Source organism: Mchenga conophoros, linkage group LG20 (genome assembly GCF_057382185.1).
Source record: "Mchenga conophoros isolate Kocher_MC1m ecotype Shallow Benthic linkage group LG20, M_conophoros_male_GT1.1, whole genome shotgun sequence".
In the NCBI taxonomy this organism is placed as follows: domain Eukaryota; kingdom Metazoa; phylum Chordata; class Actinopteri; order Cichliformes; family Cichlidae; genus Mchenga; species Mchenga conophoros.
In genome coordinates, this window is record NC_140545.1 from 31,744,200 (window position 1) to 32,001,424 (window position 257,225).

Genomic DNA, 257,225 nt, shown 5'->3' on the forward strand with positions numbered 1-257,225 from the left:
AACAAATTGTTAGTTTAATGTTATTAATAAGCTGAACTTCATTTCAGGTCATAGCTCATAAATTAATTCTCATGCTGAGAAACGCTAGTTGGCTTAACTACCCCAGGTTTCAAACCTGCTGGTAGGATGTTTGACCAAAACTGATGGTAAAATAGAATTGAGCATAATAAGAATGTCTTTAAACTGTGGGAGGAAAGCATAACTGATAAATGATATAGGGACAGGAAAAATGAAAACTAACACAGAAATGCTGGAAATAAAATTAAAATATTCCTTTACTTTTTGCAAGAATCTGCAGACAAATGAAACTACAAATCACATCACATGCTTCTTCAGCCTGCACAGTCTTTTTTGATGAGGTTGTCACCAAACATGGGCTGTCAGATCACCTACTGACCTGAGATGGCAGGACTTGAGGAGCGTGTACGTCAGTCCAGAAGTTCAGACTATACCAAACATTGATTGTCCTTTAGCCAACTATTGTCAAAATCCTTCTCTTAAGTAACTTAAAATAAAATAGTTATTAAAATGTCTCGAGTGGGAGGGTGAATAGACATATCTTAAACTGGTTGTGCAGTGATTAAGATTATGTGTTCGAGTTTTCTGAGAGCTATGGTTTCCTTAGAAGAGAAAACTGGAGTGCTCACACATACACACGGAGAGAATTTGTGTTGCAAAGCAGTGAGGTTGAAGCAACAACAGTGTATACTTGTCAACTATAAATGCATCTTTAAAACAAATTTAAAAAAAAACAAGTACAGGTGGATATTTGGGTTTATATTCAACAACAACGCAAGAAAATCAGGATAATTTCTAGAAAGAAAACTGAAGTGAAATTATTGAAAAACAAACACACACATACACACATACATTATAGAAGGCTTAGTAGAGTAAGCTATTTGATCTGTGAGTAATAAAATGTTCTAAATAATTCCAGTCTATAGTCTTTTCTGTAGTTATGATACCACCTGTGGGTTTCTGTTGTGTAAATGCAGAGTAAAGGAACTTCTTTTTTTTTTTTTTTTCTTTTTTTTTTTTTCTTTTCTAAATGACATCAGAAACAGCAGTATGCGACATTACGTGATGGCAGAGCTTCAGTTCATCCTTTGTCATTTTTTTTTTTTTTTTTTTTTTTTAATAAATAGGACAGGGGGAATGAATGAGAGAGAGAGGGGGAGAGAAAGAAAGAAAACCAAAGGGGAGAAGAGACGGTGAGAAGGGGGGGGAAGAGAGACAAAAAAAAAAAAAAACCTCCTGGGTCACCTGTATGGAGAAAAAAACAAACAAACAAACAAACAAACAGAGGAGACAGCAAACAACAAAGAGCAACATAATAATAGAGAAAACAAAGCACCATCACAATAAACTAGCTAGTCATAGATATCAGTATTTACTAAGTAATAAACGATATTGTGCAGCACGCAAGATAGACAGCGCACAGTGTGCTTTGAGGCAGCAGCCAAGAAAGCTTTAGTCCGCGTCTGTGAATACCCATGTGTGCATACCTGTGTGGATCAGCATGCTTGCATTCCAAAGGTTTCTCCATGTAATGATCTGCTAGGGAGTGTGGGGGGGCCACAGCCCCGTCCTCCAGGGTGTGAAGCGGGTATGGAGGAGATCAAAACTCCAGACATCCAGAGGCCCCCAGAACACAAGAGACCATGGAAGACCAACAGAGGGGCAGCCGCGCCACTGTCCCAGTAAGAGCTGAGGAGAGTCCCAGATGAGGGCTCGCCCAGCAGCCGCGGAGCAGAAGTCAGGGGGAGTTGCAGTGACGCGCCCGTGAGCTCCGCCGGCCCCCAGCTGCGCCTGAGTGACCGAGCCCTAGGCCGAGAGGCCGGGGGCACCCCACCTCCAAAGGGGCCCGAGCGAGCCCCAGGCCCCAGGCCCCGACAAGCGGCCGCCAAGGAGTGAGCCGGTGTGTACCCGGACGCCCACCCCCAGACACAAAGAACCACCAACACACCGACACCTGAGGGAGTCCGCCACCGGCAGGGGAAGTGGTGGTGGGTGGAGATAGGCCTCCAAACCTTGGAGGGCCTGAGGTGTCCCCAGAGAGGTGGCGTCTGATACCCAACCTGACATATAGACACAGACATACAGGCACACACAGACACAAACATCCATTCCCACCCTCATGCTCTCATATGCACTCACTCCACACTCAACCAACGTGGAGACAGACATAAAGAGACGCTGTACACACAATCACACTCCCCAAGCGTACTCTACAAACCGGGTCTAGGTACCCTTGCCCCTGGAGGGGGGAATTGCACCCAGACCCAGGTGGTGTTACCCTTTTCCCTGCGGTGGGGAGAGGCAGACCACCCCGACTCCGCAGCAGCAGGGAGGCCCCACACCCCAGACCGCAGTCGGACGGCCAACTCCTCCTACTAGCCCTCCCGCTCCAGCAGGCCGCAGAGAATGGGGGTGGGAGAAGACTCCAAACCTCCCTCCACCCGCTCATTGTAGTGTTGATGCATATGTGTTCTAAGGTGCAATTAAAACCCAGGAGGGCATGGAGCTACCTGCCAAGGAGCAGCAGGTAAGCGCATAGTCCCTCCTGCTAACCCTCAATGACTAAGTGTATTTAAACTTGAGAGGTGGGCAACGACGTCAGGGGTGAGGTATACACCCTGATGGTGATTTGGACTCCGTGATTGTGCCCACCCCCAAGATCCTATATGTATGTGTAATGAGAGTATGAATAATGTGAATGTCTAAGTTGTGGGATAAAATTGAGGCAGAGGCAGCCAGAAGGGGACGGGGGGGGGGGGGTAGCCTCCTCTGCACCCTGGTGACATACCCCCACTCCAAGGCCCTGCATGTGTGGGTGGTTGTGGAGGAGCGGGAAGAGGGAGGCAGCTGGAGATGGGGAGGGAAGGAAGGGAGGGGCAGGTAACCCCTCCCTGGGGCCAGCTCCCCCGCTGACCCCAGTAGGCACTCCCACCCTCCGCGACCCGCCAGGGAAGGGGGGCCCAGGCCCATCAGACCGGGGCCCAGTGCAGTAGCGCCCCCCGGCTCCACAGAGCCCTGGACAGTCCACCCAACCCCACCACAGAGAAAACTACACCCACCCCACCAACCACACATCTTCCAGACTACATAAGACGGTAAACGCCCAGGCTGAGATCTTCCTCCACCTCTCCTGTATCTCCCCCTCCTGCAGAGAGTTCCTGAGAGAAGAAAGCTCCTGCAAGATGTGACCATCCCCCCCACCAGTTGAAGAGCCCCCCAGGCAGCTCGATGCACCGGCGGCACCCTGCTCCAGGGCCGGGCCCCCATGCACCCACCCGCCCACAACCCCGGCAACACACCAACCAGGACCCGAGCCCCCGAGGCCCGGCCCGGGCCCCAGCCCAGAGACGGAGCGCCCCCAGAACCTCACGCCCATCCCGGACCCACCCAGGGGCAGCCAGGTTGCCAGGTCAGTAACCCGCGTCCGTCAGCACAGACCCTCCCCTAGCCCCGCTGCACGCAGCCGCGAGGAAACAGTCACCTGAGAGCCAACAGAGCCCTCAACCGGACGTGACCGCTACCCCGGGTTGAGCCCCCCAAGGAAGATGCCTCCGGGGAACCCCCCGACGCCCTAAGCCTGTCCCTACCCCCTCACCAATCACAACAGTGAAGGCGGGACCAAACTATGACCCCCCACCCCCACTAGGTGATGGAGCTGATAAAAGGGGCCCAGAGCAATTGATCTAATGTGGTGGCAGAGGCTGTGTCAAGACTAATGTAATCTAATAGATAATTTCTATATTGGTTAGAATTAAGATTATTTTTATTTTTCCAGTTCATGAGGACTGTTTTCTTGGCTATGCATAGGGCAGTGAAGATCATATGGGCTATATTCTTTTCTGAAGTGACATTATCTAAGCTGCCCAACAAACACACTAAGGGGGAGGTTGGAATGTTACATTTCAGACATTTTGATAAGTCTTCACATATCTCGCGCCAAAACTTTTGCACTGGTGGACAGAACCAAAGAGCGTGGATGTAATTGTCTGGTGTATTGTCTTGACAGTGTGAGCAGTTGTTGGAAGATGTAAAGCCCATCTTGAACATCCGATGACCTGTATAGTGCACTCTATGAAGTATTTTGTATTGTATTAATTGCAGACTGGGATTTTTAATTAATTTAAAAGTTTTTAAGCAAATCTGAGACCAGAAGTTTTGGTCTAGGTTGACTGATAAATCTGCTTCCCACTTTGCAGTAGGAAGGGATATTGATTCATCTAATTTAGAAAGTGTTCTGTATATTTTAGATAATAATTTGGGGGATTTAAGAGTAAGAAAATGTGCCGCACTTAGTGGTGTTTGTAATTCAACTTGACTGAGGTTAAATTTCTTTTTTACTATGGATTTAATTTGTTGATATTCTAAAAACCTTGTCTTGTTGATCCCATATTGTTCAACTAGTCTGTCAAATGGAATAAATTCTGTTCCCTCTAATATATGTTCTAAGTATTTAATTCCTTTACAACTCCATTCTGGGAAATTAATCATATTATTGTTTTGTAATATGTCAGGGTTATTCCAGATAGGTGTACGTTTGCATGGGATTAATGAAGACTCCGTTATTTTTAGAAACTCCCACCATGCTGTTAGAGAAAAGCTGATGTTGATACTTTTAAAGCATTCATGTCTTTTGATGTTTGAGCTAATAAATGGTAGGTCTGAAATCTCTAGATCCTTGCATAGTGCCTGTTCAACATCTAGCCAGGGCTCAACTAAGAAGGTATGTTTTAACCATTCTGAGATGAACTGAAGCCTGTTGGCTAAGAAGTATTGGTGAAAATTAGGCAGATCTAATCCTCCTCTATCCTTGGTTCTTTGTAGCGTTTTTAAGCTAATACGCGGGGGTTTATCTTTCCAAAGGAATTTGGAAATATATGAATCCAGAGATCTGAACCAATCTTGTGATGGTTTGTTAGGGATCATCAAAAATAAGTAATTTATTTTTGGCAAGATCATCATTTTTATAGTGGCGACCCTTCCCATGAGTGATATGGGTAAAGATTTCCATCTAGTCAGATCGCCTTCTACTTTCTTTAGAAGTGGGATGTGGTTTAGTTTAGTTAAGTCTGAAAGCTTAGGAGAGATATTAATACCTAAATATTTAATATTTCCGGATTGCAGTGGGGCAGAGGAAGAATTATGGAAGGAGCAGTTAATGGGGAGAACTGTAGATTTTGGCCAGTTAATTGAATAATCTGAAACTCTTGAAAACCAGTTTATTAAAGTAATTACCTCAGAGAGGTTGGTTTGTGTGTTTTGCAGAAAAAGCAACACATCATCCGCATAGAGACTGATTTTATGTTCTATGTTCTTACATTTTATGCCCTTAATTGTTGTAGCCTGTCTAAATGCTGCTGCTAGAGGTTCGATAAAAATTGCAAAAAGTGAGGGGGAGAGTGGGCATCCCTGTCTGGTGCCCCTCAGGAGACAGAAGCTGGAGGATGTCTGGTCATTTGTTCTGATACGAGCCGTTGGGGAATTGTATAATATTCTTATCCAGTTTATGAAAGAGTTTCCAAAACCAAATTTGTGTAAAGTTGCGAATAAAAATTTCCAATTAACTCTGTCAAATGCTTTTTCTGCATCTAGAGATAATATTATGGCTTCGATGTTTTTATCGTATGAGTAGTCTATTAAATTAAGTAATCTACGAGTGTTTGTTGAGGAGTGCCGACCTTTTATGAAACCAGTTTGGTCAGGATGAATTAAGAGGGGGGTCATTTTCTCTAATCTCTTTGAGAGAGCTTTGCAGATTATTTTAAGGTCTACATTTAAAAGAGAAATTGGACGATAGCTTGAGGGAAATAAAGGGTCTTTGCCTGGTTTTAGCAGGAGACTAATGTTGGCAGAATTCATATTTGGTGGTAGTCTGCCCTTTTCCTCGATTTCCTGCAACATGCTGTGGAATACTGGTGCCAAAATTGTCCAGAATTCTTTGTAGAATTCTGCAGGGAAGCCGTCTGGACCTGGAGCCTTATTATTGGGCATACTTATCAGGGCTTCCTGGAGTTCACTTGGCGTCAGTGGCGAATCCAATTCCATTGCTTGACTGTCTAGTAATTTTGGAAGAGTTACGTTGTCAAGAAACAGATCAATTTCATTTTTAGATGGGTTTATTTGTGGTGAGTATAAAGTTTCATAGAAATCCCTAAAAATGTTGTTTATTCTTCCAGGATCATATATTGTGTTCCCCGATAAATCTTTAGCAGCACATATAGTTGTTTTTTCTTTCTTTATTTTTAGCTGGTTAGCTAGAAATCGACCTGATTTGTTACTGTGTTCAAAATTCTGCAAGCGAAGTCTTTGTATAAGGAATTGTGTTTTTTTATTAATAGTTTCATTTAATTCTAGTTTTGTTTTGCATATTTTGTTCAATGTTTCCTGATCTTGGTGGGACGCGTAGGCTTCTTCTAGTGATTTGATGTTTTTTTCTAATTCCTGAATATTTTTGTTTTCTTCTTTCTTTTTGTGTGATGAGAAAGAAATTATTTTACCTCTCATCACAGCTTTCCCTGCTTCCCATAGAACAGAAGCAGATATTCCGGGAGTGTCATTAAAGTCTAAATATGAAGTCCATTCCTTTTTAAAGTATTTAATAAAGTCTTCATCTTTAAGTAGTGATATATTAAATCTCCAGTTTTTACTTGGCGTAGTATTGTTCTTGTGCATTAGTGTTAAAGATACAGGAGCATGATCGCTGACAGCTATAGGATGAATCTCAGTGTCTGAAATGTCACACAGCAGTGAGCTGCTGACCAAAAAATAATCCAGACGAGAGTAAGAGTGATGAACATGCGAGAAAAAAGTATATTCCTTACTGGTGGGGTGAAGAGAGCGCCATGCATCGCAAAGACCAAAGTCGTTCATATACTGTTTGATTATATTTGTGGACTGCCAATTACGCTGAGTTCCTGTTGTGTTGAGCCTATCCATTTCTTCATTTAGTCCAAGGTTGAGGTCACCGCCAAGAATGAGTGTGCAATCAAGGTGTTCAGAGAGTGCACTAAAAAAACCGTGGAAGAATGAGGGTTCATCAACATTTGGACCATATATACTAACAATACATAGTTTTTTGTTCAATATTGATAGTTTAATAATTAGAAATCTACCCTCTGGATCTATAACTGTATCGAGTACTGTAAAATTAACATTTTTATGTATTAAAATTGCTACTCCCCGTTGTCTAGAATTATAACCGGCTGCAAACACGTTAGGAAACTCAGGTGTTTTAAGTTCATTTAAACCTGTGACAGGTTTGTGAGTTTCTTGTAATAAAACAACATCTGCCTGTAGTTTTTTAAGCTGGTTAAATATTTTTAACCTCTTTCCTCTGGTGCCAGCTCCATTTACATTCCATGTGACAAACCTCAGCATGCCCTTAATTGTGCGTGTATGTTTAATGATGTATGCTGGGTGTTTCGTTTAGACAGGTGGAGAGAATATGGAAACATCCCTTGTTTGTAAATAGAAAGAGAAAAAGAAGTGTGGTGAGAGACTCCATAAGTCTGACTATGTGTGTGAATATTCACTAATATGAACAAGAGTGGCTTGCTTATGTGTCCTGCAAGTCTGTGCGTGCTGTGAGGCTGTTGTGAATGTGCTGCCGTTGAGCTGATGTGTTTGCGTGATCGTGTTGTGAAAATATGGAGAAATAGAGGGTGTTGTTTGTAGGTGAGTGGGGAAGTAGGTGACCACAGCAGTGAAAGACAAGAGAAAGAAAGAAACCACATGAACTGTGAGCGACAACAAAAAAAAGGAAACGAAACGGAAACATTCCAATTAAAGCAATGACGGAGGGTGACGGTGTTATATCTGCTATGACATCCTACTGATATTACTAGGTTAAACACATTTTAAAGGAGAAAGTGTGAATGAATAAGAAAAGAGTGTAGCGGGTTCTTATCTGGAGTGCAGTTAATATAACCACGGTGTGGTGCCGGGGTCGCGGTACAGCTGTCCGTCCACGTAGAGCCGGTCCACAGCGATGACAGCACGGGAGCCTTTCTGGATAAAGCTACGTCGAACTGGGAACAGGACCTTGCGTCGTTCCAGGATCTCTTTGGGGAACTGGTCGTTCACGCTGAAGTCCGTTCCTTTCAGCTCTCTGCCGCGACTCTTCACCTGTTCCTTCTGTTTGAATTGACTGAATTTGGCCACAATAGGCCGTGGTGGTCTCCCGGTCCGCGACCGCGCGCCCCCTAAGCGATGTACTCTATCGAAGTCGATGTTCTTTACGGTGTCCTCCGGCAGCTTCAGGTGGATTTTAATGAAGCTTTTCACCGTTGCCTCTGCGTCCTCTCCGGCAGTTTCTGGAATACCAGAAAACACAAGATTATCTCTCATGCTACGGGCTTGTAGATCGATAACGGACTCTTTTATTTTTTTATTTTCAATGTTTAGCTGGGTCACGTTATCGGTGAGAGATTTAACCGACTCCCGTAGCGTGGCATTTTCAGCGGCAAGCGTTTCCACCTGCCGCTGGCTGAATTCCAGGGATTCTCTCAGAGATTTAAATTCCCGGTGTAAGATCTCCACCAGGGACAGCCTCGCATCGAAACTGGACAATCGCTTGTCGATTGACTCCAGGATTTCTGCGATGTCTTTGCCGGCAGGCGATGTTGTACCGGGGGAGTCTGCCTGGCGACTTCTCTTCGATGACGGCGTCTCGATTTTGGCCGGGGAAGATGCACTCTGGGCCTTATGCATTACTAAATCTTGAAAACAGCGGTCGATGTAATCTTGGAGAGCGTCTAAACTCTCCCCGTTGTCCTCCAGGGTGTTAGAGATGATAAAACAGATGTTGTTAGTTATATGACAATTGATTAGTATATTTGGTAATACTGAAGCTTGGAAAACCTTTGTTAAACTCTATGCTACCATTTGCTTTTTCTCCGCCAAAATCTCCGGCGTCTGACGTCACCTACAACATCACTTCCGTCACTTACCTCACTTCCGTCCGTCACTTACCTCCCCTTCCTGGTCAAATGGATGAAAAGTGGTCTTATTATTCACTAATTGAAAAAAGTCTTAGGCTCCAAATGTATGAGTGCACAGAATGATGTCATCATGAACAAGCGGGATGAAGAAAGCTAACGCTGTGGTCCAGGTTAGGACATTAAAGCAGATAATGATGGTGTGTGTGCCCCTTGGTGGGTGCCTTATGTGTATCTGCTCTTAAACTGGATTTTCACGGACGATCTGATTTCCTCGTGTCAGCATTGTTCCCACATCATCATAATTAATGTTGTTCCAGGTTCAACATTGCAAGTGACCAATCACCTTCTTGTGACGTCATTCCTTTGCGACTTCGAAATACCCGCCTTCGAGTATTTCGAAATACAAGTGAAGAAGCGAAAAACCGCCGCCTGTCCGCCGAATTTGAAGTCAATTTAGGATACTTTCCTTTAATAAACGGTAAGCATTATACATATGTTCCTCACTTGGCTTGCTGTTTGTTTGCTAGCGATAGGCTACTTGACGACAGCATTAGCTAACCAGTGTTCTCTAGACCAGCGTTCCCCAACTTTTTGGGTGTTTCGTGGCCCGGGGGTTGGGTCAGGCAAAATTGCAGTAGCTCCCCTGATCATTTTACAAACATAAGTGAAGAGAATCTGGACTAAAAGGCCTAGACTTATGGTTGTGTGCTGAATCTATGAATCAAACTATCACCTGGAAACATAATTAACTGGTCCATAGCTGTGAAACTGGACATGAGTTCTTGATTCTATGGAGATTAACAGTAATCCAGAAATTTACAAATTTGTCCCAGGGACATCGCGTAGATGTTGTCCCTGGGACATCGCGTAAATGTTGTCCCTGGGACATCGCGTAAATGTTGTCCCTGGGACATCGCGTAAATGTTGTCCCTGGGACATCGTGTAGATGTTGTCCCTGGGACATCATGTTAAAGTTGCCAGAGACATACCATATGAAAGTTTAGCTTCTTTTAGCCCCTGTTTGTTTTATATTATTTTATATATATATTTTTTTTAATATTATATTTAATATTTACATTGTATTGCAAAAAACCCCACAACAAGTTAAAATGAATTAATGAATATTGACTAATTAAACCTTCGTTATTTTTCCACCAGAAATGGACGACATAATTAGAAGAAGTGTTCTGAATGACGAAAAAAAAAGAACTGGAAAAGACACACAACTTTGTGTGCATGTGTCACAATGCCAGGAGGACCCATTCAGTGTTGTGTTAGAAAAATTGAACTCATTAACCCTTCATGGACATTATAAATGTTTAAATGTTGCCTCAGGTAAAGACAGGAAAAGAGACTATTACAAATTCAACTGCATCAGAGCTGGGAAAAAAAGTCGAAACAGCTACAGAGCAGTGGGCTGTAAGGCCTATGTTTCATTTAAAGTACTCAAATGTTGGAAAGACCACACAGTCATCGTGCAGCGTACATATGATAAGCATGATGGGCATGATCCTTCGGACCCAAAAGACGCACATTTCAACAATATTTCCAGTGATTTGAGGAGGAAGATTGAGGAACTGCTTTCCCTTGGAACTAAGCCAGCCATCATACTAACCGAATGTCATAAATGGGCCAAAGAACATGGACACAGAGATCTTCACAACAGAGAGCATTTTGTCACACCACGTGACATTGACAGTGTTAGAACCTGCATGATGAGGAAGAAGCACTTTAACTGTGGAGACAGTCAAAGTGTACATACCTTACTTAATGGAAAACATCAAGAACATGTTCTCTTCTATCAACCATACACATCTGACCAAGAACTAATGATTGTTTTGCAGACACCTGTAATGAAATCAAACATGGAGAACTATGCAAAACAGTTAGTATTTGTTGACACCACGCACTGCGTTAACCAGTATTCATTTCCCTTATTCACACTTGTTGTAAGAGATGATCATGGGCATGGAGTCCCTGTGGCCTATGCTATTGTCAGCAACGAAAGTCAGAAAACCCTGGAAACTGTTCTTGGAATAGTTTGTGAGCATTTCCCAACTTCCCCGAGGTAAATAATACATTGACAGCTATTGATTTTGAAATAATTCCTTTTCAAAAAAGTTATAACATGCCAGAATCTAATGCTATAGCTGCAGCATGGGCTGCAAAAAACTTTCCTTTCCAGTTGTTAAAGTTATTCCTATAGGCTGTATGCAGTATTTTATATATCTACTTGTGAGTTGAAATGTTTAATTTGGCATTGAAGTGGTGCTTTGAGATAGCAAAAACATTTTCATACTGTTTAATCTCATTTAGTGTTTTCTTTTTTTCTGTAGAGCATTTATGGTTGACAAAGACTTTGCGGAAATAAATGCTTTGCAGAAGGTTTTTCCAGAGTCAGCTATCCTTCTATGCTGGTACCATGTCTTGCAGGTAAACCACATTGTTTTCTTTTCACGTTGTCTAAGATGCACCTGAAACACATTTTTACAACAGGGTCCTGTTGTCATGATTTGCCTCATTGTGATATTCACCTACTCAGGTTAATGAATATAAAGGGATAAAATGTTGAGTGACTATGTCCATCCATTTAAGACCACAGTGCACTCATCTTCTGGTGGCTGCTTCCCAAAGCTCTTTTTGACATTTAAAAATATGTTTGCCTGGTTGATTTCTGTAATGCACAGGTCCTCTTGTCCAGTGAGTGACAAAGTTATTTTTGGACGTCAGCTTTCTTTTATGCTTTTTGTACAGCTGCTCCTCTGTCTCTCTCTCCAGATTAACTTTTTTTCTCTTACATTCACAGGCTGTTAATCGATGGCTTTCAAAATCAGAGTCCGGGGTCCATGGGCTTTCTAACACCCAAAAGAGAAATGAAATCATTTCTTTCTTTTGTAAGCTGAAAGCTTGCACATCTGTAAGTGTAATTTGTCTATTTCACATTTTGATTTCTTGATTACACTAAGAGCATAATAACTTTCAGTTGCTAAAAAAAGTTACAGAGAGATACAAAATAGATTTTTGAAACAATTTCTAAAACTGGCTTCTTATCTTGCTTATCAAAACAAGTACTTAAGCTGTGCAGACCATCATTGTGTCACCCACTGTGCAGTAGAACTTGTGAGTGGGATTCTTTCACAGACAGATGCTGAAACCAAATATGCTTATAGGTTTAGTGTTCCTTCTTAGCCATTGTAAGGGAAGAAATAATTGCTTCTTAATACAAAAACACGACATATTATTAATAACTTAAAATTCTTAATGTTATTCAATAAAAGGAAAAGGGCTTCAATACATAATATTAAAGATTTCAATAGGTCTGTTAAATGGATTGAAATATATTCTGTTGCATCCAATTCTCTTAGGAGGACGACTTTAAAGCCACATCAGCAGAGTTCTGCCAGACATTTAAGCAATACCCTTTGGTGTGCCAGTATTTTCAGAAGCACTGGGAAGGCATTGGCCACATGTGTGACTACGGCCGTCGCTTCAGTCACGCTCGTTCTGAAACAAACAATGTGATTGAAAGGTATGATTTATTATTTTGACCTCATTCAATTGTATTGCTGAAAAAAAGATATTATGCTTTAATCCAAGAGGCTAAACTGAGTAGGTTCGTCATGTCATTGCCAGAACAGGTTTTAGGCAAATCCTTTAAATTCTAGCAGCGTTTTTTATGTTATCACAACAAAAAACAGAGTAGGTGGATTTGCCTAAATCAGCTAAACCGGCACAGAGCATTCCTTTATAAAAGACGTGTGCAATAGGTATTCCAATTTTTAAAAAAATAATACAGTCTTGATTAAAACTTTAAATTCCTTCAATTACAGTTACTAATCATTTCAAATAACTGTTTTTCAGATTTTTCCACCGCCTGAAATACCAGTTTTTATCTGGCTACAAGAATAGGCGTCTGGATGATCTGATTGAAGTGCTCCTAGGGAAGGCCGACGACTACTTCTCAGTCATAAAAACCCTGCAAGATGTGGGCCGCATGAAAAACAGGTTTGCTGACCCCTTGTCTCAAGTTTCAGAGACTGCTTCAAGACTGATGGAAAGTGGTTGGGCTCTTAAAATTACAGTCAAGAACAGCCATGGAGTTAATGCATATCAAGTCCCATCTGAGTCAAGAGAAGACATGGTGTATGACGTCTGCCCTGTTGAGTCCTACTGCAACTGTACATATGGCTTACGAGGACTTCTTTGCAAGCATCTAGTGTTACTTGCAAAATTAGCAGAGGCTGACAATGACATCTATCCAAACATGGAAACAGACATTTCTACCTTGGCAAGAATTGCAGTGAAAGAAAGGCATTACTTTGTACACTGTGAGGACTTGAAAGTGATAAAAATGCCAAGTTTGTTTGGAAATCTGTGTTTTTTTGCATCGGCTGAAACACTTCAGTGCACTTGTTGTACGTTCTCTCACTATAACACATGTGCTTGCCTGAAGGTGGCTTGTAGCCATTTTAAAAAAATGAAAAACTCTCTGAAAAGTCCTCTATCAACTTTGAATGACACTCCTGTAGTTGAAAGCACAGACAAAAAATGCACAGAAGATGCAGTTGGAAAACTAAATGCTGTTTTAGACACAGTTAAACAGTGGGCATTCATTCCAGAGGGTATTACTCCAATGATAGATGAACTGCATACAAATGTCTTAAAAACAAAACAAGTAGGCAAAAGTATATGCCAGTACGAAATAAAGACGACAGAGAATGCACGCAAAATTAGGCCATTGTATTCTAGCAAGAAACGTTCGGCCAGCATCGACATTCCAACAGTCTGTGAAAATGAATGTGAACAGTCGATAACCACTGAAAGAGAGACATCCTCTGGAGAAAATGAAAACCTTTTGGAATACAAAACAAAAAAGAGAAGAGTTAAAGCTAAGTATATGCATAAGTAGACTTTTGTGTGACATTTCAAAGGGACTGCATCCATTACTTCTGTTTATTGAAACCTAAAGCTGAATAGCTGTCTTAACTTTCTGCCAAGGAACAGTTGAAAAGAAATTGTTTGGTCTCTCAAGCAGTTGTTATTTATGTGTGTTATTCATTACTTTGGCTTGGTTGCTGTTTTTGATACAAATTCATCTGTGCCCATTGTAATATTTTCATATGTTACTATTTTTATATTGCTATGCATTATAAATAAAGGATTACTTATTACTATTAAAGGTCTGCATTTGTAATTGTTGGTATTATTTATAAAATATGCGCTCTTAAGTTTTTTGCTCCATAAAACGATACCTGTCACTTTTTGGACATAGAGTATCAGCTGTTGAGAATCCTGGCTCATACAAAATAGAAGTAAAAGGTTTCAACATCCAGCCTTTTTATGATTAAATACAAAGTGTAATAACAGAGTTATTGGGGTGTGATTTTGTTAATAGTTAGTCTTAAGTATAAGTTTAATAGTAATGAGTAAGAAAATATAGCCAGAATAATGGAATGAGACTAACACCTGACCTCACACTGAGATTTGGTATGAAGTGGCATGTTTGTGCTAATGCTGACATTGGGGCTCAGAGTTCCTCTGTGTGTATATATTTGTGAACGTTAACTTGGCTAATGTCCAAGGGTTTGACTGCTTTCCTGTTGGATTGTATCACAAAGAACAGGGATAAGAGCACCAGTGGCCGTGCACACCCTCATCTCTCTCCTTCACCCGATCATTAGTGTTGGAAACCGGCATTAGCTCAGAGTAGATTAGACTTCAGTATATGCAAGTGATTTGATTTTATGATTATTTGATTCAGTTTTTTCTGTGTTCAAGCTCAATTACTTTAATAAAATATGTTGAATTCAAACAAATAAATAAACAAATAAACTGTGGACATTACCCTTTTAAACCTTTCTGAAACAAGACAGGTAAAAACCAGTGTATAAAAGTTTACATAGGTATAAATAGCTCTAACACTTTACTCCAGCCTGGCGTCCACACATGTGGACATCACATTTTGGGTTATTTAGACCAAAATACTAAATCTTGATCAACAAGTGCCTGATATACAGTTATGAGGACATTATACTGCAACTGTTCTATCGAAATTTCAAATTAATGTCCTCATATGTGGCTCTCATTTTTCTCAGAAACAAAAATTAGGTAAAAAAAACAAAACCTGGTAATTCTTTCTTTTTACATTCATCGGGTTCCAATCGGCCCAAATATCAAAGAGAAATTAAAAATGCATGCCATGGAAGATTTCGGGTCTTAGGGGGTTAAAATGACCAGACCCCTCCGGCCTGTTTTCCAGGCCACTAAATTAAACCCAGTCAATTACCAATTGAACAGAATAAAAACCTACGAGGTCCACTAATAGTCCAAAAGTCCAAATCTTTAATAGAAAAGACAGGCAGAACTCAAACAAACAATAATCCAAACGAGGAGCATATATAAACACTGGAAAGTAAATAATTATAAGTTATTAAATCAGACTAATTAAATACAGTAAAACTAATAAGGGAAGACGAACACACGGGAAATAAAAATAACAGTGTAAACATACCAAAACTCAAAATAAAACAGGAAAGCTACTACAAACCGAGTGTGACACAATTACATTCATATTGAAACATATGTGATAATTTTCTTTCTTTGTAGCATTTTTAAGATATGTGTTAGAACAGTCATTATGCTGTTTGGATTAGGAACCAATCATTTTTGCCAAATAGTTAACACAAACTTAGAACAACAATGAACAATTTTCAAGATTCTGATTTACAGAACAAACAAAAGTCACAAAAGGTTTCATTATTTAAGAGACAAGATCAAGTTTTTCACACAGGAATGAAATGACAGAATCCAGTGCAGCGGGGCCAAAGGTGTGTGTCAGCAAACTGAAGGTTGAGGAATCAGTCAGCTCATGTTTAAGATTGTGTTGGATTTTGAGAAGAGTCTGTCTGTTATTAGAAAGTAAGATTAACAATGTTACACCAATAACCCAAATACGGGGAAATGACAAATAATACCAAAAAAGATACAACTTTCATATTGTTTTACTAACTTACTTTGTCATATCAGCACTTGAATGGTCGATGCCTTTACAGACCATGTCTGTTGTGACATCGCAGGCCAATCTTCCGGCAAACCCGAGGGCTAGCTCCCCAGCCTCCTCTTCACTCAGAACACTAAACACTGTTACTTTAGTTTTGGCCTTCTTAGGCCTGTCAAGAATCATTGCGGGCAGTTTGGCTTTACGGCCCTAAAAAAGAAAAAGTGCAAACACCAAAAGAGCAGAGAGAGACACACACACGCGCACAAAGTTAAATGCTTTTGTTTACATGGTGTAATTGTGTATATGTTGCAGCAAATGCACAATTTCCAGCCACATTGTCACTTCATTGATACGAGTAACCCGGATTTATTTCAGGTGACATCAAAATCACGAAATGTATATCTACCCCAATCAAACCTCTGAAAACATGAACTGACATGTTCTCTGCGTTGATTCTGCGCTTGATCTCGTCTTCTGTTATTGTGTAGGTTTTCTTTTTTGAGCTTGGTACAGATAAGCGACCATGCACTCTGTAAACTGTACTAGTTCCTTCTGAATCAGTTTGGAATTCTGTATCTGCATCGATCCTGTCAACATCATCAGCAGCAGCATTATCTGTACTCAGACTTGTGCCGTATACTTCTGTTTCTTTTTCTTTGTCTTCAGTCTGTGTACCTTCATCTCTGACTGTCAGTCTTCCTATCTCACTGTTACTTGTCGATTTGCTGCAGATGTTCTCTCCCTTAGGAACTTTTCCTTTGTCATTTGCTGCCTGATGCTTTCCCTGATGACATTCTTCACTGGCTACTTCTATTGCTCCTCCTGTATAGCCACCCACTATGCTGCACAACTCCTTTCCCTCTGCTGTGCTGCACTGTGCTGTTACATAAAGAAGAATGATATAAACAGCACTATATCAATTTAATTGTGAAGAGAAATCCCCACAATACGACACAGTTATGTCTAAAATAGTTTTGTGTAAAAACTGGATCTTGAAACGTCCACTTTAATTACACAGTCCTGGTGTGCAAAGGCAAAATTACGAAAAAAAAATTCACTTTAAACATTTTTGGACATTGTTTAGTTATATTGTGACTTACTCTCACAGAAGATACAGATGCCACAAACAGACTTTGAACAACGCATGTGCTTGTATGCACCACATTTCTGGCACTGCACCTGTGAATTAAAAAAAAAAAAAGAAGAAGAAATAAACAAACAAAAAACAAATGAACAAAGTCCATTAAATAAACAATCTATATGGCTAAGGACATGTCATAGTGTACCCGGTCTTTGGCTGCAATCACACACCAGCACTGACTGCACTTCCTAGTTCGATCTGCAAAATATAATTTGTTTAAGTACAAGTTACATTTTCCAATGTTAGAGAAAAAGAAGGCAGCTAATTTTATCTTTACCTATTGAGGAAAATAAGTAGTGGCAAAGTCGGGACCTGAGCTTTGTGATTTCAGTGTTGTACTCCTCCACTTGTGTTTTACCGTCAATGAGAGATTGGGCAAACTAATAATTGACGAAGAAAAAAAAAAAAAAAAAAAAAGAACAAAAAGAATTAGATTAACAAAGAAATGTTTGTTTGTTTGGTTTACATTAATTAATTTCTATAGTGTGTACAAAACAAATCAAGACCACAGACTCAACACGCACCACTAAATTTTTGGTGTTCTTTATCAGTTGGCCAAGACAGAAATGTTTTAATCTGTGTGCATTGCTTTTGAACAAGTCTTTACACAGAAAAGGTTTCAGAAAGGTATTTTTCAGGTTCTTCTGACAAGGCTTCAATTTTGGAAAATGCTGTTTGTTTATAGTGGCAACTTATAAACCCTTTGTGATAAGAACATAGTTACCACAGTCCAAGTCATACCTTCAAAAAGTATGCACTTTGTGCTCTTGTGGACCCATCCAAAATTGTTCCAGTGATTTGGCTTGGTATTGGATAAATGTGAGGGAAATTCTATAAAAATAACATAAATACACCTATGTTTTCAAATACATTACAAAAAACGTAAACATGCTATGTCATTATGATCAAACAAGCTTTTCAACATACCTCACACTGCAAATAGATTAGGCCATCTATTACCTTATAAAACAAATAAATAAATACATATAAATAAAAACAGAACTAAGGAATACGATTCATTAAGTAAATTGTACAATAAAGTGTATTTAAAGCAGAATTTAACATTAGTTTTATGACAACATAAAAGGATTTTTATGTCAAGAGGTACCTCATCTGAAATGTTAGTCTGGTCAAACAGGGATTTCAAACTTGAAATACCAATAGAGTTTGGTCCAGCTACTCCCACAAGGTAATCTGTGAGAAAGCATATGCTGTAGTCAACAGATATCATTTTCTTTTTGCATGCTGCAACCATCATCCATTTCAGTCTTCTAGGAGCTTTGTCTGGTTGTAGTTCTTTTTTCTCCTCCTCTCCCCTCATCTATTAATTAAATTGTTTTCTGACCTTCCTAACTGTTTCCGACCTGTCTTCCCAATGTGATGTTTAAGCAATATATGTATGGTCAGAAGGGGGTGAAATTTTCATTGCAGTTGTACGTGTAACATTGCATGTGATAATAAAAGGCTTGATTGGTTGATTATTCAACATGAGTTGACATTTACCTGACATTGTGAAGGAGTCACAGTTTCTGTAAGGGTGTAAGAACATAACATGTGGATTTGTTACACTTCTTTTTCACAAGTTAATAACAATCAATAATTTTCATTCCATTATTTACAAGCTATCACACGATGTCCCAGGGACAACATCTACACGATGTCCCAGGGACAATATTTACACGATGTCCCAGGGACAACATCTACACGATGTCCCAGGGACAACAATTACACGATGTCCCAGGGACAACAATTACACGATGTCCCAGGGACAACATTTACACGATGTCCCAGGGACAACATTTACACGATGTCCCAGGGACAACATCTACACGATGTCCCAGGGCAACTTCTACATGATGTCCCAGGGACAACATTTACACAATGTCCCAGGGACAACATTTACGCGATGTCCCTGGGACAACATTTACGCGATGTCCCTGGGACAAATTTGTAAATTTCTGGATTACTGTTAATCTCCATAGAATCAAGAACTCATGTCCAGTTTCACAGCTATGGACCAGTTAATTATGTTTCCAGGTGATAGTTTGATTCATAGATTCAGCACACAACCATAAGTCTAGGCCTTTTAGTCCAGATTCTCTTCACTTATGTTTGTAAAATGATCAGGGAAGCTACTGCAATTTTGCCTGACCCAACCCCCGGGCCACGAAACACCCAAAAAGTTGGGGAACACTGGTTAGCTAATGCTGTCGTCAAGTAGCCTATCGCTAGCAAACAAACCGCAAGCCAAGTGAGGAACATATGTATAATGCTTACCGTTTATTAAAGGAAAGTATCCTAAATTGACTTCAAATTCGGCGGACAGGCGAATTGACTTCAAATTCGGCGGACAGGCGGCGGTTTTTCGCTTCTTCACTTGTATTTCGAAATACTCGAAGGCGGGTATTTCGAAGTCGCAAAGGAATGACGTCACAAGAAGGTGATTGGTCACTTGCAATGTTGAACCTGGAACAACATTAATTATGATGATGTGGGAACAATGCTGACACGAGGAAATCAGATCGTCCGATTTTCACACATACACTGTACACTGTCACCAAATGCGGTTAGTGAGAAACTGATAGCTGCTTTTGGTTTATTTTACTCCACTACAAATAAAGAAAGGTGCACTTTTGGTTTTGGATTTTAACTTGCTGTTTTTATTTTTATTTTTTCATTGATCATTTTACTCCTTCACTTCTGAGCGGCAGACAAAAGCAAATTCTTACTGTATCAGATAAATGAATGAAAGTGTACCAGCTGAAAAATGTCTATGTCAAAATGACTTGACTGTTTCATTTCCAATGTTGAAAGATGCTCTTCTTGCCCTTGGTGTTTCTTAATTAAAAACAAAATTCATGTGCTATTTGTACGTTGTGAGACTTGTTTTTTGCTGTAATTCACATTACTGTTCAGAAATAATCCATTGTATCGTACAGATATACCTTTAACATGATCTCTGAGAGGTTGATTTAAACACCTTATTAAAAATTCCAGATCCATCCAAGTCCATCCAATTCCATGATAACCTGTCCCATTGGTTCAGTTCTGAACCAAATAGATAACTAGACAATAGTCTAGTTATCTATTTGTTAAGTGACAGTGTAAAAAAGTAAATAATAATAGGATGTGTTCCTCCAGTAATAGACTGATAACTTCTGGAGGGCGTACCCTACCCATTATGTGGTTGGATACTCTCCAGCCCCTAGTTATGGCACTAATTATGCCTAAACATTCAATAACATATTCAATAACATGAATTACAGTGATAATACAGGAGAATATCCTAAATACATTTAAGCAGACACCAGTTGCTGATTAAGACATAACATTTCTCTTCCTTAAAGACCTTTCACAGTTAAAGTAATCATGAAGTTGCAGTTTCTTAAAAAGAAGGCTATCAAATTTATGAAATGTCCCAAATTATTGGTGGGCTGTGTGTCTTTGTTTCACCAGTGAGTCTAGAACTAATCCACAATAGAAGACAAAGGCTGTCAAAAATGCAGGTAGCATTTAGCACAAATTTCAAGAGTGGGAATAGACTACTGCTACTGCAACACTTGAATCATTGTTTCTTCTTACATGACTGCTTCTCTGTGTGGGCTTTTCTGTGTGCTGTGTCACAGTCTTGGAGATGGTTAGCAGGGAAACTGAGCAGCACCAGAATGGCCTCTTGAACGTGAGTGTAACAAAGACTGTGGGTGAGGCCCTTTCAAATGCATCACAAAACAGTTTAGTATCACAAATTACAAACAAGTTCAACAAATTGTTAGTTTAATGTTATTAATAAGCTGAACTTCATTTCAGGTCATAGCTCATAAATTAATTCTCATGCTGAGAAACGCTAGTTGGCTTAACTACCCCAGGTTTCAAACCTGCTGGTAGGATGTTTGACCAAAACTGATGGTAAAATGGAATTGAGCATAATAAGAATGTCTTTAAACTGTGGGAGGAAAGCATAACTGATAAATGATATAGGGACAGGAAAAATGAAAACTCCTAACACAGAAATGCTGGAAATAAAATTAAAATATTCCTTTACTTTTTGCAAGAATCTGCAGACAAATGAAACTACAAATCACATCACATGCTTCTTCAGCCTGCACAGTCTTTTTTGATGAGGTTGTCACCAAACATGGGCTGTCAGATCACCTACTGACCTGAGATGGCAGGACTTGAGGAGCGTGTACGTCAGTCCAGAAGTTCAGACTATACCAAACATTGATTGTCCTTTAGCCAACTATTGTCAAAATCCTTCTCTTAAGTAACTTAAAATAAAATAGTTATTAAAATGTCTCGAGTGGGAGGGTGAATAGACATATCTTAAACTGGTTGTGCAGTGATTAAGATTATGTGTTCGAGTTTTCTGAGAGCTATGGTTTCCTTAGAAGAGAAAACTGGAGTGCTCACACATACACACGGAGAGAATTTGTGTTGCAAAGCAGTGAGGTTGAAGCAACAACAGTGTGTACTTGTCAACTATAAATGCATCTTTAAAACAAATTTAAAAAAAAACAAGTACAGGTGGATATTTGGGTTTATATTCAACAACAACGCAAGAAAATCAGGATAATTTCTAGAAAGAAAACTGAAGTGAAATTATTGAAAAACAAACACACACATACACACATACATTATAGAAGGCTTAGTAGAGTAAGCTATTTGATCTGTGAGTAATAAAATGTTCTAAATAATTCCAGTCTATAGTCTTTTCTGTAGTTATGATACCACCTGTGGGTTTCTGTTGTGTAAATGCAGAGTAAAGGAACTTCTGAGGATTAGAAAATGGGGTTAATAGCTCCAGTTGTTTGTTTTTACTTTCGTATTAAGTGATATACGTGTTTTGTTTTGTTTTTAATTAAAAATGTGTCAGAGAGTGGCTATTTGTCCAGGGTGTAACAAATGCATGATGGGACAGCTGTCTGCTCCCAGTGGCCCAAAATGTGAAGCGTGTACATGGATAATGGATGGATAGATATCTTCTGTGTTTGCTGCGATGGAACTGCTAATATATCTGTTTCTAGTCTTTTTATTTGTTCTGCATTTAATTCCACTTCACTAAAAGCAACAAAGCGTAACAGCATGTACATATGGTACAAACAAACAAACACTAAAAACATCATCAGCATCAAAACTCCATCCAATATCTTAACTTATTACACTCTTATGAACATGTTTGTGGTGCCCTTAACTTAAACTGTGTTCTTGCTTAAATGTAGTTTTATTTGTATAAACTCAGAGAAAGAACACAGCTGATGAACAGTAATAAACTATGAGATGAGGGTGATGAAAGCAATTCAACCAGTGAAATGGAAACAACTACACAACTAGTAAAAATCTGGAAGAATCTTGTTCATGTTTCACTTATCATGGTTTTTTTAGCTTAGCTTTAGCTTCATAATCTCATATCTGTCAAGAAAACCAGTGAAGAAAATTTGAATAAGACTGTAATATACACGCGTCCCTCTATGATGTAAAAATCTGTTTGAGTCATATCCCAAAAGCTGTTTATTTTTGCAAAACATAGTGATTTGATATGGACAATCTTCCTGCTTGTAGATGTTATATCACAGTCACATCTGCTCCCAGCCTGTGGCCATTTAGGCCACAGGAGTCATGTCTGTGGTATCTCTGAACACATGAAGGCTGACATTTTTCAAATGTGAGTTGTGAGACAAACAACATCAATGCCAGATGTTTATAGATCAAACTGTCTAAAGTGTTTCTGCAGTGACATGAAAGCATAAAACAGATTATTCAGTGAATATGAAGCAAAGGGAGTAACAAGCAAACTGTAGACTCTCAATATGTATATTATTAGTTCCAATAATAAACTCAAAAAAATAAGGAATACAATTCAGATCAGACCTATTTTAATAATTTTGCCTCCTTTCACTACCACAATGAACTGACTGTGACTGAAGAGCAGACTTTGAGCTTTAATTGAAGGGCTTTTACAAGTATGGCATTAACTGTTGAGGAATTAAAGCCCCTTTTTTTATACATTTGCAGAGGATCAAAAGTCATTGGACAGTTGACTGACAAGCAGTTTTATGGCCAGGTGCAAATGAAGGAGGCTGAAAAACCTAAATAAACCCATCAGAGTGACAGAAAAAAAGTTTAGGCATGGACAAATAATCTAGCTCATTCTTAAAAGGAAGGAACACACAGAATTTGCTGAAGTTTTTCCTGAAATAATAAAAATCTATTCACAATGTCAAGTCAAGAACATTCTTGAGGAGGTTGGACTCAACAATCAAGCTGTAATATTATTTCACCATGTTTGACAGATAATGTGTCAGTTACTTTAAGTTATTCTTTGTCTTCATCTGTCCAAAACTTTTTTGCATTTTTGTATAAGTTGTTTTCTTAAAAACAACAAAATCCATGTAGTTGAGTGTAAAAAGTGGTTTGCACCTTACTGTGAATGAATTGTATTTACATGCATACTGACATCTCTTGAATGAAGAGTTTTACCATGATGAGCATATCTCCTCAAGAATGTGACTTGGCTGGATGTTGTGATTAGGTTATATTAATTATGGAAAACAAATCTGAAAACAAGGCATTTCTTCTTATTAAGAATGAACTAGGTTTCTGATTTGACCGCTCCTATTTTTTCTATAATTTTGTTTATTTTGCTTTTTTTAACCCCTCTTATGCCTGACCATGAAAGTGCTCGCCAGTCAATTGTCCAACTACTCTGGAGCCTCTAATTAAAAAAAAAAAAAAAAGAAGCTGTAAGACCTGAACAGTTCAAATCAAATCACTTTTATTGTCACATTACTGGTACAGTACATGTGAGTGAAATTGTTGTGTGCAAGCTTCACAAGCAACATACAACTAACCTAAAAAACAATACAAAATATAAGAATAAGAAATTTGAGAAATATAGGAATAAGTATATGAGCAGAACAATACAGAAATACAGAAGTCAGCAGATGAATATTGTGCAAAATGGCATTTATGCACAATATGGAGTGCATAAGTGCCGAAGTTTTGATAAGTACAGTGAAGTGTCTATGAAGAGTTAGTGTTAATGCACTTAATGCAATATTACTGTAACAGCCCTTGCATTAAAGCTCAAACTTTGGTACTTCAACCACATCTTAACGGTTCTATTTATTAAAATCCACTGGTGAACAGAGGCAAAATGATTAAAAAAAGAATAGACTATTGTCCAAAAACTTATTCTTTTTACAATAAATCTAATAACAATATGGTAAATCACTCCTTCTTCCAGTGGAAGCTTATATTATAAAATTGAATATTTTATAATATATCTATACAAAATGAAAATTTACAACTTGTACGTCACTGCCTTTGGTATATTTTCACTGAGTGATCTGTCTCATGTTTTCATGTCACTGCAGACACACTATGGAAAGTTTGATCTATAAACAGTTGGTAGTGATATTGTGTGTCTCACAAGTCATGTGCACCTAACTGTAAGTACATTTCCAAATGTAGACTCTGCCCCCTAACATGTATGCAAGCATGTGGTTAATGGAAGAAAACCAAGGAAAAGCTGTGGTTACTGTAAGCGTCAGCTCATTCATTTAGACGCATTCCTTTTTAAAGGGTGAGGATTTGTTGATAGAACAAAACAAAAATCTCTCGAGTTGTGTTTTTTACAGTCACAGTATTCATTGAACGTTATATTGGTAACAGCAACAGAGGGTATGTGTAACAACGCACGGCTCATGTGTTCTCTGTTTGTAGGGGTTGTAAAATAAATTTGAACATCATGTCCAACCCAAACATTAAATCCCAACCATTTGTCTATTTACACTTGTATTACACACACACACACACACAGTAGTGAATGCTTCATTAATCTGTGCTTAAGTGAGTTTGTTAAGTAAACTGAATTCATGTACATGGACTTCTTGAGAAAAGGTAGAGCTTGTACATTTAGAGTCACTTGTTAACATTTTGCCACTTAACTTATGTCACTCTATAATGACTATATCATGTGTTGCAGTAATACACTATAACAAACCTGAGAATAATAATTTAAAAAAACACGAACACACAAGCAAACAAAAACCTATTTTATTTATTTTATTACTTATTCAGTTTAGGGTTAAGTAAATAGTGAGCTTTGGGTTTTCAAAAGCCACCTGTAAGACCAACAATGATTTTTGACTTTAGAGTTTTCTTTGCCAGTGAAAAGAAGAAAAAATGCTAAGCGGAGGCAGTTAGCAAAGACAAAAAGTCAGACAGCACACCACTTTCTAAATCCTAATATGACTCAGTGTTAAGATAAGATAACCTTTATTAGTCCCACACGTGGGAAATTTGTTTTGTCACAGCAGGAAGTGGACAGTGCAAAAGTTATGAGGCAAAAATTAGAATACAATAAGAATAAATACAGTACACAACTGTACAGAATAGAATAAAATAAAATACTATATACAGTAGAATAAAATAAAATAAATATACAATAAGATAAAAATAGAATACAAATACAAATACTATATACAACTGAGTAAAAATACAACGATGACAGAAAGGATTATTGCACTTAGTATTATCTGTTAAGATTTTTGACTTGTGGTGATTTCATAAGCACATAAATGGATGTGTGCATTAGTTTAATTGATTTTAAACAAAAAATTAATTCCATGTAAAGAAAAATAGAAATTCTCCATTCATTGTGTTTCATAATTTATTTTTCATTGTGACAGCTTAATGCCTCAGAAATGTTAAGTAATTGGGGCTTAAGAGGTTAATATGCAAACGTGTTGCAAACAGAAAAGCAGCCACTTAAAGTCATCAAACAAACAAAAATATTTAGATAATAAACAGTGTTGCATATTTGCTTCAATGATCCACAGCTTTGCGTCACTGAAATATTGATAGCCTTGTAATCACTGAGGTTTCCATATTGTTACATATTAACTTGTGTTCGCACGTCGTATTAGCATGCAAATAAATAAATAAATAATACATGTGTTTTTTCCTCAATGTCACTTCCACTTCAGCGGTAACCGTCAACAGAGTTGAGCAACATTATTTCAGAAAAATCCAGAAACAACAGGGGCGTCACTTCCGGTGGAATGTTCCAACGGACTTATCCTTGGACTTTAAAAGGACCCGCTGAAAAAGTGGCTGGGAAGTTGACAGGTAACCGGTTGTGTGATGACTGTGAAATTGAGGCCGTGGCAGCATTAAACTCAGGCGTTAAATTCATTTTCAAATTGATCTGCTGAAAAACAGAACAAAAATACATAACGAGGAAAAATAAGATTATAGGATCCCAGTGCGTGCGTTTCTCCATCCTTTGATTTGTATACACTAAGTAATCAGTGGAGCTCCTTCGAAGGTAAGATGTGACGCATTTTATATGAAATTTAGATGAAACAAGTACATTTTATACCAAGATTTTAGGCTCGCTGGGCTTTTGTCCAGCTGGTTGTGACGCAGTTGCACATCTTGCTCAAACATCGATGCTGGGGGTGGGGACTCAAACACCTCTACACATTTAAGATCGGTGTGTATTTTATTCTCAAGTCGTCGGGGATGTGTTTGTTCTGAAGGATGGAGCTGTCTGACCCTGCAGAATCTGTCCGATTCTTAGGATAGAGCGCTGCGCATTAAGGTTTCCGCTGACCAGATGTGAAGGTCCTGTTAGTTAGAACGAACAGACAGAAGGATTTAAGAAAGGGATATTGCATGGCTGTCATTTGTTTAGGATCTTTGGTATGTTTATGAAGATCGTTTCTAATCTCAATTCTCAAATAGTCCCAGTAGATCTGCAATTATAAATAAGGATGTATATATCCGGAACAGTACTGTATGTGTAATAAAAATACTCTTATTTTAATTTGTCTTTCAGTTGTTGCACTTTGAGCCAGACATGATCATGGTCCACCTGACGTCCTCCTCTGGTAGGTTCCCTTTCTCACTCTCTTCTCTTAATCTGGATTACCGTACACCTCAGCATGGGTGTCAGGGATGGAAGCTGAGGTGTACTGGCATCAAATTGGGCTGGAAAACAAATATGATGATGTTTGGACAGAAGTTTTATAAACATACACAGCACGACCAACACATTTTATAGGAGAAATTTCTTCTCGTGTTACAACTTCAGTATTATTATTGTTCATTATTGTATACTGACTATAATTTGTACATATACTAATTATAATGCTTACTTTAGCACCACACCATATTCAGTATGCCCAGTTAACCTTCGTTAACAGCTGTGCATCATTTATGCATTAATTGTAAATTCATCACCATATATTTTTTTACTATATGTCAACATTTCAGAACACATTCAATCTAAAAAGTATATAGTTTAAATTGTCCAGTGCATTCACTTAAGATTATCGACCTTTGTGAATCGTGAGCTCTGAGTTTTCCTTGTTTTCCATTTGGTCTTTTTAGTTGTTACCAGGAAACATAGGGTATTACATAACAAAGGTCTTCCCGTCATGCTTTGCACTCATTAGGGGCAACCCAGAAATAGAGACCTGTTTGAAATTGACAGTGCATCTCTGGCTCTGGCTTTCTCCTCTTTTTATTAGTGACCAAGAGAGTGAATTGAGTGGTTAGATTAAAACTTGCCAGTAAAATCTTTTAGCTAGTTTAAGCTGCATGCGTGGTTCTCTAATGATGCTTAGGGTGACAAAAGTTAACCAACTGGATTATATGGGAAGCTTGGCAATTCCATGATTTCCCGATTTAATGCAGAATCTTATCTGCATTAACTGTTGTGCTTTGTTTTTCCTGTAAAAAAAGATTTAGATAGTAATTTAAATACCAAATTGCAATCTAGGCTAAAGTTCTGAATGAAAAGTAAAAAAGCATGCTGTCAAGTTAAAGTGCAAGTGATTGTTGGCTTTCTGTTGTGTCTCATACGCTGTTTTCTTTCAGATGAAGAGTCTCTTGAATTCGCCTGGCTTTGGAATCACAGGAAGTTCAGGGTGAAAAACACTTGAAGGGTTAAATATATTGAAGCTTTGCAGGTCATTATCTGTGCATATTGTCTTGGACAGCACTGTGACTTGTTTTAAAAATATATATTAAAAAAAAAAAAAAAAGCTCACAAAAGAGGAGGCAGATAGAAAAGAATTTATTTATTTTTTTTAATTTGTGGGGCCAGTTTTTGTTTTTTGAGGGGGAGTTTTTGGGCTGGAGAGAAGCTGTGTCAGCAGTCATTCCACGTTGCTGACTGCAATAGTGAATGTAGTCTTAATACTGCAAGCTTGTTTTTCATAAAATGCAGTTTATTTCCAATTGTTGAACTGCAGGGGCTTATATTATCAATATTAATAGTGTATACATTGCTTTGAAACAGTATTTGAAACATCCTTCTGTCTTATATTTTTGTTTGTATTTTCTTTGAATGCTGTCTGAGCTTTAAATTTTAAATCCTGAATAAACAGGGAATGCTAATTTAAACTTGTTTATATTTGATAAAAAAAAAAAGTTATTTAATTTCAAAATAAATCAGCTTTTTTTTTTTTTTTTTTTTTTACAAACTTTGACATTGTTTAATGGTTGCAGCTGAACTAAACAGTCCCAGACCTGAAAACTATAAACACTGTTAAACTTGTTCCTTATTTTAACAGACCATATTTAAAGCCCTTATAAAATGGCTTAAAGGTCTGAGTACTGACTTGCTGTATCAAGCAAAATACAGGAAAAGATAAAGAACCATGTAATTGAATTACAACAATGAGAAACGTTATGTATAAATAGTGAATTTATACAGCATTTATATACTGCTTTCCTAGTCATCCAAACTGATAGAATCTGGTTATAAACTATTAATATTGACAATATAATGAAAAAACAAACCAACTAGGAAACTAGGTGGGTTGCAGGTTAATTTTAATGACAGAGTCCCCATTAAAGCCTGGGCTGCTGTGTTATTAATATTAATGTTAATTTAAGCTGTGTGAATGCTGCTGCCATGTCCTTGTGTAAGGTCAGTTTGTTTTGACCAGAGTTAACAGGCTAATTGATCTCTTGTTTGGTATGTGTCAACGCAGTAAGTCCAACTCACTCTCACTGTAGCCAAGGCTGTATGTAGTAGTCCCCTAAGTATCCATACTTGTTCCCCACACCAGTATTTGTGTGTGTTTGATCCATGATACGAGTTCACATTTGAGTTTTAACACTTACATTCATCCTGTTCAGATTTTGTATGCTATTGACTTATTTATTTTTCAAATACTATCTTTGATCTTAGAGGTTATTGCATGTGATTTTGGACAGCGTTTTGCTACAGTTAAACATGTGTAATATGTTTGATTCATTAGTATAAATGATAATATAACAAGCAGATAATGAGGCAGTCCTTAATGTTGCATGCGGTAGGCTGCACACACCTGACTTAATGTACAGTAACAAATGCATTGTAGTGATCTGAAAAGGGATGAATGTATCGTAAGGTTGGTCTCCAGCCAATAATCATGCATCTTGGTAAGTGCCATTTCTTTTACATAAGAGGAGGGAGTAATATTTTCCTTTAAAAAACAAAATTAAAAGACCTGCATTATGATTCCCATGATAAAGTGTGTAAATACTTCTTTTCTTTCAAGTAATAGATGGTATACTTAAGGTTTAAGATTACATTTCAGAATTGTTACATTTTTTTCTTCTTGTGCTCGAACTAAAGTTTGTCTAAATCCCAAAATATGATTAGTAAACTATACCAATTCAGACACTTGCATCAACATGCCATCTGGTGTGGTCTTCTGTCAGTAGGGCTTTAGCTTTTGTTTTTCTAAAACCTCAGCAGAGATTATTGACCTAACACAGAAAAATACTAACTGCTGTTATCGTTTGGTCTCAGGTTTCTTTCAGTGCACCAAAAAACTCTTTCTGAGCGATCGGGCCACAGAACTTCAGATCAAGGAGTTTGCGCGTAAAAATGCAGCTAATGCACTGTCAGTTGCCAACATGGTCATGGGCATGGCCTCGATTCTCAGCAGCCTTAATGGGTGAGTAAATAAAGGAGTAATGGGTTTTACTTGTCAGCTGCTGGATGGGCGGAGTTTGTAAGGAGGAATCATTATGTGAATGAGTGTGGAAATGAATGATGTTGTGCATCAATAACCAAACTTTAGTCATTAAACACAACGCAATAAAATCAATCAAAATTTCACAAAACCCAGGAATAAATCAGAAAACACAACAGAAAAAATAAAAGTAGTATTTCAGAAGCTGAGCTATAATTTAGCAAACATATAAGTGTTTTCAATTATTGTTATTATTATTATTATTATTGTGGTTTTATTGTTTGTGTTTTCAAACAACAATGTTATTAACATCCTGTGTTTAGCCCATCAAGGAAAATCATAATATTTATAACAGATTACGAGCCGCTCTAGGTTTAGTTTAAAGGCACAGTTTGCTTTCCCAAAAATGGCAATTTTCTGTATATAAAAAAAGAGACTTTTCTAACATTGTCAGAACTTTTGAACTTGCAGACATTTAACCCTTTTTACTTAATTGTTCAACCTAACAATGACTGGCTTTGTTCAGGCACCATCACGCTGCGTGTTGGCTCGTTCTGATTGGCTACCTCCTGGATTTGGCAGATGGAGCAGTTGCCAGGCAACTCAATGCATGCTCTGCACTGGGTAAGTGGAGTGTTGTGGTCAATAGCACTTACCAAAGATACACTTCCACTGTGGTGTTGGCAGGGCTTGCTGCACAATCTTTTTGTCTGAGCTTTTTTAATTTGGCCACACAAAGAGATCCAGTAAAGGGAACCTTTGCAATTGAAAACTCTTCTTATGTTTCCAACAGAAGAGTCATGAATAATTTATGCAATGTTATTTGAGATTCATCAAGTTAACTTCTTTCAAGTTATTTCTGTGCTCTAGACAAGACAAGATGAATGCATATTTAAATACTTGCATATTTACGCTTTAAGGACTATATTTGTGGCTTGTTTACAAAAGAGCCCAATGCCTCATAGTAAAAGGGAAAGTATAAATAGCTTTGACATTGCTTCCAGTCTGCAAATTCCTAATTTCTGAGATCCCAAAATAGTTTTCAGTTGCATCACAATACATTGTTGGCTGCACATTGCACATTGCAGGGGGCTTTGTGTCTCAACAAGCCTTTTCTGCATGACTTTGCAGGTGGGTGTTGTTGTGCCCCCCACGTATTTTGTCAAATGAACAATAACTTTCTGATTAAGCAGCCTAATTCCACGGGATCATGGCCCAATTGTCTATTTTATCCTGTTGCTTTGGGTTCTCGGCATATCTGAAATTGCTAAAATTGTTGACCCTGGACTGTGGAATTCCACCTCGTTCATCTGTGCCGTGGCCTGAATCACCTCATCCTCATCCGCTGAAAACATGCTATGTGCTCCTGAGGGATAAAGAGATAAGGCAGTGGAGAATGTTGTTTATAGAATGCCTGCCTGTTGGGCTGACACTGACATTTCCACTTGAGAAATTTTTGCACATTCACCGCACGGCTGTCACATGACATGGCACTGGCAAAGATCAGTGCTGAAGAGACATAATACATCTACTGTGGCTTTCACGATTAATGTGCTATGCTAATAGAAGCAGTGTGACACAAGCCTTTCTAAAGCTTATTAGTACAGCTATCAGCAGCAAACATGCCAAACCTTCCTTTTTCATGTTCAGGTGCAAAGCTAGATGATTTTGCTGATTTCACGACCTTTGGGATTGCGACGTCATTGCTCCTGAGAACATCTGATCTGCTCGACAACATCCTGTGCATGTGTTACGTCCTTTCTGTCTTTGTCCGCCTCTGTTTCTTCTCCAGTGGTAAGTTTAAAAAAATGTAGTCTTATTTAACACTGTCATTTTCAATTTAGTCTTTAATTTCAATCATCACTTTGCAAAGTAAGGACATAGTTTGTGTTGTTTTTCCTCATAGGCATCCCTTTCATGTATCGTGGCCTGCCCTGTATTTACTCGTCGGCCATCTTGGCAAGTGCCTCTTTGCTGTCGGGGGGAAACATGGCATTGCTCCGAGTCATTGCAGTTGCCATGATCCTCTTCATGATCAGCCAGAACTTTTACCCTCATGACAGAGTGCTGGAGTCGCAGGCCTGGAAGAAAGTAGTCTACGCTGGAGGTAAAGTAATTTTTAAGAATCTGAAAATCTTAACCGGAACTGCCAAAACCTATAAATGTTTTTACTGTTATTTACTTATTTATTCTTAATGAGGTTTGAGCCTCTTACTGCATGTGTTTATGAATTCTAAACTTAACCACAAGGAAACATTTATTTAACTTATCCCAGTCCAAATGTAAATTTAGATCGCTTTGTGCCAAAATTTGAATTTAAATTCATTGAAGCTGCTTTTTGGAAAAAATGTCCTGGCTGTTCCACATTCAAATGTTTTTGTGCTGTGATAAAGATGGAATGCTGGCTAATCAGTCCATTCTGCAGATCAAAGCATCTAGTAAACACCTCGATATTAATAAGAAGTGTTGGGGGAAAAAAACATTATTGAAGCCCAGATAATGAGTGCAACACCTTCATTTCGTGCAGACATTCAGTTTCTTTTTTGTGTTTTTATTCTCAGGAATCATCATGTTGTTCTGCTCTTCCTTCCCTCCTGCGTGTATGTACTACCTGCTGTGGTCTGTCTCCTACATTTTGTTCCCAACATCCCTATGGAGCAGTAAAGTGTAAAAGGGATGCTGGCACGCTTAAAAACACTCCCAAACAGGTTTACCTCAGCCCGTCCAGGTGAACCAAGGCTTACAGATTACTGCTGCGTCTTACTGCTGTGGAGGATTCAAGCTAATTCATGCATCACATGCATGCACTCTGCTTAATGTTTTTATTTTGTTTTGTTTTTTTTAGATGACACCTCTGAGGGAACCTAAAATCAGTAAGAATGATTAGCAAGGCATTTTATGTTACTGGTGAGGATTAACCTTCATCCTGTCATCTATTAAACCCCCTTCTTCAGTATTAATCCAATCTTGGTCAGTATTGGGAGCACATGGCAGCAAGCACATCTACAGTATGATTCTAAATATTATTTTAAAAAATATATATATTTCCAATATTTTCTTACTTCTAACTTGTTGTGGTTTATCGCAAATGACTTAATAATATTTATTTCATAGTGTTGAGTGTAGTTAAAGAAATGGCTACTGAAATAGTAACAATTATGTAGGTATGTGCTCTAATCCATGAATCAAAAGTAATATCTCATTGAGATTCAGAATTTCATGCCCTCTCTGCATCTATACTTTAAAACAAAGTCATTTTAATTCATCCAGTAGACCCATTTTGATTGAAATTATATTTTTTAACGTTTGTTTTTTGGATTGAGATCATTACCGTTTACGGAGAGGTCTTAAATCCAGTGATAAAGGAAAATATAATTATTTAATATGATTGTAGTGTCCTTCACAATTTTGATTTGCTGTTTGAATATATGTTTTAAATAACTTACTGACCAGTACTCTTGTAAGTTAGGGGCTTTTATTTAAGCTTCAAGACTATATGATGCAATAGATTCCCTTATTTCATCAATGTGTGATTATTTTTTTATTGGGTTATTATATGCATTTGCCTCTGTTTTAAGAGGCATTATGGTTTAAATAGTAAGTAAATCCACACTGGACTGTAATGATGTGATGAATTAGTGATGTCACAACAGGTGTCTTTAGAACATCTTATGTGGCATAAGGAGTCAAGTTGAAATACTAAATCCCCAGCAGTTTTCTGCCTCATGTAGTGTGACTTTACCCTTAGAGAGGCTTCCAAACCTTTCCTGCCATCTAGTGGGTAAAATTACTGCACGTTCTGCTTCAACTTAAAGGTAAGATAATGTCAGAGTCAGTGCTGAGTTTGATCACAAGCATAGTGCAGCAGACATTAAACCCGAAGAGGCTGGTGGAGGAAATAATGTGTGTGATGATATTGGCCAGTATATATCTGATCTGAGACAAATCACTTGTTTTGTAGATCTTATTTAGTAAGAACGCATTTTTGAAATCTCTCATTGTGTTTCACAGTGGGTGTTAGTGCCTCTCTGCATTGTGAGTAACAAATGATTATGATTGTTAGGTTTTTCTCTGCATGTATTATTGTAAGGTCTACCTTACAATATAAAGGCGACTGTTGTTGTGATTTGTATAAATAAAATTGAATTGAAATGAGAAGATTATATAGTTTTGTACCAATTTGTTCAGAAGCCCGATGAAATGTGAGCACAGAGTAACAGTTGAATGTGTCTGTTTTCAGGCCTAAAGATAGCAGGGCGGGCAACAAATCATAATTTACACAAATTATGATTTGTTGCCCGCCCTTTAAAAAACCATCATCCTTGAGCTCACACTCAGAGGTGTATGAAATCACTCGCAGTTTAGGTTCAGTGATTTTAGTTACTTTAATCAGTCTTCTGTAAGCCACAGCTTTTTGGAACTTAAGTTATCCCTATTATTCTGCCTTAAAGAGCTATTTGAAGCAATGATAATCAAGTGGAGCACAATTTTACAACACAAGATCTTTGTTAAGAAATAAAAAAACAAAAACAAATGTAATGTCTTCTGATTCAGTTATGATTTAAAATTACTGTAGTTCATTCTCGACATGGTTTACGATAACCAGTGTTACGATTAAAATCGACAGTGAACTGAGCGCAGATGTACTTGTCATTCATTGGTGGATTCAGCTTTTCTGTTTGGGTGTTTCTGGTTTTGAAACTGTAAAGTCACAGTAATTAATGTCTGCATGCCAAGAGCATTATAGATACAAAAACTGTACTTTGCCCAAAGATAGTGGAAAAGTTCTCAAGTATTACTAAAATCTGTGCTTTTAGATCTGTACAATTTGACCACAAGGCTGTATTAATAAAAAAAAATAATACTTGGAATTATTGTCTTGATTCATTATATTTTTACTGAACTGGAAATGTTAGAACTCCTGTAGTCACTTTTACCATGTCGGATTGCTATCAACGTCTCAACTAAACCCATACACGGTTATTAATAAATTGTGATTGATCTCTAATGTGAATGTTACTGACATATTTACCATACACTCACTGGACAATTTACCCTTTTGCCTTCAGAGTTCTTAATGACATAGATTCAGCAAGGTGCCGGAAACATTCCTCAGAGATTCTGGTCAATATTGATATGATGGCATCACACAGTTGCTGCAGATTTTCTGGCTGCACATGTATGATGCTAGTCTTCTGGGCCATCACGTCCCCAAAGGTGTTCTACTGGTTTTAGAGTTAGTGGCCACTGGGGGCCACTAGAATACAGAGAACTCATTGTCAAGTTCAAAAACAACATTTTTGAGATGACTTGAAGTTTTCAGCATTGCAGGCATTAGGAGACAAGCACAATGTAGTCATAGAGGGATTGACATGGTTAGCAACAATACTCAGGTGGCCTTTAAATGATGCTCAGCTGGTACTAAGGAGCCAAAAGTGTTTCAAGAAAATACGCCCGACACCATTACATCACCAGCAGGCTATCGAGGTGATACAAGACAGGATGGATCCACACTTTAGAGGGTTTTTTTTTTACTAACTTCTGACCCTACCATTTAAATTTTGTAGCAAAATCTGACACTTATCAAACAGGCAACAGTTTTCCATCTTTTGTTGTACACTTTTGGAGAGACTGTGTGAAATGTAGCCTCAGTTTCCTGAGCTGACAGGAGTGGCACCTGGTGTGATCTTCTGCTGCTACAGCTCATTCACTCCAGGGTTTGGTGTATTGTGCCTTCACAGCATACCTTGGCTGTGCTAGTTTATTTGAGTTACTGCTGTTTTCTTATCATCTCAAAGCAACCTGTCCTCTGGCCTTTGTCATCAGTAAGGCATTTTCACCCCCACTGGGTATCTTTATTTTTCTAGTAAAATAGTAAAATCCTAGTAAAACACTCAAACCAGCTCATCTGGCAATCATATCATGTTTAAAGTCAAAATGTGATAGTTTCTTCTGATTCTTCTTCTGGTCTGAATTTCAGAAAGACTTTTCACTATTTCTTATATACCTACATTTAATGAGTTGCTACCATGTGATTAGCTGATTCAATAACTGCATCAACCAGCACCTGTTGTTTTGCCCCCAACAACAAGTATACCCGAGAAAGTGGCGGATGAGCGTAGGTCTATTCGATCAGTCCTGCCATTCTCTTATATTCAGTTATGTCAATGACCTCAGAAATACAAATCGGTGTTGTATCAGCAATGTGCAGCGAGGACTCAAACAGCTTGATGATGGCTGAAAATGCTGGTCGCTCTTTGAAGCTCCACATCCAACAGTACTTCATCAGGTCATACCTAAATACATATGGAGACATTTAGAATTCATCTGCATTTCATCTGTTTCACAAGCAAATCAGTATCACTGTCATGGCTGCTTATCATATGAAGCTAACCAATCACAATCCTGGATAGCCTGTCACAAAGACTTTTAAAGTTAGAGGTAAACACTGAGCAAACACTGAGTGAATTAGTGAGCTTTAGAGGTGCTGGTTCTTAGACAAGCCTGATAGCTTCTTGCAGCAGTTTTATATTAAACATGAAAAGACGAGTGTCAATCTTGTCATCTGAATTATTATCAAATCTGCAAACTGCATCTTTAACTCATCCTCATTGCAGGGACTTTAAATCTTAATGCAGTTTTTGTGAGTTTGAACTGACTTTGACTTTGACTATACTGTACTTAATGCATGTATTTATATATATATATATATATATATATATATATATATATATATATATATATATATACACACACTCCATACAGATTTGTTCATACGTCCCTGTCTATTGCTTGCTTTTAGGTGAATTACACGTACAAAAGTCCACCGCAGTTCTTTGGTCTCTTCATTCGATAAGACGCCTGCAGCTTTGGAAGCACTGTTGAAGGCTTCAGCTCAGGGTATGGAGGGGATCCTGAGGTATGGGAAAAAAGCATTTTTTATTAGCTCTGTAATGTTGTTAATGGTTTGATTGTAGTAATTAGTAGATTTGGATTAAGATAAGATAGAAATGTACTATAAAACTTTGGCAGATAAGATGACAGTACTTTACCTAAAGTGATCAGTTCATATAGTAGGATTCCAAATGACCACCTGGTGTGCGGGGAGAACAAAACAAAACACTGTGACTCATAGAAACATGATTTTTAAAGCATGTAATGCACATACAAGAGCAAAGACAAAAAATGTGAATAATAAAAAATATATATCGTGTGTCTTTGTTTTGTTTCCTTAGCCATAACTCTGCCCTTACACGTCGCTTCTGTCGATACTGAGCAGCATCATAATCCGCTCTGGAGCCTGCCATTTCAATGGCACCTTTGCTGCCCTTTGTCTAATTGCTGAATCCATTTTGCGTCCTTCAAATGCCACGCCCAGGCCAGATACTCGAGCCGAGAGGCCTGGGCCAATTAAGATGTTTCTGGCAGCAACATCACCATGCACCAGCCTGTGCTCTGACATCAGGTAATCCTGGAGGAGGATCCAATTACAGCTAAACATGTCAATCTTTTTGTTGCAACAGTTATTCAAGATTCAAGATAAACAACACTTTCCAGCATCTTGGGGGGAAGAAATGGCAGAATGTCATCTGCTGTAGGGCGTGACATCTAAAATGAACTCGTTTTATTTCAGTTGTGTGTTGGGAATAATTGGTCTAAAAAAAGTGACTCACCAGGCCAGCTGCAATCTGTTTTGCCACCAGAAACACTGACCTCTCAGAGAAGTTTTGCGAGGGATCTGCAGTGCTTAAATTGTTCTGGAGTTAAAAATAAGTCCTTGTCATTGCAATACATTGAATAATTGAAGATTGCCTTTGCCACTGAATAGGTAGAAGGTTTGGATCACTTACATTTCTAAGTGTCCAGAGGAAGTGAAGGAGATTCCCTGGGTTGTAGGCATCTAAAACCAGGTACATGGGTAGACGTTTGGTGTGACAGTGCAGCATCTGCACCACATTTTCATGTTTACACACTGAAGCACAGAAGAGGAGCCACTCAACAAATTCTTTAGCTTCAGGCTTGCCAGAGGCATCTGTATGGGATTAAATTAATAGAATAAAAACTGGACAAGCTTAACTCCAGTGATGACCCTTGCTTTATATCAGATTTATACAGTACCTCGAAGGCACTTAACCACCACGACAGAAGAGGCTCCACCTTTCTTCTTCAGCAGACCTTTACAAATGGGGCCATAGCAACCAGTCTGCCAAAACTCTAGTCCCTCAAGAACACACTCTTCTGGGATTTCCCAGGGATCTAAAGCTGCCGGGACCTTTGGAGGACCTACAGAAGCTGTAGACAGGGATACAATCTGCTGGCCTGATACAAGGGCAAATATAAGTAAATAAGCACTTGGCATTACTATGAGACACTCAAACAGAAATATGTTAGATTTTTAAAGGATTTCACGCTGTTTTAATGAATTGACATATAGTTATTGCAGCTCCTACCATTTTTAAAATGAGGTGAAGTCCTGTGTCGTCGTTCTTTATTTTTACATAGAGTATAAAAAATGAGAGCCACCACTAACACCGTGCTCAGAGCCAACAGGGAAGGGATTATAATGAGGGCAAGTGTGCCTGATGACTCTTCATCTACAAAACAAGTTAAAGAAGCAGGTTCAGAACATTTCAAAGTACACGCTGTTGCTTTCACCATTTCACAATTACTTTTTCACACAGGGGCAGGTCGTTTGTCATAGCTTTTTCCCCCTTGAGAAATTACACCATCATCTAAAAACTGCATTTTGTATTTACCCCGGTAATCTTTGTCTTTGTGACAAACATGCAACAAACTAAGAAATCAGGAAGGGGTCAAATGCTCTAGCTGTCGTGTATACAAGGCAAATGAACTTCCAGCTAATAGCAATGCAATCATTATCATGTTTAAAACTTACAGGATGGACAGAGAGAGGTGTCATTGCTACATTTTGTGTCCACGTCCATTAGGAGCAGGTCGCATTTCTCAAATGTGGGAGAATCTGCAGACCGTATCAACAAAAGCAATTCAAGGGTTGCCAGTCGAGAATTTTATTCCGGTGTTGAGTAAAACTAATTAACTTTGAAGTCATTTGAAAATGAAAAAAACAAAACAAAAAACGAGCAACGCACAGTCTAAATGTTAAAAATTAGTCTTCCTACCTGACACCAGAGGCTCTATTGTGCGGGTGAACAAACATTTACAGACCTTATAATATAAAAATTAACAGCAGTGGGGAAAAAAGAGAAAAGAAATCATAATAACACAGCTGTTATCAGCGGCTTTTCAGAATACAGGCTCGGCACTGTGAGGGCGCTGACCGGAGAGTGGCGCTGGAAAGTTGACTGACTGTTAATTATTAGCAAAGCAACAGAAACGATAACATTAACAGGAGTCATGCTCACACTTAATGCAACCAAAACAGGTTAGTCACTAAACTGTGATGAACACACACACACATCTCACAAGAAATGTGTCTCTGCTTCATCAGACAAAATATGAAAGACAAAGTAGATAACAGGTACGGGCGTTAAGAAAAAGGGGTAAACCAGGTAAAAAAAAAAATTAAATTAGTGAGCTAAATAAAATGTATATTTAAATGCGCTAACGCCGATGTTTATTTACTATATTCATATATAATTAATCGCATCGGATGTGTAAGATTAGTTAAAATCTAATAGTTTTACAAGTGAATGTTGCCAGCTGGCGCTTTGGATGACATGCCAGCCTCAGTCTGTTGGCAACCACAAGAGGGCAGACTTGCACAAAAAATCAACAACCACTACTACAATTAACCGACACACAACCTTCCTAGTTCCAGATCTCCAAACGCATTTCACGGACCTAAAGCAACCATGTAAAATTCAGGAATCACTCAGAAGCTGTTGCACTTTGCAATAGGAATACAAAGAAATTTGGAGAAAAAAATCCAAACCGCAGACCAAAGGTCATACACAGAGATAGGTTACCCATCTCTGGCTATCTGCAAGCATGTTCTACGTGAAAATACGCGTCCCCAAGGGGGAACTCCGCCTTGCAACGGACTGAAAACACTCACAGAACTCCCACCCTTTGCCATTCACCATTGGCGTAATATACGCGCTTTGGGAACGCCTCCCACATCTCCGATTGGACAGAACTGCCTCCCGTCATAAAAGCAACACGGAAAACGATTAAAAAAAGTTATGGAGCGAAGCCTAATCGGATCACGTCTGTTGCATGCTGCTGCATAGTTTTCAGAATAAAAAAAATCAGCTGTGCTTCTGGAAAAAACAGGAGAGAGCGCATAGCGCGCGACGAGGCGCAACGAGCAGAGTTTCGGTGTTTTGAAAGGATCAGATAACCGATAACCGCTGAGTTCGGGGGAGGACCAGGTGTGTTTTCCCGTTTCTAAGGACTGCCTTGTTGATGTCACCATGGAGGAGTGCTGGCGAGTAGGACAGGTGCGCAGGGTGAAGTTGCCTCAGTGGGTTCGCATGAGGAACTGTCAGTGACAGAGGACTTTTTCAGCAGCTGATGAACCTCGTATAAACCCATTTTTTTTCACGTTTTCCTGTATTTTATTTTATTTTATTTTTTAAATAAACTATTTCCGTCAGTGTTGTCAAATGTGCTGGCGTTTCCTGAAGTCAAGAGTGGGCTATATGCTATTTTCCCCACGCTTTTCTGACAGGCACTGGTGCGCGCAAACTGCTGGACTCGCCGGTTCCGTCCTGCTCTGTAACACATATCGGGGTGTAACAGTGCGGGGGAAGCTACTGTTGGTTATTAACCGCACATTGCTGTGAACTGGGGTGTGGGATCGAGACGCCCCAGCATCAGAATCAGCACTTTCCGCTTCAATGCGACACTGACGCAGCTGGTCTCACATTCCAGTCGCGGACAGGTGATGCTCGGATAAGTCAATGGAAGGATATTTGATTCTCAGGAGCAGCTGAGCAAAAAACAACAAGCAAACAAACAAACAAAAAACCAAGAGTTGTTTTCCTCGAGATGGAATACACCACAAGGCAGCAGCATCATTAACTTCTCTAATCGGCAATGATTTTTCCGTGCGTCATTGTGTCTTAGGTTTTGAAGCGGTTGTTGCTTTGAAGGACAATCGTTCTTGGACTTCCCTATAGGTTTTCAACATCTACCAACAATGTCCAAGACACTGAAAAAGAAGAAGCACTGGTCAAGTAAAGTGCAGGAGTGCACCGTCTCGTGGGGAGGTTCCGGGGAGCTGGTCACTGTAGCGGAGGTGCGAGGTGGCGCTGAGCTGGGAGAGTTCCCCTATCTTGGACACATAGTGTCGGAGGCGTTGGTGTGTCACGCCGGGAGGCTTCCCAGCATTGGGGACGTTCTGCTGGAGGTTAATGGCACTCCCGTGAGCGGACTCACAAACCGAGACACGCTGGCTGTCATCCGCCACTTTCGGGAGCCAGTCCGCCTGAAGACTGTGAAACCAGGTGTGTGTCCAATGTTATTTTAAATCACTATGACATCCTTACATACGAAAATAAACCTGACACGTGTTTTTTAAAATAATTCCCCCCTGAAAATGAGAACCTGAAAATAAGAACTGTGGACTGGTGTGACTGAGATGAGGAGGTAGCCTGTGTTAAAGTGTGTGCGTGTGTGCGTTTGGTTTATATTTGGAAGCAGACTTGCAGGTCAGCCTTGTATTTTCAGTTGGCCTAAGCATATCTAAATTGTCAATCAGCATACTTCACATTCTTTCATTCATTCATGTGGTGACTCATATTTACACAACCCCTTTACTGGAGTAAAATCCTGCCAGACAGCATTTGTAAAGGGCATGCTGTGTTTCACCATGCTTCCTCATCTTCTCCACATCTGCATGGTTCAAAGATAAGACACGAACCCCCATTAAGGTCACAGGCCTCTGCATGAACTCGCATAATACACATAATCTTCATTTTATCACTGCACAAGTGTCACATCTACACTTGTGAGCTTGTGTGTTCCACATTAAGAGACTCATAATTCAATGCATGAAGGTAAATATACACTGTTATTCAAATATTTGATATATTATGTTCAGTAGATCTGCTCATAGTGCACTTATTGGCTCTGTCTTTGTTGTTATCTTACTTACTAGCGGTAGTTTATAATTCTTCCTGTCCTGCACATACATGCTTAATCAATGCCACTGTATTATATGTGTAAAAACATACCGGATACAAACTAGCCAACTGAAGGAGTGTAAATGGAGGCATAATAGTGGCAAGGGATTTGTTAATGGTTACCTTGCCCTGTTAGACTATGTCATTTCGCTTGCATTGTAAAGGTGAGAATGAGTCTAATTGGATCAATTACACACATGCACCTACTTTAGTTGCCAGAATGCTGCACACACACTTGACTATATTTACTTTGTAGTTGGTTTCTATTACAATACATAAGTATCAATTCTAATATTCTTGGATGTACTGGTGAGATATATATATATATATATATATATATATATATATATATATATATATATATATATTATTGCATTAGGTCAGTTCTCAACACCTACACTATTGCAAACATTTCTTATTGACCTTGTGTTACGTAATGCATTTTAAGTGATGTTCAAGCTGCACTTGCTCATCCCTAGGCTGCTTACCATCAGTTCCTCTGTTCCCCATGGGACCTCACTGTGTGTTTAGATCTGTCCCCTCATCCATGATTAATTCATGCATCATCCATTATTGATGGCCGCTGCCTGCCAGGATGACTAGTGGCTGATGACCAGATCATATGTTAGCCGACTGGCATTCTTGTAAACTTGCATTCTCACGAGATTGCAAAGTTAGGAGAGGAGACATGCAAGTACAGAGCTGTGGATCTTGTGGTTGTTTAGGTTAGGTTTTGTCCCCTTCAGTGAAAAAAATGTTATAGTACATTATTGCATGTTTACCTTGTGCTTGCAGAGCAAACAGTAAAAGAAGTTAGAAAAGGAATAATTTTTCAGGTGTCTACCTGATGGAAATTTTCCATCTTTTCTTGTTGCCTAGTTTGTCTTCACCTTATCTTCACCCCACAGCCGATTATGGCTTATCGCTACACTTTGCTATTTCCCATCACCTCTGATATTTTACCATATCTAATCTTTTATGTTCATTCTCACTTTTGCCTTGATACTTTTTTCCTAATCTTCTTGCATCTATGCGCTCCTCTTCCTACTACTAATTTAACAATCTTGCATTGCCCTTCTACTGGATCATATTAAATGGTAAATGGCCTGTATTTATATAGCGCTTTACTAGTCCCTAAGGACCCCAAAGCCCTTCACACATCCAGTCATCCACCCATTCACACACTGGTGATGGCAAGCCACATTGTAGCCACAGCCACCCTGGGGCGCACTGACAGAGGCGAGGCAGTCGGACACTGACCACCACCAGTAGGCAACGGGTGAAGTGTCTTGCCCAAGGACACAACGACCGAGACTGTCCAAGCCGGGGCTCGAACAGGCAACCTTCCAATTACAAGACGAAGTCCCAACTCCAAATATTAATGTTACCTTTCTGCCACGACAGTTTTGCAGCTTTAAAATCAAATAACATTTTTGTTTTTTCATCAAAGCTGAGAGTTGTTGATGTTTCGCCTCTGCCATCAAGACAGAAAACAGAAGTTTGTCTCTAGTGGTCCTCTGGCTCCTGCCCAGCCAATGCACTCAATATGCAGCTCCCATCCTGAGAGCTGAGCAAGGCAGTAACCTTGAGGGGACGATTGAGAGTAGAAAGGTAGTGACGGCCGTTACCTGTCGCAGTTTAGAGACCTGTGAGTGGGCAGGTCATTGATTAATGCTGTAAACAGACATAGATCTGCTTGTTTTTGCCTCATGGAGCTTAATGGATGGGCCATTTACCTCCCAGGTCCTGAAGCACCTTAGTTACAAATCAGGTCTGTAACTGAAGTTGTTAAAAAAAAAAAATTAAAAAAAAGGCTCTTGGAAAATTTTCTGTCTCTTTTTTTTTTTTTTAAAGTCTCACAGATGGATAATGATGATGATAAGACCAATGTTCACTTTTTACAGTGTCATGAAATTCTGTCTAAGGAAAGCACGTGGAAACCTTTCTGGAGGCGAGATTTAGATTGTCACATTTCAAAGTGCTAATTGTTTTCTCAGTTAACACATTTCTCTTTTAGACTTAGAAAGTCTTGTGATAAATGTGGTGTTAAAATGTACCCGCATATAAGTAATGCAAGTATAACATTACAATAAAGCGGGGGATGATTCTGCTGGACCTTTTACTTAAGGTGTTAATAAAAGTGACATTTTCTTTAAAGGAAACAGAAATGAAGTCTTTTATTTTTCTTGATTTTGAATATTTTTCCTTGTTCATACAACAGATGAATTAAGCTTCAGCTAGGTATCTTGAGATGCCACATGAGCCTTTTTATTGCAGAGAAGCGTTTTTTAAAAATTTCTTCATGTAAATCAAAAACACCGGCAATCTAGTCTGTTTGTTTGTCTGTGTGGGTGTGTGTGTCGGGGTGGGTGTGTGTGGGTTGGGAGGAAGGAAGTATTCAAAATATGTAATTCAGTGCAAACACACTCCACTTAATAATACGGGAGTGGTGATGTCAAATGAGCTTCCTCACGCTTGCCTATCCAAAGCACCTCGGGTATCTTGCTTGAGGATTTGAACAATAAAGTCCTTTTTAATGCATGTAACCCCCATTTTAACTAATGAGCCAAAAAAGAATCCTGAAGACATTGCCATGAGCAATCCTGTAACAATAAACTTCAATAATAAAGTAGGAGATAATTTCAGTGGATTTTATTCCACCTGTTAGGCCTTTTTCCTTGGATCTTCTTACGCTGTCATATATCACTAACCTGTGATGCTCGGTGCTTTCCAGGAGTGAGTTAATATGATGAAATGCTTTACTTTCCATTCTTAATTTGCTTTGACGACTACCTGAAAATGTGCTTTCATGCGTGTAGTTGATGCTATGGCTGTTGCTGAGCAAATGTCGAATTCAGCACCTTTACTAAGTGCACCTTATGTTTAGCGCTGCAACCAATAATTATGTTCATGACTGAATTCTGTTATTTTCCTGAATGAGTCAAGATGTTATTTTTCGGCCTATGATTATTTCCATAAACTAACTGTGATGTCTTGAAATGTGCCGTTTGATCAAAGGGACAGTTCGAAATATTCGAAAGATATTCAGTTTTCTGTTATGACACAGAAAAGAACCAAATCCTCAAATCTTAGAAGCTCATAATGTTTGGTGTTTTGTCTGTTAAAGTTATTATTAGTGTAATTCCAGCTGTTTCCATCTATTTAATGGCTTTGTAGATTGTCTTACAGGAAGACAGTCTTGACTATTTTAAATGTTCCTGATTTTGGAATCCATTGCCGAATCACTGGAGGTTTTCTAGTTGTCTTTTTTTTTTCATTACATTGTTGAAAACTGGATTTCTTTACCAACGTTAGCCTCACTTGGTAATTTGCTCCTTTTTCATGTCTAAAGTAGAGACTCTCACTTTCTTTTCTTTTTTGTCTCACCGGTGTAACATCGAGTTTCACATCTCACACGTGTGCCATCAGGAGTACAGCGGAGCATTAAGCGCACAGTTTGTGTTAATGTGATTCCCTCACAGGTTCAGTCAGAGCTTCGACTAAGCTGCTCTAACCCAGCTGAGACGAGCTGTCAGCGTGTGTCTGGTTCTGTGGCTCCTTCTCCCCATGGTAAATGTAACTTCGGTTCCAGTTGCTGCTTTTTTTCCCTGTGCGTCTACTGTGAAGCCCAGGTTTGTCCTAGAATTTACCTTGGAAAGAAGGTGAAAGTTTTTGCATACCCAGATACTTTGAAGTGTATTAGATTTCTCTTTACAATCTGAGTGCCATAAAACACAGTCAGTGTTACAAGTGCAAAAGGAGCTTTATTGGTACCCTTAGTTTCTGCGGTCTCTACTTCATTGGGTTTTTTCTATGCCTGTTAAAGTGTACGCATCTTTACATTTAAGTCACATCCATCCATCATGGCCTCCTACTGGCTGGAATCCCAGCTCATTCCCCAGTCCAAACTTCTGCACCTTTTGCCTTTACACCAATCAGTGACATGGGATGATGGTTTGCTCAACTCCCCAGATGACAGCACTTGCCATGGATGAAGAACATGTCTTCCTCTTCTTTTCTTCCCTCCATCCCTTAGTAGCAAAGCCCCTTCAGTTATTAGTGAAGCCCTCTCCTTCAGTAGCTCCTCCTAAGCACAACTCTGCACTATCGCACAGTCTCCTTGTTCACTTTTGCCTACATCATCTTGCATTCCTCTCCTCCTCTGTTCAATGTTAAGGGGAAAAAATGACAGAACAGGGACAGTGTAGGTTTGCATAGTAGGACTTATTTAAATTCTTTGATTTCTGCATAATTTTAAAATTTTGTAATCTTCAACAGATGTCAGAACTTCCCCCCCCCCCCCCCCCCCCGAGAAGTTTAGCAAACTGGGATTCAACTTCATTCTACGTTGCCAGTCCTGTTCGTAGAGCCGCATTGCAGTAATGAACTGGCCAGCAACAAAGATAGCATCTTCATATGAGCCATACCTTTCATTGGCAGGCGCCACAACTTGGCAGGCATGTTCAAAGGCAGTGGAGATGAGTGTGTGTGCTGATTCACCAAGACTGCCTCTTTCTACTCACTGAGTGGTCATGCTGCGATGTCAGCAGCAGCAGTGTCTCCAGGTTACTGCTGGTGGAAACCGGCAGAGAAGAAACATACACAGAAAAACTTGCACGTTTTTTCCTTTAAGACTCGTTGCCTCCTTTACTCAACTTGACTATTCCTTGGGGTTTTTGCAACAGTGATGCATCTCTACCTTTTTAGCCCCATTTCCTATTAGATGATGTCAGGATCTAAACTGTCCATGTATTTGTTAAGACAACCTGTTTTGCTGCACTACATGAATGAAGCTTTGACATTTTTTAACACTTATTTGCACCGAGAAAGTCAAATCATCCAAGATATTTTTCACTGTGAATGTACGATTCTGTCTGGGGTTTTTTGTGTCCTCTGAGAAAGATATAGAGATATAGAGAAGGCATCTACTAATGAAATATAGTTAAGCAAAAAATTGTGAGACATTAAAAGCAGTTACAGACTGCACCAAAGCATTCATTCATTTTTACAAAACATTAAGCTTGTGTGTTTTTATTAATTCATTAATGAGTGACTTCTTGCATAGCTTTGGTGAAGCAGTTTGTGTGGTAACAGCTAACTGTTTCTCTCTCATCACCAGTTAACAATATCATTGTTTTGCCATGCTGAGCACTGCTACCAGCTTAACGATAAGAAGTGTTTGTGCCTCCTGTATCGGAAAATAACAGCAGGAGGTAGCAGGGCTGGAGTGAGCTGCTGCCACACAGCACACATGAAGACGATGTGCTTTTAGCAGAAATGCAGCGCCATCTGACTCTCATGTGTTCAAGGACAGACTGGCCATAGACCAATTAACTTAAGAAAAGGTCCCTTTTATCCAACTGTAAGCTGCAACTAAGGACGTTGTTTAAAAGCAGAAATAGAACCAGGCTGTTATGAATCAATATGCAGGTGCTGATGTGGATTGAGGAATATAGGGAGGTAAATCATTTGATAGTTGATTGAACCAAGTTTCCTCCAGATGCACAATCACCGCTGTCTGTGGAGAGCCTATTTGGGGACTTTGTTTCTGGCTGGGTCCGTACGAACCATCCCCGCGGTGTTACAGCAGAGGCAATAATGCGAACAGAGTGAAGAGGCAGCTGGCATGTCGCTCATTGGAAATTTCCCTGAGAAGGATTTTCTTTTGAAGGAGCTATTGGATTTAAACAGGGGAGGGGAAAAAATGATGAACAGGTGTTGAGAAAAGAAAATGGGGTCAAAGATGGAGGCGTGCAGACAATAGGAGGGAGCATGAAAGTAAGACTGAGCGAGAATAGCAGGAGAAGAAATGGAGGATTTGACAGGGAGGAACAGGTCGAATAAGATGAGAAAGAGCAATAATCATCTCGGGACTGAAAACGATTATGTTACCATTAATCACAATAATGGTATTGATCCCTGTTTTGACTGTCTGAAATGATTCTGCCTGCTGTTCATCTAGGCAGCTCGTACTATTTTAAACACGCTGCACGGTCAGGATTTCCAATTATGTCTGCAAGTAACCAGTTTATGTGCGCTGAATGCATATACGTCTGGAAGCGTGCATTATAATGAAAAATTAAGGCACCTTTGAATTGGTGTCCACCTTTGGTCGCTTTTTCAAACCAAATGCAATCATAGAGAAAGACTGCTGCCAGAGTCTCTCCTCTGCAATTTTTCTCCTATTTATTGGTACATCTTTTCAGTGATACTGAAGGAAAGCATGGTAGCAGTAATGGGATCTTTCTTTACACTTTGGATAATAAATCAGTTGAGAAGACTCAGTCTCAGAGCTGGTTGGCTGTAGTACTTTAGATTTTGGCCATGCGCCCACATTGGTGGGCCTTTGTCAATACTCATTCTGCAAGCACAGCCCACTTAGCTGTTTAGTTGTGGTACTCCACCTCAAAGAATCAATTTTCAGCCCATTCTGCTTGTGCCCATGACAACATCTCATATCAAACGGATATAAAGCCCACCGCCCTTTTCACACACCTTCAAACTAACTCCCTACTCAGCCAGCTGCTCTCAGGACTGCAGTACGGCTGATGTTTGTGCCAAACCTCTGCATGACAACTGGGGGAGTCAGTTTTTCATGTCTTATCATGAGGCTTCCTCATTTCTTCTTCTGTTCTTTTTTTGGGGGGGTGTTGTTTTTTTTTTTTTTTAAATCATCCTTTTGAAGAATAAAAAAACCCAGCTACCATGTGTTTCTCTTAGAACACGGATAAGCTTTATTAATAGATAAATTAAACATGCATTAGTAGTTAGGCTTACTCATCTTTGAGGAGTCTTTAGCTGCTTTCAAACTAAACAGTTCAAAAAGGCCCAGACATTTGTGCATTCACGGATCTGAAAAGAATTTAAAACAATTTTAAGAGCCACAAATTGTTTGCAGGAAAGAGAACTGAAAAATGAATTTTCTCTAACTGTTACTAGAATTATGAAGAAACTTCTTGCGTTATCTAAAGATGCTTTTGCTCTGCAGTGGGAGAGGTGGCTGTTTTCTCATCCTCTTATGTTAATAATGCATCGTATGCTCTCCTTTCGCTATCCCTGGTGAGATTTCATGTTCTGTGGAGATGAAGTTCCCAGACTGTCCCCATTAGAATTCATAGGTGTTGGGATCTCAGGCCAGCCAATTTAGCTTGCATTGCATCGTAGCTGCCTTAACAGGTTATTGATCTCTTCCCTGTTAAGGCAGCTAACGCATCCGTGGCCAATGCGTCTGCCCAAGGCTCTGATCTTTATGAAAAGTTGAGGACACCAGAAGGACGCTGTGCTCAGTATATTTAACTTGCAGCACTATCATGATGTTTTGCCTTTGCACAGAGTACTTGCGAGCTAACAGTGATCGGTGATTACATCCGCTTTGACAGTGTGCCTTCTCACTATTTATTCTGCTCATGAGGACGTTCTCTTATTTCCTTCTAATAAGCAAATGTAGCTCACGAATCACAGAGTCATTCTTGTCCATGAACCAAGAAGAGGACCTACACTCTCTGTGCTTGAGAGGTTTTTTTTTTTTTGGTTTTTTTTTTTAAACTCAAGCACAAACACGCCGACAAATCCACCCCCCTTCCTAACGATACACACATTCGCTCTCTTTGGCAGCTGTGTGCCGTCACTGTTCTTCAACCAAATAGACTCAAGGGATCACATGCACATAACTCATTGTTTAAAGTAAGCAGAAGTACGTGTCTCTCTGCAATCCTGACATTGTAGTGATGGTTACAGTCACTCAAGACAATAGTTAGTCAGTTGTTTTTTGTTTTGTTTTTTTAAGTGTTGCTCAAGCTCTCAAAGAGAGCTTGCTTAAAAAAAGTCCAGTTTTTCCAGTTAAGAAGATAGTTCTGCTATAGTTTGTAAATTAGCACATGCTCACTTTAGGGCATCACTAGTTCGGTATATTTCCCACCATGCACTTGCAACTTTAATCTGCCACTGTCCAAATAACCTCTGGGTATTTGTATTTCCTGTCCTTGTTATCACCTTCTGTAGTATTTAGTTTTCACTGTGTTCCCTGGCATATTACATTTGTTGAGATTACAGACACTGGCTTTGGCTCTGTTAGCTGTCAGTTTTCCAGGGTAAGTTTAAGCAGCTGCTCGGTCAGTGCTATTTGTTCAGTCATCCCATCCAGTCACAGGAAAGTATTTTACTCCAGCAGAACATGTCTCAAAACAAACAAGACTCCTGAGCGATGTTGAGTTACTACAGCTTTATTCCACAATTAATCCAAAGTAATTGAAACATTCCTTGATCTGTTCAATTTCTTTCAGTCATTTTCGTCAATTTGTGTCGTGGAGGAGGAGTTGATTGATTCTTGGCAAATGTTGATCATGTGCGGATATTCTGAATTTGTTGGGCACAGTGAGAAGTGCTGCAAAGTTCCACCAGTGTATTGTTACCAACAGGTGCTTGTTCTGGCAAACATTTTGCAAAGCTTCTGTGGCACTTTTACTTCAAGACGACAGTTTCTTCCTTTACTTAAATCTCAGCTCCTTTGCTTATGTTTTTTCTGTTTATGACTGATACAACACTAGATTTTGCTTCTCTCCTTGGATGACCTACATTTAACCAATTTGAGTTGCACAGAGGAGGACTTAATCTTCTTTTATTACTATAGCGTATCAGCATCAAGGATCAGTCGAGGCTCATAATTTGAATGCCAGTCATCATATTTCTAGTGTTTGTTCCATAAATGAAGTGCTTTCAAGGCACTGCAGCCATGAAGTGTCATAACTCATTGTGATGCGAGTCAAGTTATCACACTGAAAAAGCTCAGAAAATCACACTCAAGTGGATGTAGTCATTGCATGCATTGTCTCTGGTGAATCCATTCACTAAAAAGGAATGTAGCCCAACTGCTGTCACTGTGATGTGGATTCACAATTTGTATTTTCTTTCTCATGTTTATAAAAAGTCAGTTCTGGGAAAAGAAAACTGCAATGATTTGATATGAGCAGACTTTTTGGACATAATCTTAAGTAACTGTATACCACAGCCTAATAATGGAACGCATGAATCTCATGCTGACAGAGTTGCTAAGTGAGCAAAATGGGTTCTTGGCTGAAGAAAAAAGTGAAAACATGAGCAAAGAACTTGTTCTTAAAGGGTCCGAAATTTGGCTCTGGAAAAAGAAGTTGCTGTAAGCTAGTCTGGGGCCAGTGGTCACTCTCGTCTGGCTTTCATGATATCAGACTTCCTTTGGATTGGTCCAAGGCCTAGCAGAGCTGTTATGTAGTGGCATCGCTGCTGTCTCTGTGCCCAGACTGCCTGAAAGCCCATGTGTCAAGGGGCTCCTTAGGATCTGGCAGAGAAGCACAGCTCACACTGATTCAACACTTCTGTTGACAGGCTGTACAGCCAGGTGGAGAAGTAAACACACATGCATACACTGGCAGGGGTAGTCAACACATACACATACTAAAAGTACACGCACAGATGCACAAATGATAGATGAAGTTCAGATTCTTCTTAAAAGACACCCATCCGTTTGTTGAACTCCATGACCCCAACCCCCTCCACCCCCCAACAGCAGAGTAGCATGAAATGGCTCCAGCCTTTGGAGTGAAGAGCAATTGTTCCTGTTGTCTTAAAAGCAGGTCTCCTTTTTTCAGCTTTGTGATCACAATGTGCTGAATCACATGAGATGTGTGATTTACGCTAATCTCGAATCTTTGAGCTTAATTTGCAAATATTACTATTCGCTGTGAAATGGAGGAGGGGTTACCTCGCTCAGGATAAAACATGGTTTAAAAAAAATTCACAACAAAGAGTGATATAGTACAGAAAGAACCCTCAAAGCACAACCCTCTTGGTTGTGCTTTGAGCTTTAGTTATACTGTAAAGATATCATCGTATAATCGACCTTATATGATTCAGTAATTGCCTTTCCTTCATTAGCTTAGCACAGCATATTTCTTGCCTCATTATATCTGGTCATTAATTCATTACCATCATTGATTTGTTGTGTTTTTTACAACATGCCTCTTTTCCTGAGGAGGCCATTTACCATGTCCTCAAAGTTAAGTATGCTAACTTACAGCTCCATGCAAAAAATGTGAAATCACCTCTAATGTCTTTCAAATATGTACAGGAAATATTTGCAAGCATACAGGAAAATACGTTATTTACTTCAAAAAATAGAGTTTGTACAATTTTAATATTTAACAAAAATGTGACCACTATTCTTCAACACAGAACTGTGAACTCCGGGTCTTCAGAAATAGTTCTTCACTGCGTCAGTAGTGTCAAGGTCAGGGCTCTGGGGAGGCCAATCTTTGACCAGTAGTGTTCCAATGTTTTTCTATCCAGGTATGCTTTTACTACATTGGCAGTGTGTTTGGGATCATTGTCACGCTCATAAATGAGGCTGTTTTCATCCCCAACACCACAGGTTGAAACCATGACAGAACCACCACCGTGTTTCGCAGATGGCTGTAGACACTCACTGCTATCTCTCATGTGGTCTCCTCTGTGCATACTCGCCACAATTTGAACTAGAAATTTAAAACTCGAGCTTTCAGCTAGTAACTCTTGATGAATAAGATGTGCAAAAATATTATTTTATCTCAAACTGTTATTTTTGGATTAAAAAAAAATAGATTCAACTAAATAAATGTGTTTGTGTGACAGACGGTAGGAACAAAGTGCTTAAAGATACAATTTTAAATTATTTATTTTCTATGTTACAACACTGGTTCATCCCTGGTGCTTTTTTATGCTTGAATGATTCATAGTACAGTGTAAGTGGCTTAATAAACAAAATCCTCTAAAAACGGTCAGATTAATGGCTGGGTACAATGTCTGGATTTAAAATGAACAAAAAAGATAATATCCAAAGAAGAATGTTGAAAAACCTCCAGAAAGCACAGAGAATTATTCCCCAAGACCACTTTAAAAATGACAAAATCTGGTTCCTTGGAAGCAAAACATAAAATAAAACAAATAAATGAGGATTGACTCAAGATTTTAGCACAGCACCATAACCAACAAATATGCATTCAGTAAAAAAATGTCACAAAATACAGATGTCAGCATATGAAAACCAAACAAAACTCAAAGAACTCTCAGAAATATGGCAACATGTGTTACTTGAATGGCTGCTGGAACGATTAGGGCGCAGTTTGAGTTCTTTCACATACAAAGACTCACACGGGGTTTATGTGACTTTAATACTGCTGTGGCTTTTTTAGTGATGTAGTTGATGACTTACTTACCCTTATTGTGAGTTACACATGCACTGAATGTCAGCTCGTAGATGTGAAGGATTCCTCTGTGACCATGAGACCACACACTGACTTACAGGAAGTTTACATCACTCATGCTCTCATGTAGCTGCTCATGGTGGATGATCATGCAGTGGTTCACCACAGCCTTTAAACTCCAGACTGCAGTTGTTTTCCCATGTTTGCTAATGTTGTCAAGGCATATTAGTCACTGGAGGCAGTTTTTCTATATGCCAAGCAATCTTTTTTGTTATTATTTTTCACTTTGAGTTTGTTATTCATTTATTTGTGATGTATTTAAAGCTATGTATTTATGATGTGGCATTGAAGGTAAAAGCAGTTTGCCTTTCAAAAGCTCCTTATTGATTTGTTCAAGGACTCTTAAACATTTTAGCTCTGAGTCAGCGTCTTGATAAGTTGCACAATGTTGTCTAAAAATCAAAAATATGTGTTTGTTGTCTTGCATTTTTCTGCTTAACCTTCTTGAATATGGTAAAAATAATTCAGCATTTATGAAGAAGATGAAGTTAGTACTACTATAATTGGTAAGCTTAAGCAAGCTTTATATCCTATGCAGGTTTATTTCACAGAAAAAGGGAATATAGACAAAGAGGGAAATCCAACAAGCCTATAGAAGAGCTACAGTTTGTAAGAACCAGTTAAAGCGAATGACTCAAACCATGAAAAATCATCAGTATTATCCTTAAATGGTGTAGTTAGAACAGTTGAACCTCAGTCTATGCAGGTCCTTGATACCTGTGTTTTCTCTTCCATCTCAGCCCTTCTGTTCTCTTAGTGCTCTGTTTGTTCCAGCCATCTGTTTATTTACACTGATTTATTGTCTGTTTTTATCTCCGTGCTACAGCGAGTGCCGCTGCCACGATATGCAAATATATGAGCAGCTTTGTCTGCAGCAAATAACAGCATGATCCCAAGTTTGAACTGATGATCAGGAGTTATAACAAGGCTTAGAAAACAGCATGATGGTCTTTAAATGACATTGCTGTGGATGGAAAAAAGCTTTTAAAGGGTTGAGTTAGAAGTTTATGGTTTATAGATTGTTATTTACCTGCTGCACCCGCAATAATCCTCAGCCCTTTATCTACCTTAGAAAGAAAAACACATTTGGCACTCATCCCCTGTAGGTTTGCTGCTGAGCAGCTTGACAAATTAAACTGAATGAGAGTGAATCACCACAAACGCATAGGACAAAATAGTTAGACACATACATGTACCCTAACGATTCCCCAAAAGCCTGCTGTTACTCAGCTAATGATCCTGCTCGGTCCCCAAGTCATTTCTATTACTGGGATATGCTTTATTCATCCATCATTGGCTGCTTGGTGATGCAGGGTGGCAGGGTGCATAAGTGGCCCCGCACTTCCTTTCTCTCAGCCCTCTGTCAAAATCACCTCCACCCCCATCCTCCCTTTTATCTCCTCTGTCCTTCTGTTTTCCTCTTGCTCATCTATGGATGGTTTATGTGGGAGACTGGCTAAAGTAGAGCAGGCTTTATTCTCTCCTTCTGTGTGGGTTATAGTACTTGCCTCAAAAGGGACAGGGTTTGCTGATGTGAAGGGGAGCAATTCCCCAAACGGAGTGCACATAAATGTTCACTGAACACACATGACTCAATTTTTGGTTTTCGGTGTGAAATTAACCAAAGGTTTGTCCCGGATTTGGAAGCAGCAACTCTCAACGTGAAAGCCGGTACACAAAGTCATTTGGCTAATAGATAGCAGGTTCAAGTTCACTTTGCTGTGCTTCAGTTTACCCTGTCGGTTTCACGTAAAACCATCAGTGCCTTCCCTTTGTCTCTAGAGGGAGCCTTGCCAGTTATCCATGAATGTAAAACTAGCCACACTTGTTTGTTGGTTTCGGGGGAGTTGCTAAGCAGTATTGTATTTCAAACTGAAGCCTGTTTTTCCACATTGAAGAATGATGATGTGTGTCATTGCTGAGAGTCACGCTGCCAGTTTAGCAGAAGCTAAAGTTGGAGATAATCATCTTAACCTGAATTTTTGCTGTCCTTTACAACCACGGTTATATAACCACCATTATAAAGGATGAAGGTTTGAAGTTGTGGTGTCTCACTGTGAACCCGTATCACATACACGAGCTAACATCCAAGCCTTGGAAATGGGGATAGAGTATTTTCTTTCTCTCTTTAAAGATTTAAAGCGAGAGGTTCACCATAAAGGGTTTAGAGTGACACAGAGACCGACATTCTCCTTTTAACTGTGTCCATCTGAGGACAGGTGAACCAAGTTGTCTCAGATTTGTGCCATCGTGTAATTGCGGTGTAACACTATGCTTGATCTGGGTTTTGTTTTTTTGTTTTTTTAGTGGAATCTCAAAGAAGAAACAAAGAAAGGTGTTGTTGGCCACATTTGAGTACGTGTTTAAGAATAAGGGAACAGGAGGAAGAGGTTTGCCCAGTCTCTCTGGGAAAAAGCTCTGACTTCCTTTCTGCACTGCAACGGTATGCGTGTACGCACATACATGCTTGCCGCAGTGTGAAATAATATTCTGTCAAACATACAAGCCTAAAGCTCTGTTGTGTGTTTGTGATTAGTTGTCAGGCTTGCGTTTTCTTTCTGCATCTCTTTGATCTGCTTCATCTCCAGTATTCTCTGCTGTTTTTTTTGGCTCTGTTTCTTTATTAATTCTGCACCAAGGTGTGTCATGTAGTCTATTTTGAGCCTTCCCTGCCAATCCTGTGGAATCAAAGGCCATTTGATCCTATGTTAATAATATATTTTCTTCGTGATAGGCCTCTTAGTTTCTCTGCTTGAGTTATGTTGAATCATCAGTGCTGGCAAGTCACTCATAAACAAAGCTGCGAAGGCAATAGAAAAAAATGTACGCGAGATGCAGTATGATATTAATTCTGCTCTAAGACAGTAATGTTTGCCTTTGTGTTTGGTTGGTAGGAACATGGATGAGGACTGTGGAAGTGCATGAGAAATGAATGCTTTTTGGTGGAAAGGGGTGCCTCGGGAAACTCTGTAATGAGGAAGAAAAGGCATTTGACATTTTCTGTCGCAGGCTACAGGCTGTTTCACTTCAGAACAGAAGAAGAATAATGGGGGGGGGGAGCGAAAGGAGGAAACGGTGAGGAGGTTTAGAATAAGAGATCAGGAAGAAAGAGTACAGGAAAGAAAAAGAGAAGGATTAGGAGGGGGAGAAGTCTAGAGCTAAGTCCTACGCCCCATCTGGAAGGAGATCAGCCATGCTGTCTGGTAGTTGGGGGGGGAGGTTTATATTAAGCCATATGCAGCTCCACTGAATTACAGCAAATTGCAGATAATGGCTAGTCAGAAATGTCACAACAATCATGTGTTGATTAGCGCCACTTCAGATACTCAGGAGTGTCTGTCTCTTCTTGGGCCATTAAGCTGGAGAGCAATAGTTAGTGGACTCTGAACTTCAGCGTACTGTACTGGTGTATAGTTTGCACACATAAACACGTTGTTAGTAATACATTCGCATTAAGTGGCTCCATTTTTAACGTGGGAATTAAAAATTAGTTTCCTGCAGCGTAGCGTGGTAGCCTTTGATGGCTTTTTCTTTATCAAATTATCTATTTTTTTTTTGTGTGTGTGTATCTGTGTCTATAGCATGCATTAGTATGCATGTTTCTGTGTATAAGTGGGTGGGTGCATTCCAATGTTTGTGTTTCTGTCACTTATCAAAGTCCAGATGTTGAGTTAATTCCAACCAGTCCTCTGTAGATTACTTCATTACACCCTGCTTGTTTCTCTCTGCCATTCATCTCTTGGTGTATTTTTTTTTGAGAATCACTAGGAGAAGATATTAAATTAAGTTGCTTTTAAAATAAATAGTTGACTGAGGCATTTGAGTCATGAATGCATATTTACCTTTGGACTACTTGGACTTACTTGCACTCATGTTTTGGAGTGTGAAAGCATGGTCTGTGTAAATATTCCAATACAAATCTAAACTGAAACCAAGCTCAAGTGTTTGCTTATTGGTGACAGCTCACAGCTACAGTGTTATTTTAACATTTCAAACATTCCATCCACTTCCAACTCTTAAGGCAGAAACAGGAAGAAGACACCTGTTATGCTCTATGAAACAGTTTTTTTTTCCCTAAGCCACGCTCACTATTTCAAACAATTTTCTTTGAGGAAATTCTCTTAATAACTTAGACTTGAAGTCCGGGCATTGGTTGTTGGACAGCCATACTCACATTTGGTATGGATGTCAATAATGTGGGATTAGTAGAGACCAGCACAGCATGAGTTGCATGTGATTGTAAAGCACATCTTATATTTAATGTTTCTGCCAATCACAAGAGATTACCTCTAGCCGTTGAGCATGAGTTAGTCATGCGATGGTTTAAGTCGCATACCGTACGCTGGTCTGACGGTCACATGCTAGACATCGGGCTAGACTTGCTGCCAATGTGTGGTGAAAAAACAGTGGCAGTACTCTCAAACATCACTGCACAGTAGCATTAATAGAACGAGAGTCTGTTTGAAAACCATCCAAGTTATACAAAATCCCACCGATGCAATGAACCTGTTTGTTTGATGTGGCTATGCTTTGAAATGACTCATAAGAGAATTTGTCTCATGAGCTGTTTTTGCCAGAAATGCTGAAGTAAATAGTTGAAAAGAACTTTTCAGTGCAATTTTTAGAGAGAAAGCTGGGCAGAGAGCAGCAGGCTTATTAATCAAATCTGCCCTGCATGGAAGGCATCAGTGTGACAGACCTTTCATCCTTACAAATATCCTCGTGTCTTTAGCTACGTCCACACTAGCCCGGATAGACTTGAAAATGGCGTTTTCGTCTGAAAACGCTCCGCGTCCACACTAGCGTTTTCAGTCGTTTTCACATTGCTGTGCGTTCACATTGAAACGGCTGGAAACGCTTACGTTCCAGTACTGCGCATGCGTGAAACGCAAGAAGATTTGGCCTGCCTCATTTCTGTTTGCCGTTTATTTACTTTTCGGCTCTTTGAAGCGTCGCGGCAAAATGTCGACTAACGATGAGGTGGAGTTGTTGCTGCGAGTAACACAAAAGTACAAAGTTGCAAAAGCGAGTGAGAATTAAAGATTTTGAAGAAAAGTTATCTGAAGCATGTACAAACTGATATTAATCTTTAATAGGGCTGTCAAAATTGAGCGCAAACAAAACAACTGCTGTGTAATGCCCTCCACTATCTTTTTTTTTAATTGGTCACATGACTGCATCATATGACTAACATGCGTCATCTTTTTCAAAAGTCTCCGTTTTCGCTGTCAGCACTGCGACGCATAAGCACCGTCTTCAAATGTATGCGTTTTCGAGAGCGTTTTTTAAAACACTTTGTTTTTCTTCAGGAAAAACGCCGTCTCAGTGTGGACGGGAGGCGTTTTCAAACGAAAATGCGTTAGTGTGGACGTAGCCTTAGACAGTATTGGGTACTGGCCACAGAACAATGAGATTCTTGCACGTTTGGTGATTCTTAACTCCGCTCTGCTCTGTTGACTATGCAACCCAAGAGGAGTGACTCACATGTAGTGACAACCAGTCTCCATCACTGCCTTTGGGCCAAGAACTCTTCACTCAGTCAAAGTTGCACAGTTTGTTATGCTCAGGGGTGATATTGCACAACCTAAGGAAATATCGCTCTTGAGAAAAGGAGGGAACTAAGGGTGGGCTCGTGGAGTCTATTGTTCTCTTGATCCATGTTCAGACTTCAGGGAGGGAGGAAGCACTTTGGAGCAAACGATGTGTGTTTTTGTGTGTGTGTGTCTGTGGAGGGCTAGCTCAGTTAGGTGAAGTTTAGGGTTGTGACTGGTGCTGTGCGTGCCTGGCCAAGGCTCGTCTTGGGGGTCAGGAAGAACAACAGAGAAGTGTTATGCTGCACGCTGCTGAAACCCAGCTGGGGCAGTACTTAACCCACATGCACATACACGCCATCGAGACAAGCATACTGCTTTGTAGTTCAGTGAGCACAGTGCCAAGTCATTGTTAAGTGAACTATGGATTAACGTATGTATGTGTATTGGAGGAAAGGGCGTACACATGTGCTAGTTTGTTGTGACTATTTGTTAGGAGCAGCCGCTCCTGTAAGCAGATTTATCCATGTGTTTCACGTATGAAGCCTTTGTGTGAACCGAAGCATGAATTGTGCGTGCATTCTGTCTTTGTGTCTCTCGTGCTTCATTTGGCCCCTTAGATTTTACCTAATAAATCCCAGTGGCAGTTTACTGATGTAGAACAATTAAATGAAGGAGTCTGGCATATTTTCGCTGTAGTCTTACAATAACAGGTGTGTGTCCAGCTCTGTGTACAAGTGTGCTGATTAGATCTGGCCTCTATCACGCACGCTCGGAGGCAGCTGTAGTGAGACAAAGAATTGTCTCTGGATTCTCGCAGATCTGCCAGACCATTTCTGCTCCAAGGCCTGCTGATTTCAAGGCTTTTTTCCACGCATGCCTCAGTGCTGCCTCACTCCCTGTTTGACGTGCTTCTCTGAACATGGGTTAAAAGTGAATGTGGAGCTGTGAATCTGAAATTGGTATCCTCACAGGGCTTTATCTGCAATGCTCAGAACTTGTATAAGAAAATTTTTTGATTTGTCACGCTAAACTGTGCCATTTCTAAGTTTGTGTGTCTTACTGTGTACTTTGTCCACTGGCTAGTCGTTGCCTGTTTGGATATATAGAATTTGCAGCAATGTGTTCTGTTCTCTTGCGGTATTGATCAGTGCTCTTAATTACTGACTGCAGTCCTCTGCTGTGCTTAAAAAAAACCCCAATGTTTACACCAAAAATATAACCCAACACTGACCCTAGTGCAATCATATCATCCTGTGATGTAACACAGCTGAGGGCATACATAGTAATCATAATGTTCTCATTTTACTAAAGATCAGCTTTTCCTTTGCCCTGCAGTCTTATTTTGCACTTCTTCTATTCAGTTCCTCACATTCTTCTTACTCTTCTTAGTTAAAATATTCAGAAACACTGGATATTTTAGAATCATAAAAGCTCCCGTCTTCCATCAAGCTTCTGTCAGTGTGTGTACGCAACCACTCTGATATCTTTATCTACCTCTGCCCAGAGCTTCCCAAAGCTGTCAGCCCCCCAGCTCAGCCGTCCTCTTCTTTGTCCTCCTACCGCACAGTGAGATAGAAACAAACAAGTCTGAAGGCTTCACTTGAGCTTCTTTTCAAAACTTGTATAAAGTTTGAATACTAACTTAATGACACTTTGGTCATGTTATACTTTGTGGAATCTGAACTCTGAGAGAAATGATCAGCGAGAGAGGCAGTGGACATTCCTGTAAGTGCATGCCTCTGAACAATAGTACTTCGTGTTTGTCTGATCTACACTGTGCACTCCAGGTAAAACTGAACAAAAGTCAACTGCTCGACACCATTTAATCACAAAAACAGGGAATGCTTATTTTCCAATTATTTTTATTTAAATCTTTTGTATTGGTCAAAGGTCCTGTATTTGCTAAGTAGCCACTATAAGTCTTTTTGACTTTAATTATTTAAAAGTTGAAATATTCCATCAGTCTTCACTGTGAGCCCTTAAAATATTCAAAGATTTAAGTGCTGTAGGGAATGTGCAGCAGTAGGTCATTGATTGGGAACAAGAAGCAACTTCTCCTTACTGCTGATTTGTTATAATTCATGCAAATGAGGTGGAGGGAAAACACAGCTAAACTGATTTCATTCTTCATTTTGTTGGATAGGGCACATCTACATCTACAATGCTAACAGAATATGAGTTACAGCAGAAATGTGTTTTACATTAGAAAGTATAACTTTATCATTTAGAACACTACAGTCTGAATACTGTAAGTATGGAGGGAAACACAATGTAAACAGTTTTTAAATTAGTTTTTGCATTTGTGTTCTACACAATAAAGAGTTCATAAACTGTTTGTTTCACATTTAAAGTGTTAGCTACAAAGGCAGTTTTGATTTTTAGTGCTTTTTGAGTTCATTGCAATGGCCAAGAATGTCTTTGCAAGCTTTAATCTTTTGCCAACAAAATAGAAACACAATTAAAAAAGAAACAACTCTTTTGCTAGAATAAGCACCTCTGCTAAGACGTTCGATTCAAAGTCTGAACCTCACTGAGCTAAATCAATTCCAAGACACAGTTATCAGACTTGCGAAAGCAGTGCAATAAAGTTTACATACCTCGTCCAGGAGCAACATATTTTCAGCATTTGTGAAAAGTGATAAACATAAAGAAACAGGTTTAAATATATATCCTACTACATCTACTGACCACTCTGCTCTGTTTTCTGTTTTTGTGATCCAAACAAAAAGCAGGCCTTCTGTATGGGATCAGATGTACTCATTTCACACAAGTATTACCAACACAACCAGTAATCTTCCACTCCTCATCCCCTGGTACAGTTTTGCAATCCTAAACTCTCGAGCGGTTCTCTTGGCAACGGGTTTTTGTGACCTTGTGAGGATTGGCATCAACTATTTGAATAATGCCATCTGCAGATGAAAGAAATCCGCAGGGGTGTCAAACATAAGGCCTAGGGGCCAGAATTGGCCCAGCAAAGGGTGCAATCTAGCCCACTGGAAGGTTTTGAAAAATGTGAAGGAGGGCTTAAGTTATTAGACTTTCAAGTTGAAGTTTTATTACTTCTTTTTTTTTTCCTTTGACTAAAAAATTTCAGTTTTTTTTTTTTTGTTTGTTTTTTTAACAAGAAGTCTACATTTAAAAAAACATTTTCTGTTTTGTAACTAAAGGATAGTCAGTGAGCTACATCTGTTGGAACTTTTGAAAGATTCCTTTAGTTTACTGAAGCAGCATTTCTTTATCATGTAGAAGAACCGAGACATACTGTTGAAATTGCACATCTTTTTCCTACATTAAGATATCTCAAGGATTAGATGTGTAGTTAAACTTCTTTACACTGACAGAAAGGGTAGTTTCACTGGTCTAGGCCACTTAAGATCAAAGTGTGTTTGAGGCCTACGATGTAAAGTGTTTGGTCTATAGATACCATACCAGGGAAGCTTTGCTCAGCGCTAATGTGTTTTTAAAAAAATTCTATACTTCCTTTTTTTGCTTGAAATTGTTTCAGCTTAAAAAGATTAAAACTGCTTCAAGAGTCTTTAGATGCAGTCTGTGTATATTCAAGAAAACTGTAAGGCTACAAGGTGAGGAGTGAAGGAAAATCTCCATTACGTAGATATCCATCATCACCACCCTTCTCAGATGGGGCTATCAGGCTTGCATCTCCACCACATTAAGGTCACCATGCTCCAACCTTAAGATCTGAAGGTGTCAGGTCACAAACTGCAATCTGTGGTACAATCATCTGCTCTTTTCCCACCATGCAGTTTGGCTCAGAGGCAGCTTTTATTACCACAACAGCTTCTTGTTGCTCAGAAGAGTTTACCACACAAGCAGAAAAGGGAAAGGGTATGAAAAATGATCTAAGAGGATAGAAATAGAGGAAGGAAGAGAAGAAAAGAGGATAAAGTGGCAGATAGGATAAGAAAGAATATGAGATGCACTGAATAAGGGTGTGAGACTCTAGAGGAGAGTGCAGGCAGTAAAAAATGAGAGGGATTTGGGACTGACTGATACAGATCCTGATCTTATCAATTAGGATTCATTTTATTCCTTTTCGAATTTGTTTCTTTCTCTTCTATGCACTTGGAAACCACGGACAGCAGATGGGCAATCCATAAATTCTAATAAACTGGCAACATAGACATAATGCACAGAAACTACAGCGACATCCCTCTGCAGAATATGCAGATCAAATCACAGCCCTGCTGATGGGAAGGACCAGAGCATTTGTATGTCAGTGTGAGGAGATGGCGAGCACCCTCATCCCTATTTATCTTCTCCTTTCCTCGGTACCATGTTATTTATGAACAGTGCTATCTGTGGCAACACCATTGTGCCCTCCCTACTCCCCTCTGCCCTGCGTAGGGATGATGTATTCTGCTGCTGGTACATTAATGACGAAAAACAATCCATTGCACTTAGAAAGGGGCACTTTAAATCCCAACCTGAAACCTCCTAACCATAGTATATATTGATCTGTCTAGAGACCTTCAAGTTCTACATCACTAGGGAACACAGTATGTCTTGAAGACAGAGTACTGTGCTAGTGTTAGATGCTTAGCAAGCCTGATTACCTCTGATTCACTCTGTAGGATGCCAGCGACCTCTGACATAAAGCCAGAGTCATGAAGAAACCCTCTTACACCATTTGGAACAGATGGCGTTGGCCCCACAGACCCCTTATGTTAATATCACGGAGGTAGTCTGGGATCAAATGGGATCGGCGACACAGGAGACAAGTTGTTTCGTTAAGGGGGCAAATGTTTGAAAGGCACAGAAAGCTTTCAAGGTTTGATAAACCAAATATTATTGAGGTTTTTGTTCTTTTGTCAAGAAGAAACTTTTCATGGCGCATGTTGTAAAGCAACCTTATTTTAATGCCAAACACATTTGCATTGTACTATACACAAATCAATTAATCATTTCATGTAAAAATAAATGCTGGGGGGTTTATTCTTGCTTTTGTTTTTCCATTCCCCCCCCCCCCCCCCCCCCTTTGCCTTGTTGCTGTTTTCCACATCATCTGTCATCCACAAGCTCTAGCTGCGGGGGTGTGGGGTCTGCGCCAGTGTCACAAGGCGTAAGGGCATATGTCCTGCCCGTGATCCCTTTATGTAAGGGGCTTTATTTGGGAGGAAGCGCTTGGTTACGGTTGGGTCATAAGCTGAGGCTAATTGGCAGCAGGCATCCGGGACCCTTTAGGACAAAGAAAAGACTACACTAACAGAAAAGTTGGCATGACTAGATGTTGCCTGGATGGTTGAAATTTATGAGGTGGCTTAGGCACTGTGGCTACGGCACTGAGTGTATCACAGATGTGAGGAGTAGGGAGGTGGGGGTAGGGGGAACAGGGAAGAGGAGAAGGGAGAGGCACAGATGCAGAGTGTAGCTAACAAAGGTTGCCATGACACTGGTTGATAACACGACCAGCCTGTTGCTTTTGTGAGTGTGCACAGGCTAATGTTTTATTAAAGCATAAATGTAAACTGTTTCTCTAAAGCTACAAAGATATGGTTAAAGATGAAATCATTCTCATATCAAGTAGTAGTTTAGTTGATGTAGAGCTTTTGGGGGGTGAAATTGCATAGTCTGAAATGTTGGTGAATCACTGGTGTGGATGATACCTTTTAAATGTCAGCCTGTTAAAGAGAATTAATCATGTGGTTAGCTGATAAATGCTATTTCAGAAATCACTAAACCAGGAACAATGGTAAATGCAGTTTAAACATTTTGTCATTAAACATTTGGGAAGGATTACTTATCTCGCATAATGCCTCTGTCGTGCAGACACGTCAAGTCCCGACTGGCTAATAACTCCTGCTAGATTGATGTCTTCAGGCCTCAGCCGGTGAAGCGTGAGGACAAAAGATTTGTCAAACGTGTCTGCGTGTGGTTAAAAGAACAGTCGGAACCAAGTGACGAGTCGTGAAAAAAAAATTCCACACTAGATTTCGTTTGGATTAGGCCAATTTTCTACAAGACATCAATAATCCCTGGAGTCAGTAAGCCTTTTTCCAGGGTGCAGAGACACAATCTGGTCAACATCATAAACCATCTGTGACTCTGCATCATCAATGGTCTGCGCCAACATGATGCACACGCTGTCAGCGAGAACAGACGTGAATGGGGCAGACTTTACAACATACGCAGCTTGCTCTTTTTTTTTATGTTGTGCACGTATTTTGCTATTCAATTTCCTATTGCCCTTAGGGGTGAGTATGAGGGATGGAGGGATTAAGCGACCGGGCCGAGTAATTCCGTCCACACATTGGCTGGATTATGTTCAGACTTTGCTTCGAGGACGCTGTTCCATTCTAATTGCAATTGGCTGTTATATAATACCATTTGTGGAGTTGGGTTGACATTAAATCATATCACGATAAATCAAAATACTCTGTGGTATTAACTGTGACACATTCATGATGTAGATTCTTTGCTAATAGTTCTTTTTTTCTGCCTTATGTTCAGTTTGTGTGAGCAAGTTAACATGTATCTGTTAGTGTCGTCCAGATTTATCAAAGATAGGACGAAGGAAAATTTGTCCTATCCTCTTGTTTCTTCTGTTTTTCCAGGGAAGTCCTTTGCTTTTTCTGACAACAGAAATGAGACTGAGCATAGTTCCCTGCAGCTTCCTGCATCCTGGCCTTGTTTTCCAACTTGGATCAATACTATGTCATAATAATCCTCCTCCATTCCTTTCTCTTTCTTCCTGATGCAGCAGCACCACCTCCTCCATATATCTTTGTCTTGGGGCATCTGCATTTGCACCACAGAGCACAGCACACGAATGAGTCTCCTCTGACAAAGGCCACATCGATTCCTCCTGAGCCACGCGCAACTCTGGGGAGCATTGATCCAGGCGCTGTTGAAATAGTGTTACTTATTGAGACCTGATTACGTGCTAAATGGCATTGTCCATAATGGGCTATTTGGACATACAATAGGAAACCGTCATGTAGAAATGCTGTACCATGCGGTGGCGCAACTAGGAGACAGTATGCTGCTAGTTGTTATACTGTAAAACAAGTTGATTTCTTATTTACTGAAGAATGCCACACACTGACCTATCAAGCTAAATAATTGGTAGCACATAAAAATATAGAGGATGTCCTACAGTGTTTGACAAACTGCTCAGTTTCTTGTTTGGCATGACCTATTTCTATTGATCCACTAGCGAATTGCAAGGAGTACATCAGATTTTAGACTTGTTTCAGTCTTGATTCATGTCTCCTTTATTACAGCCTGCTCACAAACCCATTAAAATGGTAAATTTTAAAGCAAAATGAATTCATGATTTTAATTTGAGATTTGAATGTTAGGAGAAAAGAAGAAAAGAAATTTAGAGAGTTGCAAATGACCAACTGCATGTTTCAGGTATGCTAGTATGCTAGGCTTTTGCTCACCAGCAAATAGAATAAATCTGGATTTACATCGGTGTCTGTTTGCACAGCTCTGTGCCTACGCAGGAAGAAGGATTATAGGAATTCATCCAGAGCCTAAGCTGTAGAGATTCGCTTTCGTGCATTGGCCCAAACAGCAAGCCTGTGCACGATACCTAATGTGTAGGTCAAATGCTCGCTGGTTTTAAAATAGTCTCAAATAGGAAAGGGATCATCAATGGCATTCTCATTGAAGGGGGGAAAAAAAGCAATAAAAGCAGGAAAAGCTCAAACAGACAATTTAATTGTTTAACACTCCGTTTCTTTTCTGGTGCAATGATAAAGCTAAAGGATCAACGGTAGTACAAATAGGAACACGAGTAACCCTATTGTACATATTTTTGGGCTTCAACATGGTATGTTCAGCATAAGTAGTTTCTACCTTGCCAGGCACAGAAGAATTTCACTACTTTGCTGTTTTTGTGGTAGGGGTGCTTGTTTTGACTGCGACATCCAGATTTATACACGCCCTTATGGATAGCCTTTAAACTCTGCAAGAGTCCTGTAGCTCACCTAAGAACCATGCTGTGGCCCACTCTGCCGATAGCTTACATAATTCTCATACCTTTGACCTTCTCCCGTGAGCACTGAAAAGATGAGAAAGGACAGGAAAATGTTATGGTGGGTGTTTACTTCGAATTTGACTCTCGTCCCCTCGTCTTGGCCTTTCATCTTATCAGTCTCTTTATTGTTTCAGCTTTCTTCTCTTGCCATAGGCTCCTCCTTCTCTTTGACCTTTGACTTGTTCACGTCTCTTGTTATTGCCTCGCCTTCTCTGTCAGCTGTCGCCATCTCTAGCATTCCCTGAATTACATTGTTTACCTGTTTTAGCTGCTCCCTGCCTCCCTCGCCTCCTGGTCACCCTGACCCCTGTATGACTCTTGTGTTCCTGGCTGCTGGCAGATCTGTTGTTCAAGAGCTGTTTGATGAAAATACCAGATGAGGAGTTAATTGTTTCATTACAGACACGGTGTCTGGACCACCGTCAGTAATTTAAGAGCTAATGAGTATGGTGGGAGTTTGTGACTGCAAACAAATGATTGCAAATGCATATAACCCAACCTAAAAAAAAATATTTCTTCCAATGAAGATAATTATCAATAATCTCCAAAGCAGGAAACACCTTTAATATCACATCAAACTATGAACCTTTCTCAGAGAACCACTACTTTACTGTTGCCCAGACCACATTTCTGAAAGAGAAAACCCCATTTTAACCCGTTCTTTGTGTCCATGTGGATTAGTTATGGTGAAATCAAGTCTAAACGTGATCTTTATCTTCAGGACTGTTATTCTGAATAGTTTGTACATTCCTATTTCTGGAGAGTAAATGGTATTGCATCAAATGATAAAACTGAAAGACAGATATCCTGAACAATGTTTTCTCTTTTTTTCCTGTTTTTATTTTATGGATTTCTGGTCGTGCGAAAGTGTGTGCAAACCTTGTTTCCCCCTCTCAATTGTGTCAGCGAGAAATATTTGATCAAATATTCATTTCTCTTTGCTCAGATCTCATATTCAGGTTGTAGTTACAGGTTTCAAACATGAGAACTGAAGCCGCTCTGCATTTTTATCCGACAGATGCAGGTAACACTTCAGGGGATTCTCAGTGGGTTTTAGGGTGTATAAGATCCAAACTCAGATCATTTGAATTGCAGGTCTAAGGATAGTGGGTGTCATGTGCTGTACAGACTGTAAAACACCCTGGGACAAACGTGTAATTTTGCGACATGCAAATAGAATTCACTTGAGATAAAATGAGCACAGTGAAGATTGGGATTTACTTGGATAATGTTTTCTAGGTTTTCCAGGTTTTTAAGGGGGAAAAAAAAATTAGTAAATCAAAATTAGGAATTGTGGTCTTGTCGCTAGTAGGTGTATGTAGAATACATTTGCACTCTCTATTTTTAACAAATAAGTATAAAAAAGTGCATAAAAAGAAGAAATTTAAATACAGCCTGTTTTCACCGTGTTTACATTCTTTTCAGTCAAGTATTTCACCTCATCACTCTGGGCAGATTTCCTGTGGGAGTTTGATGTAATCTCATTAGCGTTGTATGACTGTTGTCTTAGGGCAGGGATAGCTCAGTAGGTAAAGTGGTCGCCCCATGATTGGAACGTCGGTGGTTCGAATCCACTAAACGGCTACCCTGAGGTACCCCTGAGCAAGGTACCGTCCCTACACACTGCTCCCCGGGCGCCTGCTTAGTGGCTGCCCACTGCTTCACTGGGTGAATGGGTCAAATGCAGAGAAAAACAAGTAATTTCCCCACAGGGATCAATGAAGTATTATTGTTGTTGTTGTTTTCAGTTACTCAAAAGGGCCTAGATTTAGGTGCCTCATAGCTGCTCCATTTTCAGTCTTTTCCTTCCTGGCTTTGTAAGGAGCTGTTTTGCTTCTTTCACAGGAACTAGTTTAGTTCTTGGTGAGGAGGGGTTGGATGTCGTCCCTCCCCCCTTCCTCTGTGGCTGTTACTGATGATTTCATGCTCGCTTTATGATTGCCGCAACTTAAAGAGCATCAGACAAAGCTGTTGCTTTGAAAAAATGTCAAGACTTTACATCATCATCCAAAGTGGAACTGAATGTGCACTCTGACAAAACTGAGTTAAAGCTGAAAATCACTGACATTCCAAGGTGCATCCGTCTCATCATGTGATTTCAAATCCGTTTGTGCTGCAACATTAAAACGAATCAGGTCAGTGCCAGCAATGTGGACAAATAGCAAAGCGTGTAAGAAAGGCCATTGAAGCTCGGCTCTCCTTCACCTCAGACACTCGCACAATAGGAACTCATTCTGCTGCCTGCCTTCCTCTGTTTGCTCTGTCTTCCACAGGCCACTGCACCCAGCCCTAATCACTTTACAGCTGCTCATCTGAACCCTTCAGATCATCGGGCAGAACTAAACCTCTGCTGGTCCAAAAGGGATTTCCTCAATTTACTGTATTCTCTGTCACATAGCAAACGTAGTGAATTTGTATTCTGGCAAACATTTTTACTAGTATCCACTGTACTAAAAAAAAGGCAAGGGCCTACATTGGTTTGTTATCCGTTGATGGCACACTTTTAGCTTTTTTTTCTAATGCTCTCATCACCATCCACAGCCTCCACCAGCAGCCTTTGCTACCAATTACATTTCTTTCTGTCTCTAAACTGTAGTTTTGTCACTATTATGTAAACTCTAATGTGCAAGCTGTTTGTCGTTGGAGTAAAAAAGTTGAGTCGGTTCGATATGTTGTCTGCATGACCCCGAGTTTTTCTTTTTTTAAAAATTTTGGTTCCCCCCCCCCCAGAGGTCTCACTGTTAACCAGTCAGTACATGAACTGTGTGGCTTTGGCGCATAGTCTAAATGTTCCCTTAGTCCATCAGGAGTATATCTCTCCAAGTCCCAGCAACCTCTATTATGCATCAAGTCTCCAGGATTTCATGTTCCCATTCTTGCCTCATCTCTGCAAAAGTATTAACATAATTGGGCTTATTTTACAAGACCTTTTCCAGCGCTGTCCTACACCCACCTTCCCCATTACCCACTCATGCCCTTTGTAGATTATAAGCATTCACCCCACATCCGAACCAGCTAAAGCATTAATTACAAGCTGTGTGCATATTGTTGTGTCTTATCTCACTCTCCCACAAGGACTCGTTAGACAGTTGAGACATTTTTGGGAAGGTCATTTCTCAAAGAGAAAAAACAAATGAGTGACATCCTGTGAAAGGATATAACATGAGATCTACAGCTGACACATTTACAAAAGTCATTGTGTCCCAATTACTGCAGCTCTTTGGTGCTTTGTGCAGCTCGCAGTGAACTTATGCAGAACGCAGAGGCAGTGTGGCTCAGTTTTTTCGACCTTGAGTCTTATTTGCTGTGCCTGACTGAGTGAGCGAGCAGAACATTTACACATCCGTCATGTGCATACCATACAAATCTGGTGCAAACTGGTGTCTGTGAATGCTCTAGTGTATGATTTGCACCATTTTCATATTAATCAAAACATTCAGTGACCTCCAATTGTTCATATATGTGGGTGATTGTTATCTCAGAAGAATTAACTTGCATCAGAATAGGAATTTTTTGTTATAGGATCAGTCGGAACAGCTTTGCATTGATTTGCCCTAACCCATCCCTCTAAGAGGACAAGTGGATCAAATCATGCTAGCTGATATCTAGTGGGAGAATGGTTTTGGTTATCAAATACAAGTATTTATGCAGCAGAGGTCTTTTCGCACGGAGACCATCACTGTGTAACGGGCAATCATGTAAGCAGCAGGTGCAGTCAAATAGCCAGAGGTGGGACCAAGTCATTGTTTTGCAAGTCTCAAGTAAGTCTCAAGTCTTTATCCTCAAGTCTCAAGTCAAGTCTCAAGTAATGTCAGGCAAGTCAGAGTCGAGTCTCAAGTCACTGGTGTAAAAGTCCGAGTCAAGTCACAAGTCTGAAATTTTGAATTTCAAGTCCTTTCGAGTCGTTAAAAAAAACGAAAAAAAGCATGTTGCAGTTATATGCTAAATGTAAATATTAGACCATGTAATTTTTAAATCTGTGTTTTTCTCAACACATGACAAAATAGTGAACTTAGAAAATATACACAAATTGTGAAATTGCACCTCTTTAAAATGCAGCTCAATTAAACCTAGCTCCAAGAATAATTTTCACCGACAGTTCTGAGATAAGCTGCATGTTATTCTTGGATGCGGTTGTAGGACCGGCTTTAAAATCGCATGACAAAAATATCATACATAAATAAATGATATTTTTAAAAAAATATATCATTAAAAAAAAAAAACTGCATCACCAACGTAGCCTGGAAAACATTTGCTAGTTAGATGAAGTCAGCTATCTCATCGTAGCATATTTATATGCATATTTATAATCATACGGTTCTTGGAGTGAGTGCATACACTCATGAAGTTTAGTAACTTCAGGTCACTGCAACAAGCCCAGGTACAGTTTACCGACGGATGGGTGCAGGACCTTGAAATGCACCGTGTAGAACGAAAGACCATCGTACGTATCATAAGTTTACCAGTCTCACAAATCGTCTTCATAAATACACATTCGTTAACCGTTTATTAATAGGACCTTTGAGCTCAACGGTAATTAATTAGCAGTGGAAATAATTTCTGGTAGCATCACAGAAATGTAGCAGTGACAATAATATTGTATGCTGTAATCGTACTGGGCAATTAGTGATACAAAAAACCTGTTTTATCCTGTGAATAAAAGTATATGTTTTTGTCAATGTACCATAATAACAGAAGCGAAACGCAATATTGTGTCAGGACAATTTACTATTTATGCACAATAAATAAAGGAGAATAGCGCAACAATTTCTGTTCAGCGCCAGACTTGCTTGTAACCTATATCACTAATTATGTTATGAAAATGACGTATTAACTACTAAAAAACACTGACCTTCGTGTAAATGCTTGGAGCAGACTAACCTGTGAGCTGGAGTGTTCTGGGACGTTATATTTGATCTTTGAATGGCTGCAATCCAGGCCATCCGTCTCGTCTTTGTTACTTCGGAAACATGGCTCGAACAATTTCTCCTCAATGACGTAATCCAATAACAACTGATCTCTTTACCCGTCGGCTTCCCGTGGCTGTCATGCGACCGGCTATTGCAGTTAATAATACAACAGCTTCTTGACATTTTTGTGTTTCTTTTTATCGCTGTGTGACTGATTTTAATTGAAAGCCTGCGTGCGCTAGTACCGCTTGCCACGAGTTCCCAGAATCCTTTGCGGTTCTACCCGTGAATGACGTCACATTTTCAATCTCTATATAATATGCATGTTAAATTTTATATTTGGGGTAAAATATCAAGTCTTTTCAAGTAAACCGGTTTAAGTCCAATTCAAGTCCCAAGTCATTGGTGTAAAAGTCCAAGTCAAGTCACAAGTCTTAGAACATTATTTCAAGTCAAGTCTAAAGTCATAAAATTAATGACTCGAGTCTGACTCGAGTCCAAGTCATGTGACTCGAGTCCACACCTCTGCAAATAGCCACATTCTTCTGTGACCGCCATCTTCCGTGGCCGTCTGTAACCAGCGTCCTAATTTAAGCACATCTTAAAATTCAACCCATGGTCAGGAATTGTTTTTAAAATTACTCTCATGTCCCTCTAGCCCCTGTGCTGAATATAGATTACAAACCAGAAGAAGGCAAACAAGTGGCATGCTACAATATCGTCCGTGTTCGCTTGCAGTAGTACATCTTGTCTGTAGTTTAAAAAACAAACAAACTTGTTTGTATTTTTCCGCTTTTGCTTCTCTTGTCTCCAAACGTCCCGCATTTTTTTTATTTTTTTTTTTTTTATCAGATGCATCTGAGTCGGTACATTTATTATTGCCTATTTGTTATTCTTGTTACAGTATCAGTTGAAAGAAGGAAGCAAAAGCCTTGAAGGAAGCATTTACTGCCGTGTTAGTGTAGATAAACACATTTAGGGTTTTCTTTGTGAATTTCTTTCTTGATTCAAAGTGAAATATTTAATGTGGGGGAACTTTCTAAACCTTTCAATCTTTACGTACCTGATTTGGATCTCCTCTCGCCCTTGAGTGCTGGACCTGATTTGTATCAGGCAGTTTTCAGTCAGACTTTCCCTACCCTGCTTGCCGCTATTTGTTTTCACCTGGGTGCATAGGTAACTATGAGAACATTGTGCAGCAGTGGAGTTGCTGTGTATCCTTGACCACATCTTGTTTGCTTGTTTCTCCAGACCTCTCAGATTGCTAATAAATTAATTATTGATTGCTTTGCCACCGGAAGTACTGATAAAGAGGGAGAACTTGAATGTAAATGCAGTGGCATACACCCACGTCTGCCTTCCTTCGAATGTGATTACTTTACCTTTGCCCTGAAAGTTTGACTCATAACTCTCAGGGCGGGTGAACCTCGCCGTCATGTATTTCCACCTCAGAGAATTAGTCGATTTAATTTAGGCTTTGTAACCTTGAAAACGGCATTCATCTTTCTCCTCTATAGATTTTTTTTTTTGACTTGACTTGACTTGACTGTTCTCCACCCTCTTTCCCCAAATTGTTTTTAGCCTCTCATTTTTCTCAATAACACCAGCAACACTGGTGGCAGCCAGGCACGGTGAAATACAGACTGCAATTGGATGAAGTGCAAGGCTCCCAGACAGACGTGAGCAGGGTGAAAGGATTGGGAGCCCCATGCCAGGCAATCTCCCTGATAATGGAATGTGGCCGTTCAACAACATTCATAAATATTCAGATGAGGCGAAATGAGGCTGCCCAAGAGATTGTGTGGTGCAAGCTGTCAGCGGCATGCGCAAGAAGAAACAACAGCAGCATTGCTGCGCTGGCGTGCTGCAGGGAAGGGGGCAGGATTTCTTTCTGCCATGTAGTCAGAGTGCGGGGGTGATATTGTTCGTTTTGTTGAGCTTTGTTTGATTTTAAATATGAACCATGTTGAGCATATCTCCTCTTTCTGACTGGGTAAAACAAACAACCCACTGACTCCGAGAAGTGATGTATGCGGGCAGATTGAGGCCTCGCTTCACCTCAACAATTGGCATACACTGCAGTTTCCCCTCAAAGTATGTGTTAGAGCCACAATTACCATGGTAGTGGCTAGCCACATTTGAACTGAAAAACTCCAACTCTGTGGGTCATGGATAAATCCTGGAATCCTAATAACTAAAAGATTGTCTGCAGGATAACAGCAGCTGGAAAAGAGTCATATTTATAGAAGTAGTCATACTGGCTCAGTGTTTGTGCTTCCATTTGTACACATTTCCAGGATTTTAGTTTGTTTGGATTCAGAAAACATTACTAATATCACAGAGCTCTCTGTTAAACACATGAAACGCATCTCCTTTGTTGATCCTCGTAGTTAGTTGTGATGCTCGGAACTTAACATGAGTTAAGTACAGCAGTATAACGTTCATTTAGAGTAGCTGTACACAATCAGAACACAAAACCATAATTCTGTACACACACAATAGTCTGTAACCTGGTGTTCTTGTTCTCCTGTCTGTGAGAGCTCTTTTGTTTTTTCTTGTTTCGTTTTGGGGCAGCTAGCTAGATGTAGACATTTGTGCTTCATCATGAAACGACTCAAAGCTCAAACAAAATGAGGAGACTGCAGAGATAATGGGTTCTGAAATGATCACAATCCATTAAAATCCAAACAAAATGGGAAATGGCTGGTCAGTCATGTGGTGAGTGTGCAAATACAAGTATGTGATGGAGGTTACTGAAAGAAAGAAAGTTAAACAATAACTAACAAAACCCAAATCAACGTCACAGGCAAAGGTTAGCATTAAGCCTTTTTTTAAGGCAATTAACCTCAAACTCTACTTCCAAAGGAGTAACAGGCAGTGTCCAAAGTGTCTTTACAGCATTGAGCATTATCTGCTGTGCATCAAATCTCATTTGTTTTTAGTTTAGCCCCTCTTTACTTAATCTCTCTGTGCTTAGGACAAACTTATGTTTAGAAAACAGGAAAATAAAGGCGTAAAAAGCACTTTTAACTGTTAACAAAACACTGTTGACAAATGAAAATCATTTAGTTAAGCACATCATCGTGGGTACTTGGGGTCAGACTGATTACAGTATGTTATGCCTGATTATTGTAACAGGATCTCTGATGATAGGGATTAGAGGCAGTGAACCATTTGGCAAATGTTTTTAATGCTAGGAGCAGAGCTCTAGAACTTACTGTATTAGGTAAAATCTTAAGTTTGGCATTGATTGCTAATAAATCTTGTAAAGATATTTATGGGTCCAGCAGGTTGAATTTAGCTGGTAGTGCAAAGCAGTCTGGGGACTAGATATAACATCCATACTGTATAGAGGATATATTCAAAAGATTGATCTCCTGACTTTCTTTAGCAACAAAATAAAATAACAATTGTACTTTGTTCAATATTTTGGTATTGAAACTAATGACATGTTAGCAGTATAGGCTGTTTTTGATGCTAATCTGTAAAAATTAACATACTCACACACTAGGCTAAGCTCGATCCCACAGTAATAATTTAACCCGATTAGCATTGTCATTTTGAGCATCTTAGCAGCTTGATCTTAACAAAAAGATGAGCATGGCCATAATGAAGTTCTTTTTGAAACCATAAGCAAGCACCGAGGACACAGTCGTGCTGAACTGGTTGTTCCCATCTGAATGTATGAGCGTTGTCATTCTCAATTTTATGCTGTTTTCTTATTGAGAGAAGCGGTTGATGTATGTGATCAAGAAATAAAGGTAAACACAATCACTCTGCGTCCCTCGTCAATTGCTTAATGCAACACTTATTATCGGGTCAGCAACCAGAAAGCACTTTGAAAACCTCTAATTTGAAACAAAGCCTGATCAACAATGGTTAACCCTGAAACTGAATGTTAATGCATAATGTCTGCCAAGCCTTCTAATGCACATCTCTGGGACTTTTACTGAAAGCTCTTTAATGGAGCCAGTCTCATTCATTGAGACTGATGTAACATTTAAAATAATGAGGTGAATAAATCAGACCACCTTGTGCCATAAATCAACAAAAGCAGAGGAATGCGCGTGTTGTGAATTTGCCTTTTTATGCATCTGTTGACATTTTCTGTTCTCCTGGTTGCTAATGCCAGTAACTTGACTCACTAATTCTGTGATAGTCATAAGACGGGGAACGTAGAGTGGCCCCGAATAATACTAGATATTCAGTTGTCATCCAGACATAGAAGTGTGCAGATTTTCTAAACAAACCAAGAGCCTTTGTCGAAATAGTGGGGTAACAAATGTTGGACTGCATTATTATTACATTTGTGCAGTGTGTGTGTGGTTAAGTGAGTTGAGGAAAGGGGATATTATGGATGATATTTTTGTAGACCACTGTGGTGTGGCTGTTCCTCTGAACTTTTTTTTACATGTTTAGTCAAACAGTCTCAACAGCTCTGCTGCGTCTAGAGTATCCTGCATTTCTTCCAAAACAAACCACGGGTTAATCTCTATTTTTTTAAAGCAGTTCGCAAAAATCTAGCCAATATTTTTTAAAAACCCCAACTCATTCCATTTTCTTGTTTTTTATAAAAAGCCCTACTTACTGTGGGACATGCGTCAGTATGGGCTGGCACCTATGCTGCTGCCCTCTGCAGCAGCATTTTGTTGTTAACTATCTGCTCAGCCTGCTGTAGGGAGAGCAAAGAATGAGGAGGAGGATATAAACGAGAGAGAATGAAGTGCCAAGTGAGTCAACATGCCACTCTGTCAAGGACGTTTGCTCCTTTGACAACGAGGACATCTTTGGTCACACTGCACTGTGTGTATGCGTATGTACGCAGGGCAGAAGCTGTCTGAGCCTTCGGGTCGTTCCTCTGTGTTTATTTTACTTCCTAACCACAATAACTGGCCAAATCTCCGGGTTTTAGACCGTCAGGGGGCATCAATTAGAAAATAGAGGGGAAAAACAAAAGAGCTCTTCGGCTGAGCGGTGACTTCCGTTGCATAATGATGGGTCACTAGTCACTCATTAGCTAATGGTGGCTATCAGACTAGGAATTAAAACCCACTTTTACACTTAATAAGCAAATGCACTTTTGACTGGGATAGTAGTGTGTTATCATATTTCAGCAAAATACATTCATATCTCACTATTTAATGATAATAATACTGTTTCACTCATTAAGAGGCATTTAAGCTGGAGAATGTTAATGGGACAGATGACAGTGATGTTACGGCTCATTTGCTGAACTTTGAGTTCCTTCGGTGATCAAACTAGGAGACTTTAAAGCTCCGGGCTATTTTTTGGCTCTGCTCATATTTTGCATTAACATGGATCTAGGGTGATCCAATCAGAAGTGCACCCAAGATGCATTGCAGACAACTGACTCTGAATTCAGATTATGTGCAAGTATATCTCGGGTCATACTGAAAAGCTGCCCATTCAACTGATGAGCCTGCCTCTAATGAACAACAGCTAATGCATGTAGAGTCCTGGACCCACCAGGTATGGTAGGACTCGCACTATTATTAGCCATTTTTCTTCTTAAAGATTGTTGATCAGTGGGGCAACTACAAATTAAGTCATCTGAGCTGAGTCACTCTCTCACCTATGTGTTAAATAGGTTGGGTTGCAGCACTTAATGGAGCTTGATGGGTGGTTCATGTAGTTTGCTATGCTTTATTGGTTGTATACTTGTTTGCAAGGTTATCCTGCACAGGACTGTGGCATTTGGTCTTTGCAAAAAAATGTAAGCTACATGTTTATTTGTGGGAAGTCATATCTGCTTTTAAGTGGGTACGCAAGAGGGACGGGGAGACGCATTCTAATTACAGGTGTGAACCAATGGACTTAGATCCTTCTCCTTGTGATCAGAGGACCTAAGATGCATGTTAATGCCAGGCATGAAGAGGGCTTCTGAATCGTGATTCTGCAATGTTATGACGTCTCAAGATAGCAGTAATGAGAATTTTTTATAATGCAGATACAGACTTTGAGTGATGTTTGGAATAGAAGTGCACAAAGGGAAAGAGGGGATAAAGGTTTAAAAAAATAACCTCTTTCAATGCAATGGACAGGAACAAGATAACCGGAGAATAAAAAAAATCTGGGGACAGAGAGAAGGGTAAAAGGAAGAAAGGCACATCATAGAGATGGTGAGAGCTCTCAGTGCTGCCACAGTGCAAGCTGAATGACAGCATATCAGATAGCAGCTGAATTGTGGCGCCCTTGTGTAACTCCTCTGCCACGGCTGTCACAGCATGGCTGGGGTAAAAGACATTTTTCCTGTGACTACAAGGCTTAAATTCTTGTGTATAAATAATATACTCTGTTGTAGAGTTATCGATTAGAGCTGGGTTATATCACCAAAAATCAATTTCAGATTTATCTGGGTAATAATTAATTTAACAAATATTTTTATAGTTATCATTGCACACAAAATCAGTCATCAAATCCAACATTTTGGAATTACAATCATGTAATTGGATAACAGTTGCCTGTTTGATTTGTTGTATTGTTATTAATTTATTGCAGTGTTCGGTCATGGCCATCAAGGGGAGCACTTTTTATTCTGTTTACTGTAGGAAACACAGACATTTTTCAATAAACATTTACTGCAGCGCACGCAATCGGTTGAATGTTACCTCATTTGTAGGAATGAACAACATTGTGCATATACTGAATAATGTAACCACTGTGACCTAGATGTTGTCGAGTTGCATTGCACAGGTCTTTGTTTCTTCTCTCTTTACATCTATTAGTCACTGACGTACCGTGCAGGCAGTGAATGTTTTGTTTTGACTCTTTAGCCGTCAGCGTGGATCTTTACGTTCAACACTTTGTCTTTCTCTATCTGTGCTCATTATCTCTCGTGCCCTGCTCGCCCTTTCTTTCTCTACCACAAATGCCTGATCCACTATTGACAGGGTTGAGAAAACAGTCTAGTGGTGTGTATAATTCCAAAATGGTTTCCATAATTAAATAGCGACTTGACACTAATTAGTTCTAGCTGTTGATAATACAGCCAGCCTAAATCATTTTACAGTGCCCTCTATTTAATTAAACAAATGGACTGATAAATAAGGAGCTTGTTTGCTTTCCGCCCAGCTCTACATTTGATAACCAACTAACTTTTCTCAGTCTTTTAGCTAATGGCTGGCTAACCAAGAGACTTGACCCATCAAATAGAGTGCTTTAAAAACCGCTTAGAGACATTTCTTTGACCAAGTTACTGAATGTAAGGTTAGGATGTTTAAGCTTTTTTAGATGTAGCTGAATGGTTGGAAATTTGGATCATCCAGTTAGCCATTCCACAATCTTTGGTCCAATCTTAATATCTCAATAACTACAAAAAAATTGTTACATATTCAGAGGATGTGTAAAACTAAACACTCTCCCATCTGTGTTGACAGATGTTGGCGTGCTGAGTACATTCTACAAGCTTTAGCTTATTTTTTGATGTCAAGAGGTTACCATTTTTTTTGATAAGCATGTTACAATAATGTTATTACTAGAAATTTCCCAAACGTTCAAAAATGACTTATTCTCTTATTCCCTTCTATTTAAGGATTCATCTCATGGACAGCTCTGAGGTTCACCTGACTCTTAACCTACAATGTGAGACCTTTAAACTAGTGGTCTCTAGAGACACTCCTTCTAGAATCCCATTTCATGTGCTGTACACATCCGTTTTCAGTTGATCATTAAGACTGCAGCACTGCACTGATGCAGTCAACTGGTTTAGTTAGGAAAAACAACCTCCTCGTGTGGCACGGAAGGATTCCTGCCTTCTCTCAGTTAATAAATCAGAGTAAACTTTTCCACCTTCCTGTAGCATAAAATGAAGTAATTTGTGCTTTTTCTTGTTTTATAATTCGACAAGTGCAGCACAGCATGCAAAATACTCTTTCTGTGAAGCTCAGAAAAACCAGTAGGGTCCCCCAGGAATCCGCAGGTACCATTAGACCCTGCTGTATGCCACTACTTAGGCTGCACCCACAGCCCTCTCTGTCTGAAAAGTCCTTGGAGTCGCTTTTCCCTACTTTAAAGCCTTTTGCAAGCTGTCAGCTTCAGAGGGCAACAGATTTGCAACAACAGCAAACAGTACGCTTACAATGATTTTTAAACCCTTTACAGTGCCTTGCATCAAAGGTACCATAGACTTCTGTGTGATGGATAGTCCTACACAGGTGTTGGAAGCACTCTGAAATGTGGGACCAAATGTCCCACCTACATGACGAGTGTTGTGAGTCGTTTGTGGAATATGTGCTGCTCACACAGTACCTTTTTGTAGTTCCGAGCTCCACAACAAACCACAGAACTAAAGAAACTCTCCCAAGCGTAATCAGAAAAGCCTTTGCAACTGTGAACTTATTGTATCTTAAAGGGGGAAAAAGCTGTGACTAAGCTCAATAGTTCTCATGCAAAGCATTATAAGCTAATCTTAGATAATTGCTCTCTTTGGTGGCTATTGAGCGAAGTCCAAACAGAACAAATTTTATCCCATTAGTCTGGAAAATCAGGTGTGATTAATGATATGAGGTAATGATTGCTGTTCATCAGCACCTTATTACGATACTGTAATGGCATTAGTTTAAATGTAGATGCAAATACATAAATTTAATTTATTGCTCAATCCAGACAAGACAAAATACAGACCCAGCAAAACATTTATAAGAGAATGTTAACTGTTACATTGTGCTGCATGATTTATGTCTTGAACTCACTGATATGGGCACAAAGTGCTCTTTTTACATCTTGTTCGGTGTCTCAGATCATACTCTCAACACTGGGCTTGATAGGGCACATTCTCAGTATCTTTAATGCAGCTGAGTAAGCGAACACTCTGACTTGCAACAGCTCTATTCCTCTTTTTCTTCTCACGTGGGTGCTTTATTTATTTTTCACCCTAAATATTTGGAAAGGGTGAAGAGTTTTGGAATGTGGAGGTGATGCCCTTCCCTGGTGCAGACCAGTTTAGGTTGCAGGCTGTAGCAGCACAGAAACATATACTTCATATCCCTGAGGTCACTATTGATGCGTACAGCTTGATGAGAGAGGTCAAGGATTGCTGTGGTAGATTTGTAATGAAATATTGCCTGCTCAGATTGTATCTGGGAAAAATAACAAAGTGATAGCCACTGCATCCTAGGATCATCCCAACTGGGGTTTATGTACATATTAGCTATACAAGTACCCCCTGCTGTACATCTACTGTCATAAATATATCTTACTTAGATAATAAGTAAGATAAGTAGATAATATACTTAGACAAGACATTTTATATGTCTCAGTCCTCAAGATAGTTGTTGCCTAAGAACAACGGCATTCATCAGCTTGAATTTTAGTTGATTGCGATTGCTAAATATCCAAACCTCTCAACCTGCAAAAGTCTACTTGGAATCTGTAGAAAAGTCAAAAATTTTGCTTAATAAATTGTTTTCTACTTATACAGTCATTTACATGCTTATGGAATTTTAGTTGCAAGTGACACGTACCTTAAGAGATAACCAGATGTTGCAGAAGTAGCAGCCTTACTGGAGGTGGGTGTTCTGATACCGAAAAGATTTACTGCGTTTTCGGTTTCACTTTAAACTTAAAACCTCTACTGATGTGAAAAAGCTGCTGTTGAATTATAAACAGAGTTATTTGGCACTCACAACAGAATGGAAACTCTGAACGGACGAGTGGTTCTGTTGATCTTGTCAGCTCTCAGGAGTATGACTTTACAGTACAATGCAATGCGCCTGCATCTTTTGCATATCGAGACCTCAAGGGCCAGAGTTATTGGCCTGTGGATGTTTCATCATAGGATAAACATGGGATTGGCTTGGTTACCTCAGTCTTGAAAGCGATAGCATTCTGACATAGGTGACTTTCAGACAATATTTCAGTCCTTCCAGAGTTTTATTAAGACATACACATGACAGCAATGGAAACCCCCCAGTCTATGTGGAGTATTTATATGTGCAATATTTAACAGAGAAACAAGAATAGAGTACACAAGGAGTATGAAGTCATACTTTTCTTACAATGACATGGTGAATGAATGTGACTGTGTGCCAACTGTTTCTCTTACTTTGTTGCTCTCTATAGCACACTTTTCTCCAAAACACTCATGTTTTTCATAAGCTGTTAAACTCAGGTGGACAAGACAGATGTGCAAAAAAAAGGCACTGCTGCATACAACAACAGCTCGTGTATGTGTTTATAATACTGCGAATGCTCAAACATGAAGCCAAAAACAACAAATTAATCAAAAGGAGTACATGTCTGAAAGTGGCCTCAGACTTTGCACTGCTACAAGTAAAACCGTAGTAAAATTTGTCAAATTGTTCCGCTAGTGTTTATATAATTATAAATCATGCAAAATTCTCAAATGTTATACAATACATTGCCAACTAGTAAGATTTCCAGCTTAAACCTGGGTTCATTTCTGCACGATCTCGATAAAAATTGCACAGATGGCTTTGATTTGAGGACTGGACTTCTAAAATGAGGACTGAAGGGACAATCAAAGGACCTGGAGGTGATATGACAAAGGATGAAGAGAAGTACAACAGCCCGTTTTGATATTGAGCATTCTAAATACTGCTATGGAGAACCCAGAAGAAGACATAAGTGCGATGCACATGGGCAGGTTGTTGCACACCGTAGATATAAATGCCTCTCATTATCTCTCCACCACACGTACATCTGTGTTTTATTGATGATTCTGCAGCCATGATAGTGCTGTTATGGGCTCCCTATTGTGTGAGGAGATGGTTTTAAAATTGGATGCAAAACTGAAATCTATTTAAGGAAAATACCTTGAAAGGAGATGCCTTGTGAGCTTGTGATGGGCACCTTTCATCTTTTAACAATGCTGTTTTTAATACATTAATGTCACTGGAGATTGGAGAAAAGCTTACTCGTAAAAAAAAACGTAGGCAAACACACACACTTTTGCAAATATCCATTTCATGAAGCAACTGCGGTTGGCATCTCTTTTTCCTTATCTCCCCTTACACCCAATAATGGCACTTGTGAGCTAAACTGTTAAACATCATCCTTTCTGTTTGCCTTTGTAAGCCAAAAAGAACAGATGGACCAGTCTTGATAGGATTTTCTTCACATCCACTTCAAAAGGCTGCTGCAGACCCTGCTGAGCTGAGATGTGTGCCTCGTATGGCCTAGCCACTCTGAGAGGTTGTCAGTATGCTGAGTCACTGGAAAAAGTGCGCTGACAGGCATTTAACAGCACAGTGTAACCCTGAGGGAAAGGAGGACAAAAGTTACGAGGCCACTCAATAATAGTTCTTATGGAGAAATGTGGGGACAACCCGGAGAAACATGGGTGGCCAGCAAAGAAGAAAGGCTGATGAAAATAAACATCTGATCAATGAGTGCAGGTTTGTTTACTTGTAAGGGGCTGTTAAAACTATAATAAACAGATAATACAGTAAAATGGGTAGTTTTAAACCCCATAAAAGAAATCTAGCCACAAGCGACTTGTCATTAAGGTTACCCACAAATAATTGGGTACATGTTAGTTCAATCAATCAATCAATCAATCTTTATTTATAAAGCACTTTTCATACAGAGAAAATGTAGCACAAAGTGCTTTACATAGTTAAAAGCAGCCCACCCCACCCTCCAACTCACTCCCCACACTCTCAATACACATATATCCCCCCACCCACACACACATACACACACGCGCACACTTAAAGAGTAAAAATTGGGCTGGGCTCGCATGAGCCAAGTGAGGAAACACTATAACAGGGAGCCGTCTGCACCGGGAGCCGGTCACAGACCGCAGCCTCCAGGCTGGGCACACAGCAGGAGGGAGGCAAAGGAGCCCCCCAGCCAGGCTGAGAGATGAGTCTTAATCTACCAAATTAATTGGTCAGTTACAAAAAAGAAATCTTTTGAACTCTTTGAGATGTTAATAATTCACATTCATTATTATTCCCACGGCTCGTCTGTGCAGTTATGAGATGTTTAAATGCTGGGCAATAAAACCGAAATGACCAATTATTCTGAGAGAGTAAAGAACAACCCTAAGGAGGTGACATGCAACCTCAACCTCATTACAGGCATCTAGCTGCGAGCGTGTATTTAATGTAACATAGTGCAACAGTGTTGTTCATAACATTCCTTAAACCATTTTTTTTCTCATGCTTTCAAAAAAATACACATTTGAATAATTAAATTAACATCATAAATGCGGAACAGCTAGTAGACTAATGCGCTGGCTTGAATAAACGGCTAGTAGTTGAACATTAAAATCTGTGGTTTGTCAACGGGAAAGTTGATGACCCGCTAGATTATACGGGCACCACCGTACCTTTTGGATAGAAGAGCCAAGAAATCAAAAATAATGAGGATGACACTAAAAGGCCTCTCTATTCATGGCAATTTAGTTTGTCTCGGTTGTCATTCAGTCTCTTTTTGTTTCATCGTGCATTATTATCATTTTGGAAACAGGTTCGGCTTCAGAGGCTTGTCTTTCCTGTTCGGTCCCTGTGACGTTATCACATAATGGAACAAATTTTAATTAAAGAAATTAGTGAATTAGTCATACTCAAATGGAACCCACTTCTCGTAAGATTCACCATACCCTCTAATTAGTATGGAATATTCATGTAATCTAAACACCGTGTGTGACTAATGCATCTCCAACTGGTTTTTGAGCTTAAATAGGTAAATTCATTTAAACTCCTCCATCATGGCTGTTGAATTTAATCAGAATTTAAGCAGCTGCCAGCAGCCATTTCTCTTACTATACCTCATCTCTGCGAGAAACCCATAAGATTAAGTTTGCTTCACTGTCAAAAAGGTTTATCCTTGGTTTGGATTCCACAGAGACAAACAGTTCCTCATACTTTGTGATCGGAAAGATCTGTCAGCGCTTTTTCTTCTCTGTCTCTCTCCGTCTCTTTCTTCTTCTTCTTTCTTGCTCTCCCTCTCTTGCGGTCTATCTCTATCTCCAGTCTCTATTGAGGGGTTCAGGCTTCTATTTATTCCTGGTGGTTCATTTGAGCTTAATCACATTGCACCAACTAGCAGCCACCTGGGGACAGGCAGAATTAATGTGTGTGAGGGACAGCCAGCAGATGGATAGGGGACCAGTGGCCCCAGTAGGAGTGTGCAGAGAATGCCTGCTGGTTAGAAAAGGAAAAAAAAATCTTTCCCTCTACAATCTGACTTACGAAGAGTAATGACAAGCAGGAGCTGTCTGCGGGCTGACTGATTGTTCCGAGCTGTCCACACCACAGAGCAAGTCTACAGAAACCCTTGAGGTTCAGAGAAAGGTAGCATCTAATATCTGTCTCACTAGTGGGACCTGGAAAAAAAACACACTGCATAATGAAACATGACAGATTTTAGGATTAAGACTTTTTGGTTACAAATGGGGTGACTTCACAGAGGATGAAGAAGTAGATGTGGTAACGTGTATTCTCTTTGATTTTGAGTGCTGAAAACATTAGTAATATCAAGATCACTTGTCTTGAGCAAGAGACTGAAAACAATTTAACCACTGTATGACAGATAACAGACCCTCTCTCTTCTGCTTCACTACCCCATCTACACTCATGAAGCGCAGAGTTTTTATAGCAGAGAATCCCAGTAATGGGTTTTGCCAGTGTGCAGGTGACAGCTGTTGCCGGAGGCATTATGTTTTGGTCTTGTTCATATATACATCAAGCTGACGTTCGGCCATCCCATTCTAACAGACGTATTTGCTGCTGAATGTCTTGAAGGAATTTCTTAAAATATGACAAAGCGTTAACTGTAAAGCTCTTGGTGATTGAAACTCAAGGTGCCATGTTTTCAGCCAAAAATATTTATCTGACAAAGATCAAGTTCCCTTTTCCAAAAGGAGCGTGCAAACAAAATGAGTACGTGTCAATACAAAATATTGCAGATGTGATGTCACCGCTTGTATTTCTAAAAGTGAGGTTTCTGGAAGTAACAGCAGGAGAGAGTCACTGTAGACAGTGACTGTGGAGCAGTTCAACAGCAGTATGCTATTTTGATGCATTAAGCAAAGTCGAAAATAGGACAAGTATTTCTTGTGGCTCTTCTCACCCAAGTTTTTCCAGATATTAGGAAAGAGTTACAGTTTCCACAAACTTCCACAAAGTTGTGCCTTCTCAAGGTGACTGTCTTTGATTCAGTTTGTTGCCATAACAATGCAATATTACTCAGAGGTACCCTGAATTGCTTTTGATCGAGTGGATATTTTTCAGGGCACCTTTAATACTGTACATGCACATTCCAATTTATGTGTAATTGATGTCAGCCTGCCAGTTTACTGTAACGAATGTGTACCTACGCACAGGGCACATTTATTAAACGGTCTCCATCTAAGTATAATACTTAGCAAATACTAACACTTGGACTATTGTTATTCTTGGAGTGCAATGTTGCATATGTGTTTCTGTATCAGTGGTATTTTAAGTATCAGCTTTGGACAGGGTGGTGTTTTTATATTATTGCAGGCTGATATACATTTCCCATCGGATTTTCTTGTTATAGAATTTAAATTAAATTGTGTTTAGATGCATTTTGTCAAATCATGTTTGACATTATTTTATTTTTGTTTTGTTTTTTTCCATGTGGCTCCTCATCTATGAACAATCGACTGTGACGCTGACAGGTAAGAAAAAAAAGTTTTTTTGTTTGTGACCTTTTACAGTTCTTATGCCTGCTGCTGCCTAATTTGCACTATTAATTTGCAGTAAAAAAAAATAGAGTACATTTCTTTTATATAGACTAGTTTGTCTACCGTTCTCCTGTTAAGAGATCGTTGTTATATTAAACCATATGGCACTCGTGCATTGTGCATTTCTTGCTTTTCTGTTACATTATTAACCAAAACTTGGCTGAAAATGAACAGTAGAGTTTTCATCTTTTTCATAGTACAGACAAAAGCTGCTTGAACTCAATTATAGCATACTAATTATTTTCTCCACTATCTTTTTCCCCTCTTAAAAGCCAGTGAATGCTTTTTCTAAGTAGGTTACTCAGCATGTCCACCTCTTAGAGCTAGATTGTCATGCTGCAAATGGTTATTTGTATCTTGTAATGTCCTGTTGGTTCCTATATGGAAACACTCAGAATACTCGCAAACTGTCACTGGCCTGTTTTCCTAAGAGGAAAATTTACCAAAATCTCCAGGGGCATCTTCAGTCTCCTGTTTAAGAGACTGCTTGAAGGGTGTTATCTTTTGCTATATGTGACCTGCCCTCAAATTATCCCCTGCAAAGTATGACACACTGAAAACTCTAACAACCTGGGGATGTTAAGCCTGGAATTTAAGGTCTTTTACAGTTGTTCTCATCCAGATAGTTATTATGGCATTGGAGTGTCATTGCGCAAGCTTTCTAGGGCAGTTAGATGTTATCTTGGCCTCTTTATAAGCATGTGGGTTGTCTGATTGACCTCAAGTGCATCAACAGACTCTCCACTGTGTATTATTTACATCCACTCCTGCATTAATCATTCTACGATATACAGCCAGGAGAAATGAGTCCATATGGTTGTATATTACGTCAAGAACTTGGTCAGTCTGCGGTACGAATGAATCGCAGGAGTCATATTGACAGTTTGATGTCTTATGGAGTTTCTGTAGCTCAGAGAAATTGTTGCTTACAGTTACATCATCAATGTAGCATTAAGAGTACATCTAAACTCTAAGGATTTGGGCTACTACTGTATAAATAATTTTTCTTGTTGGAGATCTTCATTGCACGCAGTTTTTGTACTGTATGGACACAACATCCACATCTGTGGTTGTGTATGTGGTAAAAATGGGCACAGTAACTGGATAAACTCTTTCATACGTTCCAAAGATTTCTGGTTCATTGTCTGTTGTTTTGTCTTCTTTAAAACAATTCTCCCTGTTTTCGTTTATTTAAAAAATATATCTTAAAACTCAGCTGACTCAGCTAATTAATGATAACATTATTTCAGACAGACCACAAAGTTGAGCTAAAGCACAATTCCAGTAGGTCCACGCCAGCTGATGGCTCAGCTGATATACTATAACAATCCAACTGGCAACTCTCATACAAGGTGCAGTATTTATTTTATTTTCTGAACATCTGCAGAAACCCTTTTCAATGCCAACTCCAGCCCGGAGCCTTCTTTTCATGCTGTGTCTGACTTCATCAGTGTCTGTTTGTTGTTACTGGTCAGTGTTGAGGTTGTCACTCAAAAGGAAGTATTACATGTTTATCTTTACTCTTTAAAAAGTAATTTGCTACATTACTCATTAACTGTAAGAAGGAAATACTTACACTACACTACTTGTAATATAACTTTTTGCGTCGTTCCACATTATGGCATGAGATGCACTGTCATATAATTACCAGTTAGCAATATAAACCTTAGGCTACATGCTGACACACTGCCACAAATCCCTATTCAGTTGAGGACACAGGATGTTTCTTTTAGTGTTTAAATATTAACTCAAACCTGAGAGAAAAATGTTGTGGCTACGGTGACTCTGCTGTAGAAACAGGAAAAGGTAGAAATGGAAGCTGCAGTGCCACTTCACTGTTTGTTGGCTGCTTGTCTGTCCTCATCTTTCATTCAGCTTTAACACCATTCTGAATTGGAGTTCTTTTTAATTAGCTTTATGTTAGTGTCTTCTTCATCAAAGTATCGGTGGATGTTTCTGGCACTCACACAGTTTGCACTTTGCTGTTACATTCTTCTCCTTTTGTGCAATAAAAATGAAAGTTAATATTATAGCTCTGCTTTTCAAGCCTTTTGGATTATTTTCTCTATTCTCGCTCCACAGGAGCTAAACACAGGCATGTTTGAAAAGTTTTGACCACTAAGCTGAAAGAGGCTGATGGGGTATTGTCGTCAGCGGGCAGGCGGGCGGGGTGGACACACGAATTTGTGAATGCACCAACTCAAGAACAAGACTATGCAGGATCTTCAAACTGATACCATAACTGCATCTACTTAAAATCTCAGCAAAGTTCCAATCTCAGTGACTTTGACCTCAAGATCAAGGTCAGAGGTCAGGTTTTCAGAAGATTTTGTGAACGCGATAGCTCAAGAAGGAAGTCACCTAGGATTTTTAAATTCATACCACAGGTGCATGTACATAAATCTTGAACAAGTTTGAATCTCAATGGTCTAGACATCAAGGTCAAGTGTTCTGAAATTGTCCTAGTATTTTCAAGTCTTTGCCATATTGTACCTAATAGGAGGTAGCACTGGCCATCATTTGTGCATCCTTCATGAGAAACTGGCATAAAGCAAATAACAGCATTACTCTTTGGTTATTATTGCTGTTATTAATACTCTAATTTTATATATATATACATATGTAAATATATGAAAAATGTAATGTACTTACAGTACCGTGTTACGTTTAAATATGTCATATCCAACCCTGCGGCTGAGGGCAGAGCAGAGGTGTATGAAAAAATATAAATTGAGTGAAGTACAGATTAATAGGTCATGTCCACTTTACCTGCTTTGATCCTGATGTGGGTTGTATCAGTGTCACTCTGTTAAAGCTTAGCTGTGACATTTTAATAGTCATTATTAATGCTCCTGCTAAGTCTACATGTGCCCTGTGAAAAAAGGTCTAAGGTCTGAAAAAAGATGTTTGTACAGTTTGTACAGCCCCTGACCCTTAGTTTGCACCTACTATAGTTTGTTTCTTGCCTTTGGCTTTTTTAAAATGTCGTAATTTACTTTTAATCTTAGGTATTCTGTCTCTGACAGTAATGTGACTACACCCAAAGCAAGAACTTTCTTATTGGGTTAAAGAGCCAAGTTACACTCACATTAAAGCAGTTTAAAAAGTATGTTTTATTCCACCGTTGAAAAGAAATCACTACATACTGTACATTAATGCCACTGTTTTGCACAATATCCAACTACAAACCTCTGTATATTTTATATATTTTATTTTATTGTTTACTCTATTTAATTTGTAAAATATGTATACACACACACACACACACACACACACACACACACACACACACACACACGTAGAGAAACATATTTAGTATACACATCCAGTAATGCATATACTATTATATATTGTACATATATTTATTAGTCTCTGTTGCTTGTGAAGCTCGCACACAAGAATTTCACCCACATGTACTGTACCAGTGTACCTGCACATGTGATGTGACAATAAAAGTGATTTGATTTGATTTGAAAGTAGGCGTAATTCCACATATGAATCTTATAATTCTGCCTACGTCAAACTGCCAAAGCTACAGTCTGTCATTGTTGCTGATTGAGTCGTATTCCAGAAATGTGTTTGCACTGGGGATTTAGGAAAACACAAAATTTATTCACCTTAAAACAAATGTTATTCTTATTTTTGAACATACACTCCCTGTTCAGGATAGAATTAAAAAAGAAGGCCCGTCCCACAACAGCAGAACAATATATTCCCAGCTGAATGAAGAACTGTGTGTGACAACGCTTTTACTTCTTGACAAAACAACCTGTGCAGTATACCCACACAGTTCCAGGACTGAAATCCCCAGAAGGTATCAGTATGATTGATGCTTTTCTCTCTACTGATTGCTTTACTTTCTTTCGTCTCACAAACAGCTGTGAGACCTGAATTACGCCTGGTAATGAAACCACTGAAAACCAATCTGGCACGAATCTGACGTCACAACTCTGATGTACTTGAAGGCTGTTTCTTACAAGTGACTGAGGACTTACTTTTTCTCAATTAAATGGACAGCCAGCTCTGACATCTGTATTTTGATTTGCTCCTTTCTTTTTTTTTTTTCCTTTGTCTTTGCTCTATCAGACAGCTTTGCAGTATACTGAATCTCTTGCTCTGTGCACAGCATCCAATATTTATATGGAGCTTGAAGGCAGATAGCATGCCAAACAGCTAAATGCCATGTGGGTTTTGATGAATCTATGCAGTGTTGGTAGGCAGGATTTTACAGATAATGATATCATAGCACTGAACGTGTAAATATTCAATATGTTTTTTATTTTATTTTATTTTTTCTTCTTTATTATTATTCTCATCCTAAAGCAAGCTGGACTTAATACCGACTTGCTGAATTAAATAGATCCATTTTCTTTCTTGTCTTACTGTGTCGATTTCTTTCATGCAAAAACTTGAAACCACTTTTGTCATTTTTAATAACACTGCCCCAATATCATAAATCTGAGCCTATGTTTATTTGAAAACATTCTCAGTGTGACTGTGCCAGGGGCAGGAGGCGAGGACAAATATAAGTGGCATCAATCACTGGCTGTTTCATCTCCTGGCATGGCCCCAGACAAACAACATTTAGAGAATAGCAATGCTGCTCCCTCAGTTGTTAGTGTTTACAACCTGTGTCTGTTTTTCCTTTTAAAGCAATCTTTTTATCTCCTCTGTGCTTTATCAGTCTGAGGGATCCTTTTCTTTGCAGTTTTTTATTTGACCCAGGGATCATAAAAGGAAACTGCAATCCAACTTATCAATAAGACAACTTCATGTCAGTGTGTGTCTTATAGCTCTGGGGCCTTGCTTTGATAGGTTTTCTTGACTTTCAGTCTGAAGTATAAGTTTTATTTATTCCTCTTCAAAAGTTTATTTTCTATACAACATTCTAGTATGAGGATAATTTATATTTTGATAGCAATACAATATGTGACAATATGTTGTACACAGATGGAACAGTGAGTATTACTGTCATCTGATGGTGACAGACTGTCAGGAGGTCTTTGGTTTCAGTCTGCAGACCAGCTGGCGAGACCAACCTTTTTGTGTGAGGTTTATTCTCCCTGTACGTGCATGGTTTTTGTCTGAGTATTCGGGTTTCCTCTGGGTCAGGTGGTGATTCTAAGGTGTGAATGAAAGCATAAATGTGATGAACCGGCAACCTGTCCAGGTGGTACCCCTTCTCTTGCTCTTGGGATAAGCACAAGCCCAAATCAGTTGAATGGATGGATGAATTAATGTTATAAATATGCATTAGCTTATTACGGGGTTGTAATAACATTATGGGCATGTTAATGTTACAGTTCAGCTTACAGAGCGGCTGGTCTGTCTAGCTTTTTTTTGTGCCCCTCTTTAAGAGAGCACTTCTAGCTCTCTAAAATGGGATAGCCTTGCAACAAGGGAACTCATTAATCTCCCTCTGTATTTCCATCGTTAGCACTAGGAGAGTAGAGTGCTTCCCCACTTAATTTGGCTTTTGTCCAAACTGTAAAACCCATGTGTTAGGAGTAATATGAAAATCCAGTTAGCCATATTTTCTCTAGGAGCAGTCTGTGATGTCTCTGTCTTAAGATCTTTCAGTGAGATTAGCAGTATTTCATCCATATCTTGGCTGGTGACTGACAGATATGCTTTCCTTTCCCTTCCAGCTTTTTGTCTTGGACAAATCAGCTACATTAACATCTGGCCTTGTTAACAGTTTTGCCTCTCCTGTTTCCAGATTCTTCTCCTGGCTTTCCATGTATTGAATAACATCTTTACATACAGCTTTATCACATCACAGACATTTTTTTTCTAGGTTTTTAGTTGCTTAATTTAACCCTTTAATTGTCGCTGCTGTGTTATTTATTTGTTGTTTTCCCTAAAACCAATTAAATCTTACTAATTAAGACTAAATAAAACAGTAGTCCTAAAGGCTTTGAATCCTGACACCTGCTAAATGAAGTCTATATAATTACTGCGTTTGAAGAAACCGGAGCTGAAGTATGCTTAATTTTCAGTTATGTCATTTTATGAATGAGACAGTCCACACTCTCATGCTGTACTCTAGAATAGGAGAAGTCAAGGGGTCAAAAGCCTTTCCATAATAAGTGAAGTGAACCATAAATTGAAGAGAGCTTCAAGCCTTGTAAAATTCATAGTGGGTTAATTGCACTGTCAGTGCACGTATGGGACTGTTTCATTGCATTTGATCTAAAGATGGTGAACAAAGTCAAAGCAGCCCTGAGAACTAGAGACAATTAGTTAAAAGTCGTTAGCACAACAATGAGTGATGCTTCAGTCTGAGCAGGGCTGCGTGATGAGAACTGCTCTGTAATGGTGTTTCCTTCACCGCCTCTGCTGGCTAATTGACAGTGTATTTATTCCTCTGAATTAGCGCCTGGTTTCAGCTTTTCCTCCCTCCCTATTAAGAAGATTGGCTGTGAGCGTTTAACTTTGTCTGTCCATTTATGAGTGAAATTGTTTGAAAAGAGGAAAAAAATACATAATTGGGCTGGCTTAGTGGTGCCTTGATTAAGTGGCAGAATGTCTTTGAAGTGACAAAGTTTGATTTTTGCACACATGCAGGCGTTTCCCAAGTGGGACTTCTGGGTCAGAGAAGGCCAAAATATTGTGTGATGTAGTCTATTCCAACAGAGCCCATTTAGCTTGTAATTGACCTCTGTGTTCTCCCTCCTATGTATATTGATTGGGGGGGGGGGAAAGGGGGGTGGGTCCTAGTGAAGTTATAGACTTTTAGCCTTACCTTTGGTGTCTTAAAATTTAGGGAACTTTTCTAATAATTATTTTTTTCTCAGAAATAAATCCACCTCCCCTCCTCCTCTTCCTCCCAATCCCTTGCTTGCTACAGAATGTTAACCACAACAAGCTAGCATGAGGTTTGGAGTGGAACAGATGTCATTATGCATGCTTCTGTAGATTAACTAATCACAGACACCACCTGGGTGTGCTGATTGCCATTAATCCACTATTATAATTGAAAATTATGGTTTGTGCTGCAAAAGCATGCTGTCTCTTCATCGGCCCTAATAGACCGCGCACCTTTGCTTCCTGGCAAACTTGTCAGTCACACTGAAAGCAACGTGAACCCCTGAGGTGAAGAGCTAATATATTTATATGTGTATAAAAGTATGTAAATAGAATGTTTGCACCATATGAGAGTGGTCAGGTTTTACAGACTGTTTGATGAGGATACGCAATTTAAATCATTTTTGTTGTCCCATTTGGATTCCTCAAATCTGACATGAGTGCTGGCTTCCTATAGGGCTTCATAATGATTCACTTAATCTACTATCCCAGACAGCTGGCAGTAGCCTCTTGTGAGTTGCCCTCTAATGGAAAACCCAGCATCAACTGAACGATGTCCTGCCACAGAGCCTGGTCCTCATCCTGCTGCCAACTCTTTGCTTGTTCCTCCGTTTATAATCCTGTTCAGAAATATTCTCAGGGAAAGCGGATTACCATACAGAGGGGTATGAATCTCCCTCCAGTTGTATCACGCTGCTAATTAAATTTATCATTGTCTTCAGAAATGGTTGCCATCCTCATTCTCCTCACTCTCTGGGATGCGTGCTCCAATAAAGGCGCTTCCTGTTTTAGTTATTATGCCTAATGGATTTCTCTCAGTCTGGGATTGTTGTCCGTAATCGGCTGTTCTGTTACATGTGAAGAGCTCACAAACAAAAATGGCGGTATTGCATCTACTCCTCCGCCCTCCACCCACCCATGAAATGAGTGACACTCCACCTTTAAGCTGCATTTCACTTCTCCAGTGTTACATTGTTAAGTGTTTGTCTTTAAATGGAAACCAAAAAGTTAGAGTAAAATGTTAAATAAGAGATGTGACAAACAATATGCTGCAGCGTGTGGTCTTATTTTTTTCTCTCAGAGATGGTTTTTAAAGATTTAATTACCAAAAATCATCTTTTGTGCTTTTTGTTTTTCGAGCAGATGGATAATAACTGCTATTTTCCACTTAGAGAGCTCTTAAGACGAAATCCCTTAGTTAAGAAATAAGTTCCCTAACTTAAGCTCCCCTGTGCTCTGGGCTCAAAGACTGAAGACTGGAAAAAATCAAAGGTAAAGAAAAGTAAGGCTGGTGGTATCCACACTAAAGTGGATTTCCTGCCTTCACTCTGCACCGTCACACGGTTTCTCTCTCTCTCTGCCCCTTCACTGCTGCCAGCACCAAACTTGTTTTTCATAGCACTTGAAACACAAGAGCAGAGTTGTTTTGTTTCAGCGTAAGACATGCTTCTCCACGGTAAGAGATGGCGAAGCTTTCAGCTGTCAAAAGAAACACTGAGGAGTGTGTGAGGAGAGCACAAAAGAAGCAAGGAATGCTTGTCTCCAAATTCATCACAGCACATTTCCAACTCAGGCTGTGCAAGGGCACATTGAAGATGGACACAGGAGTATACCTTTTACATATGGACCTGCAAACATAAACATTTTTTAACCGTCACCATGACTGTGTTCGTCCTAAACTCCTCCCTTCCACATTCTTGACCTTAGGTTAACCATGTGTAATGTTCGCGTTGCACATCTTCGGTCGGATGCTTCAGAAGATCGTCTGTGAAAAAAATAAGCCAGATAATTATGATTGAGAGTCAGTGGGAGTGTGTTGGTGTGTTGTGGTTGGGGTCGTCGTGTCCTCCAGCATTTAACATTTAGCTGAAATAACACAGGGGGTGTGTGGTCCATGTTGGCCCGCTGTATCAGTTAGATTTTTGACTCACCCTTCACCCCATAGGTCATTATTGAAATCACGCCGTACTTTGTAAGGTTTAGCTCTCAGAGGGATGATCTAGCCTTAGTTTGTGTGTTACTGCAAACTGGTACAACTGAGAACAAAGCTGTGTGTTAGCTGGAAAACTCACATGGAAAGAATCATCTAACAAATTCCCACCTCCCCCCACTGGAATGTTCTGGCAAGCTATCTCTGTGACATAATATTAATAACAGAGACCAACTGTATATATCAACTGGGAGATGACTCGCCTCCATTAAATCAGTTCTGACTGGATCAGTCCCTGAGCTACACAACATCATGACTCATTCACTCAGGCTGGGTGTCATTATTGCCATGCTCTCCGCATGCACTGTTTGCCTGACAGAAAGCACCTTCAAGATTCTAATAAAGTGGCTCAGGGCTCTGCTTGTGATATTTGGTGGTGGATCTGACAAACACGTATGTTTTCTTTTCGGTATATGGTCTTAGCCTCTTTCTGTCCCACTGCAAAGCGCCCTATAGGGAGCGCTTTGAATACATATTTTCAGAGAATTTGTTCATGTGCGTTCCCTCTGTCTGACACTTACCTACAGATGCATAGACACACATATCCATACAGTGTGCACATGCAAGTTGCCTGGAGCTAAACCAGTGTCTAGGAAAAGGGTGGTGAGCCTATAAAGTTGGTATATGTAGAAGTTTATATAATGGCATGTATTACAGTTCAGGTCAGTCACGCCAAACGTTTATGACATTACATAAGATTACATTATGACTCTTTTTTTTTTTTTTTTTTGGCTATTGGACCCACAAATTTATGGTGGGTAACCTTTTAAATCTCAAATGATGGTCAGGCTTCTAGCCTTATTTCTCTTCATCTGTCTTGAAGACTAACTGTGCACACAATTGTTTGGCCGTTAACATGAAGGTCATCCCAGGCCTGTTTATATAGACCTTTATAGACAAACGAGCATCTGAAATTGGTCACAAAAACCTGTGAAACGCAGATCCAGATGTTAATGAGGTCATTCATGGTTCTATCCCAGAGCAGTTATTTTTGCATGTGTATGATCACGCCGTGCTCTACTGGTGCACAACAGGAACAGTCTCAGAACCTTTTGATCCCACCTCTTACACTGTGATCTCCCCACATACTTTGCAGTGTTTATAGAGACAGTGTTGGCAGACTCAGCCAACCTCTACTTCTGTCGGTTGTGTGTGACAACATTGTGGACACAGATGTTGATTTTGATATGCTCTAGTTCGCCCCACCCTACCACGTCCATCATGCCTAATCCATCAGTCTGTCGGTCATGTGGAGGAATTATTTATTAAACATAATCAATGTCTGCTATGTGGAAGTGAAAGAATACAAATCAGAGACGGCCTCAAGAATGGCATGAGATAAATATTTAGTTGACATTCAGCAGCTGTAGGGAGGTTTTGCCTCTCTGATTCTCTTCATATCTGCTCGCTGGCATCTGGCTGCTATAACCTTTTCATCTGCTTTGTGTGACTGATGTGGCTGCCCTCTCCTCCCAGGGCATACACCAGGTTTATTGAGCAGCCCCTCGTGTGTCTTCAAAGAGTTACAAACATTTAGTCTATGAATTATCTGTATCTAGTGGCCAAGCGATGTTTGTAGGCATGACTACACTTAAGTTACACCTACACTTGTATATATGAGCTATAAAAAAACAACAACCTTGCACCATCATTCTAATTATCCTCCACACACACATCGTATGCACACCTCAAACGCACGTATGAGTGACGGAAGATGAGCGGTGGGCTAAGATTACTGAAGTTCAACTTGCTGACTCATTTCAGTGATAGGTGAGTGTCCTGTTCTGCAGCCAGGCTGCTACACATGATAAATGACAGTAATGTAGGAGAGTGGTTTCTCTTCATGCACACCCTCCCAGCATAGCCTCCTGGAGATGGACGACAAGGATCAGGTTGTGATTGTCTGCCAGAAATAGTGGATACATCATTCCCCGGACCTGGAATTGCTTTTTAGCCATAGCTACTCATGACAGCACATGCTGATGAAGAAGAGTGAAGGTGCAGTCAAGGACATAGTGATGTACATGAAGAGGTTACAGTAAACTGAGTCTGCATTTTCATGTGTCTAAGTAAAACATGTGGTTATAATCACTTATGACCAGACCAAAAGTTATTTTTAATTGTTGTTTTGAAGCTTTACGGCATGTCACATGATTGCCTCAATTGAGGAAGTTTACTTGGGATGCACTGATCAGCCAGCTAAGGGCCACTATCGACTGGTTTTGCTTTAGTCGTGACTAAATTGCTTGCTAAGTAGCAAATACTCTTATGAGTTGTTATTCTTCATTAAAAATCCTTCTCAAGAGCAGACAAAGGCACATCAAAATATTTAAAATAACTAAATCATAAGTACTCATTATGCAGAATCGGCTCTGAGGCTTCATAATTGCTTACTCAATGTTAATAAAAGTCTACAGACTTCAGAAGAGGTCAAAATTTCATGAAGCATAAAAAATAAAATGCATCTTTCCATTATAAAAGACCACCTAGTTCTTGGTACTCTCCCTTTTTAAATAGCTTTCATAATTATTGAGTAATTACTTACTGACTAATAAATGTAATTGATTCAGCACTAATGTATGCAGATACAGCTCTGGTGTGTGTGTCCGTGTCAGCAACATGCCATTTGAAGATGTGAGTCGAGACTCGAGACAGCATCTGGGTCAGCCAAGCAACAAGATGCACACATCAAATCAGCAACTGCTGCTCCTCGGGCGGTGCTTTCCAATACAAAACACCTTCTGCTTGGCTGTGCATATTATTAGCAGACATGAGAAACATCACTGCTGACTACCCAGGGCATTTTAGGCAAACGTTACGCACACACACCCACGCACATACACACTGTATGCAAACATACGAAATCACGCATCGCCAAATGTCCAGAGTTTAGGAACTTGGCAAATTCCTCTGTCATGACACATCCCTTGTAAATAATTCTTGTACCACATGCTCACGATCACACAAAATGTTAGGCGTCTGATACATTTCATTGCCACATGTTTAGAGTACTTGTCGAATTTTTTTTTCTTTGATGAAAATCAAAATCAGTGTGTGTGTGTCAGACAGAAAGAGAGAAAGGGAGAAAAGCCGGAGAGACTTTTTGTTTCCCTGGGGTTCTCCCTGATGCATCAGGGAGCATATTGTCAGTGACAGCCCAAGTTATTGAGGCTAAGAGCGCATCATTTTACTTGCTCTGTAGAACTATAATCCGTAGAGCTGCAGATGCTACTTTTGCCGCTTTGGTGCATTCTGAAGCAGAAACAGATTGCACGTGTTTTACAACTTTAGGAAATCTTGTGCATTGTCCTTTACCTGTCGTGGATTTTTTTGGTACGCCAGTTCCTCCTGTAATCGTAAATGTCTGTGGTTGGTGGAGCTTGATAATTGTTAGGGTGCAAATCACATGTATTTGCAACATCCACCACTGTTGTTGTTGTTGTTGTTGTTGTTGTTGTTGTTGTTGTTTTGACCACCTAGATCTGTATGAGAATCCTTCCATCTGGTCCCTCTCATTCCCATTTTTCAATAGGAAGCTGACCGATCTCTCCTCTTGTCGCTTCTTCATTTCTCTCTGATCCACTGATGACAATGAAACCCTTTGTCTCCCTCTCCATGCGGCGAGATGTAGCGATGACTATCCCAGAGATGGGGCGAGAAAGATTGTTCTGGTCTTTGATCTCTTGTTTCTCATTAAACCCCTTTGGAAGCTATTATTTGTTAGAGTGCATGTGCGCACATGCATGCTCACGTGTAGTGCGAGGGAGCGCTTTTGTTTGTCTGTGGGTTGTGTGGGCCTATAATAGGCGTATGCGTGTGTCTGTGTGTGAATAGACAGACGGAGGTTTCAAACCACAAAGATAGCAAACAGCAGAAGGCTTTTTGATGATGTAGCGTGCAGAAGGGAGCTACTTCTTTTCTGGCCTCCACATAGTAGATCAGCAAGATGAATAATGGGTCGAGGAAGAAATGTGTTTGAAGGCTCTCTTTTTAACACACACACACACACACACACACACACACACACACACACACACACACACACACACACCTTCATTCCATAACTGTTGTGCATTGTATTTTTATCTAGAATTTTTATCTTATTTGAGTGCCTCAACGAGGACTTGACTCACTGTAAGAATTTTGGAGCTGTGCATTCAGAGTAAAAGTGCTGTGTAGAAATGAAGATGAAAACTATCAAAACAAACAAGTTTCTAAAGGACACCTTGTTTAAAAACCTGTTCTTTTCTTCCTTTTTCCATGCATTGTTTCTCTTGCTGTCATCTTTGTATGGGTCTGCTGCCTGGTAGTAATTTTGGAAAAGCACGCTTGAGTCCTCTGCTGTAGTGGACGATGGAGGTCTCTACAGCTTGTTAAAAGTTTGCCGTTGTTGACTTTTCTTCCCTGCTTTTTCTCTGAATCTTTGTGAAAGGAGGTCCTTACAGTGTGTTCCATAGGCTTTTGGCCATACACTGAACTTGATGTAAGATTCACTCTACAGAGTGATAAAAAGCAGCCAACCTGAAGTAAAAAGTGCACTTACAGAAGCTTGGAAAGTAAAGCGTCTGGGCTTCTTTAAGTTTAAGATGCCAACTGTCTGCCATCTATAATCCAGTTTTGAGATCCCTTGATGCCCGCTCACATCCAGGGCCCTTTGACTTCAGTAAATCACATGATAGGGTGGGGCTAGGCTTCACAATGGGTTCACCTGAAACCTTGGCTGATTGTGACCCACACCTGTTTTCACACCTTGGCTCGCCTTCAAGTGTGATTAGGTAGAGGATCAATAGGGGATCCGTGACCCTCTTGGGAACACTCCCATGGGGCTTCAAATCTGGGACTCTCCACCAATTGCTCTTAGAAATGAAGAAGCTTCTCGGATGAGAGGTGAAACATCTTCAAGAAACTTAAAGTCCTTTCCTTTCCAAGCTCCTTAGACTATGATGACCTGGATGACTGAGAACCTTCACAGACATACTTACAAAAGCTGTACCTTTTAACATTGCAATTTAAGTGACATCTACTGATTAGCCTTAAAGTACCTTAGGTATCCCAAATACTTACTCTCCTTTTTGATACTAAAATTCTGAAAACACAATGGTACCAATTTCTTTCTTCTGTACCATTAGGTACTGTAGGCAGTGTATGCAGTTCTTCAGGAACTGAGGGGGGCAGCACATCCTAGTTTGTCATTACTTGCTGAAGAAGAATGACACCCACAGACACTGCAAAAACTGTAGTGTATGAGGAAGATGACAATTAACTGCAGCTGCCACAATAATGCTGTCACTCACCTGACTCATAAAGGCAGCCCGAGGCAGGTGATGATTTATTCACTCAAGGTGTGCTTTTCAGCCAAAGGGAAGAAATTCTCCCAGTTTAGCAAAGCACCCAAAATATCAACATCCAAATCTGCTCATAGAATTAAAAGTAAATGAATTCACAGTTCAACATTCAACCATATCCTTCTTATGTTATTCTGAAATTTACGTTATCTGCAGTAATGTTAGTAGGTTACACGGCAGCGACTCTAACATTTCAGTATCTGTTCTGTAAACAAAATATAAGATTAGCATTTTAAATAAATGATCTGCAATCACTGTGCTGGTGATTTAACTTTTTTAACTTCTTAAACATGAATTCTTCAATAAATACATAAATAAGGTTTAAGTTCATGGGATAAATAATTTATTTTGGTGTTGAACTGGGTTTTGAGAATCCACTGGTTCTAGTACTAGTACATTATGTGTTGCACAATGGAAGAATTGTAGCATTTACTAATTAGCCCAGAACAGGAAGTAAAGCTAAGGCTGCTGGGACCTACGTTTGTTTTAAAGGGTTAAGGAAAATATGTGTTTTTATATAATATTGCCACTGTGTTAAAAAGTCATGGTTACACCAAAAACATCCTGTGGGAATCACAAATATCTGAAACAAATTTCATGGCTTTCTGCCATAGGTGTTTGGAAAAATCTTAAAAGTGATTAGGATACATCCTCTGGGAACCATGATTATCTGTACAAAAGTCTGAGCTGAAGAACATGGCAACATATATCACTGGATAACTTCAAAATAAGCTGTCAGTAAAACCATGAAACACCAATCATAGGTAGGATTAGGTGATATAACAATAGCTATTTCTGTGTGGACCAAACTAATATAACCTGTAATCAAAAGTTATATTGGTTCAGCAGCAAATGCATCTCTAATAGGATACAGGACAGCTGTTTGTTCCTGGATTTTGGTATGGATGACCTCCAATAGCTGATGCACATATAGGTAGTAGAGGTGGGTGTGTCAACTGAGTTGCAGTGGATCTGACAGACTGCAGGGCCAAGAAATCATTTTCTGAGAGAAGTGGCTGGAGATAAATACTGGGTGAAGGAGAGTTTAATGCCACAATCTGTCAGTCTGCTCCATATCACAGAAAGGGGATAGGACAGGAGAGAAGAGAAGAGAAGACCTGCTTCTGATGACTGTCAGGTGACTGTGACTGTTCTTAGCCTCCCTGCCTCAGCTAAGAATCAAAAGGCAACCAAAAAGGCTTGCCTGTAGCTTTGTATACATGTATGTATACGTGTATGTATATGTGTGTAAATCTATAGAGAGATAGAGATTGATAGATATAGATCTATAGATAGGTGTGTGTGTATGTGTGAAAGGACAATTTCAAGGTCACTTCTTACTGCCTGGAAAACAAATGCTTGTTACTTTTATTGCATGTGGTTAACTATTGACTGGGGAGGACAGGGTACTTTGAATTAATGTGAAGTCACCTCATTTGGCAAGAATTCATCACACCGTACTACACAGACTGACTGGCTCCACTGAAGTTTTGATATGGCATGCACACATGCTCTATGTATCAATATAATAGGTGTAGACTGTTAAATGAGCCAAGACTGCACTAAGCCAGTTTCATCTCAAACATGTAAGTAATGGATATTTAGTACAGTCAGCCAACAATTGCAAGTAAGCCACCCGAATCCAAGAATATATTTCTGAATGCCGAGTGCTTTGGGAGACCATCTGTGTCTACTGCCAAGTGCACTGATGATTATTACACTGACTATAATAAACCTATAACATTAAGTCCGCATTCAATCTGTAGCATGACCATTCCTTTCAATTACCTACTAAAAGAGTTCATTGCATACTTCTGCCAAGGGTGCAGGGATAATGATGCTGTCCTTGTGGCACACCAAGCTCACATAATATCATGAAGAGTCCCTTCTCCAGCACCTCATTTCCTCCAATTCTCTTATCAATAGGAATTTGATACTTATCGCCGATAAATCCTGTCATTCAACATTCTGTAAAGTCTTGATTTTAAAAGGTGAAATACTGAAACATGTATCTTGTCTAAAAAAAGTCTCTGACCTGGCCATTAGTTACTTTACAGCCAAAACACCCACACTGTGCAGTCTGACCTTATGTTAAGATATGGTGCCACTAATTGGATTTCAAGAGAGATCTATCTAACCTGAAGGGAGAAGGGCTACTGGGGACATTGATTTCCTTCATCTAACATTTTTCATCCCAAAGTGTTCCTCCATCCACAATTAATCACTTGAGCTTTGCAGCACTAATTGACTTCACACAGACTCCCTTTTCTAGCCAATTAAAGTACAGCTCTCAGCTTAAACAGTGGCCACACGAGCGAAAGATTTGTTCTAAAACAAGAAACAATCCACACCTCTCCAACTTCAAAGAAGGGTGTTTAAGGAGAAATGCTGGTTTTATTCATGTCACATTGATTGGGCAGACATGACACTGAAAGATGAGCCCACTGGTGTAAAACCCACCATGTCTGTATGCCTGTTGCTCTCTAAAGGGAAACCAAAATGAGCCGTAAGTGTTTATTTCATTTTCCTCTACCTTTTTAGTATAAATATAGACAACCGTGTTTCCAAAAATCTGGTGATTCCTCTGTCTGCCTGTCATACAGAATGAGGCAGGACATTCTATTGTCCCAAGTTGCCAAATGAACCTAACAAGGTGGTAATTAGCAGATGGTAGGGGCTTTCTCACCATTTCTGGAGCTGCACTACTGTCAGAGAATTGCCTCATTAGACGCCCACTGACACCCCTGCTGGTGATATCTCTTCATTGCTTCCTCTCTCATTTTGGAAGAGCATTGTGTCTATGCAAGCATATTGTAATTTAACTGCCTGTTTACTGGATGCCTGGGTAAATATCTGTATTGCAAGTGTATTGTTTTGGCCCCGGTAAACCGAGAGCATGCTGGTGTGCCAAGTCGAGCTGCAGGGTTTTAGCAGAAGACAAACAAAGATGGATAGTTTTACCTGAGTGCTCGGTAGAAAGTTTGGAAGCTTATTTGTTTCTGTAGTTGAAGAGAGTTTTTTTTTTTTTGAGTCAACCTAACTTCTTTCTCATGATTATATCAGTCTGAACAACAGATTAACAGCTAATCTATTGCTCTGCTGATGATTAAAATACTACGTAAACTATTAGACTTGGTTCCACTTTGGTCACTAGAAGATGAAGCCTATCAAAGTGATAATCGATAGGCAGCACATGAAATTATTAGCCTATATCTTTTTTTCAATGGCATGTCTTAAACTGTTGGATGGATTGTCGTGAGACACTTTACCCCAGATGAAATTTCAGTTGATGGTGTTATTTCTTTCAAGACGAAATGCTTAAAAAACCCATTACTGTCATCCTCAACTGTGCTTTGCTGGTTGTGTGATTTGGTACATTTTAACACCGTTTTTCTAAGAAATTGAACATAGTCAGCATTATACCTGCTAAATTGTGTTAGCATTGTGATGAAGGATTATGTAGAAACAGTCTCAGTGCTGCTAGCATGCTTCTAGGCATTTGATTTTATTCTGTTTTGTTGTAATTATGTTTAAAAAAAAATCCGAAGCACCTCATATTTCTAAATAAAAGTACATTACAAAGGATTTGTTCTGCTTTAGCATTTCATTGTGCACTTTAAAGCAGGAAAGTTGTGTACCCATCTGCTAAGCCTGTCCTCCTGCTCCTCAATATGTGACCTGAAAACTAATGGCAGCTAAATACAAAAAGAAGGCTTGGCTTGTATTTGCCTTTATCCTTGCGGCAGAAGACAGGTGAAGAGGCACTATAGCGACAGGTAGATGCAGACATCCATTGAAAGCAGAGGATTGTTATTAGAGCAAATAAAAGGTTAAGTGGCTAGCAGTGGAATAGAGAAAAAGGAGAGATGCAGGGAGGCCTGATAGCAATTCAGAAAGTGATCTCAAACATAGGTGTGAAGAGCCCCGTGGGGATCTGCCAGGGCTGATAAATCTCCACAGAAAGGGCGGCACAGGCATGCATGGAGTGGTTGAACAATGATTAAAAGGGAAAATGAGACAAGCATGGTAGGTTTCCATGTGTGTTCCCATGCATCATCATTAATCCTCCGTGCAAACGTCACCCACTTCGTGCACCTTGTCCGCCTTCACTCCCTTTGTTTTTAATAATTCTCCATCCTTGAACTGCAGTTCCCCTTTTCCCCAGCTGCTCCCCTACACTCCCCCTGTGTGAGAGTGCCTAATAGCCGGATGACAAGGCACAAAGGCTTCCATTGTGTCCCACATGCCTCGTACTACTACCCTGGCAGGCCAGTGATGTGCTGCCTAGTAACCTAGCAGGAAGCTGAGAGTCGCTGCACTCCCCCTTTCTCTCATTCTCTTTCTGTCTCTGGAGATATGATGTGGCAGGCTAACGCAAGCTGACAGGCGGGCCACAAAGGCTACCCTGTTAGAGGCTCTTGAGTAGGAGTTTGCTTTGGGCAGTGGAGGTAATTTGCATGTGTTTGTGTGTAAGTACGAGAGAGAAAAAGAGATTGATTTTTGTTGACCCTGCGTTGTATCTACACATAGTTGCGGGAATTCTGTGGTATCGGTTAGTACCCTCTGTTGTCCACACTGAAACCAGTTGATCTTCCAAGGCCTTGTGTGAAAATAGATTTGGGGTGGGTTTCCCAAGCTTGATAAAAGCCCTGGCGGAGGGGTAATCACTCCCATCTACACAAGCTTGACCCAGTGGGAGGGATGGGATGTATTTTCTTTATGTTTATTAGAATTTGGGGTTTTTCATTTCTCATAGCTTCTGGGAACATGGACCGCAGGCTTGTGGCTTTTGTGGGGTTTTGTTGTGTATTCAAAGCCAGGCAGCTTTTGTTTCATTGACCTAAATTCCTTACATTCATTGTGCCAATAAAAAGTCTATAGAGTTACATAATAGATAGCCATGCTTCTCCATGCCTTAGCACTTACTTGTACCACTGACATGCTGCAATTACGGTACCGTTTCAGCTTAAGCAAATTAGCAGGTACATGAAGGATGACTGGAAGCCCCAAAAATTCCAAAAACCTGCCTGTGCCTTCCTGCAGAGCACAGTGCCACAGTACTGAGTTGTGTTGAGCATCCAGTAAACAAGAAATTCAAAACGTTTTATTAAAAAATATTCTCACCACCACTTTTTAAGACAACATTATCCTGCTGATCTGCAGTCCTAGCATTACTTGTTTTATCCCCTTAGGGAATGAATAACAATGAATTTAATTTACAATATTTTGGAATTAGGTGGGTTTTTATTTTGTCTTATTCCCCAGCTGCCTCGGCTCTCCTTTAACACTTCCGAATGAAAATGTCATAAAAATATTGTTCAAGTTTTTCTTGAATAGGAAAAGCTCTTACAGAGTGTGGGATGTGTAGGATGCGCCACAAAAAAATCATTACTTTCACTATGGGAATATTTCTCTTTGCTATTATGAGAGTTGGATTTTTTTTTCTACATTTTATTTTCTACATGTGTCTGTATGCGTATGTGTGTGTATTTTGTAAATTAGTGAATACATTTGAATGCAAAAAAAAGTTTTTAGTTGTTAATTAAAATAATGATGCAGAGTACTATTTCAAAATATTTATGAGCAGATGAGCCAACAAGAGAATCGCTCTTACAATTTGTAAAATTACATATTTACATATTCTGCTGGAAGACGTGACTGACTTAAGCTCCCCACAGTAGTTTAATGTCGATCTCATTTGGAGTCTGTCATTTTCTGCATGACTTGTGTTTGATTTGTCAACATTTCCTGATTTGGATAAGACATCTGCTGGATTTCACCACTTCTGTCAGAGACTCTGGCAGACATTGGCACATCTTGGCCTTGCGTTTCTGCATTTTGGGCAAAGAAAAAGGGACAGATGCATAATACAAGACTTGATTCTGATCAAAGTCAAAGTGTTTTTTGAGAAGAAGAAAAAACCCCAAAGCCAAACAAATGGCATGACAATTGATGTAGATATCACATCCTTGTGCCCACTCCCTTAGTCAGCAGCGTCAGGTTAATTGTGTACCCCCTGCTAAGCAGTGGTGGAGAGAATGAGCTTTGATGCCCGCAGTGGTAGTGAAGACGTATTCAAAGCACATCCTGCGTGTCCCTTCTTCAGAAAGAAACTTATGCTCCACACACAGCTTGAGACCACACAGTGGAAGAGTCTAACTGTAGCAAAGAAGCACAAAGGATTTGGCTCTTTGTTTCTTTCTTCTCTCTTCATCTCTATGATATTCCATCACTCTAAGAAGAACTGTATATCTTCTTCCTGCACTCTCTTTCTCAGACTTTCCTTCCTTTTCTTTTGCTTCTAAAAAACAGCCATCCTAATGTTCTGTTCCTGTTTTGTTTTTTTTTGTTTGGTTGTTTTTGTCGTGAGTGCATCTGAATTATTACTACAAAATTGTCCAATTAATGTTTAATCAGATCACTCCCCACACTTGGATTAAACTGCTGTTCCTACTAGGAAATAATAGTGCTAATGTTATGCTCTTGCCTTTTGCCATGCGTCTGGATTTTTAACGATAGAGCTTAATAAATATTTAATCATGTGACTAATAGGTTTCATTCCGATCGGGATTGGATAGAGATCATACTATGTACATTTACTTACAGTTGTGTGAAAAAGAAGGTTTTCCAAATGAGGACACAATAAAAAAAAAGTGTTCCTTAGCAGGTCTTGAATTACATAAATATGTATGTCTGATGGGTTACATTGATTGACTGAACCTACAGTGGTGGGGAAAAATGTATCTCAAGGGTCTAACTCATCGATGATAAAGGTGGGCATAGCTACAGTGACATCATCCATTGGTTTCTGATGTTCAGCGTTAAAGCCTTGAGATCTTGATTTAACAAACAAACAACAAAAACCCGTTTTTGACAAGGAGGGGTGTGTCTGACTGTGAAGTGCTTTGGCTGGCAGCTAATTGGTCACAAGCCGTTATGTAATGAGCATACCAAGGCCAATCCTCCTTTTTTAAAACATAGCACCTGTGCTATCGCCATCTGGTGGCCATCAGATAAAATTGGCTTATTGTTTGTGATCTGGAAGCTAGGTCCATCTTTTGCACAGTTTATTGCAAGTGTATCTGTAACCTGTGTATTATTCTCGAGCACGTTTCAAAAATAAAGTTTTTAACTAAAGCTTGGGTAAAAAAAAATTAATCTATTTTTATTTCTTTAAGGCTTATTCTTTACGTTAGCATGATAGCATGAAACATGACAGTGATCATTATTGGAAGCGTAAAACTTTCATAGACTTGCATGCTACTATGTGCTACTAATCACATAGTATCAGATGTAAATATTTACTGTCCCAACATGTGGTGTTTTTGATTTGGGCACTGTAGCAGGGGTTATTGATTAGAGCTTTCCAATATTGTTGGTTATAAAATAAAATTTCTGATTATCTTTTTTAATTGTCTTTAAATGTAAATAATCAAAATGGTGTTTTTAAAATGTGTGTAGTTTGGAGGCCGTCCAGTGTGAATTCATAACTCAAACTTTTCTTTTCTTTCCCTCCAGGTAAAGTGTTGAATACTGATTTGCGTCACTACCTCAGTCTGCAGTTTCAGAAGGGCTCCCTGGACCATAAGCTCCAGCAGGTGATTAGGGACAACCTGTACCTGCGTACCATTCCCTGTGAGTAGCTTCCTCAGCCTTGGGCCCTTCAGTCTTCTCTCTCTGTCTGGGTCTTCTTGTTGCCCTCTCACCTCTCCAGATGGAGCGTAGTCTCTTCCCATCTGTAGCACTACCTGTTATGCATTTTCCTCCAGGCCCTCCCTATTCTTTAATTCAAATAAACCCCTTTAACTTGTTTTCTGTTAATTTCTTCTACTTACACTTCAGTATTATAAACTGCAGATTTTCACTTCTTGATCTTACCAAAATTTGTAAAAGCACACAGTCCTATGAAAACCTGAATAGGCTTTTATATGGATGTCTACATAGGTAAAATGTATAAATATAGACTTCAGTGCTTGTGGAATAAAAAAGGGTGAAAAACTTTCAGTGTTTTTATGTTTAATAATGGAGTTTTGCCCTCGTGTATATGAAATATTTAATTAAGAGAGATGTTTGTCAGTTTCTGATTGTTGTCAGACCTTGGTTGTGTTCGATTTAAATTCAGGAAAGAGTAATTCTACATTTTCTTCCCTATTTACTTTCCACCCTCTGATTTTTTTTTTCCCCCTCAGTTTGAGTTTGCTCCACTGCTTCTTTTGGAATATTCTGTGTTAATACCCGAGTGATTTAAAAATGGACAACAAGGGCAACAGGCGTAAATGAACGAGCAGCTGCAGTTCTCTGGGATGCGCAGCTGAGTTAAAAAAAACAAAACAAAACATAAACAACAATGTTTTTGCCATTTATCACTGAGACAGCATTTATTACTTGTGCAACTCACAGTTAGCATTTGGAAAGCTTTCACTTCTGACATTTTGCTTGTGGGGGACATTATTCAAAAGACAGTTGGAGGTGCATTTAAGGAATATTGCTGTGTAGAAGTATCACTGATTAATTTGAGATGCATATTTATTTGTGTCTTACCGAATAATCATGCTTGCTGTCGTGGAAGTTTCACAGTAGTTTAAAGTTTAATCATTAGACCTCCTCTCCTAATTACAGTGTGATAAATAACATCTCAGTCTTTTCTATCTCAAATAAAATGCAAATGTTACATTTTCTCACATTATCACAATGATTATCACAGCTGAAAAGCCAGTGTTGTAGTTGTACCTGCTTGTGCACATTTGGGTCTACTTTAGTGAGTTATTGTGGAAGATAATAGAAACTGTGAACCACGCGTATCAACACTGCGGTTTGGCTTCAGTAGCTCAGCATATGTCCGCTGTCCAGTTTGCTCATTCAGGCCTGTGCCAGTGGCTTATCACAGTGGACTCAGCCAAAGTGACCCTGTGAGCAGCCTAAATAGCCATTACAGCATGATGCCATGCGCTCATTACAGCACTCCAAATAGCATTTCGGAGTGACAGAAGTATGACTTTGCTTTTCTGCTGCACACAGAGAAGCTTCATTAAGTGTCACTCTTGCCTCCCACAAACTGGGGCTCAAGCCAGTACCAGGGGTCTAGGTCACCCAAAAATCCTTAAAGCTTCACTAAATTCCAACACCCAACTCTACCGTCTACTATCGCTCTCTCCTTCCCTGGGTATTAATATCCATTGCAGCACAGCACTCAGGCCCACTAGTCTCGCTTCACGATAAAACACCAAGGAAGGATGGTGCAAAGGTAAAAATAAAGTGCCTCAGGTTTTCAGTCAATTGCAATTTCTATTTTGAGAAGTTTAAAAACAAAAAAAAAAACTAAGCATAGCTGTTGCACTGAACTCTTCACTTACTGTTTTCTACTTACTGTAAGTCTCAGACAACTGTGGATGATGTGTGCCAAAATGGACAAGCTAAATGCCCACTTTCGAGTGTTTATTGTGTCTTCACTGTAGCTATTGAGCCAGCAACTGTAACCAACACTCATATTTCCATGTCCCTTCATGTTAGCGTTCTGATTTATTGTGTGTTTATCGTATATTACAGTCAAACTCACACAGTCTGACTAAAAGTTTGAAGTTGGCACTATGCGATCAAGCATCTGTCAGTTTACAAATGGCAATCCACGTGCTTCTTTACTCATTCTTTTTTGTTTTGCTGCAATTAGCATCTTGTGGGCAAATGCTTGTTGTTTCTTCTGGTGCTCCACTGAGTGGGTGTTCAACCTGCAAAATACAATTCACGACTAAGAAAATCCATGAAACACAGTTCATATCTAACACTGGAGAGCTGGATTTTGATGTGAAGTCAGAATAACCTCCACAGACCTACTGTATCAATTACATTTACTTTTTGTTTTTCTTCTGTTTTGCTCCTGTATTGTTTTCATACAGTTGTTTCATCTCTTAAAAAAATCAAACACATAAACTAAAAGTTAAAACAGGCTTGTATTTTCCGGTGAGAATTGGCAGCAAATTTCTTCTGGTGCTCTCTTCAAGGCTCCTTCTCCCAGTGCTCTTTTTTTCAGGTGGCAGTTTCAGCAGTCCTAGCAGTCTCTTTCCACTGTCTAACCACTGAATAACAAACTACACATACAGTTTTATTTTTGCTATCTCTTTCATGTTTTAAAACTGTAATGTTATTGTTTTCTCCTTTATTTTGTGTTATTTTGGGAGGTTTCTGCTACCTTTTGCAGTCATGTTGCACCAACTTCATATGAATACATTTACATGATTGTATAACAGGAAAACCGATCCAGTGTCTTGGAGTTTGTTGGTAAGGTAGCTGAATTAACAATAAATAGCTACATAATACATTTCCCTATTCCTTCTTCCAAAAATGAGCTCATATATCTTCTTCTTGTGATTTTTATTGGTCTCATCTGATTGCTCTGTTTGACAGAATAAAAGATTGCCTTTGCAAGAAACTAAGCAGTTTCAGATGCGATGGCTCACACTGCAGTCGGGATGGATGTTGACACAGAAAGAAAATGAAGAATGGGGATGTGTTCCTATTAAGCTCTGAGTTAAAATCCCTCGTGCCTGCAGTGCAGTCAGATAGCAGAGCGGTTTAGCTGAGGTATTTCAAAAGGCCTGATTACATCTAAGATGATGGTAAGAGCAGCTGGCGTGTTAAGGAGCATTAAATTATTTTCATAACAGTAAGTTTTCAGTGTCTTGCCAATGAGACCATCAACAAGGGAAAATGTGACACTTTTTAAATCACAGTTGCAGCATGGTACTACTTAATGGCTCTTTGCTGGAATTGAAAGTGCTTTAAGGTTGCCTGTTTCAGGGGGTAAAGGACTGTAAAACGAAGGAGAAGGAGAACCAAGGATGCATTTGGGGAAAAAAGGGAATTCTTCTTTCTCGATTATTGTTTTAGGCAAAGCAACTGCCACCGATCATAACCATTGACATTTGGAAATACACTGCAAGTATGCGTGATTTGCTTGTTGTTGTTGTTTTTTGTTTTTTTATTCTTTTTTTTTTTAGTGCAGGAAACAACTATTGTGGCTAATAAATCAACAGAAAGGGCTTTGAGGTGACAGTGCGTTATATTCATTTGAATCTATTCACAATATCAGTTTGTGGTTTGTTGATAATGAGGTCCCATAAAATGCGTTGCATAAACAAACAGTTTATTTAGGTAGCCGTAGGCTGGCATGTCAGAAGTGTACAGCACCAGGATGTACATTGGATTAGTTATTATTAATTTCGGAGAACTAATTTCCACACAGAGCAGACATGCAGATGGTGTTATTATTTAAAAAAATATGTGTAAGGTCAACAGAGAGCTTTCTAATTTTTCTCATTTATCGTGCTTAAAGTGGTGCTGTTCTACACAATCAGTGTCAAAGTATGTAATTAAAAATATTCTTCATTGTCATCACTTGTACTTCTTCTGTATTGTGACAGCTGTGTTGCTCTGTGGAGGACATTTTTTCCCCTCTGCTTCATATTTGAATAATGAATTCATCGCTTTGCTGTCCCAGCTTTGTTGACTATTCATGATGCAGACACAGATTCTCCCCTGAGCATTGTATTTGGACTTGAATCACATCCCTGTGGGCATGTTGGATTGAGTGTCACTTCCAACCCCCACTCCCACCCTGGCGATGAATGGCACATTCCACTTGTTTGGAGTTCCTACTGTATTAAACTTTCTCATTGTTGGCAGGTACTACTCGGCAGCCTCGAGAAGGGGAGGTTCCGGGAGTGGACTACAATTTTATCAGTGTGGCGGAGTTTCGTGAACTGGAAGAAAGTGGACTGCTGCTGGAGAGTGGCACCTACGATGGTATGTTCTCATACACAAGGAACACAATATTATGGAGGGGCCTGGATAGATAGTTTACTTTTAAGTGGGAGAAATAGGGAGTTACAAAATATCAGACACACATCAGACCCTGACCTTGGTATCGAACTATAAAATGATTTTGTTCTTTTCGGACTTTTGTCTGGTTGTTGATTGTTGTGAATACCAGTTTTTCCTCTGAGCATAAAATACAGCCACTTTTAATCATTGTTATAAATAATGAGAAACAAATACTGTACTATTATAGGGGTAGATTTGAAGATTGAGTCATACAGACAGCCACAGCCACTGGCAGTCACTGTCAAACTTTTTGCCCCAGGCAACTGCTAGCAACTACTTTTCAAGATGTTGCTTGCCAGTGCGAAATTGGTTGCAAAGAGGTATGTGATGCCGCACCAAAAACCTCCATGTGATTGCCCTTTGGTTGCTAGCAGGTAACCATGGTTGCCAATAGTTTGCAAGATGCTGACTCCAAACACTCGCCAAGCCGTAGTAAAAATTTTAAAAAGTGTGATGGAAAACAGAAACTTAGACAGTTTGTCTTCAAAGTAAAAGTTACATCTTTTGAGGTGTGCTTGCTGCAGGTTGAAGAATAAATGTTGAGTGTTGGAAGACAAGCCATTGCCTTCCAGTAGCCAGTAGCAAATGACCAAAGCAATTACAAGGAAAATTTTGGTGCAGCAAGTTCTTTGTCACATATCAGTCTCTAGGCTTGTGTGACTAAGGCTAAAGATGGATTTAACTGTAGTGTGACCCCTGAATTGGTGCTAAAATCATGTCTACCATAATGAAATCCTGCAGATGTTCTGTTTTGCCATCGCACCATAAACAAACCACATCAAACAAGACAACTTTTCATTTAAGATCACTCTGCTCAGATTGTATTCTGGCTCAGTTGACATTCTTTTCATCGGCCTAAAGTAACTGAACCAAACTGGAAAACACTACAATTTCTGTAAACACTATAAACACTGAGGACAGACCAATGTCCCAGTCCATTCCAGTCGCCAGGGTCCTGGTTATTAGTTGTCTTGTGAATTTGCTGAGCTGTACTCAGTAAGGTCATCAGGTGAAATCAGCACATTGCCCGTGTCATCAAACTGCCATCCTAAAAATGAAAGAACTGGAGATAATATATCCCCAGATGGCTTTACCCCATTCACCTACTCATGATGTCGAAAATGTGTTTGCTATGTAAAAGCTCTTTCATCTGCCCTCTGTCCCACATCTGCTCCTGAGAGACTGGCCCTCCAACCCTGAGCCTATGAGCCAGTGCTCGGGATAAATAATGGATCCCCCCCTGTCCTTTTCTGCCTAATGTAACACTACCATGTGTGTATTGAATGGAATAGAAACACAACCTCACAGAGTTAATTATTAATGCCAAGCCTTTTGCTCAATAAACTTCCACACAGACCTACAAATAGACAGACATACTTTAAAGCAGGAAGTGAGAGGGTGAAATATTTGACCTCATAATGGCTGGCCTTGGTTAGTGAGTCATCTACTTCACATTGATTACTAGTGGCTCCAGGCTTTATATTGTAGATGGTAAAATTAACATGCACACCATGCACATTATCTGATAATGCATGTTTTCAGAGGTCCCGTAAAGCCCATAGCTCTTTAGGGTTTTTTGTTGATGATTTATTAAAGCACATGGATATTTTCTTTAATTGGATTAAGGGTATAGTACCCACATTATATATGATTTATGTTGTTTTGTGTGTCTTAGTGTGAAAACTGTTTCTTTTTTCCTTCTTGAACTGAACTTTGAATGTCAAAGGTTCAGGGAAAACAACAGTGAATCATCATTTATCACTACCTCTCCCTTTCATGACACGCTTAGTACTGTTTGTAGACAGTGCATTCACTCTCTACTTTAATAGCATATAAAGATGTGGTCAAAAGCCAACAAGACACACATTAATGTCATATTAATTATGGGGCTCTTAATGATTTCCTTGAAGTGTTCTTTTTCCAGGATGGACTGATTAAACAGAATATATCTTTGGAGACTTTAAGGAAACAAGAATTGGGTGCACAAGTTTAAAATTATTTTGGAGTTTCTCAATGTACCAGTACTACTGGCAGCAAAACAGCCCCAGACCATGATGCTACCACCACTGTGCTTCACATTTGGTACAATTAATTTAAGTAAACTTCCAATTCTGCCAAGAAAAGTGTTCAAATATCCAGCTAGAATTATGCCAAAGGTTGCTGATGTCTACCAAAAGCAATTGGTTGGGCTATATCTTGCTACAGGACATTTAACCAAATATTAGTGAGGATGTATTTATACGTCTGACCCTGTGTGGATTGGAGAAATTCCCAAACAATTTAAAACCTGTGGATCCAGTTCTTGTTTTTCAGTCATTAAAGAATGTACCCTGGAAAAAAGAAAAGTTCCATGAAATGGTTAAAAACCCACAATCACCATTACCTCTGAGACTAATCCTTCAGACCTGTGAATAATAGTAGCATGCTGTAACCAAGACCGAAACTCACTCTTGCTGCTCTACTAAAGGGAGTATTTGGTGGAGGAAAAAAAGTCTTTCACAGACTTTCAACTCACTAAACAACAATAGGAAGTTATTTAAGAAGGCCATTAAGATGAAAATACTTAACTAAGCATAAAAGAGGAAAATTGTGTTTTCAACAATCTTGCTCTCCGCTTTCCAGGGAAGTATTAGCATAAAAGTTGACTCAGCTGTTGGGGAACTGAATGGAGAAACTAAAACTACACAAAAACATACAGATTGGTTTGCCAGTATTTCTTTTACAGAGAAAGTGTCAAAGTGTAACACTTATGTTGTAGCTGAAATTGATTTGGGTGCCTGTATGTATGTGATTTAGGGCATATCCGACTTTATGCCCCTCACTGTGCAAGGTAGAGAAAAGCCAGTGGTATGAATCATTCATGACAGATGCTGCAAGCAGAAATGGACCAGCAAAAGTCAATAAAACACTAGGCCTGCTACAGCTGATTTAATTGGATTTCATCTGGAAATTCCAGTGTTGTTTTAATTTTAATATCTTATTATTTCCTATGTTGTGTTCAACATTCATTTAATATGAATTCCTGATGCCACGGGATCCCATTATACTGTGAGCAATTATTAAAATCAGTGGGCTACCTAAATTTGTGGCTTGTATGGATCTGGCTATGCTTACATCCTCATCCGTGATTGTATTTAACAAGACTGCCATGGGAAACATAACCTTGATTACCTGTTAGAAGGTATAATCATAGGTCGGTGCAAAAATGGCTTGCTGGATGCACTGCAAATATAAAATACTACATAATGACATACTGAGGAAAAAGCACAGGACATGATTTACAGACAAGGCTGCACTAGGGTCTTTTTAGCTGACGGTTACAGTCTGAAGTTGCAGGCCCACCAGGGGATGGTTTGACAGGGGCTGAAAATGATGAAATCCCTTTGTTTGTGCAATGCCAAATTCATCCCCCATGACAATCACAGACTTTAGTGGAGAAGAAATGACTGTTTACGGCCTCCTTGTTTTGCTCAGCCACACTGCCTACAACCATTTTATAATAGGATATTTTTGGTGTTATAGGCTTTACGAAGTTCTGAGACAAAGCTACATAACTGTGGATTAGATTTGTAACAATGCAACAGGCCAGTTTTCACAGAAAAGGGGGGTATAAAGGTGCTGGACTGGCAACTGCTACGTTTGCCTATTCATGGGAACTGATTAAGAAGTAACTCATCTCTAAGGAGTACAAAAGAGATGGTATAGTACTCAATTAGATTTTTGCACATACAAAAAAGAAAAAGGAAACATAGAAAGGGAAGAAACGGCTGAAACTGAAATTGAGGAAAATAAAAGATATAGAAAAAAAACTAGTTAGGATTGACAAGCTCAATAATAAAAACAGGAATTTACAGTAAAGATATGAATGGTGTTTAATACATTTTGGGTTTCACAACACAGACTCAGGAAATGAACATAAACTAGAGAGGAAGTTCATTTATGAGAGGCAGGTCAACAGTAGATTGCTAAGCTGTACACACACACAAACACATGGAGACCGAGCAGGAGAAAGCAGAGTTGACAAGGTTGGCTTGTGAAGTGTGAGCATCCATGCCAAGCAGGGCCTACACCCAGTGCCAAGGCTGGAGCATAAGAGACGCTTCACCCACCTGAGGCACGGGCAGGCTGGGCACTACCCAAGAGAGTGGAAGGCCATCCTCAATGATTAATGAGGGTCGGTGACTGCAGCCGGCAGGTTCAAAGAGTCAGAGGGATAAATGTGGTGAGGGTGGAGGGGGCGGTTGTGGTGAGAGCTGAACCAAAGCATAAATCCTTAAGAGGTTTTTCCCAAGCTTCCACAGTATAAGGGATGTCTCCAATTTCCTTTTGTCTTTGAAAACATCCCCACAAAACATTTGCTAGCAATTCCCATTACTAAGTGACCCTGACTTCATGAATTCTTGCTCTGTAGCATCAGAGCTCATAACAAAAGTTTCTCTGAAGGATAAAGTAGGATTTGGAGGAGTTAATTCTCCCTGCAAATATAACTGTGGTAACAGTTGTACTCACATTTTATTCAGTTACTCACAAGTTGGAGATGTGATACTGTATTCTGGCAGCTGCTGACTAAAACAGATGGCATGATATCTACACACACACACACAATCTGTATACACATTCTTTCCCATCAATAAACACATGAGGACTGTGGATACATTTCGTCTTGGGGTCTCTGGGGAACAGCAGCCAAGTTTAAAAACGTGTTCTTTCACACAAAACTGTTTCTTACGAGCAGCAAACATACCCTTGCATGTTTAGTATGAGTGTGTGGCTGTGTAATCTTCTGACAGTGCCAACCAAGTGTTAGCTGAGTTCAAATGAAAATGACTTTGCTTTACACTGTCCATCCACCACTCACCACCTATCTAACAGGTGCTTTAATGTAATAACACTATGCTGAACTTGTTAGTACTTTGAGAATGAAAATTCACAAGCTGTTGATGATGGATAGTAATACGTTGATCCACTGTGATTTTCTGTATTTGAGACAAACTTTCCCTCAAGTATGTTAAATATAGAAACCAAACTGAGATGCATATAAATCTCATCCAATGTTTGTGAGTGGGTGACTTACAGGAATTTGGAATTCCAAGATCAGGAGCTTGATCTAAATCTAAGCTATTAGGGAACAAAAAAGGGGTTCCTACCTAGATAAAATAGTAATTCTTACTCTAATTTCTTTCTGTATTTGCTGCTTCTTGTTACATTTTTTTGGTAGACCACAGCATATTAATTGGCTAAATGAGAGCCCACATCAACAGGTGTCTATTTCTGTCAATCACATATTGTCACGGGTAGCTGCTGGCATGGTGGCCTCAGGGATTTTTCCTTCTCCATTTTCTTCTGAGAGTGAACAGTCCATTCATCTTAGGGTAGTAATTAAGGTGCAAGATTCATGGTGAGCACTCTGACATCATCGAGGTTGCCAAAAGGTGATCGTATCCTATTAAAACCAGAACCTTTTGTCTTGATAAGGATGCATAAAGCATTTGTTAATTAGGCTGAAATATGTCAGCACCATGCACGGGTCAGATAAGTTTCTCCCTTTTTTCTTGCTTTCGTGAAAAGAATATGGCATAAATATTAGGGAAAGAAAAGCAGGAATGTCCATGTTGCTACTATTACATATGAGGATTGCACACTATGTTGAGATTTTGGAATTTCATTTATCAGTAGAGATGTTTATATATAAATATGTGGAAATGAAAAACAATGAACTCTTTCTCTTTCCCTTTTTGTTGAAATGATGCAGCTGCATTAATGTGAGTTCCTGGTGCAACAGATTGTTGGGTGCACTGGGTTGGCTAGACCAGTGGTTCCCAAGTGGGCACACTCATGAACCCTAGGGTTGGAAGAGGCAGTGTAAAACAACATAAATTATACTAACCAGCAGTGCAGGCAACCCACCACAAAAAACAAACAAACATAAAAATAAAAATTGATTTAAGGCTTTAACAAGACCAGAGAGCTCAAAAAGCTCATCCAGAGTAAGTCATCTGTCTGGAGAAGTTAGCTAAAGCTAATAAGCTCACACGTGAACGCCAAAAACTCCTGGCCTATTTCAAATTAGCAGTAGATCTGATCCAGAGCTGGCCAGACTGTTTGTTTGTTTATTGTTTTTAATAAGGCGATAGAGGCAAAGTACTTGCTAATGGTGTAGCAACACTCCTGCAAGGAAAGCCCACGTGTACAATCTGCAAATAGGCTGTGACAAATAGAATCAAAAGAAGGACTGAACTTTTTGTGTCACTCCACAATCTGCCACCTAGCAGATAAGAACTTTCTTAATCCTGAGGGATTTATTTTGTAGCTTTTAAAGATAAGACATGGTAATTTAATAATTTAAAATAGCTTCTATGTTTAAATATTAGCCTTCAACATAAAGAATAGAGGGTTTTCCTTGAACTGTATATTTTCTTAGCAAACTGTGTCAGCTGGCCTTTTAGTCAGTAGAGTCAATCAAAGATAAATAGAGTATTCAGAGCCACTGGATATCACACAACACCAACACCTCAGATGAAAGCAGAAAGGCACTGAACACATTTATTTACAAGGAGAAAAACTATGTATATGCAGAGAAAAAGATCCAGTCATCCTTGTAAAATGCAGCGAATGCCTGTGAAATGTTGCAGAAAGCTCACCTGCTGCTGGTGCTGCTTCTCCCTGCCACTTTCTCTTTTTAGGTTAGATGCAGTTAATGATTTTTTTTTACCTTCTTATAGATGTTTTATATTGATGTCACAGTTAAGAAATATTTATTGCACTTAATCATTTAGTGGTCTTCAAGTCAAATCTTTCTCTTCGCTTCACTTTCTGCCACACTGAAATGAACACACATACAGCAAAGCTAAGGAGGCGTGTGCACGATGAAACGGAGAGCAGAGCTCGCCAAACCTCTGAATCAAAAAATGCTTTTAAAATATATCAATTTAAAAGGTTTTTCAAACAAATACTGCACCATTTTATACACATACAAACCCAGCTGTGTTACTAGAATGAGTTGAGGTATAAAGAAGTGAAAAGAGATGCACTTTGACTTCATACTGTTACATTGTTTCATTTCACTTGTTCTGTGGACACTAATAATTTTAAATGGGTAAATTATTAATAGTTGTATCGTATTGTATTGTATTGAACTGATGGTACCTGGTGCATCCTACCACAATTTGAGAGAGAAAGACTCCTGAGTATCTCTTCGCTCCCACGTCTCTACACAGAACAGCTTGAACCGACACAGTTCTGCCTTTCCATCAATTTGGCTCAGATATGCAACAGTAAATACAGCCTTTATTGTTCGTCTTTACTCTTGCTGTTATAATTTGCAGTTGTGCTTTTTGTGTATAGATAATCAATTGATCTTTTATTCTTTAGTTGTTTTTTTCACAGATATCTTTATTATTGATCTGTTAGAATCAGGAATTAGGATCTGTTTGACCTATCTGTTTGTAATAATGAAATATATTTGTTATTGTGTGGCTTGTCGTTAAAATAATAAAACATATATATTCTCTATAGAGTCATCACATAAAAAGGAAGACACAGATCACAGAACAGAATTAGATATATTATAATTATACATAGTACATAGTAGACAGCAGATGCCTGGGGATCTTGCAAAGTCACAGGATATAAATGTTAAATGATATTAGCGGTGCATTAGCAAGTTCTTAATGAGCTGGACTCTACAGTTTTTAAACTACAGTTTAAAAAAACATCTAGCCTGCAGTCTTTTCAGTTCACTTTGGGAGCTTATGGTTTTGTATCTGTGTGCTGGACGGAGGTAGTGATTCTAAACAAAAGCTGCTTTTCAGGTTGTGACTCATTAGTACACAGTAATTACAACGCAATCAATTTCAGTGTGCTTCCTTATTTTGGCCATCGTCTCTCCGCTCTTTGCACTGGGGTACTTAGAGAAGCTACGGGAACCTTTGTGTGAGCTTCAGAAACTGGAACGAAGAGAGCAAATTACCACTTCTAATTTACCTCCTCCAATTTTTATTCCACGATTAAGCTTGCTATTAATTACAAACCTAGTAACCAATTGATTCTGATAATAATGCTCTCTAATTTAAATGTGCATTAATCTATTTACCTGACTCAGTTATGATGAATTTCTCATCTCATCTCTAGGATGATTTTGTTTTTGTTTATTTAGTGTATCATAATTATAGCTGATTAAAAATGGTGTTTGGATGGTAACTCTTAATAACCTTATACTTTGCAGTCAGTGTAATAACGCATTTCAGTGTAAGGTACATTAATCTGAATGCTCTTTGTTTTCCTTTTAAGATGGCAAGCGATAATTTGATAAGGCTTTGAATATTTATTTATTATAAATGAGAGACATTAAACAATAGAAAGGATGATTGTTCCTCAATGTGGAACTTAATTCTATTTCCACCATATCTCTGTCAGTGAGAAAGTGGTCCTTCCCTTGTCTCTCTCCTCCCCGCAGACTCCTTGGTCACAGTGTCTTTCCACTCTCCGATGTGCCGTTTAACTGTTCAAAAACAACGCTCGGCTACTCAAACAAAGCACGGCACACTGCAATCCCACACAAAAATATGAGGACAATCAATACTTCCACCATACTTTCACAACTATTTTCTCACATCTTTTGGCCTCAATTGTTTTTCACAAAGAAAGAAGGTGGCAAGTAGTAAGTGGGTCACCCCGTTTTTTTTTGTAGTTGAGAAAAGACACAGGCTTGCTCTGTGGTGTAAGACCGTTAACTGCCTTAGGCTCCAACATGACAGCAAAGGGAAGCTGATGGACTTAAAGGGACAATCAAGTGCCCGAGAACCTTGGCATAAGCGCTGTGGCCACAATTGCCTGTGAGTGAAATAGTAAATATAACATTATGTTTTTTAACACATAAACAAAATGAGTGAATCAAAACTTTTTTTCTTTGGCCACTTCAAAGATTAGAAGCCAGCAAATGATCTGTTGTTACAGTAATAGTCAGTGGTCCTGATTGAGCATATGGTATTGTGGGTCAGTACTGATTGTGATATTGGCATCTAGGAGAAAGGCTACAGACTTTTTCATAACCTGGAGATTTTCACAACATTTGAGGGTTACAACAGCAAATCCTTGGTCTCATTTTGTTCCAGAGTACAGGTCTGCCAGATAAAATTTGTAGGTAAAAAAAAAAAGCAGTAATCTTTCACACTTTAAGTGATACAGTCTCTTTTTGGTCTGCTGCAAGCACAATGGTTTTGTGTGTACTTCTATCTCCTCTTTTCGCAGTACACTATAAAGCCAGAAAGAAACTCTTTTCATACCATAGTAAACATTTCTGGCTGTCTGTGTGTATTTTGGTAAAATTGAAGTGTCTACATTTAAATATGAGATCTTCAAAGCAGAGGCTGCCTAGCAATTTCTAAGTCTGCTCTAAGGGTAAGGGTAAGAAACAGATTACAGGTTAGCTGAGTGGAAGGGTTGTATGTGAATATGTGTATAGATAAGTGGTTGGGGTTAGGGTTATATGATGAAATTAATCAAGAAAGCTTGCACATATTTTTTTAAAATGTATTAAAGAATATATTTCATTGTCACTCTCGCCCTCTCTTCTTCCCAGGCAACTATTATGGGACCCCTAAGCCCCCTGCGGAGCCGAGCCCTGTACAGCCAGACCTGGTGGACCAGGTTCTGTTTGATGAGGAATTTGACACGGAGGTCCAAAGAAAACGCACAACCTCTGTCAGTAAGATGGACAGAAAGGACAGCGCTGCTCCAGAGGAGGAAGAGGAAGAAGAGAGGCCTCCTTTGGTCAACGGACTGACCGGTGAGGGACACCGCTGTTTTTAATTTTTTCGTGGCTTTCACAAGTGTTAGTTAGCATTCTCTGCTAGCTGTATTACAGCTCCCTTCATTACTGGCTTTCTACACATTTAAACCCCAGCACTTTTTTGTTTGCTTGATTTATTTATTTTTCCAGCAGTTCATTATATTGTTCTCAGAATGCAAAACAGCAGGACCTTTTTACTTTTCTCCTTATCATTCTTCTCTCCAAATAAACATTCTCAGGATTAGCTGCTCTGCATGCAAGGTCGGCACTAAATCACAGCACTGCAAAGTCAAAATGTAGCCAAAGTCTGTCTGAGATCAATAGAAGCAATCCCTCGGGTAGAAAGATAGTTTGTGCTCGTTTCATTCGCATACACGGATGCCACTGCATGACTCAGCTAAGAGCTAACAGTGAGGATGAAATTGTAGCAGTAGTGAAAGTCATTACCTCAAGACACTCTTTTATTTTAAACACTACAAAAAGTAGAGTCGTGTGTTGCATATGCAAATTGAAAAATGTATCTCGAGTGGCAACAGCAGCAAATGCTAAATTAAGAAAGGTTTCTTTTCTTCTCAATTCTGAGTGCTTGCAACATGTTTTTAAAAATGAAGACGAAAAAAAAAAGATCTGAAAAATAAATTGTGCGTAGCCGTAGTTCAGGCAGGCAGCAAAGTCAAGCTTGGCTGCAACCCTGCACCTACAACCCCACTGTGTCAGTGCCGGCCCACATGACCTGATGTCTCGGTTGACACGCTTCTATTCTATTTAACAAACAAATATCATACCCCTCCTCTTCCTTTCATGCTTTGTCTATATGCTCATGGGCATGGACCTTATGTGTAGAAGGACACATTAGGTCCCAGAGATATAATACACGGATTCGAATTCTAAAATAAATAAATAAATACATTTTCTTTTAAAAAGATCAGTTATTGTATTAGGTTGAATTTCTATATTTCAAAGTAAGAAATTGTCAGAGATATGCATTGTCATCTCTGGATGGCAGTGTAGACCTCAACCAAGAGAAGATACTAATTATAGACAAATATCACTATTAATTAATAATAATAACAATAATAATGGATTGCATTTATATAGCACTTTTCTAGGCACCCAAAGCACTTTGCAATTCCACTATTCATTCACACACTGGTGGAGGCAAACCACAGTTGTAGCCATAGCTGCCCTGGGGCAGACTGACAGAAGCGAGGCTGCCATATCGCGCCATCGGCCCCTTTGGCCAACACCAGTAGGCGGTACGGTGCAGTGTCTTGCCCAACGACATAATGGCCAGGATGGACAGAGCTGGGGATCAAACCAGCAACCTTCCGGTTACAAGACGGGCTTCCCAACCCCCTGAACCACGTCAGTTGTCTCACTGAAAATACATGAATTCTTCATATGGTTTTAGAGTGCCCACTTAAAGAGGTAGCAGCTGGCATATTTCTGGGCCTTGAATGTAGTTAAGTACTGATTGTACATTTCTTTCATGTAATTTCGGGGTTTTTAGCAATCTTGCCTGCACAAATTTGCAACAGCTCTTCTGTTTATATTTCTTTGAAAGGGCTGAAAGCAGCTGTACCCTAGAGCAAGTGTCTGTGTGTAGTCGTTTATTCAGACTTTATAAATGCAGAAACATCTTTCTGGTTCTATCATGAAAAAGGGCCCTGGTTTCAGTACAAAGAGCTCTTGACTTCTTCCAGTCAACAGTTGTCACTATTTTCCCCCTGCCATTCCTTTATTCCAGCCAAACAGAGTGAGCATTCAATGCCACGACAAAGCTAGGTCACACACAGCCAGATGAAACCTGCAGATAAGAGCCTCACCCAGACAGGCACACATACACATCAAGATTAGGCAAATACCCTCACGCACAAGCAACACTATGATGCTAATAGAGTTGCGATGTAGCGCTCCCGGCTGGGCTGAAGCATTGGTCAACTCTGCTCTTGCCTGGGAGGCAGTTCTCAGTACATCACTACTGACATGCAAATCCTATGGCAATTGCTGCTCTTCCGTCCTCTTTGCGTGTACTCTCTCTGTCTCTCTCGCTCGCTCTCTCTACCCCTTACACTCCTGTGGATGTAACAGTCCGGCTAGTGTACAGAGGAAGAGCAGCTCGAGCAGCAGCAGCAGCAGCAGTAGGGAGAAATGCAAGGAGCCCAGAGGAGCTCCAATGGCGCCACATTCTCACGTCCTGTCTCCTTCTCCTTCTATCATCTCCCACACCACTACTCCCAACCCATTCCTATTTCTGTCTCCATGCCCATGTCCCTCTCCCCATGCCTGGCCACAGAGCACAAGGACAAAGCAGAGTGGAGGAAGACAGTGCCCAGCTACAACCAGTCAGCCGGGGCCATGGACTTGCGTATATGGAACACAGAGGATGAAAGTCAGGAGCCCTTGCCTAAAAACTGGGAGATGGCCTACACAGAAACCGGCATGGTCTATTTCATCGAGTAAGTAGCCTTTCTACTGTGACTTCCCTGTCTTGTTTTTGTCCTATTACACTCCCATTACATCACCATTGTTCTAATCCCATTGCTTGTAGTCCCAGTTTCTTCTTCATCTCTTTGTTTCTGCCTTGTTAACCCAGTATGTTTAGAGTTCTGACTTTTTCTGCTTCCTATTCAGTGCAACTCTCTGTACTGAATTACCAGCAGGTGCTGAACATGGAAGTTGTCTGTAGACTCAGCCATTGCAGTGGAGTTGAGTCTCAATAAAGTTTTTCCTTTTATTTCCCCTGCGTTTGATGTTGGTTTTGTTGGCTGCCGCTAAAAGCAGCAGGCCCGCATTGTTTACCTGGCCCGTTAGTGTGGCAAACAGTCAATGCTGAGCCACTGAGAGAGCCAAGTAAAGCTGCCTGCTGCTAAATCAATAGCTCATTCTGCCAGTGAGAGAAACAACAGGGTAAATGGAGCTCGCCACCCCTGACCTGCTGTCTTAGTTCTGCTCTTTATGATCTCTGCAACTGCTCACTCTTTTATCTTTCTGTGTCATCCCTTTCCATCTTTCTGTAATCTGTGACTTTTTTTTTCTTTTCATCTCCCTTATGCCTCAAACGGTCCTCTGAGCTTTGTTAAAACTGTACTAATATTTTTAAAAGGTTATTTAATAAAGTATTTGATCCCAAAAGATTAAATACTAGTCATAATCCTGTTTTGGGAGAGCTCTGTTCGTTTGCTAGAGATGGAAAAACACTCCCCGGGTGAAGTGGCTCCCAAGAGATCTAAGCGCTAATTGCTCAACTCTAATGGCATCTTAAGTATTTGAAAAATAATTTAAACTGTGCTTAAAGCCCTGTATCTTTTTCATATTACAGTCATAACAGCAAGACCACCACCTGGCTGGACCCACGTCTTGCCAAGAAAGCCAAGCCACCTGAGAAATGCGACGAAGGAGGTGAGGCAATAGGAGCTAGCTCTGTGATAAGTAACAATCGCGCAGGCACTTACAGCCATCGAGTCCGCTCACATGCTACCTACACTTTTCCCAAGTCCTTGTTGTATTGAAGGGTTTGTGTGTATGAACTGCATCCCTGCCTCTCTGAAGGGGGTGCTGGCTAACAGACGGATACTGAACAGCTGAGCGCTCCTGGTCACAGTCATGCTGGTGACACAGCACAAACCCCCAGTCCTCAGTCCGCCCGTCTCCTCCTAATGGTTTCGTGGACACATGCAGAGAGCTCATCAGTGCAGCATCTCTCAAAAGGCAATTTTCTATGGCTCCTCTTGCGTAAAGATCTCCTCTGCGCTGCGTGTGTTTGTCACACAGCAGCAGAAACCCGAGATGCTGAACACATACACACCACTGGAAAGAAGGGCTGTTATTTTTTCCTGGGAGGCTTTCTAACAACACACGGTGTCCCCCCCTCCCCTCCCGCCCGTCTTCCCCTTCCTCCTCCATAGTGTGTATCAAGTCTTAAACACATAGTGACAAATAACCTCCTGTTCTGTAGGTGTAGCTAAGCATGCTGTGATGGTGCCAGTCAAAACACCACACTTCATTGAGTGTGTCCAATTGTCCATGTAGTGCCTCAGCAGTATCTTAAGTGATTTGAGTCAGCCTTTTCCCTGTCTGTTTTTTTCCCTTTCATCCAGAGTTGCCCTATGGCTGGGAGAAGATTGAGGATCCACAATTTGGCACATACTACGTAGAGTAAGTAAAATTCTCTCTTCCTTTTATACCTGGAGATCCATAGAAATCTACACCTGTTGATAAGCATGCATGGTGATATTGAGTCTCTTAGTCTCTTTCCTGAAGAGACATCATTCTCGACCTTTATAGGTTTTCTGAAGCTGTTTCTGCATATTTGACTTCTCTAAAATGCCCATTTAGAATGGTTTCTATTTCAAGATATTTTTGTATATTCTGCAACATAAAGCCATATCACTTAATACCAAGCATATACATGTTGAGCTGCTGGATCTCAGGGGAACCTGTGGGACACGTGATAATAGTACATTATGCAATTGTGCAAACAGTAGTTTCCCACAATTCTGCTGAAAGCACCCTTGTGGGAACTAACAAGTGAGCTACAGCTTTGTCTGTGTATCTGAAAAAGAAAATACAGTGGAGACAACAGACAATGAAGATTTAGAGGTCCCTGAGATGGAAACGAGGGTGAGATTCAATTCTGATCGAGAGTGTAAACAAGAGCACAGTGTTTCATTTTAGTGCCATTACTGTGAACAAAGAGGAAGAGACCCGCAGGCAGGGGGGAAATATACGCGCCTGTTTATGCAAGAGGGTCATTGAGAGGCTCTCTCTCTCTCTCCCTTCTGTCTCTGTGTTTTTTTTGTCTGGCAAATTTTATTGTGAATGAACGACCAAATGCAACGACGTGACGCAAAGTCTCACTGTGTCTACAAAACATGAGGCGTGGCAATCAAGGATTGAGAAAGTGAGACAGAGCAAAAGAGGAAATGACAGAAATGAAGGAAATAGAATGTTTATCTCTTCAGACATAATGGCGAGGGTATCTCTGTGCATGAGTCATACGCAGTAAGAGTGCAGAGTACCCATGCACACACACACACGCGCGCGCACACACGTATACAGTCAGTGTCTCAGGATGTGGCTGATTCACTGTGCAGCATCAATGCATTTTCTCTTCCTAAGGTGCTGTAATGGTGATTTACAACCGTTAAAGCTTATTATGCAGATGAGCTACCTCTCTCCATTACCATCTAACCGTGGAAGGACATTTCCCTTGGTAACAGGAAATGTTTAAGCACACAGGTGTGACTGCAAATCATTAATTGTTTTTAGATTAAGTTTCGTGTTAAGTCCCCCAAGTATAGCTGCTGATCCTGGATTGGCAAAGCCTGGTTATATTAGGAAACTTCTGGAACGATACCACCTCAGTGCCTGTAATGTGAAAAAGGGCACATTTTTATTTCTGTCATTTTGCTGTTCATTAAGTCTTTTTATTCTCGCATTATGAGGCATTGAGCAGATGTTTATCCCAGCTATACAATATGGGCCCATAGCATGAAAGATTGCTACTGATTTCCTCCATGTAAATTCTCTCAGAATTCATTGGGCATGACAGTTAATTTATTTTTAATTAATGAGGTTTAGATATTCTCTCAAACCATTTAAATGTGCAGCAGTTCTGGCAAAGACAGGTTAAAGATTTTCGTAATGTATTTAGAACAGCTCACATATTATAAAGACAGCCTGTCTGCCTAGCACATGTTATGTCACAAACAGCCCTCGTATTCAAATCGCAGGTTTGCATGGCAGGCAAAGAACAGTATCTGCTCTTTGGACAAGCACTATTCAGCGATACCAAACGGTGAACCATCAGTTGGCAGCTTGGACTGTCAACTGACATGAGAAACTCAGTAATAGATCAACAGTATGCAATCGAAACAAAAAAACATTTATATTTTCAATGCACATTCTAGCTTTATCTAACATTCTGATTTTTGCTCATTTAATATTATATTCCCTGTACAGCCACATCAACCAGAAGACCCAGTTTGAAAATCCAGTAATGGAAGCTAAGAGAAAACCAAGTGTGGACACGCCCATTGCAGCACCTCCACAAGCTGCTACGCCCTCAGGTAACTGCACCTACAACGCTCGAGCCGCAGGCATATTAAAGTGGTTCATACACAAGGAAGGCTTGAGAACAAATTGTCAAATTTTGTCCGTTTTGTACAGAAAACTGTCAGTGTGGAGGAAAATGGGTACTTTCTTTGAAAATCCAGTCATTAGAAGTTGAAGTTTCAGCAACATTTGTAATGAAGAACAACTTTACTGCTTGACCACTGCATTTCAGCCTGTAGCCTTCATCAAGATCAACATTAAAATCCAGTCATTACCATTACTAAACACACGCTTGAAGAGTTTTATAGTAGACACATAGGTCTAAATTGCATTCTGAGATTTGAATTAGCAAAAGTTGCATTTACCTCAAAACTCAGGTCTTGTCTTTGTCGGTATTATAATACTTTAAATGTATCCAGTTATTTTGGGGATTAATTACAACCAACGTGCTTCTATAAAAGCTTTAGTCAAACATGTCCAATTTGGGCTCATGACAAATGTCTAAATCAGCCCTAAGATCAAAATTTGTTAGTTGAATCCAGAAATGGCTAAAATAGATTTTGACCCCTAAATATTGGCAAAAATGGCCCAATTGGGGGTAGGTGCTAATTTTCTGATGGTCACACTCCCCAAACTCGTCACCCTGGGTTGATTAAATTGGACTCATATGAATTCAAATTGTTGACAAATTTACAATAAAATACATGTTAGTAGGTGCTAAACATATGCAGTCATGTCTGAAAAGGGCAGCATATTCTTTCCCAATGCCCTGTTGAAGACATTGTGATCTGCAGAATTTCCACCACTGAAATACATTTAACCTTTGCATGTCCTTCATTGGTGCCCTAGCTTGTTCAGAAACTAAACAAGTGTGATGTCCATAGAGAGATGAACTAATATGTGATTATTTAACGTTTCATATAACGGCTTCCTTATCTAGACTTGATGAAATATTATGTAATGAAGCAGCCAGATGAAAAGCCAATGTTGAAATTTAAATTTGCGTGTATAAGTAATGGACATACATATAAAAGTTTTTACTACTCAACTATTTCAGTTGTCAGATTTGGATTCAGCTTTCATGTCAGATTCCATATGAAGAAGCAAGAAAACCTCTAAAAAGTTATTGACCTGATGGCTGTCTTACAGGAAATTCAATCATGAATCTTTAATTAAACAAAATGTTTTGTACTAGTGTGTCTTTGACTTATGGTAGTGGCGCTACAATCGATAGCTCAGGCAGTGGTAGTTTAACTCAGTAACTTCTCCACAGGGCGATTTTCCTTCATAAGATGCAATGCAGTCGACAGTATTATTAAGATGTCAGCTTTATAGTTCTAGCTTTTTGTTCAGCAAAGATATTTATATAGATTTGTGCATATATATATATATATATATATATATATATATATATATATATATATATATATATATATATATAATCAAAATACTGGGACACTTTTCATCTCCTTCATGTTAAGAAGTCTGTCTGGAAGATGTTCTAACAGTTGACAGGCTTCTGATAAACAGCCCATAGCCTCTGAAGCAATGATATTCAATTTGAATAATGGAACAGTGCTTCACTGGGCGGCAGAATTCATTTTGACAAGTAGATATGATATAGGGCGGGTTCTGAGGTCTCTTTGAAATCCTTTTGCCACAGTCACTCATGGTAGTTGAAAGCCCTCTTTAGAACAGAGGGAGGGAGTTAAATAAGAGAGGCAGAGAAGGAGAGAGAGGTGACTGCCGTTGAAAGTGACTTACGATCATAAATTGCATTTCCACTGGGTCATCTACTCATCATTTACCACCTGTGGGGAATGCTCCTGCTTGATGATCTAATCACCCTCTTCTCAGTAAATATAAAGGTCTGAGAGACAGAAGACTAGGTTGTTGTAAAATGTGCAAGAATTATAATGCTCTTCTGCGTGTGAACACAAAAGGCATGGCCTCATTTGTATTCAAACTAGCCTCTGTATTTCAGACACCCTTTGGACACAACTGTCTGCCTCAGTCGGTTGCACGCAGACCCCACCTCCCACAGCTGAGCCTTTCTGCAGTTTGTGGATGATATTGCTGCGTACCGCCGCCTCCAGCTTCGACTGCCTCCCCTGTGCTTGTTCTCCAAATTCCCACCCTTGTTAATGAGAATTAATGGCTAGTGGTCTTGTGCAAGTGTATGGACGTGCGTGAGGTGGCTTCTAAACACTGTTTTGACAAGGCTGGCTAACCTGACCTCCCAGACAATGCCGCAGAGCACAAGAGCAAAGCACCGCCCTATGTTCAGCCATAATTATCATGCTGAGAATCCTGTCAGACATTTCATATAATCGCTTCACCCTAAGGAAACTTGACTGTCCCTTTGTGGCCTACAGCTTAATCAAGACCATGTAAACATGGCTTTGGTGTGTAGCTCCCTTTTCATCCCACTTGTGATTGTCTCTCTCCACTACTGTTATGCCAGTATTGCCTTCGAGGTGATTGTGCGAGAAAGACTGTTTCAGTATGTCGGAGCTATCTGACAGGGATTAGTTCCATCATAAATCATACTTATTACACACTTGTGCCCCAAGTTGTTCAGGAGAATTTCATGTTTTTGTACCTGCTTGCAAATCCTTGCTCAACATAGACTGACATTTGTTAGAATATCCCTTGTACTTGTCCGGCACTGACGCAGCAGTGTCATCTAAGTCATACTTGGCATAATCTTTTTTGTCTTTTCAGAGCGGTCACGTTCCTCTGCCAATTGCCATGCAATTATGCAAATCACAATCCCATGACACATTGAGAGTGGTGTAGGAGACAGGGGAAGGGGGGACTTCTATCTGTGCTCTCCCTAATGAGATTGATGTCCCAGCATCTATCAGTGTGGGAACTGCCAGAGTAGAAGCCCAGCACGCAGGGACAGAGCACATAACTCACAATCTCATAGGCACACACCACAGAGAAGGGCAAGCTCGGATTTAGTTAAAATTTCTCTCTTTCTGTCAAGGCTAACTCTATTTCTTGCTGTCTCTTTCTGTCTCATCACTCTTATCTTGCTCTCTTTTGCACAAATGCACACCTACACACACACACGCACGCGCACACACTGTCTAATATAATTCTGTTCCTGTCTTCTATAAAAGCGCCCCATTTACACATCCTGCAGGCAACACAAAGGAAATTTGCAATGAAAAGTTTACCTGGAAAATGTCAGGTGCGTTTCAGGATGGATTTATCACTGCAGTGAAAAGAATTGGTTGTTTGCGGGGAGACTTGGGCAAACTTTAGGCATTTTGCAATAACTAGGTGTTTATTGGCTTTGTAAACAGAGCAGTGGTTTTGCAAGTTGTGTGTCTCTGTTTGTGTGTGCGCGTGTGATTTGTTGGAGTTTGCGCTCAAACTGTGAGTTCTTAGTGTTCATGTAATTACTAGCAGTAAGTGATGTGCTGTCAGACATGTTGTCACTGTGCGAGTATTGTTATGATGGTGACAGATGGCAATTTATGAGCAAGCGTTTCAGTGTCTCTTCCTATACTGGGCTCATTTTCGCATACACGTACAATTCCGTCTCACAAACTTTTGAACTACAGAGGCTTGCTGCATTCATGTGTAACTGACGCCACTGTGACTTCATTTACAGTTTAAAAGATGAAAAGACATCCAATTACTTTTAAACTGAAACAGTTTCCAGCAGGTAAACAGAAGCAATTAAGTGAATTTTGACACTTTTTTGCCTTCTGTAGAACACCAGGCAAAATTTTAAATGAACTAATCACATTGGAATCTGTTTATTTTGATGTGTTTAAACTAATATTCTTTAGAAATCAGGCCTTTTCCCAGCTGAAATGTAAATATGTTAGTTTTCAGTTGTTCATTTAGCCACTTCTGAAGCTTTTGCTGTCTGTACATGTGTTCTGTCCGAACATTTTTGTGTGTGGAATTGAAAGCATGGTGTAAAGAATGTGTTCACACCCCAAACATTTAGTGCAATAATTTTACTGAGCGTACTTGTGATATTAGATCATTAATGATTACCTTCTGTCTACGTCTCCTTTAGGTTCCACAGCAGAGGAGCCTGGCAGGGGAATGTGGGGGTTTACTCGAGATCCAACTCAGTTGCAGGGCAACATACTTAAGACAGCACTTAGAAAAAGCCCCCAGGGCTTTGGATTCACCATTATTGGCGGAGACCGACCTGACGAGTTCCTCCAGGTCAAAAACGTCCTGCCAGATGGGCCTGCAGCACATGACAAGAAGATTGCCTCAGGTAACATTCCCCACAGACATAATGTTTTTTAAGTATCTGGTTCGCATGCTGTTTTAACAGTTGGAGACCACCCTGCTGTAATTTGTTTCCATGATGCAAGGTAATACAATTGTTAAAAGCAAAGTCAACAAAATCCAGTGTCACATTCACGTGTACACGGGTAACTGTGCATGGCATTTATCTTTATTCACGCAGTAACACTTAAGCTGGGCATTAGCATACATTCTGTACATAATACAGCTTAATGTGCCCTTTGTGTACACACAAATAAACACATTCGGAGGCAAAAAACCGAACAGGCACTTCACTCTGAATATCACATTGCTTGATCAAGCAAAGACAAATGTTTATAGGCAGTGTTCAGTGGAGCAGCTCGAAAAATAGAGAAGTCATCAATAAACCCGTGTGTAGTTTATAGTAGAGGCTCACATTTTATACGCACTCGTATATTAAAAATGTAATTAGCCTGCATTCAGGCAGCGTGGCTGCAGGTTGACATGTGTGCTTATGTAAAAACAGGGGATGTATATGAGTCTGCCATGTAGTGTGTTTTGCAAGTGGCACAGTAAGTTCTTTATTGTTGCATGTTCTAGTTCTGTGATCACATGCATGGTGACTGTATTAATTTGAAGTATGTTACTGTGTAATGCCTTAAGATTCACATTACCGTAGTATTGATTGCCGAGCCATTGCGACTGCTGAGAATCAACTTAAGAGTGGAGCAAAGAGAATAATTATTTTCAGTGTTTCATTTCCCTTGAGAAGGAGGGTAATTGACTATAACAAAAGATGAATGTAATTAATTTCATTGGGTTTTAATTGCAAGCAGTAGACTGTAACATCTTCAAGTAGGTTTTTTTTTTTTCATTTCTGAGTATTGGCCTACGGCATTTATTTATGCTAAAGGTTGAGTGTTTGAACTTTGTGAGAAAATATATTTCGCTTAGCTTTTTGAATATGTAGCTGTTGAACTAATCGTATGAGCGACATGTAGTTGGTCTGAACAAGCAACAAACTGGAATATGAAGCTCACTCACGAGAGTGAAAACGTAGCCTTTGTTTTTTCTTTGGTAAAGTATCAATTGTGTGGGTGGGCAATCCACCTCTGGGCATCTAGCCACCTAGCTAGTCAGCAATTCAGCTGCTTATCCAGACCTATATCTGGGGCAGGCCAGGGGTGATTAGAGTCTATCCTTTACAGTACATGGAGATAAAAGGAGGAAAAAGAAAACACGTCAATGACCTCGTTTTATTTTTCTCTCTCGCACACTCCCTCCTCCCCCGTTAACATGTTTGAATTTTTTAAGATATAGGAGTCTACTTATGTAATCCAATTGCATAATTGCGCTTATCCCCATGTCTTTTTATTGGTGTATTGTTGTAATAGTACTTTTCAAAATTTCCTTTGGCATGGTGATGAATACAGAAATTTAAATTTTGTCCAATTTTTTTCATGTCACAAACGTGTAAAAGCTTTTTGTTCTTCTTTAGGTGACGTAATTGTGGACATTAATGGGACATGCGTGCTGGGAAAGACTCATGCTGATGTCGTGCAGATGTTCCAGTCTATCCCAGTCAATCAGTATGTGGACATGGTCCTGTGTCGGGGCTACCCTCTGCCAGAGGACACCAGCAATAGTGAGGAGGCATCGAGCAACCTCAGTGCCTCTAAGGACACTTCTCCTTCCCCTTCGACACCACAAGACCTCAATTATGCTGTCAACGATGGAGCAACCCTTTCTCGGCAGACTGCGTCAGTGCCACCTATAACCAACGGAGGACGCCACCACCATCCTCATTCCCATCAACACCACCACCTTCCACATGCCCTTAATCAAGAAGGGCCTGACCCTACTCTATTACAGCCGGAGCTGGTGAGTGTGCCCTTGGTGAAAGGCCCGGGAGGTTTTGGCTTTGCTATAGCGGATTGCCCCCTGGGACAAAAGGTAAAGATGATCCTGGACGCCCAGTGGTGCCGCGGCTTGTTGAAGGGTGATGTTATCAAGGAGATCAACAGACAGAATGTCCAAACTTTGAGCCACTCGCAGGTGGTCGACATCCTCAAAGACCTGCCTGTGGGCAGTGAGGTCAACGTGCTGGTGCTTAGAGGAGGTGAGTCAGCAATGATGAAAGTTCACTTTGCTGCTATTGTACTATTGTACACTTCTGCTGCAGGTAAGCCTGCAACACTGACATTATAGAAGGATATCACAGGTGGTGAGTTTACAGTACGTATGTTGTGACATCGCTGATGTCTATATTAATCTGCTGTTTAGACAAAATACAGGCGTTAGTGCTATTTAGACCCACGTTTCTGAAGTTACTTTAATCCTCACTCACCTTTACGCCACCTGTTCTATTTCTTTACTTTCTTTTGGCCAAAAGAAAACACAGAGCGTAACAGTCTGGTGAACAGTCTGCTTCCATTTGTAAATAATTTCCTGCGAGAAAGTGAGACATTGTCAAAGATATTTCAACTGTAGAAGAGGTGAGATTTAATGTAATGCACAATGTTTTAATTTAAAAATAACAGCACGCATTGTGGTGTTCAGTAGGTGTTGCTTGAATACACAGACTCTCCCAATGTTAAATAAAGCAATTTCACGCTCTGGTCTACACCAGCTCTGCATCATCCACCATGCACTTTCCCAAACAGGGAGGAAGTCATGCTTAGTCACATGATGAGCTATGCTAGGAAGGTGCAAATAGATGGCAGTTTTGGTGATTCACTTGCTGCCTGGAGAGAAAGTGAGAGGGGAGGTAGGAGTGATGGAGCACAGTGAATAATGATTGCCCTTCTTCTTACTTCATGCTTTCACAGATTTGAAGGGCTTGTTCCTTTATGCCTTTACTGCAGTGCAGTAGCCTAGATTCAAGAGATCAGTGTTGCACCCACATATCAGATGTGCACAGCTGGGGTCTACGTTGAGCTCCAGGGGGTTGTAGTTTGTGTGTATGCTGCTGTGCCAGCCTGATATGCATTTTTTAATTGCAGTGCATATGGAGGATTTGTGTGTTAATGTTTAAAAAAAAGCAGATCATAGCTTTCCAGGACTAAAAGGAGTAGTGCCGCAGGGCTTCCCTCAGGTCACCCATGGACTGGGATTAGGGTAGGCTTTACTCCCAGCCGGGGGCTAGAACTACCTTCTAATGACAGCAGAGCAGTGAGAAATGAAACAGGAAATTATTTGGCCTTGCTCCCTATACTGGATTTAAATCTGGAAATGAGACAAAGTGCCCTTCCCCATGGGTTGTGTTCTGAACTCAGTATCTGAGATATGATATGATCAGAGATTGTGAAAATGGAGATATTGCCAGTGAATTTTTACATAATATTGGAAATGGGGGGGTGGGGGGTGGGGGAACTAAATGTTTTTTTATTAAATCGATGCCAGTAATTGTCTTTGTGATAAATTGATTTGATGAAAATTCAAATTTGAAAAGCTTCAGTGTTTATGCTGCTCTAGTAATGTAGCTAACAGCTGGCAGGTTTAAACCACAGAAATGCATGTTTTCCCATGGCTTAAGGTCATCTGTCTCTCATCCCATAAACCGTTCATGCAACTGGAGTCTACTGCCCCCTACTGGTTTACTTACACTCTGGTTCACATTCTGCTCTGTGACCATGACCATGTCAGAGAGAACAAAAACAAAAGCTAAATCTGAAACCTATGAGCAAGTTCACTGTGTGAGTCGGTGGAGAAGAAGGTGCAGATTCTGTATAAGAACCGAGAGAGGGTTTAGTCTTGACATTCAACCACTTCAGGCCAAAAGTTCAAATCTGTAGTAGAGTGAAGAAAATGCAAAATGCAACTCGTCCTTAAATAATTTAATCTGATGTAAGCAGATGTTTGCTGTTGTGTTGTTAATGACGTCACTTTAATTCCCACTTCTGTCTCTCTGCTCACAGGTCAGACGTCTCCAGTGAAGTCACTGAAACCAGTAAGTTTTCTGTCAGTTCAAATCCATTTTGTATGATGAAAAAAATAGACTCTGCTGCTAAAACTGCTGATGAATTATTAAACCAGAAAACTTTTGTCTTGGTTACCCGCAAGCCCCAGCGTGTAAACGTGTGCGTGCTGTAGTAGCTGCTGTTAGAAGCATCATTCAGGGAGCCCACATTAGCCAGGCTGTTATTTCTGGAACTGCATGTGGGTAAATATGCTGGCTTCTGGCAAACGGCAACTTAGCATCCCTCTGTGTATGGGTGTTTAAGATGATATGCCATGTTCAACAGCTTGTTCCTCTGCTACTCCTCCATGATGCACTCTTAAAATAGAGAGTGTTGGGGCACCGACAGGCTTACTCATACTGTTTTATTTGTTCAATGCATAATTATTTAGATCTGTATGGATGTACTATTTTATTTTCTTTCATTTTATGCCGGTGGAGTAGTTTGTCACTCTGGACAAGCTTTAATGATTTTTTTCCCTCCATTAGCTACCTTCCTACTTTAGACATAAATCATTGCTATAGTATAGAATACCTTTTATTAAATAACCTGCAGACATAATACAATGATGCTGAACACATTGGCAAAAAATATGTAATATATAATCCATTAGTTTAATGGATGATTGCCTTATAATGAGCTCGTGCTTTACCATCTTGTATATCACATTGCTTGTCTCTATGTTGCAGTGCACAGGTCCCATGTCTCACGGAGTAGCCCAGCCTACTTCACACCAGGCACCTCATTCGGTGCCCCAACAAATGGTCCATCCGTTCCCTCAGCCCACGATGCAGCAGCAGAGGCAGGAGATGATCAGCAGCACAGAGACCCTAAGTCAGCCTGAGGCATCCCCCAATGCATCAACGTTCTCCTCCAGCACCCTGCGCTCAGCTTCACCCAAACCAGATGCATCTGAGCTCTACCTCAAGTCCAAGGCCATTCTAGACAGCAAGCGTAAGTACAAGAGTACTTATACTTACACAGTTTACAGTAGTAAACTTTACTACAGATGCAAAGATTTATTTAATTCATTCATGTTTTTTAACGTATTTTTTGGATTAGTGAAATTAACAAGTTACCGGTGTCAATGCTGATTCAAATTGCTACTTTGTGTTTCATTATTACACAAAGAAATCAAATCCTCAGATGTGCAATTCTAAAACCAGCTTACAGTCTTTTGCAAATGCTAACACACTTGTTACTGAATTTCGGGGACACAGAAGCCAAATACGACACAAAAAGACGCAAACGTCTTACTCCTATGTCACAACGAAATACTGCAATCAAAATAATACAGTCAAAACATTTTTGAATCAAATCTGTGCACATGCACCACATGAATTACTTATAGACCACAAACACAGACAAAAAGATTCTGCCACCTCCTGTTAGCGTCTGACAACATCATCTCATTAACATCGCTAGCAGTGTCATCTCTGGCTCGGCAAGAGGGAAAATATTGCTCTAGAGTTTCCAAAAACAGCTGACCTAGTTTAGATTGCTTAATCTCAGATTGCCTTGTGGTCAGCATGCGTTTTTCTTATGTATAGGTGTGTTGTTGCCCATGTCAAGTATCTAGGTGTTTTCCTGATGGTCATGAGAGATTTCATTCTTGCAGTTAATGAATATTTTTCATCAGTTTTTACCAATTATATTTTCTTTTCTCTGTGCAGCTCCCAATACAAAGGACCTGGATGTATTCATCAAAAGGAATCAGGAATCAGGCTTTGGCTTTAGAGTCCTTGGGGGCGAGGGACCAGATCAGCCAGTAAGTCGGAGGCCAGCATCCATTTAAAAGTACTGTTGGAGACCCTCAGTCATAAGAGCAGCAGACTGACACCAAATTGAAGCTGAATTCTGTTGATTTAATATTAACTGAAAGTTTCTTTTCCCATCTCTGGGAATGGTATTATGAAAATACCAGCCAGTCTGTGTCATGAATCTCCCTCAGATCGGTATATTTAGCTATGTCTCTTACACCATCTTACTTCCGCAGGTATATATTGGTGCCATTGTGCCACTCGGTGCAGCTGAGAAGGACGGGCGCTTGCGGGCAGGGGATGAGCTACTTTGTATAGATGGCGTGCCAGTCAAGGGCAAATCCCACAAACAAGTGCTGGAGCTGATGACCAATGCTGCTCGTAATGGCCAAGTCATGCTTACAGTCCGCAGGAAACTAGCATACACAGGTTGGTCTGCTTCTGAATAATCAGCTCCGCATTCCTCTGAGGGCACAGAAAGCGTGGCTTCTTGCTCACTCCTTTGGCTTATATAGGTATGCTAGAGGAGAACCTTTGAGGGAAAGCTTTGATCTGGATTTTTTTTCCATTAATCCTTTAAATTCGTTGTGGTAGATTTTCTCTGACTGAAATGAAGTTTGTCAAAAATGGACTTTTTAAGATGCTACTCTATGCTGTAATTTTCCTGAAAGGAAAAAGATGGAATTTTAAGGACGGTTAATTTATTTTAATCATGGGAGGTGAATTCCAGGTTTCATCTTGAATCAAAATGGGCATAAAGTGGAAACAAGAAAAGAAGATTATTTGCTCTCTGTTTATCTGTCAAGGATGATTGCAGTTGTGTGAAAAGCACTGAAGATTAGATCAGCTGGTAGAGTTAAATCTCAAAGGATGGAAAAAATGCTGACTCTTCTTTCTTTTTTCTTTTTTTCTTTTTTTTTAACTGCACATACCCTGCTGCATCCTGGCTGGTTTACCCCACCGATAGCCATTCCATGAATAGAACAAGCACTTTTTGAAATTACTACAGATTTGATGTATCACAACAACAGCTTGATCACATTGCAAAAAATTAAGCATCAATCATGTGAGGGTTTATGCTTTCAAAGCAGGGGGCTTAGAAAGCGATTCACTGATGCTGGCTTGCAAAACAGAGACTCAGCAAAACAAACATACAATGAAGAGAGATGGAGGTTGCTTAGCTTGTCTTATGAATAACAAATTGGAAAGGCCTTTTATCTCAACTGTAGAGCTGACGGTCTTTCATTTAATGTGGGTAAGACATGCTGCAGAAAGGCTTCTTTGATAAAGCCCCTGCTTCTGCATTATTTACAGAAGGATCTCTGCAAGAGCAAATCAGAAAGATTTTGTCAAGTTATTGGTTTAAATTTATGTTAACTAAATCAGACTGCTCATACTTAACGTGTGTTGGTAGAATCATTCTGAAATGTTAATATATTGCATCTTTTTTAATCAGTCCTAGAAATGAAGTCCAAATTTGCTACAATGCTAAGCATTTGTGTTTTAATATTTTTGTACCGTTTTTTTGTTTTTGTTTTTTTTTTAAAGATGGTGGAGGAGAAGATGACAACAACCAGCAGCCCCAGCAGGTTGCATCTGCTTTGGTCAACAGCTCTCCCAAGATGCCTCGTACTGAAGCACCAAGCATCATCCAGCCTGCTCAGCCTACCCGTCCTGAGCGCTTTGATGTTACTCTGCAGCGCAAAGACAACGAAGGCTTTGGCTTTGTCATCCTCACGTCAAAGAACAAGCCCCCACCTGGAGGTTAGAAATAAATAAAATCAATAAATCCTTAAAAATGAAATCCTATATTGTGTTTTTACTTTTTGGAACAACAAAATCTTTTAAACATCAAACACATTTCCAGCAAAATCTGTTACTTATTGACATTTAGTTATGCTAGTGGAGAACATGTAGGGAGGGAAGCGTTAAAGTCATTTTTGAAAGGATTGTCCTGAAATAATCGCAAACAATAAATTCCCTTTTCAGATAAGAAATGCTATTTTCATACTGTTAATATTCAAATACTTCCAAAGCTGATGGCACAAATTGTTAATCTTAGCTATTCTCTGTAAAGAGCTTATTGGGTATGTGCTCAACTAAGACTGAGTGTAACATAAGTCATAAACTGATATGTTAGCATGTGCGTAATGCTTTTACATGATGTGCAGGACATCACATAAAGGCATTATGTGTTCTTACTTAAAATTTGGTCTCTAAATGTTGGGCTCATAGAGTTGCATAAACATCCCACACTGCAGACTGTCATTTCTCTGATTTGCTCTCTTCCAGTTATACCTCACAAAATTGGTCGTATTATTGAAGGCAGCCCTACAGACCGTATAGGTCAAATGAAGGTGGGAGACCGTATTTCTGCTGTCAACGGCCGCTCCATCATGGAGCTTTCACACAACGATATTGTTCAACTCATCAAGGATGCTGGAAACATTGTCACTCTTACTGTTGTGCCTGAAGATGGTGAGTTGACACAGACCAAGTCACAGTGTTGCTGCGCTGTTCTTTTGTCATTGTTTGCTTTGTTTTTTAACTGCATTTTCCGGGAATAAGATCATGAGGAATCTTGGCACACTTTTACTTTTACAGACAGCGCTCCTCCGTCTGGAACAAATTCAGCCAAGCAGAGCCCTTCGGCACAACACAGAGCTGTAGGCCAACAGCCTCCCAGCTACCAAGACAGGTAAACGATTATACACGCATACTCCCACACAAGCTTGAGCATCCACACAGGCTTGCCAGTATTCCCCTTTGAAATACTAAGTCCACTGGAGACAATCTAATACAGGTTCTGCCACTTGAACCATAAATTAGCCCCAATCCTCTCAAAGCGCCTTCGGTTTTGTGCTGCAATGTGGCCCATTACTATCTCTTGTGCCTCACACACTCCTCGTTATCCAAAAAGACAGAAAATCCCCCTGTGGTCACCCTTTGGATGGTGAAGCAAAGGAAAAGAGACAGATTAATAGGGAGTCTTGCTTCCCCTTTGATCTTTCTTTTTAAACAAGGCCACCTGTGTCAGACTTTTTAATCCCACTGCCACAGAAATTTGCCACCATCATTTCTTGCCCACGTCCGCTCACTGTCCATCAGCATGCATTCATATTCTCCACATTTAGCCCCCTGTCCAGTCCTCAGCCTCTTCCTCTCCGCTTAATCACCAACATGCCTTGGGTCACACTAGGCTCAGATATGAGCTGAAACTCTCAGCTTGGTGGCATAAAGTGTGCAAACTCTTCTGAAAGCTAGAGCTGGTAAGAATTCCTACGCTCTTTATATAGTGCGTCAGCACAGCGAAGTTCTCACAAAGGCATTGTAATGAGCTCTGCGAAGCATTAAAGTATGCCCCCTTATCTATCACTGAAATGTAAAAGCAACATGGTTCTTTGAAGAATTTACATTTCTCTGTGTGTTGCATAATGACGCCAACAAAAAGAGGCTCATGCTGCTGTAATGAAGGAGGAGTAATGTGTGGATCTCACACTGGACACAGCAGAGAGGGAACAGAATTAGACTCCTTTTCTCCTTTTTTTGTTTTTGCTCTCTGATTCTATATTTAAAATGGGATATGCATAAAAACATTGTTACTAATATTACATTTGAATAAGCTGGTGGTACAGGCATGTATGTACGAGAGCACCGAACACATGCATTTTATGGGTTTTCATTAGAATTCGATTTTTGAGGCCAATGTTGATATTTTAGTGTGTCCGTGTATATGTGTGTGTGATTTTTAGTGATTTAAAATCCTGATATTCTGATATATTTTCGATCGATTCTTTTTTCCTTTCAGACACTTGAGGCATAAACAGATTCCCCTGATATTTGTTACGTTATTTATTTACTCGTTTATGCTCTGCCCAGTTTGCTTGGATCAGTTGTGTTTGTGGCATTTCAAGCATGTTGGTTGCCAGAGTGCCCTCTGATAGACTTGCGATGTCAACACTCATACGATGGTTAAAGGGTGTTTCTTCTTTTCTTTTTAGTATTCATTTATTGGCCTTTATAAATGCCAGTGGATTAGCAAACAGCTAATACTCGTCTAGTTTACCTGGGTTATACAAAGGGCTGTGTTTCCCTCACCTTTAAACTGCCACCATAGTTGCTTCTTATTATTTTTGGTAGGAATATTGCGCATAACATATCACAGTCTACCTCGTCAGAATAACTGTTTACTGACTCAAATTTTCATAATAAACGACGTCTATTTCATGTCTTTGAAATATTGTTTTCTAAATATAGTAAATATTTAGTGTCATATTATAGTAAATTACACTGTAATGCATCTTCTCTGGGGTAGGAATGGTGACTCCGAGGCTAAGAATCATCTTTCACCAAGAGATGGGACAGGAACTCTCATTCCATCGGGCCCTAAGCAGGTGAGGCCATTGATGTTTATATTTCCCCAGTTGTAGTATTTTATGGTTGTAATCTTGTCATTCTGCCCTGGTGTCAATTGATCCCCAGAAACTCTTGATCGTGATATATATCAACCAAGTAATAGATTTTCCAGATTCATTTCCACCTCAGGAATGATTTTGCATCAATTGCTTCAGTCTTAAAAGCTCACAATCTTTCTTGTGAACAACAGGGCTGCTTTGTGGTGGAGCTGGAACGCAGCCAGAGGGGCTTCGGCTTCAGCCTGAGAGGAGGGAAAGAGTATAACATGGGGCTGTTCATTCTTCGACTGGCCGAGGAGGGACCCGCTCTTAAAGATGGCAGGATACATGTATGTTTTCTTTCTCCACTTTATTGAAGTGCAATAGTTCCTAATCAAAGCTTTGAGTTTCTCACAGAGCACTGTACCTCGGGCAAAATGAGACATCCTGCCCCTAGCAGTGGAAAAGTTAATGTTAATAGATTTTTTTTTCTTTTATTATTATTTGTCAGGTTGGAGATCAAATAGTGGAGATCAATGGCGAGGCCACACAGGGCATTACACACACTCGGGCAATTGAGCTGATCCAAGCAGGAGGCAATAAAGTTCATCTACTTCTCCGACCTGGCCAGGGCTTGGTCCCGGATCACAGTGAGTTATTGCAGAGCACTGCGTGCATGTTGTCGCCGCTGCATATAGATCTACTTAATAGCTTATTAGTCATACATATAGAGAAGCTTTTGTATGGATATGCTAGATAGCAGGGTGCCGAGTTTCCTTTTTCTCATGCATGTGTTGCAAGCTTTCTTGACTTTTCTCTCTTCTCATTCTGTTTTACTACTGCTATTTGGATCTGCCTTTTGTGCTCTTTATCTGCCTTGCTTTCTCTGTTTTCTGCTCTAGCACGGCTGTCTATTTCTACTTTTATCTCTTCCTTCTATAGGTCTGAACTCTTCTTCCACCCTGTGCTTCTACATGAAACCAGAGCATCACTAAAGGCCTCACTGCTTTTCTTGGTCTGTCCCTAATAACATTGGTAATCCTTGTACTCCACCTACTTTTGTCTTAGAACTCTCCTTTCAGAGTGATTTAACTCCCAAATTAAAGTGTTATTCTCTATCCACTATGTCATCCCCCATGATCAGCCTGAATAGATCAGTTCGTTGTAGCTCAGTAATAACCTAATGTATTACAGTATAACCAGACTATCTAGAGGGCTGAACTAAAGCAGTGAGTCCTAGAAGAACAAACAGGCCTGCAGGAGCATTGGAAGGCTTCTGAGCCCCACAGGTTATTTTTTAAGGGTATTACAAAACAAGATGCCACTGAACACTCACTGCGTCCTTAGTTTGAGTGAAGATGGAGGCCTGGAGAGAAGTTCTTAACCAGATATTGATCAGTGAGTGGAAAAGTAGTAAAAGGATCTGTGTTTATTCACTGGCATCAATCTTTCAATCCAAAGACCAAATTATTTGAATGAGTTGTTGCTCTTAGAAATCCAAAAGCTCATTTCAGCACCTCTAAGTCCATCACGCTCACTTTTCTCTCTCTGTTTTTTTCTGCTGCATATATCTGCTCTCAACTACAGCTGTGCAGTTCTTATCAGCTCTGGGGAAAATTGAAACGTCAGTGCTGAGTGAACTCTAGCACCTTTTCATTGATAGCTACGTTGTCAGCTGATACACATCTCAAACAAGGCAAATATATTAGAGGGGGCTATTACAAAGGACTATTACAGAAAGTGTGGTAGACGGAAAAAATCTTTTTTCCAAAAACTGAGCATATCGCGCTTCTATTGTATGACTTATTTAATCATCTTTAATCTTTGTTGAATGTGCAAAAAATATCTCGTTATGATTTTTTTTTTAGCTTCTGCAGTTTCTTTGCTTTCACATAGCAGTTTTTTTGCTTAGCTCAAACTTTTTTCTTACTATCTGCTGCTTGCTTTGTAGGTTCAAAGGACAAAGTAACCATTCCAACCTCAAGCTTTCCCAGATTCTCTGTATCTGATGGGCAGTCATCTCCAGCTTCTCCATCCTCTGTCTCCCTCTCTACCTCTGAACTTTCCCCATCCTCACCCAAAATATCTGCCCCTGATGAGTTCCCTGGGGGTGACGGCATAGAACGTGGGTCCCCTGGTGCTGCGAGGGAGCATGGTAGGCAGGCTAACAAACCAAGAGGACAGCAGCTCTCTGACCCTAACCATAAGCGCACCACCAGCCCAAGCACCCAGACCAATAAAACAAGCAGGAGCGACTCCGCAAATGGTAGCCCCAAAAGAGCCACTGAAGGCCAAAGGGAGCACATAGATCGCTCCCAGAGCCCTCGAAAAACAGACCAAGGCCACAGCGGATCCCTGGAGGACATGAGCAAGGACAGAAAAGCCCAGGGACAGAGAGGCTCCAAGTGGGAACGTGACCCTGCCGTGCCTTTGAGCAACCTGGAGGAGCCTCACAGCCCCAGGCGCCCAGCTGGCCAAAAGCCCAATATTGCCTCTGGAGAAGAGAAGGACCTGAGGTACAAGCAGACTGATTCAGCTTACTGGCAGGAAAGAGGAGCTACAGAGAGTGGAGACAAAACCTGGGGAACCACTGACTACTACAGAAAGGCAAAGAGGGCTGAGCAAGAGGCACTGGTCCAAAAATCCAACTCCCAAGCATACAGGGAGAGGGTGGGGTCAGACGCTGATGGTGGCACACTGAGCCGAAAGACCGCAAGAGACAAACGGGACAAGGAACATCGAGATGGCAAGTACCATGGTTCAACTGAAGAAGTGAATAAAAAGGACCCACGAGGTTCAAACAGTAGCATCCCAGACCCCAGCTGTAATGGGAACACTTCCAGCAAGAAGGGTCCCATCACCCCGGGCCCGTGGAAAGTTCCCAGTTCTGCCAAGATCCAGTCCCGAGTGGACACCACATATGCAGATATCTGAAACCCTGCCAGGACTCTGCATATATAAAGAAAAAGCTGAGCCACAAACATGAATTCAGAATTGAAGGATTATTTTTTTTAGACATGTCTGACATAGCAGATCACTGTGCAACCAGCAACATAGCTTCTCATTGCTCCTGATTATTTTTTTTTTCTCCAACCACTTTGCCTACATCAGTTTGCATCAAGCTGCTGATATCTGATCCGACACACGTTGTACCTACATGAGAATTTGTACTGTATAATGATGTGTAAGCATGTGTGTAACAGATGGGTTCTGAGTGTGGTATTTGGAAGTAACAATGACGTCTATTTTGTGCCAATCAGAGACTCCGGTAATATAAAGAAGCTGCTCCTAATTGCACTCACTGTGAGACTGTTTGTGGGTTTTTTGGATAAACTGCTCTCCTCCCCACCACGATGAAGGATCCAGATTTTTTTTTGTTTGTTTGTTTTGGGGTTGTTTTTTTTTTATTACGTGTGTCACGTTTGAAGGTTTAAAGGCATACACATGCAATCACAGCTTTTCTTCCAGGTGAGACTAACTCACTGTTGCTGTCACAAATGGATGTTTTAAAAACTGAGACTTGTGATTTTCTCTGATCGCTGTCTTAAAAGCGAAACTGTCTTGTAAGTCCTTTATGGTTTGTTTTTTGAGACCGACTAGAGTGTGACTGCATTCATACATGCGAAGACATGAATTCCCTTAGCATATCAGAGAATGGAAAGACTACCCTGGAGCTTTATATGCATAAATCAGCAGACCAGATACTTGTGGTTATAGTTCTAATGTTTGTTATATGTGTGTTAATGAAAATAAAGCATAATGTAATTTATTGAAATTAAATGTACACAGAACAGTTAGTACACATAATTTCACTTTTCACGTAGAAGGTAGAAATGGAACGTGTAGATAAGCATCTCCATCTAAAAGAATACATTCAAAGACTGCAGTTTATGCATCTAATTTCATTCAAGCCTGATTCATAAAGTTGCTGACTGTTCACAGCTCTGTATTTTAGGTCCTCTGCCTGCGTGTACGTATACAAGCTGACTTGTAGGCCTGTGTATTTTAAATATCACTGTAGCATCGACTATACTGAAAATGAAACATATCTCATTTAACAAAGTGGTTACACATATATCGACTCATATTATACATGAATTGAATTAACAGAGGCTGACTGTAAGAAGTGAGACATCTGGCTTTTAACTTACTAAAAACATTAGAAGATATGTCTTTTTGTTAACCATAAATATAGGCACAAAAACAGATGGTTCCAACACAAATATCTATTTTTGATCATTATTTTTAGTACATGACCCCCATGATTTAAGTAGTATAGTATTAATATTATGCTCCATTATAGGCAAGATGCCTGAAGAATTCACCAAATAGTCACCCTTTGGTGATTGAACATATAGTGCATGAAATTGGCAGTACCATTTCTTTAGGAGTCTGGCTTGAAATTACAATCTAAGGTTTGTCAACTTTATTTTTTTAATAAATTCAGTGTAATAAAAAAGTTATTGGGATATGTTGCCCTGCTCTAAAATGACAATGTAGCATCGTTCCAGTGTTTCTCCTGTGGAGTAGAGACACCTAGTGGTTTATACACTGCTGTTCACAAGCAAATTATTGCTTGAACCCAACCCATAAGGATGTGAAGCAGTAATACATGCATCTGTGGGTCTGTAAGACCACTGCTTAATTTATTGTCCACTTTATTGTGACTATGATGCGATACTGTATTAATTACTGTTCATGCCATTACCATGTATGATACTGTGGCCTTGTATTGCTCCAACATATATACATATATATATAAATATATAAAAAAAACTTTTAGTTTTACATCATGGTAGTTGTAAATGTTTATAAATTGTACAGCACCTGTATAAATATTTGCCTTCATGCAGGAAAAAAATCCTCTAAATTGTTTCATTATTTTTTTAAGGGAAGGGAACTGAGAGGAAATGCTATAAAGTGGTTCAAAAGAAATAATAATAATCTGGTCATGGCATTTTGTTCATGCACTGATAAATAAAGGTTTACTGATTCAACATGTTTGTTTTGTCCTCTTTTTACGCCTCTAGTGGGTGTGCCACTGCATTATGATGACAACTTTAAAAAATATATATATTTTTACCTCAAATTGGAGTCGGTTACAGTGGTTTATCGTTGTGGCGTGTAATATTGCTACTTCACAGCTCTCACCCGCTGCAAACGCAAAAGCTCCGCCTCCAGTGGGTTAACCATTACGTCAGCTGAGCGGAGGTGAGTGCGTGCAAAGCCGCACGCATTCAGTACATTCCAAACTCCAACTCCCATGCAGCCATGCGCCGTCTTTAAACTACATTACCTACAGATCAATGCGTTGCGCGTGCGCAATGGACTCAAATCAGCGAAGGGAACTACAAATTAACGGCAAGAGGACTACATATTGTCGGGGACCTGCGCAGTAGGAACCCAGAGTCCTTTAAATTGTTGACTACTGTACGTGCAAAGATGGCAGCTCAGGTCGACTTGCTCCGTGCCAAAGTAGAAGACAAAATGGTAAGGGATCGTCTGGAGCGATTCATGAAAGAGAAGAAGAAGAAAAAGAAAAGGGACTTGTCACCGTTGGCCGACAAACGGGAGAGGTCTGAAAAAGAAGCGAAAAACGTGAAGCTCCATCACCACCATCATAATCACAAACATGCCGAGCACCGGATCCATCAGCCGCATCAGCTGCAGCAAAATCCCAAGCCCCACAACTTCAGCACGGACAAGCTCGTCCTGCACAGCCACCATCACAATCACAGCCTCACCAACGGCACGAAGAAGCCGATTTTTCCTCCGCCTCAGCCGCGAAAGGTGCCGGAGCAGCTACAGAAGAAGCAAACGGTGCCTTCACAGCCACCTGCGCTCTTCACTTTCACGCCTCTCAAAGTGGTCAAGGCCAAGCCCCAGGAATTCAAAGAAAAGCCCAGGGATAAGGACCTGAAACTAAAGCTGAAGAAGGAAAATGAAGAAGCAAATGTGAAACACGCCGAACTGAAGAAAAAGAAGGGTGAGCTTTGCTATTTTCATTTATTTATTTATTTACTTTCGTTTAAAGACTGTTGGCATTTGAAGATGGATGTTGGGGGGATCTGAATGACAAGTAATGGCATGTAATGTGTGAGTCTTTTGATTACAACAATTTGTAATGTTTGCTGTTAAGTAGTGCAATTTATAGAGTAGCTATACAACTGACCTAGTGTATATCCTTTGATAGTAAATAAGAAAAAAAAGAAGCAATGAATACGTAAAACTTACAGAAAATATGTCCCCGAACCTCCCTTTAATCATCATTGCTAGTCTGCTGCATTATGGGTTGACTAAAGAACAGAGCTAAACACAGCTTTTTTTATGCACATCCTTCTTTTCTAACTTTTAGCTGCTCATTTACTTGTAGAGCCAAGGCCTCACAATGAGAATGGCAAGTCTTTAACACTAGAAGAATATCTCCTTAAGAAAAAAAAGAAGAAGAATCATGAGGATGAGCAAGGTGTCAAGAAGGTTCGACACATGCACAACAAAGCCGTTCAGACTGTATGCTCAGGGGTTGGAAAAGATCCTTCTCTGCCTGGCAGCATTAAGCATGAAAGCAATCACCATCCCGGCAGAGATGCTGTCGACTACCCGGCCCACCTCCATGCTCTCAAACAGGTTCACGCCCCCTTCTTTTCCCACCAGGACCACTACATCCGCAGCTCCTGTCTCCAGACAGGAACACGATATGGACGCTTCATACACGAGGAAAGGCAACCCAATGGTGGGGGGTCTATCTTGCACGCCTATGCTGACGAGTTGGCCTGTCTTAGCCCGGCTGAGATGGAGTGCTTTGCCCAGGAATTTCTGAAGCTGGCTTTTGCCGAAAAGCCTAAAGGTGCAGCCTCATATGCCTTGTCAGTAGTACACAATGCAGCTGCATACCTACCGGACTTCTTGGACTACTTTGCCTTCAACTTCCCCAACACGCCGGTCAAAATGGAGATAATGGGCAAGAAAGACATTGAGACTACCACTATTGCCAACTTTCAGTCTCAGGTATGTGAAAAGGGCAAAGGGTTCTCTTGACCATAACACAAAAAATGTAAACAGAATCCCTCGTGACTTCCATAAACAAATACAGTACAGGACACTGCTTGGGGTGAGCAGAGTGGTTAGATGCTGATCAGCATGAATTTGTGTTTAAAATATTTTATTTTATTTTTAAAAAAAGGCTGAAAAGAGTAATTTCCATTATGAATGGAACTAACTAAATGTTAAATATATATTGCTTTTAATAGATGTTTTAGTGTAAAGATTCCTTGGTTTTAATCAACTAACAGTACAAAACTTCTTGTGCTATAATATCAGAGCATAAGTGGATTTATAGAGGGGGTAGTTTTGGGAAGAGCAAATTTAAACTTGCAGAATATGTTGGGTTTTGGGGGTTTTTTTGTTTTGTTTTGTTTTTAAGAACATTTTTGTGTCAGAGATGCAAAAACATAAATGTAGTAAATCAGGTTACAGCTGAGATTATCTGTCATGAACGAAAACTATCAGACTGAGTGTTTTTAAGTTGTAGATGGTGGAAATGGATAGCATCGCCCATAAGGGCAATGAGTTCCCTCACTCCACCAATGTTTATACATCAGGTGCAGATACTTTTTCTGGTGAGATGCGATACACTAAAACCGAAAACAAATTTTAGATAAAATCAATATTGTTGTGAGTCAGAGCAAGTCTTACAAAAGCCACGATCTTAAATGAGGTACAAAAATATTTGCCTCTCAGTAGCTGTCTGTGTTTAATGTATATTCTCATTAAGTTGATAAACTGCTGGTGGCTGGCTGCGTTTGTTCTCATAGGGCACTTACAGTCACAGTTGTTTCATGACGTTGCAAATAGGGGTGGGTTTTGATTATCGATTTATCGATTAAAATCGATTCTGGCTTGGATAATGTGATATCGATTCATTAAAATCCTGAATCGATTTTTAAATATAAATGTATTTTGCCCGAAATGCCAGAATCTCAAGTTAAACCTCACGAACTTTCTACAACCATCGGCGGGCGCTTTGTGTTTACGTCCTTTTTTTGCGCTGATTCTGAAGCTGCAGGTTTGATCTCTTTCCAAACAATATTAACTGAACCAGCAGCAAAAGAAGATCCAAACTACGCTTTACATAAACATTGTCCCGAATTTCCTCTTACTTTTGCTGTTTTGCTTCCACCACGATAAAATCCCACTTCATGAGCTCTCTCTCTCTCTTTCTCTCTCTCAGGAATAGTTTTCCATCTAAAAATCTCTGTTTTTTGCATTATTCGCTTACTTATTACCCACCAGTCTATGGTGTCGGCCACTGTTTTTTTTGTTTTGTTTTGTTTTGGGTTGTTTTACTTACTTCTGACAAGAAAGCCTCATTTCTGCCGTTCAATACTAAACAAATGTAAACTTTTTAAAATTATGCAAAATTGGAAAAGGCTTAGCTGTGTCTTTAATCAAACCTCTGTAACTTTGCTCTGCTTCACTTCGTTTTTGACTGCACAATATTTTTAAGGTCATCTGCTATAAAAACTCAGACCAGGAAACCGCCTTCATGTTTTTCTGTGTTTTATACTCAGTTACTTTGACACAAATCTGCTGTGATGCTTACACCTTTGATAAAGTCTCACAACTTTCTTTTTATAGATATAAAAATATTGATATGTACTGATAAGTGATCCGAATTATAATATTTCAGACTGTCTGAGGCAAAATTTCCCCGAATCGAATCAATTCGGGACCTTGTGAATCGGAATTGAATCGATTCTAGAAATCAGTGACGATACTTAGCCCTAGTTGCAAATTGATTCCTAACTGCAGAAAGATGAAACTGTGTCAGTACATCTGCAAATGTGTGATGCTGAAAAGGATACAGAGCTCAGCAGTTTGTCATCTCACCACTGCATAAATGCACAAAATGTTTTTGTTGTTGTTTTTACTTACTACAGAATTTTACTAGGTCATTACATAAAACAGCAGTGTTTATGTTGCTGATCACGTCTGTGATTCATGAAGCGTTTGATCATTTTGCTACAATGACTGTAGTCTAGTATATTTTCTATGCATTTATGTGCTTCTACAAATAAAGGTGTGACTCACAGATTACGGTCTGTAGTGTCGGCTAGACACACACGGGCCAGAAATCCATTAGAGTGACTTGTGTATGGATTTTCCCCCTCCTTTGAATATGCTACCAGGTGATGTGTGACTGAGTAAATCGAATCTGTTAGCCACAAAGTGTCACTGAAGCTTTGTCACAATCATTAATCTGTGATATGAGAGTGCCCATTCTTCTTCGGGTTTTGACATTTAACAGTCATTTGTTTTGTGTCTAAATGCAGTATACAAAGACAGTAAGTTAGACTGTAGCGCACACCCTGAAATATATGTAAAATTTCTGCTGTCCTAGGTGAATCGGACTTACTGTTCAGGGACTTATCGAGCAGGACCCATGAGGCAGATCAGCTTGGTTGGAGCCGTTGACGAGGAAGTTGGAGATTACTTCCCAGATTTCCTGGACATGCTGGAAGAGTCACCATTTCTCAAGGTCAGAGGAAATATTAGAGTCCTAATAGATGGAAGTTTGTAGTCTGCCTACATGGCTCACACAGCAGCACTTAGGTTTTGTAACAATTTTGTTTTGTGTACCATATGCTAAAGAAGTGGGACAAGAGTATGCATACATTGCTGCAGCACTCTACAACCTACTGCTTACTCTAACTTTATGGAACAAAGTACTGTGAAACTAGCTACTTGGTTCTGTAAGGCTGCAGTTGGACCCTTCTCATGCTGTATGTGCCCTAACCAGTAAACATTAGGTCACTCAGCATTAGCACTAAGTGATTATTTTAATGCTAACATAAGAAATCGGATGAATCCAGAGGTATACTAGAGCCTTATGTGTGCCATTATTCATCCAAATAAATTGAGAACAACATGCATTGTGTTGCATAACAAACAATAACTGATGTTGGCTCTAGTGAAAGCTTAATGGAGCACAGAAAATACAAATATAGAGTCCTGAATACTTCAGCAAATTATTGCCTGCAAAAAGCAAAATATTGCATATGAAAAATGGCAATTTTTTTCATTTGGCCTTATTTATGAAATCCTAAATGGTAGGGACTGTGTATTTAAAGTGATTCTAAAACTGAACCTGACTTTCCAATGATTATTTCAAATTGAATATGCTCGAAGCCTAAAGTACAGGAAGCAAAAACTTGTTGCAGTACTTACGTTCTGGGCCGTAGACTTGAAGATGTTGAATACAGTATGTTGCTGTCAGGAATGTTAAGAAGTACCAATACTCTGATTGATCTAGTGCTAACACATTCCTACTGGTTACAAGTTGTTACCACCATCCTCCAGCATTACCCAGCATATACAGGGCTCATCGGCAAATTGCATATGCTTAATAGGCTGTAATATGATGCATATCAAGGTAAACTTGATGCCTTGATGTTTCTTAATGTTTGTGTCTGTGTATATCATCACAGATGACCCTCCCATGGGGAACCCTCTCTAGTCTAAAACTGGACTGTCGATCTCAGAGTGATGATGGGCCGATCATGTGGGTCCGACCAGGTGAACAGATGGTGCCCACTGCTGACATGCCTAAGTCTCCTTTCAAACGGCGCAGGTACAAGTTCATCTGTGGGTTTATCAATGTATATAGGCAAAGTACTCATGATGTAACCTCTGGTTTTCTTGTTCTTGTGTGTTTCTTCAGGTCCATGAATGAGGTAAAAAATCTGCACTACCTACCGAGAACCAGTGAACCCAGGGAGGTTCTCTTTGAAGACCGGACTAAGGCCCATGCTGATCATATTGGGCAGAGTTTTGACTGGCAGAGCACTGCTGCTGTCGGTGTACTGAAAGCAGTGCATTTCGGAGAAGGGTGAGTATCTCTTAAATAAAGATGATGCGATAGCAGCACCTCATGCATCATGATATGTGAAGTGGGAAAGTAACTTTTCGATATACTTTGTTTCTTTTTTAAAATCTCTTACAGGAATAACCGACCACGTATAACCAAAGATGTAGTGTGTTTTGATGCTGGGGACTTCAATGAAGTTGTCCAGAGGCTGCAGCTGGATCTGTACGAACCTCCAGTAGCTCAGGTGAGACGTGCGGCTTTATAGCAATGTGTTTTGTTTTTTGTTTTTTATATTATAGCGGGGTTTTTTTGTTTGCTTTAAAATAAAACCGCTATGTGTCTTCGTTCTTTGTGCAGTGTGTTCAATGGGTGGATGATGCAAAGCTCAACCAGCTGAGGAGGGAAGGCATTCGCTATATCCGCGCCCAGCTGTGTGACGATGACATTTACTTTATCCCAAGGAACGTCATCCACCAATTCAAGACCGTGTCTGCAGTCTGCAGCCTCGCCTGGCACATCCGCCTCAAAGAGTACCATTCAGAAGACGTAACCGCAAAGGAGGAGCAGCAACCCAACGATCTCAGCCCCACCTCTGGTCGAGTGTCGTTTTCCTCCCCTGCGAGGCCTGATGCCTCCATAACCCCCTGTGCAAGACCACAGGGAGACAACATCCAGGGTGGGGTGGCTAAAACCGAAGAACCTGAGTTCCAGAGGCCAGCAACACCTTCCCAGGAAACCCAGCCAGCCCCTCCACAGCCTGCTAAATCTGCTCACCTCCCAACAACATACAAGGATCCCCACCATTTCTTAGCACCAGTCCGCCCTGGATGTACACCTTCAAAAGAGCCCAGCCTTCCGAAAGCTCATGGCCACACTGCAGACTTCCCTGAATGACCTTATGCCCCCATCTACCCCCACAACCTCTATTTCCCCTGTAAAGGAATTTTGGACTTGGACTGACATTTTTGTCAATCAGGAAGCTTTTCGACTTAACTTATTGTTCATGCTTTTGTTTTTAATCTTCAAATGTTGTTTATGATGTAGTCACATGTTTTCCCGTAAGTCCAATTACATAATTTAATGGGATTGTATAATACAATTTCTTATTTTATATTGCTCTCATATTCACTGTAACGCTTCACTGTTTTATTCAGAAGCTGTGTATGATGTATAGAAACTATTATTTTTTTAGACTGACATAATTTGTCACATGCACATGTTTTAATATATGTTGAATGTTTAGCTGGTTTAGCTTCCATATCATGGAAGAATTGAAGTCGCAAAATGCTTGTGGATCGATTTAGAAGCTTAAAAAATGTAAGTATAGAAGCATGATACTGATCTTTTTTTTTTATTTTTTTATTAGTTTCAGTGACCGATGCAAAGTGAACTAATGTTACCTTAAGAATACTGTGGCTTCTCATTGATAGACTGAGTTGTCAAAGTGCTGCCAGGCCTTTCTTATTTGATTTAAAAGCTTGGGAAGAATTTGACTTTTTACATTCATCATGCCTATGGAAATAATAATTAGCTATTACTTTTATTATTTTCAAATGCCGTCTTTTAAACTTGAGTATAATTTCCTTTAAACTAAGCAACATACAATATATTACAAGCACTTAAATTTTACTCGTCTGCTTCATAAGTTGAAGTTAAGGCAGTTCTTTATTTAAAAAACATTTTATACAGGGCCTTTTTCTTACTGTTAATACAGTTTTTTGATATTTATTTATTTTCTTAATATCGAGCTTAACATATAAACACAGGTTTATAACCAGTGATGAGTATTTAAGATTATGACCTAATTGTAAAAGCACTTCTAAGTGACTAAGGAATCACATCTATTGCGCTTAGCAATAACAATTTGACTCTTTTCTTCATGTGTGGAGTTTGTATTCAGAATTTGGAATGTAAATATTATATTGTTATTGCTGGGAATATGTTGCAGCTGTCTTTCAGTCTCAGTTTAATTAAAATTCCATTCACACTCTTATTGTTAGCTGATAATGTCATTATGCTGAAGAAGGCACTTTGTAGTGAGTTTGACGTGGTTGCAACTATGGCTACGTTCACACTGCAGGTCTTGATGCTCAATTCCGATTTTTTGATCAAATCCGATTTTTTTTTGTCTGCGTGTTCACACTACAAATAAAATGCGACAGCAAAGGCGCTCTAGTGTGAACGCTCAAAGCGGCCCGCATGCGCAAAAGAAGACTTCACACACAACGCGCTCTGTTTAGACCCAGACCAAACAGTATTGTTTGACAGATGGCTCTTAATATAAAGACTTCGGACTTTACGTTTCCCAATTTTTGCTTTAAGTTATTTTGTTATTTACATAATAATGTAAATAACCTAATAATTATCCTTATTGCTGTTTTAGAGAGGAGCGGTGCTTCAAAGGATAGCTGCAGATTTCTGTCAGAATCTGCAGATTATACAGTACAAATAAAATGTTCACGTTTCTCCAACGTTGTCTTCCCAACAGTTTCACTGACATCTACACGGGATGGCCAGGAAGCGTTCGCGATGTCTTATCGGGCGCTTCTCCGGCGCTGAGAATTGGCGTCTGTCTTGTGTTGGTGACGTAAAAGACGGATTTAATGCGACATGACCGTTCAAACAGCAGTCGCTTTCTAAAACATCGGATATGTATCGGATTCAGTACCACATACGAAAGTGACCCAGATCGGATTTGAAAATATCGGACTTGCACTGTCATAGCATGATCGGATATGGGTCGCATAGGGTCAGAAAAATCGGATTTGATGCGCTTTCGCCTGCAGTGTGAACGTAGCCTATGTGGCGTCAGAAAGTGTAAGCCCCGCCCCCCGCCTGCACAGGGTTGGTCCAAAAATACTGCTATCTGTCACAACATTAGAACTACTTGCCTCATAGTATGCAGCTCCTGGCACAGCACTGTCAGCAATCCCAAAGGGTCTGTGTCTGTGGTCTCTGGGGATCAGACTATTGCATCTCACAAATGCACAATTATATTCGAACCTGAAATTTTGAGGCCCAGTCGATGCCTTGGACATTTTAATCTGTTCAGCCACTCCTGAGCACTTTTTGTGCTGCTCAGGGAGGCCCATACAGCTTTTTTTGGAGTGGTACCATCCACATGAATACCAGAATTATTTCCTCAAAGTCCAACACAGTCTGTGTTATTTCTTTGCGTCTCTTTAATGCTGTGGCTAATAGGCATATAGCATCGTAGCTTTGATCACGTTTTAGAGTACGTCAGAGTCTCTGAAAAACCTTCATTCTGTTTTCTAAATTTTGTTCCTGTGTGAAGGAAGTGATGGTGTTTTGCTGCCTTTGCTATACCACTGACTACATCTTAGTGCCTTGTACTGTATGTAGTAAGCCTCATTTAAACCTGCAAGGTTTATTTGTTGAGTAGGATGGTAAAATGGGGAGAGTGTACCATGTTTTTGTTATTTAAAAAAAAAAAAAGTTGCTCACATGATCCTTTTACATTTGCATGATATCCAAAAGCAAATAATAATAGCATCATCGTTTTAGAAGATTAGGCCTTTCATATCCCAAACTAGGAGAAAAATGACTTCTTTTTTTGTCAGAAATGTGGCTTTCACGTTGTCTTAACTTAATAAATTGATGTAGAAAAAAAAACCACCCCATCACAGCCCTGTCATATCAGGGTTTTGTCATTTCATGTCGCGATGCTCTGTGTGCCAGAAACATGGTTTTCTGTTGTTTGTAATGTGATCTCGTCTTGTTAAACAAGAGGGAAAAAACACAATTAGAATGCATACTGTCAATATTTTTTAATAAATAATTTGTGTGTAACCAGTGTATGTAATATAGTTAAGCTTTACAGTTGCAACATATGCATATTAAATATGCATATTCAATGGTCCATTAACTGGACATGTCTTTTAAGGTGGTGTTAGTAGTTTTTAAAACATTTAAAAACTGCAGGTGGTCATGTCAAATATGGCAAACAGACATTGAGTATTGAGCTCTATTTCACAGAAAAAGTCAAGTAATGAACACAAAGTAGCATACCCGTTTCATGTTATGCTGAAAGCATAAAGGCACATATCAAAATATATTTCTTGCATGCCAGATTTGACAGCATTGCTTTGAGCTTTAATGCAAGAAGTGTTAAAACTTCTCACTGCTTACTTCTGCACACAAGTTATTCTAATGACTAGCATTCCTGAGTTTGAACTTTCAAGTCATTCATCTTAGTGGCTGTCCATGTTTTTCTTTTAAAGCTACTGTTTTTTAATTAAAATCCATTTTTGTTCATAAATCGTACGTAACATATTCAGAGCAGGTACCAAGACTCTCCTGTTGGGGGTGCTCTAGTGCTGGTGCTTGTTTGATCGCCACTTAGTCCTGAGGCAATGAGACTAATCTTCTAGCAATGCAATGTGTCACTGTGACCATCATAAAAAACGCTTCTACTTTTTATGTTTCCAGAGAAGTCAGACCCAAGTGTCAGGATATTTCCTGGGGCCTTTCGGCTTTCCAAAACGGTTTCCAAATCCTGCGGGTGATAAAAATGATGTTATAATGTATTATGTGATACTGAAATACATATGATTGGTTACAGTATATGTAGGCCTACCAAACTTGAACACTGAAAAAACACTGCATGGTTGAGATGACGCTCCAGGTTGAGTAGGAGGCATTGGAGGGGCAGTTTTTGCTAAGGATATGAGAATTTACAGATCTATTAGTTTAAGCTTTCTGATATCAGGACCATATCAAAGTTTTATCTTAGCATACTTACGTCTTTGTTTGTGTTTAAAAAATCTTAGACTCTAGGCAAAGGAAACAAAAACACAAATTAGAGCCGATATCCTTTCAAATATCCCTGAAACGTGCAACTATGTACTTGTATAGTTTACGTTTACCTTCGTTCTACTCATGGCCTTTTCGCTGTTTTTGTCTGATTTGTTTTCTGATTTCTCGTTGTTCAGGGAGGCTCTGCGGTTCACATCACAGTGTTCCGCTTGAGCTGATTAACACAGAAACAGAAAGAAAATGAAATAATTTGTGTTTGAAATTTCACCAAGCGCGACCTCTAACGCGATCTGCTTTTCACATCAAGAATAATCCCTATGTTGTGAAGTCTTATAGCAAAGCACTTGGTACACAGGTCTTCTAATAACAGTGTGTGTGAGAGAGGCTACTGTGTATTTTGTTTAATGCCTGAACCAACTCACCACTTCCTCCTTCAGCTACAAACACAGTAGGTGGAGCGATCGGCTGAACTACAGTTGGGGGCTCTGCAGTGGAAACACAATGATAAACTACACCCAGCACATAAAGAAGCATTTAGATTAATCATGAATAAAACAAGTAGCAATTTAAAAGTCAAGCTTTCATCACTTGTTTTATCATATCATGCCTCCCAGTGTACGCCAACATTTTCAAAGCAACAAACAAACTTTTGACACCATTTAAAATCATCAAACAGTATTTTTTATGTAACAGTAAGTAAAACAGTTTGGTCACTGGACTAAACCGATTAAAATCCAAACTTGTTATAGTCTATAGTTTCTGTTCCTAACTTTGAAACAGTCTTAATAAGAGCTCTGTGTATATGCAAAAGCCACTGCTCACTAGAAACCACAAAAAGCTTATGATTATGATCAAATATTGCTATTTATACCCTTTCAATGGAAAATCGCTTAATCTCACATCTAAAGAGGGGGGTATCATCAATCATTGAACTGAACAACCTACCTTGTCTTGAACTTTTAGGTCGAACACTCTGTGGGGAAGTGTTTAAAAACAAAAATGTTAAATGTCTTATGGAACTTATCATTTTAATCACTGTTTTGCTTGTTTGCTGTCTTATTTAGAACAGCGTGTTCTATTGCCTTGGAGCTATTTTACCACCATTACCTTGCTCCTGCTCATGACAGCATCGTGGAAATTCTTGGGCTGAGAAGTGCCATCCCACTCAGATGATATACCCACCCTTGTTGAGGGGTGCGCTATTTCTAACGGTTGTGGGAAAATGGCGGTTGGCTCAAGAACTAAACAAACAAAAAAACAAATAAAAAAAAAACCCATAGACATCGAGTACTGCTGTTCAAATACACAGCTGTAGCTATCGCTGCTATTAAGCAGGTGATGGTATACTCACTTTCTTCCGTGGCGAGGATGAAGGATTGTCGAGTTCTCTCTGGAAGGGGAGGTGTCGGACTGCGCTCGGCTGCACAATCAAATACAACCAACCGTAAACTTTTACATTTCTTATTAGGTAACAGTTACCTCATTCACTGTTTTGCATGCAAGTGTTTTACTCTAAAACAAGACTTGAAGGCAAACATCAAAGCTAGATCGTACCTTTGGCAGGCTGTGGGGGAGATAGCGGCTCCACAGACGGAGAGTAAGTACAGTTTGAAGAAAGGTCAGGATCATTTACTGGTCCTACAGTACAAAAAAGCAATGCTATATAAATCATCGCAATGCACATGTAGAAATATCCTGCTAATTGTGAGAATTTATGAAAATGTAAAATTTAATTTTTTTTATCATTGTAGAATTTTATATAGGTATAGTTTATTACGCTGTTAATAATAAATCAAATCTTACCTGTGAAGGTCATTTTCACTTTTAGACTCTACAAGAAAGAAAAGTGACCCACGGTTATCTATATCTACATCTCAGAAATATTTCCAAAACAGTATACATTAATTTCAGTTTTATTTTAGATCATGAAATCTAACATTAACTGTCGCTAAATGACTACATTAATTATAATGACCTTTTAAATATTTTTTAACTCCTCTTTCTCTCCTTGCAAGCAAAAGTTTGTTCGCAGAACTAAAAGGAAGCGAAAGGGAAACTACGCAACCACTAACCATGTACAAACACAACAGGGATAATACTCAGCAAGGCATTTATTCTTACTACATCTAAACAGTTACCGCTATTGTTTTGTAAGGGAAATGGTTTTGAAAACGGTAGTGAATCAACAACGTGAGTTATCACAAACCTTGACGTGTGTCATTGTGACATTTTTGGGTGTGACATTGCACCCACATGTTCTGGGATGCACATAATTACTAATAACTACTGTAAATGAGTAAAATGAATAACACATACAAACTGATTCCAGACCCGATTCCAGAAAAGCAGTAAATGAAAACAGAAATTAAGATTAAGTAAATCTCATGAAGTCATATTTTATTTGCAACAGAACACAGAAAACATTTTAAATGTTTAAACTGAGAAACCGTCCCACTTTGGGAAAAACTATTAGCTCATTTTGAATTTGATTGTAGCAACATGTATAAATAAACTGGTAACCAGCAACAAAAGGCAGGAAAAACAAGAGGTACTAAAAAAAAAACACAGTAGACAATTGTACAAATAAGTCATCACTGTTGCTAAGATCACTTAGCAACAGTCAGTACCATGACTTGGAGGAAAAAGGAGCATCTTTTAGAGGCAGAATGAAAGATGGCAAGAGGCTCGCCAATCTGCAAACAACTGTATCTACAAGCACATTCATAATGTTGCTCAGTGTAAAATTGTATAAATATTTCATCACCAAGAGCGTGCAAGGGACAAGGCTGAAAATCAACATTGGATGCCCTCGGGTGGCACTGCATTGAAAACATGAATGGTTTTGTCACGGAAATCGCTGCATGGACTTAGGAACACAAAAATCAGTCTGTGAACACAGTTTACCACACCATGCACAAGTACTTGTTAAAACTCAATCATGCAAAGAATAAGATGCACACATGATCTAGAAAGGCCACCATCCTTTTAAACCAAAGCTCATTTAAAAGGCAATGTGGAAAACTGTAAATTTGAAATTCTTTCTGGAGAGCATGGATGCCGTTTCCTCTGAACTAAAGAGAAGTGGCACCACGTCGCTTGTTATCAGCACTCGGTTCAAAAGCCTGTGTCTCTGATGGTACAGGGGTGCATTATTGCCTATGTAATCGGCAGTTTGCACGTCTGCAAAGGCACCATCATGGCTGAAAGGTGCATGCAACCCCATCCCAACATTTTTGAGACATGTTGCTGCAATCAAATTCAAAATGAGCCAGTCTTTTTCTTCAAATGTTTGTCTTGATTTGTTTTCTGTTTTCTACTGTGAATAAATTATGTGATTCTGAGTTTTGCAGACCATTGCATTCTGTTCTTATTTGTACTTTACACAGTGTCCCAACCTTTTACAACTGTGTTTGTTGAAGCTGCAAAGCCTCGTGAGCGAGAAACCCAAAAACCAGTTATCAGTCTGGTGACTGAGAATAACCGCAGTCAAGAGTAAGAGCTATTATTTATTTTAAGCTCTGCATGTATTTCGAATAATATAAAAATTTGACAATGTCTATAAGTCTCAGGTTTGGTTAGAACGACCAGTTCCTTAATTTGCTGCAGCGCAACACTAGAGATAAGCGAGATAACCTCCTGCAACATGTTTTGTTTATAGATCACGATGACTAATACAAGAAAGCTGCTTAAGTAACCGGTAGATTGATTATATATTTAATGGACTGTTGATTCTTTCTTTTTCTATTTCTCAGCATTACTGACACATTTTGCAGGAATTCTGTCTAGAGAATTCTTTCTTACCTTACTCCTCTCAAAAGATTTCCTCTCATTCTGAAATGTAGTGGCTCCAAGATTTGAGTTGCCAAACCATTCTGAAGACATTCCTATTACATTCAGGTTCACCGCTGGTGCGACTGCTGGTATGACCTCTAATTTCTGCTCCACGGGAGCTGAAAAGCCAAAATAAGCAATTTCATTAATCAATTGTCTTTTTATGAAAACTGAAATACCTGAAAAAGCTTTTTCATTTTTTAAAATTACTGTTTCATCATTGAGATTTCTGAAATTATAAAGTTACCCTGATCAATAGCCAGCTCAAAAGATTCAGGGGTTCTTTCTGGAAGTGGGGGTGCAGGTGAGGGGGGACTGCCTGGAAGTAAGGAAAAGTATCATAGTGTATCAATAATAGTGCACTTGCTGAATAACATGATTGCAATATGAAGGATTTTGATCAAATAAGATCTTATTGCAAGTGCTCAGTAAACGGTTGATGCATTGGAAACTGTGTGTAATATGTTGCAGACATCTACATACTTAATAGTCTCATTTTATTTTCCAGTTACGTGTTCTTACCACTAATTTCTGTAAGTGCATCAGCAGCAGCATCGTGTGGAATAACTAATAACCTTTCAAAAGGGTCAGATACCTCTGAAAGACAAAATTGCAACATGTTGCATCATTTAAGTAAGCATCCCTTAAGCTAACAGCTCATATTCCAGATGTATGTTCACTATGGGCCCTAACCTGTATCCACAGCCAGCATGTAGGATTCTGGGGTTCGTTCAGGTAGTGGAGGAGGGTCTTCTCCAGAAGTACAGACTTCACCAGTGTCTGCAAAAACAGAAAAATCAGCTGCTATTTGTTGCTCATCTTGAAACTAACACATGCACAGGCACTAGCACTGACCTGAAGCAGGTGAGTTGGCCTCCAGAGTGTGGTCATTCAAAAATAATGAGGGTGCACTGAAAAGAGGGCTAAATGTCCACTCTGTGGTCTCCTCAGCAGCACCCGTGTGTCCCCCATCTGATGACGGAGAACTCAAACCAGTGTCAAAGTAGGGGTCCTCCACCATTGAACAAATGGCTGCTGCTAGATCTGGTGAGGGCTGACGGATCAGTGACGGTGCACTATCACTCTCTGCAACCAATTCTTCTTCTGCTGAAGGAATTCTCTGATTTGCATGCACCATCCAGGGTACTTCATTCAGGTCCTGGGGAACTGACTCAGGAGAGGTCTGGAACAGAGGCCATTGTTGCTGGTCTTTGTGCATGTCCTTGGCGTTCAAGAAAAGTAGGTTTTCTGAAGAAGCCAAAGGACTGTTGTACTGTGGTAGGAAGGCCCGTTCCTCGTCAAGCAGATGCTGAAATTGTGGCAGAAAACCAGACTCCTCACCTGGGATTAAGATCTCAGAGACCTTTAAGAGGAGTATGAGTTGCATCAAGAATAGATTATTGATTATAATTTGCATGTAAATTCAGTATGCTTGTAAAATACGAATGTTCTCAGCTCCGTTTAATATTTTGCTTAACAGTAAATAAAAGAAGTGTACAGCAGCAGTTTCAACAGAGCACAGAGGTGTCACTGCCTTCTTAGTTAATTTTCAAATCTGCCAGTTTGATGATTTTCCGCTTTGATCATGTGACTAGATTCTATTTTAATGTTGCTGAAACCACAAGAAAGCCTGCCACATCTACTGTTTCTGTTTTACAGATTCAGATGGCTGTGCGTTTCGGTATGCGTTGATGAAGCACACAACCAAAACCATGTCGTCTCTGCTTCTAGCTAGTCTCTGTCTAAGCTCACTAACAATAATAAATCTCTGGTTACTTACCTCGTTTTGGAAAGTCTGTTCATCTACAGACTGCAAATATCTCTGAAATAGTAACTTGATGGTTCTGTAGACAAGGTCATATTGTTCCTGAGATTAAACAACAAGAATTTGTTCTGTTAGGTAGCATAACTTTGGGGCACGATTCACGAAACAAAACTGACATTAACTGGCATTACTGTTATATAAATTGCTTGAAATTTGTTTCTGTTGATTGGAAGACTTGTTAGATGTGATGGTTTGCATTATATTAAAAAAACATCAGGTACCTTGGTTTGAACTAAAGATGGCCTCTGGGTTCTCATGCTTTGAACTAAATTGTAGATGCTGAAATCTGAAGTGATCATCTATAAACGAGCACACAAAAGTAATGGAAAGGTTGGCAATTTTACAGTTAAACGCATCTGTCGTACAAAATGTACAGCAAGGCAGAGAAGAATAGCTAACCTGTTTCTTTAGGAGGTTCCAGGTATAATCAATGACACACAAGGCTCCTGTTCTACCACAGCCAGCACTGCAAATACACAACAGAAAAACGTCACATTTTTCAGACATTTGCAGTATAACTGCCCATATGCTTCTTCAACTATGCTATACTTGCCCTACATATATGTAGCATAGCTGAAGAAGGCATTAGGTACGATGGTACATCTAATGGCTAAACCACAACCACTGCAGCAATGTCTGTAACTATTCACAGCTTACGACTCCCCTCGTCAGCTGAATTAAGTACAAAACTCTTTCTCAGGACAAGAAAACAAATGAAAACTGGCGCAATAAAAAAATAAAACTTTAATGATAGTTTTAGCAACCATGTTGTGGTGACCTGTCACAGATGTGGGGTGGCTTCGTGATATGTAGGTTAGGTTATATCTGCTACAAACTCAACAGTACATGGCTGACTCATCATGAGGAGTGTCATGGTTTCACATGTTAATAGTTTCTGAACAGTTTAGTTAAGCATAAGCATATAAAAAATATAATATGTATTTATGTAAAAAAAAAAAAACAATCAGTATGTGACAAAGTAACAGTATGTGACAAATCTATACTTGTTTGCGTTTCCTCAGAGGGAAAGTATGATGCAGAACTGGAAACAAAATGATACAAACTTTCTACACAACTGACAAGCTCACACAGGTGCAATCCCACATGCCCCAAGGTTTTCTATTTGGACTTATCTAAGTCACAAGCTCTTGCTTTAGCCATAGTGTAAGTGCTGGAAAATTTTAGGGGGAAATGTATACATATATACTTTACAACCCAGTGGGGTTTTGGCCAACCACCTACAAACATTTCCTGTTAAAAGAATAGCGTCTAACCTCGAAGCCATATTGCTGGGGACCTGTACACGTTGCCCACAAGCAGTACAAACTCGATCACAACCAAAAGCACAGTTCTCCTTTGATCTGCTTTTTTTCTTTAACATGTTAGAAAGGAGCGATGGCATTTCATACAGTGTGGTAGTTTCTGCTCGTGCGTGTACTGATCAGATAACAAAGCGATGTTCAGAAATATAAGTAAAGAATAAAAGAGTGACAACAACCTCAATTTCTATAATGGCTTCATGCTTTACTTTAAAAAAAAAATAAAATCGCACGCGAACTTTCAAACTATTTAAAACAAAAACAACGTACAAGAATAAAAGAGTCACGTTTTCATTTACCTGAAATATTTTTTCACGTGTAGTTTCATTTTTAGTTGAAATCAATTGAATTATTTCTTGAATCCAGTTAAAAGAAATACTTTGAAATACTTGAGAGAAGACCAACACCATATTCTGATTTCTTTGCATTAAAAAGCAACGCAATCTAATTTACATTATATTTAGAAAATCAATCGCTACAAAAATTGACCCCAAGCTGGTGATTCAAGTTGTCCTGAGTGACAGGATGTGAAATTTAAGCATGTGAAACCAACAGTGACAAAAGCCTCCTTTCAGTTGGACCGGTGCACCTTTTACTTTAAAGGTTGAGCTGTGTACATTCTGATTCATTTCTGGTTTCGCTAAACAGCATCAAGAACATTTTTCTTAAGAACGATGAACAGAGCTTCCAACAATATAAGCATTACCTATTAAAAAATAAAGATCAGCTTTGCAGCTCATTTTTGAGCAAGACAATCCACTTCACTCATATGTTAACAGGATGTATATTTTGCCTTAACACCTAACTCCAGCCATGCAGTAAGTTCAAGTTCTATTCAAATGCCTGACCTGCAGTGAATGCAAATAGGGACGTCATCATGGGCTTGATAAGAGCGCATCTCATGCAACATGTCCAGAATGGGAGGGATGGAGTCCGGTACTCCGTGATCTGGCCAGTTGACATAGTGCAACTGTTTCAAGGTTCGGGAACTCTGAAAAAAATTCAAAGTATTGTACACATTTAGAATGCAAGCGTCTTTTTAGAGCACATTAAACTTCATAGTTATATTTTTGGGTTCAAACCCAACTGTCAAATACAACCACAAAAGTTAGGCAGGCTATAAACAGTGCTTACATTGTGATAGGTCAACCTTAGGGTCCTGGTCAGATAGTCTCCTTTGCTTTCTTCAGAGTCCTGCACAAAAAGTTTTTCTTTAACCTAAATTCTTGATCTTGCTGCTTACAAAATTATGGTAAAACAATGTAAGACTTTAAAAAAACTATAATTAGGTATAGTGTATGTGCATGGCATACAGTACTGGTCAGTTTACAGAGATTCATCATGGGTGTGAACAGTAATTTGGGGCTTATTTGGGATTTTCACTAATCTCCACAGGCTCAAATTTATACATAAAAAGTCAAAAAATCCTTTAGCATAAAAAGAATTGGATTGACAGCACTGGTTGGATTGAACAATGCTCAGAACAATGCGAAGGTACAGTGAAAATCTATGGAGACCTGTAGATTTACACAAAATGGGAAAGTCTTTTTTAAAATTGTAACGAACCGAGTTTTACGTCGCCATGGACTGAGAGGCTGCTCACCAAGAAAAAAGCCCTGCTCTAAAATTGACCCCTTAAATCTCAAGTGAAATTTACAGGTGCCCAAATAAACAAGCCAAAGGCCTTTGGCTTAGAAATTTTATGGTCAGACAAGACAAAGGTTAAGCCATTTGGCCACAATGACAAAAGCTGAGGGTTTTTAAATTTAATGATATCTAATTTGTGGAGTGTGGTTATAAGCTATGCTAAGAAACCAACCAATTTAAATCAACTCTACCAACTCTGTCAAGAAGAGTGGTCAAATATCCAACCAGAGTTATGCCAAGCTACAAAAAGCAAAGCAAATCTGGGTGAGGCGCGACTTGCTAAGGGACATTTAACCAAATATTAGTTGTATGTATTTGAGACCGTATGAATAATGTTGACCCTGTGTGGATTAGAGAAAATCCAATGTTGAGCAGCCAGTTTTTGTTTTGTAAAGTAGTTAAATATATTCAGTATAGCAAATACTATAGTATATATTCAGTATAAGTTTTTGCATCAGATCCATTAACCTATTCATCTTGAAAATATGAATAGAGAACAAAAAGTACTCACACAGTAAACTTTAAAAGGCTCACAAACGAACGGCTCCTCGTGTTTCTGTGGCCAGTAAACCTCACACTTTTTCTAAACACAAAAAATCAATCATACAAGTGTAACAAAAGTACTTTCAATTTAAACAATACATCAAACGATAATAGTTAACAAACTGACACCAGGCTGGTGTATAAACATACAAATATAGAGAAAATTCTGTATGGTGAGAAAAAAAGTGGAAAGCAGAGAGAAGTTTACCTTTCCCATCTCAAACTCTCGACAGGCCATCACGACAACCTAGAATCATGAAGTGTAAAAAAAAAAAAAATCATAGATCTAAAAATAAATAAATAAAACATTTTTAAAAGATATGTGAACTGGGATGGGGATCTGTATTTCAGCTACTGTGGCCAAAGTCACAGCTCTTTTAATCTTAATTTAATTTTCAACTGAAGAAATAAAGCAAGTTGTGCTATCTTAAATGCACCTTGTGGTGTAGACCTTACCTCTGTCTTGTATTCCCAAAGCATCCTCAAGAAGTCCACTACTGTGTGGGGCAGAGGACCCTGAGTAGCAATGTAAGCCCTGGAGTTTGATACTCCCTGCACACAAAACACAGTAGTTACATTTGCACAAACCATATTTCAGTCGGGACCCCCGTGGCCAAAAGAAACCTGTTATCTCTAATGCAGCAACTATTTGGCAGCATATACCTCCCTAGCCTTCCACTCACAGATATTGGCAGAGAGAGCAGCAGCAAGACTCTGGCTCAGAATGTAGCAGAGATCAGTGCAACCACAGATAATGTTAAAAAGCTTCGAACAGCATAAAAAAGAGAAGCTGGGGTACAGTTGGTTTGTAAAGTGGCCAATCCACTGTGGCCAGGCTAAAGCAGCCTAAATAGTGCACTTACGTTGTTTGTCAATTAAATGTGTAGAAGCTGAGCCGTCAGTGGATATAAGCTAAAAGGGACCTTGTTCTTTACCTTGAGGAAACTGGCGTTGATGTAGTCTGTGTCATTTTTTGATGTGACAAGAGTAAGCTTTACTCTGGTGTGGTCAACTACAAAAAGAAAAATATGTAGTTATGAATGTTGGAAAACCTAAAAAGATTCAGAGTGTGCTTTACGTTCTCACCTTGTGGCAAAAGAAATGAACAGAATTAGAATAAAATAAAGATGAAAATATAATAAAATATGTTAATGTTTGTAAGCTTTTCCTAGGATCTAGTCTACCTTGTCTAATTTAAATAAATATAAGAAACTTAAGTAGATATGTTGATGGAGCATTACATACTGTTTATATGGGTTTTTTTGGTCACTGGCACAACACTATAGGTAATCTAGAAGTATTCCTTTACAGTGTTAATGCAGAAAACTGTAAAACTGTTGTATTTTTATACATTTAAACAAGCTTACAGGGCAGAATGTCCTTGTATCGGTTCTTCTTGATGTTTTCCTGCTTTTCTGCTGTTTTGCTAGGATACGTCTTGTCCATTCGGTACTTTGTTGACTGACTTTTCAACCTCTGAAAAACACAAAAAGAAATGTAAATGCGTTGCATTCATAAAGACTTTTCATCATAGTTCCTAGACGCTATCTAAATGCCAAAGAGCTATTTTTGTCATGTTTTGCTGATGTGTCATACTGAAACAACCTCCAAGCTACGGGTATCATGTAAATGCGTCTAAATTATATTTAATTAGCCAAAACAGCAGATGGGTAATATGAGTTTCATGGTAGTGTTTCCTGTGCATTTACTGGAAAAGCTCTTTTTTCATAGTGCAGATGCTTTAAGGTCATTAGCAACTGATAGAGGAGAGTGAATAAAAAGTGGGCATGTAACCAGCAAATTACATGTGACCAATGGCACATTGTCACATGTGGTCAGTTTTTATGTGATTCAGCCTCAGACGAAGAATCTGTGACTCATTCGAGCTCAAACTGACATGATGGCTGACAAACTGAGAGGACCTCGATTCTAAATCACCTAAGCGGAAGCTCGGACTCTCAAGTTAAACTCATGTTTGTTCTGAGGCCAGTTGAGGCAGATCTAAAAGAGTCTGCTAAAGGACTTGAAATACATCTGCACTTCTCTAACACTACAAAGTGCTTTTTGTCCTCAGAGGAAGTGATGCAATGGACTCTTTCCTCTGGAGTGGTTGGGGTGGCAGCAGTATGACAGCAGAGGGGCAGCATGTGAAGCACACAGTGCTGTCTTCAGGCACCGCCATGTCACTCATCACCATGGCAGCAGCCCACAGATGATGTCACCCTGGGGTTAACACCTCTCAGGCACAATTTAGTATGTTTGCGTGAGTGTGTTTCTCTCTCTGTGTGTGTGTGTGTGTGTGTGTGTGTGTGTGTGTGTGTGTGTGTGTGTGTGGTTGTTGTTGCTGCTAGTCGTCAGTCGTGTTACAGGACTTTTGCTTACACTTCTTCCTTGTTGTGCCTTTAGTGACAAGCATCAATACAAAGAGGAAGAATGAAAATGGCGTTGGAACCCTCCGAAAAATACCAGCGTGGTACTTCCCTCAGTGTGATGTCTTTTGTAAAAAACCTAAAAATCGGGAAGACTAAGAACTTTCAGTTTCGCTGTGCTTACTGTCAATATAAAAATACACCTTTTTTTAGCGTGTGAATGTGAAAACCCATCGAGAAATACAGCATGTCTTCTGGGTTGAGAATTTTTAGCTGTACTTAAACAAGAGGAACATTACTGTTAACTCACCACAAACTCCCCAGCAATGCCGTTAGGTGTCTCCTCAGCCGCAGCCTCCTGTCTTTCCAGGTCATCCAGGAAGCTTCTCAGAATCCTGACCTGCTGGTCCATAGCTGGATCTTCACTGTGTGGGATAGGGCAGTTTTCATAGGCATTTCATGGCACAAAGGTCCTTGTCCACAGGTCATGGATAGGCTTGCTAAGCTTGGGGACAGGACTGAGGCTGTTACGTTGCTCCGCTACAGAGCACTTCTGTATTGTAGCTCTCACATGAAGGAACTGGTGTAAGGGAACTTCTAAACTGTCTTACAGAATGTAAGAGGAAGCTAACAGGTTCTGTGGTCAGATTAAAAATATTGCCGCGCCCCCTGTGGGTTTCTCTCACAGGGTCCTAAAGTCACCCGGGTGTTCTATTGCATAAATATGTAGCAAAGGGGATGGTAGGGGAAAACAAACATATATTTATGCACATAAACAGTCAAAACAGGTGATCTTAATCAAAAGCAGTCTAGTCAGTTGTACAATATTTTAAATACACAAGCCAAGTGGAGGAGAAACGCATGTAGGGATAGAGCCTAAGACAGAAGAAAGAGGGAGCGCAAGTGTCAAAGATAATCACCCTTAGTTGCTCAGCAGTAATCCACTCAGAGCTTTGGGAAGTCTTCATGTACCTACCTTACTGTACAGCAGACATTTTTGTAATTGAAGTGAGACAGGATGATAAAAAAAAAATCTTGTGAATCTCAGCTAGCACAAATTCATGCAATTTGTTTAGTGGTTAAGCAACAATACTTTTAAATTCACAATGTGTGCATAAAAAGAGTAGTGGGAGGAGCTATGTTTTCAGGAACCACGGGCAATAACTCACCCGTTAAAGACTTCCCTTTCTTAAATATACATAAAAGCTCAGCGTTGAAAAGAGTGTGGCTTAAAAAATACAAATGAAAAAATGCATTACTTACCAAAGTGCTCCCGGGCGTGGATGTTGCCTCTTTTGTCAGTCAACCTTCAACTAATGCTTTTGTCCGGGGTGGCATCATGAAGAAGTTCTGACAGGACATTGCTACATTTAGCAGGTGCTGAGCGCCACATCAGTCGAATAGTGACATCTAGTGGCTTTGTAATAAACTAACGGAGACATTCTGACACTCAACTGAATGTTACATTAGTCACCGGTTTACAGTATATATCGGGAAAATATAACTGGATAATATCAAAGCATCCAAGACAGACTAGCGAATAACAAAAGGTTAAAGGAAGATTTTTGCCATGTTTTTTCCAGTCATAAAGAATCAAGCATCTGCTGTGCAAATGTATCTCATGCTGCTCGTAATAATCAACAGCAGTGTCCGATAAACTATGATTAACTAGATTAAAGAAATGGGAATTTCTTACCAGGTAAAGTGAAGTGCAGCTCTTATGTGGGGAGGGTTCCCACTCTTTCACTTCTGTGTCACTAGTTAGTATTGCTGCATGTTACACTCGTGTTCAAGGCCTAGCATAGACGCAAAAGCATTTATGTAACCCACAACGCACCTACAGGAAGCTAAGATCACCACAGTCCACCTCTACAGTTTCCTGATTGTCGAGTTGATTCCAAACCTGACATCAGTATGAAGATATTTTACCTCGTTTTGCTTTTTCAAGGTGAGTGAGCTATAATTTAAACCTTCTATGAAAGAACTTACTAAGCTAAATCCTTTCAGCACCTTAATCATCATTGTTTATTCTCTCTCTCCCAGGCTCTATTTTTGTAATTTTTTCCACTTCCGTTCTTTGTGACTTTAAACTGTAAAATCACAGCTTATTCTAGCATCATAGATAAAAACTCTGATTTCATATCAATATTTTTCAGTCACAGTAAACTTACTATTTCATATATAAATCCGTCATAATTTTTTTGTTATGTGAAAAATAAATGCCTCTTCACTTTCATATCCTGAAATTCTTTAAGATTTAAAATTATAATTAAAACATACAAGCCTATAAAAATTCTTGAATGTACTCCTTATTGAAATATTTATTTACGAAGAAAAACATGTTTAAATTAACATGTTTTTTTCTTTAAACCTTAAATTCAATTAACACGTTAACTATTTTTTGGGAAACATTTTTCGTGAAAGGTGGAATAGAAACATATATATATATATATATTTACTTTACATACTGTTAAATGAAAGAAAAGTGTTGCAAATGCACACAGGATGTTTGACAACACCTACCCCCATCTCTCAAGTACTCATGAGGTGGTTTTTTTGCTTGTGTTTTTTTCTCGGGCTTTTAGTGACAATTATTCTAGCATTTGTGCTATCTGACAATCAAAATTTGAAGGTAAACTGCAAACTCATATTAATTCGAATTAAAAACTGAATAACATTTTTATGATTTACCAGACTACAAGGATTTTCTTTCTGTCTGCCTTGTATTTCAGCAAGTCTTCAGCTTGAATGTGATAAAGAGATCACAGCCCATGTTGGAGGTGAATTTATCCTTAAATGCAAGTATGGCATAAATCATTTTCTGTACAGCAAAAAGTATTGGTGCAGAGGGCCCTCCAGAAGCAATTGTGAGATTGTGGCAGACTCAGAAAACAGTCGAAACACACACAGGTCCCAAGTGATAGATTTAAACAGAAGGGGGCTGTTTGTGAAAGTCACAAATCTCCGATTTGATGACGCTGGAGCGTACTGGGTTGGGATTGATAAGATATATGCTGACATCATGACCCAAGTCAAAGTGATTATCACTGAAGGTAAGAATAAAAGACGTTATGCAACTTAGAAAATAAACATTATTTTACAATAACAGTGAAATATGCTGCATCACAGCCTCTGTTTGGTGTTAAGCTGACTGGACTGACATTTCTTTTTTTGTGTCAGTTCCAGTGTCCAAGCCCCGACTTTGGCCCCTGAGCTCTCTGGTGGACAGGCCAACATGTTGGGGGAAGTCAGTTACCTTACGCTGTGGTTGTGCAAAGGGCACTGGTGTTCGTTATGCCTGGTATCAGCACATTGACAGAAAGGACTTCCTGCTCCATAAGTCTTCAGACTTGTATCTTCACTGTGGCGCAGTTCAAAAGGACTGTAGTTATTTCTGTATTGGCAGTAATGACATAAGCAGTGAGAAGAGTGAGCTCATCTCTGTGCAGGTTCTGATGCCTGCAAACAGCAGCTGTATCTATGTTGTTAATATTCAGGGTAAGAACAAATGTGATATTCCATTGTGCAAATATAAATGTGAGAACTGTCTTTACAGTGATTTACTGATTAATAAAATGCTTTTAGAACAAATGTAAAAAATGTAAAAAAACAAACAAAACAAAAAAAAACATGCAGCATTTTTATAACAACTATTTATATTTACTGACAATATACAATGACTAAAACAACAAGTCAATTACTATATTTCATTTTAAAACATGGCAAGTGTTCTGTTGTAATGTTTGAGCATGGACGTGGTTCTGTTCCCATAGTGATAATTTATTTAGTTAGTTAGTTTTTTAATTTAGAATGAGATTTTTTCAACATTAAGACATTAATTTAAACGTAAAATATTTAGTTTAAGTTTAATAGCGTAGTTAGCGTAGCATAGATGATTTACACCATTCATAAATGTCCCATGAAAAAGATTACAATATTCATAGCCTCATATATTAGTGGCAAAAAATAGACTATTTGTGCATTTGTGACACTTTAAAGCCAAAAATTTATGATGAAATTAAAATGGCATTTAATAATTGTTTTTATGCAACTTGTGCATGCATGCGTGCATGTCTGCGTGTGTGTAGTATAGTAAACTATTGCTTGGAAGAAAGGATTAAAGACATCGTGTGTAAGTTTTGACTTCAGTGACTCCTAGAGGTTATAACAGATATGACCGTATGTACAAACCCTTTATGTACAAATTTTCCTTAGGGTCATTCTATTTTTTTATTAACAAAAATCAGGTCATTAGTATTATATTCTAAGCATAAAAACACAATAAACATAAAAGACAGAGTTTAAAGTTACCATGAAATATTCTAAACAACAACGTCTGTTTTCTTCTCTCTTGTTTTTACAATGCTGTAAAAGCTTCATCCTCAAGGTCTATAAAGCATTATCATTGTAATCTTTTCTTTTTCATTACCAGGTCAACCAATTTATGACTGTGCAGACAGAATGAGCACAACCACAGTCACACCACCAACTCTGACCTCCTGCCTAGTTATTATGAACATCAGTGATAACACAAGAAATCAATCTTTACAACTGAATGAAACCACTCAAGGCTTTTTTTTCATCAGGTTAGTCAATATGCTACTTTTTACTCTATGGAAGAATCACTAAAGGCTGAAAAGAGAATTTAAATTTGTTGAAATTTCACCATAAGATGCGGTCTGAAAACCTGCCCTACTCCCCTTTTCTTTTCTAGATCATTGACGGGACTGCCACTGTGGTACATATTACTGCGTTGGAGTTCTTTTCTGGCCTTGTTGATAATCATTTGCACAGCTGTTAAATGCACAAGAAGAAGATACAAAAAATATGCCAACCAGAAGAAAAATATTCATTGCAGGCGAATTTACCATGCGTGTCAGTGACCTGAATTTTACTGTGGTAGTTCTGTGGAAGTTAGAATGATGCCTCTGAGATAGCAGCTTTGTGGCTTAATTGTTGGCCAAAGTTCTTCGATCATGTGGGCCTGTTTGTGAAGAGGGTAGGGCATAACATGTCAGACTGCAGAATGACTCATGCAATACTGACCAAAGTGGTCTGTTATTTATTTGAAATACTAGAGTTTGGAAGAATCTACAAGACCATTGAAATAACAGTTTTAATTATGTTTGCTGATTGCTTTATCAGATCAACTTTTCATATAGTAGTTACACAATTTTGTATACATTAGTTATACAAAATATTGACATTAAATCCAACAAAGCTTTTCAGAAGGCAGCTAATGATGATTATCACGATCAATGAAAATAAAAGGACTTATGGTATTGTCTTAGGTAGTGGAAATAAATGTAAACAAACTTCAGACATTTTACCTTCTATCTAAGGCCCTCTTCACTTCTATAAACTGATGGAGAGTATCAGGTATTTAACTTTTATTTACCTCTAAGTGGACATATCTCCTTTGCGGCATTCCTGACTCAGACCTAGTCATGTTAGTCGACTATACATATATATGGAGCGTCATAAGAGAGCCAATCAAGAGGATTGTTTTAATAATAATGATGATGACTAAGAATGTAGCCCAAGATTATTAAAAAGGTGTGTTTCAGGTCCCTGAATTTCCACATGAATTAGACTGATGATTATAAAAATATATAAATAAATTTGCAGTAAAACAGTCATTGACTACCATGTACCTTTGCTGTTTTTGTATTAGCGACATTAATTATACTTAAACCGTGGAGTCTGGAAGTTTTATATGATAAATGGTTTATTGCTGTTACAGGTTATGAAGAAATGCAAATACCTCACCCACTTATTGTGAAATCAGTATCACAACAATGTGTCAGCACTTGGGCGTTGTAGGGCATTAAAATATGTCATATCAGGTTGATTAAAATTCTAGTGCTGCTGGCTCAACACTAGAAACAGACTAAACTATAAGGTAGAATTCAGCAATATTACCCTTGAATTAGTGATGTATATGAACTGTAGCATACAGTTGTCCAAATATTTAGTTTACTGGGTCTTGACTGATACTATTTTGTTTCCATTCTCAGAGAAAGTGTCAGAAAATTCCAGGTTAATTACTACTCACGTTGTACTGTAGTTGATTTCGTTACACTTAATGTTAAAATAATAAAACTTTTCATTTCAGACATTATAAAATCTCTCTGTATTTTATATATTTCATATTTAGCAGTGATACTACTTGGGTATTTGATTTCTCTCTTAAAGATGTACCAATATACCTATATGCAATATAGGTATTTTGGTACATATACCTTGGTAATATACAATATATGTACCAATACACCTACCAATACCGGGGCCTCCTCTCAGTGGGACATGCCCTGGACACCTCGACAAGGAGGCATCCTGGTTGACAATTCTACTCTGAGCCCCTTCGAATGGCTGAACTTCTCCCCCTAAGATCATCCACCTTTCAGAGAAACCTCATTTCTGCCACTTGTATCTGTGACCATAGGTGAGTGTAAAGACATAGAAAGACCAGTCAATCAAGAGCTTCACCACCACAGACCAGTATACGTCCATATCACTGCAGCCGCAGCACTAATCCATCAGTCAATCTCCCGCTCCCCTCTCCTGCTGCTTCACACTCGGCTGTGAACCACTTCAGTGCAAGCTGGAGGCTACAAGCTGTATCCTTTATCCAAGGTTCAACTAACAGACTCTCTTCTTGCCAGCACCCCGGCATAGACTGAGGAGTGTGATTCCCCAATAGTTGGAGCACACCCTCCAGTGAACCCCTTCCCAAAGATAGGAACCACTACCCCGGTCTGCCAATCCAGAGTTACCACCCCTGATCTCCAAGCAAAATTGTAGATGCGTGTCAACCAAGACAACCCTAAAGCATGCAGAGCCTTCAGGAACTCAGGGCAAATAACATCCACCACAGGGGCCCTACCACCAAGGAGTTATTTAACTCCCTCAGTGACCTCACCCTCAGCGATGAACGAGTTGTCCTCCTCGTCCTGAGACTTTGCTTCCTCTATGGAAGAAGTGTCAGTGGGATTAAAGAGGTCATCAAAGTACTCCTTCAATAATCCAACAATATTGTGATGATATTCTGTTCCTAACCAAGCTGACTTTGGAGAAGAGGTTGTCACGATCCGCAGTGGCAGACCAAGTGGAGAGTGTGTGGAGGACTCAGGTGCAGACACAGGCGAAGACACGAAACTGAGTTCAAATGAAAAGCGAGCCTTTATTTTGGCTGATGACATGGGGGCCAAACAAGGTAGAAGCACTGTGACGAAACTAAACTATAACTAAGCTGGGAAACTGGTACTATGATGCCACAGAAAACTATGAATACAAACATGGTGGGTGAGAACACAGATGACGCGACACAGACTGCATGAAACACAGAGACTAAATACACATAAGGGATGATCAGGGGAAGTGGCCACACATGGAAGCACAGCTGACACACATGAACCTAAAGGCAGGACAGGAGAAGTGAAACTAAATATACTGACATTGAATACAGACTTTCAAAGTAAAACAGGAAACATGGAGATTAGACATGACATGAACTAAACATAACCACGCAGACATGACGCATGAACCAGGGAGACTGAGTACAGGGGGAGATGACATAAACAACTAAGAAACAAAGGACTAAACAGCAATCTCAAAATAAACTAGATGAACTAATCTAGGGCACAAATGAATACAAAAGATACATAAAACTCAAACACTGGGTCGCTCGACCCAGGACCATGACAGGTGTTGTTTGCACAATGGACAGATTGCCAGTCTATCAGAGAAAAACATACAGACAATAAACAGGGAAACCAACTCATGTACAAAAAGACACAAAAATGCTCTCCTTAGCACCAAAAAATCAGATTTAGATTGATTTGAAATATCTGACATTTTGGCCTAAAGTCCTAAATCAACAACTTTTATTCTTTGGGTATTTACAATATGCTATTAGTAACCAGCATTGCCGTTTTGGTCTGGTGGGATTGAAGAATAATTGATAAGGCCATCTCAAGAACTGCAGCTGGAAAGTAGGTATCGGCTAAATCTGGTACAACAAATCTCTTCTTTTCAGACATTAATGTTTTTTGTACATAGTCACAGACAAATAAATAAAACATCAATACAAAATACAGGGATCATCAACCATTTATCAAAACAAATGCAAATCTCTGTGGCATTCTGGACATCAACTTCTAGGCTAAACCCAGAAGCTCCTTGTAATTCATGTATATGCTGCTTCTGATCACCCTGCACAATCATCATCATAAAATCTGACGTGTCAAAGTGTATGAAGCATAAAAAGTGAATGTTTACATCAGCCAAAACTTTTGGCTGGGACTTCATTTGTTATTTGAACAGAATACTATAAAAGTGTCAAAGGTCCAGTAGATTTACTTTATAGTTATGAGTAAATCTTCCTAATCATAAAACTGTTTTATGTCAGAAACAGTAACTGCAATAGATTTCTAAGTTGCAAAAAATCCAAATGGTCATAGCGTATATGTTTTGTGAGACCAGTTTCCTCCGAAGTTTTAGTGAAGTCCAGTGTAAAGTTGTGTAAAGTTGTAAGCCAGACCATCTCCAAATGTAGGCTGGCTGATCCCTCCTATCCCAATAAATGGGTGTGAGTATAGCTGTATGCCTGCCATTAACACTGGAGCATGACCAATAAAAAGCTAGAGTGCACGTGAATCATTTAGAGCACATTGGTAAATAGTTTACCAATGTTAGTTCACCGTGTAGTCTATGATTCAGTGGGTGATTATATCAAAGTGAATGTCTATTGTGAGGTGAGCTCCCATTTGCACCTGCATCCTATACTCAGACCCACTCCATGTGTTTTCCAAAACACTAGTTATATCCTTAGACTTTCTGCATATGTGGTGTTTATGAAACATAAATTGCATATATTGTATATTTTATCGTTTTATGTTAGCTGGTATGTGATTATTTTAGACTTCATATCTCTGACACTGCAGAAATTATCTTATCATTACTTATTTTATCTTGATGTCTGTTGCAGTTCTAATAGACACAACTTTCAGTTTTCAGTGTCGACTTGCAATCTACTAGTTGTGGTTGCCGATTACACTTTCAGTTCAAGTAAAGAATCCCGTGACTGTGGAGAAGTTATACAATACACTTGTAAAAAAAAAATCATTTTGGTGTGGAATTGACAGTACACACCCCCTGATTTAAAGCGCACTTGTTTGTTTTCACTCTGATAGCTATCTTTTTAATTTTACAGTGACATGGAACATTCAAGCCTGATCCTCTCTAAAATGTATCAGTAGGTGTTTTTAATAATTTTCAATAGCTTGCTCTGCATTTTCTTCCCTGTAGCCTACATTGGGCTAGTACGTACTGTGGAGAAGGGCATTTTTAAAAACTGCATTAATGTCTATTTTCCGTAGATGCCCTTTTTGCTCAGTCTGTTTCCTATTGTTAAATACACTGATCTTAATTGAGTGAATTGTGGCCTGCAGTTCTTTACATTTTTTTTTTTTTGGGGGGGGGGGGGGGGGGGTTCTCTTGTGACCTCCTGGATGAGTCGTCAATGTGGTTTTGGAGTAATTTAGGTACACTGGCCAATTCAGACCTGCTGGAGGACCTGGTGAGCATTTATGTTTTGATGCATGCTCAATCATCCAGATATCATCCAGAAATCTCAGAAAGTTTATTCTGTTCATCTGGACGTAGCATTTTTGGATCTACTAAATAATTTTTAAAGAATTCTAGAGGATTATGTTTTTAACTCAGTATGGATACCTGTCTTCAGTGACATTAGAGTGTAACACTGGATACAAAATGAATGGAACCACTATTTTGATGTGTGAGGTAAATGGTCAGTGGTCACCTTGGCTTCTTACGTGTATACCTAAGTCATAAGTTAAAATAATTATTTGCATGTACTGAACTGATTCGAATCGTGATCTCTTTCCTTGAAGTGCAACTTCACCTCCAATTCTTAGCCTAACTCCTCCTGCTGCATATTTCTGAATGCTAAAAAGCAGCTGTAGGAAGACTAAGGGTTCCTGACCAGCACAAAGATGAATGGAGAGTAATGCTGAATGTCATTTTACCTCTACTCCGAGGTTTCTTTTGAAGTAGATGATTTTTCCATTGCAATATTTCGTCATATGCTAGAAAAACATGTTGGTTGCAAGTTGTAATAATTCAAGCTTTTGACTAACTGCTCAAAGCTGGAGCTCGCAGGCTTGTGCTTCCTTTCTGTCTGTCATTTATTTAATTCATGGACCATGGAAGCTAATTCTTAAATTCTTGCTTTATTTGTTTAATTGTATCATTATATTTCAATAATGTAAAGAAATTATTCAATTATTTACCACACACTGAAAAGATTAAAAGGAGATGATTATCTTTACCCTATAACCACAGATAAACACTCAAATTTTTTAACACTCCCATTTCTAAATCAATAACATAAGTAAATTTGATATTATGCATGTTTCTGTTGGTGCCTCTCGCCCTAAGACAGCTGTGATCGGCTCCTGCCTTTCTCACATTGAGCTGCAGATGATTCTGCTGGCACCACATGACAAAGGAGTCAACCACAGCTCGGTACCTGGCTTCATCATCCCCAGGGATGCATCCAACCGCCACAGAGACATCAGAAAACTTCTGAAGATGGCGGTCTCTGTGTAGGGGCTGAGGTCTGTGGTGCAGATGGTGAAGAGGAAAGAGTTAGAGGATGGTACCTGTGTTGCTGATCACCTTGACAATATTGAAGATGCACATATTTGGGTCTACCTAATAAACAATCCAGGACACAAGATTCTGGAGTCCCACACAAATCCCACACAAGTTGTGTGGCACAGGCTTTGAGGACATGGAGAGTCACCCTGTCTGGTCCAGCAGACTTGCCTGAGAACATCTTCTGACTTGTCTCTGAATCTGGTCATGAGTGAAAGTAACAGTTTGGGGAGGGGTTTCAATACTTTACCGGGAGGCTGTGTTGCAATGTGGAGAGAGAGTGGCTTGGCTGTGGATTGCAGGCTGACTACAGGTAAGTCATTAGGGGGGTGAACATTTGTTGCAATCTCAAATCTGTTGAAAAACACGTTCAGCTTATTTGCTCTGTCCACACCACCCCCAGCTCCCCTGCTGCTGGATGACCTGAATCCAGCAACTGTCCTCGTGCCACTCCACGCCTCTATCATGCTGTTCTGCTGGAGTTTCCGCTCCAGCTTTCACCTGTAATTGTCCTTAGCCTTCCTGATCTTTCCCTTCAATAACACCTGAACCATTCACACCTCCTCTCTATTGGTAAGATGAGATCAAGTCTGATCACATAAGACCTTGTATGTGAGGAGAGGTATTTTAAATTTAATTCTGGATGTAACAGGGAACCAATGAAGATAAGCCAATATAGGAGGAATATGCTCTAATATTCCCTGTCAGTATTCTCTTAATGTGTAAAAACTTTATAAAGTTATAGAGTAAATCTGTAAAAAGGAATATAGACACAATTGATTAAGGTTGTTATCATTTAAGACTGTTCAACCAACATGTATCTGTATCAGAATTAAAACCCCGTGTTAATCAAAGAGGAAATTATGTGGTTACAGTTGCTCCAAACTCTAAGAACAGTAATTAACTATCCATCCATCCATTCGCTTCCGCTTAATTAATTAACTAAACAAAGTGAAATAATACAGCATATTACAAAGTTACAAAATATAACAAAATGCCTCTTATAAATACAAACAGCTCTGATGATAAATATCCCAGCTAAAACTGACGTGCCTCTCTAATTGTATTGACATTTTAATTTTCTCCATAGAGGATTTGCTATTAAAGGTGTGCAATTTCTACAATGTGTACGTGTATTTAATATGTTTTTAATTCCAACTTTGCCTTTATAGTCTCAGTTGGACCAATCTCCTGGTTAATGGTAGATAAAGTCATTTTGGATAACTGCATTGATAGTTTCCTTGAGGTTGAATATGTACCACTACAATACACTCATTTTATGTGAATCTACACAAACTTAAGAGCTTTGTTTCTTTCGTGTATTTCATTACTATGTTATAAAGTTTGCAAACCGTGGTCTAAAGTCTGAAACTTTTGGCTGAAGAAAAAGCACGTCACTGTTTGACCGCGCTTCCGAGAAGGGGACGCAACCCACATTAAAACAAACAGAAACCCCAAATAAGCTTTCAGGACAGAACTGGTAGCGGCCACCACTGCGATTCAGACGTAAGGTATGGTATTGTCTGTTTTAACTGTCACTACTATTTATTATTATTATTATTGTTATCATTATTATTATTATTTATGGTTGTTTTTTTTGTTTGTTTTTACCACCCATGGTATCTTTGGATCAAGGATATGTGACCTGCGAGAATTCCCAGACATTTTCCGTACCTAATTGCCATTTAGTTCAACATATATGTTGAACGTGCCATCGTGGCCTTCAAGTTATAAAATGTGGAAAGACTTTGGGTTTGTTTTCGGCTGTGACAAAAGGGGAAAAAAGGAAGCGAGTATTTTCTGATATTTCATATTTAAAACCTAAACTTGGTTACTGTTAAGGTTTTGGTTTAGCGAACTATATAAACTTGACCGAATGTTTGCACCTCCCACCTGTCTGTTAATTAATTTGTTAGCAGTGACAGATCTTCTTGAATGGAGAACCTTTGTTAGTACCAGCCATCATGACAGAGTAATATCTCTAATTATCTTTCTTGTGTTTGCCTTTGTTTTGTACCAGAAAGGACTCTTGGTTTTAGTTAAACCTGTCAGATCCTGTCATGGCTATTACTGCAGTCCTTCTGCTGAGCAGTCTTGGCTTTTTGGCAATTACTGCTCAAGGTGAGTGGATTAGCTTGAGAAACACAGCATGGTGTTTCGTCTTAAAATTCTGTTCTCTTTTTTGTCTGTATCTTTTTTCTTTCTCTCTTTCTTTTCCCAAGTACAGCTCAAAACTGTCCCAGACCTCCTAAAGGAGAAAATATGGATTTAAAGGGCAATGACATTCTTCTAACTAGTTTCCCAGATGGGACCACAGTTACTTTTGCCTGTAATATTGGATATGAGTCTGCAGGAGGGTCCCCACGTATTACTTGTACTGCTGGAAGTTGGAGCCCTCTGGGGTTGAAATGCCAAAGTAAATATTAACAATTGATTTTAAATTCAAATTCCTTATTGCAGCTGTACTTCACAGCCAGTTTAAGCACATGAGAATGGGTGTCTGGTAGAATTTACTCCCCATCCTGGAAACATTCTTAAAATTGTTGTTTAAAAAAAATCTCGACCTCTAGAAAAATACTCACATGAACATGGAGGAGGAGTTGGCCGTCCGACTGCGGTCTGGAGTGTGGGGCCTCCCTGCTGCTGCGGAGTTGGGGCGGTCTGCCTCCCCCCAACGCAGGGAAAAGGGTAACACCACCTGGGTCTGGGTGCAGTTCCCCCCTCCAGGGGCAAGGGTACCTAGACCCGGTTTGTAGAGTACGCTTGGGGAGTGTGATCGTGTGTACAGCGTCTCTTTATGTCTGTCTCCACATTGGTTGAGTGTGGAGTAAGTGCATATGAGAGCATGAGGGTGGGAATGGATGTTTGTATCTGTGTGTGCCTGTATTTCTGTGTCTATATGTCAGGTTGGGTGTCAGGCGCCACCTCTCTGGAGACATCTTAGGCCCTCCAAGGTTTGGAGGCCTATCTCCCCCTACCACCACTTCCCTGCCAGTGGCGGACTCCCTCAGACATCGGTGCGTTGGTGGTTCTTTGTGTCCGGGGATGGGCGTCCAGGTACACACCGGCTCACTCCTTGGCGGCCGCTTATCGGGGCCTGGAGCCTGGGGCTCGCTCGGGCCACTTCGGAGGTGGGGTGCCCCCGGCCTCTCGGCCTGGGGCTCGGTCACTCAGGCGCGGCTGGCTGCCGGCGGAGCTCACGGGCGCGTCACTGCAACTCCCCCTGGCTTCTGCTCCGCGGCTGCTGAGTGAGCCCTCATCTGGGACTCTCCTCAGCTCTTTCTGGGACAGTGGCGCAGCTGCCCCTCTGTTGGTCTTCCTTGGTCTCTTGTGTTCTGGGGGCCTCTGGATGTCTGGAGTTTTGATCTCCTCCATACCTGCTTCATGCCCTGGAGGACGGGGCTGTGGCCCCCCCACACCCTCTAGCAGATCATTACATGAAGGAACCTTTAAAAAAAAAAAAAACAAGCGCGTCCATGCTCACAGGTGTACACACGGGTGATCACACCCACAAACTACACCCTTTTTGGCTCCTACCTCAAAGCACACTGTGTTCTGTTGATCTTATGTGCTGCACAATAATGTTTAACATTTAGTATTTACTGTCATATTCCCATATATCATTGTGATGTTGTTTATTCTATTACTCTTGTTCTCTTCTGCTTGTTTTCTTTTTTCTTTCTCAGCAGGTGATCCAGGTGATTGATATATGCATTTTTTTTCTCTGCCCGTTCTGTTGGTTTTTGTCTTTGCCCTTCTCCCCCGTCCCTCTTCTCAGCTGTTTCTCTTTCCCTCTTTCTTTCTCCCCTTCTTTCCCCCAGTCAAGTCTGTCCCATATTCAGTAAGTGAAAATAAAATAAACAATAAAAGGTGAATCAAATGGACCATTACGGCAAGGCTGGGATGGTCAATTTGGTAAAGTAAGTCCGTTGGGCATCTTTCTTTGCCTTTAGACAACAATTCTGATGGCAAAAGAGCCAAACGGGACAGGCAAAAAAAAAAAAAAAAAAAGTAATACAAGTCACACCCCTGATTAAAAGCTCACTGCTTGTTTTCATTCTGATAGATTTGTATTTTTATTTTCCAGTGACACAATGTGAATCACCCCCTGTAGTACAAGATGGCTCTTTCAGTCCAAATAAAGATCTCTATGAATATAATGATGTTATAGATTACACCTGTAAAAAGGATTATACAGTTGTTGGATCACGACAGTCGTATTGTTCGGATGATGGAACATTCAAACCTGAGCCTCCAAAATGTATCAGTAAGTGTCTTGAGTTATTTTCAATAACTTATTTTGTTTTTTCTTGTGTAGTATAAATTAGGCTAATACATACTGTGGAAAAGGTCATTTTTGACAACTGCACCAATGTCTACTTTCTTTCCCTGCAGAGGTTGAATGTGAAGATCCAGAGATTTCATTTGGACAGTTGAGTAGCTCGACCTCCATATGGATACTTGTCTACAGTCACATTACAGTGTAACGCTGGATACACAATGATTGGATCCGCTACTGTGACGTGTGAGCTAAATGGTCAGTGGTCACCTGGACTTCCTCAGTGTATTCGTAAGTCAAAAATTAAAATAATTATTTGTAAGTGCTGAGCTCAAGCATGATCTCTTTGCTCTAAGTGCAACTTCAACCCCAATTCTGAGCCTAAGTCCTCCTGCTGCATATTTATGAAAAGTGCAAAAAAGGCAGGTAAATGAAGACTACGGGGTCCTGGCCAGTGATTTTCAGCAAAAAGTGGAGAGTATTGCTGAATGGCACTTTACCTCTACTATGAGCATGAATATATGCATGGATCTTGGCAGCTAATATTTTATTTCTTGCATCATTATATTTCAGTAATGTAAAGACACTTATTGAATTACAGCATTAAATTAAAGAACTGACAACAGAAGATTTTTACCATATTTACATAGATCATTACTCAGCGTTTTTTTGAGTGCATGTCCAGTGCTAGCTTTGAATTAAAAACTGTTTTTCTCACTGTAGGGACAACACCAGGAACCATTCTTTTTATTTATAAGCAAACATCAGGTTTGGCTTAAACATTGCTTTCAAAGCAGAAATTATGTAGTCAAAGTTGCTCCAAGACTCTAAGTACAGTAACTAACTAAACTAAGTGAAATAATACAGCATATTACAAGGTTATAAAATATAACAAAATTGCTCTAATAAATACAAATAGCTCTAATTCTAATTATCTCAGCATATTACACAAAATATATAGCTAAAACTGACGTGCCTCTCTAAGCATATCTAATCATATCATTTAATTTTCTCTGTAGATGATTTGGTATTAAAGGTGTGCAATTACTACAATGTGTATGTGAATTTAATATGTATTTTTAAATTCCAACTTTGCCTTTATAGCCTCAATTGGACCAGTCTCCTGGTTAATGATAGATAAGGTCATTTTGGATAACTGTATTGATATACAGTTTCCTTTTTGTTTCCCACAAGTTGAATATGAAGAGTCCAAATGATGAATAGAATGAGGATTTTTAACCTCTGAAGATATAGTTGTCGTCAGCAATGTTAAAGTGTGAACCTGGATACATAATCAATGCAAACCTTACCGTGACATAAAAACGTTACTGGTCACCTGGACTTCCTTAATGTATACACATGTTATGAATTAAAATTGCTTAAGTATATGTAGCTTCACTTCTCAATTGTTGTTAAAATTTGTATTAAATACCTCAGGAGGTTGCTAGCATAATATAGAGATAATTTTGGACAATTCTAGTAATTTCCATTCTGTGAATGTGAAAATCCTGTGATTCGATATGACTGAATAATGGTCTCCTCCTGTCTGTGGTCTTATTTCAGGGAAGATCTGGATAAGTTAAGAAAGGCCCGTGTACCCAGATATACAATATGATATAAAAGGTTTGGCTACGTGGAGTGTCACAAAAGTCATCATATTTTGTTTTAATTTGATTTCACATTGCTGCATGTGAATGATCATATAATGTTCACTTTTATGTTTAGAAAACACTATTTGATAAACAGTTTCCACAAGTTTTTGAACATTTCTTTTTGCTTATAATCACCTGGTTTCATGTTAATATGAAATCACTCTTTTTTAAGTCTCAGTTTTAAACTTCAGGATAAATCCATTAAATAAATTTGAATCTCTGCGTGCTTGCCAAGTAATTGTGAACAGGGGTCATGTGGAGGTCATACAAAAATGACCTGACATGTGAAAGACACATTTAAAGTATTAAGTTAATTTGTAAGGAGGTATTAAGTTAATTTGTAAGTTTAAATGTCCATTTACACTTATGATTAAAGTTTGTATTTAAATACATTTGATTCCAGACAGTTTAGTACGAGTTGCACTTTCTCTTCTGTAGGTTGTTTTAAATGTAAAAACAAATGTAAATAAATAAATAAAATAATCCTCTGAAGTTTTTGTATTTTTTTTTCAAGTGTGGTTGATGTCATTTAAAGGAATGTTTGGAAAAACATTTGGAAAAAGCAGGAATTGTGAATGGTGAATAAACAGACCAAAGTACAGCAGGAAGTTTATTTCCTCACATTGATTCAGTCCGCCCTGTTTTGTAATGCGTCACCCTGTTTGAATGTATTGGGCACTGTAATTTACAACACAAAATGTTTTCACAAGTATGTCACAAGTAGTATGCATGGCTTACAAAAGAGGGCCAAAGCTTTTCAAGGACAGTAAAGAACAGCCTGCACTTTCATATTGTCTTAAAGGTGTATGTGTCTTTTTATATACAGGTCTCGTGCTGTGTCCTATTAATACTGCTTTAAGAAGGGAAAACTGCATATTTATGTGAAGTATGGAACAACAGAGTAATAAGGAAGTGTTGGGTTTATGGTGGGTGGGGCTCATAAACTTGTGCGTATTATGTTCAGAAAAGACAGAACAAAAAACAAAAAAACGGTTATAGCATACAGACTAATTTCAGAAATACAGCGGTTTCAACTAATTTAGTTTTTCTTCCTGGTGCTACATTTACTAAGTAAAATGGATGGAAGTACAACAACCCTCATTTGGCTTATTGGTAGCACTACAAGTACTACACTCGTTTTATGTGAATCCACACAAACTTAAGAGCTTTGTTTCTTTCGTTTATTTCATTATTATGAAGTACGCGAGCTGTAATCTAAGGCTAAGACTTTCTGAAGAACAAGCACGTCACTGTTTGACCGCGCCTACTTCCGAGAAGGAGACGCAGCCCACATTAAAACAAGCAGAAACCCGAAATAACCTTTCAGAGCAGGACTGTTAGCGGTCATCATTGTTGGCGTTCAGACGTAAGGTATGGTGTCGTTTGTTTTAACCGTCCGTAACAACCGAAAAAACAAAAACAAAGCGTCGACCCCATAACAGTGCTATATTATTGTATTTATCCGTCGTTGCTGCTAAGTTAGCTAACAATTAGCTAGCTAACGCAGCCGAAGGCGATTTAACAGTTTATGGATTTTGACCAAATTGCAGACATTCAGATGGAATCAGCATTTTTTTTAATCTTTCAGTGACATCTTCTTAACCCCCTGTAAGCTAAATTACGCGATTATTAATGTGCTGTGTTACCACTCACGGTATCTTTGGCTCCAGGAAGACCGAGAGTAGCATACGTGACCTGCGAGAATTCACGGCCATTTTTTTCCCCGTACCTACCTGTCATTTAGTTTAACAAATGTTGATCGGCCAGCCGAAGCTATCGTGGCCTTCAAGTTGTATAATATGGAAAGACTTTAGGTTTGTTTTCTGCCGCGACAAAGGGAGAGGGGAGGCAGTATTTTCAAATATTTCATTTTTAAAACCTAAACTTGGTTACTGTTAAGGTTTTGGTTTAGCGAAATATATAAACATTACCGAAGACCGAATGTTTGCACCTGCTACCTTCCGCTAGTTAATGTGTTAGCAGTGACAGACCTGATTCAATGGAGAGCCTTGTTAGTACCAGCTATCATGACCAAGTAATATCTCTGATTGTCTTTCTTGTGTTTGCCTTTGTTTTGTACCAGAAAGGGCTCTTGGTTTTAGTTAACCTGTCAGATCTGTCATGGGTATTACTGCATTCCTTCTGCTGAGCAGTCTTGGCTTTCTGGCAATTACTGCTCAAGGTGAGTGCAGTCCGGATTAGCTTGAGACACGGTAAACACAGCATGGTGTTTTTCTTGGGTTACCCTGTTCTTAAAATTATGTTCTCTCTTTTTTGTCTGTATGTTTTTTCTTTTTTTCTTTTCCCATGTACAGCTCAAAACTGTCCCAGACCTCCTAAAGGAGAAAATATGGATTTAAAGGGCAATGACATTCTTCTAACTAGTTTTCCAGATGGGACCACAGTTACTTTTGCCTGTAACACTGGATATGAGTCTGCAGGAGGGTCCCCACGTATTACTTGTACTGCTGGAAGTTGGAGCTCTCTGGGGTTGAAATGCCAACGTGAATATTAAAACTTGATTTGATATTCAAATTCCTTATTGCAGCTGCATTTCACAGCCAGTTTAAGCACATAAACATGTTACATAAATAGTAGACTATATTTGTTGAGATTACACATAATGTTATAAAAACAAGTTCCAATATAACCTTCTTTTTCTTGTTTCAGGGAGGAACTGTGGCCCTGTGGGGGAAGTTGAAAATGGACAGATTGAATATCGTCCTGGGTCTGAATTTGGTGATAAAGCAGTGCTCATTTGTAACCCCGGGTTAGTAATCAGAATCAGAATACTTTATTGATCCCTGGGGGAAATTATTTTTTGTTACAGTGCTCCATTATAAACCAACATTAAGACAAGACAGACAATATGCTAACTAAGAATAGTACTATATATATGCTTTTTGGTAATCTCAGTCTCTCACTGAACGTGCTCCTGTGACTGACCAGCATGTCATGGAGTGGGTGGGAGGTGTTATCCAACATTGTCTTTATCTTGGACAGCATCCGCCTCTCCGACACCACCTTGAGGGAGTCCAGCTCCATCCCCACAACATTGCTGGCCTTACGGATTAGTTTATTGAGTCTGTTGGCATCTGCGACCCTCAGCCTGCTCCCAAATGCTCCCAAAATACAATGCTAGCTCTAATAAACAGTGTTTAGATAATTAGTTTTTAGATTGAATTTAGTAGTAGCATATTAAATCACTAAAATGTTGCAATTCCGTGTCTTAAAAAAACAAAAACTTGCTGTTCTGTGTCATGTGAAATCAAATCTCTAAACCAACCTTTTCCCCTCGAATCAGTCATATGCCAGTTGGTGGAGGAGAACTCACTTGTGGAATCCAAGGGTGGATGGGCAGGTTGCCTGTTTGTGAAGGTTGGTTGTCTTGTCGTAACACAAGTCACACCCCTGATTAAAAGCTCACTGCTTGTTTTCATTCTGATAGATTTGTATTTTTATTTTCCAGTGACACAATGTGAATCACCACCTGTTGTACAGGATGGCACTTTCACTCCAATTAAAGAACTCTATGAATATAAAGACGTTATAGTGTACACCTGTAAAAGCGGCTATACACGTAATGGATCAAGACAGTTGGATTGTTCGGATGATGGAACATTCAAGCCTGAGCCTCCAAAATGTATCAGTAAGTGTTTTGAATTTTTTTTCAATAATTTGTTTTGTTTTTCTTGTGTAGTATAAATTAGGCTAATACATATTATGGAAAGATCATTTTTGACAACTGCACTAATGTCTTTCTTTCCCTGTAGAGGTTGAATGTGGGGAACCAGAGATTTCGTTTGGACAGTGGAGTAGCGGTGCTCGGCCTCCATATGGATACTCGTCTACAGTCACATTACAGTGTAACACTGGATACAAAATGATTGGATCCGCGACTGTGATGTGTGAGCTAAATAGTCAGTGGTCGCCTGGACTTCCTCGGTGTATTCGTAAGTCAAAAATTAAAATATCTATTTGCATGTACTGAGTTCAATCGGATCATCTCTTTGCTCTAAGTGCAACTTCACCTGCAATTCTGAGCATAACTCCTCCTAATGATCATTTTTGATAAATGCTGAATGGCAGTTTACCTCTCCTATGAGGTTTCTTTTGAATCTCGTCATATGCTAGCAAAACATGTTGGTTGCAAGGTGTTATAATTCAAGCTTTTAGTTACCTGCTCAAAGCTGGAGCTTGCTGACTTGTGCTGTCTTTCTTTTCCTCATTCATTCAATGCATGGATTTTGGCAGCTAACTCTTGATTTCTTGCATTATTATATTTCAATAATGTAAAGAAAATATCCAGTTACATGATTAAATTAAAGCATTTACGAAAGATTATTCTTTCCATTTCAGATCATTGCTCAGCATTTTTTAAAAGAAATAATCAGTAACATACATAAAGCTAATATTATGCATGAACTGTTCCTGTTGGGAAAATTTTATTCAACTTTTCCAGTTTGTAACTGATACCCTGGCTTTGGGTAATGACCACATGATTTACTAGGGATGCACTGATCTGATTTGTGGATATTGGTTCAATTGGCATCTAGTGGCAGAACTATTATAGCATGAAGGATGATCACCTAATCAAAGCCACAGCAGTTTAGAGGCATATCATGCCAGCTTCACCAATTGCTTTTCTTTGTATGCTTTCAAAGTGCAAAGTTGCTGAAAGTGAACTGAGAAGATCGGACTGTTTTGCTCGATTGTTTTTACGCTCTGTTTGGTATCATATGAATTAAGAGCCAGAGGGACATTGGTTTGGTTTGACACACACAAAAAAAAAAGATGGAGATATATATTGAACCGTTCAATACAGTGCTTTCGGTTCGGTACGCATATGTATCGAACAATACAAAATATTAAATTTATTTTATCAACTTTCCTTCTGACGGTGCTGTCTGTGTTGAGCGCTCAGTGGATCTGCGCTCGACAGTAGTTGCAGGAGGTGAGCTGGCTTCAAACAAATGATGAAAGCACAGAGATGTGGTGCAGAATGTGCCGTGAAAATTTAGTAAATGACAAATTAAAAAGGCATGAACATTTTTTTTGTATCGAAAAAATATCGAACCGCGACACCAAAGTATCGAACCGAACCGTGAATTTTGTGTATCGTTGCACCCCTAATACCTATCTCACCAAATACCTAGAGTTACTCTGTATCAGATCTCAACTGGTAAAAGCATGATGAGTGCTCCCTCTATTAAGTGTGTCCAATACTAGCTTTGAATTAAAAAGTAGGGTTGGATTTAAAAAAAAAAAAAAAAAAGATTTTCCCTTTTCAAAATAATTTAAGTTTGAATAATGTGATATCTATTCACTGAATCAATTTTTAAATATAAATTTATTTTTTCAGAAATGCCAGAATCTCAGGTTAAAGCTCACAAAATTATTTCAACAACTGACAAACAGTTAAAACAACAAATGAGGGCAGGTAAAACTTAACTCAACCAGCAGCAAAAGAAGATCCAAACGACGTTTCATGTTTGAAAAACATCATCATGAATTCTCTCTTACTTTTGCTGTTTTGCTTCCACCATGATAAAATCACACTTACTGCACAGCTCTCTCTCCTTGTGTACTTTAAGACCAGTTTCCCATCAAAAATCTGTTTTCTCCAGTTTTTTGCTGGCTTATTACGCACTTGTCTACTGTTGTGTACAGTGCTGCTGGCCGCTGTCTTTTGTTTTTCAAAAATTACCTCCAACAAGAGAGCCTAATTTCTGTTCTTCAATACTGACGAAATGTAAACTTTTACAAATGATGCCAAATCGTAAAACACGTACCAGTATTTTTAATAAAACCTCTGTAACTTTGCTCTGCTTCAATTCAGCAGCATCAGGTAATGTTAATCTGCTGATTCATGGTTTTCTTCCGTTTTTGATCTACTGCAGAATATTTTTAAGGAGGTTATCTGCTATGAAGTGCCAGGCCAGGAAAATCTCCTTCATATTTTTGTGTTTTATCCTCTGTTACTTTAACACAAAGGCATCTGCTTTGATGCTTACACCTCTGATGAAATCTCATAAGTGTCAGTTTTGTTTTTATACAGAGATATAAAAGTATGGATATGTAATGATAAATGATCAGAAGTATAATATTTCTGACTGTGTCAAAATTGAATCAAATCAGAACCTTGCGAATCAGAATCAAATCAGTTATAGAAATTGAAATCGATATCCAACCCTATTTAAAAAGCTGTATTTGTCACTTTGGGGACAACACCAGGAACCATTCTTATCTATAAGGGAACATCCAGTTCAGGTTAAACATTGCTTCTGTAATTTTGTGAAATAAAATCTGCCCAGTAAATGTTTTTAGTATTTGATTCTTAATCCTAAGCCTCTTTTAATTTATTGCTGTATTTATAATAAATGGCATATCAGTTTATCTGATGTGTTTGAGAGTCCAAACAGGGAAAGCATTGATTTCATTGGAACTTTTAACTCACTTGGTTAGGAATAGTTTTACTTCCTACAAACACAAGGTCTTGTCATGTCAAGCTTGAAATATCTATAAAGCTGCGGTTGCTTGCATGTTTCCATTGTGTTGTTTTAGCTACCTAGCTGTCCTCCTAGAACATCAACACGCTGCTGCTGTAAACAATGCAGACTTAAACTGAATGATCTTTAGCAATAGCCTAAAAATTGCCAAACTGTAGTTTGGCAATTGATCAGCTTGTTGTCGCAGATATGCAATCAAAAACTATTCCAGGCTTTTGAGTGAGGATCAGACCGATGTCCCAGTCAAATAGTTACATCTCTAGTTGGGATTTTACACATCCCTGCTGACTGACTTTTTGTTCCTGCAGCAAACCCCACAACAACTACCACAACAACTACCACTACAACCACTACTAACCCTTCTACCCCAAAGAAACCAACAGGTACAGTTCAATTTAAAGCTCGTAAAGTTCTCAAAATCCAGCTTTCCTCCCTTTTAGCTAGGTTGGGTATTTAATTTCTGCAAAGAGCGCATGAAGTTCTGGGACTACTATTGCCAAACCCTGCTTTATGCCTTATAAGTTTCCACAGCAGATCATAATACAAACCATCTTACCTTTGCTTCTCTTGCTTTGTCTCCAAACCATTTTTTTTTTTTAATGTAAATCTGTTGACATAGATTATTCTGTTTATTTCTCAAACTTTGCAGCAGTTTCCATGTGTTCCCAATATCTTGACATTGTTTGAACATGTTTTTTTGGAAATGTGCATAAACTGCTATATTGTCAACAGTTCAAGGATGTGAAGATCCCCGAAAGAGAAGTGCTGAGGTGACTGTGAGCCCTCAACCTCCATATAGACATGGGGTTAAAGTGACTCTCGGCTGCTCATCTGGATACAAGCTAAATGGACCAGATACCCAGACATGTGAAAATAATGGTCTGTGGTCACCAGGAATTCCAGAATGTACACGTAAGTCAGTTGTTAATTATAAACATTTATGTTTTCAGCTTTATCATATAATACTCTACATGGTAAAAAAAAGTGTGTGTGTGTGTGTGTGTGTGTGTGTTCTCAATGTCAGTTTCATATCCTGAAAGTACAGTGGGGCAAAAAAGTATTTAGTCAGCCACCGATTGTGCAAGTTCCCCCACTTAAAATGATGACAGAGGTCAGTAATTTGCACCAGAGGTACACTTCAACTATGAGAGACAGAATGTGAAAAAAAATCCATGAATTCACATGGTAGGATTTGTAAAGAATTTATTCGTAAATCAGGGTGGAAAATAAGTATTTGGTCACCTCAAACAAGGAAAATCTCTGGCTCTCACAGACCTGTAACATCTTCTGTAAGAAGCTTTTCTGTCCCCCACTCGTTACCTGTATGAATGGCACCTGTTTGAACTCATCATCTGTATAAAAGACACCTGTCCACAGCCTCAAACAGTCAGACTCCAAACTCCGCCATGGCCAAGACCAAAGAGCTTTCGAAGGACACCAGGAAAAGTATTGTAGACCTGCACCAGACTGGGAAGAGTGAATCTACAATAGGCAAGCAGCTTGGTGTGAAAAAATCAACTGTGGGAGCAATCATCAGAAAATGGAAGACATACAAGACCACTGATAATCTCCCTCGATCTGGGGCTCCACGCAAGATCTCATCCCGTGGGGTCGAAATGATCATGAGAACGGTGAGCAAAGATCCCAGAACCACACGGGGGGACCTGGTGAATGAGCTGCAGAGAGCTGGGACCAAAGTAACAAAGGTCACCATCAGTAACACACTACAACGGCAGGGAATCAAATCCCGCAGTGCCAGACGTGTTCCGCTGCTGAAGCCAGTGCATGTCCAGGCCCGTCTGAAGTTTGCCAGAGAGCACATGGATGATACAGCAGAGGATTGGGAGAATGTCATGTGGTCAGATGAAACCAAAGTAGAACTTTTTGGTATAAACTCAACTCGTCGTGTTTGGAGGACGAAGAATACTGAGTTGCATCCCAAGAACACCATACCTACTGTGAAGCATGGGGGTGGAAACATCATGCTATGGGGCTGTTTTTCTGCAAAGGGGACAGGACGACTGATCCGTGTTAAGGACAGAATGAATGGGGCCATGTATCGCGAGATTTTGAGCCAAAACCTCCTTCCATCAGTGAGAACTTTGAAGATGAAACGAGGCTGGGTCTTCCAACATGACAATGATCCAAAACACACCGCCCGGGCAACAAAGGAGTGGCTCCGTAAGAAGCATTTGAAAGTCCTGGAGTGGCCTAGCCAGTCTCCAGACCTCAACCCCATAGAAAATCTGTGGCGGGAGTTGAAAGTCCGTGTTGCTCGGCGACAGCCCCAAAACATCACTGCTCTCGAGAAGATCTGCATGGAGGAATGGGCCAAAATACCAGCTACTGTGTGTGCAAACCTGGTAAAGACCTATAGTAAACGTTTGACCTCTGTTATTGCCAACAAAGGTTATGTTACAAAGTATTGAGTTGTATTTTTGTTATTGACCAAATACTTATTTTCCACCCTAATTTACGAATAAATTCTTTACAAATCCTACCATGTGGATTCATGGATTTTTTTTTTTTTTTTTTTTTTTTTTTTCACATTCTGTCTCTCACAGTTGAAGTGTACCTCTGGTGCAAATTACTGACAATCGGTGGCTGATTAAATACTTTTTTGCCCCACTGTAGATGTAATAAAAAATTTAAAGAAACAATTTTAAAGTATACTTTTGATGAACCAGAAGGATGCAGTTCACAGGGATTGAAAGAGATTTTTCAGTGTGCTCATGGGTCAGTTGTATAATCAGTTTAGGAATTTTGCTGTCTCTTCCTTTGGTTTTAATTGGTCTTTGTCTTTTTTTACCTTAACCTCCAGTGGACAATGGAAATGGCAGTTCTAAAGGTTTAGTCATTGGCATTGTGGGTAAGTTTGAAATTCATCTTTTTATAGTAGATCATGAATGTAAAAACATGAGGTTGACCCAAAAAGATCATGTTTATATTTCAGCATGCTTATCATATTTTTTATGATACACATTCAGAACATACCCGTAATAAGTATTAAATGGCAGTACTTTAATGTAATATAGTCTTTTTTTTCCTTTCTTTTATTTAATATTAGGGTTTTTTGTTTGTTCGCTTTTATTTACCTTGACTGTACATTAAAAAAAAAAATATAAAATATTGGTTGGCCATTGGGTCAACTTGTTGGTTACACTAATTATTATATAGTGTTATCAATCCGGTCTTTAAGTCTGACGTCATTAGCCATGTCTGGGCTCTGGAATCTGATCTAAATTCTTTCATCTGTAATTAAATGATCACTGTGGCTGCTCTGCCAGGTGTAACAATTAAGTTTAACACCCAGGCATCCGTGAAAACATAATTTTTGATATTTAACAGAGTTAGAAGTTAGCAGGGAGTGAGCTTGCTAGCTTCCATCTAAATATAATATACCATGTTCTGACTGAGAGATTTATGAAACAAATTCAAACGTACAGCTCTGTTATCACTTCCGACATAAATGAAGATGGAAAGTTACTGAAGTTTGGCTAGCTGTATATAATGATGTGCTATGTGATTGCTAGGACTACACAGCTATGTTAGCATAAAATAAACAGTAAAGCTGGAGGGCGAATGCTAATGAACGGAGGACTTTTTCTCCACTCGATAAAAGTTAATGTGAGGGTTCCCAATGGTTAGGGGCAAATGCACTCGGACGGCAGGATACTGTAAACGGACCAAACGTCTGTCAGGAGAACCACAGAGATAATCCATTCATAATACGAGGTTAGTCATTAATATACTGCTGCATGGGCTGGGCTGTAGTTAAATCGTAAGGGTTTAAAAACTGAACTTTAAAATGATTAGCGATAATAAAAACTGAGAGAAGCCAACAGTGATCACTGACTGTTTTTAGGGGGTTGGGATTAAATAGAACAAGATACAAAGCATTAGAACATGTTAAAAACACCACAGCCTTATTAAATGCAGACTACTTTGGGAACGGAAGCAGGATTCATCATGTCATCACTTAAAGACCAGATATACAATGGTGGTAAACCATTAAGTGTAGGATGTCCTGCAGCTGCAGCAAATGGAAAGTTAAACAAGACGCAAAAGTTTTAAAGTAAAAACGGATGATAGCTCTGTAAACCAGTGTGGTTCTGCACTAATGTGATTTATAATAACTGTAGTTATGCCACACTAGTGGCCTATTACTTGCGTTAACAACTATAATATGTTCTGCACAGTCCAAAGTGGCTCATATTTCAGTAAAATTGGAAATAACAGAAGAATATAGTCTCTCTTTAAAAAAATAAAAAAAAATAACGAGAATTCTTTAACTTGGTTTGTTTCATTGACTGTCTTCTCACTTGAAGACTATTTGCCTGGTCTGATTTTGTTTTGCCCCTTCTTTTGTTAAATACTACTCAAATATTTTGCCAGGATTATCCTCCTTTAAAATTGTATCATCAGCGTAGCAGTCTCCCATATTCTTGTTTAATTATTACTTACTTTTGTGGCCATACTGACATCTAATAGGTTGTCCAGTCAATAAGCTTTTTTTTTATTTTTATTTTTTTATTTTCTTCAATTTTTTATTTTCGCATTAATTTCCCCCCCTCTCCCCCATAAAAGTTGCCATCGGAGCCCTGGCCGGCGGCTTTGGAGGCTTTATGTGGTACAAGAAAAACAGCAAAAAGGGAAAGCGGTAAAATTGTGTTTTATTAAACTTTGCTGACTAACCCTCGAAAAAGCTTTGTCCTTTGTGTTGTTTGCTTCTCAGGCTACCCATTAGTTTTCCAGCTTTTCTTTCTATCCAAGCTTTCTATAATCTTAGTGTTGCATGCTGAAACTTTGTGCTTTTTGTAAGGCTTCCTGGATAATGAATTTCTCTACTACAGTGTCATTTTATGTAGCATGTAGTGTTTTAAAATATTGAATGATGAGGTGAGTAGTGGTTTAAATTGTGTTGTTACATACAATATTTTATACATGTTGATTCACTGCTGTGAATGCCATGACAGGAATTTTGTTTCATTTGCATTAGCTTATGGCTTATGTACCACAGCTAATTCTTAAATTTTAAGGCTGTGAATATGGTCAAAGAAATACATCTGATTTGTAATATTTTAAAGAGAAGAAAACTTTTTATTGACTAAATTTATCTGTAAAATAGGAAGTGTGTGTGTCATACCAGTGACACATTTCCAGAGAAGTGTTGTATGAAATTCGGTGGCTTTCCTGTTGTGGACTTCAGTCTTACACTTAGGTGTTTCTCCTTGATTGCTTGGGAGGGTGAAGAAGTGGAAGTGGTGTCAACAGTGGAGTTTTATTTAGTACTGCCTTGTCATTTTACATAGATTACTACTTGTAGGTATTCTCATATTATATATTTACTGAAACTGAATAAGTCTTTCAGTTAAGTAATGATGTCATCATTTTGCCAGTCTCTGCTGTGTGTGCGTGTGTGCGCACGTGCGTGTGGGCGGGCGGTAGAAATGTGTGGTAGAAAGGGACTTGGCAAAGGGTATCAGGAGGTGAAGTAGACACGCATACATATAGTGAAATCTATAGTGGAGGAAAGACCTTGCTCAAATAGTGCTGACATCAAAACACAGTAGTCTCTCTTTGCATTGAAATGGGGCATAGTAGGAACTTAAACACTTATTTTTGGGGGAAATGCAATACTTCATATGAAGTTGTATTCAAATATTTATCATGTATTGGGGATGCACAGCGTTCAATTTGCTTTTAGGATCCATAATGTCTGCCATGAACTTGTAAAAATGAGGAGATTGTTAGTCAGTAAATGTTGTGGATGTTTTTGGTTTTTTTTTTTTTGTTGTTGTTTTTTAAATAAATGTGACAAGGGAGCATTTGGTGGTGGCATAATTATATCCTGCTGCACAATCTTATCACTCTTTGTATTTATAAGAGAAATATAAAGAGCCCAAATAGTATGTAGGCATTGTTTACATAGTATATTGTAATCTCTTTAGTTGCATGAAAGATTTTAATTACATTTTGGAACATTGATATTAATTCACTTTTTATTTTAGCTTTAATTTGAGTCTTTAAAAAAAGCCAAATGGGTTGTTATTGATAAAAATTTATTTATCTGCTGACAGGAATGAACAGGTAATATTTTGTATCTCATCAAACAAATTTGGCTGTTTTGACTATAAGAGGTGAAAGAGTAGCTGCCGGCACGGGTGCTGCTTGTGTGGGGTGGTCCTTGTGGATGAGTGGTATGTAGGCATGTGGTGGTTTCTGTGGACTTCTTCATTCCATGTAGCTTTCTGTTTGCCTGTTGTACATAATCAATAATGTTGACCAGTCATTACTGGATTACAGCGCTCGAAGAGGCAATACTGACAAAGATGCTACAAATGTTGGAGAGGAAGTACTGTAGCACTCTCGGTAAGATGATGGATCTTGAAGAACACTTGAGCTAATTTAAGTAAAACAAACAAAAACGAGATTAATGTGATAATGTAGATATACACGTCATATAATTTCACTCATGTCCATAATGTATGTTCAGTGATGGTCTTTTTTTCTTTTTCTACCTTGGCTGAACTTGTGAAACAACTGTTTTAGTACTCAAACATTTTTTTCCCCTTTCTCTACAGGTTTGCTGGGGGTTTTAGACTTTTCAAAAAAGTATATAATTACTCTTATTTTTTTACTGAATTTTATTTATTTTTTCAGTAAGCATGACAGCCTGGATATTCCACAACTACTTGCTGTGAAAACCGCTTCCTAAGAAGAATGCCAAAGGACCAGTCTTTGAATGTACATGCCCTCTGTGTACATGCATTTGCCCGAAGTTTCTGAGCACCTCTCTTAAAATTGGATTCCGAAGACCAAGAAACATCAGTGGATTGGGACATGTTATGCTTCGAGTGGCTTTTTGTTTTCTGATCATAACAAAGAAACTGATAAATATTTAGCAGAGAAGCTTCAATTCTATGTTGAATTTATCTGTTGCACTGTAGTAAAGGAACACAGCTTGACTATTGTAGCTCATTTACAGATGGTCTAAAATGAGCAAAATTGGCACACAATGTCTGTAACTACTCTTGTGAATTTCATAAATGTTAACCCAGTTGTTGGGTTTCCAAACCTGCCTGCAGTGTTTAGTCTTAAATAATGTCAGCACCTTGTTTTTTTTTTTTTTTTTTTTTGTTTGTTTTTTTTAATTTGCCAATGTAAGTTTGAGGATATGTGAAGACACTTCAATCATCCAGGAAAGGAAATCCCAAAAAGTTGTTTCGGTTCATCTGGACTCGTCTTTAGTCTCAACTGACTGCAGGTTTCCCAGATCTTACAAACCTAAAGTCAGCTGGGACTGAAGAAGTGAATGAAATGTTTCTCCCACTGGACATGCTACGATGAACAGAAACAACTTTTTGGGATTGAGTTTCAAGGTTTCATTGACAAGGGGGAGGGAAAAAAAAAGTCATAAACTTGTATTTTATGTCTTTTTGTTTTGTTTTTTAAATTGTCTTTTGACTACTTGCTGTTCAGGACATGAAGATGAATATTTTGAGTATTAGCTCAATTGCCTTGCTTAATATTTATTATTAAAATAAAAGAATCTGATTTTTAAGTTGGAACAAAATTTATAATAAAATCAATGACAACATTGCTGTGTGCTAAGCTCCTCTTGATAATGTTAATGTACACACACACACACGCTTTTACAGATTTATAAATGGATTAATAAATTCTAAATAAGTAGATTGTTGCTACTCAACGATACAAAAGTATTGAACCGCCACTAATTTTTTCATATGTTGCATTTTTAAAATCTAAACATTCAAGTATGCTTGGAAATACAACATGTATTCAGTCTGTGCTTTTTGAAGAGCTTTTATTGCATGGTGGAACATAATGTGATGATACTTTGGGTTCAGAATTTTATCAGTTTTCCACACCACTCAATGAAATGCAGCTCCAAATTATGACAAAGCCTCCACCCTGTTTTACAAATGACTTGCAGTCACTCTACCTCTCTATTAACCACCTTTATACACATCAATAACAATATGAACCAAATATCTAAATTTGGATTCATCACTGTATTAGACCTTTTGTTAGTGATTTTCAGTTGAGTTCTTGTGTAATTTAGTGTTCCTCACACAGAATGGCTTCCTGACTGCCACCATTGCACTGAGACGATGGCTCGTCAATGAACAGCAGAGGCCTGACCCTTTTTTTGGTCCTCCAATTCTTCAGTTGTTTAAGGGTATATTGATATATCACGTTGTTGGGGCAGAAATGCTTTTTTTCCACCAGTCAAACTGTGTTAGCTCTGGTATGTTCCACAGATAAAACTGAAATGTGAACTTTTTTTTTTCCTGTGACAGGCTGCCTATTGAAAGAAAAATACCAATTTTGTCTTATGTGTTGGTACTACACTGGTTTTGATCTCTTGAGTTTCACCTCAAGGTGCCTCTTGTATACTTTGGATAATACGTCAGTTTTAAGTGGTTTAACAAATGAGAAAAGTATTTTCTATTTAATTATAAACATCCTAATTATGTCCTGGATTTTAACTATTTAACAATAAAAAAAAGAAACATCACAAAAAACAGTTAAGGTCATGAAAATTAATTGAGATTTAGGAATTCAATGATGCATCCACTGCGTCCCCTGACCCTTGTTTACTTGGTATTGGATCGATACCAAAATATGCAGTATTGCACACCACTACTCTAGAGTTCCAATGTTGTACCTTAGTATTTTAAAAGACTAAAATCTTAGTGTGGTCATTCTGAGAAACAAATTTTAAGTGGGAACACGATAACAGGACAATGATGAGGCACAGCTACAGACTGCAAGAAAAATGTCGAAAAGAAGCTTTCAGCTGTTATTCTGTCATGAGAATATAATCCTGCTTAGCTGTTGTGGAAACATCTTGACAATAAGGTATGTAAGAAGTGTCCATTAAAAAATTCCAACTTGTGGCTCCTTGCTTCAAGTTGTGAAATTTCTCATCAATAAATACCACAGCGTTGTTGTCTCAAAGCAAAACCATTTCTGGTTTGAACCTCCTGCTTATCTAATACTTTTTTTGTGTGAGGCTTTTAATGTTCTCCAATGTTGCAACATCCCACCGTGCTGACATTCTTTTGGTGTTTCCAAAGAAACTGTAAATGTGAATGGTTAGTCAGGTGGTGCAATAGTGAACTATCCAGGTTGCACACTCCCTCTCGTTTCTCTGTGACTAAACTGGATAAGCAGTTAAGAAAGTGGGTGGATGGAAGTTAAAGGTTTCATTCAAAATCTGGGATCTTCTGGGTGACCCAAAACTTTTGAGTTGTATACCCCGAAAGACTCTTAAAAAAAATAAAATAAACATATCAATGTCTATAGATTCTACAAAGGCCATTTAAAAAAAAACCAAAAAGCGGACCACTTCGTTGCAAAATCCTCCTCAAGGTAAGATGAGATCTGTCCTTCACTGTAACCGATTTCAAATGGTGCTAGAAACAGAAGCAGACTCTGAACACCGAAAGAAATCGGTCAACCTTGGAAAGAGGACAAAAAGCAGAAGCTGGCAAACGTCAGTGTAGACCAGAAGTTTGTAGTTCTGCGAGTGGTACTCCATCTTCCAGTGGTGACATTTCCATGTTGTACCTTTATCACCGGGCACTTCTTTTGACACCTCACAGCTGGTCATTGAAACTTATTTCCCGCCCCAAGAACACTGATTTCAAATGGTGCTAGATAGATGACAATACTCTAAGCCACCATCTGAAACCAGCTTCCAAAGGGGGAACCTCTGATGAAAGGCCGTCTTCTTTGGTGTAAAATTCAGCAGAATCTAGAACAGCCAGAAACATAAATTCAGTTTTAGTAGAAAACAGTGGAAAATAATAATTTAACATGGAAAAAGTTTACCAGCAGATGTTTTTTCTTTTCACTATGAATTGGATTTAATATGAGCAAGCACTATGCACAACTTTGATAAAGTGGATGCGAGGAATATTTCACTAGAGCTGAAATGAAAAGATGAATGAAAGAACAAAGAAGCGGCACTGAGGCTGCATCTGATACACACATAGCTTCATATCTGCGTGTTCTGTAATTAACACGGAGCATAGGACAGATACGCCAGATGTGAAGTTCTCGCTGATATGGGAGTAAGTTGGGAGACAGCCTAGATTTAGAAGTCTGCAACAATATTCTTATATTGCATTAAAAATTGTCATAAAGTTCAGACAAACTGGGATACTCAACACATCCTTTTAAGATGACTTATTTTCACTGACACTGGATTAATTACTCTAAGATGACATATTTTCATCTGGTACCTAAAATGTTATTTAATATAGAAACAGGAGTCACACTCAGGAGGCAATGCTCACAGAACAGTTGGTAGCTCTGTGAATATAATGCTCTGTTCGCAGAAGCGAATTATGCGTTAACTAAACACCCACAAGAAAATGACACAACATCCATGGCATTTAATCACAAAAGAGTCGCACACTGGATGTGGGAAAGTCGACTTCAGCAAGATCACGCTGAAAGGAGCATTCAGAGGCTGTGTCATGTTAAGTCTTGGATTTAGAGGCTTTAACTTTTGTAAATAGAACAGTTCATTTTTAAAACAATGCTACGTCGGTGTCTCATGCTAATTCATGCCAGTGAAACAGTAAAAGGCACCGTCTCATATCTTGTTTCTAAATGGAAGAAGATGACAGTCCAAGGCAAGCTGAGGGACGTTAAGCGTGATCAACTATATGATGGTTTTGCTCGGGTTTGTACACACAAAGTAAGTTCGATTTGCTGACCTTGTTCAGAAATCGGAGAGAAGGGAAGCAGATAAAGAGAGAGAGATGAAATGAAAAGCACTGAGAAAGCACCAGAACACCTCTCCGTCTCAATCTATTTCTCTCTAACACGCCCACGCGGCTGATCTGCTACTTGATCCAAGCTTCGTGGATGTGTGATGGGCCAAAAAAGAACAGATACACAGAAAATCCTGCCACTGTACTGTATGTCTTTAACATACGGGCTCACCTGCAGCTCTATGCAAACAGACCTTGACAAATCCTCTTCTCTCGGTTGCTCAAAAGAATAGAGAGGATGATTGTATGCTGCTCTCCAGCCACTAAAAGAGAAAAGCAGGGAAGTAGCAGTCAATCGCAGACAATGCGAGCTGTGACGCAGAAACACGGCTATGAGACACTGGGAGGGTGGGGCAGCGACAGGTAGTGGCCAGTTCACCGACTTTGTGCCTCAACAAAGTACATAACCACCCAATCCTTTCTACGATCCTTGTTCTTTTTCTATTTTTGCTCTCTGCATGCAAATGAAATGGATTTTGCTTTAAAACTGCGAAAACACTCTCTGCCCTAATTCCTCCATCTTTACAAAGACAACTCCCACAAATACTACTTAGTCTTTAAACTGATTAAAGACCAAATCAGGGAGCCCTAGCATGAGCCTCAAAATATCAACTTTGATTTTCACAATGGGAGGAAGGACAAAATCCCCACGGCATTTACGAGCCCTTATCAGGCTTCAGACTGACCAAGCAAAACCATTTTGTTTGTTTGTTGCGGTTGGTTGTGTGTGAGGAAGAATACGGCTATGTGTGCGAGTGTGTTTGCGTGGTAGCCACAGTGACGGCTCTGATCAGAGGGCCTGTCTGTCTGTAGGTGTCTGGTTCCTTCCCCTGGCTGCCTCGACCCAACCCTGTGAGCTTTCTTTTTCGGGTTGTTTGTTGCTTGTGTGCCACTGGACCTGTTGTGTAATGCTTATAAAAGATTTAAAGGGACAGGAGGCCTTCAGAGAGCAGTTATCGACAGATTCACAGTGGAACTGTGAAGCACCTCGCGAATAACGACGATAAATACCAGTCCTTACTTCTCTGGGATTAAAATGCTGGGAGAAAACTGCAGTGAAACATGCATGATAAGTAACATTATTGCTTAGAGCTGTACTTGTCAAAACAAGTATGATCGGTCAATTTTATGCAGTGAACAAATACACGGTATTTTTTGTATCTGACAATGCTACATTATGCCTTGTGTGGATGGACAGGGGGCACGACACACCACGACCCTTCTCAATATTTTTAACATAGCTGGAACTGAACCTTTAGTGGTGATGCTAGAAATCATGTTCTTCATAATCATCTTTACAAGGGGAACATTTTTAAAAAGCCGTGAGAGTAAAAAGCTTTTTACAGCATCAGCAGGTTTAGAATAGAGAGCGAGGCACAGACGCGACACTGACTCCAGAGGCAGGAGCTGCAATGCAGACCACTGAACAGCCACACGCGCTCTTGCATCACTTCAGAAATGTAGCATAGTGTGGACACTGGACTTCCAGCACAAAGGACCAGAAAACCGCTTTCCTCTGAGGATTTATATAATTGCTGAAGTTGCCATCTGCAGCATATAAGTACTCAGGTATCTGAGCGCCAGGGAGAGCGCTATGCACAAAATACTGATCAGCTCAGTCCATAGTAAACGACAAGGCCTCGTTTAACATTTTATTTCACAGGTCCTACAGTTTCCTTTGATTTTCAAGAAAGTAAAATATATGTCATTCTAAATGAGCAAGGTCCTGTAAGTGAATATGTAATGTGGTTTGAATACCCGAGGAAAAAAAAAAAGACATAATTCCTTTGATGTACCTCTAGTTCATAAATTCTAATTAAATCTGGTACAGCCTAGAGACTCTGTGCAAAGCACCTCGGAGGCAAAAATACGAAAACATATCTAGAAGCAAGGATAAGGAGAACACAGAATAAATATAACAGCTATCAAATAAACATATTTAAATGGACCTCTGTCGTTTCACACGTTAATAATGTTCATGCCTTAACAAAAGATATGAAAAGAATATTAATTTATATGAAATGAAATGAGAAACTTCTATGGATCCCAGTACCTTCTAATAAATGTGTACATGTTATAAGTTTTTAAAGATCTGAAATTCATATAACCTGTAAAACACGGTGCAAACAAGGCCCATAAGAGACAGGGACAGTCAGAAATGTCATTACTGTTTTGATCGTTACGTAACAAAAGAACTACTTGTAAAAACGCAGCTTTAAACAACTGATTTATCAACTGCCACTTTCCTAACTCTTTGGAACAATACAAAATCATATAAACATATAAGCTAAGGTTGTATCCATGGAAAAGTGTTTCTGCAACAGCAAAACAAAACAAAACAAAAAAAAAAAGAGCCCTCCCCAATCAGTTAGGTATTGAACTCCAGCTACTTGCTTGCTAGAAACCAATAAAGTACTGCTGTGAAGCTCGTGGAGCCAGGGGAGCTCCTCCCATCCAATGAGAATTCAGCTTTGGCACGATGGCCTGTGATGCAGCAGCTTTAGGAAGTCCACTGCATGTGAACTGGAGAGAAGCCAAGGCAGAGTCACCAAGAGAACAAGGTAAACAACTTCCCTCTCGTCTCATCTATCCTTCTTTTATCAGTTTCTCTCTCTCTCTCTCTGAACCTGAGCCATGACATTTAGCTCTTTCCGCCTGTCCCTTTCTCCGAGAACAGGAGACGGATAAACAGACGGACAGAAATGGAGAGATACGAGCTGTGCACTGATTAAAGAGAAGTCCAGCCCATAAATGACTGCGTCATCATCCCGATCTCTCCTAACTACGCAGAAACAAATGTGTCCTGGGAAGGGTTTTGCCAGATCCCAGTAGCCCTTGAGGGTAAAAAAACAAAACAAATCACATGATAAAAGTGCCACTAGCCACATGCTGTTATCTGATACAGCTGGATCCTCAACAGTCTCTGCCATCACACATACATACATCTCTTCCTGGATGCTCACTCTTTGCTTCAGCTTCATCGTAAGCTAACCACAAAAAGTAGGCCTACAGTCAACAATGTGAATATGCGTATACGTACACATGTACTTCATATGCGTGGTGACAAAACAATAAAAAATAATGTCATTTGTGTGCCTAAATTTAACAACAAACTTATTCTGCAATTTCATTTCATTTTCTATGCTGTCCACGTTGCTGCATCTGTACACACAAGTAAATGCTGGTGTATTACACATGTAATACTCTGTTTCATAATAGGTCAGACAGCGCCACGCAACCACTATATTCACCTATTTCCACTAATGTAGCCATCCGGATTTCTTGAGGTGATGTTGACAAAAAGAAGAAGGAGGAAAAAAGAAGCGTTGTTCGAATGCCTCGATAATTCTCGGCAAAACATTCCTGACTGGGCTTCGGCGTGATATTAAGAACTCTCCAGAATATTCTTTTGTTAACCCTTTTGTCGCACCTCTGCCCACCCTACGCACACCTTACCCTGCTATCATAACAAGACCTAGTGAAACTATGTCACATCTTCAGCATCCATGTTGAAACTCCGGTATCAGCTCACAGGAACTACACAGCGCGCACACAAACACACACGCTCACACACACACACACAGAAAGCAGCGACAGGCAGAGCAGATCAAAACTACCAAGGAGGAAGAGGAAGAGGAGGAGAAAGGCGAGGTTATCCGAAACCACTGTGTTCACTCCAGGTGGAAACCGACTGACGATGACTCTGGGCTTCTGTTATCTCAGCTTCTGTTTCTCCCGACATGAAAAAGTGACGTAGCAACTAATCCAAAATCTCTCTCTCTTTCTCACTCTCTGGCTTGCACTCCCTCCCTCTCTGTATCTCCCTCTGCTTGGCTCTTAAAACACACGCACTCTTTATTTTCATCTTGTTGCAACAGCAGAACTGCCATTAGATTGCTACTTCGAGCTAACACATATACACAGAAACAGAATAGACCCCACACAAATGCATATGTACGTGCGCGTTCACGCACACACACGCACAGCTGTGCACACGCGCGCTTAGCCACGCAATTCCTCTTCCTGAGTGTGACGCAGCACTTAATTCTCTGTGCTTTTGTACCACTGTTGTGGCTACACAACGCAGCCTCTTGATCAAGCTGAGCCAGAAACACACTTGCTAGGTGCCAGAGAAGGCAAGTGAGCATGAGCAGACTGCAGTTAAAGGGACCCTACCACCAAGGCTCCCTCTCCCCCACTCTGTGACGTTGCTGTGTCCCCATTTCCCCCTATGTCCCTTATAATTGGGTCTCTCTCATTCCGCTGCCCTTCTCTCTGGCACTCTCCTCTCTGCTCTCGGCTAGAGACACACTCTGGCTTCTCTGTCTGTGAGGCAGAACTGACTGAGCCTCCTCGATCACCTGACAAGCCACTGGTTTTAAAGGCACATCACCAGAGTGTGTATCTGTTGCATAAGCACTAAAATGGTCCTTTGGCTTTTTAAAGCTGTCTAAGGAAGAATCCGACTTATCTCTGAAACAAACAGGACCCTGTTTAACACTGTGTGGCTATGCTGTATGTACCTAATATGGTGATTTACTGTAGATTCATTGTACAGGTTGTAGAATGCATATGGTTCCGCATTCAGTCGCCAAGGTCCAGATTAGAGAAGGAAAAATATATGTAGTGCAAAGTGACTGACCATCACATCCTGACTCTGACACATCAAGACCGTGAATAGCCCTACAACATATACTTCCTCTTTCAGTGCTCTCAACCTCAGCGCTGCCCTAAAGGACACACAGGGCACTGTGCTGTTAACCGTTTCATGTATATTGTGAAAAAGAATGTAAGCTTATACTTTAAAGTGATTACACTTTAAAATATAAGATCTAAACATGGGTACTACGTTAGATGTCCTTAAAAGGACTGCGATTCCCGATTTATAAATAGTCTGCTTTGATTCAGTAAAACATTAGCTGAGTTTATTTTAAGAATTCGGGTTGCAGATTGTGTGATTGTTCACATACCTCGAACAGATGTTTCTTCATTTCTAATATAAATGAGACATTGGCACTGCAGGAGGATAAAAAGAGAAAGTTAAAAACAATAACCATTAAAATCATTCTGTTTACCTTATGAAACGACTCCAGACAATCTGTTAATATTCCATTAGACACGACACTTTACCTGAACTACAGTATGGTACCTTGTGAACACTACAACTGCTATTCCTACCGACTGCGGACGATACGACAAATTCACGCAATGGTCTGTGGAAAGAGATAAAAACAGACGGAGTATATTATTAGATACGAACTATAAATCTATATACAGACTAGGTGAATGTATTCACAGTGTCAATATACAAAATTAGTCTGAAGAAAGCTAAGCGTAACAAAAATGATATTTGAATCTATGCAAACAATACAGGAAGCAGCGTCCGGGCAGGGCGACAAGAGGAACAAGCCTGGTTCTGTCCCTTTTATGAGCTCATCTGTCCCTATTAGGTCTGTTCACATTTCAGAAGCATAAAGTGCCCTTTATAAACTAAACTGAAACAAAAGCTTTGTCTCAGCTACCGAAAGCCAAATAAAGTTTGCTTGTCATTTCACCACCACACCTATTTATATTAGAGATACACGGCAATGTTAACACTGAACTAGTGCTTTGATTAATAATTCACCATTTTTAAAAACACGGAGGAAAATGTTTAAGCCTAACATTATAACTGCAAGTTTGTACTCAAGTGCTGAAGTGGATGTCAACTATGTTTTGAGAATATTTTTTCTACTGCAGTCCGGTCACACTGATCTCCTAAACCTTTTAGTTTTACAGTGAGTTCAAAGGCTTCATTGAGCCTCTGAAGCACAAACTAAGCTCTCTATTTTTATGCCTTAAATTTTCCATTATTCTCCAGTTGCAAGTGTAGATTTCCAGCATTTCATGTGGCTGTAAATTTTCTTCCCTAAAGCACTTGTAGCTCGTGATGTCCTAATTCCCCACTGGAGCCCAAGAACACAGAGCCCACAGCTTCACCTTACAGGATTGAGAAAGAAGAGCATTGCTAAAAGAATCAGCTTTCACCCTCGAGCTATATGGGAAATGTAAGGGATCCGAGGGATCAAAGCATGTTTGCTCCGTGCAGACCGGTAGAAGTAGAGGGTATTGATCAGAGGATTGAGGTCTATCTGCTCCTCTAGGATGAAGATGTCCTGTGCATCTCTTGCAAAATAACTAGAAAAAGACTAAGAAGTATATTTTTCACGTTGAGCTTTACGCTATTAAGTGCAACACTTTATGTTAAGTTAACCTACTACTTTAAGATGCAGTATTTTTTTTACTTTAAGTTGCAGGTATTTCTAAACTTGGCCATCTACAAAACAAACTTTCTAAAATTGAATAAAATGAAATAATTTCATTCATTTCCAATCTTTCTAGATATTCCAGCATTTTTGATAACTTGGGAAATGCTAAAGGGTCCAATCTGTAGCCCTCTAACAGGAACAGGAAGTTTTAGTGTGACAATGGTTGTGCTGACAGTTATATTATGTGACTTTAAGGGTACATGCTTTTAAAGTGTTGGTCCTTCCTGTCAGCTATTTATTCTCCTCATCCAGTGGGTAGTGTGTTAATTTTAGCCATGTCATCTATCAGCCATGCCTGTTCCACTTCCTAAACCTTAATCTCTCCCTTGGAAAGGTGCCCAGTCAGCTCCATTGATATTGTTTTCTGGCTGCAATGGGAACAAAGAATAAAAATCCTGAATGCAGCTGCGCATATTTTTGATCTCAGGCTAAAAAAGAAAAAGTCTAAAATCTATGTTGTCTTAAGTAAAACAAAACAGTTGTTACCTTTTATTACCTGGTTTCAAGTTGCCTCCCAGAAGTGTTAAGCATCAGTCGCTGTATCATGAAGAGACATCTGGCAGAGCTTTGCCATCGGAAGAAGCTCCTAAAAAACCATGTCAGATGGATAGATAAAAATATGATATGATCTAGAACAAAAATATTATTTAAAGGTCCATAGTTTTATATATCTAAAAACGATAAAGTAGGGTAACAAAAAGTAACATATTACATGTTAAAATGTGACATGTTGTTTGTAGGTATAATCACCAACTACTGGCCACACCCTTGACTTAACAACCTTCAAAAATATTGCAAATATCACACAGATACTTGACTTTTGGATAACATTTGATAAAAACAATGGACTACTGCTCTGTTCTGCCATTTGTTCTACAAAAAACTTGGCTGACCTGGTTTTCTGAGAAGTGTGCTGGTTCTCACCTTTCAAAGGAAGTTGAGCGTGTCTCTACTTTTGCTCTGTGAAAAGATAAACAGCAATATCAGCTGAGAGGTTAAGCATTTTTTATTTCTACGTTGAACTATGTCGTCTATTTTAACTACGTTAAATTCCAGAAACATTCCTATAGCATTTCAATCTCAACCCTGAAAATGGTCTCTTAATGTGCATTTGAAGACGTCAGCAACTCGAGTTGTTAAAAGGATTGCAGTCATTTGGAGGTTTCTAACATTACCAGGCACAAAAATGAATGAAAAATACATTCGTTACCCCTCATTTAGAAGCGCAAGCTGCTGTTTCACCCTCAATCTGTAGTGTTGCATCAATGCTTCCCAATATCTGACTCATTCCAAGAACAGTGTTTAGAGAACTTTCTTGCTTCAGAACAAACTGTTCTGTAACCCTGCATAAATACGCCATCTTTTGGTGATCGAAGGTATTGCCCTCTGACGGTTTGTTTACATCAGGAATAAAAAGTGCGTATGACAGAAACCTCTGGATGGATGGAGCTGAGTCAAGGCACTGGAACAACAGGGCACACAATAAACATCAACAAACAACAAAAAATGAGCCTTTAGAAATAAATCGGGAGCAAGTTTTGAAATTAGTAACTCAAGGATGTAATTTTGCTCATGAACAGCGGAAGAAAAAAAAAACATCTTACATAATTTTAAGTTTTGTCATATTTTATTGTTTATTTTCTATTACTTTCAACATGACAGTTTAAACATGTTAAGAATAAATTGTGCTATATTAGCGTGACGCACTCTGACAGGTGCAATCATAACACAATTCAAAGTCAGTATATCACGCAAAGTGACTGGAGGAGTAGTAGCTTCTCTATGGTTTACCTATTATGAATTACAGTTTTCAAGGTAAACTAGTTTTACTCCGTGTTGTAACTTAATTTTAAACTTACTCAATCAAGACACTCATGCACATGACTACACGTCCTAAATTTCAATAATTTAAATTCTGCACCCGAAATGACAAACTAAAAGTCATAAACAAACACGTTATCAACATCTTTCTCGAAAACAAATTATTACGCAGTACCGCATGGATGCACGGACCACTCACTCCGGGGGTAAATTGAAGTGCGCAACATCCTCCTGCAGTAAGCATCCAGCACACCTTCCCACCCAACTCTGCCCCTCTCACTGTCTCCGAAGAAAATGAGCCACAAATGCGCACAGACATGTTTTATAAGGGAACAGTTTGTAACAAATACTTTTTCTTTTTTTTTTCTAAATTATTTCCGGGTAACGTTGGGAAGCAACCCTGGAAACTGCGCACTGCACTATAATAATCATATCACGTTCATGCGTAATTTTTAATCGGCCTTTAATAAAACGAAACATAGCAACTGTTTTACGATTAGCTGTAGTTTTAAATAAGCAAAGCTCAACGCTAGTACAATTATATAACACAGAAAAAAACAACCCCCCCCCCCCCCCCCAAACAAACGAAGAACGTTAGTAAACATCACTAAAACAGCTCATCACCCAGAGTAGGGGCACTATAGCCTATATACATACAGATTATGTTACATGACTCATAGGAGCAGCCGGTAGATGTAAATAAACAGTTTCTTCCTGAAGATCTGATGATGAGGCTGCTTACCGACAGCGACTCTTTCGCAACCTCTCCGGTTCACTATAACTGCTTCTTCGTCGCTGATATAACCTCCCATCAACCTCTTGGTTAACATTGGCTCCAGAGTGGTCCCTTGCCCTAATGAAAACCCGTAGTCCATCGACATTTTCACAGCAACAGAATTCAACCACGCCCACTCGCACACACCCCCGTTTTCTGATTGGACAGGGCTCTGAAATACGTCGACAGGATCACGTGGTCTTGACGCATGTTTACAAACAGGCACGGGGCGGAAGTCGATACGGGCGAAGGGAGAAGAGTCCTTTCGGGAAATTTCCGGTTTAAATACGAAGTAAGAGGACATTGATATGTTGAATATATGATTAATAAGAATTTCCAAGCTCACGCAGCTGTTTATTCTGGAAAAATTGGCCTAATATGCGACGCAACGTTATCTCACTGCGTAGTAAAAACACTGCATCAACAGTGCTTTGAAAAACTCTCCAGCCATCCATTGTTTCTTAATGTTGTTTTTAAGGAGTGAGACTTTCTTGTATTTTTAAGTGGGCTTGGGGAAAACTTCTACAGGCTTTCTGAGGATCTTCCAATTTTTTTTAAACCACTTAAAACGAATCTGTGAATGATTCAAGCAGGAGAAGACTGACGGAAGGGATGAATCAGTGATATGTCTACATGTAAAAGACAACTTCATAAAGAAGCAACTTTAAATTGTATTTTTAAGGACTAGTGGTCTGCCAAAAAAAAAAAAGAAAAAGCCATTTTTTAGCTGAATCTATGAAAAATATCAAGATAACAATGGGGCAGGCATGGGTCTCCCACACTGTGGGGAAAGAACTGCCAGATTTTGACCCATCATGAAGCAGTCTGATTGAAAAATGCTGCTAATGCACAAAGGCATACATAGAAAACACACTAGAGAAAACTATCAGTCATTGACTGTACCTCAACATTATTGCAGTACTGTTGGATGATCTTTGACCTTTGAACATTCTTCAAGAAGCCTGGAGAACTACTACTTAACGACTACTTAAAAAAATGGCAAGAAAGCTTGTTCAAGACATTTGATGAAGTTTAATGAAGAAAAAAATGTGTTCAATACAAATGTTGACTTTCAAGCTCATTAGAATTATACAGATTCTGTTTTTGCCTTATATATTTTATTTCCATATGCATTTTAACAAAGCCCCATATTTCTAGTTTCCCACCAAATTATAAAGAAATGAAAGACAGCCTAAGACTTTTGAACAGTACTGTATGTAAAAGCTATTCAAATACAGTGTAATGAAAAAGGAATTTGTCTTCTTACTGATTTTGTCAATTTCTCTATTTTAAACTAAACTGTTTCAGTTCAACAGAAAACAATAATTATAAAAGTCCTGGAACAAGCTTTTAATGATAGTTATATTTATTAAACTAAAAAAGGAAACTATTCTACCACTTAGTTTATCACATAGCTTAATGTTGGCTAAACAGTCTCACCGGTACCTTGCTGTCCCAAAATTAAATAGAAACAATAGAAGAAGATAAAAGGAAAGAAGCTGATTGAAATATATATCTGGAAAGGCCTACAAAACTTTGGATACATTGTCCACACACAGAAATGACTTGGAACAACATTTACCTTTCCCAGGAGTGGCAGCTTATCCAAAAATCCTTCTGTGACAGCTCATTGAGGAAGTTACAAGATATCTAATGAAAGCATACAAGGAGCAGGCTGTTTTCATATCAGTAAAGGTCAGACTTCACTGATCAAAAGACAGTGGAAAATCAGCTATGGAACAGTGGCAGTGCAAAAACAATTGCTAACCAATAAGAATACAAAAGGCTTTTGTGAATTTGCCAAAACACAAACTGAGGATCCTTAAATCTTTTTTGTAGATGGGAGAGTGCTCCGTCCACCCAGTGGTTGAAAATTCAACTGCTCAATAGAAAGTGGTCTCATTATATTTTGGGTAAATCAAACACAAAATTCTATAAACAGAACATAATATGTATTACGATGAAACATGGAGGTGGCAAACTAAAGTTATTGGGGTGTCTTTGCTTAGGTAGCATTATTAGAAGGCATAGCACACATTTACACTGCAGATGATAACCAGCCTCATCTATCCATGAAATCCGATGGCAAACACCAAAACCTTTAGTTAATCCGAAATGCTGCAGTGAGAGTACTGATAGGGGCTAGAAAGAGAGCATATTTCTCCCATATTGGCTTATCTTCATTCACTCTGTTAAATCCAAAATTGGTCTTGAACAACCCCATCTTATCTTAAAAATGCCATAGTACCATATCGCCCCAGTAGGGCACTTTGCTCTCAGACTGATGGGTATCAGTCTGAGAGTATTACACTGTACAATAGGAGGCAGAGCTTTAAGCTTTAGGCCCCTCTTCTGTGCAACGAGTTTAGATTTTGGGGGACAGGTGCTCTGTCTACTTTTAAGATTAGGCTTAAAAGTTTATGATAAAGCTTGTAGTTAAGGCTGGATCAGGTGACCCTGAAACCTCCCTGCTGCAATGAGCCTAGGCTGCTAAGGGCCTCACGTGATGGGAGTTTTTCCTCCCCACTGTTTCCAAGTGCTGCTCATAGGAGATCATCTGACTCATGGGTTGTTGGTTTTTTTTGTATTACTGTAGGGTCTTCACCTTACAATCACTTTGAGGCAAGTGCTGTTGTGATTTGGCGCTATATAAATAAAAATGAATTGGGTGAACTGCTATCAGTCCCTGAGCTGAAACTCAAGCAAAGTTGGGTAATGCACAGCCTCAATGATCCCAAGCATAAGACCAGATTCACCTTTAAATGTCTCAAAAGGAATACAATTTAAGCTTCTGGAGTTCACTCATCAAAGCCCAGGCCTAGACATAATCAGTGGACTATAAAAGCACAGTTCATCTACTAAAACCCTCCAGTGTCAGCTGAACCAAATAAAGGGTCAACTTCTGTGCCACTTGTCCAACGATTAGCACGTACATCCAATAAGTAAATAAATAAATAAAATCAGGAGCATGAAAAAATACACGTTTCATGTAAAACTAAACACCTAAATGAAGCAATAATGCTATTTTTGGTACACATTTGGGATGCGAAATGACTTTACACAGTCATCAGTGCGCCGTTTAATATTTCAAATGTACTTACTTGTTTCGCTGTGACCACAAGTGGACATGCGTGTTTTTCAAATGTCCTCACGTCCTGGGTCTCTACTTGTTCCCCATTCAGCCGTTGAATTAGCGATAGCAAGGCTATTTCCACACAACGCACTCGCTGCATCGAAGCCTCGTCTATATTTAAATTAAATGCGCAGCATTTCTGTGCTAATTGCTAGCCTTCTTCCACAGACACGAACGCATCCGTCTGACAGGTTGGTCTTAAAAAAACAACCCAAAGCTAATCTAGCTCAACTCCTAGCCTGGCAGTTTCCCAATTTCTATAAAAACTTCGAGCTTGGCCAAATAATGTCCGAAGGCTATTAAGAGTAATAAAATTATCTGTAGTGATTTCCTCCTTAAGATACATTTGACCACATATTATGAGAATTTACCAGTAATTTCTGGTGCACACTTTCTAGTGCTAAGGTCAATAACACGACACTGTATCATGTTAAAAAAAATTAAGCGTTTGAAGATGTTAAGCTTCTTAATTTCTCATCTGGTGCTGTATAATAGTGACACTGTGATGTCTCCTCTTCTTCCTGAGGTTGGTTAGGGTTGTACATTATCAGTGGTGGTGGTATGATATAGTTTCACCAGCATTGAATCTAGTGGATCGACTCATATCAAAGGAGGAAAGAAGAAAAAATAGGGGCAGAAGAGAGAACCAAAAACTGGGTTTTAACACATTCACACATTATATAAACATAAAATTGGACTCACATGTTCAAAAGTAAGCATGCATTTTTTTTAATAGCCTGGAATCATCTCAGTGTGAAAGTAAAGTAAATGTGAAGTAAATGAGAGAATCCATTGTTGGATCGGCAGCACTTTTCCCCGGTCGGATTGACTTGCAGGTGTGCACTTGGCTGAAGTGTGCGAAGAAACTGTAGTCCATGTATCTCACATGGTATGGCCGTGGATTGGGCATAGCTCCCTGGATCACAGCGGGACACTCACCTGATACATGGATGTCTCTGTTCCTTTGGCTTCTCTCACTATGCAGCAAATTACCCTCTATTTGTGTGTGACATCTTTTAAGATACTACTGCGTAACTTGCTTCTTGTTTTCAGTAGCAAACTTGCGGAGGGTGTTGCATAAGAGGAGGTTTCGGTTCTGGTAGCCGCATCCATCTCTTCACAGGATGTATTCTTTATATGAGGAGTTTTCTTCAAGAAAACGTACAATGCATGAAGCAAACTTACTGGCAGAGAGGCCAATAACTCAAATGGCAAAGGTAAATTGTTGCATCACATGATGCCTTGTCATAGATGGTAAAGTTATGTGCGCTTAGTTTTGTTTTATAAAAAACAAAAGGCAAAAGCTTGAAGCTTGTGGCAGAGCAGGGAGACCCTGTAGGTCAATACATGTAACCACTTGGCTTTTTTATTGTCAGTTTCCTTCATAGCCTACACAGTCTTTTTTCATGCGTCATTCGTCCCACATGGCAGCACTGTTGTTCCCTGCTTTAAATGCACAAAAAGTATACTAGGGACAGATTTAAGTCTTTTAATATTTTTTGAACACTTGCATTGACAGAGACTGGATTCCACACTGGATTTAATGGTTTGCAGAGGAGTGTGTGAAGGTACAGTGACCTACAGGGATGCTCCAGAAGAAAGGTCTTGAGGAAGTCCTGCTGTTCTGTCTAACTCCTCACCTTTGCTTTCTACGTCTTCTCTGGAATTTTCCCTCTTCTTCCTACCCACTTCAAAAAACACCACTGCTTAATGCCAAAGATCAACAGGAGTATTTGCTGGCAAACTGATTCTTCTACCGTCCACCACAAGGTGGCAAAAAAAACTGATGTTGACCTCCTGGGTTCAGTTGCTTCTGTTCATCACTGGTTCACACTGCTCTCCTACACCAGCGGTTTAACAAAGTGTTTCCTTTCAGTCCAGTTTGTCCCCAAAATACTAGTATAAGACCGGCCTCTCATTCAGATTTTTTTCTGGACATTCATCCAGGTCCTTGGATTTGCCCTCTTTCTTGGCCTTCCCCGACAAGCCACACTGTGTTAACCTACATCAACATATTCACCTAGCACAATGGCAGCAGAAGATTCATATTCATTACTTTCAAGTAAATAAAAAAAGATTGCAGAACATAGGATTTGATTTAGTGTTTTACCCAACGTCAACATAGTTGAGCACTGCTTTAGTCTGCATAAATTAATTCTTCTTAAACTTTGTTAGTACTGTTTGTTCTTCGTGTTCTCTTTTCTGACATCACAACAAGATGAGTAATAAAAACACAGCTTCATGGTTTAACATAGATTATTGATTGGACCGAGACCTGTGAAGCACTTTGAATTGCATTTTTTTTTTTTAAAGCAAAGGCTCTATAAATCTACTACATTTATTTTCATTAGTTATTTGAGTTCTTACACCTGAGAGTAGACACAGCAGAATGAGCACATTACATTTATAAAAAGTCAAAAGTGGCGATACATGTTTTTTGATGGACAGCAATGCTATGTTGGCACATCCAGCTGGTAAGTTCAGTGAGTAGCTACTTTTCAATTTTAAGATGTTCCTGTAACTTTTTTCCGTACAGTTTCCCCGTGTTGGCTCTATGAAGATTAATTTGTTTTTAAATCATTTTATTATCAGGCACAAAGAGATAGATTAACTGGATCTTTTACCTCCAGTACCAAGGCATTAATGTATAATATTTCTGCAGATATTAGGCTTGAATGTTGCTGTCTCTTCATTGTTGGCCATTCCTCTGTGGAAAATTATGCTTGAAAAAACTGATCATCAAGTTGTAGAGTCAAGTGAAGAATGTCCATATGTTGAGCTGATGGTGAACAGCAGCAGTAGCTGTGTCTGTCGGCCTGCTTCCGGAGAGAACAAAAAAAAAGAATAGGCTGTTTATTGCGTTTTTAACTTTGAGTTTGCAGTTTGGCCCTAAGGCCACAGCAGGGGGCATCCTAACCCAACAATATCACATTTACTTTCCAGTCCATTCTTAACTCTAGTTTGGAAAAGCACCTCATGCAAGTCACTTGAAGAATGTTGTGTTTCTGTATACACCTACTTTATAGTGGGTAGCTGAGAAGTGTTTTGAGGCTAAAATGAGGTATTTTTTATTAGCCTAATAAATTAGACCTAAAATGTGGGGTTATTGTGTAGTTTGTCTGGTGTAGTGATTTTGTAAACTCGTAACTGGTTTTGTAAATAATTGTTCTACTGCAATCAACTGTGCTCAGGCTTACTACAGTTTACTAAAGGGTGATATGTGCCTTCTGGATTGTTGCATCACTGGAAACAAGAGGCAATGTTTTCCAGATTCTTTCCTACAGCAGATGTTGGTAATAGACAACAATATCACAGAGAGATTTGCAGGAAACAGATGGAATATCAATTCAAGTTTCCGTTGTTACATGTTGTCTTGGTTTCTATGGAGACAAAATGTGAAATATCACCTTTTCAGTTTGAATTCGTTACTTTCAAAATGCACCACAGAAAAATCCTCAGAAAAATCTATTGCAAACTATTGTATGACCTGAAATGACTTAACAAGAGTTTAAATAAAGGAATAATCTAATCCCATTTATGAAAATAAGATGTAGTTTGAGATTTAAATAGTGTCCTAGTATTACTGACTTTTAAAAAAGAACCAATAAAAACTGCATTTAAAACCATAATGTACACAATGACAGTCTGGTCAATCCCTTATGTGTGCACATTAGTCAGGGAAACCCCATATTTGTCTTCAAAAGAACACCTACCTTTAATGTGGATCCCAGCTTTGAAACTGCAAATTACATTTCCCCAATGCATGTTTTTTTAAACTATGTTCAAGTATCTTAGGTTTCTCTCCGGTTGCTGTGGATTGCTGTGGCCCTTTCACCACTTCTAAAATGCCAGTAAAAAAGCGGCTCACATTTCTTTAACTTCCTCCTGTCATGTTTAGACACCCATTCACATCCTTCCTAACTGCATTTGGTACTTCAACAGTAAGTTGTTGTTTGACTGTCAGGCAACGGTTGGTACGCTCTGTATTTCAAACTGTCACAACTGTAACAGCTGTAATAATTACGGTGGTTAGCACGGTTGCCTCACAGCATAAAGGTTCTGAGTTCAATTCCACCATCAGTCATTCTATGTGGAGTTTACATGTTCTCCCTGTGTTTGCATGCTCTGGTACTCTGGCTTCCTCCCACAGTCCAAATACATGCTGTTCGTGCAGATAGGTTAACTGGAAACTCTAAATTGCGGGAATGTGAGTGCGAGTCTGTGTCTATGTGTTAGACTGGCAACCTGTCCAGGGTGTACCCTGCCTCTCGCCCTGAGACAGCTGGGATAGGCTACAGCCCCCCACCCTGAAAAAGGATAAGCAAAAGAGATGGATAATAGTTGTAATTGTATATGTAGAGAAGTAAAAATTGCATTTTTTTTCTCTCTTTGTCAGGTAAATCTGTTCAGTGACTTGTATACACAGATATCCAATCAACCAAGCTCATGTGAGCAACTCAAAGCATTTAGGCTTACTGACATGTTAAAGATTGTTGTTGCTTGAGGTTTCTCTGAGTATTTCATGAATTTGATCAGTGGTCTTTGATCAGTGGTCATGAGCATTTGCATAATCATGATGAAGGAACTGACCTCCCAGCCCATTGTTCATTCAATGAGCTGGTTTCAGTCATTATGCAAGTGTACTGTTTACAAGATTGGGGAAACCTGCAGTCAGCTGAGACTGAAGAAGTCACTTGGATGAGTGACGAAACGTTTCTCCCACTGAAAACGCTACGTCCAGATGAACAGAGTCAACTTTTGGAGATTTCATGAATTAATAATTTAGTGGGATTTTCCCCACATAATTTCTACACTTTACAGAGAATGATCTGAAAAATAGAAAATATCCACTGAGCAGTAGTTCAATGGATATTTTCACCTTAAGAACAGGAAACTTAGGCTAAAATTAACCTAAACTCACCAAAACTGGGCAATAGAAGACTGGAAAAACATTGCCTGGTAATGGTTAGAATTTGGAGTAAACAACACAAAGCATGGATCCATCCTGCCTTGTATCAACGGTTCAGACTGGTGATGGTGGAGTTTTGAGTATTTTCTTAGAACACATTGGGCCCCTTTGTACCATTTGATGCTCATTCAAATACCACAGCCACTCGAGTATTGTTGCTGACTATATCTATCTCTTTATGCCCACAATATACCCATCCATGCATGCATTTGCTTCCGCTTATCAGTGTCGTGGGGGGTGCTGGAGCCTATCCCATCTGGGACAATATACCCATCTATGTTATAAAGCTAAACATAGCTTTATAACATAGATGGTTTTGCACCAAACTGGTTTCTTGAACATGACAGTGACTTCACTGGCCTATGCAGTCACCAGATTTCAATCCAGTTGAACACTTCTGGGATGTGGTTGAATGGAAAATTTGCTCTGAAAAATGTAGTTGTCAGTAATTGCAATTTGAACCACACTGGTGGATGAGAACAAAACCAATCATTGCAGTCTCTCTAACACCAGGCACCTTGTGCATAGTAACTTGGTCCGGTTAAATGCACCTCTTAAGAAGTATCATCATACATGAATCACAAGGAGGGGAACATGTTAATTTTAAAGTAAATTTTAAGTTAACCAGCCATGTTTGAAAAACCTTAGAAGGTTGTTTAAAAGCAGTGTGCACTTGCTCCAACGCTTACATACGTTGTGGAAGTTTTCCATTAAATAAACCCTGCAGACAAGCGGTGAGCAGTAGCTAACATTCTTTAGTCAAGACAAAGAACAGAAAACCAAGCTTGGTGGAGAGCATGCATGATCGTGGGGCAGACGGTCAGCAGATTCTCTCTCTGAGCCTAGCATGGCTCTTAGTTAAATACCTTGTCCAGGAACAAAAGGCAGTACACAGCTATTTCACACCTTAAGGTTCACACTCCCTTGCTACCTCCCAGAGTCTCTGAAGAGACAAAAGATTCTTCCTGTGGAGTTTTCTGCTTCCCCCAACTTCCTTACCAGACCCCCACCCTCTGTCTAACTGCATGAGTGTGAGACATGCTAAAATCCAGTTGCACCAAGGCATTATACAATAAAATAATGTGATTAATACATAAATAAAAGAAATTCTTATACACATATCACAAATGGGCATCAATGTGATTCCAAATTTGGTGAATGCGACATTAAAAAAAAACATTGTTTTTTATTAAAGGCTTTCTCTTTTTCAGATGTAATGAATGAATCCAAAAGAAAACAGGATATCTGTTTCACTGTATCCACATTGGGATTTAGAGCTCTCTGCCATAACTGAATAAACGGTAGGAATACTGTATATGACTAAAGAGAGTATGTTATCACGGTCAAAGCCTCAGAGAGTCACTTTCTTTTTTTTTTTTTTTCTTTTTTTTTTTTGCCTGTCCCGTTTGGCTCTTTTGCCATCAGAATTGTTGTCTAAAGGCAAAGAAAGATGCCCAACGGATTTACTTTACCAAATTGACCATCCCAGCCTTGCCGTAATGGTCCATTTGATTCACCTTTTATTGTTTATTTTATTTTCACTTACTGAATACGGGACAGACTTGACTGGGGGAAAGAAGGGGAGAAAGAAAGAGGGAAAGAGAAACAGCTGAGAAGAGGGACGGGGGAGAAGGGCAAAAGACAAAAACCAACAGAACGGGCAGAGAAAAAAAAATGCATATATCAATCACCTGGGTCACCTGCTGAGAAAGAAAAAAGAAAACAAGCAGAAGAGAACAAGAGTAATAGAATAAACAACATCACAATGATATATGGGAATATGACAGTAAATACTAAATATTAAACATTATTGTGCAGCACATAAGATCAACAGAACACAGTGTGCTTTGAGGTAGGAGCCAAAAAGGGTGTAGTTTGTGGGTGTGATCACCCGTGTGTACACCTGTGAGCATGGACGCGCTTGTTTTTTGTTTTTTAAAAGGTTCCTTCATGTAATAATCTGCTAGAGGGTGTGGGGGGGCCACAGCCCCGTCCTTCAGGGCATGAAGCAGGTATGGAGGAGATCAAAACTCCAGACATCCAGAGGCCCCCAGAACACAAGAGACCAAGGAAGACCAACAGAGGGGCAGCCGCGCCACTGTCCCAGAAAGAGCTGAGGAGAGTCCCAGATGAGGGCTCACCCAGCAGCCACGGAGCAGAAGCCAGGGGGAGTTGCAGTGACGCGCCCGTGAGCTCCGCCGGCAGCCAGCCGCGCCTGAGTGACCGAGCCCCAGGCCGAGAGGCCGGGGGCACCCCACCTCCGAAGTGGCCCGAGTGAGCCCCAGGCTCCAGGCCCCGATAAGCGGCCGCCAAGGAGTGAGCCGGTGTGTACCTGGACGCCCACCCCCGGACACAAAGAACCACCAACGCACCGATGTCCGAGGGGGACCGCCACTGGCAGGGGAAGTGGTGGTAGGGGGAGATAGGCCTCCAAACCTTGGAGGGCCTGAGATGTCCCCAGAGAGGTGGCGCCTGACACCCAACCTGACATATAGACACAGACATACAGGCACACACAGATACAAACATCCATTCCCACCCTCATGCTCTCATATGCACTTACTCCACACTCAACCAACGTGGAGACAGACATAAAGAGACGTTGTACACACGATCACACTCCCCAAGCGTACTCTACGAACCGGGTCTAGGTGCCCTTGCCCCTGGAGGGGGGAACTGCACCCAGACCCAGGTGGTGTTACCCTTTTCCCTACGGTGGGGGGAGACAGACCGCCCCGACTCTGCAGCAGCAGGAAGGCCCCACACTCCAGACCGCAGTCGGACGGCCAACTCCTCCTCCTAGCCCCCCTGCTCCAGCAGGTCGCAGAGAACGGGGGTGAGAGAAGACTCCAAACCTCCCTCCACCCGCTCATTGTAGTGTTGATGCATGTGTGTTCTAAGGTGCATTTAAAACCCAGGAGGGCTTGGAGCTACTTGCCAGAGAGCAGCAGGTAAGCGCATGGTCCCTCCTGCTAGCCCTCAATGTCTACGTGTATTTAAAATTGAGAGGTGGGCAACGATGCCAGGGGTGGGGTGTACACCCTGATGGTACTTTGGACTCCGTGTATCGTGCCCACCCCCAAGACCCTATATGTATGTGTAATGAGAGTGTGAGTAATGTGAATGTCTAAGTTGTGGGATAAAATTGAGGCAGAGGCAGCCAGAAGGGGACAGAGGGGGGGGGGGGGGGGGGGGGGTAGCCTCCTCTGCACCCTGGTGACATACCCCTACTCCAAGGTCCTGCATGTGTGGGTGGTTGTGGTGGAGCGGGAAGAGGGAGGCAGCTGGAGATGGGGAGGGAAGGAAGGGAGGGGCAAGTGACCCTTCCCTGGGGCCAGCTCCCCCGCTGACCCCAGTAGGCACCCCCATACTCCGCGACCCGCCAGGGAAAGGGGGCCCAGGCCCATCCAGACCGGGGCCCAGCGCAGCAGCGCCTCCCGGCCCCACAGAGCCCGGGACAGTCCACCCAACCCCAACACAGAGAAAACTGCACCCACCCCACCATCCACTCATCTTCCAGACTACATAAGACAATAAACACCCAGGCTGAGATCTTCCTCCACCTCTCCTGTATCTCCCCCTCCTGCAGAGGGAGCTCCTGAAGAGAGGAAAGCTGCAAGATGTGACAATCTCCCCCACCAGTTGAAGAGCCCCCCAGGTGGCTCGATGCACCGGCGGCACCCCGCTCCAGGGCTGGGCCCCCATGCACCCACCCGCCCACAACCCCGGCAACACACCAACCAGGACCCAAGCCCCCGAGGCCCGGTCCGGGTCCCAGCCCAGAGACGGAGCGCCCCCAGAACCTCACGCCCATCCCGGACCCACCCAGGGGCAGCCAGGCTACCAGGTCAGTAACCCACGTCCGTCAGCACAGACCCTCCCCTAGCCCCGCTGCACGCAGCCGCGAGGAAACAGTCACCTGAGAGCCAACAGAGCCCCTAACCGGACATGACCGCTACCCCGGGTTGAGCCCCCCAAGGAAGATGCCTCCGGGGAACCCCCCGACGCCCTAAGCCTGAGAGAGAGAGTCACTTTCTTATGCACAGTTGTTTTGTTAATACAGCTCACATAATAATCCAGATATTTGCAAGCTGCAGGCATTCTTTATTGTATTTTCTCCTTGAAGACACATTAACTTAGATATTCCAGGTTAAATGTATTGTGCAGTATGAAGTTGATTTTTCTGTTAGCAATGACCTTTTCATGAACCTTTACATTTATCAGTCTTTATATGCTCAGTGTGCAGGCCACACCTTCTGACCTCAGGGTCCCACAAAGTCTCTCGAGTGCTCTACTTTTCCTCCAGCCTCCCATTCCAACCAATATTATCTTACCATTAAGGAGTTTAGAAGGGCTGAGCTTTGGCGTGGAGAAAGAAAACATGACGTATTTGACAGCTGTAACTATGTTAAGGGGGGGATCATCCCCACAATAAAAACAACCAGCTGAGTTTAGTCCATCATTCCAGATTCCACGACACACATACACTACTCTTGGCCAAATCCAGGAGTATAGAGGGGTGGGGGGACTAAGATTTGGATGGGATAAAAGATGCGAAAGGAACAAGCTTGGAACTAGGGGACTTATGTGACTCTGAACAAAAGCTGAGAATTGGAAGGTTTGAACTGATACTCTGCAGGGGCATAGGGGTGGAAAATTCAAGGCTTAAACTACATTCTCATATGAGGTTCATGTTAATTCAGACAGTACTTCTTATTAATCTTTTCTTTCGAAACAGCTGATAGTGTTTTTTCTACAGCAATATGGAATCAGTGCTTTATTTGATTTCTTTTTTCAGTGCAGCATGCAGCTACAGTTAATTTACACTGCATCAGGACAAATGGAGGAAAACAAATGCAAAAAGTACATATCTTAAAACATGAACTAGAAACTTGGGAAATGAGTAAACATGTAAAAGCTGATGGAAACAACTTTAATTAGGCGTTTTCACATTGGTGGAGTGTGTTTCTTGAAAGTAGACGCTTAATAAATAATGTAATATTAGCCTGTCAAGTAGGTTGTAAATAACAGAGATACGTGTCTGAGAGCATAGATAAAGCAATTTTAACATTTTCTGGGATTTGCACCTTTTAATTTGATGCTGTCTGACAGATGGCCAGTCTTAGACTTGACTACATTTAGTATGGTATGCGCTTCTTGCTGGCTTTACATTGTGACTTCATGTGGCAACAGGGTTGTCCTACGGCATTGCTAAATGGCATTGAGGACATATTTTCCTTTAGGGTGTGGAGAGGGACAGGCCAGGGTAGGAATTCATATGGGACCTGATCTTGTGATGGAATAAAGGCATTAATGTATGGGAAAAAATAGCTAAACTGTCTGTGTGGCAGAGAGCAACACGTAATACAGGGTGGGCCATTTATATGGATACGCCGTAATAAAATGGGAATGGTTGGTGATATTAAGGTCCTGTTTGTGGCACATTAGTATATGTGAGGGGGCAAACTCCTCAAGATGGGTGGTGACCATGGTGGCCATTTAGAAGTCAGCCATCTTGGATACAACCTTTGTTTTTTCAATAGGAAGAGGGCCATGTGACACATCAAACTTATTGGTAATGTCACAAGAAAAACAATGGTGTGCTTGGTTTCAACATAACTTTATTCTTTCATGAGTTATTTACAAGTTTCTCTTTGTTCACAGCCATTGACATGTCGAAGAGGTTAACACGTGAGGAGCGGATCGAAATTGTGTTGATATCTGGTGAACGCAGTAACCGGGTCATTGCAGCAGATTTCAATGCAAGACACCCTACGAGACCACCCATCTCCCATGCTACAGTTAGCAAACTGCTTGCTAAGTTTCGTGGAACTGGTTCAGTGTTGGATTTGCCAAAATGTGGAAGCAAGAAAACTGTCACTAATGAAGAAACATCAGTGGCTGTCCTAGCTTCATTCAGCAAGAGCCCACAGCGTAGCACTCGCCGCATGTCACTGGAGAGTGGCATTAGTCGAACATCCTTTCTGCGGCTATTAGCTACTCACAAATGGCACCCTTACAAACTCCAGCTACTGCAGCATCTCAACGAAGATGACCCAGATCGGCCACAGAATTTGCAGAATGGGCAAAACAAAAATTGGAACAGGACCCTCAGTTCACGCAGAAGATTTTGTTCAGTGATGAGGCAAACTTTTATGTGAATGGTGAAGTTAACAAACAAAACCACCGCTATTGGTCTGACACTAACTGGTTTGGTGTGGTATATGGGGTACAACGATAGTGGGTCCAGTCTTCATCAATGGAAACCTCAAGGCCACTGGATATTTGAAATTGCTACATGATGATGTGTTTCCCTCTTTATGCACTGAAGCTGGCATGTTCCCTGAGTTTTTCCAGCAGGATGGTGCACCACCACATTATGGGTGCCAGGTCCGAGCATTCCTAGATGAACAGTTTCCTAGAAAGTGGATTGGTCGTCGTGGGCCAGTTGAATGGCCCCCAAGGTCTTCCGATCTGACCCCCTTAGACTTTTATCTTTGGGGTCATCTGAAGGCAATTGTGAAGATACGAGATGTGCAGCACCTGAAACTACGGATACTGGATGCCTGTGCTGGCATTTCTCCTGCGGTGTTGCTATCAGTGTGTGAAGAGTGGGAGAAGAGGGTTGCATTGACAATCCAACACATAGAACTCATTTTATAAGTGGTTAGAAACTTGTAAATAACTCATGAAAGAATAAAGTTACATTGAAACCAAGCACACCATTGTTTTTCTTGTGACATTACCAATAAATTTGATGTGTCACATGGCCCTCTTCCTATTGAAAAAACAAAAGTTGTATCCAAGATGGCCGACTTCTAAATGGCCACCATGGTCACCACCCATCTTGAGGAGTTTGTCCCCTCACATATACTAATGTGCCACAAACAGGACTTTAATATCACCAACCATTCCCATTTTATTACGGTGTATCCATATAAATGGCCCACCCTGTACATCAATATAATATTATAAATACTATACTAACAATATAACATGAATGTTTAAAGTAAATGTGTATAACCATGATGATGGCCTTGACTTTTAACTGACGTTTGACTCTGAGCATGTCCTGATCCATTCAACAAGACAGCTGGGGGATGTTTTTACTGCCCCACCCAAACTGTGAAAGACAAAACAGTGTTAAGTGATGTCACTACTACTGCTAATGTAAACCAGCTGTGGACCTTATGGGCTGTATGGGACTTAAATTCCATGTGTTTTAGACCACAGATGTGTGTAAGTATGTACGTGTCTGTGTACAATTTGTCAGTAGTTGTCTAAGGAGCTTGGCAGCAGTTAAAAATCCAACTTCTCTTTAAACTCAAGCAAAATCACTCGCTTTTTTTCTGGGAAAAAAATAGGCTGAAAACAGGAAAACATATACAATGTTATTTATTTAGGTTTTTTTTTCATGTTAAATCCCATTTTAACTACAGAGTGCTAGTGAAATTAAATAGTCACACTGAAATATTGATGTGATAATGGTACGATACAAGATGGATCAAAAGAACAATGAATGCAGGACATTCCAGTTTGATATCAAAGTTTTCAAAGTTATTATCATTATTGTTATTGTTATTAGGCATGTCAGGGAAAACTGATGTTACCTGTATTTATAGGATTAAAAAAGGCATATTTGGACCATTAGATGCTGAACTTGATTCATTTCTAAATATATTTCTTTGTCATATAACCTAGATAAAATATCATGATGATGGGAGAAGTATATAAACACAATAAAAGTTATAAAATGAAGATCTTGGCACATAGAATGAACAATACAAGTATGGATACACAGAATAAAAACAAGTATATACAGTACTGGACAGAGAATAATACTAACAAATAGATGGGCAGAGGTGACATAAGGAGGCTCTGTGTCTAAAGTCCTTGTGAGTTTGTTGGTCAAACAGTGAGTAAAGAGGCCTTTTGGCTTCGTGATTAATGCCATGGTGTGACTTAAATGTCAATACTCGTTTTGCTTCACCATGGCGATTGTCCACAACTTGGTTAGCCATCATTTTACAAATTTCTACATTTTTCATGGCTGTCGCATGCGGTTAAGATTTATCAATCACTGACATGACTGATCAAAATGATCATGAAGCACACATATGTACATACAGTACAATAAGGAGGATAAGCGTAGATGCATGTATGGATATATACAGTCAATGCACAGTACAGATGCAAGTTAATACACTCATGCAAAATGTCATAGTACACACACACACACACACACACACACACACACACACACACACACACACACTTTCAACCACCTACGCACGTTAAGAATACAAGATGTATTCTTGTAAACAGATTTCAAGGCAGTGTAAGTTAGTTCCTGTCTGTCTGTTATGGTCTTACATTAATGTAAGGACACGTGTTGTTTAGGTGCTTTAGCTGTGTTTTCAGTTGGATGATTGGCTGGAGCATTAAACCAGATGACAGGCAGAGCCTCTGCTGAAGTGGACAGCACATTGCTGTGACTCCAGAGGCTGCAGTCATCATGGTAGCAAGCTGTGGTTAATACTAACATTATAGTCTTTTCACACCCAGAACTGCCCATCTCCTGTCTTTCTTCTCCTTCCTGACTGCCATCAAAACCCAGGAACCGAGTCTTCGTCGTGATTAATCAGCATCATTCATCTCTACCATTATTGTCATCATCAGACTAGTTTTCCTGATTTTTTTTGAGGCACGTAGCTAAAAGAGCAGGTAACAGGACCATATAACAACAGGAGTGTTTATGTAAGGGATTGCTGTAGTCCCTAAAGTCCACATTTCTGTGGCCTCTGTGTGATTAGGCAGGAGTGAATTCTGAAACAAAGATGTGTTTTCATCAGACGTGTCTGTGTGTATAGATGGGTAGTTCCTGGGATTCAATTCATTTTGGACTATTTCACAGCTCAGTGTCTGCTGTCTTGGTGGTGGAGTGGCCGTTGGTAGGTGGAGGAGGTTGGGTCTTTGCTGCCTCGGGGGACTCTCCATTTACGCTGGGTTTCTCCTGGGTCTCGGGAGTGGGGATGAGGGGGGCTACAGAAGCAAGAGTGCTCCCCTGGTTCTCCTGATCTGCTGGATAGGTCTCATCTGTCTGTAAATAGACCACAAGTAGGAGCTCATCAAACAAAGACTAGAAATTTTCAACTGACCATCACAATACACACATGAAATAATATAAAGTCGTCTTTCTGTTCAGAATTTACAATTGTTATAAAGATTTTTAATTAATCCAGGGTGCACGGTATGGTGTACTACAGCTTACAGTAACACCTGTGCCAGCATGAATATATAAATAAGTGAGTTCCACAATGGAAAGATACTCTACTGTATATTGTACAATATTCTTACCAGCTTCACTGCCTTGGTGTCAGTCCTGCGTTGGCAATAGCAATAACCCACAGTGATTCCAAGGGCAGCAAGCAGACCACTGACAAGTAGTCCCACAAACACAGAGGAATTTGATGATGACGACGACGATGATGATGATGATGATGATGATGATGATGGAGATAAATGTAATGATGGTGATGGACTTTTAGTACTTCCCACCTACAAAAAAAGTATAAAAGGACAATGTGTGATTAAAAAAAGTTATATGGGAACAGTTAAAAACACATTTCTGGTCAAAAAAGTCCAGAAGAAAATAAGAGGTGTTCTTATCTCAGTCATGAGATGCAAGTTGTGAGAGTGCAAGTTAAGTTCTCATAGCTGAGTTTTTGCTGTCTGTATCTGTGGTGGTGCATTACAATTAGAGAACTTTCACAGGGAGAGTAGGGTTCAAATTAAACGTGAAGCCAAATGTTGGCCTTTTATAATATGATTTGTAGCCGGTGTATAATGTCCATGCTGTCCTATTTCAATAAATAGAATAAAGAAGGAAGCGTGAGGATTGTCTATTTGCAAGTAGTTTAAAAAAGAAATTTGGAAACAATAAATAAATAAATATGATGATGATGATGGGCAAGCAGAAGAGAATGGATGGACAAATAACTTTTTTCTGAAATTCACCTTCTGTAGCTTTGAGAGAAACTCATATACAGTATATTAAAAAAAATATTATGAAGGGTTTTCACACAAAGTAAGAAAAACAAAAAAGTACATACTTGCTGTTATGTGGAAGGACAGTAGTTTCTGTAATAGTACACTTTTTCCATATGTCACTGTCTAGGCTGGAGCAATCTCCTACAAAATATATCCTATTTTGCAATTGCCTAATGCAATTTTCACTTTTCAGTACATAGTTTTATTCATACACATTGAGCACAGGGCCACCAATCAAACGTGTGTTTCAGACTACACACTGGCCTTGTGTGCCTTACAGACAAGATGCAGCTGAGTGAACTTGCTGACCACACCTTCGTTTTTTTTACCCACTTTAACCCTGAATAATGATATCATCATTGCACAACTTCAGGCTTTGTAACTTGGGAACACTTTTTATTCTTCTGTAATGTGATCCAGACTGCTTTCAGCATTCCCAGAAGACCACTGTGAGCTGTAACTTTGAATCCTCAGTTAGTTGGGAGTGGGCTCACAGCTGGACTCGTCTGTAATGCTCAGAGCTTTGAAAAGAAGAGGAAGAAACTCAGGAAGGCTGAAGTCAGATGACAAAATCAATCCCAGGGAATCTGTGCTGTTCTCCATCTGTTGCTTGTGACTGATCAAATCCTACATCTCATTCCTGCTTTGCTTGAACTTACATGACCATAGTTGGATGTTTAATTTGAATCGGCATATTTTAACATAAACAATTTATTTGATACTGAAGATAGAAGGAGAAAAACATGTGTTGGATTTACAGATTTTAGTGTTCTTATTTCCCATAACCTCCATTGTAATATTATAAAATGTGATCCACTGATACCGACTCTGTTATCAGTGTCATATCAAGCTATTTAGGAATTTCATGTTTAGTTTCAGGTTGAGTTGGACAGTTGATGGTCCTGGCTTGATGTTGCAGTAATGACCTATATAACGGACTTGTTGCGCTGTCTCTACACACCTGGAGTCACATATGGCACAATGTAGCGATGACTTCCGATGTAACATTTAACATCAAATTTCTTTTGTTGTTCGTCAAAAAATACATGTGCAATTACAGTTTAATAATGTGAGGATAAGTATATTGTATTACACAGTAAGATAAATCTGTAGTTCTTTCTGTAGGTCAGATATTTCTGTTTTGACAAACCTTAAAAAGAAATAAAAAATCTATAATATATTAAAGTTGTTGCAAAAAACAGTTGTGAAAAAAATGAGCCACACCTGTTCGAGTGCATGAGTGGAAACATTAGCTCTCCAGTTCATTTGTCTCCAGCATTGAGCACAGCTTCATGATTTACAACTGCTGAGGAATGTCTGAGAAAAGATCCACTTTTATGAGACCAATTTTTCCAACTGTAGGTCTTTAAACACATTCAGTTGATTCCTCCAAGCAGCACAAAACACTTCCTCGGGGCCCAAGGTGTAGGGAGCCAGATAAAGGGTCTTGGTTAGAGGGAATGCCACCAGGACGTGACTGGGATTAGCGCTGTCTCCTCTCATATCACTGTACTTATACTCCACATATATTGCACATAACTACAGCTTTTGTCATCCCTTGTAAATACATGTTTAAAAAATAAATGTCATCATTTATATAACATGCAGCATAACATATATAATTTTCATTTTTGCTGTTAGATTTATTGGTGATAGAGGTACTATTAGTTAATAAGTAGAAAATATGATGCTACAGGCCGGTATTTACCATTGTATTATCATTGCTGGAGTTTTCTTCATCCATTTGCGGTTTTGCCGTGAGAAACCAAAACGCACTGTCGTTACCGGAAGCCAAACTTTTGGTTATTGAAGTAATCAGGGAATCAATGGAGGTTTCGTTTGTCTCTGAAAATAAAGTTTAAATACAAAGTTTTGTCAGGCACCATGTCTTATGTCACAAAAGCATGTCTGTATATATTTTGAAGGAACTTGGCACTTTAAAATAATATCTTTAAAATATAGTGAAATTCTTTGGAATCCAGTGCTGTTCTCACATCCCATTATACATTTTTTGAAGGTTCTTACCGTTACTGACACTTGGTGTTTTGGTAGAGGCGGTGGTTTGGTCTTGACATATCACTACACCTGTAAGGAAGGGAGAGCAGGTGAATCACAGAAAGACAGAGACATCGAGAAAAAGGAATTGCAAATTAAACACTTTATAATTAAAATGGTAAAAAAAAAAAAGCTTCTTGCATAAATACACAGTTTGTCCCATATGTTTTGTCATTTCATTTCTTGCAAGTGCTCATAAAGTTTGATGCCAATCAGACAAAGCAGGGGTTTTTTTCTCGGCATTGTAGGTCCAAAGTATAATGTCATTTCCTATGGCAACATTAGCTAGCTTTACATTACAGTTCAAGCCTTATTTTGAACCTATTCTGTTGGATTTGCTTCAAACTTGCAGTGCAGCCCAAATGTTATGATTCCTTGGGAAGAGGACATTTATTTATTTATTATATAAAAGTGATAGTGAAGTCTCAAATGAGAGCAAGTACCAAATCTTAAACGATTAGCCTACAAATTCTGATGCAAACTAAATCAATCGGGTCCTACCTGAAGTACTATAATTAGTTCCATGATGTGTGCCACTGTCTCTGCTGCAGTTATGATTACATTAAATATACCAAATCCCACAAAATGAGTGTAGTTAACGTCTAGTTGTTTCAGTTCATTCATACAGGTTAAGGTTCCAAAGATAAAGTTTTTTCCATCTCCAGCATTGACTCTTGTCTTCACATCATCTGTAATTCTCAGATATCAAATATCAAAAACTTCTTACACTTGGTTTTCCACAGTTATGCCAGTGCAGTACTTCTTGCAGTTGCAACACACTGCTAATGTATATATAATCACCTTTAAGAAAAGATGTTTTATGTAAATATCTGTGAGGTTTTTTTTTCCATTTTGTTTGTTTCTAATAGAGGTTAAAAAGGTGGTTTGAACATCTTCTCCTGGTGATTTAAGCCTCAAGCCCACCCAAAAACATTTAACAGTTTGGCATATTTTCTTAAGGGTACTTGCTAATTAGTACTCACGGTTGTCTTAATTTTTACTCTCTACATCATATAAAAATGAGCAGCTAAGTTTCAAAGGGTCGTGACCTCACCACACATCCATCTCCTGGGAGAAATCTTGTTTATGTAATAACTTCTTTTGGAAATCTAATATCATAATCATATTATGACTGAAAATTAATCTTAACAAGTATTTTTATATATTGAAGACTAGACAGTGTTATTAAACGTAAATGCTCCGATAAAAAGCTCCTTTGACTTTTATTTTTTAAAAACAGCCGCAAAAAGATATAACTATGTAGCACAGCTTTGCCACAGTCATGAAGGGTAAATGAGACATAATCAGCATCAGGGATCATCCTGCCTACTGTATGATGGCGGTGTAATTCAATTCAGCCTGAACTTCTAAACACTCCCCTCCTCATGGAAGAAACCCAGTGTAGTGTGTAAACAATTTTACGTGTAACCAAAACTATTCTGCAATCAGAGCAAAATGTTTTCAGTGCACCACTATCATTATTTAGTGAAACACAACACACATTTATGGGACGTAGATTTAAGTGTTTAGCGTGTGTTTGTAATCCTATAAACATGGCTAATTTGAACATATTCTGGGGAAGTGCCAAGGTCACTTTGAAATGTTTTCATCCAAAACAAGAAGCTAGCGAATGGCCAATATGATGCATCTACCACTCTAGATTGGACCATGTAGGTTCTCTCCAGCAATGTGTCCTTTCTCACCAACAGCATCAAATGGCTGGATATTGACCAAAGTTGGTCATATGCTACAATTAAATTTGTAAATTGGGGTACAAATCTGGGCTATCAGATCATTCGATTAATTATGATTTAATCTGCTGTGTTTAATATGTCAAAAATAGCCAGCCTACCAAATTGACTTACCTTAGTTTATACCTCGTGACTCTAAATATTTCTTAGTGCAATCAGTATCAGTGAAAGATTTTAAAGCATTCCACTTACTAAGCAGTCTGTATGAATTGTAAGACACTGTAAATCCCTTTATTCTTATGTTTTATAAATGAAAAAAATCACAATTCAAGAAAAAGGTGATTACATTAATCCTTACATGTTGAAACATTATGGAATATGTCAAACCGTTATAGGTAGTAGTGCCTCACTACTGTGGACAGAGACAGCTTATACAATTGTGTGAAAAGTCTTCCTATGTTTCCAACAAGGCCCCCCTGGCCTCAACAAGAAGCCTTAGGCGCTCCAGTCTCAACACAAACACAGGGAAACACAAAAAAAATGCATAAACACATCCTTGGTCTCTCTCAGAAAGCATAAGGCCAAGACTGTGAGTAAATCTTGGGTGAAGATTGAGTAAATCTTGCTCATCACTGCTTGACTACATGAAGTGGACTTCCTGGCCTGGCTGTCCTCCTTTTAGCCTGGGTGATGTGGTGTGTAGCCAGATGTAAAGAACTAAATAATAAGTTAAATCAGATGTGCTGTACACTGTAGTTGTTGTTGGACAAATTAAAATTACAGACAGTGAGACAAAAGGTAAAACTTCTTTGAAAAAAAAAGAAATATGAGTCTCTTAAAGCACCTGCTTTGTCTGCTGCCATGATGTGCATGTATCTCCCAGGAAGTGCTTTGTTCTCTTTACATAGTTTATAGGACCACAAGAGTTTTTAACATGCTGCTGGAGTAATGAGATGCTGGTCTCAAGTTTAATCCAACTGTACTTCATGTACTTTAAATGGCAGGGGAATGTAAGCAACCCCTAAAGTCAGATACGCTGTAAACACTGTGGATGTCAGCCCCAGAAATAAAGCAAGATGATCCCTTGGGAGATTCTCAAGAATTTCACAAGTGACTGGATTTGTAGTAATGGATTACAGCATGAAAGGTCATTACAGAACTGGCAACCTGGATTGCACATCATCAATCACTACTTTTAGAAAAGCTTTGTGTATTCAGTCTATAGAAGATTCAAGTCTGTGCAGGGGTGCTATAGCTACATGTTGCAGGGAGGAGGCCGCGTATCATTATCATCAATTTATGCACTAAACTTGCTATGACAGCCAGACCTTTCATTTTTACATTTGGTTTTGTTTAATGCCAGACAACCTTCTTTCACCGCTCCTCCTCACTGGGGAAAAGTCTTCCCTTGCTGTATGCACTAACAGATGCAAAAACATAATTTCAAGAGCACGGTGCCAAAATCACAAGCTAGAGAATGTACAAAGCGTAATGTTCTCTGAAGATAGTTCAATCTGTCTAAAACGCAGTTGCTACCATGGTAAGGTAAGATTAAATACAGATTTTACTCCTGTGTGTTCATTTTAATGGTAGCTTCAGGTCTCTTCCTGAGAATGCAGCTTCTCTACTCATAAAAAAGTACGAAAATTAAACTTTTTATGTTATCCTGTGCTTGCTTCACTTTATTTACTTGATTTACTTTTAGCTATTTCCTACATTTAAAGGGCAGTTAAGATATTGAGTCCAATAGCAATAATGATGAGCATAACAATAATAAAAATGCACTTTTTTTTAGCATCAGAGGTTGAGCACTTCCTTTGAATTTCTAATTCAACCATGATGAAATTGAAATTGTTGATCTAGTGCTCAAACTGCATGAGTGGATTCTGCTACATACAATACTTGGAATGCTTGTTCTGAATTCATCATCATCATCATCATCATCATCATCATCAATACTTTACTTGTACTGAATAAACAGACTCCTTTAATGCACAAGTCTACTGTATGTCTGCCTATATATGAGAATAAGAATAGTTTTATTTCCCATGTCGCTGTTATGGGAAATAACTAAATATGAAACAAAAATCTCTCAGCTGCCATTGTGATTGTCTTCCCAGCTTTTGATTTTAGGGTGGGGAAGAAGCAGAAAATTGCAGTAAAAACAAACGTTGTCACACCTGATTAAGTGGTTGCAGTCAGACAGTATAAGCCGGGGACAGGAGTCCTTTACTTATGGTATTTGAGGATGAGGCCTGTTTCCTCTCTGGGGAGATTGGGGAGGAGGCCTGGAGAGGGGGATGAGTGGTGCAGCTGCAGCAAGTCTCCTTGGGGAGCTCTTTCCCTCCCTACATATGTGCTGTGCTGTGAAATCAGTAACATCATGCAAAAGGAGAAAAGTCTCAGCCCTAAACCTTGGGGCTTAGATTTGACCTCCACCCAGACTGTAGAGACAACACCTTGGATGTCATAATGAGCCACACCCTCCTTCCATTACTTCACCAGATGTCCAAAGCAGAGCCCAAAGTCTCCCATCACTCATCCCTTGCTACTCCTAGTTGTTCCTATTAAGAGGAATTCTGTTTTATATTTCAAATTTAAGCAGAGATTCTTTTCAATCCTGCAGGCCTTCAAGAAAAATATAGATCTTTTCATAGCATAAACCAACTAAACACCAAAAAAACAAGAAAACAACAGCACACTAAATCACTACAGTTCCGTTTATTGCTATTTGGTGCAATGAAAACACTTGGAATATACCAGTTAATCAGTGAACATAAGAACTAATTTTGCTTCTGCACAGACGGTTGGCAAATGTTGACTTTTTCCACCCTGCACACGCCCCTGCTTTGAAACAAAACACAACCATAAAAAAACAACCCAAAAACAATAATAATTAACAGGCTTGGAATGTTATCCATGCACATCCTATTGTATGACAGGATGTGGATATCACAGCACACAGTGACCTCTTTGAACTACAGGGACAAACATGCTGGAAACTACAGATAACAGCCATCACCAGGAACATACTCTTGGAGTGGAACTATAATGCCTGTTGTTAAGAAATATAACCTGGGACTGTTTTTATTAGGAAGATTTTACTTACTGATATTCTACCCAAGCCTATTGTGTTTCAAAAGCTATAGTACTGAAAAAAATGTTTTTCAGCAATAAAGCAAAAAACAAAAAGGTAACATTATTACTGATAGCAGCCGCTCACTGTTGTTTTTATTCAACCTCTAATTTACTCATTAAAATCGTTTCAGCAGGGCAGTGAAACTCAAAACCTATGTTTCCAAAACAGTCTATCCATTTTCTTAGTGGATTAGAAACTGGACACACCAGCTGTTCCAAGAGGCGGCAAGCTGCTCTCCTTTTCTATCCATGGATTGATTTCAAGACATGTTTCATGATACTCTGTTGGGAAAGAAAAAAGAGACTGAAACATATCGCTCTAAACAATCTGGCTTTGATATTACTGAAACTAAGGAACCAAATTGGAAGAGGAAGCCAGAGAAGTAACTGTAATAACTCAAAAACCTTACGCATTTCTAAACAATGCAGTATCTCCTACAAATGAAAACACTTGCCCAGAAACATATACGCTACAAATGAATGTGGTGTTCCAACCAAGGGCTTTTAAGAACAGCAAGGGGTGCAGTCTTATGCTTTCAATTAGGATGTCTAAAGTATGCCTTCAACAGTGTGCCATTTAATGAACATTAATTACCAAGAGCTATTATTTTGGCAGTCAAAACCCCCCACTAATGCTCATTAAGAGCTTTTATCCCCCTGGGTAAACAATATAGCCCTCTTTAAGGAAATCCCAGCCTGGGTATCCAACGTAGATTATGTAGTTTATGCAGTGATTGCATTCTACTGGTGTTACGACATCCTCATAACTTTACATAAGTCAGTGAGGACAATCTGTTGCTTACGTTTTAGCAAGGGAAAAAGCAATGATGACATAATAAGTGAAACGATTTTTCCAAGTTCTTGTTTTAGAAATCACACTTATTTTCTGTTCATTAGCTGAATATAGAGCTGAGGTTCATCTGAGCAAAGGTGTTAAGAGCTTCTCATCCTTTGGACATCTCATACTGCCAATTTTCAATTAAATGAGAGACTACTTTTTTTTTCTTTCAATCCTAGCAGCTGTAAAATTGCAGCAGGGGAACAAGGAACAATAAGCTCACCAGAACAGCAGTAATTGGAAGAAGGAAGATTTGAATGGTAGCACAGCTTCTGTTTTTCATTGTTGTGTGAATTTGAGATCCTGTTTCTCTTTCTTCTTTCTTCTACCTTATTATTCTAGTTGCTCCGTTCTTTGCTGGTTAACTACCCCTTCAGTTTTCATACAATTTCCACCATTCAAACTCTGCTAACGGTTGGTATATCTTTTGGTGCTCATAACTTTTATACTTTTTGAAATATGAAGGTTTTTATGCCATTTTTTGGCCCATTTTGATGAATGGAACCACATTACAAGTGTGTTTGCTGATTTAGCTCACAAGGGTGAGCTGTGTATCAGGTCAGTGAGACGAGCAGCTGTTTTGTGACTCGGAGGACTGGGTTTGAATGTCAGCCATGGCTAAATTTCTTTTAAGCAAAATTTATTTTAAGTTCAACTTTTTCACCTCTTTTTAGCACAAATTTCAGCTTTTTAACTCTTTTCAGCACAAATTCCACTTCTTCACCTCTTTTCAGCAGAAAGTTCTGCTTTTTTTAACTGTTTTCAGCACAAATTCCGCTTCTACGCCTCTTTTCAGCAGAATTTTCTTTTTTTTTCACCTCTTTTCAGCAGAAAGTTCAGCTTCTTCAGCTGTTTTTAGCAAATTCCACTACACAGAATTCACACTGCATTTTTGCAGGAAATGCAACTTTTTCTAGTTAAGATTGTTTCACAAGGTAAATATTGTTGCTAGACAATCTATTTATTGAAGTAATTTCCTTTTCATGGATGATCATTAGTTAGCGGCTTTGTTTTGCTTTTCATTAACATCATTTTTGGAAGGAAGTTGGCTCCAAATAAAGATAATTCAGAGAGAAATACATTTCAAAATGTGATTTTGCGCATGTGGGTTCAGAGATATGGTGTCAGAATGTACACTGATACAAGCTGTTTATTCACATCTAACCCGGTTTGCACATTTAGAAATCGCTAAAGCAAAATGGCTGGTTTTACAGAACACAGGCTTCAGGTTTAATTGCTTTGCAAGCTCACATGGCTCCTCAACCATGACTTTGGGCCCAAGTGAACACACACCCTAGGCTGACATAAGACCATGATCTGCCAAGGCTTACATAAAAGACCCACACCCTTCAGCAGATGACGTGACTCAAACTTCATCATCACAACTTGAGACTGAAAGAATGCTGGTCAATAGCCGAGGGCCATGAGTGGCAATATTCTGGCCATGTTTACATTGGCAAAGTTGTTTTCTGAGAAACAAAGTTTCAAAAATGTGTGTGCAGAGACATATCAGGGCTTATTTTCACTGAAGTCTGCTCTTTCACTTTAAAACATTAAGTCTTGACCCTTTCATCTTTTACTTGTTCTTGTTCAGAACGAATTAGTCTCATATTTTTACAGATCATCACAAAGTACTAACGGCTTTTTACTTCTACACATGTGCAAAAATGCACACAAGTAACTTAATAAGAAACTGGAATATTCCAACCATGAATGAAACTTTTTTCACTATGATATGTAGCAGCAATTGTTCTATCCTATTCTGCTCCGCCTGAGGCCCTGACTTAGCAACAGAAACAGTCATTGTAGATGACAAGCTGAAGTAAGTGAGACAAGATGTTTTTCCCCTTCTCCAGAGCAGATTTAAAGCTTGGGTTTTCCCCTGAAATCTTGAGAGAGAGAGAGAGGGAGAGAGACCGCTTATAACACACTCCAAAAGGCAATGAATGACATCATCTAAGATTTTAGTCCATGGCCATGTCAGCGCTGCATATTTGCACGCCTGCATAGATACTGAATTACAGCCATGGGAAGTGAGTGTATAAACTCAATCTGTTTGCAGTCAGGGTGAGAGACCTGTTTATATGTGACAAGGATGTTTGCTCTGATAAACCAAGTGAGTAATTCTGGGGTTAAAAGTGAAGGAAATTTGGTTCCAAAAAAACAGTTCTTTGAATGGCCACTTGAGACTGATTCTGCAAGTCAGTGCCCAAGATGCCCAAGTTAATGTCCCAGCAGTAGAAATAAACATGTTTACACCCTGATACAACAAAAAAGCAGTCTTTATCTCAATAGCAAATCTCCACCTTATGAAAACTGTGCAGAGGGGACACTTTTTTTTATAGTTCTTTGCACGTTTGCAGCAACATGACATTACTGCTAAGCCAAAACTTTTTGTTAAACATCCTCTATAATATGCTGCTGACATGCCACAGGCACATAAAAAACACTCTGACCAGTTGAGGGACTCTATCTCTAAGGGTGCCTTGTTGTATATAACATCTGGTGCTGGTGTGTCCTTTATTATCCTTTGTTTCAGTAGCTAGTCATCACTCCTGACTGAAAGCAGCCCATTGGCATTTTGGAAATGCTCCAACCAAAGGCCGTTTCAAGTCGTTTGGTTATAGCAGTTTTGTCTTTATAAAAAGTCTTTACAGCTGTCCATTCCTCCCACGTACAACAAGCTGAAAGTGAGAACCAACACTTCATTTACCTTCTAATACTCTGAGACTTTGAGATAAACTATTATTACAACACCGGTCACAATGCCAACATACCAAATTGCGAAAGGTTTTGTATGATGTGGGACTTTCCAAGACTTTGCAAAAATGTGTATTCAAGGTTCCCAGATATCAGAGAGTTCTGATACTACTGCAACCACAGAAGCTGGTATTGGCAAAAGAAATCAATGACAATTTGTCTCTTGTGACCTAGAGCTGGGACCCATGTAAACTAAATCAAAACAAGAAACAAAATAATCACACGCACACACAGAATGGCAGAGCTGCATGAAGACACAACAATCCATCACATATAATTAGGTGAGAAATGTTCAGTTTTTGTTTTTCTGAGCCGTCTGTGACCAGATTTGTGTAATCAAAGGACTGCTGTTGGATGTGGTGAGAAGCGTAGGACGGGTGAGCAGACAACACAACTGCGGAGTTCTTAAAGTAGAAATCAGAAGCTGTGTGCTTAAACCTAAAACAAAGGTGCAATGTTTATATCCTTTGTTTCTGAAATGCTAATTAAGACCACTGCTTAAACATTGATTTGCAAATAGAGCAAAAGGCGAGGCGATCATGGCTGAAATCATAATAAGAAGTGAGTGAAAACAAACTCAGTTAATTAAATTATACAAAATTCTTGACATAATAAAACTAGACTAGATTAGAACACAAATAACCAGGGTCACTGGGGCTCAGGTGCTTTAGCGCTTTAGTAATTACAGGTTTCATCCCTGGTCTGTTCACATGCCAATGTTCTTTGGCAAAATAGTGAGCCACAAGTTGTTCTTGAAGTCAAGTGAGTCCCTTTCATTGTAGGTCCATTACTGTATGAGTGCATATCATTCATTGCTTAACACAAATAAACATGGTTGGTTATTAGATCACTTGTCAGACATAATTTCTCACGTTTTTAAATATTAGAAAGACTGAAGGAGTAGCATGTTGCCTGAACAGTAACGCCTCTTGAGGTGACTTTGTGACTTGTATACTAGGCTATATACATCGAAAAAAGTAATCTGCGTTGACGGGGTGTGCCCAGAGTAATTAGATTTCTATGTAAATTTAATTACCATCTGTTAGGCTGCTGATGCAGGCAATATGGCTCTTTACTACACTACAAACATGTTCTGCCATCCCATGATTGTTTCCCCTTTAAAAGTTAAGCTTCAGTTATTTTCCATCAATCTTGAAAACTCCTCTTAGTGTTCCCAAGGTCACTCCAAACATTTACCTCCCCTGTGGCCTTAGCTCTGCAGAAGTCGTTACATTGGGCTGAACTAGAACTAGACCTGGTTTACAACAAGCGAGGAAGCTCTATCGTCCAAGCCATACATTACCCTGCAATTAACGTCAGGCCTCGGACTGATTTGGAGTGGACTGCCCAGTGTGTCCACACGCATCCGCATAATTGCACACTTGTGCACACAAAGGCACACACATTTACTATAAGGAACACAGATGAAAGAACTATTTTTGCTCAGTGATGAAATAATATGAAATGTGGTTACTTTTACACATGTAGTACATGTGCAGCTCTCTAAATACATTCCGCATAATATGTGTGTGTGTGTGTGTGTGTGTGTGTGTGTGTGTGTGTGTGTATTCTGAGACTATATTATGTGTGGTTTACTAGCTCCACGGAGATACACTGCAGGGTATAAAGTATAATGAGTATGTACAGCAGCTTCCACTTCTGAGCAAAGCCTTTGTGTCTGCTGCTACTCCACTGCTAACCATGCCTCTTTGCATTTGTGTGCAATCTCATGGTGGAGCACATCAAAGCAAATCCCCAGCAAGTTTGTAAGCTACTGTGACATAAACAAAATCTTGCTGATGGAGTAGAACGTTAGACACTTTTAGATAAAAAAATAAATGAACTTCACACAATATATAAAACTCTGTTTGGATAGAATAACTAACTAAGGATGAATGCCCGAAAATGCAAAATAACATACTTTAATAAATACTTATTACAGTACTCACTGCTAAGGACCAGAGTGCAGAGAAACAGAGGTTGAGTCATCTTTCTGTAGAGTCCATTCATTCTCCACGTTGATGTAGCCATCCTCTTTGGTCTCAGTTGGTGCTGGGACTGTGTTAGAGCAAAAAGTTTCTACACACTGAAGGTTAGTGTGAGGGAGGGGAAGCAAAGGGTCGTCGATGAGGTCTGATAGAGGAGAAAGATAGAGCCTGGTTTGTGTTCTCTTTCTCTTTATATGGCCCGACTCTTTGGCCTCTCACTCTGTGCTTTTTCCACACCCCCTTTCTAACTGCCTCCTGCCCATTTCCCCCAGAGCAACAGTCCCTCTTCCTCCCTTTACTGTGTTCCTGTGTGTGCTCGCATGATTAGCTGGCCAGAATGGGATAATGAGATGTTATTGGGAGATACTTGGCATCAGACTAAGCTTTATGTGTTGTAGGTTTGTTTCCTGGTGAAAATATTTGTCTTCTTTCACAAAAGTGTGCACATTTTATGCACTGTTTCGATTTTTCTGCAATTTGGTGGTTGTGCTTAGACTTAAGAAAGGCTTCAGGTGATGCTCAGCAGAAATATGAGCCATTTCTATTGACCGGTCTATGAAAAACAAGTGCAAAAGTACAGTACAAAGATGTAGGCAAAAGTGCAAATGTAAACAGAGTTTTGAGAGAAGACAAAGAATTGTCTGCAACACATTTGACTTCAATTTGGCTAAAGATTTGCAGAAAGGCAAAAAAAAGAAAGAAGAAGAAATGGAAAAGAAAAAAGGAGAAACAGAAGCACAATATGTTGCAGTTTTGCTTTTTCATAATTCATCCATTCATTTTCTTAACTTCACATCCAATTCAGGGCTGGAGCCTATCCTAGCTGTTGTGGGGTGGGGAAGTGGGGTCCAACCTGGACACCAGTCCATTACAGGAGTCTTCTTGCTGTGAAGTGCGCCACTTTGATGATGCACATGGTAAAGAGGAGGAAGTCTTCTCATATTCTACAAAGTGTGAACTTGCATTGCTAAAAAGGCCTGTGAAAACACATGACATCACACACAAGCTTGGCTGCAGTTTTTGTGTGTCCCTGGTGGACTAAATCACCAAAAGCCAAGAGTGAGTCATCTGAATGGCACAAAAACACATGCATGGTTTGATATACTGTACTCTGCATTTTTCAAATGTCGTAACACACACACACACACACACACACACACACACACACACACACACACACACTGAGATTATAGACAAAACGTGTTTTTTTCAAAGTCGCACCACATCAGCTAAACTGCTACACTTACATGTGGGTTGTTGTAGGAGTTTGATGTGTGTGTTGTTCCACATATCTGTGTCAGCCACATCTGGAATCACTGCAGTTCCACTGCTGGGTTTTTGAGGACTGCTAGGAGACGTGCTTGTCAAACAATGCAACCATATGAAGATCGATGCAGTCAAGATCAGGCTGATGTCTGGGAATAGGCGTCCCTGGTGGTGACCTTCCATGTTTTCATAACAGCTATTTTCTAAGAGGAACTTAAAAGTCAAAAGTAAATAAGAATTTTTAATCAGCATTTGTAAAGATTTGAAGTCTGAATTTAGGACTTATGTTACGTTAAATGTTGCTCTGTCATAATCTTTGCAGTTATTTGCCATATCATGAACTTATATGTATCCAAACATCTCACTGGAAAATAGTTCATTTTCTTAACTGACTCAAAACTGTGTTTTTAATCCATGTGTTGGGAAAGCCAGTTAACGGAATAATCTTAATTGAAAAAATAATTTTGCATATATTTGTTTGAAAATTATGTTGCATTATGATTTTATTAATTACATGTCTTTAGTTATTAAAAACATTTGAAACAAACATAATTAAAGTCGGTATGACAATAAACAACTAGGTGTATTTTAAGGTCAAACCACTCATTTTCACATTATAACAGTACATAAAAATAATTGTGAATGGCTCCGACAGAAACTGATAAAAACTAAAATCAGCATAAATAAGTAAATAAATGCAACCTGGTGGATCATGATGAGGTCAAATTTCCATTAAGAGCAGCAGACCAGTAACTTATGTCAAATAGAAATCTGATCTGATTTGTATCTGTGTTTGTGCTTTGCCCCACTGAACGTACAGCATGGGTCTGGCCTGTTTACAAATCCTGATATTTCTATGAGATTTTCTCTCTTCTTCGCCCTTGCTAACTTACCATTTGACTTATTTTTCTTGAAATAAACAAAGAATTCTCTGTGCAGTGAGGAAGGCATTGCCAGGACATCACGAGGATCAGCACATGTTAGCAGAAAATCTGACCCTCAGGGCCCTTTTTTTCCTTCTTTTTTAAAGGACATTTTGGAGTTGTTGGTTTTTTTGGTGTTCTAGATCAAGCTCTGAGGAGCCGTCAGTGGAGACATACATGACATGTGAGTGATCAAACATAATTTTAGAGCTGATATTGAAGTAATATTGTTAAAAATTAAAATATATATATATATATATATATTTCTAAAATATTAGAATTCAGGAAAGACTTTAGGGCCTTAGTGAATGTTATTTTCCCTTTTCAGTCTTTCTGCCCTGGGTCATATCCTTCTGTGTTATTCTGTTCCCGTCTTCTGTGCTGTGGAATATCATATGATGAATGCTGAACTTGGATTACTTAACTTTTCTTATGGGCAAAAGTAAATTTCAGAGTGTTTTTTATTTTAAAAATGGCCTTTAATTATATAATTTCATTCAAGTGTAATACCTGTTTACATTTAGTTAATTTTTAAATTTGTCAGTTCTTTTGAATAGTTAAAAAACAGTAACTTTTATGTCTCTTCTTTAACTAACTGATATAGAGCATCATGTCCAACTTTTTACACACCATGTGAAATTTGAACAGTAGTGGAAACAACTCTGAATTTTTTGTTTCTCTCTGTAAAGCACTTTGTGTAGAAATATATAAAAAATAAAAGTGAGTAGATTAATGAAACAGTGACATTTGAACAGCTCAGTTGAAGTATTATGGGACAACATAAGATGGGATCTGAAGTAAAGACGCTTCCCTGCTTTTCTTTTCATTTGTTGAACTGGGGTGTTGTTTAGGAGCTTACAGTAAGCACAGAGAGACTCTATTGGAGAGGTTTCCTAGGCATAGAAGTCAGTGATGATTTTAGCTAAAGTGTTTAAGGAAACAACAAAAGTCCTACTCTCTGTTTCCTGCCAGTATAGTTACCCTTCAGCCCCAGTTTAGTCTCCATCCATCATTTCTCCTGAACTGAAATTCCTTTTCTGTTTCCTGCCATTCTCCCTGCACATGGTATGTGCTAACAATAAAGCATACAACTTATCAGACAGACCCAGTGATGACCTCAAGCCCACGACAGACAAACGGAACAGATCTTTCCAAGTTTTTCTGCAGGGAGGAAGACAGCAGAGGCAGGAATAAAGTACAGTTTACACCAGCCAGACTTCTGACTGAATATTCTTGAATGACGGTAGAGTAAATTTCATATTTTTGCTACCAATAACTAAACCAAAATACAGAATCAGTGTAAGAAAAACTAACTGCACCCCGACTGCTTTCATCGGAAGAGGAAAAGTAGCAGCCAGGTGCTGATAATCAAATGCACTGGACTGACTGATCATCAGCAAGTGTGGCCACTTGTATGGAAAGTGTGGCTTGTTTGAAAAGGTTGCCAGGAGAAAACCCCTTCCATCTAGAATGGCAGCACAGTTTAGCTCTACATAATTGCATCTGAACAAGCCACAAGACTTCTGGAACAATGTCCTCTGAACAGAAAACCACAGTGGAGATGACTGGCAATGATGTACAGCGGCACGTTTGGAAACACAAACACAGCACATCAGCACAAATGGCTAAAAGCAACATGGTAGTGGAGCGATGATGATCGGGGCTTGTTTTGCAGCCACAGGACGCGGGCACCTGGTAACCTTGCAGTGACTGAGTTAACCATAAACTCCTTTCTATACCAAATTATTCTAGTTTTTAGACAAGTGTCCAACAGTTTAAGCTTTATGTAACAGTAGAATAAACACCAGCAAATTCATAACAGAATGGGTTAAAAAATAAAAGAATGAAGGTATTTCAACGACTCAGAGTCCAGAAGTCAACCTGATCGAAATGTTGTGGCAAGAACTTAAGAAAACTGCGTGTTATCATTACAAACTAGCTGCAAACTTCAATGAACTGAAGCAATGCTCTAAAGAGGAGTGGGCCAAAATTCCTCCACAGCGATGAGAGAGACTGATAGCCATACAGAAAACCATTACCTCAGAATACTTGAAGTTATGAAGGCTGAAACTATTTAACTATTCACCCACACTTCAAAAAACTACTGAAACATGGGTCTACTTGGCTTTTCACACAATAGATAATGTTAAATAAATAATGGCAAAGTGTAATGTGTCTAATTTAACCTCCTAGGACCTGGCGTCCACATATGTGGACATCACATTTTGGGTTATTTAGACCAAAATACTCAGTTTTGCTCTACAAGGGCCTGATATCCACTTACGAGGACATTATACTGCTACTGTTCTATCAAAATTTTAAACGAATATCCTCAAATGTGGCTCTTATTTTTCTTAAAAACAAAAATATGTTTTAAAAAAAAAAATCTGGTAATTCTTTGTTTTTACAGGCAAATGTGGACGTCACTGAGTTTATCATTGATACAGTCTGTGGATGCGCCCTCATGAGTAAAACAGATTGCAAGTTGCGACAGCGATACAAACAATAAACAGATGTAACAGGTTCTGGGAACCCCCCAAAATATTTCTGCATAAATATATTTCCCATACAACATACTGCTTAATATCTCCTTTGGGAAAAGTAAAGAAAATATCTGATAGTCAGTCTTGATACTAGAGTTGGAAAAAATGTTTCTCTCTTAGTCACTCATTTAGTTCTGATATGCATGACCCTCTTTATAGAAGAGGCCCGTACTTTGTGCTTTCCAAAACACAGTTTTGTTTTTTTGTCTGAATGCAGTGCCAAAATCCTTTCCTTCTTTCTCCTCCCACCTTTAACTTTCGCTCATTCTCTCCATTGCCTTGATCTCATACAGATGTTTTTTTAGCACTCCCCTTTGGAAGAAGTCTTCTCCTATTGTTCCATACAAGTCCCATGGTCCCTGCCGACCCCGCCCAATGCCTAAAGCACACATGTACCGAGTGCAAGTGTTTCTGGAGCATTCGAAGTCTTGAATACAATATTCCGAACTGGAAAGTTAGTCAACACAGCATATTTTTTATTCCTTTTTCCTTGCACTTTTCAAAAGATTCCACAATAAACTAGAGAATGTTAATAACAACAGCCATTGCCACACACATGCCCTCATACTGTATACTCCCCTTTTCCCTCTCTCTGCCTTTCTTTTAGTCTCTCCACAACCTCCTTTTCAGTCTCCTCTTCATCCCCAGCTTCCTTATGTCTTTCCTCTCTTTCTTTTTTGAAAAGGGCAAACTCTACAGTCCTGTAACTAGCCCTAATTGGCTCTTATTGAGTGGCTTGGTAGACATATTGAAGTGATTTATGCTCAAGGTTAAGGGGGTTGCAGAGGTTGGGAGTGCTTTGGGTCTCCGAGATTCTACATCAGAATCCCAGGAGATTTAAAATCCCCAATCCTTTTTATGTACAATATATGCATATTAATGCAGAGATAAGCACTTGCAGAGACCAAAGTATTTAGTACTTCAAAAAGCAGTTCAGAAGTCATACTTCACTTTGACATATTTTTGAAAATCCCAGTTTGTGGAGTTCCACTGAGCAATCATTTATTAGTCCAAGTTATATAACTAATCTGATTTATTTATTTGTTCTGTCACAACAGCAGGCGATGATGAAGAAAAACAGAGACAAGAAAGACAAGAACAGCATCATCTATTCATTTTATTATATTTGACTGTGCTTGTTTTTAAATCTCTTAAATTATTTGTTTGAAACTTTAGATCTATTGTTGCATTCATCCCAGTCACGATCCAGAAAAAGCAAACGCACTCATTTGCGTGACACCAGATGTCTATCATATTATTGGCATCCCAAGTTGTCCTGCTATATAGACTGTATGTTCTGGGAGCACACGGTCAGATAAGGTCTGTGGATTGAATTTATTAACGTACTGGCTGCTCAGATGGCTCTCATTATATGTATCTGTTTGATTAATCTCTGGAGTGTAATGTCATGAATCAGACTGTCAGCAGTTAAGAGGTCTTCTTGTGTAAAACCTGATAATTCAAACCAGATCTAATGTTTTTTGCCAAAGTTCAGTGACTGAATTTGTGGTCTATAGGGGCTCTATCAAGATCTACAAGAAAAATCTTATTGGAACAACATATTTAATATATTATTATTGATCTATTTTCTCACAATATTTGAGCTCAGACTCCAGATTAACATGTCTTTTGTTGAACAATTAATAGTTTTAATGGTTTGATTTCTGCTTCTTGTTTGCTTGACTTCACGAGGAAAATTTTCACAAGTTATCTCACACACAAACCATGAGATGGCACTCTAAGACCAGGCTTTTAAAAATGCCACCATCAAAGGGAAAAGATATTTCTGAACATCTCAACTCTGCACTCTTGTGGTAACAGGAAAAACTGGAGATAAGTGCATATAAAACATAAGGGCTTTGCTGTTGCCATACGATTCATGGTAATGTGGCATACACTTTGATGAAAACCTGAGGAGAAGAAAAGGCCTGAATAGTGAATACCAAACACGAAGAAGAAGAAGGAGAAATGGTTTATATTATGAAGAATCTTGAAAAAAGAAAGAAAGGTTAAAGGAAAAAGGCAAATAAAAGCCTCGGACAACATGCATCCAGGATCAGATTGGACAGCCTCCAGACTTCACAATGAAGACCTTTTCATTCAATAATCTGCCATAAAATGTCTGGTATATTTTCTGGGTATGGTGATGAGCGGGTGATGTTTTGTGTGTGTGTGTGCACATGTGTGTGTGTGTTTTGAAGCATGGAGCTATACACCTCACCCCAGTCGTTCTCTGAAGTGTTGCTCTGGGCTCGTCAGGAGACGCTCAGGTCCTCCACATCAAATATTCATTTCACAGAAACTCCTAAACCTTAAATAATTCTCAAAGAAGTGTGCCGAAAGCTAGGCCTTGCTATCCAAGGCACGTTTCTATCCGGACAATGGATTCAAGGGAGCGCAAGGAGGGAGACAGAAAGAACGGGGGGGGGGGGGGGGGGGGGGGGGGGGGGGGTTGGCAGAGGGGGAGAGAGAGAGAGAGACTGAGCGGGAATTGAATCTTTTGTACAGGCCCATAGCAGATGGCTTGCTTTAAGAGGTATCAACTGGATATACAGTGGTACAACGGGCCATGTTTAATGACAAGAGATTACGGTGAAAGAAGATTAAGTGTAGTGTAAAAATTTAAACATGTTGCTTTACACTGACAAATGCACCTCATGAAACTCAGAATTACCCAAGCACCTCATCACCTTTAACCATTTAAACTGCCACTGAGGTCAAAGAATAATTCAGTCTAAATTATCTGATCGATATCCTTTGATCTAATGCTCTTAATTTCAATCTTTTTGAAACCCTACTTTCTTTCAAACGGCACAGGCCAGGATCAGTCCTGTCAGTCTTTGTGTGATAACAGCCTTCACCAGATCTCATCTGATCTGACATTGCTCTCATCCAAGCTCTTATTCCAACCACAATTACACCATACCGGATGGATGATCTCGCACTCATTACCCCACCATATCTGAGACCCTGACTGAACAGATCTGTCCCCTCTGGTGAGTATGTGGCAGGTGGTTCATCGACTTGGCCCCCACCCCAGTCCTCGGCCCTGGCGCACTGATAAGAGCTCGGCGTGGAAAATCAGACAGCGGCGCTCTGGCCTTTCAGAAGCGAGTAGGAGAAAATGAGCCATGAAGGAAATCTGAGGTGATTATCTTTATTATCAGCCAGGGGAGTAACCGTGGAAACGGCGACCTGTGGGGAGAGAGAGAGAGATGCACAAGCTGTTCCAGCAGCCTGCCGATTGGCCCATACAAGCTCCAGTGGTAATTAACATCTGCATATGCAAACGAGTGCTCCAGCTAGGGAAATTTGGCAAGCGTTTCTCACCTGCACCCTGCGCCTGAAAGCAGCAGGGTAGTTGAGTTAGTGTCGCTGTGTGCACGTGTAGGTGTGTGTGTGTGGACACATGGTGCACAGACACACAAAATTATATTTGTTCCATGACTTCATATTCATAACACATCCCTGTTCCTGGGTGCACTTGTGTATTTTAATGTCCCCGTGTATTTGCATAGCTGAAAAATACTTACCCCTGCACTTTCTGGAAGCACAGTTGGTATGGGTGGACCGGGGGGCACTGGGTCGAATTGACGTCAGCCACCCACCTCTTTGTTTTTGCTGTGCACTGCTAAAAGAGATGAGGCCACACAACAGGAGGCTGTCAGCAGCCCTGCTGTGAGAGCCTCATTACCATCTCAGGGAGCTTGGACAAGTCGCAACCAGAGACTGATCATCAGCCTTACTTGCTAAAAGGGACAGCCACAGTCCTCGGAAAAGTCGAAGAACTTCTTGTCAGCAAATGTCATTGGGAAAGTTTCTAGATGCCCATGCATGAGAGAAACGTTCAATTAATACCTGTACAATTTCCTGTTTCTTATGAACATGTTTACACAATCCCCAGGCCTCATATTGCAGATTAAGCACTAGTTTGTTCACACGTGCTTTCAAACAACCTTGCACACACTGACAATTACGTACACACATAAAAATAACACATCCGGTAAATAGTAGAACACGTGCTGGTGAATGAGTCTCTGACCTGTGAATCATGCAGTGCGCCAACAGACGTGGCGGCGTGTGTTTTGCTGTGGCATTCTAATGAGAGAGAGGATCGTATGGGGCAGGTGAGATGGGCTGCAGAGCACAGCAAGAATGACAGCTCCAACAGCGGGAAGCCACACTATAAATAGAGCCTGTGCTGAGTCCCTATAAAAACTGGATTCATGTTAGTTCGAAATTTCTTTCAGAGCAACTTCAACAACCGCAACCCATATTTCTCTTTTGTGTTATATTAAGCATGAATAAGATTTCTTAAGGTTTCTTATTCTCTGTGTCAAAATGAGTCTTTCTTTACAGTCAATTACTTGGTTTGTATTTTTCCTTTATTTCAAAACCTGGTCTGCATTTTCTCTTCCTACCATTTTTCCTTTTTCTCATTTTACCCACACTCTCTGTGGGGTTCTATTTCATGAAATTAGAACACCACCCATTATCTTTTCTTCTAATGTATTTTCAAACATTACAGCCATTACAATCGCAATGACTGTAGCATTATGACAAGAAATTGATATAATCAGCGTGGTATCTTTTAAGAAGGAAATGTATCTGCTTTCCAAAATATACTAGATTGCTTATTCGTCTTAGCCAGAGGTAATGCAATTAGTGGCAGCACGCACTTGCTGATGTGATCTATTTAAGTCTTATAAACAGCATATTTTTTATTGCTATTTGTATTTGTAAATGATTGTAAGAAATCCATATTGTACAAATACTTGATTCATTCCACCTTCCCTTCTAAAGTCTGTGGACATTACTGGAATGCAGGACTCAGGAGAAAGCGATAAAACTAAAAACCACAGCTTTATTGCTGGCACAAAAGCCAACAAAAAACAAAAGCAAAACTATAACAGAGCACAGAACAAACCAGCTGACTGACTACAAACAGACAAAAAGCCAAGTTTGACAGACGAACAGACAGACACAGCACCCACAATGAGGGCGAACATGACAACAAACAGCAGGAGACGCATACAACATATACACAAGAGGGTGATCAAGGGAAGTGGAGACACATGGAGACACAGCTGAACTGAATCACCGCTAACGAGTCAAATCAAGCAAAACTTAACATGAGACACACACACACGTACTGAGACTCAGACCAAGACGTGAATTTGACACTGGTACTTGGGATAAACAGACATGGTGGCAAGACAGAAACATGGGGAGAAACACAAAGAGAGGGACATGGTTATAGGTAGGGAGATAATACAGAGACAGGACTACAAACAACTTAACTAGACAAGACAGAGAATGCAGACAGCCATGGAGACAGAACACATAGAGACTAGACAGACGTGGGGAAAAAAACCAAAACATGATGGCAAGTCAAAAACTTTCAACAAACATTTAAACAGCCATGAGAATTGGAAGCACAGAGGTCCAAAAAATGTATTAGGGATTGTTTTACTTAAAAATTAATATACACAGATTTCAACCCTATTTCTTAGAAATAGGGTTGAAATCACCCCTGGCACCCTCACATTAATTATTTCAGATTTTGCCTTGTAATCCAGGCTGAGAATCCTACCCAGAACGAATGGGATGTCAGCTTTATGCAACTACTTGTAAAGGCATTACAGGGCGTTAAGTCCCGCATGGATTTGAATTGGTCTCAGCAGTACAGGATTAGAAGCAGCAGGGATTAGACCTTCCCTAGAGCGAGAGAGACAGAAAAAAACTGAAGAGATGGCCAAAGGACTCAAGATATAGAACACATATTGCTCTATACACTGACTGCCCCAAGATGTTAAGCAGCACAAAGCAGGTTTATGACAACTCGGTGAGTTTTGTGAGACTACATCTTTCAAGTGTGTCATACAGAATGAATGATCATCCATAAAACAGATCAATAGATTCTGTTCAATCTACTTTTATATCAGGCATGACACCGTTAGATAGTCATATGATACAATAAGACTATCTAATAATGGTGCGGTTGTCGCACAATTTATTTTGTCATTGTTTTGGTTGAAAGGAGCCAGCAGCCACAATGTCAGTGTGACATTATTACACAATGAGCTGTTAAAGATGAAGAATCTTACTTAGACTTCACACTAGCATGGGCACCTAAACCTCCTTTCTGTTTCTCACTGTACCCATTTACTTATTCTGCAATCTTCTTTAATAAGTAGAGTGATCTGATGCCTTATTCTCAGTCATCCTTGGTGGAATGAATGACCTCAGGGCTATTTTAGACCAGCTGCACACACTGACCCACACCTTTATTACTAACCTAATGTAATTGGAGCCCTTATGTTGGTTTAGAGAAGCTGGGCCTAGCCTGACCAAACAGACCTGTGTGAAGACAAATGACTGCAATTCAGTACGTTGTAGCTGTTGGTTTTCCTGTTAAGCATTCAGCAGGAGGTGAGTGAGAGCATTAGGTCGATTTCATGATGGACCCAGAGCTACGGGAAGATGGACATGCATCACCCTGCAGCCCGCATACTGTTAGATTTGTGGAGACAATGGTCAGGCTTCAAAAGAGGAAGTGTAAAGGGAAAGACAGAAAGCAAATCAATTTCATTATTAAGTAAACTGATTTTGTTGCTTGTTAATCCAAATATAGCGAATGTAATCAGCTAAACGTGTCAGAAACCTGATTTATTTAGGCAGGTTAAAAGGAGCTGGTGAAGTTTGAACTAAATATCAGAATCTAGAAAAACAGGAAGTTTAGTTTAATTTAAACTTTTTCTCCTTCCACCAGAATTAAGAGGATAAGTAGTTGCCAGATTCTCCTAATCAAATGCACTTGGTTAATTAATCAGCAAGTGTGACCACCGCTATAAAAGACTCAGGTGTGTGTTACACAATGCCAAGGAGGAAAGACATCAGCAGCGATCTTAGAGAAGCTATTTTTGCCCATCAATCTGGGAAATGGCCTGTATTTGTAAAGCGCTTTACTAGTCCCTAAGGACCCCAAAGCGCTTTACACAACCAGTCATCCACCCATTCACACACACATTCACACACTGGTGATGGCAAGCTACATTGTAGCCACAGCCACCCTGGGGCGCACTGACAGAGGCGAGGCTGCGGGATACTGGCGCCACCGAGCCCTCTGACCACCACCAGTAGGCAACGGGTGAAGTGTCTTGTCCAAGGACACAACGACCGAGACTGTCCAAGCCGGGGCTCGAACCGGCAACCTTCCGATTACAAGGCAAACGCCCAACTCTTGAGCCACGATCGCCCCATGTAGGGTTGTAAGGCTATTTCCAATCAATATAAAGTTGCATCACTATACAGAGAAAAAGATTATTCACAAGTGGAGAACATTCAAGACAGCTGCCACTCTTCTCACAAGTGACCGTCTGACTAAATTCACCACTAGATCAGACTGTGGGATGCTCAGAGAAACAGCAAAAAACCCAGGAGCTCCACATCAGACTCTGTAGGCCTCATTCAGCATGATAAACATTAAAGTTCACGACAGTACAGTTAGAACAAGATGGAGCAAGTATGGATTGTTTGAAATAGTTGCAAGAGGAAAGCCTCTTATTTCTTAAAAGAAGATGTCAGCTTAAGTTTGCAAAGTTGCATCTGAACCATAAGATTTCTGCAACAATATATTTTGGACGTTTGAGGCCAAAGTGAAAAATGTTTCACCATGATGCTCAGTAAACATGGTGGTAGGTGTTCATTTCAAATGCAAAATTCTCTCCTGGTAGTTTCACAGACATTTATCTACAAGATTAACAGAACTTGGTCTGAAACAAACAACTAACCAACCAAACCAGTGAAATTAATAGAAAAGTAACGGTAATGCAAATCTTACAACTAAAGTATACATTTCTTTGAAATTAATATTCAATTAAATTAAATTCAGTTTTACTTATGTAAAAGCTTCGTAAATTTGTAAGACATGTATACTTTATTTCAGATGAAAAAGTGTGGATTTTAGCAGCACTCTGCTGTTCATTAAAAAAGCTGTTTTCTTTTTTCAACAAGTCCCCCCAAAGTCCCCCCCAGCTCTGTGTACTAGTTGGTGCCACTGAGTCTGAGTTTCATCATGGTATATTATTGTGAGAGTGTGGTTTGCTCAAACTCAAGCTTGGAGCATGATGCGACTTTCAGCAGCAGCTCATTTTAGAGGTGCCAAGGGGAGCAAGGGTGATTGGTGATCGTTCAGAGATTCATCTTAATAAAACATGAGCTGTTCTGTAAATAGTGTTAGGGTGATTACTCAAAAGTTACTCAAAAGTAATGCTGTATGTAACTTAATTACTTGCTGGAAAAAGTAATTAGTTTCACTGATCACGTCACTACTTTCTGTTACTCTGTAAAATGGCCTGAAACCCATTGTCTCATAATTAGCAGTTAACAATATAAACCACAGGCTACAGTCCCAGACAACAACACAAGACACGCATACAATGTTTCTTTTAGCTCTTACATACAAACACAATGCTAAGTTGAAAACCACCTCAAAGAGACCTTAAAGCGATCTCCACAGTGATTTTAATTTAGAAACATAAACAGGCAGAAATGGAGATTTCAAGCCTGACTGCTCATCATCGTCTTTGTTGCCTGCTGAGGATCAGGGTGTGGGTGCTCAGATGGGGTCAGCATACACTCAGCTTTGCATTATTTGTCTTTACCGTCATGCTCTTGTCCTTTTGTGCAATAACAATAAAGATAATGTCAACACTTTACTTCTGAAATCTGATGTGAAGGAAAAAAAAAATATGTTTGGTAACTTGGCTGAGGAACAAGCCTTTTAATTTCTTTTGATTATTTGTATATTTTAGTATACTTTTTTTTTGTTTCAGAACTTATGAACAACTGTTTTTTTTCCAGTCACCACAAATATATCATTTTCTAGAAAAAGATGCAGGAAATTAAATAGAATAAATAATTTAAAATGAATGGTTTGAAAAAGTCCTCCACCACTTCTCACTATCTATAGTAGATATGCATTTAACTATACAAGTAGTAATATTTTACAACTCTTTTACCAGTAAGAAGTGAGGAAAA

At 39.6% G+C, this 257,225-nt stretch overlaps 10 protein-coding genes and 1 pseudogene across 29 annotated transcripts; 7 read left to right on the plus strand and 4 right to left on the minus strand.

The window, feature by feature from the left end:
* Positions 1-9,214: 9,214 nt before the first annotated feature.
* LOC146551169 (uncharacterized) lies at positions 9,215-14,137 on the plus strand. 3 transcript variants are annotated; one of them, XM_085261236.1, is made up of 6 exons: positions 9,215-9,432; positions 10,113-11,022; positions 11,291-11,387; positions 11,761-11,871; positions 12,320-12,483; positions 12,816-14,137. In XM_085261236.1, exons 2-6 carry the CDS (start codon positions 10,115-10,117, stop codon positions 13,861-13,863), a joined length of 2,328 nt encoding a protein of 775 aa, XP_085117362.1. In that variant the 5' UTR covers positions 9,215-9,432; positions 10,113-10,114; the 3' UTR covers positions 13,864-14,137. The 3 variants fall into 3 exon arrangements, with proteins under 3 accessions (XP_085117362.1, XP_085117364.1, XP_085117363.1); XM_085261238.1 differs by lacking the exon at positions 10,113-11,022; XM_085261237.1 differs by lacking the exons at positions 9,215-9,432; positions 10,113-11,022 and adding an exon at positions 11,044-11,189.
* Positions 14,138-15,273: 1,136 nt separating this feature from the next.
* Positions 15,274-19,607, minus strand: LOC146551170 (uncharacterized). Of its 4 annotated transcripts, XM_085261241.1 has the most exons (11): positions 19,373-19,606; positions 18,599-18,624; positions 18,204-18,289; positions 18,023-18,055; positions 17,837-17,926; positions 17,373-17,475; positions 17,241-17,293; positions 17,055-17,133; positions 16,361-16,833; positions 15,968-16,161; positions 15,274-15,859 (listed from the first exon to the last, which is right to left on the minus strand). In XM_085261241.1, the coding sequence occupies exons 2-11, from the start codon at positions 18,603-18,605 to the stop codon at positions 15,715-15,717; spliced, it is 1,263 nt and encodes a 420-aa protein (XP_085117367.1). In that variant the 5' UTR covers positions 18,606-18,624; positions 19,373-19,606; the 3' UTR covers positions 15,274-15,714. The 4 variants fall into 4 exon arrangements, with proteins under 4 accessions (XP_085117367.1, XP_085117365.1, XP_085117366.1 ...); XM_085261239.1 differs by having other exon boundaries at positions 18,204-18,624; positions 19,373-19,607; XM_085261240.1 differs by lacking the exon at positions 19,373-19,606 and having other exon boundaries at positions 18,599-18,718.
* A 6,589-nt stretch (positions 19,608-26,196) lies between these two features.
* Positions 26,197-34,230, plus strand: tmem269 (transmembrane protein 269). 2 transcript variants are annotated; one of them, XM_085259053.1, is made up of 7 exons: positions 26,197-26,423; positions 26,937-26,988; positions 29,907-30,054; positions 30,599-30,696; positions 31,723-31,866; positions 31,979-32,179; positions 32,634-34,230. In XM_085259053.1, exons 2-7 carry the CDS (start codon positions 26,958-26,960, stop codon positions 32,741-32,743), a joined length of 732 nt encoding a protein of 243 aa, XP_085115179.1. In that variant the 5' UTR covers positions 26,197-26,423; positions 26,937-26,957; the 3' UTR covers positions 32,744-34,230. The 2 variants fall into 2 exon arrangements, with proteins under 2 accessions (XP_085115179.1, XP_085115178.1); XM_085259052.1 differs by lacking the exon at positions 26,197-26,423 and adding an exon at positions 26,607-26,800.
* Positions 32,892-39,389, minus strand: LOC146551172 (tyrosine-protein kinase STYK1). Of its 2 annotated transcripts, none has more exons than XM_085259050.1 (10): positions 39,213-39,389; positions 38,969-39,052; positions 38,523-38,666; positions 38,191-38,364; positions 37,923-38,104; positions 37,746-37,829; positions 37,326-37,543; positions 37,125-37,165; positions 36,890-36,986; positions 32,892-36,368 (listed from the first exon to the last, which is right to left on the minus strand). In XM_085259050.1, exons 2-10 carry the CDS (start codon positions 39,015-39,017, stop codon positions 36,197-36,199), a joined length of 1,161 nt encoding a protein of 386 aa, XP_085115176.1. In that variant the 5' UTR covers positions 39,018-39,052; positions 39,213-39,389; the 3' UTR covers positions 32,892-36,196. The 2 variants fall into 2 exon arrangements, with proteins under 2 accessions (XP_085115176.1, XP_085115175.1); XM_085259049.1 differs by having other exon boundaries at positions 38,191-38,391; positions 39,213-39,388.
* A 503-nt stretch (positions 39,390-39,892) lies between these two features.
* Positions 39,893-147,814, plus strand: magi3a (membrane associated guanylate kinase, WW and PDZ domain containing 3a). Of its 4 annotated transcripts, none has more exons than XM_085259042.1 (22): positions 39,893-41,501; positions 108,254-108,370; positions 112,415-112,534; positions 122,193-122,399; positions 124,699-124,861; positions 125,725-125,804; positions 126,503-126,560; positions 128,367-128,473; positions 132,502-132,711; positions 134,203-134,823; positions 136,622-136,653; positions 137,353-137,617; positions 138,337-138,431; positions 138,660-138,852; positions 139,972-140,187; positions 140,716-140,901; positions 141,028-141,121; positions 142,739-142,817; positions 143,030-143,167; positions 143,329-143,467; positions 143,760-143,852; positions 144,769-144,902. In XM_085259042.1, exons 1-21 carry the CDS (start codon positions 41,195-41,197, stop codon positions 143,810-143,812), a joined length of 3,480 nt encoding a protein of 1,159 aa, XP_085115168.1. In that variant the 5' UTR covers positions 39,893-41,194; the 3' UTR covers positions 143,813-143,852; positions 144,769-144,902. The 4 variants fall into 4 exon arrangements, with proteins under 4 accessions (XP_085115168.1, XP_085115169.1, XP_085115167.1 ...); XM_085259043.1 differs by having other exon boundaries at positions 143,760-143,832; positions 144,769-144,884; XM_085259041.1 differs by lacking the exon at positions 144,769-144,902 and having other exon boundaries at positions 143,760-144,753.
* Positions 147,815-148,197: 383 nt separating this feature from the next.
* Positions 148,198-155,677, plus strand: rsbn1 (round spermatid basic protein 1). Its single transcript, XM_085259048.1, has 7 exons — positions 148,198-148,803; positions 149,191-149,825; positions 152,218-152,355; positions 153,305-153,447; positions 153,538-153,705; positions 153,820-153,928; positions 154,042-155,677. Exons 1-7 carry the CDS (start codon positions 148,260-148,262, stop codon positions 154,576-154,578), a joined length of 2,274 nt encoding a protein of 757 aa, XP_085115174.1. The 5' UTR covers positions 148,198-148,259; the 3' UTR covers positions 154,579-155,677.
* Positions 155,678-157,436: 1,759 nt separating this feature from the next.
* On the minus strand, positions 157,437-172,016 carry ptpn22 (protein tyrosine phosphatase non-receptor type 22). 4 transcript variants are annotated; one of them, XM_085259044.1, is made up of 28 exons: positions 171,691-172,016; positions 171,258-171,344; positions 170,305-170,419; positions 168,993-169,101; positions 168,561-168,637; positions 168,082-168,177; positions 167,834-167,872; positions 167,594-167,665; positions 166,570-166,629; positions 166,284-166,426; positions 164,516-164,582; positions 164,338-164,415; positions 164,072-164,158; positions 163,147-163,654; positions 162,985-163,071; positions 162,814-162,888; positions 162,539-162,610; positions 162,262-162,410; positions 160,264-160,291; positions 160,015-160,098; positions 159,812-159,880; positions 159,568-159,701; positions 159,406-159,433; positions 158,883-158,969; positions 158,571-158,674; positions 158,447-158,477; positions 158,282-158,362; positions 157,437-158,200 (listed from the first exon to the last, which is right to left on the minus strand). In XM_085259044.1, exons 3-28 carry the CDS (start codon positions 170,404-170,406, stop codon positions 158,139-158,141), a joined length of 2,529 nt encoding a protein of 842 aa, XP_085115170.1. In that variant the 5' UTR covers positions 170,407-170,419; positions 171,258-171,344; positions 171,691-172,016; the 3' UTR covers positions 157,437-158,138. The 4 variants fall into 4 exon arrangements, with proteins under 4 accessions (XP_085115170.1, XP_085115173.1, XP_085115172.1 ...); XM_085259047.1 differs by having other exon boundaries at positions 158,883-158,945; positions 171,691-172,015; XM_085259046.1 differs by lacking the exons at positions 171,258-171,344; positions 171,691-172,016 and adding an exon at positions 170,971-171,150.
* On the plus strand, positions 171,739-176,105 carry LOC146551176 (uncharacterized). Its single transcript, XM_085259051.1, has 5 exons — positions 171,739-171,942; positions 172,727-173,047; positions 173,175-173,492; positions 174,427-174,580; positions 174,709-176,105. Exons 1-5 carry the CDS (start codon positions 171,909-171,911, stop codon positions 174,875-174,877), a joined length of 996 nt encoding a protein of 331 aa, XP_085115177.1. The 5' UTR covers positions 171,739-171,908; the 3' UTR covers positions 174,878-176,105.
* Positions 176,106-182,128: 6,023 nt separating this feature from the next.
* On the plus strand, positions 182,129-187,260 carry LOC146551177 (membrane cofactor protein-like; annotated as a pseudogene). Its single transcript, XR_014890286.1, has 5 exons — positions 182,129-182,185; positions 182,695-182,795; positions 182,902-183,098; positions 184,641-184,941; positions 185,070-187,260. The product of XR_014890286.1 is annotated as a membrane cofactor protein-like (transcript).
* Positions 187,261-187,823: 563 nt separating this feature from the next.
* LOC146551178 (membrane cofactor protein-like) lies at positions 187,824-200,714 on the plus strand. 6 transcript variants are annotated; one of them, XM_085261094.1, is made up of 13 exons: positions 187,824-187,976; positions 188,689-188,787; positions 188,921-189,109; positions 189,276-189,375; positions 189,910-189,983; positions 190,075-190,254; positions 190,379-190,558; positions 193,423-193,497; positions 193,847-194,026; positions 195,936-195,983; positions 197,702-197,774; positions 199,421-199,486; positions 199,699-200,714. In XM_085261094.1, exons 2-12 carry the CDS (start codon positions 188,727-188,729, stop codon positions 199,476-199,478), a joined length of 1,218 nt encoding a protein of 405 aa, XP_085117220.1. In that variant the 5' UTR covers positions 187,824-187,976; positions 188,689-188,726; the 3' UTR covers positions 199,479-199,486; positions 199,699-200,714. The 6 variants fall into 6 exon arrangements, with proteins under 6 accessions (XP_085117220.1, XP_085117219.1, XP_085117218.1 ...); XM_085261093.1 differs by having other exon boundaries at positions 199,778-200,714; XM_085261092.1 differs by having other exon boundaries at positions 199,421-200,714.
* Positions 200,715-228,310: 27,596 nt separating this feature from the next.
* On the minus strand, positions 228,311-243,644 carry cd34 (CD34 molecule). The gene is made up of 5 exons (XM_085260558.1): positions 243,413-243,644; positions 233,007-233,066; positions 232,690-232,826; positions 230,289-230,489; positions 228,311-230,031 (listed from the first exon to the last, which is right to left on the minus strand). The coding sequence occupies exons 1-5, from the start codon at positions 243,492-243,494 to the stop codon at positions 229,840-229,842; spliced, it is 672 nt and encodes a 223-aa protein (XP_085116684.1). The 5' UTR covers positions 243,495-243,644; the 3' UTR covers positions 228,311-229,839.
* Between the last annotated feature and the right edge of the window lie 13,581 nt (positions 243,645-257,225).

Bases quoted from the DNA above. Each gene is read 5' to 3' on its own strand.
- ptpn22 (XM_085259044.1), bottom strand. From the start codon at position 170,406: ATGGACCAGCAGGTCAGGATTCTGAGAAGCTTCCTGGATGACCTGGAA. The intron at 163,072-163,146 runs GTCAGTGCTAGT...CTGTTTTTGCAG, and splicing joins GGCCAACTCACCTGCTTCAG to ACACTGGTGAAGTCTGTACT. The intron at 162,611-162,813 runs GTAAGAACACGT...CCTTACTTCCAG, and splicing joins TGCACTTACAGAAATTAGTG to GCAGTCCCCCCTCACCTGCA.
- magi3a (XM_085259040.1), top strand. From the start codon at position 41,195: ATGTCCAAGACACTGAAAAAGAAGAAGCACTGGTCAAGTAAAGTGCAG. The intron at 136,654-137,352 runs GTAAGTTTTCTG...TCTATGTTGCAG, and splicing joins CAGTGAAGTCACTGAAACCA to TGCACAGGTCCCATGTCTCA. The intron at 140,188-140,715 runs GTTAGAAATAAA...GCTCTCTTCCAG, and splicing joins GAACAAGCCCCCACCTGGAG to TTATACCTCACAAAATTGGT.
- LOC146551172 (XM_085259049.1), bottom strand. From the start codon at position 39,017: ATGGACGTGGACACAAAATGTAGCAATGACACCTCTCTCTGTCCATCC. The intron at 38,392-38,522 runs GTAGGAGCTGCA...CCCTTGTATCAG, and splicing joins TTCACCTCATTTTAAAAATG to GCCAGCAGATTGTATCCCTG. The intron at 38,105-38,190 runs GTACTGTATAAA...AATCCCATACAG, and splicing joins GGTGGTTAAGTGCCTTCGAG to ATGCCTCTGGCAAGCCTGAA.
- LOC146551178 (XM_085261092.1), top strand. From the start codon at position 188,727: ATGGGTATTACTGCATTCCTTCTGCTGAGCAGTCTTGGCTTTCTGGCA. The intron at 189,984-190,074 runs GTTGGTTGTCTT...TTTATTTTCCAG, and splicing joins CAGGTTGCCTGTTTGTGAAG to TGACACAATGTGAATCACCA. The intron at 195,984-197,701 runs GTAAGTTTGAAA...CCCCCATAAAAG, and splicing joins TTTAGTCATTGGCATTGTGG to TTGCCATCGGAGCCCTGGCC.
- cd34 (XM_085260558.1), bottom strand. From the start codon at position 243,494: ATGGCTACATCAACGTGGAGAATGAATGGACTCTACAGAAAGATGACT. The intron at 232,827-233,006 runs GTAAGAACCTTC...CTTTATTTTCAG, and splicing joins AACACCAAGTGTCAGTAACG to AGACAAACGAAACCTCCATT. The intron at 230,032-230,288 runs GTAAGAATATTG...GTCTATTTACAG, and splicing joins ACACCAAGGCAGTGAAGCTG to ACAGATGAGACCTATCCAGC.
- LOC146551170 (XM_085261239.1), bottom strand. From the start codon at position 18,416: ATGAGGGGAGAGGAGGAGAAAAAAGAACTACAACCAGACAAAGCTCCT. The intron at 17,927-18,022 runs GTATGTTGAAAA...TTATTTTTATAG, and splicing joins TAATCTATTTGCAGTGTGAG to AATTTCCCTCACATTTATCC. The intron at 16,834-17,054 runs GTAAGTCACAAT...TTTATGTAACAG, and splicing joins CATCTGTATCTTCTGTGAGA to CACAGTGCAGCACAGCAGAG.
- rsbn1 (XM_085259048.1), top strand. From the start codon at position 148,260: ATGGCAGCTCAGGTCGACTTGCTCCGTGCCAAAGTAGAAGACAAAATG. The intron at 148,804-149,190 runs GTGAGCTTTGCT...ATTTACTTGTAG, and splicing joins CGAACTGAAGAAAAAGAAGG to AGCCAAGGCCTCACAATGAG. The intron at 149,826-152,217 runs GTATGTGAAAAG...CTGCTGTCCTAG, and splicing joins TTGCCAACTTTCAGTCTCAG to GTGAATCGGACTTACTGTTC.
- LOC146551176 (XM_085259051.1), top strand. From the start codon at position 171,909: ATGAAGATATTTTACCTCGTTTTGCTTTTTCAAG. The intron at 173,048-173,174 runs GTAAGAATAAAA...TTTTTGTGTCAG, and splicing joins CAAAGTGATTATCACTGAAG to TTCCAGTGTCCAAGCCCCGA. The intron at 174,581-174,708 runs GTTAGTCAATAT...TTTCTTTTCTAG, and splicing joins CAAGGCTTTTTTTTCATCAG to ATCATTGACGGGACTGCCAC.
- LOC146551169 (XM_085261236.1), top strand. From the start codon at position 10,115: ATGGACGACATAATTAGAAGAAGTGTTCTGAATGACGAAAAAAAAAGA. The intron at 11,023-11,290 runs GTAAATAATACA...TTTTTTCTGTAG, and splicing joins CATTTCCCAACTTCCCCGAG to AGCATTTATGGTTGACAAAG. The intron at 12,484-12,815 runs GTATGATTTATT...ACTGTTTTTCAG, and splicing joins ACAAACAATGTGATTGAAAG to ATTTTTCCACCGCCTGAAAT.
- tmem269 (XM_085259052.1), top strand. From the start codon at position 26,774: ATGGCTGTCATTTGTTTAGGATCTTTG. The intron at 30,697-31,722 runs GTAAGTGGAGTG...TTTCATGTTCAG, and splicing joins CAATGCATGCTCTGCACTGG to GTGCAAAGCTAGATGATTTT. The intron at 32,180-32,633 runs GTAAAGTAATTT...TTTTATTCTCAG, and splicing joins GAAAGTAGTCTACGCTGGAG to GAATCATCATGTTGTTCTGC.